Source organism: Phyllobates terribilis, unplaced genomic scaffold, assembly GCF_046119375.1.
Source record: "Phyllobates terribilis strain yellow unplaced genomic scaffold, ASM4611937v1 Scaffold_1__5_contigs__length_1240528914, whole genome shotgun sequence".
Classification (NCBI taxonomy): Eukaryota; Metazoa; Chordata; class Amphibia; order Anura; family Dendrobatidae; genus Phyllobates; species Phyllobates terribilis.
The window spans coordinates 404,163,793-404,452,150 of record NW_027362761.1 but is presented as its reverse complement, the minus strand read 5'-3'; positions in this window follow the sequence as shown (position 1 = coordinate 404,452,150).

Genomic DNA, 288,358 nt, shown 5'->3' with positions numbered 1-288,358 from the left:
GGGACAGTTTTATAGGATGGGTCGTTATGGACGTGGCAATACAAAATATGTGTACTTTTATTGTTTGTTTGTTTTTACACAGCTAGATATATTTATTGGATTAATATTTTTTCCTTTTTTTTCTTTATTTTGTGATTTTTTAAAAAAAATATTTTTATAAGTTTTATTAAATGTTTTATTAGTTTTTTACATGGTCCCAGGGTGGGATATCATTATCAAATGTTCATATCACTGATCTGATGCTCTGCAATGCATCTGCAATGCATCTGCATTGCAGAGCATCAGAGCAGCGTCTGACAGGCAGGAAGGAGGCGTCTCAGCTCCTGCTCTCTGAGCAGGCACTGACAGGCCACCTTCCTGAAGGACCCCGCGGCCATCTTGGGACCGGGAGTCACCATGGAGACCATCAACACAATGCGATCACATTGCGTTGTTTTGATGGGATCACAGAGGGAGCCCACTCCCTCTGCGACGCCCTGCAATGTCGCTGTCACTACTGACAGCGGCATCAGAGGGATTAAACGCCCACGATCGGTGCTAGCACCCATCGTGGGTGCTGCTGCGGGGTGTCAGCTCTCACATAGAGCTGACACCCACATGTGATCGTGGCGGCACTCAGTGGGAGCCTACCCGATCACTGCACAGTACATGCACTGCACTTTGCGGGAATATAACTCCCGCAGAGCAGTATATGTACGGCGCACGTCGGGAAGGGGTTAAAGTCAGGACTTTGACTAGGTCACTCCAAAATCTTAATTTTTTTTTTCTTAAGCCATTCAGAGGTGGACTTGCTGGTGTGGTTTGGATAATTGTCCTGCTGCATAACCAAGTGTGCTTCAGCTTGAGGTCACGAACAGATGGCAGGACATCTTCATTTAAAAACTGCATTTTATGTTTACTTGTGTTATCCTTGTCTAATATTTAAATTTGTTTTGTAATCTGCAACATTTAAGTGTGACAAACATGAAAAAGAATGAGAAATCAGAAAGGGAACAAATACTTTCCCACCACTGTATACAGTGCTGGCCAAAAGTATTGGCACCCCTGCAATTCTGTCAGATAATACTCAGTTTCTTCCTGAAAATGATTGCAATCACAAATTCTTTGGTATTATTATCTTCATTTAATTTGCTTGCAAGGAAAAAACACAAAAGAGAATGAAGCAAAAATCAAATCATTGATCGTTTCACAAAAAACTCTAAAAAAGGGCCGGACAAAAGTATTGGCACCCTCAGCCTAATACTTGGTTGCACAACCTTTAGCCAAAATAACTGCGAACAACCGCTTCCGGTAACCATCAATGAGTTTCTTACAATGATCTGCTGGAATTGTAGACCATTCTTCTTTGGCAAACTGCTCCAGATCTCTGATATTTGAAGGGTGCCTTCTCCAAACTGCCATTTTGAGATCTCTCCACAGGTGTTCTATGGGATTCAGGTCTGGACTCATTGCTGGCCACCTTAGAAGTCTCCAGTGCTTTCTCTAAAACCATTTTATAGTGCTTTTGTAAGTGTGTGCTTGGGTCATTGCCCTGCTGGAAGACCAATGACCTCTGAGGGAGACCCAGCTTTCTCTCACTGGGCCCTACATTATGCTGCAAAATTTGTTGGTAGTCTTCAGACTTCATAATGCCATGCACACGCTCAAGCAGTCCAGTGCCAGAGGCAGCAAAGCAGCCCCAAAACATCAGGGAACCTCCGCCATGTTTGACTGTAGGGACCGTGTTCTTTTCTTTGAATGCCTCTTTTTTTTTCCTGTACACTCTATGCTGATGCTTTTTCCCAAAAAGCTCTACTTTTGTCTCATCAGACCAGAGAACATTCTTCCAAAACATTTTAGGCTTTCTCAGGTAAGTTTTGGCAAACTCCAGCCTGGCTTTTTAATGTCTCGGGGTAAGAAGTGGGGTCTTCCTGGGTATCCTACCATACAGTCCCTTTTCATTCAGATGCCGACGGATAGTATGGGTTGACACTGTTGTACCCTCGGACTGCAGGGCAGCTTGAACTTGTTTGGATGTTAGTCGAGGTTCTTTATCCACCATCCACACAATCTTGCGTTGAAATCTCTCGTCAATTTTTATTTTCCGTCCACATCTAGGGCGGTTAGCCACAGTGCCATGGGCTTTAAACTTCTTGATGACACTGCGCACGGAAGACGCAGGAACATTCAGGTCTTTGGAGATGGACTTGTAGCCTTGAGATTGCTCATGCTTCCTCACAATTTGGTTTCTCAAGTCCTCAGACAGTTCTTTGGTCTTCTTTCTTTTCTCCATGCTCAATGTGGTACACACAAGGACACAGGAAAGAGGTTGAGTCAACTTTAATCCATGTTAACTGGCGGCAAGTGTGATTTAGCTATTGCCAACACCTGTTAGGTGCCACAGGTAAGTTACAGGTGCTGTTAAGTACATGAATTAGAGAAGCATCACATGATTTTTCAAAAGGTGCCAATACATTTGTCCACCCCATTTTTTAGGTTTGGTGTGGAATTATATCCAATTTGTCTTTAGGACAATTCTTTTTGTGTTTTTTTCATTGAAGACAAATTAAATGAAGAGAATAATACCAAAGAATTTGTGATTGCAATCATTTTCAGGAAGAAACTGAGTATTATCTGACAGAGTTGCAGGGGTGCCAATACTTTTGGCCAGCACTGTATGTGTATTTAAGTATATACACTGCTCAAAAAATAAAGGGAGCACTCAAATAATATCCTAGATCTGAATGAATGAAATATTCTCATTGAATCCATTGTTCTGTACAAAGTTGAATGTGCTGACAACAAAATCACACAAAAATCATCACTGGAAATCAAATTTATTAACTAATTGAGGCATGGATTTGGAGTCACCCCCAAAATTAAAGTGGAAAAACACACTACAGGCTAATCCAACTTTGATGTAATGTCCATAAAACAAGTCAAAATGAGCCTCATTATTGTATGTGGCCTCCACGTGCCTGTATGACCTTCCTACACTGCCTGGGCATGCTCCTGATGAGGTTGCGGATGGTCTCCTGTGGGATCTCCTCCCAGACCTCGACTAAAGCATCCGCCAACTCCTGGACAGTCTGTGGTGCAGCGTGACGTTGGTGGATGGAGTGAGACATAATGTCCCAGATGTGCTCAATCGGATTCAGGTCTGGGGAACGGGCGGGCCAGTCCATAGCTTCAATGCCTTAATCTTGCAGGAACTGCTAACACACTCCAGCCACATGAGGTCTGGCATTGTCCTGCATTAGGAGGAACCCAGGGCCATCCGCACCAGCATATGGTCTCACAAGGGGCTGAGGATCTCATCTCGGTACCTAATGGCAGTCAGGCTACCTCTGGCGGGCACATGGAGGGCTGTGCGGCCCTCCAAAGAAATGCCACCCCACACCATTACTGACCCACTGCCAAACCGGTCATGCTGAAGGATGTTGCAGGCAGCAGATCGCTCTCCACGGCATCTCTAGACTCTGTCATGTATGTCACATGTGCTCAGTGTGAACCTGCTTTCATCTGTGAAGAGCACAGGGCGCCAATGGCGACTTTGCCAATCTTGGTGTTCTTTGGCAAATGCCAAGCATCCTGCACGGTGTTGGGTTGTGAGCACAACCCCCATCTGTGGATGTTGGGCCCTCATACGACCCTCATGGAGTCGGTTTCTAACCGTTTGTGCAGACACATGCACATTTGAGGCCTGCTGGAGGTCATTTTGCAGGGCTCTGGCAGTACTCCTCCTGTTCCTCCTTGCACAAAGGAGGAGGTAGCGGTCCTGCTGCTGGGTTGTTGCTCTCCTATCGCTCCCTCCACATCTCCTGGTATCTGCTCCTTGCTCGGGACACTGTGCTGACAGACACAGCTACCTATCCTATGGATGCGCCATTTCTGGGGCGGCTGACGGCTGGTGTTTCTAGCCTGGGAGGGGGCCAATATTCATGGCACCCTTCCTGGGCTATGAATATCCGCCCCCAGCTGTCTGCCTAGCCTTTGCTAGCTATTAAAATAGGGGGGACCTCACGTAATTTTTTTGGGGGTGTCCCCCATTTTAATAGCTAGTAAAGGCTAGGTATTCAGCTGGGGGCTGATATTAGTAGTCTGGGAAGCTCCGTGGGTATTACCCCCTTCCCAGGCTTCAAACATCTGCCCCAGCCGTCTGCTTAACCTCCGCTAGAGACTAAAATTACGGGGAACCCCACACCAATTTTTTTTTTATAAATCCTTTATTTTAACGCTAAATGACAAGTACAGTAACCAACACTATCACTGTACTTATTATATATGTGACTGACATGTTTCTATCTATCTAACCTATGTGTGATGCTGTATTCTTTCTGTTCTAAATTGTGGGGTACCGATGTATGCCGCTGATGAATTGCCCGCTTTTCATGTTTCACTGTGAGCACTGTTCCCATCGATTTGGGCAACTACTGTAATGCCACAACCACCATGGCTGTGACATTACAGTGAGTGTCCGACAATCCCTGCATGATTGGTGCTCTAAATAGCGCCAAACATGCAGGATGGGGACCCGAGCTCCCGCCCGAGCATCGCGCAAGTACTGGGCGAGCTCCGAGCATCTCGAGTACTGAGATGCTCTGGCGAGTACCGAGCAGTGGCGAGCATGCTCGCTCATCACTAGTAGGTACACTTCAACTATGAAAGACAGAATCTAAAAATAAAAAACAAAAAATCACATCGTATGATTTCATTTTATTGCATGAAAATGTATTTGATCACCTACCAACAAGCAAGAATTTTGGCTCTCACAGACCTGTTAGTTTTTCTTTTAGAAGCCCTCCTACTCTGCACTCATTACTTGTATTAAGTGAACACACACTCATTCAATCACACTCCAACCTCTACACCATGGCCAAGACCTAAGAGCTGTCTAAGGAGATCATGGACAAAATTGTAGACCTGCACAATGCTGGCATGGGCTACAGGACAATAGACAAGCAGTTTGATGAGAAGGCAACAACTGTTGGCACAATTATTAGAAAATGGAAGAAACACATGATGACTGTCAATCTTCCTTGGTCTGAGGCTCCATGCAAGATTTTGCCTTGTGGGGTAAGGATGATTCTGAAAAAAGTCAGGAATAAGCCCAGAACTACATGGGAGGACTTTGTCAATGACCCAAAGAGAGCTGGGACCACAGTCTCAAATATTACCATTAGTAATGCATTAAGCCATCAAGAATTAAAATCCTGCAGGGCACGCAAGGTCACCCTGCGCTCGCCAGTAGATGTCCAGGCCCATTTGAAGTTCACCAATGACCATTTGGATGATCCAGAGGAAGTATGGGAGAAGGTCATTGTAATGTCCTCACGGTACAAGGAATTCAAGAGAGTAGATTTTATCTGTATTTTATTCTTCTCCTTCTTCCTCCAGCACACAGCATAACATGTCTCTCAGCAGACTAGAAACCGAAACTAAACTAAAAACCTCCCCAACTCACTTCCTGTCTCTAACTGCTCAGTCACAAGAGTTCCTTTTCTTAAAGAGACAGATCTAAACATTATACATTACAGTCATGTGGTCAGTTGAGACCAAAATAGAACTTTTTGGTATCAACTCCACTCGCTGTCTTTGGAAGAAGAAGAAGGATGAGTACAACCCCAAGAACACTGTCCCAACCGTGAAGCATGATGGGGAAACATCATACTTTGGGGGTGCTTTTCTGCAAAGGGGACAGGACGACTGCACAGTATTGAAGGGAGGAAGGATGAGGTCATGCATTGTGAGATTTTGATCTCCTCCTTTCCTCAGTAAGAGCATTGGAGATGGGTCATGGCTGGGTCCTCCAGCCAGGGCAACTAAGGAGTTGCTCCGTAAGAAGCATGTGAAGGTCTTGGAGTGGCCTAGCCCGTCTACAGACCTGAACCCCATAGAAAATCTTTGGAGGGAGCTGAAATTTAATGTTGCTCAGTGACAGCCCTGAAACCTGAAAGATCTGGAGAAGATCTGTATGGAGGAGTAGACCAAAATCCCTGTTGCAATGTGTGCAAATTTGGTCAAGAAGTACAGGAAACGTCTGACCTCTGTAATTGCAAATAAAGGTTTCTGTACCAAAAATTAAGTTCTGCTTTTCTATTGTATCAAATACTTATTTTTTTAGGCATTGCCGCATTTAGAAATAAAAAATGAAGGCATATTCACCTACCAGTAGCTGTGTGGATCCAGTGTAGGCTGCTCCATTTGGAAAGCTTCAACATTCCTGTAAGTTTGGAATGGAACTGCTAGTAGGTAAGTATGCCACAGTTTATTAATTTTTTGAATTCACTATAGGCATACAGTTATGCATACAGCACATAGAGGTGTTAAAACTACAATACACAAGGAAAATTTTAGATTTTAATTTTGTATGCTTTTCTTACTAATACTTTTTACTTTTCTGGGGGGTGGGGTATGAGGGAGATGAAGTAACATTTCCATTTTCACATCAGGCAGCCAGAAAGCTACAATTAGGCTTGTTCCCAATAGTATATATTGTAGCTGAAAAAAATAAAGTACTTTTAAAGAAAACCTTTCACTGTCTCACAAAATTGAGTAAAATACCTTGCAAAAATCCCAGTGCTCCCCTGATTCTGCAACACTTTTTCATTTTGCATTATGTCACTCCATTTCACAGATATTCACATTTGTTGCTTTTGGAGAGCAGTAGGGAAAATCTCTGCTTACAGACCAACTGAAAGTTTTTTCTGAGACTGTGTGCCCACTATGCATTTTTTAAGCATTTTCGCAGCAGCAATTCCGCTGCAGAAACGATTAAAAAATGCTTGGTAGAAGGTCTGCAATGTTCCCCAATGATAATCCGCATGTGCTGTGCACATGTTGCTGAAATTTCCGCTGCACATTATCATTGCGGAAAAATCCGCAGCACTACCAATTATTTTGTGTAAGCGCGGCCATTGCCGCCATTGACTTTCATTGATTTGCTTAATATTCGCATGACTACATGTGCACATGCGGATATTAAGCGATTCAATGTGCGGATGGAACTTGGGTCTGGTGAAGAGGAGGCTCTCCTCCAGACCCGGGTACCATAGTACCTGTAAAAAAAAAGATTTTAAAATAAAAAATAAACATTATACTTACCTTCTGATGCCCCCCAATCTCCATAGTGATACTTCCTGGCTCCCCGGCAGCTCGCGATGGTCTAAAAGGACCTGCGGTGATGTCATTTAGGGGAGCCAGGATGCATCGCTATGGAGAACGGGAGCCATCAGAAGGTGAGTATAATGTTTATTTTTTATTTTTTCCCATTCATTTTAACTACTAACTTGGTCACAGTATATAAATCCATGCCGGTTGCATGGATTTATATAGTGTGACCAAGTTGTCAAGCACTTTTTCAAGTGATGCTAAAATCGCTTGGAAAAGCGCTTGACATCCCGCATGCGAAATCGCATGTGAAAAAAGCGGGACATACGCTTGTCCCTGGTAGAAAAACGCATGTAAAATCTGCATGTGTTTTTTCTGCCAGGGAGATGCAGCAACGCTGAGGAAAAATCCGGAGCATTTCTGCATTATGGGCACATAACCTTAGTCTTCTCTAGGGGCAAGAGCTTTCACCCTCATCCTCCCGGATGTTGCCAATCACAGCTCGGCATTGTCTGAGGTTGCTAGATGGCTAAATCAGTTCCGAAGCTATGATTGACAGTATCTGTGAGGTGTAAAAGTGCACTCCCCCAGAGGAGAGTGAAGAAATGCCCAATTGGTCTGCAAGCAATAAATAGGAATGGTACGATCCAGCTGTTGATGTAATTATACATTTTCAGCAGGAAAAACAGAGGAACAACAAAAAACTCAGCTCTAAAAAATATCCACAATTGTGAAGAATATATGAATTTACCAAAACAGATGTCAGTAGAGCTGACAGGTCTCCTTTAGAGAAGACATAGAGTTATCAGTATTCAAGTATATAATAAAATATTAAACTTTGATTGCTTAAGTGCATGTGATTAAACTAAATAAATTCTTGATTTTAGCAAGTTTTATTAAAAAATGACCAATTTGAAAAAAAAATGATTTGCTTAAAGATTCCTTATAAGATGTATGAGTTAAAAATGTTTAATTTCATTAATAGAACTTTGGTAAGCAATATTATAAACCCTTAGGTAAACTCCATAGGCATTCTAATATTTGCTTAAGCTGTTGGAATGTCAGATAATTACAAGAGAGCGCAGCTGGAAGGACAAGAATAGCCATTGACAGCATAGTTTCTGCATAATTGTAGAATTATTTTCTAAGTATCAAGCTCTCAGCTGTTTGTCTTGCTTTTCTATCTATCCATCTATCTATCTATCCATCCATCCATCCATCCATCCATCCATCCATCTATCTATCTATCTATCTATCTATCTATCAGTAAAGTTGAGCAAACTAATTCTATGCAAATCGAATTCATGTTGAATTTTTAAGTAGTCGCTGAACCCAGCGAAAATGAACAATTTGTGGTTTGCTTCTCTTAAATCGCCTAAAATAGCTACTACCATTTTACATATTGGAGAAGAATGCATCAACCAGAGAGGACTCATGAACTCATGTGACCACAGGCCCAACCGAGCTGGCTTTCCCATGAAGCCTTCCAGCTATGACATGGTATAGCACAACCAATCAGAAGGAACTATCATAGACTGTATTAAAGCTGAGGCAGGGAATGTAGTAGCGGGGAAAGAAGAGCCAAGGAAAGATGAGTAGTGGGAGAGTGTTCTGGTGAGTGACAGGTGCTAAAAACTTAGGAGGAACCAAAGAGAATGGATATGAAAATTAAGAGGCGAAGGAGCCAAGATAAGAGAGCTAGGGAAAGGTCTGTATGCAAATATACACTGCTCAAAAAAATAAAGGGAACACTCAAATAACATATCCTAGATCTGAATGAATGAAATATTCTGATTGAATACTTTGTACTGTACAAAGTTGAATGTGCTGACAACAAAATCACACAAAAATCATCAATGGAAATTAAATTTATTAACCAATGGAGGCCTGGATTTGGAGTCAACCCCAAAATTAAAGTGGAAAAACACACTACAGGCTGATCCAACTTTGATGTAATGTCCTTAAAACAAGTCAAAATGAGGCTCAGTATTGTGTGTGGCCTCCACGTGCCTGTATGACCTACCTACACTGCCTGGGCATGCTCCTGATGAGGTTGCGGATGGTCTATTGTTGGATATCCTCCCAGACCTGTACTAAAGCATCCGCCAACTCCTGGACAGTCTGTGGTGCAACGTGACGTTGATGGATGGAGCGAGACATAATGTCCCAGATGTGCTCAATCGGATTCAGGTCTGGGGAACGGGCGGACCAGACCATAGCTTCAATGCCTTCATCTTGCAGGAACTGCTGACACACTCCTGCCACATGAGGTCTGGCATTGTCCTGCATTAGGAGGAACCCAGGGCCAACCGCACCAGCATATGGTCTCACAAAGGGTCTGAGGATCTCATCTCGGTACCTAATGGCAGTCAGGCTACTCTGGCGAGCACATGGAGGGCTGTGCGGCCCTCCAAAGAAATGCCACCCCAGACCATTACTAACCCACTGCCAAACCGGTCATACTGAAGGATGTTGCAGGCAGCAGATCGCTCTCCACGGCGTCTCCAGACTCTGTCACGTCTGTCACATGTGCTCAGTGTGAACCTGCTTTCATCTGTGAAGAGCACAGGGCGCCTGTGGCGACTTTGTCAATCCTGGTGTTCTGTGCCAAATGCCAAGCGTCCTGCACGGTGTTGGGCTGTGAGCACTACCCCCATCTGTGGACGTCGGGCCCTCATACCACCCTCATGGAGTCGGTTTCTAACCGTTTGTGCAAACACATGCATATTTGTGGCCTGCTGGAGGTCATTTTGCAGGGCTTTGGAAGTGCTCCTCCTCTTCCTCCTTGCACAAAGGAGGAGGTAATGGTCCTACTGCTGGGTTGTTGCCCTGCTATGGCTCCCTCCACATCTCCTGGTATCTGCTCGATGCTCTGGACACTGTACTGACAGACACAGCAACCCTTCTTGCCACAGCTCGAACTGATATGCCATTCTGATGAAACTGCACTACCTGAGCAACTTCTGTGGGTTGTACTGTAGACACAGCCTCATGCTACTGTAGCTCTAGGGGTGAGAGCAATGGCAAAATTAAAAAGTGACCAAAACAACAGCCAAAAAGGATGAGAACAGAGGAATGGTCTGTGGTCACCACCTGCAGAACCACTCCTTTATAGGGGGTATCTTGCTAATTGCCTATCATTAGTGTTGAGCGAGCACTAAAATGCTCGGGTGCTCAAAGCTCGGACCGAGCTCGCCGTGATACTTGGGTGCTCGACCCGAGCAACGAGCCCTATGTTAGTCTATGGGAGACCCGAGCATTTTTGCAGCGGCACCCCCGGCAGTCTTTTAAAAGCCTAACAAGTGCCCAAAACGATAATGACAGTGCTCAAATGACATGGAGACAGCATGGGGATCGCCCCAGGAAGCATTTCTGACCCCCAGGTCACAGCTGTCAACAACGTGGTCGGAGGTATTAAGCCACTTTTAAGGGCTCACAATAAAACGTTCAAAAACGAAACTGAAACTGCTTTCCTGTGAAATATGTTAAGGAAGTTCCTTTCCAGGGTAAAGAGTTGTGTATAGGTAAAATAAATAACCCCCAAAAAAATACTCCTCCACACCTTGGGCTATGTTCACAAGTAGCATTTTTTATGCGTTTTTGCACTTTTGTATTGCTTTCAACCGTGACAAATGCATTCACCGGGAAATGTCATTTTAACATTTTACAAACTTATCTGGCCATGTGCTGTGTGACACATGCATACAGTGCTGAAAAAACATGGGAATAGCATGGGGAAGACCCATTGAAGAATCTCTGACACCCAGGTCACTGCCTAAAAGTGTGTCCATCAGAAGTCATCCTTGCTGCATCAGAAGATGCAGACTTGCAACTTTCCCCGTGCAAGTTCTTGTCCCAGGGCAGTGTTCAATTGAACCTCCCCCATTCCTTGCAATGCAAGCGCAAGAATGCAGCCTGCCACCCACCCACCCTCAGGCTGCAATACCATACTGCTTGCTTGCTTGCACTTGAAATTGGGCCTTTTAGGCATGTGGAGGTGGAATCTGGCCACCACGTCATGGCTGCGTTGGCAGCCTGGTATCCATACTCAGTCCCCAGCCGCCCGGCGGCCGGGTGTCCACACATGGTCCCCAGCCGCCAGGGGGCGGCCGGGTGTCCATACTCGGTCCCCAGCCGCCCCGCGGCCGGGTGTCCACACACGGTCCCCAGCTGCCTAGGGGCAGCCGGGAGTCCATAAACGGTCCCCAGCCGCCCCTATTTCTCCTTGGAACATCCCCCACACACTTTTCTTAGCCCGGCCTGCTTTAGGGCAGCATTGGACGAGCCCATCAGAGAACCAGACTCCTCCGGTGGGCCCTGGCTTCTCCATCAGGGTAGTTGAGAGTGCCAAGGTGAGGACCATGATGATGATGATGATAGAAGTTAGCATCTGCTTTGTTTTCTTGGAATGCAAGTGCATGTATGTAGTAGCGGCTAGGCCTGAGGTGGTCAGGGTTTTGGCGCATATCCTACCTCCTCCGAGGAATGCTGGATGTTTTCCTGCTACTATCCCAGTTTTATGACTCCCGTTAAAACAAAGCTTCTGGTGATAAATGATGGATGACATAGTGGCAAAGGAGAAAGAGCAGGAGGAACAGGGACCATTCACATCAATATCAGGCCAGTCAACCACATATGTCTTGTAGGATATGTTTCTGTAACAAAATGAGCGATTCGGCTCCACAGTTATAGGGCATACAGTGAGTGCAATGCCTACCAAAAATTTGAGGCACTCCAATGCCCCTTGGAAATGACATGGAGGTCAGAGGGCCTTAGCTAAACTGTTTTTTGCATTTATAGCAACTGGGTCTCCTATACACTGGTGGCCTAAGCAGTGAATGGAAGGCTTTCCAAAAATTATGAGGAACTGCAATGCCCCTTGAAACAGACGTGGATTACAGCATACTAAAAACCTTCTACCCATTATTGGGGAGGGGTCTCCCTTAGTTTTCACCTTATCATTGAAAAGCAAAAACCTCACTAAAATTAGGAGGAAATGCAATGCCCGTTGGAAGAGTCGTGGAGGTTAGAGGTAATTAGAAACGACATTTCAATGCCCCTTGGAAGAGCTGTGGAGTTCAGAGTGACTTAAGAAGACTCTTTTAATGCCCCTTTGAAGAGACGTGGAGGTCACAGGAGCTTAACAAGACAGTTTTAATGCACCTCGGAAAAGACGTGGAGGTCCCAGTAGCTTAACAAGATGGTTTGAATGCCCCTCAGAGGAGACGTGGAGGTCCCCGTAGCTTAACAAGACGCTTTTAATGCCCCTCAGAAGAGAAGTGGAGGTCCCAGTAGCTTAACAAGACGCTTTTAATGCCCCTCAGTAGAGACGTGGAGGTCCCAGTAGCCTAACAAGATGCTTTTAATGCCCCTCAGAAGAGACGTGGAGGTACCAGTAGCTTAATAAGATAATATTAATGCCCCTCAGAAGAGACGTGGAGGACCCAGTAGCTTAACAAGATGCTTTTAATGCCCCTCAGAAGAGACGTGGAGGTCCCAGTAGCTTAACAAGACACTTTTAATGCCCCTCAGAACAGATGTGGAGGTCCCAGTAGCTTAACAAGACGCTTTTAATGCCCCTCAGAAGAGACGAGGAGATCCCAGGAGCTTAACACGACGCTTTTAATGCCCCTCAGAAGAGACGTGGAGGCCCCAGTAGCTTAACAAGACGCTTTTAATGCCCCTCAGAAAAGTGGTGGAGGTCCCAGTAGCTTAACAAGATGCTTTAAATGCCCCTCAGAAGAAACGTGGAGGTCCCAGTAGCTTACCAAGATGCTTTTAATGCCCCTCAGAAGAGACGTTGAGGTTCAAGTAGCTTAACAAGACGATTTTAGTGCCCCTTAGAAAAGTGGTAGAGGTCCCAGTAGCTTAACAAGACGCTTTTAATGCCCCTCAGAAGAAACGTGGAGGTCCCAGTAGTTTAACAAGACGCTTTTAATGCCCCTCGGAAAAGTGGTGGAGGTCAGAGTAGCTTAACAAGATGCTTTTAAAGCCCCTCAGAAGAGAAGTGGAGGTCCTAGTAGCTTAACAAGAAGCTTTTAATGCCCCTCAGTAGAGACGTCGAGGTCCCAGGAGCTTAACAAGATGCTTTTAATGCCCCTCAGAAGAGACGAGGAGGTCCCAGTAGCTTAACAAGACGTTTTTAATGCCACTCAGAAGAGACGTGGCGGTCCCAGTAGCTTAACAAGACGCTTTTAATGCCACTCAGAAGAGACGTGGCGGTCCCAGTAGCTTAACAAGACGCTTTTAATGCCCCTCAGAAGAGACGTGGAGGTCCCAGTGGCTTAACAAGATGCTTTTAATGCCCCTCAGAACAGACGTGGAGGTCCCAGTAGCTTAACAAGATGCTTTTAATGCCCCTCAGAAGAGACGTGGAGGTCAAAGTAGCTGAACAAGACGCTCTTAATGCCCCTCGGAAAAGTGGTGGAGGTCCCAGTAGCTTAAGAAGATGCCTTTAATGCCCCTCTGAAGTGACGGGGAGGTCCCAGTAGCCTAACAAGACGCTTTTAATGCCCCTCCGAAAAGTGGTGGAGGTCCCAGTACCTTAACAAGCCGCTTTTAATGCCCCTCAGAAGAGATGTGGAGGTCCCAGTAGTTTAACAAGATGCTTTTAATGCCCGTCGGAAAAGTGGTGGAGGTCCCAGTAGCTTAACAAGATGCTTTTTATGCCCCACAGAAGGGACGTGGAGGTCCCAGTAGCTTAACAAGACACTTTTAATGCCCCTCAGAAGAGAAGTGGAGGTCCTAGTAGCTTAACAAGAAGATTTTAATGCCCCTCAGTAGAGACGTGGAGGTCCCAGGAGCTTAACAAGATGCTTTTAATGCCCATCAGAAGAGACGTTGAGGTTCAAGTAGCTTAACAAGACGCTTTTAGTGCCCCTTAGAAAAGTGGTGGAGGTCCCAGTAGCTTAACAAGAAGCTTTTAATGCCCCTCAGAAGAAACATGGAGGTCCCAGTAGTTTAACAAGACGCTTTTAATGCCCCTCGGAAAAGTTGTGGATGTCACAGTAGCTTAACAAGATGCTTTTAAAGCCCCTCAGAAGAGAAGTGGAGGTCCTAGTAGCTTACCAAGAAGCTTTTAATGCCCCTCAGTAGAGACGTGAAGGTCCCAGGAGCTTAACAAGATGCTTTTAATGCCCCTCAGAAGAGACGAGGAGGTCCCAGTAGCTTAACAAGACGCTTTTAATGCCCCTCAGAAGAGACGTGGAGGTCCCAGTGGCTTAACAAGATGCTTTTAATGCCCCTCAGAAGAGACGTGGAGGTCCCAGTAGCTTAACAAGACACTTTTAATGCCCCTCAGAAGAGAAGTGGAGGTCCTAGTAGCTTAACAAGAAGCTTTTAATGCCTCTCAGTAGAGACGTGGAGGTCCCAGGAGCTTAACAAGATGCTTTTAATGCCCCTCAGAAGAGACGAGGAGGTCCCAGTAGCTTAACAAGATGCTTTTAATGCCCCTCAGAAGAGACGTGGAGGTCCCAGTAGCTTAACAAGACACTTTTAATGCCCCTCAGAAGAGAAGTGGAGGTCCTAGTAGCTTAACAAGAAGCTTTTAATGCCTCTCAGTAGAGACGTGGAGGTCCCAGGAGCTTAACAAGATGCTTTTAATGCCCCTCAGAAGAGACGAGGAGGTCCCAGTAGCTTAACAAGATGCTTTTAATGCCCCTCAGAAGAGACGTGGAGGTCCCAGTAGCTTAACAAGACATTTTTAATGCCACTCAGAAGAGACGTGGCGGTCCCAGTAGCTGAACAAGACGCTCTTAATGCCCCTCGGTAAAGTGGTGGAGGTCCCAGTAGCTTAAGAAGACGCCTTTAATGCCCCTCTGAAGTGACGTGGAGGTCCCAGTAGGCTAACAAGACGCTTTTAATGCCCCTCGGAAAAGTGGTGGAGGTCCCAGTACCTTAACAAGACGCTTTTAATGCCCCTCAGAAGAGACGTGGAGGTCCCAGTAGTTTAACAAGATGCTTTTAATGCCCGTCGGAAAAGTGGTGGAGGTCCCAGTAGCTTAACAAGATGATTTTTATGCCCAACAGAAGGGACGTGTAGGTCCCTGTAGCTTAACAAGACACTTTTAATGCCCCTCAGAAGAGAAGTGGAGGTCCTAGTAGCTTAACAAGAAGCTTTTAATGCCTCTCAGTAGAGACGTGGAGGTCCCAGGAGCTTAACAAGATGCTTTTAATGCCCCTCAGAAGAGACGAGGAGGTCCCAGTAGCTTAACAAGATGCTTTTAATGCCCCTCAGAAGAGACGTGGAGGTCCCAGTAGCTTAACAAGACGTTTTTAATGCCACTCAGAAGAGACGTGGCGGTCCCAGTAGCTTAACAAGACGCTTTTAATGCCGCTCAGAAGAGAGGTGGAGGTCCCAGTGGCTTAACAAGATGCTTTTAATGCCCCTCAGAACAGACGTGGAGGTCCCAGTAGCTTAACAAGATGATTTTAATGCCCCTCAGAAGAGACGTGGAGGTCAAAGTAGCTGAACAAGAAGCTCTTAACGCCCCTCGGAAAAGTGGTGGAGGTCCCAGTAGCTTAAGAAGACGCCTTTAATGCCCCTCTGAAGTGACGTGGAGGTCCCAGTCGCCTAACAAGACGCTTTTAATGCCCCTCGGAAAAGTGGTGGAGGTCCCAGTACCTTAACAAGACGCTTTTAATGCCCCTCAGAAGAGACATGGAGGTCCCAGTAGTTTAACAAGATGCTTTTAATGCCCGTCGGAAAAGTGGTGGAGGTCCCAGTAGCTTAACAAGATGCTTTTTATGCCCCACAGAAGGGACGTGGAGGTTACCAGTAGCTTAACAAGACGCTTTTAATGCCCCTCAGCAGAGACGTGTAGGTCCCAGTAGCTTAACAAGAAGCTTTTTATGCCCCTCAGAAGAGACGTTGAGGTCCCAGTAGCTAAACAATACGCTTTTATTGCCTCTCAGAAGAGACGTGGAGGTCCCAGTATCTTAACAAGATGCTTTTAATGCCCCTCAGAAGAGACGTGGAGGTCCCAGTAGCTTAACAAGACGCTTTAAATGCCACTCCGAAGAGACGTGGAGGTCCCAGCAGCTTAAGAAGATGCTTTTCATGCCCTTAGGAGAGAAGGGGAGGTCCCAGTGGCTTAACAAGACGCTTTTAATGCCCCTCAGAACAGACGTGGAGGTCCCAGTAGCTTAACGAGATGCTTTTAATGCCCCTCAGAATAGACGTGGAGGTCCCAGTAGCTGAAAAAGACGCTTTTAATGCCCCTCGGAAAAGTGGTGGAGGTCCCAGTAGCTTAAGAAGACGCCTTTAATGCCCCTCTGAAGAGACGTGGAGGTCCCAGTAGCTTAACAAGACGATTTTAATGCCCCTTAGAAAAGTGGTGGAGGTCCCAGTACCTTAACAAGAAGCTTTTAATGCCCCTCAGAAGAGAAGTGGAGGTCCCAGTAGCTTAACAAGATGCTTTTAATGCCCCTCAGAAGAGACGTGGAGGTCCCAGTAGCTTAACAAGATGCTTTTAATGCCCCTCAGAAGAGACGTGGAGGTCCCAGTAGCTTAACAAGATGCTTTTTATGCCCCACAGAAGGGACGTGGAGGTCCCAGTAGCTTAACAAGATGCTTTTAATGCCTCTCAGAAGAGACGTGGAGGTCCCAGTATCTTAACAAGATGCTTTTAATGCCCCTCAGAAGAGACGTGGAGGTCCCAGTAGCTTAACAAGATGCTTTTTATGTCCCTCAGAAGGGACGTGGAGGTCCCAGTAGCTTAGCAAGATGCTTTTATTGCCCCTCAGAAGAGACGTGAAGGTCAAAGTAGCTTAACAATAAGCTTTTAATGTCCGTCAGAAGAGACGTTTAGGTCCCAGTAGCTGAACAAGACGCTTTTGATGCCCCTCGGAAAAGTGGTGGAGGTCCCAGTAGCTTAAGAAGACGCCTTTAATGCCCCTCTGAAGAGACGTGGAGGTCCCAGTAGCTTAACAAGACGCTTTTAATGCCCCTCGGAAATGTGGTGGAGGTCCCAGTACCTTAACAAGAAGCTTTTAATGCCCCTCAGAAGAGACGTGGAGGTCCCAGTAGCTTAACAAGACGCTTTTAATGCTCCTCAGAAGAGACGTGGAGGTCCCAGTATCTTAACAAGATGCTTTTAATGCCCCTCAGAAGAGACGTGGAGGTCCCAGTAGCTTAACAAGATGCTTTTAAAGCCCCTCAGAAGAGACGTGGAGGTCCCAGTAGCTTAACAAGATGCTTTTTATGCCCCACAGAAGGGACGTGGAGGTTCCAGTAGCTTAACAAGACGCTTTTAATGCCTCTCAGAAGAGAAGTGGAGGTCCCAATAGCTTAACAAGAAGCTTTTAATGCCCCTCAGAAGAGACGTTGAGGTCCCAATAGCTAAACAATACGATTTTATTGCCTCTCAGAAGAGACGTGTAGGTCCCAGTATCTTAGCAAGATGCTTTAAATGCCCCTCAGAAGAGACGTGGAGGTCCCAGTAGCTTAACAAGATGCTTTTTATGTCCCTCAGAAGGGACGTGGAGGTCCCAGTAGCTTAACAAGACGCTTTTAATGCCCCTCAGAAGAGATGTGGAGGTCCCAGTAGCTTAACAAGACGCTTTTAATGCCCCTCAGAAGAGACGTGGAGGTCCCAATGGCTTAACAAGATGCTTTTAATGCCCCTCAGAACAGACGTGGAGGTCCCAGTAGCTTAACAAGATGCTTTTAATGCCCCTCAGAAGAGACGTGGAGGTCAAAGTAGCTGAACAAGACGCTCTTAATGCCCCTCGGTAAAGTGGTGGAGGTCCCAGTAGCTTAAGAAGACGCCTTTAATGCCCCTCTGAAGTGACGTGGAGGTCCCAGTAGCCTAACAAGACGCTTTTAATGCCCCTCGGAAAAGTGGTGGAGGTCCCAGTACCTTAGCAAGAAGCTTTTAATGCCCCTCAGAAGAGAAGTGGAGGTCCCAGTAGCTTAACAAGATGCTTATAATGCCCCTCAGAAGAGACGTGGAGGTCCCAGTAGCTTAACAAGATGCTTTTAATGCCCCTCAGAAGAGACGTGGAGGTCCCAGTATCTTAACAAGATGCTTTTTATGCCCCACAGAAGGGACGTGGAGGTCCCAGTAGCTTAACAAGATGCTTTTAATGCCTCTCAGAAGAGACGTGGAGGTCCCAGTAGCTTAACAAGAAGCTTTTAATGCCCCTCAGAAGAGACGTTGAGGTCCCAGTAGCTAAACAATACGATTTTATTGCCTCTCAGAAGAGACGTGGAGGTCCCAGTATCTTAACAAGATGCTTTTAATGCCCCTCAGAAGAGACGTGGAGGTCCCAGTAGCTTAACAAGATGCTTTTTATGTCCCTCAGAAGGGACGTGGAGGTCCCAGTAGCTTAGCAAGACGCTTTTAATGCCCCTCAGAAGAGACGTGGAGGTCCCAGTAGCTTAACAATAAGCTTTTAATGTCCCTCAGAAGAGACGTTTAGGTCCCAGTAGCTGAACAAGACGCTTTTAATGCCCCTCGGAAAAGTGGTGGAGGTCCCAGTAGCTTAAGAAGACGCCTTTAATGCCCCTCTGAAGTGACGTGGAGGTCCCAGTAGCCTAACAAGACGCTTTTAATGCCCCTCGGAAAAGTGGTGGAGGTCCCAGTACCTTAACAAGACGCTTTTAATGCCCCTCGGAAAAGTGGTGGAGGTCCCAGTACCTTAACAAGAAGCTTTTAATGCCCCTCAGAAGAGACGTTGAGGTCCCAGTAGCTAAACAATACGATTTTATTGCCTCTCAGAAGAGACGTGTAGGTCCCAGTATCTTAACAAGATGCTTTAAATGCCCCTCAGAAGAGACGTGGAGGTCCCAGTAGCTTAACAAGATGCTTTTTATGTCCCTCAGAAGGGACGTGGAGGTCCCAGTAGCTTAACAAGACGCTTTTAATGCCCCTCAGAAGAGATGTGGAGGTCCCAGTAGCTTAACAAGACGCTTTTAATGCCCCTCAGAAGAGACGTGGAGGTCCCAGTGGCTTAACAAGATGCTTTTAATGCCCCTCAGAACAGACGTGGAGGTCCCAGTAGCTTAACAAGATGCTTTTAATGCCCCTCAGAAGAGACGTGGAGGTCAAAGTAGCTGAACAAGACGCTCTTAATGCCCCTCGGTTTAGTGGTGGAGGTCCCAGTAGCTTAAGAAGACGCCTTTAATGCCCCTCTGAAGTGACGTGGAGGTCCCAGTAGCCTAACAAGACGCTTTTAATGCCCCTCGGAAAAGTGGTGGAGGTCCCAGTACCTTAACAAGACGCTTTTAATGCCCCTCAGAAGAGACGTGGAGGTCCCAGTATTTTAACAAGATGCTTTTAATGCCCGTCGGAAAAGTGGTGGAGGTCCCAGTAGCTTAACAAGATGCTTTTTATGCCCCACAGAAGGGACGTGGAGTTCCCTGTAGCTTAACAAGACACTTTTAATGCCCCTCAGAAGAGAAGTGGAGGTCCTAGTAGCTTAACAAGATGCTTTTAATGCCTCTCAGTAGAGACGTGGAGGTCCCAGGAGCTTAACAAGATGCTTTTAATGCCCCTCAAAAGAGACGAGGAGGTCCCAGTAGCTTAACAAGATGCTTTTAATGCCCCTCAGAAGAGACGTGGAGGTCCCAGTAGCTTAACAAAACGTTTTTAATGCCACTCAGAAGAGACGTGGCGGTCCCAGTAGCTTAACAAGACGCTTTTAATGCCCCTCAGAAGAGAGGTGGAGGTCCCAGTGGCTTAACAAGATGCTTTTAATGCCCCTCAGAACAGACGTGGAGGTCCCAGTAGCTTAACAAGATGATTTTAATGCCCCTCAGAAGAGACGTGGAGGTCAAAGTAGCTGAACAAGAAGCTCTTAATGCCCCTCGGAAAAGTGGTGGAGGTCCCAGTAGCTTAAGAAGACGCCTTTAATGCCCCTCTGAAGTGACGTGGAGGTCCCAGTCGCCTAACAAGACGCTTTTAATGCCCCTCGGAAAAGTGGTGGAGGTTCCAGTACCTTAACAAGGCGCTTTTAATGCCCCTCAGAAGAGACATGGAGGTCCCACTAGTTTAACAAGATGCTTTTAATGCCCGTCGGAAAAGTGGTGGAGGTCCCAGTAGCTTAACAAGATGCTTTTTATGCCCCACAGAAGGGACGTGGAGGTCCCAGTAGCTTAACAAGACGCTTTTAATGCCCCTCAGCAGAGACGTGGAGGTCCCAGTAGCTTAACAAGAAGCTTTTTATGCCCCTCAGAAGAGACGTTGAGGTCCCAGTAGCTAAACAATACGCTTTTATTGCCTCTCAGAAGAGACGTGGAGGTCCCAGTATCTTAACAAGATGCTTTTAATGCCCCTCAGAAGAGACGTGGAGGTCCCAGTAGCTTAACAAGACGTTTTTAATGCCACTCCGAAGAGACGTGGAGGTCCCAGCAGCTGAACAAGATGCTTTTCATGCCCTTAGGAGAGACAGGGAGGTCCCAGTGGCTTAACAAGACGCTTTTAATGCCCCTCAGAACAGACGTGGAGGTCCCAGTAGCTTAACGAGATGCTTTTAATGCCCCTCAGAATAGACGTGGAGGTCCCAGTAGCTGAACAAGACGCTTTTAATGCCCCTCGGAAAAGTGGTGGAGGTCCCAGTAGCTTAAGAAGACGCCTTTAATGCCCCTCTGAAGAGACGTGGAGGTCCCAGTAGCTTAACAAGACGATTTTAATGGCCCTTGGAAAAGTGGTGGAGGTCCCAGTACCTTAACAAGAAGCTTTTAATGCCCCTCAGAAGAGAAGAGGAGGTCCCAGTAGCTTAACAAGATGCTTTTAATGCCCCTCAGAACAGACGTGGAGGTCCCAGTAGCTTAACAAGACGCTTTTAATGCCCCTCAGAAGAGACGAGTAGGTGACAGTAGCTTAACACGACGCTTTTAATGCCCCTCAGAAGAGACGTGGAGGTCCCAGTAGCTTAACAAGACGCTATTAACGCCCCTCAGAAAAGTGGTGGAGTTCCCAGTAGCTTAGCATGATGCTTTAAATGCCCCTCAGAAGAGACGTGGAGGTCCCAGTAGCTTAACAAGATGCTTTTAATGCCCCTCAGAAGAGACGTTGAGGTTCAAGTAGCTTAAAAAGACGCTTTTAATGCCCCTCAGAAAAGTGGTGGAGGTCCCAGTAGCTTAACAAGACGCTTTTAATGCCCCTCAGAAGAAACGTGGAGGACCGAGTAGTTTAACAAGATGAATTTAATGCCCCTCGGAAAAGTGGTGGAGGTCCCAGTAGCTTAACAAGACGCTTTAAAAGCCCCTCAGAACAGAAGTGGAGGTCCTAGTAGCTTAACAAAAAGCTTTTAATGCCCCTCAGTAGAGACGTGGAGGTCCCAGTATCTTAACAAGATGCTTCTAATGCCCCTCAGAAGAGAAGTGGACGTCCCAGGAGCTTAACAAGACGCTTTTAATGTCCCCCAGAAGAGACGTGGAGGTCCCAGTGGCTTAACAAGACGCTTTTAATGCCCCTCAGAACAGACGTGGAGGTCCCAGTACCTGAACAAAACGCTTTTAATGCCCCTCGGAAAAGTGGTGGAGGTCCCAGTAGCTTAAGAAGACGACTTTAATGCCCCTCTGAAGAGACGTGGAAGTCCCAGTAGCTTAACAAGACGCTTTTAATGCCCCTCGGAAAAGTGGTGGAGGTCCCAGTAGCTTAACAAGACGCTTTTAATGCCCCTCAGAAGAGACGTGGAGGTCCCAGTAGTTTAACAAGACGCTTTTAATGCCCCTCGGAAAACTGGTGGAGGTCCCAGTAGCTTAACAAGACGCATTTAATGCCCCTGAGAAGACACGTGGAGGTCGCAGTAGCTTAACAAGACGCTTTTAATGCCCCTCTGAAGAGACGTTTAGGTCCCAGTAGCTTAACAAGACGCTTTTAATGCCCCTCGGAAAAGTGGTGGAGGTCCCAGTAGCTTAACAAGAAGCTTTAAATGCCCCTCAGAAGAGACGTGGAGGTCCCAGTAGCTTAACACAACGCTTTTAATGCCCCAAAGAGGAGACTTGGAGGTCCCAGTAGCTTAACAAGATGCTTTTAATGCCCCTCAGAAGAGACGAGGAGGTCCCAGTAGCTTAACTAGACGCTTCTAATGCCCCTCTGAAAAGTGGTGGAGGTCCCAGTAGCTTAACAAGACGATTTTAATGCCCCTCAGAAGAGTTGTGGGGGTCCCAGTAGCTTAACAAGACTCTTTTAATGCCCCTCAGAAGAGAGATGGAGGTCCCAGTAGCTTAACAAGACGCTTTTAATGCCCCTCAGAAGAGACGTGGTGGTCTTAGTAGCTTAACAAGACGCTTTTAATGTCCCTCAGAAGAGATGTGGAGGTCCCAGTAGTTTAAGAAGACGCTTTTAAAGCCCCTCAGAAGAGACAAGGAGGTCTCAGCAGCTTAACAAGACGCTTTTAATGCCCCTCAGAAGAGACGAGGAGGTCCCAGTAGCTTAACAAGACGCTTTTAATGCCCCTCAGAAGAGACGTGGAGGTCCAGGTAGCTTAACAAGACGCTTTTAATGCCCCTCAGAACAGACGTGGAGGTCTCAGTAGCTTAACAAGATGCTTTTCATGACCTTTAGAAGAGACGTGTAGGTCCCAGTAGCTTAGCAAGACGCTTTTAATGCCCCTCAGAAGAGAAGAGACGTGGAGTTCCCAGTAGCTTAACAAGACGCTTTTAATGCCCTTCTGAAAAAGTGGTGGAGGTCCCAGTAGCTTAACAAGACGATTTTAATGCCCCTCAGAAGAGATGTGGAGGTCCCAGTAGCTTAACAAGACTCTTTTAATGCCCCTCAGTAGAGAGGTGGAGGTCCCAGTAGCTTAAGAAGACGCTTTAAAAGCCCCTCAGAAGAGACAAGGAGGTCTCAGTATCTTAACAAGACGCTTTTAATGCCCCTCAGAAGAGACGGGGAGGTCCCAGTAGCTTAACAAGACGCTTTTAATGCCCCTCAGAAGAGATGTGGAGGTCCAGGTAGCTTAACAAGAAGCTTTCAATGCCCCTCAGAACACACGTGGAGGTCCCAGTAGCTTAACAAGATACTTTTCATGGCCTTTAGAAGAGACGTGTAGGTCCCAGTAGCTTAACAAGACGCTTTTAATGCCCCTCAGAAGAGAAGAGACGTGGAGTTCCCAGTAGCTTAACAAGAAGCTTTAAATGCCCCTCAGAAGAGACGTGGAGGTCCCAATAGCTTAACACGACGATTTTAATGCCCCAACGAGGAGACGTGGAGGTCCCAGTAGCTCAAAAAGACGTTTTTAATGCCCCTCTGAAAAGTTTTGGAGGACCCAGTAGCTTAACAAGATGCTTTTAATGCCCCTCAGAAGAGAAGTGGAGGTCCCAGTAGCTTAACAAGACGCTTTTAATGCCCCTCAGAAGAGACGTGGAGGTCCCAGTAGCTTAACAAGATGCTTTTAATGCACCTTGGAAAAGTGGTGGAGGTCCCAGTAGCCTAACAAGATGCTTTTAATGCCCCTCAGAAGAGACGTGGAGGTACCAGTAGCTTAACAAGATACTATTAATGCCCCTCAGAAGAGACGTGGAGGACCCAGTAGCTTAACAAGACACTTTTAATGCCCCTCAGAACAGACGAGGAGGTCCCAGTAGCTTAGCAAGACGCTTTTAATGCCCCTCAGAAGAGACGAGGAGGTCCCAGTAGCTTAACACGACGCTTTTAATGCCCCTCAGAAGAGACGTGGAGGTCCCAGTAGCTTAACAAGACGCTATTAATGCCCCTCAGAAAAGTGATGGAGTTCCCAGTAGCTTAACAAGATGCTTTAATTGCCCCTCAGAAGAGACGTGGAGGTCCCAGTAGCTTAACAAGATGCTTTTAATGCCCCTCAGAAGAGACGTTGAGGTTCAAGTAGTTTAACAAGACAATTTTAATGCCCCTCAGAAAAGTGGTGGAGGTCCCAGTAGCTTAACAAGACGCTTTTAATGCCCCTCAGAAGAAACGTGGAGGACCCAGTAGTTTAACAAGATGCTTTTAATGCCCCTCGGAAAAGTGGTGGAGGTCCCAGTAGCTTAACAAGACGCTTTAAAAGCCCCTCAGAAGAGAAGTGGAGGTCCTAATAGCTTAACAAGAAGCTTTTAATGCCCCTCAGTAGAGACGTGGAGGTCCCAGTAGCTTAACAAGACTTTTTTCATGCCACTCAGAAGAGACGTGGAGGTCCTAGTAGCTTAACAAGACGATTTTAATGCCCCCCAGAAGAGATGTGGAGGTCCCAGTGGCTTAACAAGACGCTTTTAATGCCCCTCAGAACAGACGTGGAGGTCCCAGTAGCTAAACAAGATGCTTTTAATGCCCCTCAGAAGAGACGTGGAGGTCCCAGTACCTGAACAATACGCTTTTAATGCCCCTCGGAAAAGTGGTGGAGGTCCCAGTAGCTTAAGAAGACGCCTTTAATGCCCCTCTGAAGAGACGTGGAGGTCCCAGTAGCTTAACAAGACGCTTTTAATGCCTCTCGGAAAAGTGGTGGAAGTCCCAGTAGCTTAACAAGACGCTTTTAATGCCCCTCAGAAGAGACGTGGAGGTCCATGTAGTTTAACAAGTCGCTTTTAATGCTCCTCGGAAAAGTGGTGGATGTCCCAGTAGCTTAACAAGATGTTTATAATGCCCCTCAGAAGACACGTGGAGGTCCCAGTAGCTTAACAAGACTCTTTTAATGCCCATCAGAACAGACGTTTAGGTCCCAGTAGCTTAAAAAGACGGTTTTAATGCCCCTCGGAAAAGTGGTTGAGGTCCCAGTAGCTTAACAAAACGCTTTTAATGCCCCTCAGAAAAGACGTGGAGGTCCCAGTAGCTTAACAAGACGCTTTTAATGCCCCTCCGAAGAGATGTGTAGGTCCACGTAGCTTAACAAGAAGCTTTTAATGCCCCTCAGAACAGACGTGGAGGTCCCAGTAGCTTAACAAGATGCTTTTCATGGCCTTTAGAAGAGACGTGTAGGTCCCAGTAGCTTAACAAGATGCTTTTAATGCCCCTCAGAAGTGAAGAGACGTGGAGTTCCCAGTAGCTTAACAAGACGCTTTTAATGCCCCTCAGAAGAGACGTGGATGTCACAGTAGCTTAACAAGACGCTTTTAATGCCCCTCAGAAGAGATGTGGAGGTCCCAGTAGCTTAACAAGACGCTTTTAATGCCCCTCAGATCAGACGTGGAGGTCCCAGTAGCCTAACAAGATGCTTTTAATGCCCCTCAGAACAGACGTGGAGGTCCCAGTAGCTTAACAAGATGCTTTAAATGCCCATCAGAAGAGACGAGAAGGTCCCAGTAGCTTAACAAGACGCTTTTAATGCCGCTCGGAAAAGTGGTGGAGGACCCAGTAGCTTAGCAAAACGCTTTTAATGCCCCTCAGAAGAGACGTGGAGGTCCCAGTGGCTTAACAAAGACGCTTTTAACGCCCCTCAGAAGAGACGTTTAGGTCCCAGTATCTTAACAAAATACTTTTAATGCCCCTCGGAAAAGTGGTGGAGGTCCCAGTAGCTTAACAAGATGCTTTTAATGCCGCTCAGAAGAGACGTGGAGGTTTCAGTAGCTTAACAAGATGGTTTGAATGCCCCTCAGAGGAGATGTGGAGGTCCCAGTAGCTTAACAAGACGCTTTTAATGCCCCTCAGAAGAGAAGTGGAGGTCCCAGTAGCTTAACAAGACGCTTTTAATGCCCCTCAGAAGAGATGTGGAGGTCCCAGTAGCTTAACAAGATGCTTTTAATGCCCCTAGGAAAAGTGGTTGAGGTCCCAGTAGCCTAACAAGATGCTTTTAATGCCCCTCAGAAGAGACGTGGAGGTACCAGTAGTTTAACAAGACGCTTTTAATGCCCCTCGGAAAACTGGTGGAGGTCCCAGTAGCTTAACAAGACGCTTTTAATGCCCCTCAGAAGACACGTGGAGGTCCCAGTAGCTTAACAAGACGCTTTTAATGCCCCTCTGAAGAGACGTTTAGGTCCCAGTAGCTTAACAAGACGCTTTTAATGCCCCTCGGAAAAGTGGTGGAGGTCCCAGTAGCTTAACAAGAAGCTTTAAATGCCCCTCAGAAGAGACGTGCAGGTCCCAGTAGCTTAACACGATGCTTTTAATGCCCCAAAGAGGAGACTTGGAGGTCCCAGTAGCTTAACAAGATGCTTTTAATGTCCCTCAGAAGAGATGTGGAGGTACCAGTAGCTTAAGAAGACGCTTTAAAAGCCCCTCAGAAGAGACAAGGAGGTCTCAGTAGCTTAACAAGACGCTTTTAATGCCCCTCAGAAGAGACGTGGAGGTCCCAGTAGCTTAACAAGACGCTTTTAATGCCCCTCAGAAGAGATGTGGAGGTCCAGGTAGCTTAACAAGAAGATTTCAATGCCCCTCAGAACAGACGTGGAGGTCCCAGTAGCTTAACAAGATGCTTTTCATGGCCTTTAGAAGAGACGTGTAGGTCCCAGTAGCTTAACAAGACACTTTTAATGCCCCTCAGAAGAGAAGAGACGTGGAGTTCCCAGGAGCTTAACAAGAAGCTTTAAATGCCGCTCAGAAGAGACGTGGAGGTCCCAATAGCTTAACATGACGCTTTTAATGCCCCAAAGAGGAGACGTGGAGGTCCCAGTAGCTTAACAAGATGCTTTTATTGCCCCTCAGAAGAGACGAGGAGGTCCCAGTAGCTCAACAAGACGTTTTTAATGCCCCTCTGAAAAGTTTTGGAGGTCCCAGTAGCTTAACAAGATGCTTTTAATGCCCCTCAGAAGAGAAGTGGAGGTCCCAGTAGCTTAACAAGACGCTTTTAATGCCCCTCAGAAGAGACGTGGAGGTGCCAATAGCTTAACAAGATGCTTATAATGCCCCTTGGAAAAGTAGTGGAGGTCCCAGTAGCCTAACAAGATGCTTTTAATGCCCCTCAGAAGAGACGTGAAGGTACCAGTAGCTTAACAAGATACTATTAATGCCCCTCAGAAGAGACGTGGATTACCCAGTAGCTTAACAAGACACTTTTAATGCCCCTCAGAACAGACGAGGAGGTCCCAGTAGCTTAGCAAGACGCTTTTAATGCCCCTCAGAAGAGACGAGGAGGTCCCAGTAGATTAACACGACGCTTTTAATGCCCCTCAGAAGAGACATGGAGGTCCCAGTAGCTTAACAAGACGCTATTAATGCCCCTCAGAAAAGTGATGGAGTTCCCAGTAGCTTAACAAGATGCTTTAATTGCACCTCAGAAGAGACGTGGAGGTCCCAGTAGCTTAACAAGATGCTTTTAATGCCCCTCAGAAGAGACGTTGAGGTTCAAGTAGTTTAACAAGACGATTTTAATGTCCCTCAGAAGAGATGTGGAGGTCCCAGTAGCTTAACAAGATGCTTTTAATGCCCCTAGGAAAAGTGGTTGAGGTCCCAGTAGGCTAACAAGATGCTTTTAATGCCCCTCAGAAGAGACGTGGAGGTACCAGTAGTTTAACAAGACGCTTTTAATGCCCCTTGGAAAACTGGTGGAGGTCCCAGTAGCTTAACAAGACGCTTTTAATGCCCCTCAGAAGACACGTGGAGGTCCCAGTAGCTTAACAAGACGCTTTTAATGCCCCTCTGAAGAGACGTTTAGGTCCCAGTAGCTGAACAAGACACTTTTAATGCCCCTCGGAAAAGTGGTGGAGGTCCCAGTAGCTTAACAAGAAGCTTTAAATGCCCCTCAGAAGAGACGTGCAGGTCCCAGTAGCTTAACACGATGCTTTTAATGCCCCAAAGAGGAGACTTGGAGGTCCCAGTAGCTTAACAAGATGCTTTTAATGTCCCTCAGAAGAGATGTGGAGGTCCCAGTAGCTTAAGAAGACGCTTTAAAAGCCCCTCAGAAGAGACAAGGAGGTCTCAGTAGCTTAACAAGACGCTTTTAATGCTCCTCAGAAGAGACGTGGAGGTCCCAGTAGCTTAACAAGATGCTTTTAATGCCCCTCAGAAGAGATGTGGAGGTCCAGGTAGCTTAACAAGAAGATTTCAATGCCCCTCAGAACAGACGTGGAGGTCCCAGTAGCTTAACAAGATGCTTTTCATGGCCTTTAGAAGAGACGTGTAGGTCCCAGTAGCTTAACAAGACGCTTTTAATGCCCCTCAGAAGAGAAGAGACGTGGAGTTCCCAGGAGCTTAACAAGAAGCTTTAAATGCCCCTCAGAAGAGACGTGGAGGTCCCAATAGCTTAACATGACGCTTTTAATGCCCCAAAGAGGAGACGTGGAGGTCCCAGTAGCTTAACAAGATGCTTTTATTGCCCCTCAGAAGAGACGAGGAGGTCCCAGTAGCTCAACAAGACGTTTTTAATGCCCCTCTGAAAAGTTTTGGAGGTCCCAGTAGCTTAACAAGATGCTTTTAATGCCCCTCAGAAGAGAAGTGGAGGTCCCAGTAGCTTAACAAGACTCTTTTAATGCCCCTCAGAAGAGACGTGGAGGTTCCAGTAGCTTAACAAGATGCTTATAATGCCCCTTGGAAAAGTGGTGGAGGTCCCAGTAGCCTAACAAGATGCTTTTAATGCCCCTCAGAAGAGACGTGAAGGTACCAGTAGCTTAACAAGATACTATTAATGCCCCTCAGAAGAGACGTGGATTACCCAGTAGCTTAACAAGACACTTTTAATGCCCCTCAGAACAGACGAGGAGGTCCCAGTAGCTTAGCAAGACGCCTTTAATGCCCCTCAGAAGAGACGAGGATATCCCAGTAGATTAACACGACTCTTTTAATGCCCCTCAGAAGAGACGTGGAGGTCCCAGTAGCTTAACAAGACGCTATTAATGCCCCTCAGAAAAGTGATGGAGTTCCCAGTAGCTTAACAAGATGCTTTAATTGCCCCTCAGAAGAGACGTGGAGGTCCCAGTAGCTTAACAAGATGCTTTTAATGCCCCTCAGAAGAGACGTTGAGGTTCAAGTAGTTTAACAAGACGATTTTAATGCCCCTCAGAAAAGTGGTGGAGGTCCCAGTATCTTAACAAGACGCTTTTAATGCCCCTCAGAAGAAACGTGGAGGACCCAGTAGTTTAACAAGATGCTTTTAATGCCCCTCGGAAAAGTGGTGGAGGTCCCAGTAGCTTAACAAGACGCTTTAAAAGCCCCTCAGAAGAGAAGTGGAGATCCTAGTAGCTTAACAAGAAGCTTTTAATGCCCCTCAGTAGAGACGTGGAGGTCCCAGTAGCTTAACAAGACTTTTTTCATGCCAATCAGAAGAGACGTGGAGGTTCCAGTAGCTTAACAAGACGATTTTAATGCCCCCCAGAAGAGACGTGGAGGTCCCAGTGGCTTAACAAGACGCTTTTAATGCCCCTCAGAACAGACGTGGAGGTCCCAGTAGCTAAACAAGATGCTTTTAATGCCCCTCAGAAGAGACGTGGAGGTCCCAGTACCTGAACAATACGCTTTTAATGCCCCTCGGAAAAGTGGTGGAGGTCCCAATAGCTTAAGAAGACGCCTTTAATGCCCCTCTGAAGAGACGTGGAGTTCCCAGTAGCTTAACAAGACGCTTTTAATGCCCATCGGAAAAGTGATGGAGGTCCAAGTAGCTTAACAAGACGCTTTTAATGCCCCTCAGAAGAGACGTGGAGGTCCCAGTAGTTTAACAAGTCGCTTTTAATGCTCCTCGGAAAAGTGGTGGAGGTCCCAGCAGCTTAACAAAACGTTTTTAATGCCCCTCAGAAGACAAGTGGAGGTCCCAGTAGCTTAACAAGACTCTTTTAATGCCCATCAGAACAGACGTTTAGGTCCCAGTAGCTTAAAAAGACGGTTTTAATGCCCCTCGGAAAAGTGGTTGAGGTCCCAGTAGCTTAACAAAACGGTTTTAATGCCCCTCAGAAAAGACGTGGAGGTCCCAGGAGCTTAACAAGATGCTTTTAATGCCCCTCCGAAGAGATGTGTAGGTCCACGTAGCTTAACAAGAAGCTTTTAATGCCCCTCAGAACAGACGTGGAGGTCCCAGTAGCTTAACAAGATGCTTTTCATGGCCTTTAGAAGAGACGTGAAGGTCCCAGTAGCTTAACAAGATGCTTTTAATGCCCCTCAGAAGAGAAGAGACGTGGAGTTCCCAGAAGCTTAACAAGACGCTTTTAATGCCCCTCAGAAGAGACGTGGATGTCACAGTAGCTTAACAAGACGCTTTTAATGCCCCTCAGAAGAGATGTGGAGGTCCCAATAGCTTAACAAGACGCTTTTAATGCCCCTCAGATCAGACGTGGATTTCCCAGTAGCCTAACAAGATGCTTTTACTGCCCCTCAGAACAGACGTGGAGGTCCCAGTAGCTTAACAAGATGCTTTAAATGCCCATCAGAAGAGACGAGAAGGTCCCAGTAGCTTAACAAGACGCTTTTAATGCCGCTCGGAAAAGTGGTGGAGGACCCAGTAGCTTAGCAAAACGCTTTTAATGCCCCTCAGAAGAGACGTGGAGGTCCCAGTGGCTTAACAAGACGCTTTTATAGCCCCTCAGAAGAGACGTTTAGGTCCCAGTATCTTAACAAGATGCTTTTAATGCCCCTCGGAAAAGTGGTGGAGGTCCCAGTAGCTTAACAAGACGCTTTTAATGCCGCTCAGAAGAGACGTGGAGGTCTCAGTAGCTTAACAAGATGGTTTGAATGCCCCTCAGAGGAGATGTGGAGGTCCCAGTAGCTTAACAAGACGCTTTTAATGACCCTCAGAAGAGAAGTGGAGGTCCCAGTAGCTTAACAAGACGCTTTTAATCCCCCTCAGAAGAGATGTGGAGGTCCCAGTAGCCTAACAAGATGCTTTTAATGCCCCTCAGAAGAGATGTGGAGGTCCCAGTAGCTTAACAAGATACTATTAATGCCCCTCAGAAGAGACGTGGAGGACCCAGTAGCACAGCATGATGCTTTAAATGACCCTCAGAAGAGACGTGGAGGTCCCAGTAGCTTAACAAGACGCTTTTAATGCCCCTCAGAAGAGACGAGGAGGTGACAGTAGCTTAACACGACGCTTTTAATGCCCCTCAGAAGAGACGTGGAGGTCCCAGTAGCTTAACAAGACGCTATTAACGCCCCTCAGAAAAGTGGTGGAGTTCCCAGTAGCTTAGCATGATGCTTTAAATGCCCCTCAGAAGAGACGTGGAGGTCCCAGTAGCTTAACAAGATGCTTTTAATGCCCCTCAGAAGAGACGTTGAGGTTCAAGTAGCTTAAAAAGACCCTTTTAATGCCCCTCAGAAAAGTGGTGGAGGTCCCAGTAGCTTAACAAGACGCTATTAATGCCCCTCAGAAGAAACGTGGAGGACCGAGTAGTTTAACAAGATGCATTTAATGCCCCTCGGAAAAGTGGTGGAGGTCCCAGTAGCTTAACAAGACGCTTTAAAAGCCCCTCAGAAGAGAAGTGGAGGTACTAGTAGCTTAACAAAAAGCTTTTAATGCCCCTCAGTAGAGACGTGGAGGTCCCAGTAGCTTATCAAGATGCTTCTAATGCCCCTCAGAAGAGAAGTGGAGGTCCCAGGAGCTTAACAAGACGCTTTTAATGTCCCCCAGAAGAGACGTGGAGGTCCCAGTGGCTTAACAAGACACTTTTAATGCCCCTCAGAACAGACGTGGAGGTCCCAGTACCTGAACAAAACGCTTTTAATGCCCCTCGGAAAAGTGGTGGAGTTCCCAGTAGCTTAAGAAGACGACTTTAATGCCCCTCTGAAGAGACGTGGATGTCCCAGTAGCTTAACAAGACGCTTTTAATGCCCCTCGGAAAATTGGTGGAGGTCCCAGTAGCTTAACAAGACGCTTTTAATGCCCCTCAGAAGAGACGTGGAGGTCCCAGTAGTTTAACAAGACGCTTTTAATGCCCCTCGGAAAACTGGTGGAGGTCCCAGTAGCTTAACAAGACGCATTTAATGCCCCTCAGAAGACACGTGGAGGTCCCAGTAGCTTAACAAGACGCTTTTAATGCCCCTCTGAAGAGACGTTTAGGTCCCAGTAGCTTAACAAGACGCTTTTAATGCCCCTCGGAAAAGTGGTGGAGGTCCCAGTAGCTTAACAAGAAGCTTTAAATGCCCCTCAGAAGAGACGTGGAGGTCCCTTAGCTTAACACAACGCTTTTAATGCCCTAAAGAGGAGACTTGGAGGTCCCAGTAGCTTAACAAGATGCTTTTAATGCCCCTCAGAAGAGACGAGGAGGTCCCAGTAGCTTAACTAGACGCTTCTAATGCCCCTCTGAAAAGTGGTGGAGGTCCCAGTAGCTTAACAAGACTCTTTTAATGCCCCTCAGAAGAGAGATGGAGGTCCCAGTAGCTTAACAAGACGCTTTTAATGCCCCTCAGAAGAGACATGGTGTTCTTAGTAGCTTAAAAAGACGCTTTTAATGTCCCTCAGAAGAGATGTGGAGGTCCCAGTAGCTTAAGAAGACACTTTTAAAGCCCCTCAGAAGAGACAAGGAGGTCTCAGTAGCTTAAAAAGACGCTTTTAATGCCCCTCAGAAGAGACGAGGAGGTCCCAGTAGCTTAACAAGACGCTTTTAATGCCCCTCAGAAGAGATGTGGACATCCAGGTAGCTTAACAAGACGCTTTTAATGCCCCTCAGAACAGACGTGGAGGTCCCTGTAGCTTAACAAGATGCTTTTCATGACCTTTAGAAAAGACGTGTAGGTCCCAGTAGCTTAACAAGACGCTTTTAATGCCCCTCAGAAGAGAAGAGACGTGGAGTTCCCAGTAGCTTAACAAGACGCTTTTAATGCCCCTCTGAAAAAGTGGTGGAGGACCCAGTAGCTTAACAAGACGATTTTAATGCCCCTCAGAAGAGATGTGGAGGTCCCAGTAGCTTAACAAGACTCTTTTAATGCCCCTCAGAAGAGAGGTGGAGGTCCCAGTAGCTTAAGAAGACGCTTTAAAAGCCCCTCAGAAGAGACAAGGAGGTCTCAGTATCTTAACAAGACGCTTTTAATGCCCCTCAGAAGAGACGGGGAGGTCCCAGTAGCTTAACAAGACGCTTTTAATGCCCCTCAGAAGAGATGTGGAGGTCCAGGTAGCTTAACAAGAAGCTTTCAATGCCCCTCAGAACAGACGTGGAGGTCCCAGTAGCTTAACAAGATGCTTTTCATGGCCTTTAGAAGAGACGTGTAGGTCCCAGTAGCTTAACAAGACGATTTTAATGCCCCTCAGAAGAGAAGAGACGTGGAGTTCCCAGTAGCTTAACCACAAGCTTTAAATGCCCCTCAGAAGAGACGTGGAGGTCCCTTAGCTTAACACAACGCTTTTAATGCCCTAAAGAGGAGACTTGGAGGTCCCAGTAGCTTAACAAGATGCTTTTAATGCCCCTCAGAAGAGACGAGGAGGTCCCAGTAGCTTAACTAGACGCTTCTAATGCCCCTCTGAAAAGTGGTGGAGGTCCCAGTAGCTTAACAACACTCTTTTAATGCCCCTCAGAAGAGAGATGGAGGTCCCAGTAGCTTAACAAGACGCTTTTAATGCCCCTCAGAAGAGACGTGGTGGTCTTAGTAGCTTAACAAGACGCTTTTAATGTCCCTCAGAAGAGATGTGGAGGTCCCAGTAGCTTAAGAAGACGCTTTTAAAGCCCCTCAGAAGAGACAAGGAGGTCTCAGTATCTTAACAAGACGCTTTTAATGCCCCTCAGAAGAGACGTGGAGGTCCCAATAGCTTAACACGACGCTTTTAATGCCCCAACGAGGAGACGTGGAGGTCCCAGTAGCTTAACAAGATGCTTTTATTGCCCCTCAGAAGAGACGTGGAGGTCCCAGTAGCTCAACAAGATGTTTTTAATGCCCCACTGAAAAGTTTTGGAGGACCAAGTAGCTTAACAAGATGCTTTTAATGCCCCTCAGAAGAGAAGTGGAGGTCCCAGTAGCTTAACAAGACTTTTTTCATGCCAATCAGAAGAGACGTGGAGGTTCCAGTAGCTTAACAAGACGATTTTAATGCCCCCCAGAAGAGACGTGGAGGTCCCAGTGGCTTAACAAGACGCTTTTAATGCCCCTCAGAACAGACGTGGAGGTCCCAGTAGCTAAACAAGATGCTTTTAATGCCCCTCAGAAGAGACGTGGAGGTCCCAGTACCTGAACAATACGCTTTTAATGCCCCTCGGAAAAGTGGTGGAGGTCCCAATAGCTTAAGAAGACGCCTTTAATGCCCCTCTGAAGAGACGTGGAGTTCCCAGTAGCTTAACAAGACGCTTTTAATGCCCATCGGAAAAGTGATGGAGGTCCAAGTAGCTTAACAAGACGCTTTTAATGCCCCTCAGAAGAGACGTGGAGGTCCCAGTAGTTTAACAAGTCGCTTTTAATGCTCCTCGGAAAAGTGGTGGAGGTCCCAGCAGCTTAACAAAACGTTTTTAATGCCCCTCAGAAGACAAGTGGAGGTCCCAGTAGCTTAACAAGACTCTTTTAATGCCCATCAGAACAGACGTTTAGGTCCCAGTAGCTTAAAAAGACGGTTTTAATGCCCCTCGGAAAAGTGGTTGAGGTCCCAGTAGCTTAACAAAACGGTTTTAATGCCCCTCAGAAAAGACGTGGAGGTCCCAGGAGCTTAACAAGATGCTTTTAATGCCCCTCCGAAGAGATGTGTAGGTCCACGTAGCTTAACAAGAAGCTTTTAATGCCCCTCAGAACAGACGTGGAGGTCCCAGTAGCTTAACAAGATGCTTTTCATGGCCTTTAGAAGAGACGTGAAGGTCCCAGTAGCTTAACAAGATGCTTTTAATGCCCCTCAGAAGAGAAGAGACGTGGAGTTCCCAGAAGCTTAACAAGACGCTTTTAATGCCCCTCAGAAGAGACGTGGATGTCACAGTAGCTTAACAAGACGCTTTTAATGCCCCTCAGAAGAGATGTGGAGGTCCCAATAGCTTAACAAGACGCTTTTAATGCCCCTCAGATCAGACGTGGATTTCCCAGTAGCCTAACAAGATGCTTTTACTGCCCCTCAGAACAGACGTGGAGGTCCCAGTAGCTTAACAAGATGCTTTAAATGCCCATCAGAAGAGACGAGAAGGTCCCAGTAGCTTAACAAGACGCTTTTAATGCCGCTCGGAAAAGTGGTGGAGGACCCAGTAGCTTAGCAAAACGCTTTTAATGCCCCTCAGAAGAGACGTGGAGGTCCCAGTGGCTTAACAAGACGCTTTTATAGCCCCTCAGAAGAGACGTTTAGGTCCCAGTATCTTAACAAGATGCTTTTAATGCCCCTCGGAAAAGTGGTGGAGGTCCCAGTAGCTTAACAAGACGCTTTTAATGCCGCTCAGAAGAGACGTGGAGGTCTCAGTAGCTTAACAAGATGGTTTGAATGCCCCTCAGAGGAGATGTGGAGGTCCCAGTAGCTTAACAAGACGCTTTTAATGACCCTCAGAAGAGAAGTGGAGGTCCCAGTAGCTTAACAAGACGCTTTTAATCCCCCTCAGAAGAGATGTGGAGGTCCCAGTAGCCTAACAAGATGCTTTTAATGCCCCTCAGAAGAGACGTGGAGGTCCCAGTAGCTTAACAAGATACTATTAATGCCCCTCAGAAGAGACGTGGAGGACCCAGTAGCACAGCATGATGCTTTAAATGACCCTCAGAAGAGACGTGGAGGTCCCAGTAGCTTAACAAGACGCTTTTAATGCCCCTCAGAAGAGACGAGGAGGTGACAGTAGCTTAACACGACGCTTTTAATGCCCCTCAGAAGAGACGTGGAGGTCCCAGTAGCTTAACAAGACGCTATTAACGCCCCTCAGAAAAGTGGTGGAGTTCCCAGTAGCTTAGCATGATGCTTTAAATGCCCCTCAGAAGAGACGTGGAGGTCCCAGTAGCTTAACAAGATGCTTTTAATGCCCCTCAGAAGAGACGTTGAGGTTCAAGTAGCTTAAAAAGACCCTTTTAATGCCCCTCAGAAAAGTGGTGGAGGTCCCAGTAGCTTAACAAGACGCTATTAATGCCCCTCAGAAGAAACGTGGAGGACCGAGTAGTTTAACAAGATGCATTTAATGCCCCTCGGAAAAGTGGTGGAGGTCCCAGTAGCTTAACAAGACGCTTTAAAAGCCCCTCAGAAGAGAAGTGGAGGTACTAGTAGCTTAACAAAAAGCTTTTAATGCCCCTCAGTAGAGACGTGGAGGTCCCAGTAGCTTATCAAGATGCTTCTAATGCCCCTCAGAAGAGAAGTGGAGGTCCCAGGAGCTTAACAAGACGCTTTTAATGTCCCCCAGAAGAGACGTGGAGGTCCCAGTGGCTTAACAAGACACTTTTAATGCCCCTCAGAACAGACGTGGAGGTCCCAGTACCTGAACAAAACGCTTTTAATGCCCCTCGGAAAAGTGGTGGAGTTCCCAGTAGCTTAAGAAGACGACTTTAATGCCCCTCTGAAGAGACGTGGATGTCCCAGTAGCTTAACAAGACGCTTTTAATGCCCCTCGGAAAATTGGTGGAGGTCCCAGTAGCTTAACAAGACGCTTTTAATGCCCCTCAGAAGAGACGTGGAGGTCCCAGTAGTTTAACAAGACGCTTTTAATGCCCCTCGGAAAACTGGTGGAGGTCCCAGTAGCTTAACAAGACGCATTTAATGCCCCTCAGAAGACACGTGGAGGTCCCAGTAGCTTAACAAGACGCTTTTAATGCCCCTCTGAAGAGACGTTTAGGTCCCAGTAGCTTAACAAGACGCTTTTAATGCCCCTCGGAAAAGTGGTGGAGGTCCCAGTAGCTTAACAAGAAGCTTTAAATGCCCCTCAGAAGAGACGTGGAGGTCCCTTAGCTTAACACAACGCTTTTAATGCCCTAAAGAGGAGACTTGGAGGTCCCAGTAGCTTAACAAGATGCTTTTAATGCCCCTCAGAAGAGACGAGGAGGTCCCAGTAGCTTAACTAGACGCTTCTAATGCCCCTCTGAAAAGTGGTGGAGGTCCCAGTAGCTTAACAAGACTCTTTTAATGCCCCTCAGAAGAGAGATGGAGGTCCCAGTAGCTTAACAAGACGCTTTTAATGCCCCTCAGAAGAGACATGGTGTTCTTAGTAGCTTAAAAAGACGCTTTTAATGTCCCTCAGAAGAGATGTGGAGGTCCCAGTAGCTTAAGAAGACACTTTTAAAGCCCCTCAGAAGAGACAAGGAGGTCTCAGTAGCTTAAAAAGACGCTTTTAATGCCCCTCAGAAGAGACGAGGAGGTCCCAGTAGCTTAACAAGACGCTTTTAATGCCCCTCAGAAGAGATGTGGACATCCAGGTAGCTTAACAAGACGCTTTTAATGCCCCTCAGAACAGACGTGGAGGTCCCTGTAGCTTAACAAGATGCTTTTCATGACCTTTAGAAAAGACGTGTAGGTCCCAGTAGCTTAACAAGACGCTTTTAATGCCCCTCAGAAGAGAAGAGACGTGGAGTTCCCAGTAGCTTAACAAGACGCTTTTAATGCCCCTCTGAAAAAGTGGTGGAGGACCCAGTAGCTTAACAAGACGATTTTAATGCCCCTCAGAAGAGATGTGGAGGTCCCAGTAGCTTAACAAGACTCTTTTAATGCCCCTCAGAAGAGAGGTGGAGGTCCCAGTAGCTTAAGAAGACGCTTTAAAAGCCCCTCAGAAGAGACAAGGAGGTCTCAGTATCTTAACAAGACGCTTTTAATGCCCCTCAGAAGAGACGGGGAGGTCCCAGTAGCTTAACAAGACGCTTTTAATGCCCCTCAGAAGAGATGTGGAGGTCCAGGTAGCTTAACAAGAAGCTTTCAATGCCCCTCAGAACAGACGTGGAGGTCCCAGTAGCTTAACAAGATGCTTTTCATGGCCTTTAGAAGAGACGTGTAGGTCCCAGTAGCTTAACAAGACGATTTTAATGCCCCTCAGAAGAGAAGAGACGTGGAGTTCCCAGTAGCTTAACCACAAGCTTTAAATGCCCCTCAGAAGAGACGTGGAGGTCCCTTAGCTTAACACAACGCTTTTAATGCCCTAAAGAGGAGACTTGGAGGTCCCAGTAGCTTAACAAGATGCTTTTAATGCCCCTCAGAAGAGACGAGGAGGTCCCAGTAGCTTAACTAGACGCTTCTAATGCCCCTCTGAAAAGTGGTGGAGGTCCCAGTAGCTTAACAACACTCTTTTAATGCCCCTCAGAAGAGAGATGGAGGTCCCAGTAGCTTAACAAGACGCTTTTAATGCCCCTCAGAAGAGACGTGGTGGTCTTAGTAGCTTAACAAGACGCTTTTAATGTCCCTCAGAAGAGATGTGGAGGTCCCAGTAGCTTAAGAAGACGCTTTTAAAGCCCCTCAGAAGAGACAAGGAGGTCTCAGTATCTTAACAAGACGCTTTTAATGCCCCTCAGAAGAGACGTGGAGGTCCCAATAGCTTAACACGACGCTTTTAATGCCCCAACGAGGAGACGTGGAGGTCCCAGTAGCTTAACAAGATGCTTTTATTGCCCCTCAGAAGAGACGTGGAGGTCCCAGTAGCTCAACAAGATGTTTTTAATGCCCCACTGAAAAGTTTTGGAGGACCAAGTAGCTTAACAAGATGCTTTTAATGCCCCTCAGAAGAGAAGTGGAGGTCCCAGTAGCTTAACAAGATGCTTTTAATGCCCCTCAGAAGAGACGTGGAGGTCCCAGTAGCTTAACAAGATGCTTTTAATGCCCCTTGGAAAAGTGGTGGAGGTCCCAGTAGCCTAACAAGATGCTTTTAATGCCCCTCAGAAGAGACGTGGAGGTACCAGTAGCTTAACAAGATACTATTAATGCCCCTCAGAAGAGACTTGGAGGACACAGTAGCTTAACAAGACACTTTTAATGCCCCTCAGAAGAGACGAGGAGGTCCCAGTAGCTTAACACGACGCTTTTAATGCCCCTCAGAAGAGACGTGGAGGTCCCAGTAGCTTAACAAGACGCTATTAATGCCACTCAGAAAAGTGATGGAGTTCCCAGTAGCTTAACAAGATGCTTTAATTGCCCCTCAGAAGAGACGTGGAGGTCCCAGTAGCTTAACAAGATGCTTTTAATGCCCCTCAGAAGAGACGTTGAGGTTCAAGTAGTTTAACAAGACAATTTTAATGCCCCTCAGAAAAGTGGTCAAGGTCCCAGTAGCTTAACAAGACGCTTTTAATGCCCCTCAGAAGAAACGTGGAGGACCCAGTAGTTTAACAAGATGCTTTTAATGCCCTTCGGAAAAGTGGTGGAGGTCCCAGTAGCTTAACAAGACGCTTTAAAAGCCCCTCAGAAGAGAAGTGGAGGTCCTAGTAGCTTAACAAGAAGCTTTTAATGCCCCTCAGTAGAGACGTGGAGGTCCCAGTAGCTTAACAAGACTTTTTTCATGCCACTCAGAAGAGACGTGGAGGTCCCAGTAGCTTAACAAGACGATTTTAATGCCCCCCAGAAGAGACGTGGAGGTCCCAGTGGCTTAACAAGACGCTTTTAATGCCCCTCAGAACAGACGTGGAGGTCCCAGTAGCTAAACAAGATGCTTTTAATGCCCCTCAGAAGAGACGTGGAGGTCCCAGTACCTGAACAATACGCTTTTAATGCCCCTCGGAAAAGTGGTGGAGGTCCCAGTAGCTTAAGAAGACGCCTTTAATGCCCCTCTGAAGAGACGTGGAGGTCCCACTCGCTTAACAAGAGGCTTTTAATGCCCCTCGGAAAAGTGTTGGAGGTCCCAGTAGCTTAACAAGACGCTTTTAATGCCCCTCAGAAGAGACGTGGAGGTCCCAGTAGTTTAACAAGACGCTTTTAATGCCCCTCGGAAAAGTGGTGGATGTCCCAGTAGCTTAACAAGACGTTTTTAATGCCCCTCAGAAGACACGTGGAGGTCCCAGTAGCTTAACAAGACTCTTTTAATGCCCATCAGAACAGACGTTTAGGTCCCAGTAGCTTAAAAAGACGGTTTTAATGCCCCTCGGAAAAGTGGTTGAGGTCCCAGTAGCTTAACAAAACGCTTTTAATGCCCCTCAGAAAAGACGTGGAGGTCCCAGTAGCTTAACAAGACGCTTTTAATGCCCCTCGGAAGAGATGTGTAGGTCCACGTAGCTTAACAAGAAGCTTTTAATGCCCCTCAGAACAGACGTGGAGGTCCCAGTAGCTTAACAAGATGCTTTTCATGGCCTTTAGAAGAGACGTGTAGGTCCCAGTAGCTTAACAAGATGCTTTTAATGCCCCTCAGAAGTGAAGAGACGTGGAGTTCCCAGTAGCTTAACAAAACGCTTTTAATGCCCCTCAGAAAAGACGTGGAGGTCCCAGTAGCTTAACAAGACGCTTTTAATGCCCCTCCGAAGAGATGTGTATGTCCACGTAGCTTAACAAGAAGCTTTTAATGCCCGTCAGAACAGACGTGGAGGTCCCAGTAGCTTAACAAGATGCTTTTCATGGCCTTTAGAAGAGGCGTGTAGGTCCCAGTAGCTTAACAAAATGCTTTTAATGCCCCTCAGAAGAGAAGAGACGTGGAGTTCCCAGTAGCTTAACAAGACGCTTTTAATGCCCCTCAGAAGAGACGTGGATGTCACAGTAGCTTAACAAGACGCTTTTAATGCCCATCAGAAGAGATGTGGAGGTCCCAGTAGCTTAACAAGACGCTTTTAATGCCCCTCAGATCAGACGTGGAGGTCCCAGTAGCCTAACAAGATGCTTTTAATGCCCCTCAGAACAGACGTGGAGGTCCCAGTAGCTTAACAAGATGCTTTAAATGCCCATCAGAAGAGACGAGAAGGTCCCAGTAGCTTAACAAGACGCTTTTAATGCCCCAACGAGGAGACGTGGAGGTCCCAGTAGCTTAACAAGATGCTTTTATTGCCCCTCAGAAGAGACGTGGAGGTCCCAGTAGCTCAACAAGATGTTTTTAATGCCCCACTGAAAAGTTTTGGAGGACCAAGTAGCTTAACAAGATGCTTTTAATGCCCCTCAGAAGAGAAGTGGAGGTCCCAGTAGCTTAACAAGATGCTTTTAATGCCCCTCAGAAGAGACGTGGAGGTCCCAGTAGCTTAACAAGATGCTTTTAATGCCCCTTGGAAAAGTGGTGGAGGTCCCAGTAGCCTAACAAGATGCTTTTAATGCCCCTCAGAAGAGACGTGGAGGTACCAGTAGCTTAACAAGATACTATTAATGCCCCTCAGAAGAGACTTGGAGGACACAGTAGCTTAACAAGACACTTTTAATGCCCCTCAGAAGAGACGAGGAGGTCCCAGTAGCTTAACACGACGCTTTTAATGCCCCTCAGAAGAGACGTGGAGGTCCCAGTAGCTTAACAAGACGCTATTAATGCCACTCAGAAAAGTGATGGAGTTCCCAGTAGCTTAACAAGATGCTTTAATTGCCCCTCAGAAGAGACGTGGAGGTCCCAGTAGCTTAACAAGATGCTTTTAATGCCCCTCAGAAGAGACGTTGAGGTTCAAGTAGTTTAACAAGACAATTTTAATGCCCCTCAGAAAAGTGGTCAAGGTCCCAGTAGCTTAACAAGACGCTTTTAATGCCCCTCAGAAGAAACGTGGAGGACCCAGTAGTTTAACAAGATGCTTTTAATGCCCTTCGGAAAAGTGGTGGAGGTCCCAGTAGCTTAACAAGACGCTTTAAAAGCCCCTCAGAAGAGAAGTGGAGGTCCTAGTAGCTTAACAAGAAGCTTTTAATGCCCCTCAGTAGAGACGTGGAGGTCCCAGTAGCTTAACAAGACTTTTTTCATGCCACTCAGAAGAGACGTGGAGGTCCCAGTAGCTTAACAAGACGATTTTAATGCCCCCCAGAAGAGACGTGGAGGTCCCAGTGGCTTAACAAGACGCTTTTAATGCCCCTCAGAACAGACGTGGAGGTCCCAGTAGCTAAACAAGATGCTTTTAATGCCCCTCAGAAGAGACGTGGAGGTCCCAGTACCTGAACAATACGCTTTTAATGCCCCTCGGAAAAGTGGTGGAGGTCCCAGTAGCTTAAGAAGACGCCTTTAATGCCCCTCTGAAGAGACGTGGAGGTCCCACTCGCTTAACAAGAGGCTTTTAATGCCCCTCGGAAAAGTGTTGGAGGTCCCAGTAGCTTAACAAGACGCTTTTAATGCCCCTCAGAAGAGACGTGGAGGTCCCAGTAGTTTAACAAGACGCTTTTAATGCCCCTCGGAAAAGTGGTGGATGTCCCAGTAGCTTAACAAGACGTTTTTAATGCCCCTCAGAAGACACGTGGAGGTCCCAGTAGCTTAACAAGACTCTTTTAATGCCCATCAGAACAGACGTTTAGGTCCCAGTAGCTTAAAAAGACGGTTTTAATGCCCCTCGGAAAAGTGGTTGAGGTCCCAGTAGCTTAACAAAACGCTTTTAATGCCCCTCAGAAAAGACGTGGAGGTCCCAGTAGCTTAACAAGACGCTTTTAATGCCCCTCGGAAGAGATGTGTAGGTCCACGTAGCTTAACAAGAAGCTTTTAATGCCCCTCAGAACAGACGTGGAGGTCCCAGTAGCTTAACAAGATGCTTTTCATGGCCTTTAGAAGAGACGTGTAGGTCCCAGTAGCTTAACAAGATGCTTTTAATGCCCCTCAGAAGTGAAGAGACGTGGAGTTCCCAGTAGCTTAACAAAACGCTTTTAATGCCCCTCAGAAAAGACGTGGAGGTCCCAGTAGCTTAACAAGACGCTTTTAATGCCCCTCCGAAGAGATGTGTATGTCCACGTAGCTTAACAAGAAGCTTTTAATGCCCGTCAGAACAGACGTGGAGGTCCCAGTAGCTTAACAAGATGCTTTTCATGGCCTTTAGAAGAGGCGTGTAGGTCCCAGTAGCTTAACAAAATGCTTTTAATGCCCCTCAGAAGAGAAGAGACGTGGAGTTCCCAGTAGCTTAACAAGACGCTTTTAATGCCCCTCAGAAGAGACGTGGATGTCACAGTAGCTTAACAAGACGCTTTTAATGCCCATCAGAAGAGATGTGGAGGTCCCAGTAGCTTAACAAGACGCTTTTAATGCCCCTCAGATCAGACGTGGAGGTCCCAGTAGCCTAACAAGATGCTTTTAATGCCCCTCAGAACAGACGTGGAGGTCCCAGTAGCTTAACAAGATGCTTTAAATGCCCATCAGAAGAGACGAGAAGGTCCCAGTAGCTTAACAAGACGCTTTTAATGCCGCTCGGAAAAGTGGTGGAGGACCCAGTAACTTAGCAAAACGCTTTTAATGCCCCTCAGAAGAGACGTGGAGGTCCCAGTGGCTTAACAAGACGCTTTTAACGCCCCTCAGAAGAGACGTTTAGGTCCTAGTATCTTAACAAGATACTTTTAATGCCCCTCGGAAAAGTGGTGGAGGTCCCAGTAGCTTAACAAGATGCTTTTAATGCCGCTCAGAAGAGACGTGGAGGTCTCAGTAGCTTAACAAGATGGTTTGAATGCCCCTCAGAGGAGATGTGGAGGTCCCAGTAGCTTAACAAGATGCTTTTAATGCCCCTCAGAAGAGAAGTGGAGGTCCCAGTAGCTTAACAAGATGCTTTTAATGCCCCTCAGAAGAGATGTGGAGGTCCCAGTAGCTTAACAAGATGCTTTTAATGCCCCTAGGAAAAGTGGTTGAGGTCCCAGTAGCTTAACAAGACGCTTTAAAAGCCCCTCAGAAGAGAAGTGAAGGTCCTAGTAGCTTAACAAGAGTCTTTTAATGCCCCTCAGTAGAGACGTGGAGGTCCCAGTAGCTTAACAAGACTTTTTTCATGCCACTCAGAAGAGACGTGGAGGTCCCAGTAGCTTAACAAGACGATTTTAATGCCCCCCAGAAGAGACGTGGAGGTCCCAGTGGCTTAACAAGACGCTTTTAATGCCCCTCAGAACAGACGTGGAGGCCACAGTAGCTAAACAAGATGCTTTTATTGCCCCTCAGAAGAGACGTGGAGGTCCCAGTACCTGAACAATACGCTTTTAATGCCCCTCGGGAAAGTGGTGGAGGTCCCAGTAGCTTAAGAAGACGCCTTTAATGCCCCTCTGAAGAGACGTGGAGGTCCCAGTAGCTTAACAAGACGCTTTTAATGCCCCTCGGAAAAGTGGTGGAAGTCCCAGTAGCTTAACAAGACGCTTTTAATGCCCCTCAGAAGAGACGTGGAGGTCCCAGTAGTTTAACAAGTCGCTTTTAATGCTCCTCGGAAAAGTGGTGGATGTCCCAGTAGCTTAACAAGATGTTTATAATGCCCCTCAGAAGACACGTGGAGGTCCCAGTAGCTTAACAAGACTCTTTTAATGCCCATCAGAACAGACGTTTAGGTCCCAGTAGCTTAAAAAGACGGTTTTAATGCCCCTCGGAAAAGTGGTTGAGGTCCCAGTAGCTTAACAAAACGCTTTTAATGCCCCTCAGAAAAGACGTGGAGGTCCCAGTAGCTTAACAAGACGCTTTTAATGCCCCTCCGAAGAGATGTGTAGGTCCACGTAGCTTAACAAGAAGCTTTTAATGCCCCTCAGAACAGACGTGGAGGTCCCAGTAGCTTAACAAGATGCTTTTCATGGCCTTTAGAAGAGACGTGTAGGTCCCAGTAGCTTAACAAGATGCTTTTAATGCCCCTCAGAAGTGAAGAGACGTGGAGTTCCCAGTAGCTTAACAAGACGCTTTTAATGCCCCTCAGAAGAGACGTGGATGTCACAGTAGCTTAACAAGACGCTTTTAATGCCCCTCAGAAGAGATGTGGAGGTCCCAGTAGCTTAACAAGACGCTTTTAATGCCCCTCAGATCAGACGTGGAGGTCCCAGTAGCCTAACAAGATGCTTTTAATGCCCCTCAGAACAGACGTGGAGGTCCCAGTAGCTTAACAAGATGCTTTAAATGCCCATCAGAAGAGACGAGAAGGTCCCAGTAGCTTAACAAGACGATTTTAATGCCGCTCGGAAAAGTGGTGGAGGACCCAGTAGCTTAGCAAAACGCTTTTAATGCCCCTCAGAAGAGACGTGGAGGTCCCAGTGGCTTAACAAAGACGCTTTTAACGCCCCTCAGAAGAGACGTTTAGGTCCCAGTATCTTAACAAGATACTTTTAATGCCCCTCGGAAAAGTGGTGGAGGTCCCAGTAGCTTAACAAGATGCTTTTAATGCCGCTCAGAAGAGACGTGGAGGTTTCAGTAGCTTAACAAGATGGTTTGAATGCCCCTCAGAGGAGATGTGGAGGTCCCAGTAGCTTAACAAGACGCTTTTAATGCCCCTCAGAAGAGAAGTGGAGGTCCCAGTAGCTTAACAAGACGCTTTTAATGCCCCTCAGAAGAGATGTGGAGGTCCCAGTAGCTTAACAAGATGCTTTTAATGCCCCTAGGAAAAGTGGTTGAGGTCCCAGTAGCCTAACAAGATGCTTTTAATGCCCCTCAGAAGAGACGTGGAGGTACCAGTAGTTTAACAAGACGCTTTTAATGCCCCTCGGAAAACTGGTGGAGGTCCCAGTAGCTTAACAACACGCTTTTAATGCCCCTCAGAAGACACGTGGAGGTCCCAGTAGCTTAACAAGACGCTTTTAATGCCCCTCTGAAGAGACGTTTAGGTCCCAGTAGCTTAACAAGACGCTTTTAATGCCCCTCGGAAAAGTGGTGGAGGTCCCAGTAGCTTAACAAGAAGCTTTAAATGCCCCTCAGAAGAGACGTGCAGGTCCCAGTAGCTTAACACGATGCTTTTAATGCCCCAAAGAGGAGACGTGGAGGTCCCAGTAGCTTAACAAGATGCTTTTATTGCCCCTCAGAAGAGACGAGGAGGTCCCAGTAGCTCAACAAGACGTTTTTAATGCCCCTCTGAAAAGTTTTGGAGGTCCCAGTAGCTTAACAAGATGCTTTTAATGCCCCTCAGAAGAGAAGTGGAGGTCCCAGTAGCTTAACAAGACGCTTTTAATGCCCCTCAGAAGAGACGTGGAGGTGCCAGTAGCTTAACAAGATGCTTATAATGCCCCTTGGAAAAGTAGTGGAGGTCCCAGTAGCCTAACAAGATGCTTTTAATGCCCCTCAGAAGAGACGTGAAGGTACCAGTAGCTTAACAAGATACTATTAATGCCCCTCAGAAGAGACGTGGATTACCCAGTAGCTTAACAAGACACTTTTAATGCCCCTCAGAACAGACGAGGAGGTCCCAGTAGCTTAGCAAGACGTTTTTAATGCCCCTCAGAAGAGACGAGGAGGTCCCAGTAGATTAACACGACGCTTTTAATGCCCCTCAGAAGAGACATGGAGGTCCCAGTAGCTTAACAAGACGCTATTAATGCCCCTCAGAAAAGTGATGGAGTTCCCAGTAGCTTAACAAGATGCTTTAATTGCCCCTCAGAAGAGACGTGGAGGTCCCAGTAGCTTAACAAGATGCTTTTAATGCCCATCAGAACAGACGTTTAGGTCCCAGTAGCTTAAAAAGACGGTTTTAATGCCCCTCGGAAAAGTGGTTGAGGTCCCAGTAGCTTAACAAAACGCTTTTAATGCCCCTCAGAAAAGACGTGGAGGTCCCAGTAGCTTAACAAGACGCTTTTAATGCCCCTCCGAAGAGATGTGTAGGTCCACGTAGCTTAACAAGAAGCTTTTAATGCCCCTCAGAACAGACGTGGAGGTCCCAGTAGCTTAACAAGATGCTTTTCATGGCCTTTAGAAGAGACGTGTAGGTCCCAGTAGCTTAACAAGATGCTTTTAATGCCCCTCAGAAGTGAAGAGACGTGGAGTTCCCAGTAGCTTAACAAGACGCTTTTAATGCCCCTCAGAAGAGACGTGGATGTCACAGTAGCTTAACAAGACGCTTTTAATGCCCCTCAGAAGAGATGTGGAGGTCCCAGTAGCTTAACAAGACGCTTTTAATGCCCCTCAGATCAGACGTGGAGGTCCCAGTAGCCTAACAAGATGCTTTTAATGCCCCTCAGAACAGACGTGGAGGTCCCAGTAGCTTAACAAGATGCTTTAAATGCCCATCAGAAGAGACGAGAAGGTCCCAGTAGCTTAACAAGACGATTTTAATGCCGCTCGGAAAAGTGGTGGAGGACCCAGTAGCTTAGCAAAACGCTTTTAATGCCCCTCAGAAGAGACGTGGAGGTCCCAGTGGCTTAACAAAGACGCTTTTAACGCCCCTCAGAAGAGACGTTTAGGTCCCAGTATCTTAACAAGATACTTTTAATGCCCCTCGGAAAAGTGGTGGAGGTCCCAGTAGCTTAACAAGATGCTTTTAATGCCGCTCAGAAGAGACGTGGAGGTTTCAGTAGCTTAACAAGATGGTTTGAATGCCCCTCAGAGGAGATGTGGAGGTCCCAGTAGCTTAACAAGACGCTTTTAATGCACCTCAGAAGAGAAGTGGAGGTCCCAGTAGCTTAACAAGACGCTTTTAATGCCCCTCAGAAGAGATGTGGAGGTCCCAGTAGCTTAACAAGATGCTTTTAATGCCCCTAGGAAAAGTGGTTGAGGTCCCAGTAGCCTAACAAGATGCTTTTAATGCCCCTCAGAAGAGACGTGGAGGTACCAGTAGTTTAACAAGACGCTTTTAATGCCCCTCGGAAAACTGGTGGAGGTCCCAGTAGCTTAACAACACGCTTTTAATGCCCCTCAGAAGACACGTGGAGGTCCCAGTAGCTTAACAAGACGCTTTTAATGCCCCTCTGAAGAGACGTTTAGGTCCCAGTAGCTTAACAAGACGCTTTTAATGCCCCTCGGAAAAGTGGTGGAGGTCCCAGTAGCTTAACAAGAAGCTTTAAATGCCCCTCAGAAGAGACGTGCAGGTCCCAGTAGCTTAACACGATGCTTTTAATGCCCCAAAGAGGAGACGTGGAGGTCCCAGTAGCTTAACAAGATGCTTTTATTGCCCCTCAGAAGAGACGAGGAGGTCCCAGTAGCTCAACAAGACGTTTTTAATGCCCCTCTGAAAAGTTTTGGAGGTCCCAGTAGCTTAACAAGATGCTTTTAATGCCCCTCAGAAGAGAAGTGGAGGTCCCAGTAGCTTAACAAGACGCTTTTAATGCCCCTCAGAAGAGACGTGGAGGTGCCAGTAGCTTAACAAGATGCTTATAATGCCCCTTGGAAAAGTAGTGGAGGTCCCAGTAGCCTAACAAGATGCTTTTAATGCCCCTCAGAAGAGACGTGAAGGTACCAGTAGCTTAACAAGATACTATTAATGCCCCTCAGAAGAGACGTGGATTACCCAGTAGCTTAACAAGACACTTTTAATGCCCCTCAGAACAGACGAGGAGGTCCCAGTAGCTTAGCAAGACGCTTTTAATGCCCCTCAGAAGAGACGAGGAGGTCCCAGTAGATTAACACGACGCTTTTAATGCCCCTCAGAAGAGACATGGAGGTCCCAGTAGCTTAACAAGATGCTATTAATGCCCCTCAGAAAAGTGATGGAGTTCCCAGTAGCTTAACAAGATGCTTTAATTGCCCCTCAGAAGAGACGTGGAGGTCCCAGTAGCTTAACAAGATGCTTTTAATGCCCCTCAGAACAGACGTTGAGGTTCAAGTAGTTTAACAAGACGATTTTAATGTCCCTCAGAAGAGATGTGGAGGTCCCAGTAGCTTAACAAGATGCTTTTAATGCCCCTAGGAAAAGTGGTTGAGGTCCCAGTAGGCTAACAAGATGCTTTTAATGCCCCTCAGAAGAGACGTGGAGGTACCAGTAGTTTAACAAGACGCTTTTAATGCCCCTTGGAAAACTGGTGGAGGTCCCAGTAGCTTAACAAGACGCTTTTAATGCCCCTCAGAAGACACGTGGAGGTCCCAGTAGCTTAACAAGACGCTTTTAATGCCCCTCTGAAGAGACGTTTAGGTCCCAGTAGCTGAACAAGACACTTTTAATGCCCCTCGGAAAAGTGGTGGAGGTCCCAGTAGCTTAACAAGAAGCTTTAAATGCCCCTCAGAAGAGACGTGCAGGTCCCAGTAGCTTAACACGATGCTTTTAATGCCCCAAAGAGGAGACTTGGAGGTCCCAGTAGCTTAACAAGATGCTTTTAATGTCCCTCAGAAGAGATGTGGAGGTCCCAGTAGCTTAAGAAGACGCTTTAAAAGCCCCTCAGAAGAGACAAGGAGGTCTCAGTAGCTTAACAAGACGCTTTTAATGCTCCTCAGAAGAGACGTGGAGGTCCCAGTAGCTTAACAAGACGCTTTTAATGCCCCTCAGAAGAGATGTGGAGGTCCAGGTAGCTTAACAAGAAGATTTCAATGCCCCTCAGAACAGACGTGGAGGTCCCAGTAGCTTAACAAGATGCTTTTCATGGCCTTTAGAAGAGACGTGTAGGTCCCAGTAGCTTAACAAGACGCTTTTAATGCCCCTCAGAAGAGAAGAGACGTGGAGTTCCCAGGAGCTTAACAAGAAGCTTTAAATGCCCCTCAGAAGAGACGTGGAGGTCCCAATAGCTTAACATGACGCTTTTAATGCCCCAAAGAGGAGACGTGGAGGTCCCAGTAGCTTAACAAGATGCTTTTATTGCCCCTCAGAAGAGACGAGGAGGTCCCAGTAGCTCAACAAGACGTTTTTAATGCCCCTCTGAAAAGTTTTGGAGGTCCCAGTAGCTTAACAAGATGCTTTTAATGCCCCTCAGAAGAGAAGTGGAGGTCCCAGTAGCTTAACAAGACTCTTTTAATGCCCCTCAGAAGAGACGTGGAGGTCCCAGTAGCTTAACAAGATGCTTATAATGCCCCTTGGAAAAGTGGTGGAGGTCCCAGTAGCCTAACAAGATGCTTTTAATGCCCCTCAGAAGAGACGTGAAGGTACCAGTAGCTTAACAAGATACTATTAATGCCCCTCAGAAGAGACGTGGATTACCCAGTAGCTTAACAAGACACTTTTAATGCCCCTCAGAACAGACGAGGAGGTCCCAGTAGCTTAGCAAGACGCTTTTAATGCCCCTCAGAAGAGACGAGGATATCCCAGTAGATTAACACGACTCTTTTAATGCCCCTCAGAAGAGACGTGGAGGTCCCAGTAGCTTAACAAGACGCTATTAATGCCCCTCAGAAAAGTGATGGAGTTCCCAGTAGCTTAACAAGATGCTTTAATTGCCCCTCAGAAGAGACGTGGAGGTCCCAGTAGCTTAACAAGATGCTTTTAATGCCCCTCAGAAGAGACGTTGAGGTTCAAGTAGTTTAACAAGACGATTTTAATGCCCCTCAGAAAAGTGGTGGAGGTCCCAGTATCTTAACAAGACGCTTTTAATGCCCCTCAGAAGAAACGTGGAGGACCCAGTAGTTTAACAAGATGCTTTTAATGCCCCTCGGAAAAGTGGTGGAGGTCCCAGTAGCTTAACAAGACGCTTTAAAAGCCCCTCAGAAGAGAAGTGGAGATCCTAGTAGCTTAACAAGAAGCTTTTAATGCCCCTCAGTAGAGACGTGGAGGTCCCAGTAGCTTAACAAGACTTTTTTCATGCCAATCAGAAGAGACGTGGAGGTTCCAGTAGCTTAACAAGACGATTTTAATGCCCCCCAGAAGAGACGTGGAGGTCCCAGTGGCTTAACAAGACGCTTTTAATGCCCCTCAGAACAGACGTGGAGGTCCCAGTAGCTAAACAAGATGCTTTTAATGCCCCTCAGAAGAGACGTGGAGGTCCCAGTACCTGAACAATACGCTTTTAATGCCCCTCGGAAAAGTGGTGGAGGTCCCAATAGCTTAAGAAGACGCCTTTAATGCCCCTCTGAAGAGACGTGGAGTTCCCAGTAGCTTAACAAGACGCTTTTAATGCCCCTCGGAAAAGTGATGGAGGTCCCAGTAGCTTAACAAGACGCTTTTAATGCCCCTCAGAAGAGACGTGGAGGTCCCAGTAGTTTAACAAGTCGCTTTTAATGCTCCTCGGAAAAGTGGTGGAGGTCCCAGCAGCTTAACAAAACGTTTTTAATGCCCCTCAGAAGACAAGTGGAGGTCCCAGTAGCTTAACAAGACTTTTTTAATGCCCATCAGAACAGACGTTTAGGTCCCAGTAGCTTAAAAAGACGGTTTTAATGCCCCTCGGAAAAGTGGTTGAGGTCCCAGTAGCTTAACAAAACGGTTTTAATGCCCCTCAGAAAAGACGTGGAGGTCCCAGGAGCTTAACAAGATGCTTTTAATGCCCCTCCGAAGAGATGTGTAGGTCCACGTAGCTTAACAAGAAGCTTTTAATGCCCCTCAGAACAGACGTGGAGGTCCCAGTAGCTTAACAAGATGCTTTTCATGGCCTTTAGAAGAGACGTGAAGGTCCCAGTAGCTTAACAAGATGCTTTTAATGCCCCTCAGAAGAGAAGAGACGTGGAGTTCCCAGAAGCTTAACAAGACGCTTTTAATGCCCCTCAGAAGAGACGTGGATGTCACAGTAGCTTAACAAGACGCTTTTAATGCCCCTCAGAAGAGATGTGGAGGTCCCAATAGCTTAACAAGACGCTTTTAATGCCCCTCAGATCAGACGTGGATTTCCCAGTAGCCTAACAAGATGCTTTTACTGCCCCTCAGAACAGACGTGGAGGTCCCAGTAGCTTAACAAGATGCTTTAAATGCCCATCAGAAGAGACGAGAAGGTCCCAGTAGCTTAACAAGACGCTTTTAATGCCGCTCGGAAAAGTGGTGGAGGACCCAGTAGCTTAGCAAAACGCTTTTAATGCCCCTCAGAAGAGACGTGGAGGTCCCAGTGGCTTAACAAGACGCTTTTATAGCCCCTCAGAAGAGACGTTTAGGTCCCAGTATCTTAACAAGATGCTTTTAATGCCCCTCGGAAAAGTGGTGGAGGTCCCAGTAGCTTAACAAGACGCTTTTAATGCCGCTCAGAAGAGACGTGGAGGTCTCAGTAGCTTAACAAGATGGTTTGAATGCCCCTCAGAGGAGATGTGGAGGTCCCAGTAGCTTAACAAGACGCTTTTAATGACCCTCAGAAGAGAAGTGGAGGTCCCAGTAGCTTAACAAGACGCTTTTAATGCCCCTCAGAAGAGATGTGGAGGTCCCAGTAGCTTAACAAGATGCTTTTAATGCCCCTAGGAAAAGTGGTGGAGGTCCCAGTAGCCTAACAAGATGCTTTTAATGCCCCTCAGAAGAGACGTGGAGGTCCCAGTAGCTTAACAAGATACTATTAATGCCCCTCAGAAGAGACGTGGAGGACCCAGTAGCTCAGCATGATGCTTTAAATGACCCTCAGAAGAGACGTGGAGGTCCCAGTAGCTTAACAAGACGCTTTTAATGCCCCTCAGAAGAGACGAGGAGGTGACAGTAGCTTAACACGACGCTTTTAATGCCCCTCAGAAGAGACGTAGAGGTCCCAGTAGCTTAACAAGACGCTATTAACGCCCCTCAGAAAAGTGGTGGAGTTCCCAGTAGCTTAGCATGATGCTTTAAATGCCCCTCAGAAGAGACGTGGAGGTCCCAGTAGCTTAACAAGATGCTTTTAATGCCCCTCATTAGAGACGTTGAGGTTCAAGTAGCTTAAAAAGACCCTTTTAATGCCCCTCAGAAAAGTGGTGGAGGTCCCAGTAGCTTAACAAGACGCTATTAATGCCCCTCAGAAGAAACGTGGAGGACCGAGTAGTTTAACAAGATGCATTTAATGCCCCTCGGAAAAGTGGTGGAGGTCCCAGTAGCTTAACAAGACGCTTTAAAAGCCCCTCAGAAGAGAAGTGGAGGTACTAGTAGCTTAACAAAAAGCTTTTAATGCCCCTCAGTAGAGACGTGGAGGTCCCAGTAGCTTATCAAGATGCTTCTAATGCCCCTCAGAAGAGAAGTGGAGGTCCCAGGAGCTTAACAAGACGCTTTTAATGTCCCCCAGAAGAGACGTGGAGGTCCCAGTGGCTTAACAAGACACTTTTAATGCCCTCAGAACAGACGTGGAGGTCCCAGTACCTGAACAAAACGCTTTTAATGCCCCTCGGAAAAGTGGTGGAGGTCCCAGTAGCTTAAGAAGACGACTTTAATGCCCCTCTGAAGAGACGTGGATGTCCCAGTAGCTTAACAAGACGCTTTTAATGCCCCTCGGAAAAGTGGTGGAGGTCCCAGTAGCTTAACAAGACGCTTTTAATGCCCCTCAGAAGAGACGTGGAGGTCCCAGTAGTTTAACAAGACGCTTTTAATGCCCCTCGGAAAACTGGTGGAGGTCCCAGTAGCTTAACAAGACGCATTTAATGCCCCTCAGAAGACACGTGGAGGTCCCAGTAGCTTAACAAGACGCTTTTAATGCCCCTCTGAAGAGACGTTTAGGTCCCAGTAGCTTAACAAGACGCTTTTAATGCCCCTCGGAAAAGTGGTGGAGGTCCCAGTAGCTTAACAAGAAGCTTTAAATGCCCCTCAGAAGAGACGTGGAGGTCCCTTAGCTTAACACAACGCTTTTAATGCCCTAAAGAGGAGACTTGGAGGTCCCAGTAGCTTAACAAGATGCTTTTAATGCCCCTCAGAAGAGACGAGGAGGTCCCAGTAGCTTAACTAGACGCTTCTAATGCCCCTCTGAAAAGTGGTGGAGGTCCCAGTAGCTTAACAAGACTCTTTTAATGCCCCTCAGAAGAGAGATGGAGGTCCCAGTAGCTTAACAAGACGCTTTTAATGCCCCTCAGAAGAGACATGGTGTTCTTAGTAGCTTAAAAAGACGCTTTTAATGTCCCTCAGAAGAGATGTGGAGGTCCCAGTAGCTTAAGAAGACACTTTTAAAGCCCCTCAGAAGAGACAAGGAGGTCTCAGTAGCTTAAAACGACGCTTTTAATGCCCCTCAGAAGAGACGAGGAGGTCCCAGTAGCTTAACAAGACGCTTTTAATGCCCCTCAGAAGAGATGTGGACATCCAGGTAGCTTAACAAGACGCTTTTAATGCCCCTCAGAACAGACGTGGAGGTCCCAGTAGCTTAACAAGATGCTTTTCATGACCTTTAGAAAAGACGTGTAGGTCCCAGTAGCTTAACAAGACGCTTTTAATGCCCCTCAGAAGAGAAGAGACGTGGAGTTCCCAGTAGCTTAACAAGACGCTTTTAATGCCCCTCTGAAAAAGTGGTGGAGGTCCCAGTAGCTTAACAAGACGATTTTAATGCCCCTCAGAAGAGATGTGGAGGTCCCAGTAGCTTAACAAGACTCTTTTAATGCCCCTCAGAAGAGAGGTGGAGGTCCCAGTAGCTTAAGAAGACGCTTTAAAAGCCCCTCAGAAGAGACAAGGAGGTCTCAGTATCTTAACAAGACGCTTTTAATGCCCCTCAGAAGAGACGGGGAGGTCCCAGTAGCTTAACAAGACGCTTTTAATGCCCCTCAGAAGAGATGTGGAGGTCCAGGTAGCTTAACAAGAAGCTTTCAATGCCCCTCAGAACAGACGTGGAGGTCCCAGTAGCTTAACAAGATGCTTTTCATGGCCTTTAGAAGAGACGTGTAGGTCCCAGTAGCTTAACAAGACGCTTTTAATGCCCCTCAGAAGAGAAGAGACGTGGAGTTCCCAGTAGCTTAACCACAAGCTTTAAATGTCCCTCAGAAGAGACGTGGAGGTCCCTTAGCTTAACACAACGCTTTTAATGCCCTAAAGAGGAGACTTGGAGGTCCCAGTAGCTTAACAAGATGCTTTTAATGCCCCTCAGAAGAGACGAGGAGGTCCCAGTAGCTTAACTAGACGCTTCTAATGCCCCTCTGAAAAGTGGTGGAGGTCCCAGTAGCTTAACAACACTCTTTTAATGCCCCTCAGAAGAGAGATGGAGGTCCCAGTAGCTTAACAAGACGCTTTTAATGCCCCTCAGAAGAGACGTGGTGGTCTTAGTAGCTTAACAAGACGCTTTTAATGTCCCTCAGAAGAGATGTGAAGGTCCCAGTAGCTTAAGAAGACGCTTTTAAAGCCCCTCAGAAGAGACAAGGAGGTCTCAGTATCTTAACAAGACGCTTTTAATGCCCCAACGAGGAGACGTGGAGGTCCCAGTAGCTTAACAAGATGCTTTTATTGCCCCTCAGAAGAGACGTGGAGGTCCCAGTAGCTCAACAAGATGTTTTTAATGCCCCACTGAAAAGTTTTGGAGGACCAAGTAGCTTAACAAGATGCTTTTAATGCCCCTCAGAAGAGAAGTGGAGGTCCCAGTAGCTTAACAAGATGCTTTTAATGCCCCTCAGAAGAGACGTGGAGGTCCCAGTAGCTTAACAAGATGCTTTTAATGCCCCTTGGAAAAGTGGTGGAGGTCCCAGTAGCCTAACAAGATGCTTTTAATGCCCCTCAGAAGAGACGTGGAGGTACCAGTAGCTTAACAAGATACTATTAATGCCCCTCAGAAGAGACTTGGAGGACACAGTTGCTTAACAAGACACTTTTAATGCCCCTCAGAAGAGACGAGGAGGTCCCAGTAGCTTAACACGACGCTTTTAATGCCCCTCAGAAGAGACGTGGAGGTCCCAGTAGCTTAACAAGACGCTATTAATGCCACTCAGAAAAGTGATGGAGTTCCCAGTAGCTTAACAAGATGCTTTAATTGCCCCTCAGAAGAGACGTGGAGGTCCCAGTAGCTTAACAAGATGCTTTTAATGCCCCTCAGAAGAGACGTTGAGGTTCAAGTAGTTTAACAAGACAATTTTAATGCCCCTCAGAAAAGTGGTCAAGGTACCAGTAGCTTAACAAGACGCTTTTAATGCCCCTCAGAAGAAACGTGGAGGACCCAGTAGTTTAACAAGATGCTTTTAATGCCCTTCGGAAAAGTGGTGGAGGTCCCAGTAGCTTAACAAGACGCTTTAAAAGCCCCTCAGAAGAGAAGTGGAGGTCCTAGTAGCTTAACAAGAAGCTTTTAATGCCCCTCAGTAGAGACGTGGAGGTCCCAGTAGCTTAACAAGACTTTTTTCATGCCACTCAGAAGAGACGTGGAGGTCCCAGTAGCTTAACAAGACGATTTTAATGCCCCCCAGAAGAGACGTGGGGGTCCCAGTGGCTTAACAAGACGCTTTTAATGCCCCTCAGAACAGACGTGGAGGTCCCAGTAGCTAAACAAGATGCTTTTAATGCCCCTCAGAAGAGACGTGGAGGTCCCAGTACCTGAACAATACGCTTTTAATGCCCCTCGGAAAAGTGGTGGAGGTCCCAGTAGCTTAAGAAGACGCCTTTAATGCCCCTCTGAAGAGACGTGGAGGTCCCACTCGCTTAACAAGAGGCTTTTAATGCCCCTCGGAAAAGTGTTGGAGGTCCCAGTAGCTTAACAAGACGCTTTTAATGCCCCTCAGAAGATACGTGGAGGTCCCAGTAGTTTAACAAGACGCTTTTAATGCCCCTCGGAAAAGTGGTGGATGTCCCAGTAGCTTAACAAGACGTTTTTAATGCCCCTCAGAAGACACGTGGAGGTCCCAATAGCTTAACAAGACTCTTTTAATGCCCATCAGAACAGACGTTTAGGTCCCAGTAGCTTAAAAAGACGGTTTTAATGCCCCTCGGAAAAGTGGTTGAGGTCCCAGTAGCTTAACAAAACGCTTTTAATGCCCCTCAGAAAAGACGTGGAGGTCCCAGTAGCTTAACAAGACGCTTTTAATGCCCCTCGGAAGAGATGTGTAGGTCCACGTAGCTTAACAAGAAGCTTTTAATGCCCCTCAGAACAGACGTGGAGGTCCCAGTAGCTTAACAAGATGCTTTTCATGGCCTTTAGAAGAGACGTGTAGGTCCCAGTAGCTTAACAAGATGCTTTTAATGCCCCTCAGAAGTGAAGAGACGTGGAGTTCCCAGTAGCTTAACAAAACGCTTTTAATGCCCCTCAGAAAAGACGTGGAGGTCCCAGTAGCTTAACAAGACGCTTTTAATGCCCCTCCGAAGAGATGTGTATGTCCACGTAGCTTAACAAGAAGCTTTTAATGCCCCTCAGAACAGACGTGGAGGTCCCAGTAGCTTAACAAGATGCTTTTCATGGCCTTTAGAAGAGGCGTGTAGGTCCCAGTAGCTTAACAAGATGCTTTTAATGCCCCTCAGAAGAGAAGAGACGTGGAGTTCCCAGTAGCTTAACAAGACGCTTTTAATGCCCCTCAGAAGAGACGTGGATGTCACAGTAGCTTAACAAGACGCTTTTAATGCCCATCAGAAGAGATGTGGAGGTCCCAGTAGCTTAACAAGACGCTTTTAATGCCCCTCAGATCAGACGTGGAGGTCCCAGTAGCCTAACAAGATGCTTTTAATGCCCCTCAGAACAGACGTGGAGGTCCCAGTAGCTTAACAAGATGCTTTAAATGCCCATCAGAAGAGACGAGAAGGTCCCAGTAGCTTAACAAGACGCTTTTAATGCCGCTCGGAAAAGTGGTGGAGGACCCAGTAACTTAGCAAAACGCTTTTAATGCCCCTCAGAAGAGACGTGGAGGTCTCAGTGGCTTAACAAGACGCTTTTAACGCCCCTCAGAAGAGACGTTTAGGTCCTAGTATCTTAACAAGATACTTTTAATGCCCCTCGGAAAAGTGGTGGAGGTCCCAGTAGCTTAACAAGATGCTTTTAATGCCGCTCAGAAGAGACGTGGAGGTCTCAGTAGCTTAACAAGATGGTTTGAATGCCCCTCAGAGGAGATGTGGAGGTCCCAGTAGCTTAACAAGATGCTTTTAATGCCCCTCAGAAGAGAAGTGGAGGTCCCAGTAGCTTAACAAGACGCTTTTAATGCCCCTCAGAAGAGATGTGGAGGTCCCAGTAGCTTAACAAGATGCTTTTAATGCCCCTAGGAAAAGTGGTTGAGGTCCCAGTAGCTTAACAAGACGCTTTAAAAGCCCCTCAGAAGAGAAGTGAAGGTCCTAGTAGCTTAACAAGAAGCTTTTAATGCCCCTCAGTAGAGACGTGGAGGTCCATGTAGCTTAACAAGACTTTTTTCATGCCACTCAGAAGAGACGTGGAGGTCCCAGTAGCTTAACAAGACGATTTTAATGCCCCCCAGAAGAGACGTGGAGGTCCCAGTGGCTTAACAAGACGCTTTTAATGCCCCTCAGAACAGACGTGGAGGCCACAGTAGCTAAACAAGATGCTTTTATTGCCCCTCAGAAGAGACGTGGAGGTCCCAGTACCTGAACAATACGCTTTTAATGCCCCTCGGGAAAGTGGTGGAGGTCCCAGTAGCTTAAGAAGACGCCTTTAATGCCCCTCTGAAGAGACGTGGAGGTCCCAGTAGCTTAACAAGACGCTTTTAATGCCCCTCGGAAAAGTGGTGGAAGGCCCAGTAGCTTAACAAGACGCTTTTAATGCCCCTCAGAAGAGACGTGGAGGTCCCAGTAGTTTAACAAGTCGCTTTTAATGCTCCTCGGAAAAGTGGTGGATGTCCCAGTAGCTTAACAAGATGTTTATAATGCCCCTCAGAAGACACGTGGAGGTCCCAGTAGCTTAACAAGACTCTTTTAATGCCCATCAGAACAGACGTTTAGGTCCCAGTAGCTTAAAAAGACGGTTTTAATGCCCCTCGGAAAAGTGGTTGAGGTCCCAGTAGCTTAACAAAACGCTTTTAATGCCCCTCAGAAAAGACGTGGAGGTCCCAGTAGCTTAACAAGACGCTTTTAATGCCCCTCCGAAGAGATGTGTAGGTCCACGTAGCTTAACAAGAAGCTTTTAATGCCCCTCAGAACAGACGTGGAGGTCCCAGTAGCTTAACAAGATTCTTTTCATGGCCTTTAGAAGAGACGTGTAGGTCCCAGTAGCTTAACAAGATGCTTTTAATGCCCCTCAGAAGTGAAGAGACGTGGAGTTCCCAGTAGCTTAACAAGACGCTTTTAATGCCCCTCAGAAGAGACGTGGATGTCACAGTAGCTTAACAAGACGCTTTTAATGCCCCTCAGAAGAGATGTGGAGGTCCCAGTAGCTTAACAAGACGCTTTTAATGCCCCTCAGATCAGACGTGGAGGTCCCAGTAGCCTAACAAGATGCTTTTAATGCCCCTCAGAACAGACGTGGAGGTCCCAGTAGCTTAACAAGATGCTTTAAATGCCCATCAGAAGAGACGAGAAGGTCCCAGTAGCTTAACAAGACGATTTTAATGCCGCTCGGAAAAGTGGTGGAGGACCCAGTAGCTTAGCAAAACGCTTTTAATGCCCCTCAGAAGAGACGTGGAGGTCCCAGTGGCTTAACAAAGACGCTTTTAACGCCCCTCAGAAGAGACGTTTAGGTCCCAGTATCTTAACAAGATACTTTTAATGCCCCTCGGAAAAGTGGTGGAGGTCCCAGTAGCTTAACAAGATGCTTTTAATGCCGCTCAGAAGAGACGTGGAGGTTTCAGTAGCTTAACAAGATGGTTTGAATGCCCCTCAGAGGAGATGTGGAGGTCCCAGTAGCTTAACAAGACGTTTTTAATGCCCCTCAGAAGAGAAGTGGAGGTCCCAGTAGCTTAACAAGACGTTTTAATGCCCCTCAGAAGAGATGTGGAGGTCCCAGTAGCTTAACAAGATGCTTTTAATGCCCCTAGGAAAAGTGGTTGAGGTCCCAGTAGCCTAACAAGATGCTTTTAATGCCCCTCAGAAGAGACGTGGAGGTACCAGTAGTTTAACAAGACGCTTTTAATGCCCCTCGGAAAACTGGTGGAGGTCCCAGTAGCTTAACAACACGCTTTTAATGCCCCTCAGAAGACACGTGGAGGTCCCAGTAGCTTAACAAGACGCTTTTAATGCCCCTCTGAAGAGACGTTTAGGTCCCAGTAGCTTAACAAGACGCTTTTAATGCCCCTCGGAAAAGTGGTGGAGGTCCCAGTAGCTTAACAAGAAGCTTTAAATGCCCCTCAGAAGAGACGTGCAGGTCCCAGTAGCTTAACACGATGCTTTTAATGCCCCAAAGAGGAGACTTGGAGGTCCCAGTAGCTTAACAAGATGCTTTTAATGTCCCTCAGAAGAGATGTGGAGGTACCAGTAGCTTAAGAAGACGCTTTAAAAGCCCCTCAGAAGAGACAAGGAGGTCTCAGTAGCTTAACAAGACGCTTTTAATGCCCCTCAGAAGAGACGTGGAGGTCCCAGTAGCTTAACAAGACGCTTTTAATGCCCCTCAGAAGAGATGTGGAGGTCCAGGTAGCTTAACAAGAAGATTTCAATGCCCCTCAGAACAGACGTGGAGGTCCCAGTAGCTTAACAAGATGCTTTTCATGGCCTTTAGAAGAGACGTGTAGGTCCCAGTAGCTTAACAAGACACTTTTAATGCCCCTCAGAAGAGAAGAGACGTGGAGTTCCCAGGAGCTTAACAAGAAGCTTTAAATGCCGCTCAGAAGAGACGTGGAGGTCCCAATAGCTTAACATGACGCTTTTAATGCCCCAAAGAGGAGACGTGGAGGTCCCAGTAGCTTAACAAGATGCTTTTATTGCCCCTCAGAAGAGACGAGGAGGTCCCAGTAGCTCAACAAGACGTTTTTAATGCCCCTCTGAAAAGTTTTGGAGGTCCCAGTAGCTTAACAAGATGCTTTTAATGCCCCTCAGAAGAGAAGTGGAGGTCCCAGTAGCTTAACAAGACGCTTTTAATGCCCCTCAGAAGAGACGTGGAGGTGCCAGTAGCTTAACAAGATGCTTATAATGCCCCTTGGAAAAGTAGTGGAGGTCCCAGTAGCCTAACAAGATGCTTTTAATGCCCCTCAGAAGAGACGTGAAGGTACCAGTAGCTTAACAAGATACTATTAATGCCCCTCAGAAGAGACGTGGATTACCCAGTAGCTTAACAAGACACTTTTAATGCCCCTCAGAACAGACGAGGAGGTCCCAGTAGCTTAGCAAGACGCTTTTAATGCCCCTCAGAAGAGACGAGGAGGTCCCAGTAGATTAACACGACGCTTTTAATGCCCCTCAGAAGAGACATGGAGGTCCCAGTAGCTTAACAAGACGCTATTAATGCCCCTCAGAAAAGTGATGGAGTTCCCAGTAGCTTAACAAGATGCTTTAATTGCCCCTCAGAAGAGACGTGGAGGTCCCAGTAGCTTAACAAGATGCTTTTAATGCCCCTCAGAAGAGACGTTGAGGTTCAAGTAGTTTAACAAGACGATTTTAATGTCCCTCAGAAGAGATGTGGAGGTCCCAGTAGCTTAACAAGATGCTTTTAATGCCCCTAGGAAAAGTGGTTGAGGTCCCAGTAGGCTAACAAGATGCTTTTAATGCCCCTCAGAAGAGACGTGGAGGTACCAGTAGTTTAAAAGACGCTTTTAATGCCCCTTGGAAAACTGGTGGAGGTCCCAGTAGCTTAACAAGACGCATTTAATGCCCCTCAGAAGACACGTGGAGGTCCCAGTAGCTTAACAAGACGCTTTTAATGCCCCTCTGAAGAGACGTTTAGGTCCCAGTAGCTGAACAAGACGCTTTTAATGCCCCTCGGGAAAGTGGTGGAGGTCCCAGTAGCTTAACAAGAAGCTTTAAATGCCCCTCAGAAGAGACGTGCAGGTCCCAGTAGCTTAACACGATGCTTTTAATGCCCCAAAGAGGAGACTTGGAGGTCCCAGTAGCTTAACAAGATGCTTTTAATGTCCCTCAGAAGAGATGTGGAGGTCCCAGTAGCTTAAGAAGACGCTTTAAAAGCCCCTCAGAAGAGACAAGGTGGTCTCAGTAGCTTAACAAGACGCTTTTAATGCCCCTCAGAAGAGACGTGGAGGTCCCAGTAGCTTAACAAGACGCTTTTAATGCCCCTCAGAAGAGATGTGGAGGTCCAGGTAGCTTAACAAGAAGATTTCAATGCCCCTCAGAACAGACGTGGAGGTCCCAGTAGCTTAACAAGATGCTTTTCATGGCCTTTAGAAGAGACGTGTAGGTCCCAGTAGCTTAACAAGACGCTTTTAATGCCCCTCAGAAGAGAAGAGACGTGGAGTTCCCAGGAGCTTAACAAGAAGCTTTAAATGCCCCTCAGAAGAGACGTGGAGGTCCCAATAGCTTAACATGACGCTTTTAATGCCCCAAAGAGGAGACGTGGAGGTCCCAGTAGCTTAACAAGATGCTTTTATTGCCCCTCAGAAGAGACGAGGAGGTCCCAGTAGCTCAACAAGACGTTTTTAATGCCCCTCTGAAAAGTTTTGGAGGTCCCAGTAGCTTAACAAGATGCCTTTAATGCCCCTCAGAAGAGAAGTGGAGGTCCCAGTAGCTTAACAAGACGCTTTTAATGCCCCTCAGAAGAGACGTGGAGGTGCCAGTAGCTTAACAAGATGCTTATAATGCCCCTTGGAAAAGTAGTGGAGGTCCCAGTAGCCTAACAAGATGCTTTTAATGCCCCTCAGAAGAGACGTGAAGGTACCAGTAGCTTAACAAGATACTATTAATGCCCCTCAGAAGAGACGTGGATTACCCAGTAGCTTAACAAGACACTTTTAATGCCCCTCAGAACAGACGAGGAGGTCCCAGTAGCTTAGCAAGACGCTTTTAATGCCCCTCAGAAGAGACGAGGAGGTCCCAGTAGATTAACACGACGCTTTTAATGCCCCTCAGAAGAGACATGGAGGTCCCAGTAGCTTAACAAGACGCTATTAATGCCCCTCAGAAAAGTGATGGAGTTCCCAGTAGCTTAACAAGATGCTTTAATTGCCCCTCAGAAGAGACGTGGAGGTCCCAGTAGCTTAACAAGATGCTTTTAATGCCCCTCAGAACAGACGTTGAGGTTCAAGTAGTTTAACAAGACGATTTTAATGTCCCTCAGAAGAGATGTGGAGGTCCCAGTAGCTTAACAAGATGCTTTTAATGCCCCTAGGAAAAGTGGTTGAGGTCCCAGTAGGCTAACAAGATGCTTTTAATGCCCCTCAGAAGAGACGTGGAGGTACCAGTAGTTTAACAAGACGCTTTTAATGCCCCTTGGAAAACTGGTGGAGGTCCCAGTAGCTTAACAAGACGCTTTTAATGCCCCTCAGAAGACACGTGGAGGTCCCAGTAGCTTAACAAGACGCTTTTAATGCCCCTCTGAAGAGACGTTTAGGTCCCAGTAGCTGAACAAGACACTTTTAATGCCCCTCGGAAAAGTGGTGGAGGTCCCAGTAGCTTAACAAGAAGCTTTAAATGCCCCTCAGAAGAGACGTGCAGGTCCCAGTAGCTTAACACGATGCTTTTAATGCCCCAAAGAGGAGACTTGGAGGTCCCAGTAGCTTAACAAGATGCTTTTAATGTCCCTCAGAAGAGATGTGGAGGTCCCAGTAGCTTAAGAAGACGCTTTAAAAGCCCCTCAGAAGAGACAAGGAGGTCTCAGTAGCTTAACAAGACGCTTTTAATGCTCCTCAGAAGAGACGTGGAGGTCCCAGTAGCTTAACAAGACGCTTTTAATGCCCCTCAGAAGAGATGTGGAGGTCCAGGTAGCTTAACAAGAAGATTTCAATGCCCCTCAGAACAGACGTGGAGGTCCCAGTAGCTTAACAAGATGCTTTTCATGGCCTTTAGAAGAGACGTGTAGGTCCCAGTAGCTTAACAAGACGCTTTTAATGCCCCTCAGAAGAGAAGAGACGTGGAGTTCCCAGGAGCTTAACAAGAAGCTTTAAATGCCCCTCAGAAGAGACGTGGAGGTCCCAATAGCTTAACATGACGCTTTTAATGCCCCAAAGAGGAGACGTGGAGGTCCCAGTAGCTTAACAAGATGCTTTTATTGCCCCTCAGAAGAGACGAGGAGGTCCCAGTAGCTCAACAAGACGTTTTTAATGCCCCTCTGAAAAGTTTTGGAGGTCCCAGTAGCTTAACAAGATGCTTTTAATGCCCCTCAGAAGAGAAGTGGAGGTCCCAGTAGCTTAACAAGACTCTTTTAATGCCCCTCAGAAGAGACGTGGAGGTCCCAGTAGCTTAACAAGATGCTTATAATGCCCCTTGGAAAAGTGGTGGAGGTCCCAGTAGCCTAACAAGATGCTTTTAATGCCCCTCAGAAGAGACGTGAAGGTACCAGTAGCTTAACAAGATACTATTAATGCCCCTCAGAAGAGACGTGGATTACCCAGTAGCTTAACAAGACACTTTTAATGCCCCTCAGAACAGACGAGGAGGTCCCAGTAGCTTAGCAAGACGCTTTTAATGCCCCTCAGAAGAGACGAGGATATCCCAGTAGATTAACACGACTCTTTTAATGCCCCTCAGAAGAGACGTGGAGGTCCCAGTAGCTTAACAAGACGCTATTAATGCCCCTCAGAAAAGTGATGGAGTTCCCAGTAGCTTAACAAGATGCTTTAATTGCCCCTCAGAAGAGACGTGGAGGTCCCAGTAGCTTAACAAGATGCTTTTAATGCCCCTCAGAAGAGACGTTGAGGTTCAAGTAGTTTAACAAGACGATTTTAATGCCCCTCAGAAAAGTGGTGGAGGTCCCAGTATCTTAACAAGACGCTTTTAATGCCCCTCAGAAGAAACGTGGAGGACCCAGTAGTTTAACAAGATGCTTTTAATGCCCCTCGGAAAAGTGGTGGAGGTCCCAGTAGCTTAACAAGACGCTTTAAAAGCCCCTCAGAAGAGAAGTGGAGATCCTAGTAGCTTAACAAGAAGCTTTTAATGCCCCTCAGTAGAGACGTGGAGGTCCCAGTAGCTTAACAAGACTTTTTTCATGCCAATCAGAAGAGACGTGGAGGTTCCAGTAGCTTAACAAGACGATTTTAATGCCCCCCAGAAGAGACGTGGAGGTCCCAGTGGCTTAACAAGACGCTTTTAATGCCCCTCAGAACAGACGTGGAGGTCCCAGTAGCTAAACAAGATGCTTTTAATGCCCCTCAGAAGAGACGTGGAGGTCCCAGTACCTGAACAATACGCTTTTAATGCCCCTCGGAAAAGTGGTGGAGGTCCCAATAGCTTAAGAAGACGCCTTTAATGCCCCTCTGAAGAGACGTGGAGTTCCCAGTAGCTTAACAAGACGCTTTTAATGCCCCTCGGAAAAGTGATGGAGGTCCCAGTAGCTTAACAAGACGCTTTTAATGCCCCTCAGAAGAGACGTGGAGGTCCCAGTAGTTTAACAAGTCGCTTTTAATGCTCCTCGGAAAAGTGGTGGAGGTCCCAGCAGCTTAACAAAACGTTTTTAATGCCCCTCAGAAGACAAGTGGAGGTCCCAGTAGCTTAACAAGACTCTTTTAATGCCCATCAGAACAGACGTTTAGGTCCCAGTAGCTTAAAAAGACGGTTTTAATGCCCCTCGGAAAAGTGGTTGAGGTCCCAGTAGCTTAACAAAACGGTTTTAATGCCCCTCAGAAAAGACGTGGAGGTCCCAGGAGCTTAACAAGATGCTTTTAATGCCCCTCCGAAGAGATGTGTAGGTCCACGTAGCTTAACAAGAAGCTTTTAATGCCCCTCAGAACAGACGTGGAGGTCCCAGTAGCTTAACAAGATGCTTTTCATGGCCTTTAGAAGAGACGTGAAGGTCCCAGTAGCTTAACAAGATGCTTTTAATGCCCCTCAGAAGAGAAGAGACGTGGAGTTCCCAGAAGCTTAACAAGACGCTTTTAATGCCCCTCAGAAGAGACGTGGATGTCACAGTAGCTTAACAAGACGCTTTTAATGCCCCTCAGAAGAGATGTGGAGGTCCCAATAGCTTAACAAGACGCTTTTAATGCCCCTCAGATCAGACGTGGATTTCCCAGTAGCCTAACAAGATGCTTTTACTGCCCCTCAGAACAGACGTGGAGGTCCCAGTAGCTTAACAAGATGCTTTAAATGCCCATCAGAAGAGACGAGAAGGTCCCAGTAGCTTAACAAGACGCTTTTAATGCCGCTCGGAAAAGTGGTGGAGGACCCAGTAGCTTAGCAAAACGCTTTTAATGCCCCTCAGAAGAGACGTGGAGGTCCCAGTGGCTTAACAAGACGCTTTTATAGCCCCTCAGAAGAGACGTTTAGGTCCCAGTATCTTAACAAGATGCTTTTAATGCCCCTCGGAAAAGTGGTGGAGGTCCCAGTAGCTTAACAAGACGCTTTTAATGCCGCTCAGAAGAGACGTGGAGGTCTCAGTAGCTTAACAAGATGGTTTGAATGCCCCTCAGAGGAGATGTGGAGGTCCCAGTAGCTTAACAAGACGCTTTTAATGACCCTCAGAAGAGAAGTGGAGGTCCCAGTAGCTTAACAAGACGCTTTTAATGCCCCTCAGAAGAGATGTGGAGGTCCCAGTAGCTTAACAAGATGCTTTTAATGCCCCTAGGAAAAGTGGTGGAGGTCCCAGTAGCCTAACAAGATGCTTTTAATGCCCCTCAGAAGAGACGTGGAGGTCCCAGTAGCTTAACAAGATACTATTAATGCCCCTCAGAAGAGACGTGGAGGACCCAGTAGCTCAGCATGATGCTTTAAATGACCCTCAGAAGAGACGTGGAGGTCCCAGTAGCTTAACAAGACGCTTTTAATGCCCCTCAGAAGAGACGAGGAGGTGACAGTAGCTTAACACGACGCTTTTAATGCCCCTCAGAAGAGACGTAGAGGTCCCAGTAGCTTAACAAGACGCTATTAACGCCCCTCAGAAAAGTGGTGGAGTTCCCAGTAGCTTAGCATGATGCTTTAAATGCCCCTCAGAAGAGACGTGGAGGTCCCAGTAGCTTAACAAGATGCTTTTAATGCCCCTCAGAAGAGACGTTGAGGTTCAAGTAGCTTAAAAAGACCCTTTTAATGCCCCTCAGAAAAGTGGTGGAGGTCCCAGTAGCTTAACAAGACGCTATTAATGCCCCTCAGAAGAAACGTGGAGGACCGAGTAGTTTAACAAGATGCATTTAATGCCCCTCGGAAAAGTGGTGGAGGTCCCAGTAGCTTAACAAGACGCTTTAAAAGCCCCTCAGAAGAGAAGTGGAGGTACTAGTAGCTTAACAAAAAGCTTTTAATGCCCCTCAGTAGAGACGTGGAGGTCCCAGTAGCTTATCAAGATGCTTCTAATGCCCCTCAGAAGAGAAGTGGAGGTCCCAGGAGCTTAACAAGACGCTTTTAATGTCCCCCAGAAGAGACGTGGAGGTCCCAGTGGCTTAACAAGACACTTTTAATGCCCTCAGAACAGACGTGGAGGTCCCAGTACCTGAACAAAACGCTTTTAATGCCCCTCGGAAAAGTGGTGGAGGTCCCAGTAGCTTAAGAAGACGACTTTAATGCCCCTCTGAAGAGACGTGGATGTCCCAGTAGCTTAACAAGACGCTTTTAATGCCCCTCGGAAAAGTGGTGGAGGTCCCAGTAGCTTAACAAGACGCTTTTAATGCCCCTCAGAAGAGACGTGGAGGTCCCAGTAGTTTAACAAGACGCTTTTAATGCCCCTCGGAAAACTGGTGGAGGTCCCAGTAGCTTAACAAGACGCATTTAATGCCCCTCAGAAGACACGTGGAGGTCCCAGTAGCTTAACAAGACGCTTTTAATGCCCCTCTGAAGAGACGTTTAGGTCCCAGTAGCTTAACAAGACGCTTTTAATGCCCCTCGGAAAAGTGGTGGAGGTCCCAGTAGCTTAACAAGAAGCTTTAAATGCCCCTCAGAAGAGACGTGGAGGTCCCTTAGCTTAACACAACGCTTTTAATGCCCTAAAGAGGAGACTTGGAGGTCCCAGTAGCTTAACAAGATGCTTTTAATGCCCCTCAGAAGAGACGAGGAGGTCCCAGTAGCTTAACTAGACGCTTCTAATGCCCCTCTGAAAAGTGGTGGAGGTCCCAGTAGCTTAACAAGACTCTTTTAATGCCCCTCAGAAGAGAGATGGAGGTCCCAGTAGCTTAACAAGACGCTTTTAATGCCCCTCAGAAGAGACATGGTGTTCTTAGTAGCTTAAAAAGACGCTTTTAATGTCCCTCAGAAGAGATGTGGAGGTCCCAGTAGCTTAAGAAGACACTTTTAAAGCCCCTCAGAAGAGACAAGGAGGTCTCAGTAGCTTAAAACGACGCTTTTAATGCCCCTCAGAAGAGACGAGGAGGTCCCAGTAGCTTAACAAGACGCTTTTAATGCCCCTCAGAAGAGATGTGGACATCCAGGTAGCTTAACAAGACGCTTTTAATGCCCCTCAGAACAGACGTGGAGGTCCCAGTAGCTTAACAAGATGCTTTTCATGACCTTTAGAAAAGACGTGTAGGTCCCAGTAGCTTAACAAGACGCTTTTAATGCCCCTCAGAAGAGAAGAGACGTGGAGTTCCCAGTAGCTTAACAAGACGCTTTTAATGCCCCTCTGAAAAAGTGGTGGAGGTCCCAGTAGCTTAACAAGACGATTTTAATGCCCCTCAGAAGAGATGTGGAGGTCCCAGTAGCTTAACAAGACTCTTTTAATGCCCCTCAGAAGAGAGGTGGAGGTCCCAGTAGCTTAAGAAGACGCTTTAAAAGCCCCTCAGAAGAGACAAGGAGGTCTCAGTATCTTAACAAGACGCTTTTAATGCCCCTCAGAAGAGACGGGGAGGTCCCAGTAGCTTAACAAGACGCTTTTAATGCCCCTCAGAAAAGATGTGGAGGTCCAGGTAGCTTAACAAGAAGCTTTCAATGCCCCTCAGAACAGACGTGGAGGTCCCAGTAGCTTAACAAGATGCTTTTCATGGCCTTTAGAAGAGACGTGTAGGTCCCAGTAGCTTAACAAGACGCTTTTAATGCCCCTCAGAAGAGAAGAGACGTGGAGTTCCCAGTAGCTTAACCACAAGCTTTAAATGTCCCTCAGAAGAGACGTGGAGGTCCCTTAGCTTAACACAACGCTTTTAATGCCCTAAAGAGGAGACTTGGAGGTCCCAGTAGCTTAACAAGATGCTTTTAATGCCCCTCAGAAGAGACGAGGAGGTCCCAGTAGCTTAACTAGACGCTTCTAATGCCCCTCTGAAAAGTGGTGGAGGTCCCAGTAGCTTAACAACACTCTTTTAATGCCCCTCAGAAGAGAGATGGAGGTCCCAGTAGCTTAACAAGACGCTTTTAATGCCCCTCAGAAGAGACGTGGTGGTCTTAGTAGCTTAACAAGACGCTTTTAATGTCCCTCAGAAGAGATGTGAAGGTCCCAGTAGCTTAAGAAGACGCTTTTAAAGCCCCTCAGAAGAGACAAGGAGGTCTCAGTATCTTAACAAGACGCTTTTAATGCCCCAACGAGGAGACGTGGAGGTCCCAGTAGCTTAACAAGATGCTTTTATTGCCCCTCAGAAGAGACGTGGAGGTCCCAGTAGCTCAACAAGATGTTTTTAATGCCCCACTGAAAAGTTTTGGAGGACCAAGTAGCTTAACAAGATGCTTTTAATGCCCCTCAGAAGAGAAGTGGAGGTCCCAGTAGCTTAACAAGATGCTTTTAATGCCCCTCAGAAGAGACGTGGAGGTCCCAGTAGCTTAACAAGATGCTTTTAATGCCCCTTGGAAAAGTGGTGGAGGTCCCAGTAGCCTAACAAGATGCTTTTAATGCCCCTCAGAAGAGACGTGGAGGTACCAGTAGCTTAACAAGATACTATTAATGCCCCTCAGAAGAGACTTGGAGGACACAGTTGCTTAACAAGACACTTTTAATGCCCCTCAGAAGAGACGAGGAGGTCCCAGTAGCTTAACACGACGCTTTTAATGCCCCTCAGAAGAGACGTGGAGGTCCCAGTAGCTTAACAAGACGCTATTAATGCCACTCAGAAAAGTGATGGAGTTCCCAGTAGCTTAACAAGATGCTTTAATTGCCCCTCAGAAGAGACGTGGAGGTCCCAGTAGCTTAACAAGATGCTTTTAATGCCCCTCAGAAGAGACGTTGAGGTTCAAGTAGTTTAACAAGACAATTTTAATGCCCCTCAGAAAAGTGGTCAAGGTACCAGTAGCTTAACAAGACGCTTTTAATGCCCCTCAGAAGAAACGTGGAGGACCCAGTAGTTTAACAAGATGCTTTTAATGCCCTTCGGAAAAGTGGTGGAGGTCCCAGTAGCTTAACAAGACGCTTTAAAAGCCCCTCAGAAGAGAAGTGGAGGTCCTAGTAGCTTAACAAGAAGCTTTTAATGCCCCTCAGTAGAGACGTGGAGGTCCCAGTAGCTTAACAAGACTTTTTTCATGCCACTCAGAAGAGACGTGGAGGTCCCAGTAGCTTAACAAGACGATTTTAATGCCCCCCAGAAGAGACGTGGAGGTCCCAGTGGCTTAACAAGACGCTTTTAATGCCCCTCAGAACAGACGTGGAGGTCCCAGTAGCTAAACAAGATGCTTTTAATGCCCCTCAGAAGAGACGTGGAGGTCCCAGTACCTGAACAATACGCTTTTAATGCCCCTCGGAAAAGTGGTGGAGGTCCCAATAGCTTAAGAAGACGCCTTTAATGCCCCTCTGAAGAGACGTGGAGTTCCCAGTAGCTTAACAAGACGCTTTTAATGCCCCTCGGAAAAGTGATGGAGGTCCCAGTAGCTTAACAAGACGCTTTTAATGCCCCTCAGAAGAGACGTGGAGGTCCCAGTAGTTTAACAAGTCGCTTTTAATGCTCCTCGGAAAAGTGGTGGAGGTCCCAGCAGCTTAACAAAACGTTTTTAATGCCCCTCAGAAGACAAGTGGAGGTCCCAGTAGCTTAACAAGACTCTTTTAATGCCCATCAGAACAGACGTTTAGGTCCCAGTAGCTTAAAAAGACGGTTTTAATGCCCCTCTGAAAAGTGGTTGAGGTCCCAGTAGCTTAACAAAACGGTTTTAATGCCCCTCAGAAAAGACGTGGAGGTCCCAGGAGCTTAACAAGATGCTTTTAATGCCCCTCCGAAGAGATGTGTAGGTCCACGTAGCTTAACAAGAAGCTTTTAATGCCCCTCAGAACAGACGTGGAGGTCCCAGTAGCTTAACAAGATGCTTTTCATGGCCTTTAGAAGAGACGTGAAGGTCCCAGTAGCTTAACAAGATGCTTTTAATGCCCCTCAGAAGAGAAGAGACGTGGAGTTCCCAGAAGCTTAACAAGACGCTTTTAATGCCCCTCAGAAGAGACGTGGATGTCACAGTAGCTTAACAAGACGCTTTTAATGCCCCTCAGAAGAGATGTGGAGGTCCCAATAGCTTAACAAGACGCTTTTAATGCCCCTCAGATCAGACGTGGATTTCCCAGTAGCCTAACAAGATGCTTTTACTGCCCCTCAGAACAGACGTGGAGGTCCCAGTAGCTTAACAAGATGCTTTAAATGCCCATCAGAAGAGACGAGAAGGTCCCAGTAGCTTAACAAGACGCTTTTAATGCCGCTCGGAAAAGTGGTGGAGGACCCAGTAGCTTAGCAAAACGCTTTTAATGCCCCTCAGAAGAGACGTGGAGGTCCCAGTGGCTTAACAAGACGCTTTTATAGCCCCTCAGAAGAGACGTTTAGGTCCCAGTATCTTAACAAGATGCTTTTAATGCCCCTCGGAAAAGTGGTGGAGGTCCCAGTAGCTTAACAAGACGCTTTTAATGCCGCTCAGAAGAGACGTGGAGGTCTCAGTAGCTTAACAAGATGGTTTGAATGCCCCTCAGAGGAGATGTGGAGGTCCCAGTAGCTTAACAAGACGCTTTTAATGACCCTCAGAAGAGAAGTGGAGGTCCCAGTAGCTTAACAAGACGCTTTTAATGCCCCTCAGAAGAGATGTGGAGGTCCCAGTAGCTTAACAAGATGCTTTTAATGCCCCTAGGAAAAGTGGTGGAGGTCCCAGTAGCCTAACAAGATGCTTTTAATGCCCCTCAGAAGAGACGTGGAGGTCCCAGTAGCTTAACAAGATACTATTAATGCCCCTCAGAAGAGACGTGGAGGACCCAGTAGCTCAGCATGATGCTTTAAATGACCCTCAGAAGAGACGTGGAGGTCCCAGTAGCTTAACAAGACGCTTTTAATGCCCCTCAGAAGAGACGAGGAGGTGACAGTAGCTTAACACGACGCTTTTAATGCCCCTCAGAAGAGACGTAGAGGTCCCAGTAGCTTAACAAGACGCTATTAACGCCCCTCAGAAAAGTGGTGGAGTTCCCAGTAGCTTAGCATGATGCTTTAAATGCCCCTCAGAAGAGACGTGGAGGTCCCAGTAGCTTAACAAGATGCTTTTAATGCCCCTCAGAAGAGACGTTGAGGTTCAAGTAGCTTAAAAAGACCCTTTTAATGCCCCTCAGAAAAGTGGTGGAGGTCCCAGTAGCTTAACAAGACGCTATTAATGCCCCTCAGAAGAAACGTGGAGGACCGAGTAGTTTAACAAGATGCATTTAATGCCCCTCGGAAAAGTGGTGGAGGTCCCAGTAGCTTAACAAGACGCTTTAAAAGCCCCTCAGAAGAGAAGTGGAGGTACTAGTAGCTTAACAAAAAGCTTTTAATGCCCCTCAGTAGAGACGTGGAGGTCCCAGTAGCTTATCAAGATGCTTCTAATGCCCCTCAGAAGAGAAGTGGAGGTCCCAGGAGCTTAACAAGACGCTTTTAATGTCCCCCAGAAGAGACGTGGAGGTCCCAGTGGCTTAACAAGACACTTTTAATGCCCTCAGAACAGACGTGGAGGTCCCAGTACCTGAACAAAACGCTTTTAATGCCCCTCGGAAAAGTGGTGGAGGTCCCAGTAGCTTAAGAAGACGACTTTAATGCCCCTCTGAAGAGACGTGGATGTCCCAGTAGCTTAACAAGACGCTTTTAATGCCCCTCGGAAAAGTGGTGGAGGTCCCAGTAGCTTAACAAGACGCTTTTAATGCCCCTCAGAAGAGACGTGGAGGTCCCAGTAGTTTAACAAGACGCTTTTAATGCCCCTCTGAAGAGACGTTTAGGTCCCAGTAGCTTAACAAGACGCTTTTAATGCCCCTCGGAAAAGTGGTGGAGGTCCCAGTAGCTTAACAAGAAGCTTTAAATGCCCCTCAGAAGAGACGTGGAGGTCCCTTAGCTTAACACAACGCTTTTAATGCCCTAAAGAGGAGACTTGGAGGTCCCAGTAGCTTAACAAGATGCTTTTAATGCCCCTCAGAAGAGACGAGGAGGTCCCAGTAGCTTAACTAGACGCTTCTAATGCCCCTCTGAAAAGTGGTGGAGGTCCCAGTAGCTTAACAAGACTCTTTTAATGCCCCTCAGAAGAGAGATGGAGGTCCCAGTAGCTTAACAAGACGCTTTTAATGCCCCTCAGAAGAGACATGGTGTTCTTAGTAGCTTAAAAAGACGCTTTTAATGTCCCTCAGAAGAGATGTGGAGGTCCCAGTAGCTTAAGAAGACACTTTTAAAGCCCCTCAGAAGAGACAAGGAGGTCTCAGTAGCTTAAAACGACGCTTTTAATGCCCCTCAGAAGAGACGAGGAGGTCCCAGTAGCTTAACAAGACGCTTTTAATGCCCCTCAGAAGAGATGTGGACATCCAGGTAGCTTAACAAGACGCTTTTAATGCCCCTCAGAACAGACGTGGAGGTCCCAGTAGCTTAACAAGATGCTTTTCATGACCTTTAGAAAAGACGTGTAGGTCCCAGTAGCTTAACAAGACGCTTTTAATGCCCCTCAGAAGAGAAGAGACGTGGAGTTCCCAGTAGCTTAACAAGACGCTTTTAATGCCCCTCTGAAAAAGTGGTGGAGGTCCCAGTAGCTTAACAAGACGATTTTAATGCCCCTCAGAAGAGATGTGGAGGTCCCAGTAGCTTAACAAGACTCTTTTAATGCCCCTCAGAAGAGAGGTGGAGGTCCCAGTAGCTTAAGAAGACGCTTTAAAAGCCCCTCAGAAGAGACAAGGAGGTCTCAGTATCTTAACAAGACGCTTTTAATGCCCCTCAGAAGAGACGGGGAGGTCCCAGTAGCTTAACAAGACGCTTTTAATGCCCCTCAGAAAAGATGTGGAGGTCCAGGTAGCTTAACAAGAAGCTTTCAATGCCCCTCAGAACAGACGTGGAGGTCCCAGTAGCTTAACAAGATGCTTTTCATGGCCTTTAGAAGAGACGTGTAGGTCCCAGTAGCTTAACAAGACGCTTTTAATGCCCCTCAGAAGAGAAGAGACGTGGAGTTCCCAGTAGCTTAACCACAAGCTTTAAATGTCCCTCAGAAGAGACGTGGAGGTCCCTTAGCTTAACACAACGCTTTTAATGCCCTAAAGAGGAGACTTGGAGGTCCCAGTAGCTTAACAAGATGCTTTTAATGCCCCTCAGAAGAGACGAGGAGGTCCCAGTAGCTTAACTAGACGCTTCTAATGCCCCTCTGAAAAGTGGTGGAGGTCCCAGTAGCTTAACAACACTCTTTTAATGCCCCTCAGAAGAGAGATGGAGGTCCCAGTAGCTTAACAAGACGCTTTTAATGCCCCTCAGAAGAGACGTGGTGGTCTTAGTAGCTTAACAAGACGCTTTTAATGTCCCTCAGAAGAGATGTGAAGGTCCCAGTAGCTTAAGAAGACGCTTTTAAAGCCCCTCAGAAGAGACAAGGAGGTCTCAGTATCTTAACAAGACGCTTTTAATGCCCCAACGAGGAGACGTGGAGGTCCCAGTAGCTTAACAAGATGCTTTTATTGCCCCTCAGAAGAGACGTGGAGGTCCCAGTAGCTCAACAAGATGTTTTTAATGCCCCACTGAAAAGTTTTGGAGGACCAAGTAGCTTAACAAGATGCTTTTAATGCCCCTCAGAAGAGAAGTGGAGGTCCCAGTAGCTTAACAAGATGCTTTTAATGCCCCTCAGAAGAGACGTGGAGGTCCCAGTAGCTTAACAAGATGCTTTTAATGCCCCTTGGAAAAGTGGTGGAGGTCCCAGTAGCCTAACAAGATGCTTTTAATGCCCCTCAGAAGAGACGTGGAGGTACCAGTAGCTTAACAAGATACTATTAATGCCCCTCAGAAGAGACTTGGAGGACACAGTTGCTTAACAAGACACTTTTAATGCCCCTCAGAAGAGACGAGGAGGTCCCAGTAGCTTAACACGACGCTTTTAATGCCCCTCAGAAGAGACGTGGAGGTCCCAGTAGCTTAACAAGACGCTATTAATGCCACTCAGAAAAGTGATGGAGTTCCCAGTAGCTTAACAAGATGCTTTAATTGCCCCTCAGAAGAGACGTGGAGGTCCCAGTAGCTTAACAAGATGCTTTTAATGCCCCTCAGAAGAGACGTTGAGGTTCAAGTAGTTTAACAAGACAATTTTAATGCCCTTCAGAAAAGTGGTCAAGGTACCAGTAGCTTAACAAGACGCTTTTAATGCCCCTCAGAAGAAACGTGGAGGACCCAGTAGTTTAACAAGATGCTTTTAATGCCCTTCGGAAAAGTGGTGGAGGTCCCAGTAGCTTAACAAGACGCTTTAAAAGCCCCTCAGAAGAGAAGTGGAGGTCCTAGTAGCTTAACAAGAAGCTTTTAATGCCCCTCAGTAGAGACGTGGAGGTCCCAGTAGCTTAACAAGACTTTTTTCATGCCACTCAGAAGAGACGTGGAGGTCCCAGTAGCTTAACAAGACGATTTTAATGCCCCCCAGAAGAGACGTGGAGGTCCCAGTGGCTTAACAAGACGCTTTTAATGCCCCTCAGAACAGACGTGGAGGTCCCAGTAGCTAAACAAGATGCTTTTAATGCCCCTCAGAAGAGACGTGGAGGTCCCAGTACCTGAACAATACGCTTTTAATGCCCCTCGGAAAAGTGGTGGAGGTCCCAGTAGCTTAAGAAGACGCCTTTAATGCCCCTCTGAAGAGACGTGGAGGTCCCACTCGCTTAACAAGAGGCTTTTAATGCCCCTCGGAAAAGTGTTGGAGGTCCCAGTAGCTTAACAAGACGCTTTTAATGCCCCTCAGAAGATACGTGGAGGTCCCAGTAGTTTAACAAGACGCTTTTAATGCCCCTCGGAAAAGTGGTGGATGTCCCAGTAGCTTAACAAGACGTTTTTAATGCCCCTCAGAAGACACGTGGAGGTCCCAATAGCTTAACAAGACTCTTTTAATGCCCATCAGAACAGACGTTTAGGTCCCAGTAGCTTAAAAAGACGGTTTTAATGCCCCTCGGAAAAGTGGTTGAGGTCCCAGTAGCTTAACAAAACGCTTTTAATGCCCCTCAGAAAAGACGTGGAGGTCCCAGTAGCTTAACAAGACGCTTTTAATGCCCCTCGGAAGAGATGTGTAGGTCCACGTAGCTTAACAAGAAGCTTTTAATGCCCCTCAGAACAGACGTGGAGGTCCCAGTAGCTTAACAAGATGCTTTTCATGGCCTTTAGAAGAGACGTGTAGGTCCCAGTAGCTTAACAAGATGCTTTTAATGCCCCTCAGAAGTGAAGAGACGTGGAGTTCCCAGTAGCTTAACAAAACGCTTTTAATGCCCCTCAGAAAAGACGTGGAGGTCCCAGTAGCTTAACAAGACGCTTTTAATGCCCCTCCGAAGAGATGTGTATGTCCACGTAGCTTAACAAGAAGCTTTTAATGCCCCTCAGAACAGACGTGGAGGTCCCAGTAGCTTAACAAGATGCTTTTCATGGCCTTTAGAAGAGGCGTGTAGGTCCCAGTAGCTTAACAAGATGCTTTTAATGCCCCTCAGAAGAGAAGAGACGTGGAGTTCCCAGTAGCTTAACAAGACGCTTTTAATGCCCCTCAGAAGAGACGTGGATGTCACAGTAGCTTAACAAGACGCTTTTAATGCCCATCAGAAGAGATGTGGAGGTCCCAGTAGCTTAACAAGACGCTTTTAATGCCCCTCAGATCAGACGTGGAGGTCCCAGTAGCCTAACAAGATGCTTTTAATGCCCCTCAGAACAGACGTGGAGGTCCCAGTAGCTTAACAAGATGCTTTAAATGCCCATCAGAAGAGACGAGAAGGTCCCAGTAGCTTAACAAGACGCTTTTAATGCCGCTCGGAAAAGTGGTGGAGGACCCAGTAACTTAGCAAAACGCTTTTAATGCCCCTCAGAAGAGACGTGGAGGTCCCAGTGGCTTAACAAGACGCTTTTAACGCCCCTCAGAAGAGACGTTTAGGTCCTAGTTTCTTAACAAGATACTTTTAATGCCCCTCGGAAAAGTGGTGGAGGTCCCAGTAGCTTAACAAGATGCTTTTAATGCCGCTCAGAAGAGACGTGGAGGTCTCAGTAGCTTAACAAGATGGTTTGAATGCCCCTCAGAGGAGATGTGGAGGTCCCAGTAGCTTAACAAGATGCTTTTAATGCCCCTCAGAAGAGAAGTGGAGGTCCCAGTAGCTTAACAAGACGCTTTTAATGCCCCTCAGAAGAGATGTGGAGGTCCCAGTAGCTTAAAAAGATGCTTTTAATGCCCCTAGGAAAAGTGGTTGAGGTCCCAGTAGCTTAACAAGACGCTTTAAAAGCCCCTCAGAAGAGAAGTGAAGGTCCTAGTAGCTTAACAAGAAGCTTTTAATGCCCCTCAGTAGAGACGTGGAGGTCCCAGTAGCTTAACAAGACTTTTTTCATGCCACTCAGAAGAGACGTGGAGGTCCCAGTAGCTTAACAAGACGATTTTAATGCCCCCCAGAAGAGACGTGGAGGTCCCAGTGGCTTAACAAGACGCTTTTAATGCCCCTCAGAACAGACGTGGAGGCCACAGTAGCTAAACAAGATGCTTTTATTGCCCCTCAGAAGAGACGTGGAGGTCCCAGTACCTGAACAATACGCTTTTAATGCCCCTCGGGAAAGTGGTGGAGGTCCCAGTAGCTTAAGAAGACGCCTTTAATGCCCCTCTGAAGAGACGTGGAGGTCCCAGTAGCTTAACAAGACGCTTTTAATGCCCCTCGGAAAAGTGGTGGAAGGCCCAGTAGCTTAACAAGACGCTTTTAATGCCCCTCAGAAGAGACGTGGAGGTCCCAGTAGTTTAACAAGTCGCTTTTAATGCTCCTCGGAAAAGTGGTGGATGTCCCAGTAGCTTAACAAGATGTTTATAATGCCCCTCAGAAGACACGTGGAGGTCCCAGTAGCTTAACAAGACTCTTTTAATGCCCATCAGAACAGACGTTTAGGTCCCAGTAGCTTAAAAAGACGGTTTTAATGCCCCTCGGAAAAGTGGTTGAGGTCCCAGTAGCTTAACAAAACGCTTTTAATGCCCCTCAGAAAAGACGTGGAGGTCCCAGTAGCTTAACAAGACGCTTTTAATGCCCCTCCGAAGAGATGTGTAGGTCCACGTAGCTTAACAAGAAGCTTTTAATGCCCCTCAGAACAGACGTGGAGGTCCCAGTAGCTTAACAAGATTCTTTTCATGGCCTTTAGAAGAGACGTGTAGGTCCCAGTAGCTTAACAAGATGCTTTTAATGCCCCTCAGAAGTGAAGAGACGTGGAGTTCCCAGTAGCTTAACAAGACGCTTTTAATGCCCCTCAGAAGAGACGTGGATGTCACAGTAGCTTAACAAGACGCTTTTAATGCCCCTCAGAAGAGATGTGGAGGTCCCAGTAGCTTAACAAGACGCTTTTAATGCCCCTCAGATCAGACGTGGAGGTCCCAGTAGCCTAACAAGATGCTTTTAATGCCCCTCAGAACAGACGTGGAGGTCCCAGTAGCTTAACAAGATGCTTTAAATGCCCATCAGAAGAGACGAGAAGGTCCCAGTAGCTTAACAAGACGATTTTAATGCCGCTCGGAAAAGTGGTGGAGGACCCAGTAGCTTAGCAAAACGCTTTTAATGCCCCTCAGAAGAGACGTGGAGGTCCCAGTGGCTTAACAAAGACGCTTTTAACGCCCCTCAGAAGAGACGTTTAGGTCCCAGTATCTTAACAAGATACTTTTAATGCCCCTCGGAAAAGTGGTGGAGGTCCCAGTAGCTTAACAAGATGCTTTTAATGCCGCTCAGAAGAGACGTGGAGGTTTCAGTAGCTTAACAAGATGGTTTGAATGCCCCTCAGAGGAGATGTGGAGGTCCCAGTAGCTTAACAAGACGTTTTTAATGCCCCTCAGAAGAGAAGTGGAGGTCCCAGTAGCTTAACAAGATGCTTTTAATGCCCCTAGGAAAAGTGGTTGAGGTCCCAGTAGCCTAACAAGATGCTTTTAATGCCCCTCAGAAGAGACGTGGAGGTACCAGTAGTTTAACAAGACGCTTTTAATGCCCCTCGGAAAACTGGTGGAGGTCCCAGTAGCTTAACAACACGCTTTTAATGCCCCTCAGAAGACACGTGGAGGTCCCAGTAGCTTAACAAGACGCTTTTAATGCCCCTCTGAAGAGACGTTTAGGTCCCAGTAGCTTAACAAGACGCTTTTAATGCCCCTCGGAAAAGTGGTGGAGGTCCCAGTAGCTTAACAAGAAGCTTTAAATGCCCCTCAGAAGAGACGTGCAGGTCCCAGTAGCTTAACACGATGCTTTTAATGCCCCAAAGAGGAGACTTGGAGGTCCCAGTAGCTTAACAAGATGCTTTTAATGTCCCTCAGAAGAGATGTGGAGGTACCAGTAGCTTAAGAAGACGCTTTAAAAGCCCCTCAGAAGAGACAAGGAGGTCTCAGTAGCTTAACAAGACGCTTTTAATGCCCCTCAGAAGAGACGTGGAGGTCCCAGTAGCTTAACAAGACGCTTTTAATGCCCCTCAGAAGAGATGTGGAGGTCCAGGTAGCTTAACAAGAAGATTTCAATGCCCCTCAGAACAGACGTGGAGGTCCCAGTAGCTTAACAAGATGCTTTTCATGGCCTTTAGAAGAGACGTGTAGGTCCCAGTAGCTTAACAAGACACTTTTAATGCCCCTCAGAAGAGAAGAGACGTGGAGTTCCCAGGAGCTTAACAAGAAGCTTTAAATGCCGCTCAGAAGAGACGTGGAGGTCCCAATAGCTTAACATGACGCTTTTAATGCCCCAAAGAGGAGACGTGGAGGTCCCAGTAGCTTAACAAGATGCTTTTATTGCCCCTCAGAAGAGACGAGGAGGTCCCAGTAGCTCAACAAGACGTTTTTAATGCCCCTCTGAAAAGTTTTGGAGGTCCCAGTAGCTTAACAAGATGCTTTTAATGCCCCTCAGAAGAGAAGTGGAGGTCCCAGTAGCTTAACAAGACGCTTTTAATGCCCCTCAGAAGAGACGTGGAGGTGCCAGTAGCTTAACAAGATGCTTATAATGCCCCTTGGAAAAGTAGTGGAGGTCCCAGTAGCCTAACAAGATGCTTTTAATGCCCCTCAGAAGAGACGTGAAGGTACCAGTAGCTTAACAAGATACTATTAATGCCCCTCAGAAGAGACGTGGATTACCCAGTAGCTTAACAAGACACTTTTAATGCCCCTCAGAACAGACGAGGAGGTCCCAGTAGCTTAGCAAGACGCTTTTAATGCCCCTCAGAAGAGACGAGGAGGTCCCAGTAGATTAACACGACGCTTTTAATGCCCCTCAGAAGAGACATGGAGGTCCCAGTAGCTTAACAAGACGCTATTAATGCCCCTCAGAAAAGTGATGGAGTTCCCAGTAGCTTAACAAGATGCTTTAATTGCCCCTCAGAAGAGACGTGGAGGTCCCAGTAGCTTAACAAGATGCTTTTAATGCCCCTCAGAAGAGACGTTGAGGTTCAAGTAGTTTAACAAGACGATTTTAATGTCCCTCAGAAGAGATGTGGAGGTCCCAGTAGCTTAACAAGATGCTTTTAATGCCCCTAGGAAAAGTGGTTGAGGTCCCAGTAGGCTAACAAGATGCTTTTAATGCCCCTCAGAAGAGACGTGGAGGTACCAGTAGTTTAACAAGACGCTTTTAATGCCCCTTGGAAAACTGGTGGAGGTCCCAGTAGCTTAACAAGACGCATTTAATGCCCCTCAGAAGACACGTGGAGGTCCCAGTAGCTTAACAAGACGCTTTTAATGCCCCTCTGAAGAGACGTTTAGGTCCCAGTAGCTGAACAAGACGCTTTTAATGCCCCTCGGAAAAGTGGTGGAGGTCCCAGTAGCTTAACAAGAAGCTTTAAATGCCCCTCAGAAGAGACGTGCAGGTCCCAGTAGCTTAACACGATGCTTTTAATGCCCCAAAGAGGAGACTTGGAGGTCCCAGTAGCTTAACAAGATGCTTTTAATGTCCCTCAGAAGAGATGTGGAGGTCCCAGTAGCTTAAGAAGACGCTTTAAAAGCCCCTCAGAAGAGACAAGGTGGTCTCAGTAGCTTAACAAGACGCTTTTAATGCCCCTCAGAAGAGACGTGGAGGTCCCAGTAGCTTAACAAGACGCTTTTAATGCCCCTCAGAAGAGATGTGGAGGTCCAGGTAGCTTAACAAGAAGATTTCAATGCCCCTCAGAACAGACGTGGAGGTCCCAGTAGCTTAACAAGATGCTTTTCATGGCCTTTAGAAGAGACGTGTAGGTCCCAGTAGCTTAACAAGACGCTTTTAATGCCCCTCAGAAGAGAAGAGACGTGGAGTTCCCAGGAGCTTAACAAGAAGCTTTAAATGCCCCTCAGAAGAGACGTGGAGGTCCCAATAGCTTAACATGACGCTTTTAATGCCCCAAAGAGGAGACGTGGAGGTCCCAGTAGCTTAACAAGATGCTTTTATTGCCCCTCAGAAGAGACGAGGAGGTCCCAGTAGCTCAACAAGACGTTTTTAATGCCCCTCTGAAAAGTTTTGGAGGTCCCAGTAGCTTAACAAGATGCCTTTAATGCCCCTCAGAAGAGAAGTGGAGGTCCCAGTAGCTTAACAAGACTCTTTTAATGCCCCTCAGAAGAGACGTGGAGGTCCCAGTAGCTTAACAAGATGCTTATAATGCCCCTTGGAAAAGTGGTGGAGGTCCCAGTAGCCTAACAAGATGCTTTTAATGCCCCTCAGAAGAGACGTGAAGGTACCAGTAGCTTAACAAGATACTATTAATGCCCCTCAGAAGAGACGTGGATTACCCAGTAGCTTAACAAGACACTTTTAATGCCCCTCAGAACAGACGAGGAGGTCCCAGTAGGTTAGCAAGACGCTTTTAATGCCCCTCAGAAGAGACGAGGATGTCCCAGTAGATTAACACGACTCTTTTAATGCCCCTCAGAAGAGACGTGGAGGTCCCAGTAGCTTAACAAGACGCTATTAATGCCCCTCAGAAAAGTGATGGAGTTCCCAGTAGCTTAACAAGATGCTTTAATTGCCCCTCAGAAGAGACGTGGAGGTCCCAGTAGCTTAACAAGATGCTTTTAATGCCCCTCAGAAGAGACGTTGAGGTTCAAGTAGTTTAACAAGACGATTTTAATGCCCCTCAGAAAAGTGGTGGAGGTCCCAGTATCTTAACAAGACGCTTTTAATGCCCCTCAGAAGAAACGTGGAGGACCCAGTAGTTTAACAAGATGCTTTTAATGCCCCTCGTAAAAGTGGTGGAGGTCCCAGTAGCTTAACAAGACGCTTTAAAAGCCCCTCAGAAGAGAAGTGGAGATCCTAGTAGCTTAACAAGAAGCTTTTAATGCCCCTCAGTAGAGACGTGGAGGTCCCAGTAGCTTAACAAGACTTTTTTCATGCCAATCAGAAGAGACGTGGAGGTTCCAGTAGCTTAACAAGACGATTTTAATGCCCCCCAGAAGAGACGTGGAGGTCCCAGTGGCTTAACAAGATGCTTTTAATGCCCCTCAGAACAGACGTGGAGGTCCCAGTAGCTAAACAAGATGCTTTTAATGCCCCTCAGAAGAGACGTGGAGGTCCCAGTACCTGAACAATACGCTTTTAATGCCCCTCGGAAAAGTGGTGGAGGTCCCAATAGCTTAAGAAGACGCCTTTAATGCCCCTCTGAAGAGACGTGGAGTTCCCAGTAGCTTAACAAGACGCTTTTAATGCCCCTCGGAAAAGTGATGGAGGTCCCAGTAGCTTAACAAGACGCTTTTAATGCCCCTCAGAAGAGACGTGGAGGTCCCAGTAGTTTAACAAGTCGCTTTTAATGCTCCTCGGAAAAGTGGTGGAGGTCCCAGCAGCTTAACAAAACGTTTTTAATGCCCCTCAGAAGACAAGTGGAGGTCCCAGTAGCTTAACAAGACTCTTTTAATGCCCATCAGAACAGACGTTTAGGTCCCAGTAGCTTAAAAAGACGGTTTTAATGCCCCTCGGAAAAGTGGTTGAGGTCCCAGTAGCTTAACAAAACGGTTTTAATGCCCCTCAGAAAAGACGTGGAGGTCCCAGGAGCTTAACAAGATGCTTTTAATGCCCCTCCGAAGAGATGTGTTTTTTCCACGTAGCTTAACAAGAAGCTTTTAATGCCCCTCAGAACAGACGTGGAGGTCCCAGTAGCTTAACAAGATGCTTTTCATGGCCTTTAGAAGAGACGTGAAGGTCCCAGTAGCTTAACAAGATGCTTTTAATGCACCTCAGAAGAGAAGAGACGTGGAGTTCCCAGAAGCTTAACAAGACGCTTTTAATGCCCCTCAGAAGAGACGTGGATGTCACAGTAGCTTAACAAGACGCTTTTAATGCCCCTCAGAAGAGATGTGGAGGTCCCAATAGCTTAACAAGACGCTTTTAATGCCCCTCAGATCAGACATGGAGGTCCCAGTAGCCTAACAAGATGCTTTTACTGCCCCTCAGAACAGACGTGGAGGTCCCAGTAGCTTAACAAGATGCTTTAAATGCCCATCAGAAGAGACGAGAAGGTCCCAGTAGCTTAACAAGACGCTTTTAATGCCGCTCGGAAAAGTGGTGGAGGACCCAGTAGCTTAGCAAAACGCTTTTAATGCCCCTCAGAAGAGACGTGGAGGTCCCAGTGGCTTAACAAGACGCTTTTATAGCCCCTCAGAAGAGACGTTTAGGTCCCAGTATCTTAACAAGATGCTTTTAATGCCCCTCGGAAAAGTGGTGGAGGTCCCAGTAGCTTAACAAGACGCTTTTAATGCCGCTCAGAAGAGACGTGGAGGTCTCAGTAGCTTAACAAGATGGTTTGAATGCCCCTCAGAGGAGATGTGGAGGTCCCAGTAGCTTAACAAGACGCTTTTAATGACCCTCAGAAGAGAAGTGGAGGTCCCAGTAGCTTAACAAGACGCTTTTAATGCCCCTCAGAAGAGATGTGGAGGTCCCAGTAGCTTAACAAGATGCTTTTAATGCCCCTAGGAAAAGTGGTGGAGGTCCCAGTAGCCTAACAAGATGCTTTTAATGCCCCTCAGAAGAGACGTGGAGGTCCCAGTAGCTTAACAAGATACTATTAATGCCCCTCAGAAGAGACGTGGAGGACCCAGTAGCTCAGCATGATGCTTTAAATGACCCTCAGAAGAGACGTGGAGGTCCCAGTAGCTTAACAAGACGCTTTTAATGCCCCTCAGAAGAGACGAGGAGGTGACAGTAGCTTAACATGACGCTTTTAATGCCCCTCAGAAGAGACGTGGAGGTCCCAGTAGCTTAACAAGACGCTATTAACGCCCCTCAGAAAAGTGGTGGAGTTCCCAGTAGCTTAGCATGATGCTTTAAATGCCCCTCAGAAGAGACGTGGAGGTCCCAGTAGCTTAACAAGATGCTTTTAATGCCCCTCAGAAGAGACGTTGAGGTTCAAGTAGCTTAAAAAGACCCTTTTAATGCCCCTCAGAAAAGTGGTGGAGGTCCCAGTAGCTTAACAAGACGCTATTAATGCCCCTCAGAAGAAACGTGGAGGACCGAGTAGTTTAACAAGATGCATTTAATGCCCCTCGGAAAAGTGGTGGAGGTCCCAGTAGCTTAACAAGACGCTTTAAAAGCCCCTCAGAAGAGAAGTGGAGGTACTAGTAGCTTAACAAAAAGCTTTTAATGCCCCTCAGTAGAGACGTGGAGGTCCCAGTAGCTTATCAAGATGCTTCTAATGCCCCTCAGAAGAGAAGTGGAGGTCCCAGGAGCTTAACAAGACGCTTTTAATGTCCCCCAGAAGAGACGTGGAGGTCCCAGTGGCTTAACAAGACACTTTTAATGCCCCTCAGAACAGACGTGGAGGTCCCAGTACCTGAACAAAACGCTTTTAATGCCCCTCGGAAAAGTGGTGGAGGTCCCAGTAGCTTAAGAAGACGACTTTAATGCCCCTCTGAAGAGACGTGGATGTCCCAGTAGCTTAACAAGACGCTTTTAATGCCCCTCGGAAAAGTGGTGGAGGTCCCAGTAGCTTAACAAGACGCTTTTAATGCCCCTCAGAAGAGACGTGGAGGTCCCAGTAGTTTAACAAGACGCTTTTAATGCCCCTCGGAAAACTGGTGGAGGTCCCAGTAGCTTAACAAGACGCATTTAATGCCCCTCAGAAGACACGTGGAGGTCCCAGTAGCTTAACAAGACGCTTTTAATGCCCCTCTGAAGAGACGTTTAGGTCCCAGTAGCTTAACAAGACGCTTTTAATGCCCCTCGGAAAAGTGGTGGAGGTCCCAGTAGCTTAACAAGAAGCTTTAAATGCCCCTCAGAAGAGACGTGGAGGTCCCTTAGCTTAACACAACGCTTTTAATGCCCTAAAGAGGAGACTTGGAGGTCCCAGTAGCTTAACAAGATGCTTTTAATGCCCCTCAGAAGAGACGAGGAGGTCCCAGTAGCTTAACTAGACGCTTCTAATGCCCCTCTGAAAAGTGGTGGAGGTCCCAGTAGCTTAACAAGACTCTTTTAATGCCCCTCAGAAGAGAGATGGAGGTCCCAGTAGCATAACAAGACGCTTTTAATGCCCCTCAGAAGAGACATGGTGTTCTTAGTAGCTTAAAAAGACGCTTTTAATGTCCCTCAGAAGAGATGTGGAGGTCCCAGTAGCTTAAGAAGACACTTTTATAGCCCCTCAGAAGAGACAAGGAGGTCTCAGTAGCTTAAAAAGACGCTTTTAATGCCCCTCAGAAGAGACGAGGAGGTCCCAGTAGCTTAACAAGACGCTTTTAATGCCCCTCAGAAGAGATGTGGAGGTCCAGGTAGCTTAACAAGACGCTTTTAATGCCCCTCAGAACAGACGTGGAGGTCCCAGTAGCTTAACAAGATGCTTTTCATGACCTTTAGAAGAGACGTGTAGGTCCCAGTAGCTTAACAAGATGCTTTTAATGCCCCTCAGAAGAGAAGAGACGTGGAGTTCCCAGTAGCTTAACAAGACGCTTTTAATGCCCCTCTGAAAAAGTGGTGGAGGTCCCAGTAGCTTAACAAGACGATTTTAATGCCCCTCAGAAGAGATGTGGAGGTCCCAGTAGCTTAACAAGACTCTTTTAATGCCCCTCAGAAGAGAGGTGGAGGTCCCAGTAGCTTAAGAAGACGCTTTAAAAGCCCCTCAGAAGAGACAAGGAGGTCTCAGTATCTTAACAAGACGCTTTTAATGCCCCTCAGAAGAGACGTGGAGGTCCCAGTAGCTTAACAAGACGCTTTTAATGCCCCTCAGAAGAGATGTGGAGGTCCAGGTAGCTTAACAAGAAGCTTTCAATGCCCCTCAGAACAGACGTGGAGGTCCCAGTAGCTTAACAAGATGCTTTTCATGGCCTTTAGAAGAGACGTGTAGGTCCCAGTAGCTTAACAAGACGCTTTTAATGCCCCTCAGAAGGGAAGAGACGTGGAGTTCCCAGTAGCTTAACAAGAAGCTTTAAATGCCCCTCAGAAGAGACGTGGAGGTCCCTTAGCTTAACACAACGCTTTTAATGCCCTAAAGAGGAGACTTGGAGGTCCCAGTAGCTTAACAAGATGCTTTTAATGCCCCTCAGAAGAGACGAGGAGGTCCCAGTAGCTTAACTAGACGCTTCTAATGCCCCTCTGAAAAGTGGTGGAGGTCTCAGTAGCTTAACAACACTCTTTTAATGCCCCTCAGAAGAGAGATGGAGGTCCCAGTAGCTTAACAAGACGCTTTTAATGCCCCTCAGAAGAGACGTGGTGGTCTTAGTAGCTTAACAAGACGCTTTTAATGTCCCTCAGAAGAGATGTGGAGGTCCCAGTAGCTTAAGAAGACGCTTTTAAAGCCCCTCAGAAGAGACAAGGAGGTCTCAGTATCTTAACAAGACGCTTTTAATGCCCCTCAGAAGAGACGTGGAGGTCCCAATAGCTTAACACGACGCTTTTAATGCCCCAACGAGGAGACGTGGAGGTCCCAGTAGCTTAACAAGATGCTTTTATTGCCCCTCAGAAGAGACGTGGAGGTCCCAGTAGCTCAACAAGATGTTTTTAATGCCCCACTGAAAAGTTTTGGAGGACCAAGTAGCTTAACAAGATGCTTTTAATGCCCCTCAGAAGAGAAGTGGAGGTCCCAGTAGCTTAACAAGATGCTTTTAATGCCCCTCAGAAGAGACGTGGAGGTCCCAGTAGCTTAACAAGATGCTTTTAATGCCCCTTGGAAAAGTGGTGGAGGTCCCAGTAGCCTAACAAGATGCTTTTAATGCCCCTCAGAAGAGACGTGGAGGTACCAGTAGCTTAACAAGATACTATTAATGCCCCTCAGAAGAGACTTGGAGGACCCAGTAGCTTAACAAGACACTTTTATTGCCCCTCAGAACAGACGAGGAGGTCCCAGTAGCTTAGCAAGACGCTTTTAATGCCCCTCAGAAGAGACGAGGAGGTCCCAGTAGCTTAACACGACGCTTTTAATGCCCCTCAGAAGAGACGTGGAGGTCCCAGTAGCTTAACAAGACGCTATTAATGCCACTCAGAAAAGTGATGGAGTTCCCAGTAGCTTAACAAGATGCTTTAATTGCCCCTCAGAAGAGACGTGGAGGTCCCAGTAGCTTAACAAGATGCATTTAATGCCCCTCAGAAGAGACGTTGAGGTTCAAGTAGTTTAACAAGACAATTTTAATGCCCCTCAGAAAAGTGGTGGAGGTCCCAGCAGCTTAACAAGACGCTTTTAATGCCCCTCAGAAGAAACGTGGAGGACCCAGTAGTTTAACAAGATGCTTTTAATGCCCTTCGGAAAAGTGGTGGAGGTCCCAGTAGCTTAACAAGACGCTTTAAAAGCCCCTCAGAAGAGAAGTGGAGGTCCTAGTAGCTTAACAAGAAGCTTTTAATGCCCCTCAGTAGAGACGTGGAGGTCCCAGTAGCTTAACAAGACTTTTTTCATGCCACTCAGAAGAGACGTGGAGGTCCCAGTAGCTTAACAAGACGATTTTAATGCCCCCCAGAAGAGACGTGGAGGTCCCAGTGGCTTAACAAGACGCTTTTAATGCCCCTCAGAACAGACGTGGAGGTCCCAGTAGCTAAACAAGATGCTTTTAATGCCCCTCAGAAGAGACGTGGAGGTCCCAGTACCTGAACAATACGCTTTTAATGCCCCTCGGAAAAGTGGTGGAGGTCCCAGTAGCTTAAGAAGACGCCTTTAATGCCGCTCTGAAGAGACGTGGAGGTCCCACTCGCTTAACAAGAGGCTTTTAATGCCCCTCGGAAAAGTGTTGGAGGTCCCAGTAGCTTAACAAGACGCTTTTAATGCCCCTCAGAAGAGACGTGGAGGTCCCAGTAGTTTAACAAGACGCTTTTAATGCCCCTCGGAAAAGTGGTGGATGTCCCAGTAGCTTAACAAGACGTTTTTAATGCCCCTCAGAAGACACGTGGAGGTCCCAGTAGCTTAACAAGACTCTTTTAATGCCCATCAGAACAGACGTTTAGGTCCCAGTAGCTTAAAAAGACGGTTTTAATGCCCCTCGGAAAAGTGGTTGAGGTCCCAGTAGCTTAACAAAACGCTTTTAATGCCACTCAGAAAAGACGTGGAGGTCCCAGTAGCTTAACAAGACGCTTTTAATGCCCCTCCGAAGAGATGTGTAGGTCCACGTAGCTTAACAAGAAGCTTTTAATGCCCCTCAGAGCAGACGTGGAGGTCCCAGTAGCTTAACAAGATGCTTTTCATGGCCTTTAGAAGAGACGTGTAGGTCCCAGTAGCTTAACAAGATGCTTTTAATGCCCCTCAGAAGTGAAGAGACGTGGAGTTCCCAGTAGCTTAACAAAACGCTTTTAATGCCCCTCAGAAAAGACGTGGAGGTCCCAGTAGCTTAACAAGACGCTTTTAATGCCCCTCCGAAGAGATGTTTCTGTCCATGTAGCTTAACAAGAAGCTTTTAATGCCCCTCAGAACAGACGTGGAGGTCCCAGTAGCTTAACAAGATGCTTTTCATGGCCTTTAGAAGAGACGTGTAGGTCCCAGTAGCTTAACAAGATGCTTTTAATGCCCCTCAGAAGAGAAGAGACGTGGAGTTCCCAGTAGCTTAACAAGACGCTTTTAATGCCCCTCAGAAGAGACGTGGATGTCACAGTAGCTTAACAAGACGCTTTTAATGCCCATCAGAAGAGATGTGGAGGTCCCAGTAGCTTAACAAGACGCTTTTAATGCCCCTCAGATCAGACGTGGAGGTCCCAGTAGCCTAACAAGATGCTTTTAATGCCCCTCAGAACAGACGTGGAGGTCCCAGTAGCTTAACAAGATGCTTTAAATGCCCATCAGAAGAGACGAGAAGGTCCCAGTAGCTTAACAAGACGCTTTTAATGCCGCTCGGAAAAGTGGTGGAGGACCCAGTAACTTAGCAAAACGCTTTTAATGCCCCTCAGAAGAGACGTGGAGGTCCCAGTGGCTTAACAAGACGCTTTTAACGCCCCTCAGAAGAGACGTTTAGGTCCCAGTATCTTAACAAGATAATTTTAATGCCCCTCGGAAAAGTGGTGGAGGTCCCAGTAGCTTAACAAGATGCTTTTAATGCCGCTCAGAAGAGACGTGGAGGTCTCAGTAGCTTAACAAGATGGTTTGAATGCCCCTCAGAGGAGATGTGGAGGTCCCAGTAGCTTAACAAGATGCTTTTAATGCCCCTCAGAAGAGAAGTGGAGGTCCCAGTAGCTTAACAAGACGCTTTTAATGTCCCTCAGAAGAGATGTGGAGGTCCCAGTAGCTTAACAAGATGCTTTTAATGCCCCTAGGAAAAGTGGTTGAGGTCCCAGTAGCTTAACAAGACGCTTTAAAAGCCCATCAGAAGAGAAGTGAAGGTCCTAGTAGCTTAACAAGAAGCTTTTAATGCCCCTCAGTAGAGACGTGGAGGTCCCAGTAGCTTAACAAGACTTTTTTCATGCCACTCAGAAGAGACGTGGAGGTCCCAGGTCTGTTCTGAGGGGCATTAAAAGCGTCTTGTTAAGCCACTGGGATCTCCATGTCTCTTCTGGGGGGCATTAAAATCGTCTTGTTAAGCTAATAGCTTAACAAGACGATTTTAATGCCCCCCAGAAGAGACATGGAGATCCCAGTGGCTTAACAAGACGCTTTTAATGCCCCTCAGAACAGACGTGGAGGCCACAGTAGCTAAACAAGATGCTTTTATTGCCCCTCAGAAGAGACGTGGAGGTCCCAGTACCTGAACAATACGCTTTTAATGCCCCTCGGGAAAGTGGTGGAGGTCCCAGTAGCTTAAGAAGACGCCTTTAATGCCCCTCTGAAGAGACGTGGAGGTCCCAGTAGCTTAACAAGACGCTTTTAATGCCCCTCGGAAAAGTGGTGGAGGTCCCAGTAGCTTAACAAGACGCTTTTAATGCCCCTCAGAAGAGACGTGGAGGTCCCAGTAGTTTAACAAGTCGGTTTTAATGCCCCTCGGAAAAGTGGTGGATGTCCCAGTAGCTTAACAAGACGTTTTTAATGCCCCTCAGAAGACACGTGGAGGTCCCAGTAGCTTAAAAAGACGGTTTTAATGCCCCTCGGAAAAGTGGTTGAGGTCCCAGTAGCTTAACAAAACGCTTTTAATGCCCCTCAGAAAAGACGTGGAGGTCCCAGTAGCTTAACAAGACGCTTTTAATGCCCCTCTGAAGAGATGTGTAGGTCCACGTAGCTTAACAAGAAGCTTTTAATGCCCCTCAGAACAGACGTGGAGGTCCCAGTAGCTTAACAAGATGCTTTTCATGGCCTTTAGAAGAGACGTGTAGGTCCCAGTAGTTTAAAAAGATGCTTTTAATGCCCCTCAGAAGAGAAGAGACGGTGAGTTCCCAGTAGCTTAACAAGACGCTTTTAATGCCCCTCAGAAGAGACGTGGATGTCACAGAAGCTTAACAAGACGCTTTTAATGCCCCTTAGAAGAGATGTGGAGGTCCCAGTAGCTTAACAAGACGCTTTTAATGCCCCTCAGATCAGACGTGGAGGTCCCAGTAGCCTAACAAGATGCTTTTAATGCCCCTCAGAACAGACGTGGAGGTCCCAGTAGCTTAACAAGATGCTTTAAATGCCCATCAGAAGAGACGAGAAGGTCCCAGTAGCTTAACAAGACGCTTTTAATGCCGCTCGGAAAAGTGGTGGAGGACCAAGTAGCTTAGCAAAACGCTTTTAATGCCCCTCAGAAGAGACGTGGAGGTCCCAGTGGCTTAACAAGACGCTTTTAACGCCCCTCAGAAGAGACGTTTAGGTCCCAGTATCTTAACAAGATACTTTTAATGCCCCTCGGAAAAGTGGCGGAGGTCCCAGTAGCTTAACAAGATGCTTTTAATGCTGCTCAGAAGAGACGTGGAGGTCTCAGTAGCTTAACAAGATGGTTTGAATACCCCTCAGAGGAGATGTGGAGGTCCCAGTAGCTTAACAAGACGCTTTTAATGCCCCTCAGAAGAGAAGTGGAGGTCCCAGTAGCTTAAGAAGACGCTTTTAATGCCCCTCAGAAGAGATGTGGAGGTCCCAGTAGCTTAACAAGATGCTTTTAATGCCCCTAGGAAAAGTGGTTGAGGTCCCAGTAGCCTAACAAGATGCTTTTAATGCCCCTCAGAAGAGACGTGGAGGTACCAGTAGTTTAACAAGACGCTTTTAATGCCCCTCGGAAAACTGGTGGAGGTCCCTGAAGCTTAACAAGACGCTTTTAATGCCCCTCAGAAGACACGTGGAGGTCCCAGTAGCTTAACAAGACGCTTTTAATGCCCCTCTGAAGAGACGTTTAGGTCCCAGTAGCTTAACAAGACGCTTTTAATGCCCCTCGGAAAAGTGGTGGAGGTCCCAGTAGCTTAACAAGAAGCTTTAAATGCCCCTCAGAAGAGACGTGCAGGTCCCAGTAGCTTAACACGATGCTTTTAATGCCCCAAAGAGGAGACTTGGAGGTCCCAGTAGCTTAACAAGATGCTTTTAATGTCCCTCAGAAGAGATGTGGAGGTCCCAGTAGCTTAAGAAGACGCTTTAAAAGCCCCTCAGAAGAGACAAGGAGGTCTCAGTAGCTTAACAAGACGCTTTTAATGCCCCTCAGAAGAGACGTGGAGGTCCCAGTAGCTTAACAAGACGCTTTTAATGCCCCTCAGAAGAGATGTGGAGGTCCAGGTAGCTTAACAAGAAGCTTTCAATGACCCTCAGAACAGACGTGGAGGTCCCAGTAGCTTAACAAGATGCTTTTCATGGCCTTTAGAAGAGACATGTAGGTCCCAGTAGCTTAACAAGACGCTTTTAATGCCCGTCAGAAGAGAAGAGACGTGGAGTTCCCAGTAGCTTAACAAGAAGCTTTAAATGCCTCTCAGAAGAGACGTGGAGGTCCCAATAGCTTAACATGATGCTTTTAATGCCCCAAAGAGGAGACGTGGAGGTCCCAGTAGCTTAACAAGATGCTTTTATTGCCCCTCAGAAGAGACGAGGAGGTCCCAGTAGCTCAACAAGACGTTTTTAATGCCCCTCTGAAAAGTTTTGGAGGTCCCAGTAGCTTAACAAGATGCTTTTAATGCCCCTCAGAAGAGAATTGGAGGTCCCAGTAGCTTAACAAGACGCTTTTAATGCCCCTCAGAAGAGACGTGAAGGTCCCAGTAGCTTAACAAGATGCTTATAATGCCCCTTGGAAAAGTGGTGGAGGTCCCAGTAGCCTAACAAGATGCTTTTAATGCCCCTCAGAAGAGACATGGAGGTACCAGTAGCTTAACAAGATACTATTAATGCCCCTCAGAAGAGACGTGGAATACCCAGTAGCTTAACAAGACACTTTTAATGCCCCTCAGAACAGACGAGGAGGTCCCAGTAGCTTAGCAAGACGCTTTTAATGCCCCTCAGAAGAGACGAGGAGGTCCCAGTAGCTTAACACGACGCTTTTAATGCCCCTCAGAAGAGACGTGGAGGTCCCAGTAGTTAACAAGACGCTATTAATGCCCCTCAGAAAAGTGATGAAGTTCCCAGTAGCTTAACAATATGCTTTAATTGCCCTTCAGAAGAGACGTGGAGGTCCCAGTAGCTTAACAAGATGCTTTTAATGCCCCTCAGAAGAGACGTTGAGGTTCAAGTAGTTTAACAAGACGATTTTAATGCCCTTCAGAAAAGTGGTGGAGGTCCCAGTATCTTAACAAGACGCTTTTAATGCCCCTCAGAAGAAACGTGGAGGACCCAGTAGTTTAACAAGATGCTTTTAATGCCCCTCGGAAAAGTGGTGGAGGTCCCAGTAGCTTAACAAGACGCTTTAAAAGCCCCTCAGAAGAGAAGTGGAGGTCCTAGTAGCTTAACAAGAAGCTTTTAATGCCCCTCAGTAGAGACGTGGAGGTCCCAGTAGCTTAACAAGACTTTTTTCATGCCACTCAGAAGAGACGTGGAGGTCCCAGTAGCTTAACAAGACAATTTTAATGCCCCCCAGAAGAGACGTGGAGGTTCCAGTGGCTTAACAAGACGCTTTTAATGCCCCTCAGAAGAGACGTGGAGGTCCCATTAGCTAAACAAGATGCTTTTAATGCCCCTCAGAAGAGACGTGGAGGTCCCAGTACCTGAACAATACGCTTTTAATGCCCCTCAGAAGAGACGTAGAGTTCCAGGTAGCTTAACAAGACGCTTTTAATGCCCCTCGGAAAAGTGATGGAGGTCCCAGTAGCTTAACAAGACGCTTTTAATGCCCCTCAGAAGAGACGTGGAGGTCCCAGTAGTTTAACAAGTCGCTTTTAATGCTCCTCAGAAAAGTGGTGGAGGTCCCAGCAGCTTAACAAAACGTTTTTAATGCCCCTCAGAAGACACGTGGAGGTACCAGTAGCTTAACAAGACTCTTTTAATGCCCATCAGAACAGACGTTTAGGTCCCAGTAGCTTAAAAAGACGGTTTTAATGCCCCTCGGAAAAGTGGTTGAGGTCCCAGTAGCTTAACAAAACGCTTTTAATGCCCCTCAGAAAAGACGTGGAGGTCCCAGGAGCTTAACAAGACGCTTTTAATGCCCCTCCGAAGAGATGTGTAGGTCCACGTAGCTTAACAAGAAGCTTTTAATGCCCCTCAGAACAGACGTGGAGGTCCCAGTAGCTTAACAAGATGCTTTTCATGGCCTTTAGAAGAGACGTGTAGGTCCCAGTAGCTTAACAAGATGCTTTTAATGCCCCTCAGAAGAGAAGAGACGTGGAGTTCCCAGAAGCTTAACAAGACGCTTTTAATGCCCCTCAGAAGAGACGTGGATGTCACAGTAGCTTAACAAGACGCTTTTAATGCCAATCAGAAGAGAAGTGGAGTTCCAGTAGCTTAACAAGACGCTTTTAATGCCCCTCAGATCAGACGTGGAGGTCCCAGTAGCCTAACAAGATGCTTTTAATGCCCCTCAGAACAGACGTGGAGGTCCCAGTAGCTTAACAAGATGCTTTAAATGCCCATCAGAAGAAACGAGAAGGTCCCAGTAGCTTAACAAGACGCTTTTAATGCCGCTCGGAAAAGTGGTGGAGCACCCAGTAGCTTAGCAAAACGCTTTTAATGCCCCTCAGAAGAGACGTGGAGGTCCCAGTGGCTTAACAAGACGCTTTTAAAGCCCCTCAGAAGAGACGTTTAGGTCCCAGTATCTTAACAAGATGCTTTTAATGCCCCTCGGAAAAGTGGGGGAGGTCCCAGTAGCTTAACAAGACGCTTTTAATGCCGCTCAGAAGAGACGTGGAGGTCTCAGTAGCTTAACAAGATGGTTTGAATGCCCCTCAGAGGAGATGTGGAGGTCCCAGTAGCTTAACAATACGCTTTTAATGACCCTCAGAAGAGAAGTGGAGGTCCCAGTAGCTTAACAAGACGCTTTTAATGCCCCTCAGAAGAGATGTGGAGGTCGCAGTAGCTTAACAAGATGCATTTAATGCCCCTAGGAAAAGTGGTGGAGGTCCCAGTAGCCTAACAAGATGCTTTTAATGCCCCTCAGAAAAGACGTGGAGGTACCAGTAGCTTAACAAGATACTATTAATGCCCCTCAGAAGAGACGTGGAGGTCCCAGTAGCTTAACAATACGCTTTTAATGACCCTCAGAAGAGAAGTGGAGGTCCCAGTAGCTTAACAAGACGCTTTTAATGCCCCTCAGAAGAGATGTGGAGGTCGCAGTAGCTTAACAAGATGCTTTTAATGCCCCTAGGAAAAGTGGTGGAGGTCCCAGTAGCCTAACAAGATGCTTTTAATGCCCCTCAGAAAAGACGTGGAGGTACCAGTAGCTTAACAAGATACTATTAATGCCCCTCAGAAGAGACGTGGAGGACCCAGTAGCTTAACAAGACACTTTTAATGCCCCTCAGAACAGACGTGGAGGTACCAGTAGCTTAACAAGACGCTTTTAATGCCACTCAGAAGAGATGAGGAGGTCCCAGTAGCTTAACACGACGCTTTTAATGCCCCTCAGAACAGACGTGGAGGTCCCAGTAGCTAAACAAGATGCTTTTAATGCCCCTCAGAAGAGACGTGGAGGTCCCAGTACCTGAACAATACGCTTTTAATGCCCCTCGGAAAAGTGGTGGAGGTCCCAGTAGCTTAAGAAGACACCTTTAATGCCCCTCTGAAGAGACGTGGAGGTTCCAGTAGCTTAACAAGACGCTTTTAATGCCCCTCGGAAAAGTGGTGGAGGTCCCAGTAGCTTAACAAGACGCTTTTATTGCCCCTCAGAAGAGACGTGGAGGTCTCAGTAGCTTAACAAGATGGTTTGAATGCCCCTCAGAAGAGAAGTTTAGGTCCCAGTAGCTTAAAAAGACGCTTTTAATGCCCCTCGGAAAAGTGGTGGAGGTCCCAGTAGCTTAAAAAGACGCTTTTATTGCCCCTCAGAAAAGACGTGGAGGTGCCAGTAGCTTAACAAGACGCTTTTAATGCCCCTTGAAAAAGTGGTGGAGGTCCCAGTAGCTTAACAAGAAGCTTTAAATGCCCCTCAGAAGAGACGTGGAGGTCTCAGTAGCTTAACAAGATGGTTTGAATGCCCCTCAGAGGAGACATGGAGGTCCCAGTAGCTTAACAAGACGTTTTTGATGCCCCTCAGAAGAGAAGTGGAGGTCCCAGTAGCTTAACATGACGCTTTTAATGACCCTCAGAAGAGATGTGGAGGTCCCAGTAGCTTAACAAGATGATTTTAGTGCCCCTCGGAAAAGTGGTGGAGGTCCCAGTCGCCTAAAAAGATGCTTTTAATGCCCTCAGAAGAGACGTGGAGATACCAGAAGCTTAACAAGATACTATTAATGCCCCTCAGAAGAGACGTGGAGGACCCAGTAGCTTAACAAGACACTTTTAATGCCCCTCAGAACAGACGTGGAGGTCCCAGTAGCTTAACAAGACGCTTTTAATGCCCCTCAGAAGACAAGAAGAGTTCCCAGTAGCTTAACTCGACGCTTTTAAAGCCCCTCAGAAGAGACGTGGAGGTCCCAGTAGCTTAACAAGACGCTTTTAATGCCCCTCAGAAAAGTGGTGGAGTTCCCAGTAGCTTAACAAGATGCTTTAAATGCCCTTCAGAAGAGACGTGGAGGTCCCAGTAGCTTAACAAGATGCTTTTAATGCCCCTCAGAAGAGACGTTGAGGTTCAAGTAGCTTAACAAGATGCTTTTAATGCCCCTCAGAAGAGAAGAGACGTGGAGTTCCCAGTAACTTCACAAGACGCTTTTAATGCCCCCCTGAAGAGACGTGGAGGTCCCAGAAGATTAACAAGATGCTTTAATGCCCCTCAGAAGAGATGTGGAGGTCCCAGTAGCTTAACAAGACGCTTTTAATGCCCCGCAGAACAGAAATGGAGGTCCCAGTAGCCTAACAAGAAGCTTTTAATGCCCCTCAGAAGAGACGTGGACGTCCCAGTAGCTTAACAAGATGCTTTTAATGCCCCTCAGAATAGACGTGAAGGTCCCAGAAGCTTAACAAGACGCTTTTAATGCCCCTCAGATGAGATGTGGAGTTCCGAGTAGTTTAACAAGATGCTTTTAATGTCCCTCAGAAGAGACGTGGAGGTCCCAGTAGGTTAACAAGACATTTTTAATGTCCCCCAGAAGAGACGTGGAGGTCCCAATAGCTTAACAATATGCTTTTAATGCCCCTCGGAAAAGTGGTGTAGGTCCCAGTAGCTTAATAATACGCTTTTAATGCCCCTCAGAATAGACGTGGAGGTCCCAATAGCTTAGCAAGAAGCTTTTTATGCCCCTCAGAAGGGACGTGTAGGTCCCAGTAGCTTAACAAGATGCTTTTAATGCCCCTCAGAAGAGACGTGGAGGTCCCAGTAGCTTAACAAGAAGCTATTAATGCCCCTCAGAAGAGACGTGTAGGTGCCAGTAGCTAAACAATACGCTTTTATTGCCCTTCAGAAGAGACGTGGAGGTCCAGTATCTTAACAAGATGCTTTAAATGCCCCTCAGAAGAGACGTGGAGGTCCCAGTAGCTTAACAAGACACTTTTAATGCCCCTCAGAAAAGAGGTGGAGGTCCCAGTAGCTTAACAAGATGCTTTTAATGCCCCTCAGAATAGACGTGGTGGTCTTATTAGCTTAACAAGACGCTTTTAATGCCCCTCAGAAGAGACGTTGAGGTCCCAGTAGCTTAACAAGATGCTTTTAATGCCATTCAGAAGACACGTGGAGGTCTCAGTAGCTTATCAAGACGTTTTTAATGCCCCTCAGAAGAGACGTGGAGGTCCCAGTAGCTTAACAAGACGCTTTTAATACCCCTCAGAAGAGACGTGGAGGTCCAGGTAGCTTAACAAGACGCTTTTAATGCCCCTCAGAAGAGACGTGGAGGTCCCAGTAGCTTAACAAGACGCTTTTCATGCCCCTCAGAAGAGATGTGTAGGTACCAGTAGATTAACAAGACGCTTTTATTGCCCCTCAGAACAGACGTGGAGGTCCCAGTAGCCTAACAAGATGCTTTTAATGCCCCTCAGAAGAGACGTGGAGGTCCCAGTAGCTTAACAAGATGCTTTTAATGCCCCTCAGAATAGACGTGAAGGTCCCAGAAGCTTAACAAGACGCTTTTAATGCAGCTCGGAAAAGTGGTGGAGGTCCCAGTAGCTTAACAAGATGCTTTTAATGTCCCTCAGAAGAGACGTGGAGGTCCCAGTAGCTTAACAAGATGCTTTTAATGCCCCTCAGAAGAGACGTGGAGGTTCTAGTAGCTTAACAAGGTGCTTTTTATGCCCCTCAGAAGAGACGTGGAGGTCTCAGTAGCTTAACAAGATGCTTTTAATGCCCCTCGGAAAAGTGGTGGAGGTGAAAGTAGCTTAACAAGATGTTTTTAATGCCCCTCAGAAGAGATGTTGAGGTCCCAGTAGCTTAACAAGACGCTTTTAATGCCCCTCAGAAGAGATATGGAGGTCCCAGTAGCTTAACAAGATGCTTTTAATGCCCCTCAGAAGAGACGTGGAGGTCCCAGTAGCTTAACAAGACGTTTTTAATGTCCCTCAGAAGAGACGTGGAGGTCTCAGTAGCTTAACAAGATGGTTTGAATGCCCCTCAGAGGAGACATGGAGGTCCCAGTAGCTTAACAAGACGTTTTTGATGCCCCTCAGAAGAGAAGTGGAGGTCCCAGTAGCTTAACATGACGCTTTTAATGACCCTCAGAAGAGATGTGGAGGTCCCAGTAGCTTAACAAGATGATTTTAATGCCCCTCGGAAAAGTGGTTGAGGTCCCAGTCGCCTAACAAGATGCTTTTAATGCCCTCAGAAGAGACGTGGAGATACCAGAAGCTTAACAAGATACTATTAATGCCCCTCAGAAGAGATGTGGAGGACCCAGTAGCTTAACAAGACACTTTTAATGCCCCTCAGAACAGACGTGGAGGTCCCAGTAGCTTAACAAGATGCTTTTAATGCCCCTCAGAAGACAAGAGGAGTTCCCAGTAGCTTAACTCGACGCTTTTAAAGCCCCTCAGAAGAGACGTGGAGGTCCCAGTAGCTTAACAAGACGCTTTTAATGCCCCTCAGAAAAGTGGTGGAGTTCCCAGTAGCTTAACAAGATGCTTTAAATGCCCTTCAGAAGAGACGTGGAGGTCCCAGTAGCTTAACAAGATGCTTTTAATGCCCCTCAGAAGAGACGTTGAGGTTCAAGTAGCTTAACAAGATGCTTTTAATGCCCCTCAGAAGAGAAGAGACGTGGAGTTCCCAGTAACTTCACAAGACGCTTTTAATGCCCCTCTGAAGAGACGTGGAGGTCCCAGAAGCTTAACAAGATGCTTTAATGCCCCTCAGAAGAGATGTGGAGGTCCCAGTAGCTTAACAAGACGCTTTTAATGCCCCGCAGAACAGACGTGGAGGTCCCAGTAGCCTAACAAGAAGCTTTTAATGCCCCTCAGAAGAGACGTGGAGGTCCCAGTAGCTTAACAAGATGCTTTTAATGCCCCTCAGAATAGACGTGAAGGTCCCAGAAGCTTAACAAAACGCTTTTAATGCCCCTCAGATGAGATGTGGAGGTCCCAGTAGTTTAGCAAGATGCTTTTAATGCCCCTCAGAAGAGACGTGGAGGTCCCAGTAGGTTAACAAGACATTTTTAATGTCCCCCAGAAGAGACGTGGAGGTCCCAGTAGCTTAACAATATGCTTTTAATGCCCCTCGGAAAAGTGGTGTAGGTCCCAGTAGCTTAATAATACGCTTTTAGTGCCCCTCAGAATAGACGTGGAGGTCCCAATAGCTTAGCAAGAAGCTTTTTATGCCCCTCAGAAGGGACGTGTAGGTCCCAGTAGCTTAACAAGATGCTTTTAATGCCCCTCAGAAGAGACGTGGAGGTCCCAATAGCTTAACAAGAAGCTATTAATGCCCCTCAGAAGAGACGTGTAGGTGCCAGTAGCTAAACAATACGTTTTTATTGCCCCTCAGAAGAGACGTGGAGGTCCAGTATCTTAACAAGATGCTTTAAATGCCCCTCAGAAGAGACGTGGAGGTCCCAGTAGCTTAACAAGACACTTTTAATGCCCCTCAGAAAAGAGGTGGAGGTCCCAGTAGCTTAACAAGATGCTTTTAATGCCCCTCAGAATAGACGTGGTGGTCTTATTAGCTTAACAAGACGCTTTTAATGCCCCTCAGAAGAGACGTGGAGGTCCCAGTAGCTTAACAAGATGCTTTTAATGCCATTCAGAAGAGACGTGGAGGTCTCAGTAGCTTATCAAGACGCTTTTAATGCCCCTCAGAAGAGACGTGGAGGTCCCAGTAGCTTAACAAGACGCTTTTAATGCCCCTCAGAAGAGACGTGGAGGTCCAGGTAGCTTAACAAGACGCTTTTAATGCCCCTCAGAAGAGACGTGGAGGTCCCAGTAGCTTAACAAGACGCTTTTCATGCCCCTCAGAAGAGATGTGTAGGTCCCAGTAGATTAACAAGACGCTTTTATTGCCCCTCAGAACAGACGTGGAGGTCCCAGTAGCCTAACAAGATGCTTTTAATGCCCCTCAGAAGAGACGTGGAGGTCCCAGTAGCTTAACAAGATGCTTTTAATGCCCCTCAGAATAGACGTGAAGGTCCCAGAAGCTTAACAAAACGCTTTTAATGCAGCTCGGAAAAGTGGTGAAGGTCCCAGTAGCTTAACAAGATGCTTTTAATGTCCCTCAGAAGAGACGTGGAGGTCCCAGTAGCTTAACAAGATGCTTTTAATGCCCCTCAGAAGAGACGTGGAGGTTCTAGTAGCTTAACAAGGTGCTTTTTATGCCCCTCAGAAGAGACGTGGAGGTCTCAGTAGCTTAACAAGATGCTTTTAATGCCCCTCGGAAAAGTGGTGGAGGTGAAAGTAGCTTAACAAGATGTTTTTAATGCCCCTCAGAAGAGATGTTGAGGTCCCAGTAGCTTAACAAGACGCTTTTAATGCCCCTCAGAAGAGACATGGAGGTTCCAGTAGCTTAACAAGATGCTTTTAATGCCCCTCAGAAGAGACGTGGAGGTCCCAGTAGCTTAACAAGACGTTTTTAATGTCCCTCAGAAGAGACGTGGAGGTCCCAGTAGCTTAACAATATGCTTTTAATGCCCCTCGGAAAAGTGGTGTAGGTCCCAGTAGCTTAATAATACGCTTTTATTGCCCCTCAGAATAGACGTGGAGGTCCCAATAGCTTAACAAGACGGTTTTAATGCCCCTCGGTAAAGTGGTGGAGATCCCAGTAGCTTAATAAGACGCTTTTAATGCCCCTCAGAAGAGACGTGGAGGTCCCAGTAGCTTAACAAGACGCTTTTAATGCCCCTCAGAAGAGACGTGGAGGTCCCAGTAGCTTAACAAGACACTTTTAATGCCCCTCAGAAGAGACGTGGAGGTCCCAGTAGCTTAACAAGACACTTTTAATGCCCCTCGGAAGAGAAGTGGAGGTCCCAGTATCTTAACAAGATGCTTTTAATGCCCCTCAGAAAAGTGTTGGACGTCGCAGTAGCTTAAGAAGACGCTTTTAATGCCCCTTACAAGAGCCATACAGTACAGCATCTTAAAAACATTATTCCCATTATTGGGGAGTGTGTCTCCCATAGTATTTGCTTATGCCTTCCAAGCAAAAGCTGCCAACAATTAGAACGGAGGAATTTGCAATGCCCCTTACAAGAGCCATACAGTACACCATATTACAAACATTATTCCCATGAATGGGGAGTGGGTCTCCCATAGTATTTGCTTATGCCTTCCAAGCAAAAGCTGCCAAAAATTAGGATGGAGGAACTTGCAATGCCCCTTACAAGAGCCATGCAGTACAGTATATTACTAACATTATTCCCATGATTGGGGAGTGGGTCTCCCATAGTATTTGCTTATGCCTTCCAAGCAAAAGCTGCCAAAATCTAGGATGGAGGAACTTGCAATGCTGCTTTCAAGAGCCATGCAGTACAGCATATTACAAACAATATTCCCATGATTGGGGAGTGGGTCTCCCATAGAATTTGCTTATGCCTTCCAAGCAAAAGCTGCCAAGAAATAGGAGGGAGGAACTTGCAATGCCCCTTACACAAGAGCCATGCAGTACAGCATATTACAAACACTATTCCCATGATTGGGGAGTAGGTCTCCCATAGTATTTGCTTATGCCTTCCAAGCAAAAGCTGACAAAAATTAGGGTGGAGGAACTTGCAATGCCCCTTACAAGAGCCATGCAGTACAGGATATTACAAACATTATTCCTATGATTGGGGAGTGGTTCTCCCATAGTATTTGCTTATGCCTTCCAAGCAAAAGCTGCCAAAAATTAGCATGGAGGAATTTGCAATGCCCCTTTCAAGAGCCATGCAGTACAGCATATTACAAACATTATTCCCATGATTGGGGAGTGGGTCTCCCATAGTATTTGCTTATGGCTTCCAAGCAAAAGCTGACAAAAATTAGGATGGATTAACTTGCAATGCCCCTTACACAAGAGCCATGCAGTACAGCATATTACAAACATTATTCCCATGATTGGGGAATGGGTCTCCCATAGTATTTGCTTATGCCTTCCAAGCAAAAGCTGCCAACAATTAGAACGGAGGAATTTGCAATGCCCCTTACAAGAGCCATACAGTACAGCATCTTAAAAATATTATTCCCATTATTGGGGAGTGGGTCTCCCACAGTCTTTGCTTTTGCCTTCCAAGCAAAAGCTGACAAAAATAAGGACGGAGGAACTTTCAATAATGGCAACACGGACCACGGTCACCCTGGTATAGTGGTGGTGGAGGCTGAGGATAAGGAGAAGAACATAAAACAGCTGAAATGAGGAAGCATATACCCATGTGTGGGTGTGAAGCAGTGCATGTGAATACAGCTCCCGAAAATACACAGTGGATTTGACTTTATGTTACTCTGCTGTCATTTGGTGGTGATGAGAAGTCTGGCCCAATCCAGCCCTTGTTCATTTTGATAAGGGTCAGCTTGTTAGCATTGTCAGTTGACAGGCTTGTGCGCTTATCAGTTATAATTCCCCCAGCGGCACTAAAAACACGCTCCGATAACACAATAGCGGCAGGGCAGGCCAGGACCTCCATGGCGTACAGAGCGAGTTCATTCCAAGTGTCCAGCTTGGATACCCAATAATTAAAAGGTACAGAGGAATCACGGAGGATGCTGGTATGGTCGGCAAGGTACTCCCTCACCATCTTTTGAAACTTTCCACTCCTTGAGAGAGTACCCCGCACCTCAGGGCCTGTAAGCTGGGCGGGTCTCAGAAAACTGTCCCAGAACGTTGACAGTGTTCCCCTGCCTCTGCTGGATAGGAGTTGCCTCTCTCTCGCCTGTACGCCTTGGTTGGGTAACGTACTGTGACCTCTGCCGCTTGCGTGTTCAGATGGGAATTTTTTTAACAGTTTTGCAGCAAGGGCCTTCTGGTACTGCCCCATTTTTGTAGACCTCTCCACCTCAGGAATAAGAGAGTGAAAGTTCTCCTTGTAGCGGGGGTCTAAAAGTGTCACCAACCAGTAATGACTGTCACCCAACATTTTGACAACGCGAGGGTCACGGTTAAGGCAGCGTACCAGACTGGTAACGGGCAAGATTTCCGTGTCCTCACCAAGATGATGACTGACCATGCTCTCCTCCTCCTCCTCCTCCCCCCTATCATCAGGCCACACACGCTGTGCCGACGGTATGACAGTTGTACAGGTACTACCGTCTACAGCGCATGATACAAGCTCCTGTTCTTCCTCGTCATCCTCCTCCTCTCCCTTATTGTCCCCCAATGCACGTTGGGATGAGATGAGGCTGGGCTGTGTGTAATCGACCGCTACGGATTCTTGATCCATCTCATCATACTCTCGCTGCAATGCCTCCTCTTTAATTCTCTGCAGAGAGCGTTGCAAAAGACAGAAAAGTGGAATGCTGACGCGAATGATGGCGTCATCGCCACTCAACATCTGGGTGGACTCCTCAAAGTTTGTCAAGATGGTACAGATGTCAGACATCCTGGTCCACTTCTGACGTCTTATGTGTGGAGTCTGACCTGAATATCGAGGGCCTTGTTGCAGCTGGTACTCCACAACTGCTCTCTTCTGCTCACACATCGTTTGCAACATGTGGAGGGTAGCGTTCCAACGTGTGGGGACATCACACACCTGTCGGTGTGACGGAAGCTGCAAACGCTTGCACAACATAGCAAGGGCGGCGGAAGCTGTAGCCGACTTGCCAAAATGAGCTGACAGGCGGCGTACTTTGACGAGCAGATCTGGCAACTCGGGGTACGATTTAAGAAACCGCTGAACCACGAGGTTAAGCACATGAGCCAGGCATGGTATGTGTGTGATCTCGCCTCGCCTCAGAGCCGCCACCAAATTACAGCCATTGTCACACACGACCATGCCTGGATGTAGGTTCAGCGGGCTCAGCCACAGATCTGCCTGCTCTTTCACAGCTGTCCACAACTCACAAGCAGTGTGAGATTTCTTACCTAAGCTTAGGAATTTCAGCACAGCCTGTTGCCACTTGGCTGAGGCAGTACTGCTGCGCTTCCAGCTTGTAACTGATGTGTTGATATCTGAGATGGAGGCTGAACAGGAGGAGGAGGAGGAGAATGATGCGCAGGAGCTGAACACTGTGGTGGCAACTCTGACTGACATAGGGCCCGCAAACCTCGGTGTGGGGAGGATGTGTTCAATCCCCAGGTCCGACTGGGTCCCGGCTTCCACTATGTTTACCCAGTGTGCCGTCAGGGAGATGTACCGTCCCTGGCCACAAGCACTTGTCCACGTGTCCGTTGTCAGGTGGACTCTCCCAGTAACTGCGTTGTTGAGGGCACGGCAGATGTTTTGGGACACGTGCTTGTGTAGTGCGGGGATGGAACACCGGGTAAAATAGTGTCAGCTGGGGACCGAGTACCGAGGGTCGCCCAACGCCATAAGGTTGCGGAAGGATTCCGTCTCCACCAGCCTAAAAGGCAGCATTTCGAAAGCAAGCAGTCGTGAAACGTTCAAATTTAGGACTGTGGCCTGTGGGGCATTAGCTGCGAATTTCCTCTTTCGTTCAAAGGTCTGGGATATGGACAATTGAACGCTGCGGTGGGACGTGGACGTGGACGTTGATGCTGTTTCTTGAAAAACTGCCATAACAAGTGAAGACTGAGAGGAGGTGGCATCTTTGCATGCAGTGTGGACAGGGGATTGCCTTGCACACACAACAGGGGGTTCTATTGCATGCACAACAGCAGAAGAAGCAGTGGTGACACCCGCTGACACTGGTCGTGGACCCTGCGGTTCGCCCCACAAAGTCGGGTGCTTTGCTGCCATGTGCCTGATCATGCTGGTGGTGGTCAGGCAGGTAGTTTTGTCACCCTTGCTGATGCTGGCATGGCAGGTGGTACAAATGGCCTTTTTGGGGTTATCAGCAGAGTCGTTAAAAAAATTTCAGACTCTGGAAGACCTAAGTCTTGTACCGGCAACGTCCCTCGTGTTGGTGTTACAGGGAACGGTTGCCCGCCTTCTGTCTGCGGCCACCACACTGCTTCTTCTTGCCTGTTGGGGTACTCTGCCTCCCTCCCCCTGTGTGCTGCTGGCCTCAATGTGCATGTCCTCCTGCCACTTTGGGTCAGTTACTAAATCATCCACCACCTCCTCCTCTTCCACTTGCTCACCACAATCCTCCTCCTCACTTCCTGGCAATTGTGTCTTGTCATCGTCCACCTCTTGTGACAAATTGCCAGCGTCGACTTCCTGTGGCCTTGGCTGTTCAAAAATTGGCCATCGCTATATGGGATCTCCTCTTCCATCACTTCAAGCGGAGCAGGCGAGGGGCACAAATCTGGAAATGGACCAGTGAACAGCTCTTCAGAGTTTCCAACTGTGGGATCAGTTGCTGTCTGACGACACTCGACATGGTGGGAGGAAGGAGCATCAGGGTGAGGAGGAGTATGCGGTCGAGACTCACGGCTACTAAGAGTAGACCATTTGGAAGACAGGCCGGAGGTGGTGGTGCCCAGGTAACTGGAAGTATTATCTGCTATCCAATTAATAACCTGTTCACACTGATCAGTTCGCAATACTGGTGTTGTTCTGTGCTTCCGTAGTAATTCGGTCAAGAAGTGGGAGCGAGAAGATGTGGCTGTTGGTTGTGGCACATTTTCACATTGGCCACGGCCCCGTCCTCTGCACGTACCATCACCAGATCGTCCACTTCCATGTCCCTTGCCACGCGCCTTGCCCATTGTAAAGGAAGTAAAATAGCTTACACTCGCACTATCAATGGAAAAAGGGTAATAAAAAGTAGATTAGAACCGTGGGAGAGGAAAACCACAGTTCTATTTCTCTGGCCTACACCCAACTCTTTTAAACAATCTGAACAATCAGGGAGAAACTATTACTGTTTTTCTTTATGGAAAAATACCAAAAGCTGAATAATAGAGATTTCTTACCGTGGAACAGCAAAACCACAGTTATAATTTACTGGTGTATACCAGACTTTTTTAAATATATATATTTGCGGCTGAACAGTGAGCGACACACTCAAACTGTTTTTTTTAGATACAAATGGCCCAAAAGTGGATAATACAGAGATTTGACCCATGGAACTGCAAAACCACACTTGTATTTCTCTGGCCTACACCAGACTATTTTCAACAGATATATTTGTGTCTGAACAATCAGGAGACACTATTATTTATTTTTTACAGCAAAAAATGACAAAAGCAGGATAATAGAGATTTTTTACCGTGGAACAGCAAAGCCACAGTTATAATTGACTGGTGTATACCAATTTTTTTTAAATATATATATTTGCGGCTGAACAGTGAGCGACACACTCAAACTGTTTTTTTTAGATACAAATGGCCCAAAAGTGGTTAATACAGAGGTTTGAACTGTGGAACTGCAAAACCACACTTGTATCTCTCTGGCCCACACCAGACTATTTTCAACAGATATATTTGTGTCAAAAAAATCAGGGAGACACTATTATTTTTTTTTTTTATGGCAAAAAATGCCAAAAGCAGGATAATAGACATTTTTTACCGTGGAACAGCAAAAGCACACTTCTGTCTCTCTGGCCTACACCAGACTATTTTCAACAGATATATTTGTGTCTGAAAAATCAGGGAGACACTATTATTTTTTTTTTTACGGCAAAAAATGCCAAAAGCAGGATAATAGACATTTTTTACCGTGGAACAGCAAAAGCACACTTCTGTCTCTCTGGCCTACACCAGACTATTTTCAACAGATATATTTGTGTCTGATAAATCAGGGAGACACTATTTTTTTATTTATTTTTTTTACGGCAAAAAATGCCAAAAGCAGGATAATAGAGATTTTTTACCGTGGAACAGCAAAAGCACACTTCTGTCTCTGTGGCCTACACCAGACTATTTTCAACAGATATATTTGTGTCTGAAAAATCAGGGAGACACTATTATTTTTTTTTTTTATGGCAAAAAATGCCAAAAGCAGGATAATAGAGATTTTTTACCGTGGAATAGCAAAACCACAGTTATAATTTACTGGTGTATATCAGACTTTTTTAAATATACATATTTGCGGCTGAACAGTGAGCGACACACTCAAACTATTTTTTTTAGATACAAATGGCCCATGGAACTGCAAAACCACACTTCTATTTCTCTGACCTACACCACACTATTTTCAACAGATATATTTGTGTCTGAAAAATCAGAGACACACTTTTTTTTGGGGGGGGTGGGACATCGAAAGGTTAATAAGACGGGTATTTATACAGTGTGAAGGAGGAAAAAAAAAAGAGGATTTAGATGAAGAAAAAAAGGATTTTTCCTGCCCCCCGAGACCTGGAGCTAAGTCCAGCAATTTCAGCAACAGGAGCACAAAGGACTGTAATGCAGCGTTTGCTCGTATAACCACTGCATCTCCTATACAGCCTGCCTGCCGGCCTGCTTGATATCTGGGATGGATATTAGTCCTGAGAAGGACTGTTTGTTTGATCTGGCAGCCTTTACAGACCCTACACTAACTATTTCGCAGGATATATCTCTCCCTAAATCAGCAGCGCTGTCCCTACACTGTCTGATCTGGAGCGACTGTGTCCAAGATGGCGGCGCCCGGTTTTAAATACTCGAGGTGACGCTGTGCGGCCAGCCAATCACTGTAATGCCCACAAACAACATGGCTGCGGCATTACAGTGACTGGCTGGCAATCCCTGCATGTTCATTGGCTCTGTAAAGAGCGCCAAACATGCAGGGCAGAGACCCAAGCTCCCGCCCAAGTAACCCAAAATGCTCGGTGTTCGCCGAACATCCCGAGTAGCTTGATGCTACCTATCATTTCTACCAGTTGTCTGTTCCATTTGCACAACAGCAGGAGAAATTGATTCACAATCAGTGTTGCTTCATAACTGGACAGGTAGATTTCACAGAAGTGTTATTGACTTGGAGTTACATTGTGTTGTTTAAGTGTTCCCTTTATTTTTTTGAGCAGTGTATATATAGTATTGTAGTATTTATCAATAGTAATATATTTACACTGGGGAACATAAGTATTTGATACACTGCTGATTTTGCAAGTTTTCTCACCTACAGTGAACGGGGAGGTCTGTCATTTTTCCCTTTATTTTTTTGTGCAATGTAAAATAGCAGATAGAAGGGTATATGGAGACAATTGAGAAAAACATATGTAAAAGGAACATGCAATAAATACAGGAATGAAAGATATACAGTATGTGTGCATAAATATAAAAACTTGTATAAATGCAAAATGAAAGACAAAAAATATGTGGGGGATAAAAGCAAATTATACACATATTAAAAAGCATTGCAAACACACATCAATAAGCTAAGCATAGCATTAAGGCCTAAAAAAACTTGAGTAGCAGCATATTATGTTTAGTGTTGAGCCACCCCCGTAGTGTTCGAGTTCGGTTCGGTTCGTCGAACACCCATATGTTCGTCGAACTGTTCGTCGAACTGTTCGTCGAACACCTTCGAACACTGTTAAAACCAATGGCAGGCAAACAAAAACACATAGAAACACATAGAAAACACCTTCAAAGGTGTCCAAAAGCTGACAAACTGCTCAAAAGACATAACTAACACATGGAAAAGTGACAAGTACATATAGTCATGCGAAAAGAAAAGAGGTGGAGGAGTAAAAGGAGGGGGAGACACAGATATAGGCATGTCATGCCCTTCTAAAATCCAAAAAGTGAGACGCCGACACGGTCAGTCCGCTCCTGCCTGTGCCACCTCCGTGTCGCCGGGTTTGTGCCAGAGCCGCGGTGAACCCTGACGGCCAGCCCCCCTCTCCCAATACTGGTGCCTGTCCGCTGGTGGGTCGAGCGAGCCCCCCTGTGGTGGAGGCAGCTCTAAGCTCTTTAATTTAAATTGTCTCTCTAATTTGAATGAATACACTTTAAATCCATTTACAAGGATCTATTGGAGGGCAAGTCTCAAGCCAGCAGCCGCGTAATTCCACCTCCAGTAGCGTCCACTAAAGCAGCTGCAGTTAAAAAGCCAGTCCCAGCCCCTATGCCTTGGGGTGCCTCCTGATGCTCTTCACTGAGTATCCCGTGGTCCCGAAGCATTTCCTTTGAAAAAATTAAGTGTCCAAACTACAGGTGGTGTAGCTTGCTTAACAGCCGGGATAATCCGCTGACTAGCAGACACTGCTACTAGGCACAAAGTATTTCCTGGGCTAGATGCAGTTAAAAATTTGTAATTAGATACTCTCGTTGGATGCTGAGAAAGCATTCCATAGAGTCTCCTGGCACGCCATATATTATTCTTTTAAAAAGTTTCGGGTAGGGGTCTAGAGGACCCTTTTATAGCCAAAATCACGGCCCTGTATCGCAATACGTCACCTAGGCTGAAGATAAATGGAACTGTAGCACCCTGAGGGCTCGGTTGCTACAGAGGTATTGCACCTCACCCAGAGGTGTGATATCTCACTCTCAGGTAAGGATGGAGTGTGGATCAGGACCCGACACCTGCATGCATTACACCACATTGCCATGGGTAGGGCGACCAATATGCCCCTGAGATGGGCACGACAGTCCCTGTCCCTGGCTGGAGTGGGGGGAGGTAACACTGAGGAAGGGGAACCCTGTAGTGCAGGAGCAGGGAGGAAGCAGTTCCTGGGTGCATTGAGAAGGGAGTATAAAATGTGGGCACCATCTTAGTTCAGTGCAGAGAAGTCTGAGCAGAAGTGACAGGGATCAGGGGCTCTGCATGAGCTCTGCTCCGGAGGCGGGCCTAGTAACAGAGGCCCAGGCCTGGAAGAGGGAGAAGGAAGGAAGAGGAGCGGAGAAGGCTCCAGGAACGAGGAATGAAGGGATCCCAGGGGTGTGGACGGGCGAGTCGCCACCGCACGCCCGAATCCACCTGCGTGGAGGGGTCAGGCCAAAGGGGGAGACCGGTCCCCGAAACTAGTGGAGGCGGGAAAAGACCCTCAGCTAGAAACCGGAGGCTGTGACATTTTATGTGGCGCAGCCCCTCGCTACACCCGCTAGGAAGGCACCACATAGGTGAAACTGGCGCCAAGTTTACCAAGAGGAGGCCCGAGGCAACCGGACAGAAGGGTTGGTAAGAAAGGCCAGACAAAGGACACACAAAGGGGGTCCTGTGAAGCGCTCCAAAGTTATCTGGGAGTTGTCTGAGCCCCTCACCTGGTGATCACAGTACGATGTGGGCAGCCGTTACCTGCAGACGTTGTCTGGATAATAAGAACTGTGAGTAAAGGCCCTGCACTGCATCACTGACTCAGTGTCGTTACTGCTGCTGCCCTGCACCATCACCCCCATCCTCCGCATACACTGCCCTGAGGCTATACTCCTCCCGTGGGGAGTTATGCTACGCTCTGCTGCACCCACAACACCAGCCTCAGCGGTCTGCCCTGCAGCAGCGGTTCACTGTGACCGCAATCCACGGGTGGCGTAGTCGGATATTTAAACATCAAAACCACATAAATAGTTTCGCCACTGGTTTGACCGCCCTGAGCCACGGAACCGGGTCGCTGCCACGGAGACAACAACCACCAGCATCCACCAAAAAGGGTCCGGCTCCGGGTGTCCCAAGGCCCAGGGGGCGCGTCAGAACATTTTCATCACCTTTCATAATCACCAATGGGACAAGGCAGGGATGTCCTCTGTCCCCTCTCTTATACATCCTAGTGACGGAGCACCTGCTCTCATCAATTCCCCATAACCCCAATATTAGGTGGATTGAGGTGGGAGGCACCGAGTACAAGTGCTCTCTATTTGCTGATGATGTCCTAGTATATATCACTCAATCACATATATCCATCCCTGCTGTTATGGCTGAAATAGATCACTTTGTTACATGGTCAAATTTTAAAATCAATGCAGCGAAGTCTGAGGCCCTCGATGTCTCCCTCCCCAAATCCATACAGGATTCCATCCAGTCCAACTTTCCCTTTGCCTGGCCCTCACAGGGTATCAAATACTTAGGAATTCCTATTCATAGAGACCTCTCCCATCTATGTTATCTTAATTTTGGGCCCTTTATTGAACAACTCCATACAGACCACGGTTGGCAAGTTAGAACTGTAAAATTCACTACGTGAACCACTGGTGTTTTGTGGAAAAGCACATGTACACTGTGTTCCAAATTATTATGCAAAAAGTGTTTAGGAGTGATAAGGGAAGAATTTGTTTGTTTGTCAGTTAAACTCATTGATGGTGATGTGTGTCAGGGCTCTTTATATCACTGTAAGCAATTGCAGACACCTGTGCTAATTAGTTTGGCAGGTGTGTCCAATGAAAGGCAAGACTACTTAAGAAGGCTGTCCCACATTATTAAGCAGCCTACATTTTCTGCCAAAATGGGAAAGAAAAAGGATGTGTTGGCTGCTGAGAAGCAACAAATTGTGGAGTGTTTAGGTCAAGGCATGACTACAATCAACATTGTGCGATGATCAGGATGAAGTGTCTTGGCAATCAAGAAGTATGTAGCTGATTCACAGTACACACGTGTGCGTGCTGATAAGGGCAAATTGAGGACTCTTTCCTACAGGCAATTACGTCAGGTTAAAAGAGCAGCGGCAAAAAAGCCTTGTCATAGCAGCAGACAAGTTTTTGAAGCTGCTGTTGCCTCCAACGTCCCCCGAACAACAAGATGCAGGGTCCTTCAGAGGTTTGCAGCTGTGCATATGCCATCCTGTCGACCTCCTCTATCCACTTCACACAAGCAGAAACGGCTCCAGTGGGCCAAACATTACATGAAGACTGATTTCAAAACTGTTTTGTTCACGGATGAGTGCCGTGCAACGCTCGATGGTCCAGATGGATGGAGTGGAGGATGGCTGGTTGATGGACACCCCACGCAAACACGGCTACAGCGCCAACAAGGAGGAGGTGGAGTAATGTTTTGGGCTGGAATCATGGGGAGAGAGATTGTCGGCCCCTTTAAGATCCCTGAAGGGGTAAAGATGAACTCCATAATGTATGTGGAGTTTCTCAAACAGCACTTCCTGCCATGGTTCAAGAAGAAGAACTGTGTATTCCACAGCAAGATCATTTTTATGTATGATAATGCACCATCTCATGCTGCACATAACACATCTGCATCTCTGGCTGATATGGGTATAAAAGGGGACAAACTTATGGTGTGACCCCCATGCTCCCCTGACCTCTACCCCATTCAGAACCTCAGGAGCATCATCAAAAGGAGTGTCTATGATGGCGGGAGGCAGTTCACATCTAAGCAACAGCTCTGGGAGGGTATTCTGTCCTCATGCAAAACAATTGAAGCAGAAACCATCCAAAACCTGACAAATTCAATGGACGAGAGAGTTCAGAAGCTCCTTTCGAACAAAGGGTCCTATGTGCAAATGTAACATCACCTAGAATAAAGTTTTGAGTTGAAAACTGTTTGATTTCAGTTTCTAATAACCTGCTAATGCTTATAATTTCAAAAATGACCATTTTTTTGGTCTTTATTAAAATGAAAAGGTTGATCGAAGAGTGTGGGGGATCTAAGAGTGTGGCAACCCAGTAGTCAGGATTACTTCGAATTCTGACAATCTGAGGGTCATGTTGCAGGTAGTGCAGCAAGAAGGCACTTATGTGTCTTGCGCATCTCGGAGCCCCAAAATTATTTTCCGGGCTAGATGCAGCTAAAAATTATTATTGATTTTAAATATGGTGGAGCTTAGTTTAGATGGCCTAATAGAATAAGTACTGCACACTGCTACAAAGCCCAAATTATTTTCCAGCCAAGATACAGATAAACATGATTAGTAATTTTAAATCTGGTGGAGCTTAGTATAGATGGCCTAATAGAATCAGTACTGCACACTGCTACAAAGCCCAAATAATTTTCCAGCCAAGATACAGATAAACATGATTAGTAATTTGAAAACTTAAAATGGTTGGTGAGGTGATTTTAACCAATCATCAAGCTTTTACTCTCCCCAGGATGACACAGGGGTAGAAAAGTTGTTTCGGATCCATGATTTGTTCATCTTTATAAACGTGAGTCTGTCTACATTATCAGTGGAGAGCCGCATGCGCTTATCTGTCAGCACCCCACCAGCAGCGCTGAACACACGTTCAGACAGAACGCTGGCTGCGGGGCATGACAAGATCTCCAAGGCGTAAGTGGCTAGCTCCGGCCATTTATCCAGATTGGAAGCCCAAAAAGAGCAAGGGTCCAGTGACACAGTCATGGCTTCAATGTTTATTTGGAGATACTCCTGTACCATCGTCTCTAGGCGTTGACTATGTGTCAGACTTCTTGTCTCCTGTGGCCTTGCAAAGGATGGGCTAAAAAAGTGGTGAAATGATTCCGCAAAATTGATGTTACCAGCAGATACTGTGTTTCTGTTACGGTTTGAGTGCTGAACACTCGACGGTCCCACGGTTGGCAAGTTGGAACTGTGAGATTCAGTACGTGCACCACTGGTGTTATGTGGAAAAGCACATGTAAGATTCTGCAACAGTCTCTGCTGATACTCCTGCATGCGTGCATCCCTTTCTATGGCAGGAATAATTTCTGCAAATTTACTTTTGTACCGTGGATCTAACAGTGTGGCAACCCAGTAGTCAGGATTATTTCTAATTCTCACAATTCGAGGGTCATGTTGCAGGTAGTGCAGCAAGAAGGCACTCATGTGTGTTGCGCATCCAGGAGCACCAAGTCCCTGTTGTGTTGGTGACGACGTAACAATCATGCTTCCTTCCTCTATCCTCTCCCCCCAACCTCGCACAACAGAAATGTTATCAAGGTCTCCCTTATCTGATGAGTCTTCCATCAGTTCGTCCTCCACTTCTTCCTGGGCTCCTGCACCTTCCTCACTAGTTTGGCTGCTACCATGCACCCTGGTAAAACCATCTCCCCCACCCTCACATGCCTGCTGCCTTGGTGCTGCCGACCGTCTGGACCTTGTAGATGTTAGCCCTTCCGCATACAACTCCTCCTCCTCTACTTCCTCCACCTTCTCTTGTGTCACCACCTGACTCCGAATTCTGTTTAACATGTGCTCCAGCATGTAAATCACCGAAATAGTCATGCTGATAATGGCATCGTCAGCACTAAACATCTTCGTCGCCATTTCAAAACTGTGCAGAAGGGTGCATAGGTCCCTGATCTGGGACCACTCCTCCAGCGTGATTTGCCCCACCTCTGGATCTCGTTGGCCCAGGCTATACGTCAGAACGTATTGCACCAGGGCTTGTCGGTGCTGCCACAGTCGCTGCAACATGTGCAGAGTTGAATTCCACCGGGTAGGCACATCGCATTTTATCCGGTGAAGTGGCAGGCCCACGACTTCTGTAGAGATGTAAGTCGCCGAGCTGCGGGATGCGAACGGCGGTAGTGAGCACACAGCGACCGTGCCCTCTGCAGAAGACCATCTAGTCCGGGATAGTGGGCTAAAAATTGCTGAACAACCAGGTTGAACACGTGAGCCATACAAGGCACGTGTGTGACATTGCCCCGGCGAAGGGCCGTACCCAGATTTGCAGCATTGTCGCACACGGCCTTCCCTGGTTTCAGGTCCTGAGGAGACAACCATTCATGAAATTGGTTCTCCAGAGCTGAACACAACTCCTCAGCTGTGTGACTCACATTTCCCAGACATTTCAAAGTAAAAACCGCCTGATGATGTTGAGCCCTACTGCCAGCATAGTTAGGAGGTGTGCAGGATCTCTTCTGCACAGTTAGAAAGCTTGTGGCATGACCAGACAGGCTTTGGGTGCAGGTGGAGGACCGAGAGGAGGTTGAGGAGGCAGAAGCAGTGAAGGAACTTTGAGATAAAGAGGATTGATGCACAACTCGTGGGGACGGCAAGACTTGGACAGCAGCCCCTTGTCCTGCTGTCACCATAGTTACCCAGTGCCCAGTCAGCGACATGTAACGCCGCTGTCCATGCCTACTCGTCCAAGTGTCTGTGGTGAAATGCACCCTGTCACACACAGAGTTTCTCAAAGAAGCGGTGATGTTGTGTGCGACATGCTGGTGGAGCGCAGGCACACCTTTCTTTGAGAAGTAGTGCCGACTGGGCATCTGGTACTGGGGCACTGCGATGGACATAAGGTCTCGAAAATCCTCTGTGTCCACCAGGCGGAAAGGCAGCATTTCTGTAGCCAAGAGCTTGCAGATTTATGCGGGGGCATTTATGCATATAGCATTTATGCATACTTTATCGAAGTGCCATAATTTAGCAAAGTGCCCTGGCAGCTAGAAAATGGCATTGCTAATATTCATCTTTCTTCTCTTCTTACAGGTATATATTTTTCACTGCTTGTGTGATCTGTCCTGAAAACTGCATTATATCTCCATGCAATGCTCTGCAGCCTATCAATTTCTGGTATATATTTTTCACTGCTTGTGTGATCTGTCCTGAAAACTGCATTATATCTCCATGCAATGCTCTGCAGCCTATCAATTTCTGGTATATATTTTTCACTGCTTGTGTGATCTGTCCTGAAAACTGCATTATATCTCCATGCAATGCTCTGCAGCCTATCAATTTCTGGTATATATTTTTCACTGCTTGTGTGATCTGTCCTGAAAACTGCATTATATCTCCATGCAATGCTCTGCAGCCTATCAATTTCTGGTATATATTTTTCACTGCTTGTGTGATCTGTCCTGAAAACTGCATTATATCTCCATGCAATGCTCTGCAGACTATCAATTTCTGGTATATATTTTTCACTGCTTGTGTGATCTGTCCTGAAAACTGCATTATATCTCCATGCAATGCTCTGCAGCCTATCAATTTCTGGTATATATTTTTCACTGCTTGTGTGATCTGTCCTGAAAACTGCATTATATCTCCATGCAATGCTCTGCAGACTATCAATTTCTGGTATATATTTTTCACTGCTTGTGTGATCTGTCCTGAAAACTGCATTATATCTCCATGCAATGCTCTGCAGCCTATCAATTTCTGGTATATATTTTTCACTGCTTGTGTGATCTGTCCTGAAAACTGCATTATATCTCCATGCAATGCTCTGCAGCCTATCAATTTCTGGTATATATTTTTCACTGCTTGTGTGATCTGTCCTGAAAACTGCATTATATCTCCATGCAATGCTCTGCAGCCTATCAATTTCTGGTATATATTTTTCACTGCTTGTGTGATCTGTCCTGAAAACTGCATTATATCTCCATGCAATGCTCTGCAGACTATCAATTTCTGGTATATATTTTTCACTGCTTGTGTGATCTGTCCTGAAAACTGCATTATATCTCCATGCAATGCTCTGCAGCCTATCAATTTCTGGTATATATTTTTCACTGCTTGTGTGATCTGTCCTGAAAACTGCATTATATCTCCATGCAATGCTCTGCAGCCTATCAATTTCTGGTATATATTTTTTCACTCCTCTAGCTTTTTTATTCCATGATACTTAAAGGTCATCACACTTACTTTAAGAGTTTATGATCCATGCCGAGTTTACTAGTCTGTTTTTTTTTTTTTTTTTTTTCCCTGCACTTTATGGTCTCCTGTTGTCTTTTAAGCTAGTGATTGATTGTTAATGAGTTAAATCTGTGCAGATCTAAGCAGATACGTCCCTATATATTGAGACTTAGTTAAGGGGGGGCATTTATGCGGGGGCATTTATGCATACTTTATCGAAGTGTCATAATTTAGCAAAGTGCCCTGGCAGTTAGAAAATGGCATTGCTAATATTCATCTTTCTTCTCTTCTTACAGGTATATATTTTTCACTGCTTGTGTGATCTGTCCTGAAAACTGCATTATATCTCCATGCAATGCTCTGCAGCCTATCAATTTCTGGTATATATTTTTCACTGCTTGTGTGATCTGTCCTGAAAACTGCATTATATCTCCATGCAATGCTCTGCAGCCTATCAATTTCTGGTATATATTTTTCACTGCTTGTGTGATCTGTCCTGAAAACTGCATTATATCTCCATGCAATGCTCTGCAGCCTATCAATTTCTGGTATATATTTTTCACTGCTTGTGTGATCTGTCCTGAAAACTGCATTATATCTCCATGCAATGCTCTGCAGCCTATCAATTTCTGGTATATATTTTTCACTGCTTGTGTGATCTGTCCTGAAAACTGCATTATATCTCCATGCAATGCTCTGCAGCCTATCAATTTCTGGTATATATTTTTCACTGCTTGTGTGATCTGTCCTGAAAACTGCATTATATCTCCATGCAATGCTCTGCAGCCTATCAATTTCTGGTATATATTTTTCACTGCTTGTGTGATCTGTCCTGAAAACTGCATTATATCTCCATGCAATGCTCTGCAGCCTATCAATTTCTGGTATATATTTTTCACTGCTTGTGTGATCTGTCCTGAAAACTGCATTATATCTCCATGCAATGCTCTGCAGACTATCAATTTCTGGTATATATTTTTCACTGCTTGTGTGATCTGTCCTGAAAACTGCATTATATCTCCATGCAATGCTCTGCAGCCTATCAATTTCTGGTATATATTTTTCACTGCTTGTGTGATCTGTCCTGAAAACTGCATTATATCTCCATGCAATGCTCTGCAGCCTATCAATTTCTGGTATATATTTTTCACTGCTTGTGTGATCTGTCCTGAAAACTGCATTATATCTCCATGCAATGCTCTGCAGCCTATCAATTTCTGGTATATATTTTTCACTGCTTGTGTGATCTGTCCTGAAAACTGCATTATATCTCCATGCAATGCTCTGCAGCCTATCAATTTCTGGTATATATTTTTCACTGCTTGTGTGATCTGTCCTGAAAACTGCATTATATCTCCATGCAATGCTCTGCAGCCTATCAATTTCTGGTATATATTTTTCACTGCTTGTGTGATCTGTCCTGAAAACTGCATTATATCTCCATGCAATGCTCTGCAGCCTATCAATTTCTGGTATATATTTTTTCACTCCTCTAGCTTTTTTATTCCATGATACTTAAAGGTCATCACACTTACTTTAAGAGTTTATGATCCATGCCGAGTTTACTAGTCTGTTTTTTTTTTTTTTTTTTTCCCTGCACTTTATGGTCTCCTGTTGTCTTTTAAGCTAGTGATTGATTGTTAATGAGTTAAATCTGTGCAGATCTAAGCAGATACGTCCCTATATATTGAGACTTAGTTAAGGGGAGGCATTTATGCGGGGGCATTTATGCATATAGCATTTATGCATACTTTATCGAAGTGTCATAATTTAGCAAAGTGCCCTGGCAGTTAGAAAATGGCAGTTGGACAGGGCAGGAGACAGGTAAGACATGGAAGACAATTAAACAAACTTGCTTCCAGGTCATCTTTTTGGCAAACAGTATTCACCATTTGTATCTGTGCCATTTATACTCTGGTTGCTACAATCATCCACATTCACCGTTCTCCCACAAATGCGGCACACTTCATCTATATTAATCCCTCACTCCTCTCTTCTCCTATGTACAGTGGTCATGCTCTCTTCACAATGTTATACCACGCAGATCCATTCATTCCCACCATACAACGCAGGAAACGCTCTCACAAATCACTCAATCATCTGCTCACTCTCTGTATCTTCCTTCTATTAGTCGCAGGTGATATTTCTCCCAACCCAGGACTCTCCAGTAATAATAACACTAACTCTTTCCCTGTTACATTCAGAAACCCTGCTAATCTCATTAATATTCCCTGCATATCTTCTGTCTCATTCAACTGTGCCCTTTGGAATGCACGCTCAGCTTGTAATAAACTCTCTTACATCCATGACTTTTTCCTCTCTAATTCCCTCAACCTTCTGGCTCTCACTGAAACCTGGATCCAGCAGTCGGACACCACCACCGCTGCAGCTCTCTCCTATGGTGGCCTACATTTCTCTCATACCCCGCGACCTGACAACAGATCAGGTGGAGGTGTTGGTCTGCTTCTTTCAACAAAATGTACTTTTCAGGTTATCCCCCCTGTACCCTCCCTTATCTTCCCGTCCTTTGAGGCCCACACAGTCAGACTCTACCGGCCCTTCTCCCTGCGAGTGGCGGTTGTCTATCGCCCCCCAGGTCCCCCCCGTCAATTCCTGGATCACTTTGCTGCCTGGCTTACAAATTTTCTATCCTGCGACATCCCCACGATAATCATGGGAGACTTTAACATCCCAATTGGCGATCCTCTTTCCCCATCTGCCACGCATCTTTTATCATTAACCTCCTCCTTCGGCCTCTCACAGCTTGCTAATTCTCCTACACATGAGGACGGGAACACATTGGACCTGATCTTCTCCCGGCTTTGCTCAGTACATGACTTTACTAACTCTCCCCTTCCACTCTCTGACCATAATCTTCTTTCATTCTCTGTCAAGAACTGTGACTCTACTCAAGACACTCCCACCGTCCACACTTATAGAAATTTACGCGCCATTAACACCCAGAAATTTATAAAAAGGTTGCAATCATCATTGGCCCCAATCTCCTCCCTCTCATGTCCCGAATCTGCATTGAAGCATTATAACAAAATAATGCTATGCGCCCTGGATGAAGCCGCACCTCCTACACAAAGAACAATTCGGCATAGACGGCGACAACCCTGGCACACGCCTCAAACACGTCTTCTCCAGAGGTACTCCAGGTGCGCTGAACGGCTGTGGAGAAAATCAAATCTGCCCGAAGATTTCCTCCACTATAAATTTATGCTGAAAACATATAACTCTGCCCTTCACCTCTCCAAACAAACCTACTTTAACAACCTCATCATCTCACTTTCCAATAATCCTAAACGACTCTTTGACACGTTTCATTCTCTCCTCAATCAAACAGCACAGGCCCCGACCACCGACCTCAGCGCTGACGATCTGGCTAACTATTTCAAAGAAAAAATTGACCATATCCGACAGGAAATTTTCTCCCAATCCCCAAGTGTTATGCATGCTCCCCCCCGCCACATTGTATCTTGCTCATTTTCTGACTTCGAACCAGTCACGGAAGATGAAGTGATCAGGCTCCTTGCATCTTCTCGCCCTACCACCTGCACCAGCGACCCTATTCCCTCACATCTCCTTCAGTCCCTTGCTCCAGCTGTCACCTCTCACCTAACTAAAATTTTCAACCTTTCCCTCTCATCTGGTATCTTTCCCTCTTCTTTTAAACACGCCAGCATACAACCATTACTTAAAAAACCATCCCTCGACCAGAACTGCACGGCCAACTACAGACCTGTTTCCAATATTCCCTTTATCTCTAAACTCCTGGAACGCCTGGTCCACTCCCGTCTAATCCGCTATCTCTCAGACAACTCTCTTCTTGACCCTTTACAATCTGGTTTCCGCTCTTTACATTCTACTGAAACTGCCCTCACTAAAGTCTCTAATGATCTACTAACAGCTAAATCTAATGGTCACTACTCCCTGCTGATTCTCCTGGATCTCTCTGCAGCATTTGACACTGTGGATCACCAGCTCCTCCTCACTATGCTCCGCACTATTGGCCTCAAGGACACGGTTCTCTCCTGGTTCTCCTCTTATCTCTCTGACCGCTCCTTCTCTGTGTCTTTTGCCGGCTCCTCCTCCTCCCTACTTCCTCTTACTGTCGGGGTTCCTCAAGGATCAGTCCTAGGCCCCCTTCTTTTCTCCTTATACACCGCTCCTATTGGACAAACAATCAGTAGATTCGGTTTTCAGTACCATCTCTATGCTGATGACACCCAATTATACACCTCTGCTCCGGACATCACCCCTGCATTACTACAAAAGACCAGTGATTGTCTTTCTGCTGTGTCTAACATTATGTCCTCCCTCTACCTAAAACTGAATCTGTCAAAAACTGAACTACTCGTCTTTCCTCCCTCCATTAATCTACCTGTGCCCGATATTGCCATCTCCGTTTGTGGCTCAACCATTACTCCCCAGCTACAAGCCCGCTGTCTTGGGGTCATTTTTGATTCAGATCTTTCTTTCACTCCTCACATCAAATCACTCGCTCGTTCATGTCATCTACACCTCAAAAACATCTCAAGAATCAGGACTTTTCTCACCTTTGACTCGGCAAAAACTCTTACTGTCGCTCTTATTCATTCTCGTCTTGACTATTGCAACGCTCTACTAATCGGTCTCCCTCTTACTAAACTCTCCCCTCTCCAATCCGTCCTGAACGCAGCAGCCAGGATCATATTCCTCGCCAACTGCTACTCAGATGCCTCTTCCCTGTGCCAGTCATTGCATTGGTTGCCCATCCAATATAGAGTTCGTTTTAAACTTATCACGCTTACCCACAAAGCGCTCCATGCTTCAGTACCCCCCTACATCTCCTCCCTTGTCTCAGTCTACCACCCTACACGTGCCCTCCGTTCTGCAAATGACTTGAAACTAAAATCCTCCATAATCCGAACTTCCCACTCCCGTCTCCAAGATTTCTCGCGTGCTGCGCCAATTCTCTGGAATGCACTACCCAGGACAGTTCGATTAATTCCCAATACCCACAGTTTCAAGCGAACCCTAAAAACACATTTCTTTAGACTGGCGTATCACCTAAACACACTCCATCCCAGCTTTCCCCCATATTAAAATCTTCTTCAACTTCGGGTTCAAACCAACCATGCACATAAAAGCCTCTGTCAGGACTGCACACATACTGGCTGGCGACCAGTCCATGTATTATTATTTATCCTATTCAGTATATCAAGGCTGCATTATACAATATATGTACTTTTTACCTTTTGTGTCTCCCCCACTTCCTCATAGACTGTAAGCTCGCGAGCAGGGCCCTCACTCCGTTCGATATGAGATATGCTTATTCTGTATTGTCTGTATAAGTCCCCCCTAAAATTTGTAAAGTGCTGCGGAATATGTTGGCGCTATAAAAATAAACTATTATTATTATTATTATTATTATTGCAGATGGTGAAATTCAACCTCTTAGCTTTCTCATGGCTAGGAGGAAATGGTCTTTTACTTGTCCACATCTGAGGGACCGAGGGCTGGCTATTGTGCTTAGACGGGGTTGATAAGGGTGTGCCCGGCAAACTGCCGGTCTGTGAGGAAGATGCAGGCGGACATGTTAGGTTGCCTTGATCCAAAGGTGGTGCTATCGATGTCGGACAGCGCTCAACACCAGCTGGTGTTACCACCTCCAAAGAAAATGATGACCTGTCAATCACGCTGGCTGTTGCGGGTAAAGAGGTGGCAGGTCTGCGCCCCAAAACAGGTGTGACCGCTGTCCCCCCAGTCACAGAGGATGAAGAGGCCGCGGATGCACAAGATATGGCAGACGGTGGTTGGCCCGGCAGGCTAGGCGCATTGTTGCACAGTGAGCTTCCCACTGCAACTTATGCTTCATGTCCATGTGCCGGTTCATGCATGAAGTACTCAAACTATGTATTTTTTGGCCTCTACTTAGCTTTTGCTGACAAATGTTACAGATAACACGAGTGGGGTCATCTTTATCGATCTGAAAAAATGCCCAGGCTATGCAAGGTTTAGCACCCATGTGACCTGAAGAGCCACCACGACTTGTGGTGAGAGGCAGAGTTGTGTTTGAGGATGCAGTTGTTGACGTGCTTCCAGTACTACGTCTCTGTCCAGGAAGGTGCAACCTGACCTCGTCGTCACTAGCATTTTCCTCCACCTCCTCTGCTGACCTCATCTCTTGGCTGACTGTGGGTTGACAGTAAGTGGGATCTTCAACCTCATCATCATCACCCTGTGCGTTATCACACCCGTTGTCCTCAGAGCCAACCTGTTCCTGCCCTGACAAAAAACTAAAGTTGTCGCTCCAATCAGGTATTTGAGTCTCATCATCATCTTCCTCATTGTCTCCACCAACAGGAGTTACAGTTTGGGAATGAGGGTCTACATTATGGTCAGAACCTTCAGCGTCTGGTCCTGGATCCGACTAATAAAGATTCTGGGCATCAGTGCAGATCATTTGCTCGTCTGGATTCACAGAAACGCTGGAGCCAACCTCTGATTCCCAGGCTATAGTATGAGTAAACAGCTCTGCAGACTCAACCATCTGTTCTACCTCATACTCAGACGGGCAGCTGGTGATTTGGGAGCTGTGAGGAAGCAAGTGCGATTGGGGTGACACCTTTGAGGACTGGAGTATTTGTGATGTTGAAGTTGATGTGGAGGAGAGCCCACTTAAAGGAACACTTGATATCCGTTGAAGCACCTGCTGTTTTTGTGCCTCATTTGGAATTTGTAGCGATTGGCGTGGCCGTAAGAAAGGGATCTTATCACATTGTCCGCTAAAAGAAGTAGACATTTTAGTTTGGCTGGAAGATGGTCTTTCTTCTGCAGATGTTACTGTTGCTTTAACACCTACCCCACGGACATAACCTTTTTTCCCCTTCCAAACACGCCTATTCCCCTTCCCACCAGCAGCAGGCCTTTTTCCACTCATTTTGGTGGTTAACTAATTCACAACTCTGGAGTTGTTTGCACAAAAAAACAATGGATGGGAACCAAGCAGAGCTGAGAGGCCAAACTGTGGTATTAGGCCAAAACTATTGGCTGGGTTAGATGCAGAAAAAAATTATATTCAATTTGCAACCTGATGGAGGTCAGTATAGATGGACTAATAAAACAAGTCCCACTCACTGCTAGAAGGCCAAATATTTTTTCAGAGGTAGATGCAGATAAAAATTATTTTTAATTTGCAACCTGATGGAGGTCAGTATATATGGACTAATAAAACAAGTCCCACACACTGTTAGAAGCCCAAATATTTTTTCAGAGGTAGATGCAGAAAAAAATTATATTCAGTTTGCAACCTGATGGAGGTCAGTATAGATGGACTAATAAAACAAGTCCCACACACTGCTAGAAGCCCAAATATTTTTTCAGAGGTAGATGCAGAAAAAAATTATATTCAGTTTGCAACCTGATGGAGGTCAGTATAGATGGACTAATAGAACAAGTCCCACACACTGCTAGAAGGCCAAATATTTTTTCAGAGCTAGATGCAGACAAAAAATTATTTTGAATTTGCAACCTGATGGAGGTCAGTATAGATGGACTAGTAGAACAAGTCCCACACACTGCTAGAAGGACAAATATTTTTTCAGAGCTAGATGCAGAAAAAAATTATATTCAATTTGCAACCTGATGGAGGTCAGTATAGATGGACTAATAGAACAAGTCCCACACACTGCTAGAAGGCCAAATATTTTTTCAGAGCTAGATGCAGACAAAAAAATATTTTTAATTTGCAAACTGATGGAGGTCAGTATAGATGGACTAATAGAACAAGTCCCACACACTGCTAGAAGGCCAAATATTTTTTCAGAGCTAGATGCAGATAAAAATTATTTTTAATTTGCAACCTGATGGAGGTCAGTATAGATGGACTAATAGAACAAGTCCCACACACTGCTAGAAGCCCAAATATTTTTTCAGAGCTAGATGCAGATAAAACTTATTTTTAATTTGCAACCTGATGGAGGTCAGTATAGATGGACTAATAGAACAAGTCCCACACACTGCTAGAAGGCCAAATATTTTTTCAGAGCTAGATGCAGACAAAAAAATATTTTTAATTTGCAACCTGATGGAGGTCAGTATAGATGGACTAATAGACCAAGTCCCACACACTGCTAGAAGGCCAAATATTTTTTCAGAGCTAGATGCAGACAAAAAAATATTTTTAATTTGCAACCTGATGGAGGTCAGTATAGATGGACTAATAAAACAAGTCCCACACACTGCTAGAAGCCCAAATATTTTTTCAGAGGTAGATGCAGAAAAAAATTATACTCAGTTTGCAACCTGATGGAGGTCAGTATAGATGGACTAGTAGAACAAGTCCCACACACTGCTAGAAGGACAGATATTTTTTCAGAGCTAGATGCAGAAAAAAAATTATTTTGAATTTGCAACCTGATGGAGGTCAGTATAGATGGACTAGTAGAACAAGTCCCACACACTGCTAGAAGGACAAATATTTTTTCAGAAGTAGATGCAGAAAAAAATTATATTCAATTTGCAACCTGATGGAGGTCAGTATAGATGGACTAATAGAACAAGTCCCACACACTGCTAGAAGGCCAAATATTTTTTCAGAGCTAGATGCAGATAAAAATTATTTTTAATTTGCAACCTGATGGAGGTCAGTATAGATGGACTAATTAAACAAGTCCCACACACTGCTGGAAGCCCAAATATTTTTTCAGAGGTAGATGCAGAAAAAAAATATATTCAGTTTGCAACCTGATGGAGGTCAGTATAGATGGACTAATAAAACCAGTCCCACACACTGCTAGAAGCCCAAATATTTTTTCAGAGGTAGATGCAGAAAAAAAATATATTCAGTTTGCAACCTGATGGAGGTCAGTATAGATGGACTAATAGAACAAGTCCCACACACTGCTAGAAGGCCAAATATTTTTTCAGAGCTAGATGCAGAAAAAAAAATATTTTGAATTTGCATCCTGATGGAGGTCAGTATAGATGGACTAATAGAACAAGTCCCACACACTGCTAGAAGGACAAATATTTTTTCAGAGCTAGATGCAGAAAAAAATTATATTCAGTTTGCAACCTGATGGAGGTCAGTATAGATGGACTAATAAAACAAGTCCCACACACTGCTAGAAGCCCAAATATTTTTTCAGAGGTAGATGCAGAAAAAAATTATATTCAGTTTGCAACCTGATGGAGGTCAGTATAGATGGACTAATAGAACAAGTCCCACACACTGCTAGAAGGACAAATATTTTTTCAGAGCTAGATGCAGACAAAAATTTATTTTGAATTTGCAACCTGATGGAGGTCAGTATAGATGGACTAGTAGAACAAGTCCCACACACTGCTAGAAGGACAAATATTTTTTCAGAGCTAGATGCAGAAAAAAAATTATATTCAATTTGCAACCTGATGGAGGTCAGTATAGATGGACTAATAGAACAAGTCCCACACACTGCTAGAAGGCCAAATATTTTTTCAGAGCTAGATGCAGACAAAAAAATATTTTTAATTTGCAACCTGATGGAGGTCAGTATAGATGGACTAATAGAACAAGTCCCACACACTGCTAGAAGCCCAAATATTTTTTCAGAGGTAGATGCAGAAAAAAATTATATTCAGTTTGCAACCTGATGGAGGTCAGTATAGATGGACTAATAGAACAAGTACCACACACTGCTAGAAGGCCACATATTTTTTCAGAGCTAGATGCAGACAGAAAAATATTTTTAATTTGCAACCTGATGGAGGTCAGTATAGATGGACTAATAGAACAAGTACCACACACTGCTAGAAGGTCACATATTTTTTCAGAGCTAGATGCAGACAGAAAAATATTTTTAATTTGCAACCTGATGGAGGTCAGTATAGATGGACTAATAGACCAAGTCTCACACACTGCTAGAAGGCCAAATATTTTTTCAGAGCTAGATGCAGACAAAAAAATATTTTTAATTTGCAACCTGATGGAGGTCAGTATAGATGGACTAATAAAACAAGTCCCACACACTGCTAGAAGCCCAAATATTTTTTCAGAGGTAGATGCAGAAAAAAATTATATTCAGTTTGCAACCTGATGGAGGTCAGTATAGATGGACTAATAGAACAAGTCCCACACACTGCTAGAAGGCCAAATATTTTTTCAGAGCTAGATGCAGACAAAAAATTATTTTGAATTTGCATCCTGATGGAGGTCAGTATAGATGGACTAATAGAACAAGTCCCACACACTGCTAGAAGGACAAATATTTTTTCAGAGATAGATGCAGAAAAAAATTATATTCAGTTTGCAACCTGATGGAGGTCAGTATAGATGGACTAATAAAACAAGTCCCACACACTGCTAGAAGCCCAAATATTTTTTCAGAGGTAGATGCAGAAAAAAATTATATTCAGTTTGCAACCTGATGGAGGTCAGTATAGATGGACTAATAGAACAAGTCCCACACACTGCTAGAAGGCCAAATATTTTTTCAGAGCTAGACGCAGACAAAAAATTATTTTTAATTTGCAACCTGATGGAGGTCAGTATAGATGGACTAATAAAACAAGTCCCACACACTGCTAGAAGGCCAAATATTTTTTCAGAGCTAGATGCAGATAAAAATTATTTTTAATTTGCAACCTGATGGAGGTCAGTATAGATGGTCTAATTAAACATGTCCCACACACTGCTGGAAGCCCAAATATTTTTTCAGAGGTAGATGCAGAAAAAAAATATATTCAGTTTGCAACCTGATGGAGGTCAGTATAGATGGACTAATAAAACAAGTCCCACACACTGCTAGAAGCCCAAATATTTTTTCAGAGGTAGATGCAGAAAAAAATTATATTCAGTTTGCAACCTGATGGAGGTCAGTATAGATGGACTAATAGAACAAGTCCCACACACTGCTAGAAGGCCAAATATTTTCTCAGAGCTAGATGCAGACAAAAAATTATTTTTAATTTGCAACCTGATGGAGGTCAGTATAGATGGACTAATAGAACAAGTCCCACACACTGCTAGAAGCCCAAATATTTTTTCAGAGCTAGATGCAGATAAAAATTATTTTTAATTTGCAACCTGATGGAGGTCAGTATAGATGGACTAATAGAACAAGTCCCACACACTGCTAGAAGGCCAAATATTTTTTCAGAGCAAGATGCAGACAAAAAAATATTTTTAATTTGCAACCTGATGGAGGTAAGTATAGATGGACTAATAGACCAAGTCCCACACACTGCTAGAAGGCCAAATATTTTTTCAGAGCTAGATGCAGACAAAAAAATATTTTCAATTTGCAACCTGATGGAGGTCAGTATAGATGGACTAATAGAGCAAGTCCCACACACTGCTAGAAGCCCAAATATTTTTTCAGAGCTAGATGCAGACAAAAAATTATTTTGAATTTGCAACCTGATGGAGGTCAGTATAGATGGACTAGTAGAACAAGTCCCACACACTGCTAGTAGGACAAATATGTTTTCAGAGCTAGATGCAGAAAAAAATTATATTCAATTTGCAACCTGATGAAGGTCAGTATAGATGGACTAATAGAACAAGTCCCACACACTGCTAGAAGGCCAAATATTTTTTCAGAGCTAGATGCAGATAAAAATGATTTTTAATTTGCAACCTGATGGAGGTCAGTGTAGATGGACTAATAAAACAAGTCCCACACACGCTAGAAGCCCAAATATTTTTTCAGAGGTAGATGGAGAAAAAAATTATATTCAGTTTGCAATCTGATGGAGGTCAGTATAGATGGACTAATAAAACAAGTCCCACACACTGCTAGAAGCCCAAATATTTTTTCAGAGGTAGATGCAGAAAAAAATTATATTCAGTTTGCAACCTGATGGAGGTCAGTATAGATGGACTAGTAGAACAAGTCCCACACACTGCTAGAAGGACAAATATTTTTTCAGAGCTAGATGCAGAAAAAAATTATATTCAGTTTGCAACCTTATGGAGGTCAGTATAGATGGAGTAATAGAATGATGCTATGCCCAAAAGGTTTTACTTCACTAGGTGCAGTAAAAAAATTGGTATTCTATACACAGGTGGTGTATCTTGCAACACAGATAGGCTACTCCACTGACTAACACACTCTGCAATAGGCCAAAAAGGATTAGCTTTGCTAGATTCAGCCAAATGCTGTGAAAAAAACGTGCACAGCACTGGCACAGACCTGCCTGGCAAAAACTGATAGGAACTGATGTAACTTAGTCCAGAAAAGGACTGCAATTACAATTAGTCTTTACTCCCACAACCTATCTATTTAAGAGCACAGACCAGCCTGATAAAAGTCGTAGGAAATGCTGTAGCCTAGTCCTTAAAAGGACTGCAATCACAACTATTCCCTACTCCCAAGCTATTTGTAGATTTGTGCGAAAATTGGCTTGAAATTAACAAGGTATAGCGCACACAGCAACAGCGGTGCCGTCTAACACGCAGCTGCAGCAGTGAGAAAATGGTGGCGACGGGGAAAATGGCTGGGTCTTATAGGGCAAGGACATGTGACATACACTGCCAATGACACATGCCCTTGCTTGTGTGAAAAAAAGCACTTCACTCCGTGTGTGTGCTGCTGATAGGCTGACAGATTGCACCTCCCCACTGTAAATGCGGGAAAGAGAAAAAAAATGGAGATCTTCATTATTCCTGCAGAGATCCATCCCCTGCCCCTCCTTCCACCCCGCTGTACACTCAAACTGTGTATTAACATTAATTTTCATCATTACTGAGAAAAAATCCAGTTATGATTTTGGTGCACGAACAGTTATCGAACATAACCTCGAACAGCCGAATTTTTCTCAAATCGTTCGTGTTCGCCGAACGGCTCGAACACCGCCCAAAACAGCTCGAATTTGAGATTGGCGAACAGTTCGAGTCGAACAACGCTCATCTTTAATTATGTTATACCACACTATATTACTAATACTATTTTTAAATACTTTGTTACTTTCAAAAGTGACAAAGAATGCACAAATCATAAGGTGTTTCACATCTGAATATTTTTTCCCCAAAAAAGTACAATACCCTTATTATAGCAGAAAAAAATGTTTTGTTAATATGGTAATCATATCTCAGTGTGTGCTGATAGCAGAGAAAGAATGTCTATCAAAATGAAACACAATCTCTAGCTGGACAAGAAATGGGAGTATCTGTTTAACATTGTCTAGTGTATTATATTATAACAATTCTGAATAATTGCTGAATATGTAGTGTGCAAAGCAATAGATTTAGTTTATGAAAATTTCTAGATTATCTATCTATCTATCTATCTATCTATCTATCTATCTATCTATCTATATATCTATCTATCTATCTATCTATCTATCTATCTATCTATATCCTGTAATTTACTTACTTCTTTTCTCCTTTCTTCTTTCTCTTCTTTCTGTAACATGCTATTCTGGAAAGAATTTACTCCTGCTCAATAATAAAATTAATGCTTATCTTACATTAAAAAAAAGTTCAATCTCTACATGGAAATAAACCAGTTTTGAAAAGAAGAATGGCTTTAAAAAATTCCCAGCAGTCTCATATTTTTACTCTGCTTCTTAGTTTTAGTAACAACACGAAACCACTTAGTATAACAAATATGCAATAATAAGGGCAACTGAAAAACTTTTCTCACAACACGGTATGTATACCATACATATAACCTTGTTACGTCTCCGAATATTCCAATAACATGCAGTATTACATCACAGTCATGGATTTTAATTCAGCAGCTGTTCTTACCGGTGTACCTTGGCCTCAATGTGCCGCATTAGATTAAATTGTTCTATGTGAGCACAGAAAGTGCTTTATTTCAGAAAAGCAACTACTGCAATCATTTTGAAATTATTTCAGTTGCTGGTTTCATGTATAAAAATGGAAAATGACCTTAAAGTTTGCATTTTCTCCAAGAATAAACTATTAGTACAGAATGCACCGAGGAAGTAAAACAGTGACAAAAAAGCATCTGTTAGATAATAAATAGAGTGTACAGATTATGATTTATTTTGCTGAATTGCTGATTTGGTTTTAAAAAGAAATGTGAAGTTATACAAGAGCTGCTTCTTATCAGGAATTAACAATGCTCCAGTTCCTACCTAATACCAATTGTTAATTTCTAGAATGTTCAGCTGCATATCTGTCTCTTTGCTTGTAGTCATTGAATAGGAACCCGTCTTACTGATGGGATGATCACACAGGTGATAGGCAGAGTACATTTATAATGAGTCATATGAGCCAGGTGGAAGAAAATAAAGGGGTTGTCTGAGATATAAAACAAAAGTTCTATAGGCTCATAAAATGTAACAGGGGTTGTTGTAACAAGAGTGACATTTATTTAGGATATGCCATAAATGCCTGATAGATGTTGGTCCCATGTCTGAGACCTGCACTTATATCAAGAACAGGGGTCTCCCAACCCATTGTCCCGGCGGATGTCTTCTAACAAATGAGTGGAGAAGTGGCAGTGCATGCTTTGGCTCTCTCCATTCATTGCCACAGGAATACTGAGTACTCCCATGCAATGATTGAAGAGAGGAGGTGACAGAGGCAGGACCTGCATCTATTATACATATTACATATTTATTTCATATCCGATGGAAATGCCATAAATGTCTGTCTTGTGAAAACTAGAGATGAGTGGGTCTTTTGAAACTTGAATTCCCGAACTTGGCTGAATTTTATAAAAAAAAATCAAGTTCATCGTAAATTAATTTGTGTGAATTTCAATACTGCAAAGCTTGTAATTGCTCAGAAAATACACATAGGAGTAAAAAGAAAGAGTAAACCTCACTGACCATAAAGAGCTTATAATTTTCAGGTGAGAGAAAGGGAAAGAGGAACCCACTGACCAAAAAAGCTTACACTCTACAGGAAAGAGAGGACACCGTTAGCCATAAGAGCTTATGCTCCGCAGAAGAGAGAGACTAACCCAGTCATGTTTGCCTGCTCTTTACCCCTTTACAACCCAAGGTGGTTTGCACGTTAATGACCAGGCCAATTTTTACAATTCTGACCACTGTCACTTTATGAGGTAATTACTCTGGAACGCTTCCCCCTGATTCTGAGATTGTTTTTTCGTGACATGTTGTACTTAATGATTGTGGTAAAATTTCTTCGGTATCACTTGCGTTTATTTGTGAAAAAAACGGAAATTTGGTGAAAATGTTGAAAATTTTGCAATTTTCAAAATTTTAATTTTTATGCCCTTAAATCAGAGAGATATGTCACACAAAAGAGTTAATCAATATCATTTCCCACATGTTTACTTTACATCAGCACAATTTTGGAACCAAATTTTTTTTTGTTATGGAGCTATAAGGGTTAAAAGTAGACCAGCGATTTCTCATTTTTCCAACAAAATTTGCAAAACCATTTTTCTAGGGACGACATCATATTTGAAGTCACTTTGAGAAGTCTTTATGACTGAAAAGACCCAAAAGTGACACCACTCTAAAAACTGCACCCCTCAAGGTGCTCAAAACCACATTCAAGAACTTTATTAACCCTTCAGGTGCTTCACAGGAATTTTTGGAATGTGGAACAAAAAAATGAACATTTAACTTTTTCACAAAAATGTTGCTTTAGACCCAATTTTTTTTATTTTCGCAGGGGTAACAGGAAAAAATGGACCCCAAAATTTGTTGGACAATTTCCCCTGGGCACGCAGATATCCCATATGTGGGGAAAAACCACTGTTTGGGCGCACAGCAGGGCTCGGAAGGGAAGGAGCGCCATTTGAATTTTCGATTGTAAAATTTGCTTGAATAATTAGCGGACGCCATGTTGCGTTTGGAGAGCCCCTGATGTGCCTAAACAGTGGAAACCCCCCACAAGTGACCCCATTTTGGAAACTAGACCCCCCTGGGAACTTATCTAGATGGGTGGTGAGCATTTTGAACCCCCAGGTGCTTCACAAATTAATCCGTAAAAATGAAAAAGTATTATTTTTTCCACTTTTTCATTTTTACAGATTAATTTGTGAAGCACCTGGGGTTTCCAAGTGCTCACTATGCATCTAGATAGGTGCCTTGGGGGGTCTAGTTTCCAAAATAGGGTCACTTGTGGGGGAGCTCCAATGTTTAGGCACACAGGGGCTCTCCAAATGCGACATGGTGTCCGCTAACAAGTTGAATGGAAAATCGGCTCAAATTGTTAGCGGACACCATGTTGCGTTTGGAGACCCCTGTGTGCCTAAACATTGGAGCTCCCCCACAAGTGACCCCATTTTGGAAACTAGACCCCCCAAGGCACTGATCTAGATGCATAGTGAGCACTTGGAACCCCCAGGTGCTTCACAAATTGATTCGTAAAAATGAAAAAGTGGAAAAAAAAACACTATTTTATTTTATTTATTATTTTATTTTATTTTTTTTTAAATATTTTTACAATATTTTTTTTTTTTTCACTTTCTGACAGTTTTTACACTTTTTTACTTTGTCCCACTGAGGGACTTTCACTTTTTTTATTTTGATCGCCTGCATAGCATAGGGATGGAGCACCATCCCTGTGCCATGCAGGCAGTCAGTGCTGCACAGTGAAAAGATTGTTTGGTCATGCACTGCGCATGACCAAACAATGTTCCTGCTGCCTGGCGACCCGGATGTTGTCATGACGACATTGGGTCGTCATGGCAACACCCAGGAATCCCCGGCAGACAGCTCTGGAGGCCGGAAGAGGAGGTGAGTATTGCGATCACCTCCCCTTGCCACAGCAATGCTGCGATCAACTTCGATCGCAGCATTGCGGGGGTTAATGTGCTGGGAGCGGTGCGGGACCGCTCCCTGCACATTGTCACAGCTGACACCCGGTACTATCAGCTGACACCCGGCGGCGATCGCGCCCGCACAGCCTGTGTGCGCGCGCGATCGCCATGACGTACTAATACGGGTCAGGCTCTTAAAACCCAGGGCACAGACGCGTATTAGTACGTCATGGGCTGTAAAGGGGTTAATGTTTCAGCAGTATGGGAAATGATGCCAGGCAATTAAATCTCAAAATGTTTGAATTCACGTGAAACTGCTAATTTCAGGACGTTCAACTTGAATTTGATCCTCCGCAGATTAATCTGCTCATCTCTAGTAATAACCCCTTTAAAATAAATAAAAAATATATATATTTTATATTCAACTGTGAATTCCCCTCCGCACACATACACACACACACAATTCTAGTGCCTCCAGCTGTCACCAGCTAAGTTCACAATTAGTATGGCTTACAATGATGATGTGCTCATCAGGTGCCCAGGATCTCTGCAACTAATTAGTGGCCTTAGCAGTTATATGCCAACCATGCTCCCATCATCACCGAGGTCAATAATTGTCTACCACAGTAACATGTGCATGGTGGTATGTCATCAATGCAGGACAAGTGAATTACCAGCAGGGAAGTGTGGAGTAATTGGATAATTAGCAGGTAAGCATAAGCTATTTTTGATATATTTTTCCTGCCTTTTGTATTTTTTTTATACCATTGAGAAGTTTTTACAACAGTAAGAACACAGTAAGAAGATTCGACGAAGACCAGACGGGACATGGTGAGGAGTGGATGGGCCGGAGAGGTGAGCGATAAGATGAATATAGGTATTTATTTTTTTACATTTTGATGGCCTTTTAAGGTTCAGTAAATTGGCAGTCATTGTTCTTGATCCATGTGGAAGTGAACTATGAAAATTCCACATTTTGGCAAATGGAAATTTTATAATGCTCAAATAGAATTCAATGCCACTCAAATTCTCTCATTTCTAATTTAAAGGAAAAAGTAGATTGCTATGTTTTCTTTTATAGCGGAACACAGTAAAAAATATGTATACCATGCAGTACATATTTTTTTAGACATGGCAGTTAAAGGGGTTCTCCGGTCCAAACTGATAAGTGTGCAGTCAGTCTGTGTGACTGCAGACTTATGAATCCCCCCTAGTGCACGCACTGTCACTGCGAGGATTGGCCGGTTTCAAACCCGGGAACAGAGGGTATGTATGAGTTATACATACCCCCAGCCAGTGAGCGTAGCCTACTTCCATACACTTGTATTGACAAGTGTATGGAGTGCAAGGCTGCGCCCACTGGCCGGGAGTATGAATAACTCATACATTCCCGAGACAGTTCCCGAGTCTGAAATCGGCAAATCCACGCAGCGCATAGTGCATGTACTGGTAGGATGCATAAGTCTGAAGTCACACAGAGTGACTGCAGGCTTATCAGTTTGGACCAGACAACTCCTTTAATGATCAATGTATTCCACTGTATACCAATACAGTTGCGAACATCAAGGGCTTTCATCAGGGGTATATGATGGGCAAGGTCACTTCTGCCTTGAGGTGAGATGAGCATCAGATGGTGGTCTGAGTTTTCTCTCAGGGCGTTTTGCAGCTCAGCAGGAGTGGTTACCTCTCTTTCAGACCAAAACACAATTGAAGACATGAGCTCTGGCACTCAAGGGCAGAGGACCACTAATCGGCTCTATACTCCGACATTCAGAGGTATGATGAGATCACTTCATGACACTGCTGACATCACCATAAGGATGGTTAAGACAGTGAGAAAGATAAGTGATCCATAGTGGAGCAGAAAATTCAAAGCACATTTACAGTAGACAAGGGGAAAAGGGGGTGGTGGTGGTGAGGTCACAGTATAGAGAGGAGGCATAGTATATTAAGTGGAAGTGTGGTGGGGGGGCAGTATTAAGGCACATTATAGAGAGGTTGTATTGTGCTGTGACACTGTAAAGATTGAGACAGGTTTCAGAAAGCAGCATGGGATGCAGTGTAGAGATAGGGACCGCTTAGGGATAAACAGTGAAAAGGTTACAGCATGAAGTGCAGAGAGTGTAGAGGTTATATTTCATAAGGGGAGGACAAAGTGGCGGTTATAGCTCATAAAGGCAGAAGTCATGGAGGGTATAGATCTTACGGGAGGACAGTGTGGCAGTTACAGTGTAATCATGCACTAATGGCAATTCTAGTGCTGTATTCCTTCACAGAAGACAGTCATTTGTCCTATAGCATTAGAATATGGACATCAAGTTCATTTTTGCCCCTGCATCAGCAAAGCTAGAATCGATGCTGGCTAATTTTGGGGCATATTCCCAATGAACATTTCCTTTGAAAATAGAGAACATATTATGAACAGACCTTTAATTGCATTTATAGTCCTCCTAACATGTAGAACTCATGAAGTATTGTCTTCCTTTAAAGATGCTGCTAGAAACTTCTAGAAAAGTGGGACTACTGATAAAATGGGAAATTCTACACAAAAAAAGGTGCAGGTGTAAAATGAATCATTTACTCAGGACTGCATTTGGCGTTCATGCTACTGCAGGCACTTTAAGGGGTCACACCTAGTGATGAGCGAGTACCGTAATATTCGTAATCGCTATGCTCGTAACCAGTACTTTGTAATAATCGAGTATTCATTCCGAATAGCAAGTACAATGTAAGTCAATGGGAAATGGCAGTAATTTTCTGTTGGACCGTACAAAGGGGTCTGGGGGTCTGAGGAAAAGGTTGAAATGGATAAGAAAGTGATGAAACAGAATGGGAAGAGCCTGGAGAATATGCCTGCATGCATTTCTGTGGTTTCTGGGAACAAGTTTGTCGCAGTATTACGCTACTTTTACAGACACACAAGGACAACTACCAAACCTAACCTAAATTGCATTTAACAGGCCAAAAAATGTAACAAACAGTTTTCCCTGCATAATTACTTGTATATAAGACTAAATAAACCAGAGAAACCAAAAAAATATCCCTTTTAGCGTTTGTTCACACATACTGTTGTGGCTTTTTTTCGCCTTTTACAATTGGGAGGGCCCTGACTTATACATTTTGAAGGTCCCTCTGTCATACATCATTTTTAGTTCGCTATTCCCCAGCACTTTACAAGCATAGCTAAAATGCACCAGTAGGTATGTTGATCTTTGACCTGAGAGGCTTCAGGTGGCTCTGTAACATGAGTTTTGGAGGGACAGATGTTACTTAGACATTTGGCCGGTCCCTCCATCATTGACACTCAGATAGTGGAATACATATTCCATAGCAGTTTACAATGTGCCCATTGTAGCATTTGGCTTAACCCCTTCGTCCTCCTCCTCCTCCTCCACCACCATGTGATACTGCGGCCCTAAATTTAAATTTTCAGAAGGTATGCAGTAGGCAGGAAAGCTGAGTTTTGTGAGAGCCCTCGTGTGGCCCTGTAACATAAGTTTTGAAGTGCCCTCCTTTACAAATTTTGGAGGTCCCTCTTGTGTACATTTGAGAGTGCCCTCACTTATTCATATTGTAGGGCCCTCACTCTATTATTTAACTAATTTAAGGGCAGAGACTACAGAGAAAAAGGCCAAGAGACATGGAGTACTAGAAGGTAGCAGTGAGTGCGGCCTGCGATGCTCAGGTATGGCTGAACTCTGTGAACCGGAAAAATAAAACTGCACTAGTCAACTGGATGATGAGCTCAAATATATCACTTGTGCAAGTTAATAGACAAAGGATATATGGTGACCCCCCCTCCAGGATGGTTTGGTGAAGCTTCTCCAAATGGCTCAGAGATTTTGATTGTCACTATTCCCAAGATTATATAGGAAGAAAAGACTTCTTGATACTGTACTACTTGATCCAGTGCAGAATGTGCATCGTATTTCCAAAATTTACTCCTGGGAGCTGTGTCATAGGTGCAGGAAGATTCCATGACAAGGGCCTCCCTTAACAAACTATCTACGATGGAGTACTGTAGTAGTTGTGTAAATTTCTATTGAATATGTATCCCCTATCTCAGTCACAATGTGGCACAACCTGTGACAAGGGCCTCCAATGGCAAATATTAGTTTGGGAGTGACGCGCCCCTGGGCCTTCTGTGTCGTGCGGCTTCGCGTGCACGGGGGCTTACCCGGAGCTGGATCAGATGGGGGTAGTAGTCTCGTGGCGGTGACCCGGTCCGTGCCCAGGGAGTCAAACTAAGTGGCGAGTCTACTAGCAGTAGATGTTGGATGACTACGCCACCCGTTGAATGCAGCTTTGGAGCTGCCGCTACAGGGCAGACCGCTGAGGCCGGTGGAAGGATGGTGCAGCGGGGATGGTATAACCCCCAACGGGAGGGGTATGGCCTCAGGGCAGCTGACGTGGATGATGGGGGTAGCAGGAACCACTCAGAGACGATGCGTGTAGTTCAGGGTCTTTACTGGTGACAAAGATAGACCCTCCCGGAGTACTTGCTAGCGATCGGGGCCTGGTCAGTCCTTGAGCAGATGGGATCTCCCCTGGCCAGGCGGAGTTGTAGGCCTTCCCAGCTAACTGTACTCTTCTGGCTACCTTGCTAGAGGCGGGTAAAAGTAGCCCACGTCCCTGAGTGTACCGTGTGGTGCTCACCCGTATGGCCGGTGACTCGGGGCCTTCTAATGGCTTCCGCTCCACGATGGCGGTGCTGGTCCCACGCGTGTGACCGTGCCTTCGGGTTTCTGGGCCAGAGGACCTGCAATCCCCTGCCGGTCGGTTTCTGCTGCTGGGTAAGGATTAGTCCCCACAGCCTCGGACTCCGGGTCCGGTGATAACTTCTCAGTCAGGGCGAGCTCTGCAGCTGCCAGCCCCTGACTCCTTGTAGCACTGCTCCCACAGAGCTCCTGTTGTTTCTTCCTATGCTGCTTCTCTTCTCTACTCTTGTTCTCTCTCTCCTAACCCTGCCTCAGCCCCAGGTTTATATAGGGGAAGTTCTTCCCCTCCCAGGACTGGGCAGGAGGTGTGGCATGCATAAGATCCCTGACCAAGAGACCTCCCACCTGCTCTCAGACATAATATTGCTATTATTGTGGAGACCAGACCCCTGGGGTGCCACATTCCCCCCTAGTGAAATTTAGTACTCCGGGACTAAACATATTTTACAAAAACATAACCGGGTATAACAACAACAATAAAATACAATAAGGAAACACATAAAGATGGTCACGGTGTGTCCGCAACCGGGTGCAGTCTTTGAAGAAAACAAAGGTGTCCATTTCACCAAAACAGGGAGACGTAACCAGGTAGGGGTCTGTCCTGCCCCGAGTCCTTAACAGTCTTTAGTCCGTCCTGGGTTACGCTCCAACTATACACAAAGGATTCCCGGTAAATCCACCAAAGACTCCTGTAAATAACTAGAAACACAAAATTATACACAAGCAACAATAACAGATAAACATTAATAAAATAACTTAAACACTTAGATCCTCCACCGTACGGGCAGCTGGCCTCTAGTGACCCTAGTGGACCTACGAAGCTGGTTGACTGGTCCTGAGCTACAGGGTATAGGAGCTGTCAAGGGTAAACTGGGCAGCCGTCTACGGACCCTTTGGCTCACTAGGGGTATGGCAGGCTCACTATAAGCAGAGGGTTGATCCTCCTGGTCTGCTTGTGTGGAGTCTTCTGCCTCCTGGACCGGCTGTTCTTCCAGCTCTACCGGTTGCTCTGTAAGTACTTGGGATTCTAGTTGGAGGAACGTGAGGACGGGTACCACAACTGCACCATTGACTTGAGTCCAGGACCGAGGGAAGTCTCCGAGCACAGTACTAACCATATCTTTCCCTTCCTCTACGGGTCGAGGGTCTTCTTGTTCCTCTTCAGGGTTCCGTAGCTGTTCGGGACACTTCTTCAGGTGATCCCGGGATACAATGGTTGTGGTTTCCCCTCCGTCTTTGCTGATGGTACAGACCTTCGGGTTGTCGTGGCTTGAGGGCAGTACGGTGTACGGGTCCTTCTCCCACTGGTCGTCCAACTTATGGAGCCGTCTTTTCCTCTTCAAGACCTGCTCTCCGGGCACCAGGGGAACAGCGGGAGCATACTGGTTGTAAGTTTTCTCTTGTCTTTCCCTAGCTTGACAGAGACTATGCTCCACGCTCTCCTGTACTTTCCGGTACTGCTGCTGCCTCTCTGTGTCCCAGTCTGCTTCTGGTGAAGTGTCCTCGGGTGTCAGGACTCCCATCTCCAGGTCAACAGGTAGCTTACCAGGTCTTGCCCTCATCAGGTAAGCCGGGGTACAGTTAGTGGAACCTACCGGGATGTGGTTGTATAGGTCCACTAGGTCAGGCAACCTCTCGGGCCACAGACTGCGTTCTTCCAGGGGCAATGTTTTTAGAAGATCTATCAGCACCTGGTTCATTTTCTCACAAAGTCCATTAGTTTGCGGATGATAGGGTGTCGTCCTTATCTTCCGGCAGCCATACAGAGTGCAGAATTCTTGGAAGACCTCCGCTTCAAAGGCAGGTCCCTGATCCGTCAACACTTGGTCCGGGTACCCGTGTGGACGGCAGAAATGCTGCTGGAAGGCTCTAGCTGCTGTTCGAGCTGTTAAGTCCTTGACGGGGACGACAACCAAGAACCGGGAGTAGTGATCCACGATGGTTAGTGCGTAGACGTAGCCACTTCTGCTTGGGGTCAGTTTTACATGATCCAAGGCTACCAGTTCCAACAGCTGCCGGGTGACGATGGACTGCAGGGGAGTCTTCTGGCTGGCACGGTCCTTCCTTCTTAGGTTGCACGGGCCACAGTCTCTGCACCACCTCTCGATGGTTCCTCTCATGCCCACCCAATGGAACCGCCCGCGCAGCAGGAACTCCAGCTTCTTCCATCCGAAGTGCCCAGCTCCGTCGTGGTATGCCTCCATCACCATAGCTGCGTCTCTTCTTGGCACCACTACTTGCCAGATTAATTCATGCGTCCGGGAGTTAACCATTCTGCGGCACAACTTCCCCTTGTAAAGGAACAGTCGACTCTTCTCAGCCCACAGTTGCTTGGCTTCCTCCGGAGCGTCTGGGTCAAGGCGTGCATCTGGCCGAGTCAGCATCTCCTTTACCAGTCGGACGGCAGGGTCACTGTCTTGCGTCTCCGCCCAGTTGTAATGAGGTAAAGGGTTGAACGTAGCGGATTTACTCCTTACACGGTGGGAATACTGGATAGTCCCATGACGGTGGAATGCGGGGAGTTCAACTTCTTCCAGTCCCTCTGAGTCTTCCCCTACGTCCGGTAGATTTGGCATCCTGGACAGGGCGTCCGCGTTGGTATTGGAGCGTCCTGCCCGGTATTTGATTGTAAACTCATAGTTGGACAAACGGGCCATCCATCTCTGCTCTAGGGCACCGAGTCTTGCTGTGTCCAGGTGTGTCAACGGGTTGTTATCCGTGTACACGGTGAACCGGGAGGAAGCGAGGTAGTGCTTAAAGCGTTCGGTGACTGCCCACACCACTGCCAGGAACTCTAGCTTAAATGAGCTGTAATTTTCAGGGTTTCTTTCGGTGGGTCGCAGTTTTCGGCTGGCGTAAGCAATTACCCGTTCTTTCCCCTGCTGAATCTGGGACAGTACGGCTCCTAGCCCGATGTTACTGGCGTCGGTGTAGAGGATAAAGGGCTGGCTATAATCAGGGTATGCCAGGATTTCATCCCCCGTGAGGGCCATCTTCAGCTGGCGGAAGGACTCTTCTTCCAGCTTCTCCCATCTGAAGGGTGGCTTCTGGTTCTTGGCCTTCCTGGACTGGCCTATCAGGAGGTCCTGCATAGGAGCTGCCTTTCTGGTGAAACCGGGAATAAACCTTCGGTAGTAGCCTACCAACCCGAGGAACTGCCTCACTTCCTTTACGCTGGAGGGGCTTGGCCATTCCTTAATTGCGGTGATCTTATCAGGGTCGGGAGCCACTCCGTCAGCACTCACCACGTGTCCCAGGTACTACACCTTTGGCTTCAGGAGGTGACACTTAGAGGGTTTCACCTTCAGGCCATAACTTGCCAGGGCTTCGAACACTTCCGCCAGGTGTTTCAGGTGGTCCTCATAAGTCTTGGAATATACGATGACATCGTCCAGGTACAGCAGGACCGTCTCGAAGTTTCTGTGTCCCAGACAGCACTCCATTAATCGTTGGAAGGTTCCTGGTGCATTGCAGAGTCCGAACGGCAAACAAGTAAACTCGCTAAGTCCCATCGGGGTGGTGAATGCGGTCTTCTCCCGGTCCGCCTCTGCTACAGGAACCTGCCAGTACCCGCTAGTGAGATCCAAGGTAGAGAAGAAGTTAGCAGATTTTAAAGCAGCCAAAGACTCCTCTATCCTTGGTAAGGGGTACGCATCCTTGTGCGTGATTCGGTTGATTTTCCGGTAATCTACACACATTCTCATGGTGTTGTCTAGTGTTGAGCCACCCCCGTAGTGTTCGGGTTCGGTTCGGTTCGTCGAACACCGGGATGTTCGAGGAACTGTTCGTCGAACTGTTCGTCGAACACCTTAGAACACCGTCGAACACCGTTAAAACCAATGGCAGGCAAACAAAAACACATAGAAACACATAGAAAACACCTGCAAAGGTGTCCAAAAGCTGACAAACTGCTCAGAAGACACTCTGTTTAAAAAAGCCGGCCGGCAAATTCAGCAGCGGCATACACCGGTACCCGACAATTTAGACAAGAAGGAATAGAGCATCACACATAGATTAGATAGATAGAAACATGTCAGTCACACATATAAGAAGCACAGTGACAGTGTTGGTTACTGCACTTGTCATTTAGTGTAAAGGATTTATTAAAAAAAATATTAGTGTTTTCATGCACCGTCTCTTTAAAAAAGCCGGCCGGCAATTCAGCATCTGTACCCGACAATTTAGAACAGAAAGAATAGAGCTTCACACATAGATTAGATAGATAGAAACATGTCAGTCACATATATAATAAGTACAGTGATAGTGTTGCTTACTGTACTTGTCATTTAGTGTAAAGGATTTATTTAAAAAAATAATAGTGTTTTCATGCACTGTCTCTTTAAAAAAGCCGGCCGGCAATTCAGCAGCGGTACCCGACAATTTAGAACAGAAAGATAGAGCATCACACATAGATTAGATAGATAGAAACATGTCAGTCACATATATATGAAGTACAGTGATAGTGTTGGTTACTGTACTTGTCATTTAGTATTAAAATAAAGGATTTATTATTAAAAAAATTGGCGTGGGGTTCCCCTTAATTTTAGGCTCTAGCGGAGGTTAAGCAGACGGCTGGGGCAGATGTTTGAAGCCTGGGAAGGGGGTAATACCCACGGAGCTTCCCAGGCTACTAATATCAGCCCCCAGCTGAATACATAGCCTTTACTAGCTATTAAAATGGGGGACCCCCCAAAAAAAATGACGTGGGGTCCCCCCTAATTTAATAGCTAGCAAAGGCTAGGCAGACAGCTGGGGGCTGATATTAATAGCCCAGGTAGGGAGCCATGAATATTGGCCCCCTCCCAGGCTAGAAACACCAGCCGTCAGCCGCCCCAGAAATGGCGCATTCATAGGATGCGCCAATTCTGGCACTTAGCCTCGCTCTTCCATGCTGCCCTGGTGCGGTGTCAGGGGGTAATAGGGTTGGGGTTGATGTCAGCTTATAATGCCAGCTGACATCAAGCCCAGGTTAGTAATGGAGAGGCGTCTATAAGACACCCCCATTACTAACCCCATAGTCAAAGTTAAAAAAAACACAAACACCCAGAATAAAGTCCTTTAATTGAAATAAAGACACAATCCTTTATTGTTCTAAATTAAACCATACTTACCATCACGCCCATTCCAGCTGAAGCCAACGATCTCCTGCAATAAAAGAAAAATAATAAAGCAACCTCATCCTTACCTTTCCATGGTTCCCACGACAGCTTCAGCTCTGCTACATCGAGATGACAGGCTGGACCGCAGCAGAACGCCGCCATCCAGCCTGTCATCCCGCAGACACTGAGAAGCGCAGGCATGCTTGCGCTCCTCAGTGTCTCGCTGTGACGACATCCAGATGAGCCGAGTTCATGTCCAATGAACTCGGCTCACCTCATGCACGTCACTGACAGCGTGGGAAAATTCTCACGCTGAAGCGCTGATTGCAGGAGAATTTTCCCACGCTGTCAGTGACGTGCAGGAGGTGAGCTGAGTTCATTGGACATGAGCTCACCTCATGCACATCACTGACAGCGTGGGAGAATTCTCCTGCACTCAGCACTTCAGTTAGGGCCAGCTTGGCATTATCAGCTGGCCCTAAGCCCGAAATTCATGGGGTCACGCCAATATTAGACATGACCACCATGAATTTCTAGTAAAGTATTTAAAAAAACACAACACCCAGAAAAAAGTCCTTTAATTGAAATAAACACACAATTCTTTATTGTTCTAAATTAAACCATACTTACCATCACGCCCATTCCAGCTGAAGCCAACGATCTCCTGAAATAAAAGAAAAATAATAAAGCAACATCATCCTTACCTTTCCATGGTTCCCATGACAGCTTCAGCTCTGCTACATCGAGATGACAGGCTGGACCGCAGCAGAACGCTGCCATCCAGCCTGTCATCCCGCAGACACTGAGAAGCGCAGGCTGGCTTGCGCTCCACAGTGTCTCTCTGTGAGGGCATCCAGAGGAGCCGAGTTAATGTCCAATGAACTCGGCTCACCTCATGCACGTCACTGACAGCGTGGGAAAATTCTCCTGCACTCAGCGCTTCAGCGTGGGAGAATTCTCACACTGAAGCGCTGAGTGCAGGAGAATTCTCCCACGCTGTCAGTGACGTGCAGGAGGTGAGCTGAGTTCATTGGACATGAGCTCACCTTATGCACGTCACTGACAGCGTGGGAAAATTCTCCTGCACTCAGCGCTTCAGCGTGGGAGAATTCTCACGCTGAAGCGCTGAGTGCAGGAGAATTCTCCCACGCTGTCAGTGACGTGCAGGAGGTGAGCTGAGTTCATTGGACATGAGCTCACCTTATGCACGTCACTGACAGCGTGGGAGAATTCTCCTGCACTCACCGCTTCAGCGTGAGAATTTTCCCACGCTGTCAGTGACGTGCATGAGGTGAGCCGAGTTCATTGGACATGAACTCGGCTCATCTGGATGTCGTCACAGAGAGACGCTGAGCAGCGCAAGCAAGCCTGCGCTTCTCAGTGTCTGCGGGATGAGAGGCTGGATGGCAACGTTCTGCTGCGGTCCAGCCTGTCATCTCGATGTAGCAGAGCTGAAGCTGTCGTGGGAACCATGGAAAGGTAAGGATGAGGTTGCTTTATTATTTTTCTTTTATTGCAGGAGATCGTTGGCTTCAGCTGGAATGGGCGTGACGGTAAGTATGGTTTAATTTAGAACAATAAAGGATTGTGTCTTTATTTCAATTAAAGGACTTTATTCTGGGTGTTTGTGTTTTTTTTAACTTTGACTATGGGGTTAGTAATGGGGGTGTCTTATAGACGCCTCTCCATTACTAACCTGGGCTTGATGTCAGCTGGCATTATAAGCTGACATTAACCCCAACCCTATTACCCCCTGCCACCGCACCAGGGCAGCGTGGAAGAGCGAGGCTAAGTGCCAGAATTGGCGCATCCTATGAATGCGCCATTTCTGGGGCGGCTGACGGCTGGTGTTTCTAGCCTGGGAGGGGGCCAATATTCATGGCTCCCTTCCTGGGCTATTAATATCAGCCCCCAGCTGTCTGCCTAGCCTTTGCTAGCTATTAAATTAGGGGGGACCCCACGTCATTTTTTTTGGGGGGTCCCCCATTTTAATAGCTAGTAAAGGCTATGTATTCAGCTGGGGGCTGATATTAGTAGCCTGGGAAGCTCCGTGGGTATTACCCCCCTTCCCAGGCTTCAAACATCTGCCCCAGCCGTCTGCTTAACCTCCGCTAGAGCCTAAAATTAAGGGGAACCCCACGCCAATTTTTTTAATAATAAATCCTTTGTTTTAATACTAAATGACAAGTACAGTAACCAACACTATCACTGTACTTCATATATATGTGACTGACATGTTTCTATCTATCTAATCTATGTGTGAAGCTCTATTCTGTCTGTTATAAATTGTCGGGTACCGCTGCTGAATTGCTGGCCGGCTTTTTTAAAGAGACGGTGCATGAAAACACTATTATTTTTTTTGATAAATCCTTTACGCTAAATGACAAGTACAGTAAGCAACACTGTCACTGTACTTCATATATATGTGGCTGACATGTTTATATCTATCTAATCTATGTGTGAAGCTCTATTCTTTCGGTTCTAAATTGTCGGGTACAGGTGTATGCCGCTGCTGAATTGCCGGCTTTTCATGTTTCACTGTTGGCACTGTTCCCATCGATTTGGGCAATCACTGTAATGCCACAACCACCATGGCTGTGGCATTACAGTGAGTGGCAGACAATCCCTGCATGATTGGTGCTCTAAATAGCGCCAGACATGCAGGACACGCTTTTGGTGCACGAACAGTTATCGAACATAACCTCGAACAGCCGAATTTTTTGCAAATCGTTCGGGTTCGTCGAACAACTCGAACACCGCCCAAAACAGCTCGAATTTGAGATTGGCGAACAGTTCTAGTCGAACACCGCTCATCTCTAGTGTTGTCTTTCTTTTTGACTAAGACTAGTGGGGCTGCCCAGGGGCTACAGCTATCCTTGATTACCCCAGCCTCCTTCATGTCTCTAAGCATCCCCTTGGCGTGTTGGTAGTGTGCAGGGGGTACGGGTCGATACCTCTCTTTTATAGGAGGATGGTCTCCCGTGGGGATGTGGTGTTCCACCCCCTTGACTCGCCCGAAGTCTAACGGGTGTTTACTAAACACTCTCTCGTACTCTTGAACCACCCGATAGACTCCCTGTTTCTGATGGGAGGGAGTGGAGTCAGTACCCAAATGTAGTTGCTGACACCAATCCTCCATTATTTTCTTAGAGCCGTTACCTTCCTCCGGGTGAGATGGAGGCAAGGGTTCCACAGACTGTATAGAATTTTGGTTGATGGTGTATAATTTGGCTAGCGTGGCATACCGGGGTAGGTACACTTCCCTCTTCCCGATATTTATTATGCGAACGGGCACCCTCCCATGGCGTACATCAACCACCCCCCGGGCTGTCAAAATGGTGGGCCTACTGTCTGAATAGGCTGGTTCTACCATTGCTTGGTAATCTCTACCTCTCAGACCAATAGCTGCCCGACACCAAATCATCATTTCACTTTTCGGGGGCATGGCAATAGGGAAAGGGTCACACATTCTTACGCTACCAATCTCACCGCCGGAGAGTTCCACCTGTTGCCGTCGCATCAGTGCCCGGATCTCTTTCTGGAGCACTCGCTGCTGGCCGGAGCTGGCGTTCTTGGCAACCTGCTGTAAAATGAAAATCACCTCTGCAAGACAATTTTCAATCACATTAGTTCCTAGAGTTATCTTTGGGTGACTCTCACGCTTGTCAATGTCTACAATGATCAGTCCCTGTGCTGCCAGTTCGACTCTACCGATTTTAATGGTCATCTCTTTAAATCCGATCTGCGGCTCGGGTTGACCATTGCTGGCGATGATACTCAAGTCGTCGTCAGGGTAGCGGGTTATATCCGAGTCATTCCAGTACTGCTTGAAGAGCACGTACGGGATGGTGGTGACCTGTGACCCGGTGTCAAGTAGGGCACTCATAGGAATGCCATCCAGTACCACAGGCAAGACTGGACGTCCTCCCACATATCTGTCGCGCCAGTTCGATGGGCCTGGTGATCTTTTTCCTGGGGGTTGGCCCTCTACCCCAGGTTGTGCCAGTTTAAAGGACAGTACCTTGCCATATGTCCGGGTTGATTGCAGCGGCGGCAGATGGGTTGTCCGTCCTCGTTGTATCGGTCGCTGGGGCTTCCTCTGGCCGGTGGGGTCCTCCTTGGTCGGCGCCACGGGATGTCCTCCGGTCCGGATGCCAGCTGGATCTTCCCTGGAGTGGAAACCTGTAAAGACTGCACAGTTCGGGTTAGCGCAGCAACGCTTTTAGCTAGCTCTTGGACCTGATGGTGCAGGTCTGGAGCCGGGTCATTGTTCAAAGCCTGCGCATCAGCCCCCACAGGCCCTGCCGACAAGGGCGCCGCCTCCTGGTGGTAAGTGATAGCTGGGCGCCTGTGGGTCACAAAGCCACCCGGTGCCGGTTCTCGGAGCACCCGGATGGCTCTGTCCTTGAACTGTGCAAAGTCCAGATGAGGATCCTGTAAGGCTATGGCCCGCAACTGGGTTCGGTGGACATTGCAATATAGTCCCTCTATAAATTGTTCGGTCAACAGCCTGTCCTCGTTTCCCACGCTGTCGGGGTCGGTCTGCTTAATGGCTCTCAGGGCCTCTTGTAGGTTTAGTGCATAGTCCCTTATACTCTCATGTGCTCGCTGCTTGCACCCATAGAATTTAAGCTTAATCTCGGCTGAGGTGCGGGTATCAAAGGTGTCCCTCAGCCGGGTTAGTATCCCTGCGACAGTCCTCCTCCCAGGTGGCCAGGACTTTACCTCCCTTTGGGCTGCCCCGGTTAGTTGGGCCACCAGGATGCTCACTTTTTGCTCTTCTGTGAGGGGGTACACCTGGAAGAGGCTATCCAGCTTTTCTCTAAAGTCATTCAGGGTATGTGACTCCCCTGAGTATTGGGGTAGCCAGGCTGCTCCCGGGATATAGGGCATGGTGAAAGGCATGACTGCAGCAGCGCTGGCGCTGGCGGGGGTTGAGGCAGTGAATCTCTCCTCCGTATCCGACATCTTCCTCCCCCCTAGTGGACCGTGGCCTACCTTGCGATGATCCTTTTCCGTAGGCCGCGGCTCCGCAGTGGATCGTCAGGGTCGAGGACCTTCCGTCGCGCTCCTGTGATGTCGGCGTCTGCTGGGCTCCTTCCAGGACCTTACGCAACGTCCGGACGTGAGGCGGGGCTTCAGTTCTCGCGCGCCTTCGGAGTCCACGCCCCTCTTCTTCCCGCGCGGCGTCTTCAAGATGGCGTCCAACGGCGGGAAAACTCCACGGATGGCGGGAAGAAGGCAGAAGATGGCGCCGGATGGCGGGAAAACTTCGCGGATGGCGGGAAGAAGGCAAAAGATGGCGCCGGATGGCGGGAAACTTCACCACTGGTAAGTTTGAACAGTCTTTTTCAGGCACGCAGTACCCGGTGGTTGCGGGCACGAAATCCTGCCGACTACGCCAAAAGTTGACGCGCCCCTGGGCCTTCTGTGTCGTGCGGCATCGCGTGCACGGGGGCTTACCCGGAGCTGGATCAGATGGGGGTAGTAGTCTCGTGGCGGTGACCCGGTCCGTGCCCAGGGAGTCAAACTAAGTGGCGAGTCTACTAGCAGTAGATGTTGGATGACTACGCCACCCGTTGAATGCAGCTTTGGAGCTGCCGCTGCAGGGCAGACCGCTGAGGCCGGTGGAAGGATGGTGCAGCGGCGATGGTATAACCCCCAACGGGAGGGGTATGGCCTCAGGGCAGCCGACGTGGATGATGGGGGTAGCAGGAACCACTCAGAGACGATGCGTGTAGTTCAGGGTCTTTACTGGTGACAAAGATAGACCCTCCCGGAGTACTTGCTAGCGATCGGGGCCTGGTCAGTCCTTGAGCAGATGGGATCTCCCCTGGCCAGGCGGAGTTGTAGGCCTTCCCAGCTAACTGTACTCTTCTGGCTACCTTGCTAGAGGCGGGTAAAAGTAGCCCACGTCCCTGAGTGTACCGTGTGGTGCTCACCCGTATGGCCGGTGACTCGGGGCCTTCTAATGGCTTCCGCTCCACGATGGCGGTGCTGGTCCCACGCGTGTGACCATGCCTTCGGGTTTCTGGGCCAGAGGACCTGCAATCCCCTGCCGGTCGGTTTCTGCTGCTGGGTAAGGATTAGTCCCCACAGCCTCGGACTCCGGGTCCGGTGATAACTTCTCAGTCAGGGCGAGCTCTGCAGCTGCCAGCCCCTGACTCCTTGTAGCACTGCTCCCACAGAGCTCCTGTTGTTTCTTCCTATGCTGCTTCTCTTCTCTACTCTTGTTCTCTCTCTCCTAACCCTGCCTCAGCCCCAGGTTTATATAGGGGAAGTTCTTCCCCTCCCAGGACTGGGCAGGAGGTGTGGCATGCATAAGATCCCTGACCAAGAGACCTCCCACCTGCTCTCAGACATAATATTGCTATTATTGTGGAGACCAGACACCTGGGGTGCCACAGGAGGACCACTGCACATTTCAGATTTGTCCACTGCACAATGTGCATAGGGTATGTAAAAATTAGCCGTATGGGCTGAGTCATGGTTGACGCAGGAAGCCACCATCCCAAGGGCCTTCAATCACAAATAGTAATTAGGCTGGAGTAGGAATACTGTCCTGGTTTGTCCACTGCACAATGTGCATAGGGTTTGTAAAAATTAGCCCTATGGGCTGAGTCATGGTTGACGAAGGAAGGAAATGGGTTTTTATGAGAAGGGGGTGATGTTAACAGCAAGCGCTTGAATCTGCATTTTTGGTGAATTTAGGTTGGCTTGCTGTCATCTGGAGGGATTACAAACTGTGGAGATATCCAGTCCTTGTTGAATTTAATCAGAGTAAGTCTGTCTGCATTTTCCATGGAGAGGCGTGTGCACCTATCAGTGATGATTGCCTCAGCGGAACTGAAAACACGCTCTGACACCACCCTAGCAGCTGGGCAGGCCAGCTCCTCCAAGGCATATTAGGAGAGGTCGGGCCAAGTGTTCAGCTTAGACACCCAATAATTAAAGGGAACTGAAGCATCAGAAAGGACGCACGTACACCGCGTGCAGAATTATTAGGCAAATGAGTATTTTGATCACTTTGATATTTTTTATACATGTTGTCCTACTCCAAGCTGCATAGGCTTGAGAACCAACTACCAATTAAGTAAATCTGGTGAAGTGCATCTCTGTAATGAGGAGGGGTGTTGACTAATGACATCAACACCCAATATAAGGTGTGCTTAATTATTAGGCAACTTCCGTTCCTTTGGTAAAATGGGTCAGAAGAGAGATTTGATGGGCTCTGAAAAGTCCAAAATTGTGAGATGTCTTGCAGGGGGATGCAGCAGTCTTGAAATTTCCAAACTTTTGAAGCGTGATCACCGAACAATCAAGCGTTTCATGGCAAATAGCCAACAGGGTCGCAAGAAGCGTGTTGGCCAAAAAAGTCGTTAAATAACTGTCAATGAATTGAGGAAAATCAAGCGTGAAGCTGCCAAGATGCCATTCGCCACCAGTTTTGCCATATTTCAGAGCTGCAACGCTACTGGAGTATCAAAAAGCACAAGGTGTGCGATACTCAGGGACATGGCCAAGGTAAGGAAGGCTGAAAAACTACCACCTTTGAACAAGAAACATAAGATAAAATATCAAGAATGGGCCAAGAAATATCTTAAGACTGATTTTTCAAAGGTTTTATGGACTGATGAAATGAGCGTGACTCTTGATGGGCCAGATGGCTGGGCCAGAGGCTGGATCAATAAAGGGCAGAGAGCTCCACTCCGACTCAGACGCCAGCAAGGTGGAGGTGGGGTACTGGTATGGGCTGGTATCATCAAAGAAGAACTTGTGGGACATTTTCGGGTTGAGGATGGAGTGAAGCTAAACTCCCAGACCTACTGCCAGTTTCTGGAAGACAACTTCTTCAAGCAGTGGTACAAGTAGAAGTCGGTATCGTTCAAGAAAAACATGATTTTCATGCAGGTCAATGCTCCATCACATGCATACAACTACTCCACAGAGTGGCTGGCCAGTAAAGGTCTAAAAGAAGAAAAATAATGACATGGCCCCCTTGTTCACCTGATCTGAACCCCATAGAGAACCTGTGGTCCATCATAAAATGTGAAATCTACAGGGAGGGAAAACAGTACACCTCTCAGAACAGTGTCTGGGAGGCTGTGGTGACTGCTGCACGCAATGTTGATCGAAAACAGATCAAGCAACTGACAGAATCTATGGATGGAAGGCTGTTGAGTGTCATCATAAAGAAAGGTGGCTATACTGAGCACTAATTTTTTGGGTTTTTCTTTTTGCATGTCAGAAAGGTTTATTTCTAAATTTTGTGTACTAATATTGGTTTACCTGGTGAAAATAAACAAGTTAGATAGGATTATATTTGGTTTTTATTAAGATGCCTAATAATTCTGCACAGTAATAGTTACCTGCACAAACAGATATCCTCCTAAGATAGCCAAATCTAAAAAAAACCCACTCCAACTTCCAAAATTATTAAGCTTGGATATTTATGAGTCTTTTGGGTTGATTGAGAACATAGTTGTTGATCAATAATAAAAATAATCCTCTAAAATACAACTCGCCTAATAATTCAGCACACAGTGTATGGTCACTTAAGTACCCCTTGACCATGTTCTGCAACTTATCCCTCCTTGGCATTGTTACAGGCACAGATAGCCCTTGCTGTTGTGCTGGTTTATTGAAAATTGCCCAATTTGTGCACACTTTCCCCCACCTCTGTTGGAGGTGGTGTTCGTGTCTCTCCCCATTATCCCTTGGTGTTGAAAAGTACCTCTGCCACCAGCATTGTCTGAGGGTGATGTTTTCAGCAACTGATCTATAACAGCCCTCTTGAACGATTCCATTGTAAAACTCTTTGGTGACTCCAAAAGGAGAGAAGGAAATTTCTCCTTGTACCGTGGATCGAGAAAGGTGGCCAACCAGTATAGGCTGTTGGATAAAATGTGTATCAAGTGAGGGTCTTGCCACAGACACTTACACATGAACTTTGCCATGTGGGCGAAGCTGCAAAAAGGCAAATATTCTGTGTCCCCAACAGTAGAAACAGTACCTATCCTCTCCTCACGCTGACTCGCCTCCTCCTCCTCCTCTTCCACCTCCTCCTCTCCAGCCTATCCAGGCTGGACAGACATGAATCTTGGGTTGGGTGTCCCCTCTGTAGCATTACGAGTCCCCTCGGTAGCACAGAAAAGCAAGTCCTCTCCCTCCTCATCCTCCTCATCTTCCTCCTCATCACCCAATGTTGCCTCAGAATATTGGCTGGGCTGGGCTGGGTAGTATCACCCATTGGGAAATCTGGCTCCATACCAACATGCTGGGCACTCAAAGCTTCCTCTTTGAGATTATGCAGTGATTGTTTCAAGAGACACAGCAGCGCGATCGTTTCTCTGATAATAGCCTGATCACCGCTCACGAGGTTGGTGCAGTATTCAAAGCTCTCAAGAACAAATGTCAGCGATCCACACCCACTCCACAGTTGTTATGTGTGGTCGCTGACTCTCAGTCTGACGGGCATGTTGAAGCTGGTATTCAGCTACTTACCTCTGCTGCTCACTAATCCTCACCAACATATATGTTGAGTTCCACCGCATGGGCAGGTCACAAATGAGTCGGTGACTTTACAAATTCAAGCATTTTTGCAGCGCTGTAAGAGCAGCAAAAGTGGAAGAGGAATGGCGGAAATGGGCGCTTATACGGCGCACCATCTCAAGTAGGTACGGCAAGTCACGGTAAGTTTTCAGGAATTTATGAACAACTAGGTTCATCACATTAGCCATGCATGGCACGAGTACCAGCTTGCGGACCTTAAAAGCTGCCACCAGGTTACGCCCAATATCGCAGATGACCAGACCGGGTTGGAGGTGCAGCGGGAGAGCCGCTGTGCTTTCTGACCTAAACAGATCAGCTTCAGCAGAGCGTGTTGAAGTTTTGCCAATGCACTGCTGCACAGGTCCCAGCTTGGCAGGGAGGGTAATTCAGCAGAGGATGAGGAGCAGGAGGAGGGGAGAGAGGAAGTGAATTTGAAGAGGCGGAAACCCTGAAAGAAATTGGCCCCCTATTCTTGGCGTGGGTAGGATGTGTGATGTTCCAGTTTGCGCCTTTGTCCCACCCTCCACCAGGTTCACCCAGTGTGCCGTGACAGAAGTGTATCATCCCTGTCCACAACAACTTGTCCAGGTGTCTGTTGTTAGGTAGACCTTCCCGGTTATGGCGTTGGTGAGAGCACGGTTCAGATTGCTTAACACATGCTTGTGTAACGCAAGGATGGCACACAGGGCAAAATAGTGGTGACTGGGAACACTGTATCGTTGGGCAGCCACAGCTAAGATATCACGGAAAGATTGTTTTCCCACAAGCCTAAATGGCAACATCTCCACAGCTAGCAATTTGGCAATGTGCGAGTATAGTATTTGTGCCTTTGGGTGCGTGGCTGGGTATTTATGCTTTCTTCCCAAGCTCTCAGGCAGAGAAAATTGGAAGCTTCACTGGGACAAGGAAGTGGATGTGGTTGATGTTTGTTGTGTGTGAGCAACCGCAGCTTGTGGGCAGGAGGTATGAGCACCTGGTTCCTGAACAGCAGATTCTGAAGGACATAGCCCAGGCAACATGGCATTGGTTTGACCCGCAGACGCAGATTCGGTATCCTAGTGTTCCGACTTGGCGCACAGCGGGGGTGCTCTTGGGAACAGTTGACCCAGTTGTCACTTTGGGAAAACCATAACTCCTTGGTGCCTGTGTTGGTGCTACATATCCATCTTCCTCTGTGTTGCTGTCATGGCTATGCATGCCAACAGTCCAGGTGGGATCAGTGGACTCATCATCGACCACCTCATCTTCCATCTCATCCTCCTTCCCAGTTGACATTGTAGGCTGACCTGATGGCAACTGTGTCCCATCATCATCAGCCTCCACCTCTGGAGACAGTAAATGACGTTCCTCTAAGTGGCTTTCTTCTGGCCGTAGGTCCTCAAATACTTTAGCATCAACACACGCCACCTCCTCTTGTCCCTCTTCAATGCTGCACGGTGATAGGCCAGAGCCAACAAAAGGATACGTACCAAACAGATCCTCGGAGTGGCCAAGCTTGGGGTCATATCTCTCCTGTGACTGATAATGGCGGGAGGAAGGAGAACTGGCTTCAGGATTGCATGGGCCAGCTTTTTGTGTATCGACAGTAGACTGTGTGGTCGTGGAAGACTTGCTGCTGCTTGGCCAATGCATAGAGGCCTTGTCTGCTATCCAAGACAGAATCTGCTCTCGCTCTTCTGGCTTCCACACACATTTACGTTGCAGACAGGGAAATTTTTCCAGGAACATAGTGGATGCATCAAGTTTCTTCTGACCTGATACAGAGCCTTCTCACGCACCACTGACAACACCACATTCACGTCCCTTAACAGGCTTTTTTGGCATTTTGGGTTTTGTTGACAGATTTTCAGATGTTGCTGGCAGAAGTCAAGCTAGCTGTCATAGCCAAAATAGTGGATAAAATGGCCTGGTGCGTGCTTACTAGCAGGCAGTAGGTAATGTTTGGACTACTACTTTGTGTAGTGCACTAAATGCTTTTTTAAGTGGATGTATGTGGACAGAAGGCAGGCTGTCACCCCAAAAACAGCGAGGAAAATTGCCTGGTGCGTGCTTGGTAGCAGGCAATAGGAAATGCTTGGACTACAGCTTTATGTAGGGCACTAAACGCTTTTTTAAGTGGACTAATGTGTACAGAAGACAGGCTGTCACCTCAAAAACACCGGGGAAAATGGGCTGGTGCGTGCTTGGTAGCAGGCAGTAGAAAATGTTTGGACTACTGCTTTGTGTCGGGCACTAAAACGCTTTTTTAAGTGGACGAATGTGGACAGAAGGCAGGCCGTTACCCCAAAAAGAGCGGGGAAAATGGGCTGGTGAATGCTTGGTAGCAGGCAATAGGAAATGTTTGGACTACTGCTTTGTATAGTGCACTAAATGCTTTTTTAAGTAGACTAATGTGGACAGAAAGCAGGCCGTCACCCCAAAAAGAGCGGGGAAAATGGGCTGGTGCATGCTTGGTAGCAGGCAGTAGGAAATGTTTGGACTACGGCTTTGTGTAGTGCACTAAATGCTTTTTTAAGTGGACTAATGTGGATAGAAAGCAGGCCGTCACCCCAAAAAGAGCGGGGAAAATGGGCTGGTGCATGCTTGGTAGCAGGCAGTTGGAATTGTTTGGACTACTGCTTTGTGTAGTGCACTAAATGCTTTTTTAAGTGGACTAATGTGGACAGTAGGCAGGCCGTCACCCCAAAAAGAGTGGGGAAAATGGGCTGGTGCATGCTTGGTAGCAGGCAATGGGAAATGTTTGGACTACTGCTTTGAGTAGGGAACTAACCTCTTTTTTAAGTGTACAAATATGGACAGAAGGCAGGCGGTCACCCCAAAAAGAGCGAGGAAAATGGGCTTGTGCGTGGTTTGTAGCAGGCAGTAGGAAATGTTTGGAGTACTGCTTTGTGTAGTGCACTAAACGCTTTTTCACGTGGACTAATGTGGACAGAAGGCAGGCTGTCACCCCAAAAACAGCAGGGAAAATGGGCTTGTGCGTGCTTGGTAGTAGGCGGTAGGAAATGTTTGGACTACTGCTTTGTGTAGGCCACTAAACGCTTTTTTAAGTGGACTAATGTGGACAGAAGGCAGTCTGTCACCCGAAAAACAGCAGGGAAAATGGGCTGGTGCGTGCTTGGTAGCAGGCAGTGGGAAATGTTTGGACTACTGCTTTGCGGTGGGCACTAACTGCCTTTTTAAGTGGACCAATGTGGACAGCAGAAGCCAGGCTCTGACCCTTAAAACAGTGGGGAAAATAGACCAAAGCTTTTTAAAAAAAAGGCAGCACAAAATGCTGCTCTCTGTGCTGGAAAAATATTGCTTTGCCTCTGACAAGAGCTGTTTTAAAATGGACACTGAAAGAACACTTTAACCTCTCCCTACCTAATACATAATCTCTCCCTCCCTGTACTCTGACTTTGTTGTGTGCATTCAGCTCTGAAAAGAGCTATTTTTTGGTGGCATTATGGAGCTAGTGAGCGGCTCCTTTAAACACTGAAATAGTATACACTGCAGGTAGCCCTTATCCCTTTCGCAACCCTGGGATTTTCCGTTTTTGCATTTTCGTTTTTTGCTCCCCTTGTTCCCAGAACCAAAGCGTTTGTTTTTTTTGGTCAATATGGCTGTGTGAGGGCTTATTTTTTGAGGGACGAGTTGTACTTTTGAACGACATTACTGGTTTTACCATATCGTGTACGGGAAAAGGTTCTTTTTATTTAAGTGGTGAAAAAAAATTCCAAAGTTTGGTAAAAAAAAAAAAAAATGGCACCATTTTTCAAGACCCGTAGCGTCTCCATTTTTCGGGATCTGGGGCCGAGTGAGGGCTTATTTTTTGCATGCCGAGCTGATGTTTTTATTGATACCATTTTGGGGTAGATTCGATGTTTTGATCGCCTGTTATTGCATTTTGTTGCAATTTTGTGGTGACCAAACAACGTAATTCTGGCGTTTAGAATTTTTTTATCATTACGCCGTTTACCGATCGGATTAATTCTTTCTTTATGTTAATACATCGGGCGGTTCTGAACACGGCAATACCAAATATGTGTATGTGGAGTTTATTTTTTATTATTTTATTTTGAATGGGGCGAAAGGAGGGTGATTTAAACTTTTATATTATTTTGATTTTTTTAATATTTTTAAAACCATTTTTTTTTCACTTTTTGCTTGCTTCTATAGTCTCCATAGGAGACTAGAATCAGCACTTGTCTGGTCGCCTCTGCTACATAGTGGTGATCAGCAGATCACCGTTATGTAGCAGAAATGCTCCTGTGCTATGAGCACCGACCACTAGGTGGCGCTCATAGCGATCAGCTCATGACAAACACTAGAGTCTGCTGCAGACCCAGGGTTGTCATGACCACCCATCGGTGACCCACGATCACGTGACGGGGTCACCGATGGGCGGGGTAATTGACGCGCTTCCGGCGCTGCGCTGTTAAATGCCGCTGTCAGAGATTGACAGCGGCATTTAACTTATTAACAGCCGCGGGTGGATTGTGATTCCACCCACGGATGTTGCGGGCACATGTCAGCTGTAATAATCAGCTGACATGTGTAGGTTTCAGTGCGGGCTCAGTGCCGGAGCCCTCAACGAACCGGGGGTTACAGCATGGTGCGTACTAATACATCCCAGGCTGTAAAGTGGTTAAAAGGGCTTTTGTTTAATCAAGAGGCCTAAACACTCTCCCTAGCAGCTCAGTGATCTCTCCCTATGCTTATAGAACCCAGGCTCCAGACGCAATGTGCACAAAGTGGCGGTGGCAGGGCTTAAATAGACCCTATGACGCTGGGCGGCCAGCCAGTCACAGTAATGACACAACCAAGATGTCCGTGGCATTACTATGATTGGTTAAGAAGCCCAGCATGTTTAGTGGCTGCAAAGGAGGCGCCAAAACTGCAGGGCGGGACATCCAAATATAGCGAGGCGAGTACACAAATACTCGCAATATAGCGAGTAACCTGAATAGCGTACTATAGCGAATAACGAATAGTAAATACACTCGCTCATCACTAGTCACACCCTCTGGTAAGAAAGACTAAGGGTGTTTTTATATTGCTTTTAGGCACCTTAGTGGCTCACACTGGGGCTTACATTCGAACCCCCCGCAAAACGGGATTCGGACGTATGCGCTGATGGGGCCATAGACTATAATGGTGCCAGCAGAGCGAACGTGCACTTTGATGTGCAACATTTTTGGGCATATATGTCTACTGAAGGCGGACATACACAATCTACTATGTCTGAGTGTCTGCCTCCAGTAGGCGTTTTACTACTTTTTTACTACTTCCTTTTTGATTATGCTTCATTTGAGAATCCTAGTGCATGCTGGGATACTCAAATTAAGCGTCATAAGGGGGCTGAGGATGCAATCACTGCCACAGCCTCTATCTACTCCATGAAATGAAGTGTTATCAGTGACCTTCATTTCAGGGGCTGGGATATTCCCAGCTCTGTCACTGTGAGATGTGCACAATGACAATGGACTCTCTCTGGCTCAAATCTGTACTAATGAGCCATCAACAGATCGCATTGTCATTGTGCACATGGCACAGTGACAGAGCAGGGACTAGTCAAGCCCCTGAAGCAAAGGTCACTGATAACACTTTGTGACAGTTACCGCAGCCTCTGCCCCCTAATTATGCTTCGTTTGAGTATCCAAGCATGCACTGGGATTCTAAAACTAAGCATCATCAAAAAGGAAGTAGTAGAAATTAAAGTAAAGCAGTTAGTGTAGTTAAGGAAGGATAGAGACTTTTTTTTTTTAATTTCAAAAACGTTTAAAAACCCTAATCCATAATTGAACACACAAATATAAGTGAATACCTGATCCAATAATTAAATAATTGCTTATAACTATGTATAACTATGGCAATGATAAGCACATAAAAAGGATACTGTCCCTCCTTTTTCCCTTAACTATTTCCCTACCTGGCCACGGAAGTTGGCACCCTATGCTAATACGATGTGGCGCCCCAGCTCCCAGACGACTAACCCGCTGTTTCCCTGGGTAGCCCTAGTAAATAATCCTGGGATTGACAATGGACACAGCTGAGGGGTACAAGAATTATATACAGCAAACCGATAATCCAGGAGGGAGCAAGGGAAGATTTATGTCTCAGGTATAAATCATAATACACTTAAAGATAATGCTGATAAAAATACAAGATGTGTCATGCAAAATTATGCTACTCATCTGAATCCCATACATCTACACGTTTCGACCACTTTCAGAGGTTTTTTAAGAGGCTCTAAAATGCTGTAGCATGACGCTCTGATACCAATGGATGTTGACTCATTTCACACACTATAAATGTCACTTCCTTATTGTGACATCATACATCCATCCATACTAGAGATTAATCGGATAGCATTTCAGTTTAGGTTCCACTGTCCTTAAATATCTCCCTTACTTAAGAATCATCATCCTCTGCAAATTGCCTCTTTAGAAAGGAATAGGACTAGAACTCTTGTGCCACCTATTGGATGTAGCAATCCTAAAAGTCAATATTGACCCTTTAACGAGTCTTGCCACATGATTTAGGATAAATGTCAAACCAGAATCTCAATTTGCAGACACAGCTTGCAGACTTGACCATCCCTTTCATGACAAGGCCAGATGCGTCATCTGATGTGGTGTCCGCATTACTTATTGTCACATGACCTCATCCACATTTCTCCTGTACAATCTGACAGCATCATCAGTCACATGATCATCTGCTGGGCAATCACTTTATTAATGAATGGCTGATCTCCCTGCCCTGGAAGTAATGAGTGGAGCCTCTCTACTGGCATCTGACGTAACTGCCTTCCGCCATCACAACATGTACTTATAATTAGAGATGAGCGAGCACTAAAATGCTCGGATGCTCATTACTCAAAGTGAGCAATTCCTAATGCTCGGGTGCTCGTTTTGAGTATAATGGGAGTCAGTGGGAAATCCGAGCATTTTCCGGCAGACCCTACAAGGAAGTCTAGGGGGCAGTATAAATGTTCAAAGGATGGGAAAAGTGCTGAATGAGTGGAGAGCAACATGGGGAAGACACAAAGCATTTCTGACTCCCAGATTGCTGCTGAGAACAATGTAGTGACACTTTTCCCCACTTTAAAGACTGACAATAAAACATTCCAAATCGACGAGAAATTGCATTTTACAGGAAAAAAGTGTTAAACGTTTCTCCTGTTTAGTAACTTATATATAAGGCAAATTTTAAAAAGGATTTAAAAAAATATATAATTTAATTAAACAAAAATTGAATTTTTTTATTAAAAAATAGGAAATTTCAGTGTAATTTATATAGGAAGCAAGAACTGACAAAAATTAGTGACTCAGAGGAATTCAGATGCACCCTACATTAGACATAAAGGAGGGCCTCATACACATTCTGTTCAAATTATCATCTACTGGTACTCATAATCTCATTAAGGCTATGCACTAAGTGCAAATCCTGCTAAAAATAACAAAAAGGGTCATCCATGCACCCTTGAAGGCACTAACTATATAGCCTCATTCAAATATTGTGAACAAATTGTAGTTATGGTACTCCTACACTCATAAAGGCTTTGCACAAAGCGCCAAGCCAGGAAAAAAACATAAGTAGGGTCTAACTGGTCTGGGAGGTGGAACCTCTGAGCAACTATACAAAGGGGCAGTCCTTGTAAGGAAGCGGGTGGCTCCCAGGGAAGGCGGGCAGGTAGTCACGGCAAGTGACAGGGACAGTCTCTGGGTAGAAGGGGCAGGAAGTCACGGCAAGTGACGGGGACAGTCTCTAGACAGGCGGATGGTCATGGCAAGTGACAGCAGGGTAAGAGTCTCTAGACGGGCAGGTGGTCACGGCAAGTGACAGCAGGGAAAGAGTCTCTAGACGGGCAGGAGGTCACGGCAAGTGACAGCAGGGAAGAGTCTCTAGATAGGCTAGCAGGCAGGTAGCAGGAGAGCGCTCCCAGGTGAGCGGGCAAGAGTCTCTGGACAGGTAGGTGGTCACGGCAAGTGACGGCAGGGCCTCCAGGTAGGCTAGCAGGCAGGTAGCAGGTGAGCGCTCCCAGGTGAGCGGGCAAGAGTCTCTGGACAGGCAGGTGGTCACGGCAAGTGACGGCAGAGCCTCCAGGTAGGCTAGCAGGCAGGTAGCAGGTGAGCGCTCCCAGGTGAGCGGGCAAGAGTCTCTGGACAGGCAGGTGGTCACAGCGAGTGACGGCTAAGCCTCCAGGTAGGCTAGCAGGTAGGTAGCAGGTAAGCGCTCCCAGGTGAGCGAGTAAGAGTCTCTGGACAGGCAGGTGGTCATAGCAAGTGACGGCTAAGCCTCCAGGTAGGCTAGCAGGCAGGTAGCAGGTGAGCGCTCCCTGGTGAGCGAGTAAGAGTCTCTGGACAGGCAGGCAGGTATCAGGCAGGTATCTGGCAGGTACTTCCTGGTCCGCAGGCGGACTGATCCATAGACAGACTGGCAGGTTCTGGTAGGCAGACTGTCAGACCACAGGATAGCAAGCAGGTAAGCAGATATCAGGCAGGTATCAGGCAGGTATCAAGCACGAATCTGGCTGGTGACTGGCAGGTAACTGGTAACGGGACCTGAGGGCTGAAGCAGAGTTGAAAGGCTTTGCAACAACATTGCTCGGGCACCTCCATTTTGGAGGAGGTGCCTTATATATGGTGAGGTCCTCCGGCCATTGGCCGGGGACTCCTTAGGACGGCACGCGCGGCCCCTTTAAGAGAGGGGGAGCGCGTGCGCGCGCGCCCTAAGCACAGAGGCCGGGAAGCAGCGCGCGCTGCCAGCAGAGCGGGAGGAAACCGCCGGGCACGGAGCGGAGAGGTGAGGGGAACGGCGTCCCTGTCTGGCAGGAGGCAGGGACGCCGACGCTACATTACACCCCCCTTTAGGCCCCCCCTTTTTTAGGCCAGAGAGAAATTTATCAAGGATGAGCGGGGCATGGATGTTCTCCCGGGGCTCCCATGTTCTCTCCTCAGGACCAAACCCCTTCCAATCCACTAGAAAAAAGGACTTTCCTTCTACCCTTTTGGTGGCCAGAATGTACTCTACCTCAAACTCGTTTTCAGCGGAAACCGGAGCAGGAGGCGTACCTCTAGACTTGGAAAAAGAGTTAAGTACCACGGGTTTGAGTAGAGATACATGGAAGGAGTTAGGAATCTGCAAGTTGGCTGGGAGTTTCAATTTATAGGCCACCGGGTTGATTTGTTTGATAACTTCCAGTGGGCCGATGAACCGAGGCCCTAACTTGTAGGAAGGAATCTTGAGCCGGATATACTTGGACGAGAGCCAGACCTTATCTCCAGGACGGAATTGTGGTGGTTCCAGACGTCTTTTGTCAGCCTGTTTTTTCATCCGCTCGGATGACTGAAGAAGTGCGGATCTGGTACTTTCCCAAATGGAGGAAAATTCGTTAACGAGAGATTCCGCAGCCGGATTGTCCACCGAGGTGGAGACGGGAAACGGGGTCCGAGGATGCTGACCGAAGACTACAAAAAACGAGGATTTGGAGGAAGATTCGCTCTCGTGATTATTGTAAGAAAATTCGGCCCACTGTGAAAGAGCCACCCAGTGGGAATGGTGAGCATTAACAAAGTGCCGGAGGTAACTGGTTAAAATTTGGTTGATCCGTTCTACTTGGCCATTGGACTGTGGGTGATATGCAGAAGAAAAATCCAAGGTGACCCCCAGCAGTTTACACATGGCTCGCCAAAAACGAGAGGTGAACTGAACCCCTCGGTCGGATACGATGTGGAGAGGAAGACCGTGTAGACGGAAGACATGATGGATAAAGTCTTTAGCTAACTCTGATGCAGACGGGAGACCCGGCAGGGGAATAAAGTGAGCCATTTTGGAAAAGCGGTCAGCGACCACCCATATGACCGTACAACCGGCAGAGACAGGGAGGTCCGTTATAAAGTCCATAGCTATATGCTGCCACGGGGCAGCAGGTACAGGAAGAGGAAGGAGACGGCCGGCTGGCAGATGTCTCGGAACCTTGTTGCGGGCGCAGGACACACAGGCTGAAACAAAGTCTATTACGTCCTTGTGCAGGGTAGGCCACCAGTAATGCCGGGAAATAAGCTGGAGGGTCTTTTTCTGACGAGCGTGGCCAGCTAGCTTGGACGAGTGTCCCCAGTGTAGAACCTTCTCACGATCAGGAACAGTTACGAATGTCTTACCAGGTGGAAGACGATTTAGATTCACGGGGGCCACCTGCATTACTTTGGCGGGGTCGATGATGTGTTTAGGCTCCTCCTCAAGATCAGAGGCCAAAAAGGATCGGGATAAGGCATCAGCTTTGATGTTTTTGTCAGCCAGGCGAAAATGTAGAATGAAATTAAAGCGGGCGAAGAACAAGGACCACCGGGCTTGGCGCGGGTTAAGTCTCTGGGCACTCAGGAGGTAAGCCAAGTTCTTGTGGTCCGCGTAAATTATTACCGGGTGAAGAGTCCCCTCGAGCAGGTAATGCCACTCCTCCAGTGCCAGCTTAATGGCCAACAATTCTCGGTCTCCTATAGAATAGTTGCGCTCAGATGAGGAGAAGAGTTTGGAGAAGAAGCCGCAGGTTACCATTCTTCCGGAAGACGACTTTTGGGTAAGTACTGCTCTGGCTCTGGAGGAGGAAGCGTCGACTTCTAGAAAGAATTGTTTGTTGCTGTCCGGACGATGCAGCACAGGGGCGGAGGAAAAAGCTCGTTTTAAAGAAAGGAAGGCCTCCTCTGCTTCGGGCGGCCGTTCTCTGGGATTAGCGCCCTTACGGGTGAGCGCCGAGATAGGGGCAGTCCGGGAAGAGAAGTGCGGAATGAAGAGGCGGTAGTAGTTGGCGAAGCCCAGGAACCGCTGAATAGCCTTCAACACCTCTGGTCGGGGCCACTTCTCGATGGCAGACAGTTTCTCAGGGTCCATTTGTAGGCCGGCCTGAGAGATTATGTAGCCCAGAAACGGAAGCGAGGTCTGCTCAAAGAGGCACATCTCATATTTAGCGAAGAGGTGGTTCTGCCTGAGCCTGAGCAGGACCTGACGAACGTCCCTCCGGTGAGTGAGAAGATCCAGAGAGAAGACCAAGATGTCGTCCAGGTACACCACCACGCAGAAGTAGAGAAGGTCATGGAAGATGTCATTGACCAACTCTTGAAAGACGGCGGGAGCGTTACAGAGTCCGAAGGGCATTACAAGATATTCATAGTGGCCATCCCGGGTGTTGAATGCCGTCTTCCATTCATCCCCCTGACGGGTACGGACCAGATTATACTCCCCACGGAGGTCCAGCTTGGTGAAGATTCTAGCCCCCCTCAGACGGTCAAATAATTCAGGAATGAGCGGAAGGGGGTATTTATTCTTCACTGTGATCTGGTTAAGGGCTCTATAGTCTATACAGGGACGGAGTGAGCCTTCCTTCTTTTTGACGAAGAAGAAGCCTGCTCCCGCCGGGGAGGTAGATTTCCGGATAAATCCCCGGGCCAGATTCTCCTCAATATATTCAGACATGGACCGGGTCTCAGCAGCGGACAAAGGGTAAATACGCCCACGGGGAGGAGTAGCGCCAGGCATCAGGTCAATTGGGCAGTAGTATGGTCTATGAGGGGGTAATGTCTCTGCTTCTTTTTTATTAAAGACGTCCGCAAAAGACCAATAGGGAGCTGGTAGGCCGGGTAGATTGTCTGGGGTAGGAGAAGGATGAGCAGGATGAACGGGAACTAAACAAGTCTTATGGCAGTCCTGTCCCCAGCGAAGAACTTCTCCGGTCTGCCAATCAAGCACGGGTGCGTGTTTCTGGAGCCAAGGTAGGCCTAGCAAGAGGGCGTAAAAGAGTCCAGGCAGAACATGGAAGCAGATGATCTCAGAGTGCAGCATTCCCACCTGCAGAGTTATGGATTCGGTGATGAGTTGGATGGGATGTGGTAAGAGGCCCCCATCCACGGCGGCGACAGATAAGGGTACAGCCAGAGGTTTGGTGGGAATGCGGTATTTCTCTACCAGGGACTGAGAAATGAGATTTCCGGCAGCTCCAGAGTCAAGTTGAGCCAGTTCAAAATAACGGTTCTCACCGCAGATGATAGAGACCGATAGCATTAGAGATGGAGAGGGTTTATTTCTGTCTAGGGTGACCTCTCTGAGCGATCCTAGACACAGGCGTTTCCCGACCTCTCTGGGCAGGAACGGATCCGGTGCTCCTTACTACCACAGTAGAAGCAGCTCCCCTCGGCACGGCGTAATTCCTGATGGGTCTTGACCATCTTGGTCTGGTCGACCTGCATAGGCTCGGGTGAGTGCGCCGGTGGAGTAACGGAGGAAGTGACGGATCTCTGGAAGGTAGGGGCAAGGCGTGGAAACCTCCTCTCATGGGTGACCTCTTTGGTGCGCTCCTGGAACCGGATGTCAATCCGGGTGGCAAGTGTAATTAAGTCGTCGAGAGTGATAGGAATGTCCCGACCGGCGAGTTCATCTTTAATACGGCCAGACAGACCCTCCCAGAAGACGGACACCAGGGCGTCGTTATCCCAGGCAAGCTCCAAAGCAAGGGTACGGAACCGTATGGCATATTGGCCCATGGTGAGACTTCCTTGGCAGAGGCATAGCAGAGATGAGGCGGATGAGGTCCTCCGTCCTGGTTCGTCGAAGACCTTCCGGAAAGCCAAGAGAAAGGCTGGCAGATTGAACACCAGGGGGTCTCCTCTCTCCCATAGAGGATTTAGCCAAGCCAGCGCCTCCCCCGTGAGATGGGACATGATGAAGGCTACTTTGGCTCAGTCGGTGGAAAACTGGTGTGCCAACAGTTCGAAGTGCAGAGTGCACAGGTTAATGAAGCCCCGTGCCTGACCGGGATCTCCGCCAAAACGAGGCGGGGCGGTGAGGCGGGGACCGGGAAGAGATGCCATGGAATTGATGGGCAGCGGCGCTGCCGGGGTAGGAGTCGTGCGACTGGAAGCCGGTCCCGAAGATGTAGACAGTGTGTCCAGGCGGGAGTTAACACTACGCAGGTGGCTCAGGATTGACTCCTGTGGGGACCTCTGACGGGACAGTTCATGGCATAGGTCCGAGAGCGAGGGAGCTTGGGTGCCACCGGGTTCCATGGCCCGAGCAAACTGTAACGGGTCTGGGAGGTGGAACCCATGAGCAACTATACAAAGGGGCAGTTCTTGTAAGGAAGCGGGTGGCTCCCAGGGAAGGCAGGCAGGTAGTCACGGCAAGTGACAGGGACAGTCTCTGGGTAGAAGGGGCAGGAAGTCACGGCAAGTGACGGGGACAGTGTCTAGACAGGCGGATGGTCACGGCAAGTGACAGCAGGGTAAGAGTCTCTAGACGGGCAGGTGGTCACGGCAAGTGACAGCAGGGAAGAGTCTCTAGACGGGCAGGTGGTCACGGAAAGTGACAGCAGGGAAGAGTCTCTAGATAGGCTAGCAGGCAGGTATCAGGTGAGTGCTCCCAGGTGAGCGGGCAAGAGTCTCTGGACAGGCAGGTGGTCACGGCAAGTGACGGCAGGGCCTCCAGGTAGGCTAGCAGGCAGGTAGCAGGTTAGCGCTCCCAGGTGAGCGGGCAAGAGTCTCTGGACAGGTAGGTGGTCACGGCAAGTGACAGCAGAGCCTCCAGGTAGGCTAGCAGGCAGGTAGCAGGTGAGCGCTCCCAGGTGAGCGGGCAAGAGTCTCTGGACAGGCAGGTGGTCACAGCGAGTGACGGCTATGCCTCCAGGTAGGCTAGCAGGTAGGTATCAGGTAAGCGCTCCCAGGTGAGCGAGAAAGAGTCTCTGGACAGGCAGGTGGTCACAGCAAGTGACGGCTAAGCTTCCAGGTAGGCTAGCAGGCAGGTAGCAGGTGAGCGCTCCCAGGTGAGCGAGTAAGAGTCTCTGGACAGGCAGGCAGGTATCAGGCAGGTATCTGGCAGGTACTTCCTGGTCCGCAGGCGGACTGATCCATAGACAGACTGGCAGGTGCTGGTAGGCAGACTGTCGGACCACAGGATAGCAAGCAGGTAAGCAGATATCAGGCAGGTATCAGGCAGGTATCAAGCACGAATCTGGCTGGTGACTGGCAGGTAACTGGTAACGGGACCTGAGGGCTGAAGCAGAGTTGAAAGGCTTTGCAACAACATTGCTCGGGCACCTCCATTTTGGAGGAGGTGCCTTATATATGGTGAGGTCCTCCGGCCATTGGCCGGGGACTCCTTAGGACGGCGCGCGCGGCCCCTTTAAGAGAGGGGGAGCGCGCGCGCCCTAAGCACAGAAGCCGGGAAGCAGCGTGCGCTGCCAGCAGAGCGGGAGGAAGCCGCCGGGCACGGAGCGGAGAGGTGAGGGGAACGGCGTCCCTGTCTGGCAGGAGGCAGGGATGCCGACGCTACATAGGGTCATTTATAGACACTAGAAAGCAACAACTGGAGGGCCTCATTCAAATATGGAACATTAAAAACACTTTATGTGCTGCTATCATTTGATGGTGTGTAAAAGTTGAGTCTATGGCAGGCTTTGTTCATTGCAATCAGAGTGAGCCTATCAGCACTTTCTGTTGACAGGCAAAAGTGTCTGTCTGTTGTGACCCCACTCTGGCACTAACAATCCGCTCAGACAAGATGCTAGTGGCAGGGTAGCACAACACTTCCAAGGCATGGAGGGACAGCTCATGCCAGGTGTCCAGCTTTGAGACCCAATAGCTGAAGGTTGTAGAGGAATTAGGGAGTACGCTGGTTTGGTCAGCCAGGTATTGTTTGACCATATTTTAAAACTTTTCTCTCCTTGTCAAAAATATCCGGTCATGGGGGCCTGGATGCTGGGAGGGTGTCATGAAATTGGCCCAGGCCTTTGACAGTATGACCCTGCCTTGGCTGTACCAGGTGTGTGTTTCCCTCACCTCTCCTCCTTGGTTGGGCAAGGAAGCTTGCCCCTTGCCACTAGCATTGCCTGATGGGATTTTTTTCAACATAATTTCCACAATGGCCTTCTTGTATAGCACAATTTTAGAAGACCTCTATGCCTCAGGAAGAAGAGATCCAAAGTTCACCTTGTAGCGTGGGTCTAGCAGGGTGAACAACCAGTACTCTTTTTTGTCCAAGATGAATGTAACGCGAGGGTCACAAGAAAGGCAGCGGTACATAAAGTCAGCCATATGTGCCACACTCCCTACAGTCAATACTTCCCTGTCTTCATCATGATGATGACTCTCCATCTGCTACTGTCACGGGTGTGTCGCCACGAAGATCGTCACGAGTACACAGCCTGACTTCTCGCAGCTGACTTGTTGGTGCTTTGTGTTTTTCGGCAGTGAGGGAGTTAATTCTCTCTCTCTCTGTGCTAGACGAGGTCCAGCCTCGCCCAGCTGCAATCAATGCTGCTGTAGTGAGACTCCTTCAAATGCCTGCTGGTCTGTTTGGGAAGTGTCGGTGAAAGCATTTCATTCAGACTAACAGAGCGGATCGTGGTGTTTGGAGTTTCTGAGATAAGTGTATTTGGAGTGTTTTTTCCCTTCCTCGCTTTATCATTTATCTCCTTTCCCGTTGGTGTTCCCTCTGTTGTAGTTGTGTAGTTGTTGTATGCAAGGTGGTTTTGGTTTTTCCCTTGTACTGTCTCGTTCGTCTAAGTACTGTGTGTGGGCATATTATTACTTGTCCCCTTTTGTTGTGATCGGGGTCCTTCTCAGGACTAGATTACTTAGGTGCAGGGATCCTCAGGAGGTAGGGGTTACGCTGGCGGCCTGGACCTCTGTACCTTTAACAGTACCTCCAGGTTGAGGGACTAGTCAGGGCCCCAGCTTAGGGTCAGCTTAGGCCCCCTACCTCCAGTATACAGAGACAGCGTGACATTTTCACCGACCACTTAGTTTTTCTCCAGCTACCATGGATCCAGTAGCCGGTCTAGCTCGGCAGTTGCAGAGTTTGTCCATGGAGCTGGCGGACGTTAGGTCCAAGGTTTTGCATTCTCAGGAGCAAGCCGGACCAGAACCTAAAGTAGCTCTCCCTGACAGGTTCACTGGGGGGGCGGGACAAGTTTTTTGTTTTCCGGGAGGCATGCAAGTTGTACTTTCGGCTGCGGCCTCGGTCATCGGGGAGTGAAGAACAAAGGGTGGGAATTGTCATCTCGCTCCTACAAGGGGACCCACAATCTTGGGCGTTCTCTCTTCCCCCGGGCTCCCCGGCTCTCCAGTCAGTGGATAGGTTTTTCGCTGCTCTGGGACTCGTATATGATGACCCAGATCGGATCTCCCTTGCTGAGTCTAAGTTACGTAGGATCCAGCAGGGAGATCGTCCGGCGGAGGAATTCTGTTCGGAGTTCCGTAGGTGGGCCACGGACACCCAGTGGAATGACCCGGCTCTTAGTAGTCAGTTTTGTCAAGGTTTATCCGACAAATTGCAGGATGTGTTGGCACAGTATGACTCTCCCGCGTCACTGGAAGCCGCTATGGCCCTTGCTAATCGCGTTGACAGACGGCTTCGGGAGAGGTGCGGGATAACTCTACCCCCTGTGATGACTCCACCTCCTACAAGGTCCCCTCATATGGTGGTTCCCCTGGTCAGTCCAGAGGAGCCTATGCAATTAGGAGGGACATCATTTCGGGGGAGGGGACCGGTGGTGCGCCATAAGACAGGAAGGTGTTTCTTCTGCGGGAGAAAGGGACATTTTATTGGGGGGTGTCCATCCCGTCCCTTGCAGAGTGAAGAGTCGTCGGAAAACTGTTGATCCCAGGTTGTGTGGTGGACGGCAATCTGGGAGTAGGTATTTCGTCCCTAGGTTCGTCTCAGTTTCTCGTACCGGCGGAGGTGGTGGTGGGTACGAGAACTGAGAGGATATCTGTTCTTCTGGATAGTGGGGCCGGGGCTAATCTGGTTGATGCTCGGTTTGCCCGGGTTCAAGGTATGCGATTGAGTGAGTTGGCTAAACCCATCCCCATATTCTCGATCGATGCCAGGCCTCTCGGTCAGGGAAGTTTTTTGCAAGCTGTGCATGACGTAAAACTTCAAGTGGGGGCGATACATAAAGAACTGTTGTCTTGCTATGTGTTGGAGGGTCTTCCCACTCCTATAGTGTTGGGCCTTCCTTGGTTAGCTAAGCATAACCCGGTTATTAATTGGCAAACCAGAGAGATAAGCCAATGGAGTAAATTCTGTAATAAAAACTGCATGAACACGGTCATCGGTGCGGTTACTCCTTGGGTCTTACCTCCATTTCTGGCGGACTTTGAGGATGTATTCTCGGAGAAAGGGTGTCAGGAACTACCTCCTCATCGCGAGTATGACTGTTCTGTAAAACTGCTCCCTGAGGCCAAGTTACCTAAAGCTAGGTTGTATAACCTTTCTGGTCCTGAGAGGCAGGCCATGAAGGATTATATTTCAGAAAGTCTGGCTAAGGGGCATATTAGACCTTCATCTTCACCGGTGGCTGCGGGGTTCTTCTTTGTTAAGAAGAAAGATGGAGGCCTACACCCTTGCCTGGATTTCCGTGAACTTAATCGGATTACGGTCCGAGATCCGTATCCGCTCCCACTTATTCCCGATCTCTTTAATCAGATCGTGGGCGCCAAATGGTTCTCTAAGTTGGATCTCAGGGGGGCGTACAATCTGATTAGGATGAAGGAGGGGGATGAGTGGAAGACGGCGTTTAACACTCCGGAGGGGCATTATGAGAACCTTGTCATGCCATTCGGTCTGACTAATGCCCCGGCGGTGTTCCAACACTTTGTTAATGACATTTTTCGCCGCCTGGTGGGACAGTTTGTTGTCATATATCTGGATGATATCTTAATTTACTCGCCGGATCTGGTGTCTCATCAGGAGCACGTTAGGCAGGTGTTACAGATCTTGCGGGATAATAAACTGTATGCCAAATGGGAAAAGTGTGTGTTCGCCGTACAGGAACTCCAGTTTTTAGGCTTCCTGGTTTCAGCGTCCGGTTTTCGTATGGACCCTGGGAAAGTGCGGGCAGTTCTTGAGTGGGATCGGCCAGAGAATCTTAAGGCACTACAACGTTTCCTGGGGTTTGCTAATTATTACCGGAAGTTCATTCGTAATTTCTCGTCCATGGTTAAGCCTCTCACAGACATGACTAAAAAGGGGACGGATTTTTCTAGGTGGTCTGACAAGGCTTGTCAAGCATTCTCCTCCTTGAAAAAATGTTTTGCCTCGGCACCCATACTCATTCAACCTGATGCGTCACAGCCATTCATTGTAGAGGTAGACGCTTCCGAGGTAGGGGTGGGAGCAGTATTGTCACAGGGTTCGTCCCCTGGTAAGTGGCTTCCGTGCGCCTTTTTCTCTAAAAAATTGTCGTCCGCTGAGAGGAATTACGATGTCGGCAATAGGGAACTCTTGGCCATTAAGTTAGCTTTTGAGGAGTGGCGCCATTTTTTGGAGGGGGCAGTCCATCCGGTCACCGTCATCACCGATCACAAGAACCTGCTATATCTGGAGTCCGCGAAACGTCTGAATCCCAGACAAGCTAGGTGGTCATTGTTTTTTACCAGGTTTAATTTTGTCGTTACATATCGTCCTGGGTCAAAAAATGTAAAGGCGGATGCCTTATCTCGTAGTTTCCCTGGGGCCGGGAATACGGACGACCCGATTCCTATCCTTCAGGAGGGGGTGGTGGTTTCGGCAGTATGCTCTGAGCTGGAGGAGGAGGTATTGGAGGCTCAGGGGGACGCCCCTGTTGGACCTCCGGGGAGACTGTTTGTTCCAGATCAGTTGCGACAAAAGGTGATCGAGGCACACCATAACTCAGTTTTTGCAGGACACCCGGGGAGTAAAGCAACTGTGGATCTCCTCTCGCGTCGGTTTTGGTGGCCTAACTTACATAAGGAGGTGGTAACTTTTGTCGCGTCCTGTGGGGTTTGTGCGCGCTCTAAGACCTCACATACCCGTCCGTCTGGGGCCCTCTTACCTTTGAAGATCCCGGAACGTCCTTGGACTCATCTGTCTATGGACTTTATTACGGACCTCCCTCCGTCTTCGGGTAAAACGGTCATACTCGTTGTAGTGGACAGGTTCAGCAAGATGGCACATTTTATCGCTCTTCCGGCTCTCCCTAATGCTAAAACTCTTGCGCAGGTGTTCATTGGGGAGATTGTGAGGCTTCACGGGGTACCCTCCGAGGTGGTGTCTGATCGGGGGTCTCAGTTTGTGTCCAAGTTCTGGAAGGCGTTTTGTGCACGGCGGGGGATGCATTTGTCATTCTCATCGGCTTTTCATCCTCAGACCAATGGTCAGACGGAACGTATGAACCAGAGCTTGGAGACATATCTCCGGTGTTTTGTGTCAGAGAACCAGGAGGACTGGGCTTCTTTCTTACCTCTGGCAGAGTTTGCTCTTAATAATAGGCGGAGCGAGTCCACTGGTAAGTCCCCGTTTTTTGGGGCATATGGTTTTCACCCTCAGTTTTGTACTTTCAGTAGGGGGGGCTCTTCGGGGGTTCCTGAGGAGGAACGATTTTCCTCATCACTCGCTTCAGTATGGAGAGGGGTGCTGAAGAATCTGAATACTATGGGGAACCGATACAAACGTATGGCTGATAGGAGGAGAGTGTCTGGTCCGGACCTAAGTGTGAACGATCGGGTATGGTTGTCTACCAGGAATATTAAACTTAAGGTTCCCTCCTGGAAACTGGGTCCCAGGTTCATCGGGCCGTACAGAATCAGTTCTATTATTAATCCGGTGGCATTCCGTCTTGACCTCCCCCCTACGTTTAAAATTCACAACGTGTTCCACAGATCGTTGCTTAAGAGGTATGTGGCGCCGGTGGTACCGTCACCTTTACCTCCCCCTCCAGTGGTGGTCAATGGTAACTTGGAGTTCCAGGTATCGAGGGTCATCGATTCACGCTTTAATCGTCGGTCCCTTCAGTACCTGGTTCATTGGAAAGGGTATGGTCCTGAGGAGAGGATGTGGGTTCCTGCGTCGGATATTAACGCAGACCGATTAGTTCGGGCCTTCCACACGACTCACCCGGATAAACCTGGCCCTGAGGGTCCGGAGGCCCCTCGTAGAAGGGGGGGTACTGTCACGGGTGTGTCGCCACGAAGATCGTCACGAGTACACAGCCTGACTTCTCGCAGCTGACTTGTTGGTGCTTTGTGTTTTTCGGCAGTGAGGGAGTTAATTCTCTCTCTCTCTGTGCTAGACGAAGTCCAGCCTCGCCCAGCTGCAATCAATGCTGCTGTAGTGAGACTCCTTCAAATGCCTGCTGGTCTGTTTGGGAAGTGTCGGTGAAAGCATTTCATTCAGACTAACAGAGCGGATCGTGGTGTTTGGAGTTTCTGAGATAAGTGTATTTGGAGTGTTTTTTCCCTTCCTCGCTTTATCATTTATCTCCTTTCCCGTTGGTGTTCCCTCTGTTGTAGTTGTGTAGTTGTTGTATGCAAGGTGGTTTTGGTTTTTCCCTTGTACTGTCTCGTTCGTCTAAGTACTGTGTGTGGGCATATTATTACTTGTCCCCTTTTGTTGTGATCGGGGTCCTTCTCAGGACTAGATTACTTAGGTGCAGGGATCCTCAGGAGGTAGGGGTTACGCTGGCGGCCTGGACCTCTGTACCTTTAACAGTACCTCCAGGTTGAGGGACTAGTCAGGGCCCCAGCTTAGGGTCAGCTTAGGCCCCCTACCTCCAGTATACAGAGACAGCGTGACAGCTACTCCTCCATTTCTTCCTCCTCATTCCCTTCCTTACCCCATCCACATAGGTGAGACAGGACGAAGGTTGTGTGGGTACTAGCCTTTGTTCCTGTTCCTCCTCCTCTTCCTCAGCCGACACTTCCTCATTGTTACCCAATCTGCGCTGATCAGATGAGATTGGGCTGGGCTGTGTAGAATCTCCCTGTCTCATATCTTCCTCCTTCTCCACCTGGTTCGCATGCAACATCCGCATTGTCAGCAGAAACTGTTTAAGCAGGCACAGAAGCGGGATTGTTGGGCTGATTATGGCGTCCTCACCGCTCATCATCTTTGTAGAGTCCTCAAATTCTTAGAGAACCACACAAATGTCAGACATCCATGTCTACTCTTCAGTTGTTAAATGCGGAAGTTGACCAGAATAACCATGGGCGTTTTCAAGCTGGTATTCCACAACTGGCCGCTTCTGCTCACAAAGCCTTGCCAGCATGTGCAGTATGTAGTTCCAGAGCATGGGCACGTCAAATACCTGGCACTTGCATGAGCTGTTGTGAGCTGGCACTTACAGTTATATGAAAAAGTTTGGGCACCCCTATTAATCTTAAGCTTAATGTTTTATAAAAATTGGTGTTTTTGCAACAGATATTTCAGTTTGATATATGTAATAACTGTTGGATACAGAAATGTTTCTGCCTTGAAATGAGTTTTATTGTACTAACAGAAAATGTGCAATCTGCATTTAAACAAAATTTGACAGGTGCATAAGTATGGGCACCCTTATCATTTTCTTGTTTTAAATACTCTTACCTACTTTTTACTGACTTACTAAAGCACTTTTTTTGGTTTTGTAACCTCATTGAGCTTTGAACTTCATAGCCAGGTGTATGCAATCATGAGAAAAGCTACTTAAAGTGGCCACTTGCAAGTTGTTCTCCTGTTTGAATCTCCTCTGAAGAGTGGCATCATGGGCTCCTCAAAACAACTGTCAAATGATCTGAAAACAAAGATTATTCAACATAGTTGTTCAGGGGATGGATACAAAAAGCTGTCGCAGAGATTTAACCTGTCAGTTTCCACTGTGAGGAACATAGTAAGGAAATGGAAGAACACAGGGACAGTTCTTGTTAAGGCCAGAAGTGGCAGGCCAAGAAAAACATCAGAAAGGCAGAGAAGAAGAATGGTGAGATCAGTCAAAGACAATCCTCAGACCACCTCCAGAAAGCTGCAGCATCAACTTGCTGCAGATGGTGTCACTGTGCATCGGTCAACTGTACAATGCACTTTGCACAAGGAGAAGCTGTATGGGAGAGTGATGCAAAAGAAGCCGTTTCTGCAAGCACGCCACAAACAGAGTCGGCTGAGGTATGCAAAAGCACATTTGGAGAAGCCAATTTCTTTTTGGAAGAAGGTCCTGTGGACTGATGAAACCAAGATTGAGTTGTTTGGTCATACAAAAAACACTTGCTACCCACAGTAAAATTTGGTGGAGGTTCCATCATGCTTTGGGGCTGTGTGGCCAATGCCGGCACCGGGAATCTTGTTAAAGTTGAGGGACGCATGGATTCCACTCAGTATCATCAGATTCTTGACAATAATGTTCAAGAATCAGTGACAAAGTTGAAGTTACGCAGGGGATGGATCTTTCAGCAAGACAATGATCCAAAACACCGCTCCAAATCTATTCAGGCATTCATGCAGAGGAACAATTACAATGTTCTGGAATGGCCATCCCAGTCCCCAGACCTGAATATCATTGAACATCTGTGGGATCATTTGAATAGGGCTGTCCATGCTCGGCGACCATCAAACTTAACTGAACTGGAATTGTTTTGTAAAGAGGAATGGTCAAAAATACCTTCATCCAGGATCCAGGAAATCATTAAAAGCTACAGGAAGCGACTAGAGGCTGTTATTTTTGCAAAAGGAGGATCTACTAAATATTAATGTCATTTTTCTGGTGAGGTGCCCATACTTATGCACCTGTCAAATTTTGTTTGAATGCAGATTGCACATTTTCTGTTAGTACAATAAACCTCATTTCACGGCAGAAGCATTACTGTGTCCAACAGTTATTACATATATCAAACTGAAATAGCTGTTGCAAAAACACCAATTTTTATAAAACATTAAGCTTAAGATTAATAGGGGTACCCAAACTTTTTCATATAACTGTACATGCGCTGTTGCAGCAGTGCTGGTGTGGCGGCAGCTGTAGCCAACTTGCATAAATGGGCGCTGGGTAGGGTTTCAGAAACCACTGAACTACCAAGTTGAGTAAATGTGCCAAGTATGGAATGTGTGTGAGCTCGCCAAGCTTCACAGCCGCCAACAGGTTACGCACATTATCACACACGACCATGCCTGGTTGGAGGATCAGCGGCAAAAATCACAGATCTGTCTGGTCTGTTATTCCTTTAATTAACTCTGCCGCGGTGTGCAGTTTGTCTCATAGGCAAATTCGTTTCACCAGAGCCTGTTGCCGCTTTGCTGAGGCAGTGCTGCAAAGCTCCCAGCTTCCAGCTGATGTGGACAACATGCTCTGAAATAGCACATTTGAGATGGAGTATGAGGAGGATCAGGAGGGTAAGAACTGGTGGAGGAGGTGGAGGAAACCCTGATAGAAGTAGGGACAGCAATCCTTGGCGTCTGTAGAACATGTGCCGTGCCAGGGTGGGACTCGGCCCCAGCCTCCTCAATGTACACAGAATGTGCCATCAGGGAAATGTAGCATCTCTGGCCACAAGCGCTTATCCACGTGTCGGTCGCTAAGTGGACAATCCCAGTAACTGCATTGGTAAGGGTACGAGTGATGCTCCTGGACACAAGCTGTTACAAGGCAGGGACCCCACAATGAGAGAAATAGTGACGGCTGGGGACCGAGTGCAGAAGGACCAAATTTCTACACCTGTATCAGTGTCATGGGTGTGTCGGGTGAGACATACAGTCATTCTGGATCCGGCTGTAGAAGTCTGCTGCGCTTGGCTTAGCAGACACCTTCTTGATCCTTTCACCATCCTTGCCTCTCTAGGACCCAGTGGTGAGCTCCACTTTCTGCTGCTAATTAACACACCCTTGCTGGACCTTTAAATAACACTCGGTCAGTATCTCCAGGGAATCGCTGGTGATAGAAGCATTTTACTCTGTTCAGGCCTGAAATTCAAGCAGTCAGCTAGTTTCTTCTTGGAGTTCATTTGTGATTGCTGTCGTGATCGCTCTGGTGTCTTCCAAAGCTAAGTGTATCCCCTTGTCTGTTTACCTTGTTTGTCTTTAGCTGCAGTGGGGCTGACTAGTGCTCACCCCTTCCCCTCCCTACCAAGTGCCTAGCTCTAGGGTCAGTCAGGGATTAGCTATCCTGCTCAGCCATAGGTGAGGAACCTCTTTAGGGACGATAGGGGAGCCAGGGTGTTGTAAGGTCTACCTAGGGGTCTCCACTCCCTCTTTCCCTAGTTGCTGGGCTTCCCTCCCTATTCCCCTCGTCGTATGCTGGGTCCTTCCCATACCTAGCATGACAACCAGGCCAAATTTTATTTTTATTTGAAAGAAATGAAATTTCACACAAACCAAGTTCTAGAGCAGATATGAGAATAGTCAATTTTGGAACAATCACATTTCTAAACCTTTAGAGGGACAATTTTTGGTTTTATTAGAAAGAGATGAAATTTCACATTAACCAAGCGTAACACCATTGCCAGCTCGCCTGCATGGCTTCCCCTCCCGCTCCATGCAAGTATGCTGGCATACTTACTGCACTGGCCCCATGGCGTGGTCCCCTTCTGCTGGCATGTCTCCTGCTTGTGCACGCCGCATTTCCTGGCAGCTCACCTAGTGTGCACGTGGAACCGCTTCCCCATTCTTAAGGGGGCAGCGCTCGCACATTGTAAAATATTTCCAGTGAATAGCTGGGAAGCATTTAGTATAATAAGTTCACCTGCTGGATAGCTCTCAGACTATTACTGAGAGTCATCCTGTAGGAAAGACTTCCTCTCCCTTAGAGAGTCGCAGAAGCAACAGCTTTCATTAGTATGTAGTCTCCCCTTCTAGTGAGCTGTTAGGTCATCTGGTCCTGATGTGGCAAGTGTCCTGAACCAGAATCCCTGGTCCTAGTGTGGCCAGGGCCCTGAACATTGTTCCCTGGTTCTGGCGCAGCCAGTCCTGTTCCCAAATACCCATGGTCCTTGTACGGCCAGTGTCTGAAAGTTTCCCTATCCGTGTATCTGGACTGCTACAACCTATCCCAGAAGAATCAGCCTGAGTCTCCATGTCAGTAACCGTTCTGCAGTAAACCTGAACTTATCCCATTAGTCTGAACGTAGCCCTAGTCTGTGTCAGCTACCTGACTCCTGGGGTTAGCTGCTGCAGTACTAGCATTTGCCTATGAGTGGTACCTGGCGGCTACCTGCAGCCCAACCTATCTCCACCATCTATAGCTGCAGTGAACACCAGGTAGCCACTTAGCTATGCCCCTACCTAGGCAGACCGGCCCGGTGGCTCAGTTGGTCCACTAATCCACTTGCACCACCGAGTAGTGGTTTCTACAGTATATGTGATAATAGTAAAATTTTTTGAACAACAAATTTCTACACCTGTACCAGGCCAATTTTGTTTTTTTATTTCAAACCAACAAAATTTCACATGAACCAAGTTCAACAGTATATATCACAAGTACAGATGAGCGAACCAGTGGATGTTCAGGTTCGCCTAACATACAGTAAAAAGTTGGGTTTGCGTCCGAACTTGACGTCGAACTTGACCCCAGACCCTAACCTAATACAAATTAATGAGGACACAAACTTTGGTGCTTTAAAACGGCTGTAAAATGGTCATAGTCTGGGCTATGGGGGCTGCAAAAGGAAGCTAAATAGGGGTAAGAGCAGGACAATTGCCGTGCAAACAAATGTGGATAGGAAAATTACTTAAAGGGGTTCTTTCACCATAGCAATCATGGAAAAATAGGAAGTAAATGAATAACATAAACATTTTAACAGTGCCCTCATAGAGACTGAGGTTTGCTACTTCCAGTCCAGTTAAAAATTTCACCCACAGAGTATCTGTCACAGTACCCCTACATTAGCAGCTTACAAATTTCACACACATAGCATGGGTCACAGTACCCCTACATTAGTAGTTTACAAATTTCACCTACAGAGCATGGGGCACAGTACCGCTACATTAGCAACTTACAAGTTTCACTCACATAACATTTTGTTGACATATTTCTCCCACAGAGGCTGATAACAAAATTTCACCCACACAGCATGTTTTCAAATTTCCCTGAGAAAGCTTATTAAAAATGTCACAACCAGACAATGGGGCACATTACCCCACAGCCCAAAAATGTCTGCTCCAGAAGCATATGTTACAAATGCCACAGATGAAAAGCTGGTAGTATGATCTTGGATCAGGCTTGTGGTCCATATCGATGCTTGCTACCACCAGTCAAGTTAAAAATTTCACCCACATAGCATGCTGTTGACCCACGTATCTAGTGGGGGCAGGTGGGATATCTGTCCCAGGCACAGCCAGAAGGGGCCGCCTAATGCGGCGGTCTGAAGTGTTTTCCCTGCAGCTGCATTTTGCCGCCCATCAGACGGGGAGTCAGACATTCTGTGAGCAGGCTGTCAAGCTGACAGCCAGCTTAGAGAAGGTGTAGCGTGCCAGCTTCCAGTAATTAATTGTACTCATGTCTTTCAAACGCGAGTACAACTGAAGCTCTGACCGCCGAGTCAGAGCGACATCAGCAGCGTGATCAGCTCATGTGATCACTTGCCAGCAGGCAGAACATCGTTGGTAAGTGCGTTAGACCAGTGGAGCTGCAGACACCGAAGTTTAAGTGTGTGGGGGGAGATTTAGTGTGGGGTTGGGGATATTTACTCTATTTGGGGAAATTTAGTGTGGGGATGAGGGTATTTACTGTGTGTGGGAAGATTTAGTGTGGGGATGGGGGTATTTACTGTGTGTGGGGAGATTTAGTGTGTGGATGGGGGTATTTACTGTGTGTGGGGAGATTTAGTGTGGGGATGGGGGTATTTACTGTGTGTGGGGAGATTTAGTGTAGCGATGGGGGTATTTACTGTGTGGAGGGAGATTTAGTGTGGGGATGGGGGTATTTACTGTGTGTCGGGAGATTTAGTGTGGGGATGGGGGTATTTACTGTGTGTGGGGAGTAGTGATGAGCAAGCATACTCGCAAGTACTCGGAATTCGCCCTAGCATCTCAGTACTCGAGATGCTAGGAGCTCACTGAGTACTTGCGAGATGCTCGGGCGGATGCTCGGGTCCTCTCCCTGTATGTTTGGCACTCTTTACAGAGCCAATGAACATGCAGGGATTGCCTGCCACTCACTGTAACGCCGCAGCCATGTTGGTTGTGGCATTACAGTGATTGGCTGGCCGCACAGAGTCATCAGGTCTATGTCAGACCTGGCACCGCTGTGCTCGTCAGTCTACTCTGCAATCAGACAGTGTAGGGAGAGGTGCTGCTGAGCTAGGGAGAGATTTGCTTGTTTATTAGGTAGTGTAGGACTGCAGTATATTACATATATTCATCTCAACAAACAGTCCTTCTGAGGACTAATCCATCTGCAGAGATATCAGGAAGGCAGTGTATATAGGCAGGCAGTCAGTGTATATAGCAGACTACAGTGCAAATAGCACAAGAGGCTCCATTCCAGTTCTGTCTGCTGCTGCTGCTGTTAGACATTTCTAGTCATAGGCCCAGGTCTCAGGGGTCAGGGATAATTTTTTTTTGGATCTTAATCCTCATTATTTGCTAAAGCAATCCAGAAAACATCATTTTTCTGCACCATTTGCTTGTCGGCAGCCAAGTCCTTTCCATATTACAGTGCAAAAAATCCAGCTATTTAAAACTGTGTTTTTTCCGTCACATGGATCACATATACGTTTTCAGAAAATACTGCCATTTCTGGCCTCCATTAAAAAAAAATTTCAGTGTGTCAGCAAAGTTTTTGACACCAGTTTCCTGTTCAAAATAGTTACCTACAGGCCAGGTATTTAAAACTGTGTTTTCTCCATCACACGGATCACATATACGTTTTCAGAAAATACTGCCATTTCTGGCCTCCATTAAAAAAAATTTTCAGTGTGTCAGCAAAGATTTTGACACCAGTTTGCTGTTCAAAATAGTTACCTACAGGAGAGGTATTTAAAACTGTGTTTTCTCCGTCACACGGATCACATATACGTTTTCAGAAAATACTGCCATTTCTGGCCTCCATTAAAAAATGTTTTCAGTGTTTCAGCGAAGTTTTTGACACCGGTTTGCTGTTCAAAAGAGTTATGTACAGGCCAGGAATTCAAAACTGTGGTTTCTCCGTCACACGGATCACATATACGTTTTCAGAAAATACTGCCATTTCTGGCCTCCACTAAAAGATGTTTTCAGTGTGTCAGCGAAGTTTTTGACACAGGTTTGCTGTTCAAAATAGTTACTTACAGTCCAGGTATTTAAAACTGTGGTTTCTGCGTCACACGGATCACATATTCGTTTTCAGAAAGTACTGCCATTTCTGGCCTCCATTAAAAATTTATTTCAGTGTGTCAGCGAAGTTTTTGACACCGGTTTGCCGTTCAAAATAGTTACCTACAGGCCAGGTATTTAAAACCGTGGTTTCTCATTCACACGGATCACATATAAATTCGCTCCAAATTCAGCCATTTGTACTGAACGTGAGAGATATTGTCCTCCATTTAAAATGGGCAAGGCGCGTGGCAAGGGGCGGGGAACTGGAATTGATGGTCATGGTGCATGAAGAGGCTTAGAACGAGGCCGAGGGCAAGCTGAAATTGTGCCACAACAAACACGCACATCTTCTCGCCTGACCTTCCTGTCCAAATTAATGGGGGACAGCAGCACACCACTATTGAATCAAGAGCAGTGTCAAAAGGTTGTTGGTTGAATAGCGGATAAGGCTTCCAGTCACATAGCCACCACCACCACCGTCTTCCACACGGTCAAGTCTCAGTAGCCGTGGGTCTGGACTGCATATTCCTCACCCTGATCCTCCTTCCTCCCACCATGCCGAGTGCCCGGAGACAAATGATCCCACACTTGGACACTCTGAAGAGCTGTTCAATTTTCCATTTATACATTCGGGCCTCTCGCCCGGTCCACTTGCAGAGGGGCAAGAGGAGATCGAATGTAGCGATGCCCAAATATTTAAGCAGCCACGGTCACACGAAGGTGATGGTGGGAAAGTGTCACAAGAGGTGGACGATGATGAGAAACAATTGCCAGAAAGTCAGGAGGAGGACCAGGGTGTGGAAGTGGAAGACTAGGTGGTGGATGATATAGTAACTGACCTAACCTGGCAGGAGGACATACAGAGTGAGGACAGCAGCACACAGGGGGAGGGAGGCAGAGCACCCCAACAGGCAGAAATAAGCAGTGTGGTGGCCGCAGACAGAAGGCAGGCAACCATTCCCGTAACACCAACACGAAGGAAGTTGCCAGTACAACTGTTAGGTCTTCCCAAGTCTGGTTCATTTTTAAAAACTCTGCTGATAACCCCACATGTCCACATCCTTGTTAAAGTGCAGCGTTCAGTTGTCCATACCCCAGTCCTTGAAATGCAAGTGAAAATACGCAGCCAATAGCCCACTAGCCACACTACTAAATTCACACATTTCGCGACTGCTTGCGCTCGAAATGTTGCCTTTTAGGTTCGTGGAGACCGAAGCCTTTTGTAACATGATGGCGGCAGCCGTCCCTCGGTACTCGGTCCCCAGCCGCCACTAGGTACTCGGTCCCCAGCCGCCACTATTTCTCTCGGTGTGCCGTCCCTGTATTACACAATCACGTGTCCCACAACATTAGCCGTGCTACTGTTTTGGGATACGAGGACAAGTTACCTGGAAAGTACACCTAGCCACGAACACGTGGAGAAGTGTATGTGGGCAGGGACGGTACATCTCGCTGATGGCACACTGGGTTAACATAGTGGAAGTCGGGACCCAGTCAGACCTTGGGGCGGAACACGTCCTCCCGACGCCGAGGATTGCGGGCCCAAGGTCAATCAGGGTTGCCCTGAAAATCTACAGCTCCTGCACCTCATCCTCTTCAGCCTCCTCCTCCTCTTCAGCCTCCATCTCTAAAATGACTACATCAGTCTCAAGCTGGAAGCATTGCAGCACTGCCTTGGCCAAGCGGCAACAGGCTGTGCTGAAGTTAATATGCTTAGGTGACAAACTGCACAATGCTGAAGAGTTGTTGACAGCTCTGAAAGAGCAGGCAGATCTGTGGCTCACACCGCTGAACCTACTGCCAGGCATGGTCGTGTGTGACAATGGCCGGAACCTGGTGGCGGCTCTGAGGCGAAGCGAGCTCACACATGTACCATGCCTGGCCCATTTGCTTATCCTTGTGGTTCAGCGGTTTCTCAAATCCTACCTGGAGCTGTCGGATCTACTTGTTAAAGTATGCCGCCTGTGTGCCTATATTAGAAAGTCACCTCCAGCTTCCGCTGCCCTTACCTTGTTTCAGCAGCGTTTGCAGATTCCGGCTCACAGACTGGTGTGTGATGTCCCCACGAGTTGGAACTCTACACTGCAGATGTTGGGAAGGATTTGTGAGCAGAAGAGGGCAATTGTTGAGTACCAGCATCAACAAGGCCATCGGTATTCAGTTCAGACTCCACACATAAGACCTCAGGAGTGGACATGGATCTCAGACATATATACCATCCTCCAAAACTTTGAGAACTCCACCAAGAGGGTGAGTGGCGATGACGCCATAATTAGCATCACCATCCCACTTCTCTGTCTTCTGAAATTCTATCTGCTCACAATCAAAGAGGATTCATTGCAGGCGGATCACGATGAGATGGAGCAAGGAACCATACAGGGTGATTACACACAGCCTAGGCTCATCTCATCCCAACGTGGATTGGGTGACAGTGAGGAAGAGGAGGAGGAGGAAGAACAGGAGCTCGTTTCCTGCGCTAAAGATGGTACTACCTGCACAACTGTCATACCGTCTGTTCAGCGTGGATGGCCTGAGGGCAGAGAGGAAGAGGATGAGAGCATGGTCAGTCATCCTCTTGGTGAGGACACCGAAGTCTTGCCTGGTAGCAGTTTGGCACGCATGGCTGAGATTATTTTACGCTGCCTTTCCCATGACCCTAACGTTCTCAAAATGTTAGGTGACAGTCATTACTGGTTGGTGACACTTCTAGACCCACGCTACAAGGAGAACTTTATATCTTTTATTCCTGAGGCGGACAGGTCTACAAAAATGGGGCAGTATGAGAAGGCCCTTGTTGCGGAACTATTAAAAAAATTCCCATCTGAAAATGCTGGCAGCAGAAGACACAGTTCACTGGACAACTAAGGACTACAGGCGAGAGAGAGACAACTCCAATCCAGCAGAGGCAGGGGAACACTCAAAGTTCTGGGAGAATTTTCTCAGCCCCTCCCATCGCACAGGCCCTGAGGCGCGGGGTACTCTCACAAGGAGTGCAAAGTTTTGGAAGATGCTGAGGGAGTACTTTGCCGACCGTACCAACGTCCTTCATGATTCCTCTGTGCCTTATAATTATTGGGTATCCAAGCTGGATAATTGGAATGAACTGGCTCTCTATGCCTTGGAGGTCCTGGGCTGCCCTGCCGCTAGCGTTTTATCAGAGCGAGTTTTTAGTGCCGCTGGTGGAATTATAACTGATAAGGGTATCCGCCTGTCAACTGAAAATGCTGACAGACTGACTCTTATAAAAATGATCAAGGGCTGGATTGGGCCAAACTTCTCAACACCACCGAATGATAGCAGCGTAACATAAACTCAAATTCATTTGTTTTTTTGGAAGGTGTATTCCCATGCACCTTTGCACACCCAGACATGGGTATATGCTTCCTTATTTTGGCTATTTGCTCTTGTTCTCCTCCTTCTCCTCATCCTCATCCCCCACCACCATATCACCAGGGTGACTTTGGTCCGTGATGCAACACCCACATAATTTTTTTAAAGGGTGTTTAGTTTTTATACACTATGGTCATGTATAACCCACAGGGGTAAATGTTTGTCAGCCCATACACTTAGTGCATGGGCATTACAAGTTTAGGAGACCCGCTCTTTTCTAATAGGAACATTTTTTTATGAGGCCCTCCTCCACGTCTATACCAATGGGCATTGGAGTGCCTCCCAATTTTTGGCAGCCCTAGCATTCACTGCATAGGCCAACACAATGGGAGACCCACTTCCTAATAATGGGAACATTTTTTCATGAGGCTCTCTATGTCTCTTCCAAGGGGCATTGGAGTGCCTCCCAATTTTTGGCAACCCTTGCATTCACTGCATAGGCAAATACAATGGAAGACCCACTTCCTAATAATGGGAACATTGTTTTCAGGAGGCCCTCTGACCTTCCAATCTCTTCCAAGAGGCATTGGAGTGCATCCCACTTTTTGGCAGCCCTTGCATTCTCTGCATAGGCCAACACTATGGGAGACCCACTTCCTAATAATGGGAATATTTTTTCATGAGGCCCTCTACGTCTCTTCCAAGGGGCATTGGTGTTAGAACCCTCCTGTTTGTTTTTTCCATCTTGTGTTTTGCGGTCACGTGACCACCTGCCTTTATATTCCAGTGCCGCCCTTCTGGCTGTGCTGGACTTCAGTGTTGTTGACTGTTTTTCTAGCCAGGTGCTTCGGTGCCTATCTATGTGAGTTCGCTTGGTCCTTCTGGGACCTCTGGTACCTTTTTGTCTGTTTGTCTTTTTGTGTTCTGCAACAACTTCTCTGATTAGGAGGTGTCCCATTTTTTTCCAGTCCTTAGTTCTTTTAGGGACCCCTCCCCTTATGCTATAGGTCTTCGTTCAGACCAGCCAAGGACTAATGCGGGTCTGTTCGCTAGGAACAGGTAGCCCGCTACATCGTATTGATTCAGCTTAGTCTTACTGTAGGGACAGCTTTCCCCTATCTTTTCTTAGTACTTGTTGCGGATCATAACAGTAAGTCCAGCCCAAAAAACTAAAAGGAAAGAAATTCTGGGATCAGTATGGTTTCCATCCAGGATTTGGCTCAGTGCTTGCAGGGATTGTCTCTGGAGGTGGCCGAGCTCCAGCAACACGTGGGTAGATGTTCTGGAGCGCATTTTGTGGAACCCAAGGTAGGACTGCCTGATGTTTTTATGGTAAACTGCAAGATTTTTTTTCCTTTAAAAATGCTTGTTTGTTATATTTTCGTTTGAGACCAAGGTCCTCTGGGAATGAATCACAGCGCATTGGTTTTATTATGTCACTTTTGCGCAAAGAACCACAGGGGTGGGCCTTTTCTCTCCAACCTAATGATCCATGCTTAAGTTCTGTAGAAGAATTTTTTTCAGCTATGGGTCTATTATATGACGATCCTGATTGAATCTCATCTGCTGAGGAAGAACTCAGGCGTTTGAATCAGGGGTCAGGTGATGTTGAAAATTATTTCACACACTTTAGAAGATGGGCTTCAGAAGTCAAATGGAAAGATCCTGCTCTGAAATGTCCATTTCTTGCTGGTCTGAGTGAAAGGGTTAAGGATTTGCTAATTGCATTCCCCACACCTGAGACTCTGCAGGATGCCATGCAATTAGCTGTTCGTGTGGACAGGAGGCTGAGATTTAGACAGAATGAGGTAAAGATTCCTGTAATGCCAGGTCCTAGTCCCCAGAAAATCTGCTCTGATGGCGGAGAACTGATGGAGGTTGGGGCAAACTCGCTTTCCTCTCAGGAAAGAGACCGGAGGTTTGCCGAGGGATTGTGTCTTTATTGTGTTAAAGCTGACCATTTGATTAAGAATTGTGAGCTTCGTTGAAGTAAAGAAAAAAAAGAGGTCAGGTACGTCCATATTGCTTGTTTACGCTCTGCAGGAGTATTTCTTTCAGGGAGTACTACTTTGCAGGAAAATTTTATTGAATTTCAGGTATTTGTGGATTGTGGTTCAACACTTAATGTGATTGATAGAGGGTTTTTGGAAAAACTTCAATTGAGATCCAAACCTTTGTCATCACCTATTTCTGTGATTGCAATTGATAACACTCCCTTGAAATGTATTACTCACAAGGTTGCTGCATTTCCCCTCACTATCAATGGAGTTCACCAAGAAATTTTGGGACTTGGTTGTATTAGATAATTTAGCCTCTCATGTTGTTCTAGGTTTGCCTTGGTTAAAACTGCACAATCCTTTACTGGACTGGTCTACTAATGTGATTAAGTCTTGGAGTCCGAAGTGCTATGATAAATGTTGTAATGGTCGCATTGCAGGAATGGAAAAAGGGGAATTACCGGTACCTATTCAAGATTTTTGGAGGGTTTTTTCGGAGGAGGAGTCGCAAGTTTTACCTCCTCATAGGGATTATGATTGCGCCATTGAGTTTGTTCCGGGAGCTACTCTTCTCAAGAGTCGCTTGTTTAATCTGACTATCCCTGAAAGAAAGGCCTCGGAGGAGTACATACAGACTAGCCTGGCTGCTGGTCACATTAGACCTTCTAAGTCGCCTGTGGTAGTTGGATTTTTCTTTGTTAAAAAAAAGGACTGGGGTTTACGTCCATGTCTGGATTTTCGTGAAATTAATAAGATTACCGTACGCAATTCCAACCCATTGCCGTTAATTCCTGACTTGTTTAACCAGTTGGTGGGGGCCAAGTGGTTCTCTAAAATTGATCTCCGGGGGGCATACAATTTGTTACGAGTGAAGGAGGGTGATGAATGGAAAACTGCTTTTAATGCTCCGGTTGGTCATTTTGAGAATCTGGTGATGCCTATTGGTTTTACCAATGCACCTGCATTTTTTCAGAACCTTATTAATGACATCCTGAGACCTTTGATTGGTAAGAATGTGGTTGTGTATTTGGATGACATTTTGATTTATTCACCAGATCTAGAGTCCCATTGGCGAAGTCTACGTGAAATTTTACAGTTATTGAGTGATAATTCACTCTTTGCCAATCTGGAGAAATGTGAGTTCGCTGTGCAGAAAATTAGTTTTTTGGGCTACATTGTCTCCAGCGAGGGCCTTGAGATGGACCCGGTGAAGGTTCAGGCTGTGCAGGAATGGCCTAGGCCTATTGGTTTGAAATCTATAGAGATTTTTGGGTTTTGCCAATTATTACAGGAAATTCATTAAGAATTTTTCTTTAATTGTTAAGCCTCTAACCGATCTCACCAGGAAAGGTGCGAATACGGTCCAGTGGACTACTGAGGCCATTGAAGCATTTAAGTATCTCAAAGAGAGGTTCAGTTCTGCCCCTATCCTTATGCAGCCTGATGAGACCAAGCCTTTTTTGGTCGAGGTCGATGCTTCATCGGTGGGGGTCGGAGCAGTTTTGTCTCAGAAGAACAGGAATGGAGTACATCCTTGTGCCTTCTTTTCGAAAAAAAATTCAGAAACCGAACTGAAATATGATGATGGAAATCGGGAGTTGCTGGCTATTAAACTCGGGTTTGAACATTGGCGTCATTTTTTGGAAGGCACTAGATTTCCTGTTCAGGTATTCACAGATCATAAGAATTTGATCTATCTGGATGCTGCCAAGCGCTTGAATGCCCGTCAAGCTAGGTGGGCACTTTTTTTTTCTTGGTTTCATTTTTCTGTTACCTATATCCCTGGTACTAAGAATGCCGATGCTTTATCTCGCAGCTTCTCTTCTGCGGTCGGTGCCGAGGAGGAGAGCATTTTAAAGAAAGGAGTTGTTGTGGCGGCATGGGACTCCGTTTCGGAGAATGGGATTCTGAATGCTCAAGATAATGCTCCATCTAACGCTCACCATTGGAGATTGTTCGTGCCTAGAACCTTTAGGACAGATTTGTTTATAGAATGTCATGAGTCTCGGTTGGCAGGTCATCCAGGAATTTCTGAGACTAAGAGACTTATCAGTCGCAGTTTTTGGTGGCCTGGATGGCTGAAGGAAGTCATCAAGTGCTAGGTCAAAGGCTTCACATACTCCTGCTGCGGGGTTGCTTTGCCCTCTAGAGGTTCCTAGTGCGCCTTGGACGCATATCACAATGGATTTTATTACTGATCTTCCTGTGTCCGAATGATTTACAGTCATCTGGGTGGTCGTGGACCGTTTTAGTAAGATGTGTCATTTGTTTCCTTTCATTAAGTTGCCCTGCGCCAAGACAATCGCTAAAGCGTTTGTTAAGGAGATTGTCAAGCTTCATGGCGTTCCCATGGATATTGTTTCTGATAGAGGACCTCAGTTTGTGGCCCGCTTTTGGCGTGCTTTTTGTGACAGGTTGGGAGTCCATTTGTCATTTTTGTCTGGGTATCATCCTTAGTCGAATGGACAGACTGAAAGAAAGAACCAGGATGTAGAACAGTTTTTGCGTTGTTTTGTGGCGGACAATCAAGAGGTGTGGTCTGAGTTTCTGCCTCTTGCAGAATTTGCTCTTAACAATCATAATTCCTCCTCTGCTGGATGTTCTCCTTTTTTTTGTTGTACTGGGAGACATCAGTCTTTTGGTTCGTTCTCCAAATTGGGGTCAGCGGTGCCGGAGGAGGAGATTTTTTCCGGTGATTTGGAGAGAGTTTGGACTAATGTACGTTGCAACCTGCAAGAGACTAACAAGAAGTCCAAGAAGTATTTTGACAGGAAACATAAGGAGGTTTTGTTTACTGTGGGTAACATGGTTTGATTGTCCTCAAAGAACCTGCGGTTGAGGATTTCCTCTAAATTACTGGGTCCTAAGTGTGTGGGTCCATTTAAAGTGCTTCAGGTTGTTAACCCGTCTGCGGTTAGGTTGGATCTCCCTACTTCCTGGAAGATTAATCCTGTGTTTCATGTTTCCTTGTTGAAAAAGGCTGATGTATCAGATAGGGATTCCACTGTCACAGTTCCTCCTGTGGTGGAAGACGGCGAATATGAAATTTCTCGTAACCTGAATTCTAGATGGCATAGAGGGAGATTACAGTATCTTGTCTCCTGCAAGGGTTTCAGTCCCAAAGATAACTCCTGGGTAAGGGTGGATGATGTCTCTGCTCCTAGGCTTGTTAGAGCTTTCCTCAGGAGGTTTCCGGATAGGCCTGGGCCTGAAGGATCCGGAGGATCCTCATAAAAGGGGGGGTACTGTTAGAACCCTCTTGTTTGTTTTTTCCATCTTGTGTTTTGTGGTCACGTGACCACCTGCCTTTATATTCCAGCTCTGCCCTTCTGGCTGTGCTGGACTTCAGTGTTTTTGAATGTTTTTCTAGCCAGGTGCTTCGGTGCCTATCTCTGTCAGTTCGCTTGGTCCTTCTTGGACCTCTAGTACCTTTTTGTCTGTTTGTCATTTTGTGTTCTGCAACAACTTCTCTGTTTAGGAGGTGTCCCATTTTTGTTCCAGTCCTTAGTTCTTTTAGGGACCCCTCCCCTTATGCTATAGGTCTTTCTTCAGACGAGCCGAGGACTAAGGCTGGTCTGTTCGCTAGGAACAGGCAGCCCGCTACATCGTAGGGATTCAGCTTAGTCTTACTGTAGGGACAGCTTTCCCCTATCTTTCATTAGTACTTGTTGCAGATCATAACAATTGGAGTGCCTCCCAATATTTGGCAGCCCTTGCATTCACTGCATAGGCCAACACTATGGGAGACCCACTTCCAAATAATTGGAACATTGTTTTCAAGAGGCCCTCTTACCTCCACGTCTCTTCCAAGGGGCATTGGAGTGCCTCCAAATTTTTGGCAACCCTTGCATTCACTGCATAGGCAAACACAATGGGTGACCCACTTCTCAATAATGGGAACATTTTATTTTAGGAGCCCTCCTCTAAGTCTCTTCAAAGGGGTATTGGGGTGCGTCCAAATTTTCAAAGGGGTATTGGGGTGCATCCAAATTTTGAACAGCCCTGTCACTCACTGCAAGCTCAATAACAGTATTGGAGACCCACTCTTTAGTTATGGGAACAACAAAGCATAGCCGGCTGATTGCTCTTTAAGAATAGTGAGGGCAGACTGCTGGCCCTTTAAGAATAGTAAAGGCCACCTGATGGCCCTATAAAAATAGGCTTTGTGACTTTTAGAGTCCCTCCTTCATAAATGAAACAGGATGTGTTTGATCGTGTCTCACACACCACATGGCAAGATAAAGTTGTAAAATGTTAAAATTATATTTCCTGGTGAATACATTTGTCACGGTTGAAAGCAATACAAAAGTGTAAAAACGCATCAAAAACGCTACGTATGAACATAGCCTATGGTGTGGAGGAGTATTTTAGTTTTTGGTTATTTATTTTGCCTTTTATACAAGTCATTACCCTGGAAAGGATGTTCCTTAACATATTTCCTAGGAAAATCCATTTTGGTTTTGTTTTTGTATGTTTTATTGTGAGTCCGTAAAAGTGGCATGATACCACAGGCAATATTGTTGACAGAAGTGACCTAGGAGTCAGAAATGCCTCCAGGCGTCTCCCTCTTCTGTTCCCATGCCATTTGAGCACTGTTCCCATCGATATGGGAAATTTTTAGGCCCTCTGCAGACAGCCGGGGGGAGCCGCCTGAAAAATGCTCGAGTTTCCCATAGATTTATATTGGGCTCGTTGCTCAGGTCGAGCACCCAAGTATTCCAATGTGCTCGACCCGAGCAACGAGCACCTGAGCATTTTAGTGCTCGCCCATCACTAGGGGGAGATTTAGTGTGGGGATAAGGGCATTTACTGTGTTTGGGGAGATTTAGTGAGGGGATGGGGATATTTACTGTGTGTGGGGGTAGATTTAGTGTAGCGATGGGGGTATTTACTGTGTGGGGAGATTTAGTGTGGGGATGGGGGTATTTACTGTGAGTAGGGAGATTTAGTGTGAGGATGGGGGTATTTACTGTGTGTAGGGGGAGATTTAGTGTAGCGATAGGGGTATTTACTGTGTGGGGGAAATTTAGTGTGGGGATAAGGGAATTGTTATGATCTGCAACATAAACTAAGGAAAGATAGGGGAAAGCTGTCCCAACAGTAAGACTAAGCTGAATCCCTATGATGTAGCAGGCTGCCTGTTCCTTGTGAACAGACCCGCCGTAGTCCTCGGCTAGTCTGAACGAAGACCTATTGAGTCAAGGGAGGGGTCCCTAAAAGAACTAAGGACTGGGCAAAAATGGGACACCTCCTAAACAGAAGTAGATGCAGAGCACAAAAGACAAACAGACAAAACATACTAGAGGTCCCAGAGGACCAAGCGAACTACACAGAGATAGGCACCGAAGCACCTGGCTAGAGAGACAGTCAAACAACACTGAAGTCCAGCAAAGCCAGAAGGGCGGAGCTGGAATAAATAGGCAGATGGTCACGTGACCGCAAAACACAAGATAGCAAAAACTAACAGGAGTGTTCTAACAGTACCACCTCTTCTATGAGGATCCTCCGGATCCTCCAGGCCCAGGCCTATCAGGAAACCTCCTGTGGAAAGCTTTAACAAGCCTAGGAGCAGAGACATCATCCGTCCTTACCCAGGAGTTGTCATCGGGACCAAAACCCTTCCAGGAAACAAGATACTGTAATTTCCCTCTATGCCATCTAGAATTCAAAATACGAGAAATTTCATATTTACCGTCTTCCACCACAGGAGGACCTGTGACAGTGGCGTCCCTATTAGATACGTCAGCCTTTTTCAACAAGGAAACATGAAACACAGGATTAATTTTCCAGGAAGTAGGGACATCCAACCTAACAGCAGACTGGTTAATAGAGATGAGCGTTGTTCTACTCAAACTGTTCGCCAATCTCAAATTCGAGCTGTTTTGGGCGGTGTTCGAGCCGTTCGGCGAACACGAACGATTTGAGAAAAATTCGGCTGTTCGAGGTTATGTTCGATAACTGTTCGTGCACCAAAATCATAACTGGATTTTTTCTCAGTAATGATGAAAATTAATGTTAATACGCAGTTTGAGTGTACAGCGGGGTGGGGGGAGGGGCAGGGGATGGATCTCTGCAGGAATAATGAAGATCTCCATTTTTTTTTCTCTTTCCCGCATTTACAGTGGGGAGGTGCAATCTGTCAGCCTATCAGCAGCGCACACACGGAGCGAAGTGCTTTTTTCACACAAGCAAGGGCATGTGTCATTGGCAGTGTATGTCACATGTCCTTGCCCTATAAGACCAAGCCATTTTCCCCGTCGCCACCATTTTCTCACTGCTGCAGCTGCGTGTTAGACGGCACCGCTGTTGCTGTGTGCGCTATACCTTGTTAATTTCAAGCCAATTTTCGCACAAATCTACAGATAGCTTGGGAGTAGGGAATAGTTGTGATTGCAGTCCTTTTAAGGACTAGGTTACAGCATTTCCTACGACTTTTATCAGGCAGGTCTGTGCTCTTAAATAGATAGATTGTGGGAGTAAAGACTAATTGTAATTGTAGTCCTTTTCAGGACTAGGTTACATCAGTTCCTATCAGTTTTTGCCAGGCAGGTCTGTGCCAGTGCTGTGCAAGTTTTTTTCACAGCATTTGGCTGAATCTAGCAAAGCTAATCCTTTTTGGCCTATTGCAGAGTGTGTTAGTCAGTGGAGTAGCCTATCTGTGTTGCAAGATATACCACCTGTGTATAGAATACAAATTTTTTTACTGCACCTAGTGAAGTAAAATCTTTTGGGCATAGCATCATTCTATTAGTCCATCTATACTGACCTCCATCAGATTGCAAATTGAATATAATTTTTTTCTGCATCTAGCTCTGAAAAAATATTTGGGCTTCTAGCAGTGTGTGGGACTTGTTCTATTAGTCCATCTATACTGACCTCCATCAGGTTGCAAACTGAATATAATTTTTTTCTGCATGTAGCTCTGAAAAAATATTTGGCCTTCTAGCAGTGTGTGGGACTTTCTCTATTAGTCCATCTATACTGACCTCCATCAGGTTGCAAACTGAATATATTTTTTTTCTGCATCTACCTCTGAAAAAATATTGGGCTTCTAGCAGTGTGTGGGACTTGTTCTATTAATCCATCTATACAGACCTCCATCAGGTTGCAAACTGAATATAATTTTTTTCTGCATCTACCTCTGAAAAAATATTTGGGCTTCTAGCTGTGTGTGGGACTTGTTCTATTAGTCCATCTATACTGACCTCCATCAGGTTGCAAATTAAAAATAATTTTTATCTGCATCTACCTCTGAAAAAATATTTGGGCTTCTAGCTGTGTGTGGGACTTGTTCTATTAGTCCATCTATACTGACCTCCATCAGGTTGCAAACTGAATATAATATTTTTCTGCATCTAGCTCTGAAAAAATATTTGGCCTTCTAGCAGTGTGTGGGACTTGTTCTATTAATCCATCTATAAGGACCTCCATCAGGTTGCAAACTGAATATAATTTTTTTCTGCATCTACCTCTGAAAAAATATTTGGGCTTCTAGCTGTGTGTGGGACTTGTTCTATTAGTCCATCTATACTGACCTCCATCAGGTTGCAAACTGAATATAATTTTTTTCTGCATCTAGCTCTGAAAAAATATTTGGCCTTCTAGCAGTGTGTGGGACTTGTTCTATTAATCCATCTATACAGACCTCCATCAGGTTGCAAACTGAATATAATTTTTTTCTGCATCTACCTCTGAAAAAATATTTGGTCTTCTAGCTGTGTGTGGGACTTTCTCTATTAGTCCATCTATACTGACCTCCATCAGGTTGCAAATTAAAAATAATTTTTTGTCTGCATCTACCTCTGAAAAAATATTTGGCCTTCTAGCAGTGTGTGGGACTTTCTCTTTTAGTCCATCTATACTGACCTCCATCAGGTTGCAAACTGAATATATTTTATTTCTGCATCTACCTCTGAAAAAATATTGGGCTTCTAGCTGTGTGTGGGACTTGTTCTATTAATCCATCTATACAGACCTCCATCAGGTTGCAAACTGAATATAATTTTTTTCTGCATCTACCTCTGAAAAAATATTTGGGCTTCTAGCTGTGTGTGGGACTTGTTCTATTAGTCCATCTATACTGACCTCCATCAGGTTGCAAACTGAAAATAATTTTTTGTCTGCATCTAGCTCTGAAAAAATATTTGGCCTCTAGCCGTGTGTGGGACTTTCTCTATTAGTCCATCTATACTGACCTCCATCAGGTTGCAAATTAAAAATAATTTTTATCTGCATCTACCTCTGAAAAAATTTTTGGGCTTCTAGCTGTGTGTGGGACTTGTTCTATTAGTCCATCTATACTGACCTCCATCAGGTTGCAAACTGAATATAATTTTTTACTGCATCTAGCTCTGAAAAAATATTTGGCCTTCTAGCAGTGTGTGGGACTTTCTCTATTAGTCCATCTATACTGACCTCCATCAGGTTGCAAATTAAAAATAATTTTTATCTGCATCCAGCTCTGAAAAAATATTTGGCCTTCTAGCAGTGTGTGGGACTTTCTCTATTAGTCCATCTATACTGACCTCCATCAGGTTGCAAATAAAAAATTATTTTTATCTGCATCCAGCTCTGAAAAAATATTTGGCCTTCTAGCAGTGTGTGGGACTTTCTCTATTAGTCCATCTATACTGACCTCCATCAGGTTGCAAATTCAAAATAATTTTTTGTCTGCATCTAGCTCTGAAAAAATATTTGGCCTTCTAGCAGTGTGTGGGACTTTCTCTATTACTCCATCTATACTGACCTCCATCAGGTTGCAAATTAAAAATAATTTTTATCTGCATCTAGCTCTGAAAAAATATTTGGACTTCTAGCTGTGTGTGGGACTTGGTCTATTAGCCCATCTATACTGACCTCCATCAGGTTGCAAATGAAAAATAATTTTTATCTGCATCTAGCTCTGAAAAAATATTTGGCCTTCTAGCAGTGTGTGGGACTCATTGTATTAGTCCATCTATACCAAGCTCCACCAGCTTTTAAATAAATAATAATTTTTAGCTGCATCTAGCCCTGAAAATAATTTTTCTTCCAAATAGTGGTAGCAATAGAAATATGGGGCGCGTGCCTGGCTTACAAAAATATACGCTTCATAACAAAAAACACCAGCCTAGCGCACTGCATTAATAAGATGGCATCATCGTCTCCCCCAGTGCTAGGCCGACTACCCAGGCTAGCATTCCTGTGCCTAAAACACAATGTATGGGTCCGCGCTAGCCACTATGCTGAGGGGTCTAAAGCTGCTGCTAACGCTTTATAACAATTCAATTGGCAGATTTTCACAGAGCTCTTCCACAACGCCCACCCATCGGGCAACAGTTGCCCACCTTCCCTATGGGATCTAGTGGCGAATAGTTGATGCCATTAATCAGAGCGTCAGTTGCCCCGTCGACGTGGCAAGCATACGGTAAGGCATGGGAAGAGTGGACACGACTAGTAGCAGGCAGACGGGTTGACCAATGTGAACAAGCCAGATCACAAGTCACCATAGAATTTCTCCACCAGCTAATTATGAGGGGCATATCAGGGGCGTCAGCGCAGCAGTGTCTGACCGGAGTAGCATTTCACTTCCAACTACTGAATTGGGGAGATGTGACAAATCATCAGACAATCCATAAAAGGGTGGAAAAGGTGTCAGCCAAGTCAGGAGTGTAGACGTCCCGTGTCACTAAAACTGATTTCTCACATCATATCCCTAACACCATTAACATGACACTCACAATTTGAAGCAACACTACTGTCTACTGCATTTGTGATCGCCTTCTTCGGGGCGCTATGCATAAGCGAATTAGTCCCTCAATCCAAAATTACCACCAGTGGAGGCTTATTACACCAAGACGTAGTCATAGCCAATAATGCAATATGTCTACGCATACACAAATCGAAAACGGTTCCAGCGGGCAGGGGCACTTGGGTACTTCTACAACCCACAAACGGTACACTGAGTTGGGTAACAATAGTAAAAACATATCTAACCATCAGATCACAAAGTAATTTCTTCCTATCACACATTGATGGAATGCCATTATCAAGATACCAGTTCCAAGCTATATTTAATAGATGCATAACATCGGCAGGGAACCACCCCAAAGATTACGGGACACACTCATTCCGCATAGGCGCGGCCACGGAAGCAGCAAGAGCAGGACTGTCAGAAACGGAAGTTCAGAGGATAGGGAGATGGCGATCCACGTGTTTGGCAAGATACATAAGACCGGACTTGATATCCTAACGTGGTTTGTTTCTTTTACAGGTGACGCTAAGCCAACAGTGTGGGTGATAGGCCACTCGTATATGTATTGGGCAGAAAAAAGGGCGAAAGTCTGCCCAGGCGCGAGGAAATTAGAGTTTCATAACACATATTTCAACTAGAGAGGTATTAGAGGCCTGCTATGGCCACAGGTACTAATGGAGGTAATCAAGGTAGGGAGAGAGGCAAGATGTCCGGTCATCTTAGTTATACAGGCCAGGGGAAACAACCTAGGTCATCATAACAGCGCATAACTAATGGCAATAATGAAACTAGACACTGAGCGCTTCAGAGAATTTTTCACAAAACTAGCGATAGTATGGTCAGAGATTGTGCCGATAGCGGTATGGCAAGGTGCGCGAGACATCACGGCCATCGAACGGACAAGGCGGGTAATAAATATTCGGATGGCAAAATCTAGAAGAGACAGAGGCGGTGTAGTGGTACGACACCGAAAATTGGAAGGAGATAAAGCAGGCCTCATACGGCCCGACGTTGTTCACTTAATGAATATTGAACTGGACATATTCCTGTCAGGACTCCAGGACGGAGTGGAACAAGCGTTAAGAGTGATGGGTGGGGGTCAGAGTCCTGCATACGAGTACGCAGGATCCTCCGTGGCCTGGAAATAGAAAGGACATGTTGGAGAGTTACACTTGTTGGCCAACTTGCCAGAGTGGAGACCCAGGGCATGCTGCAGCAAGCTGAATTATTTTAGAAATAAAGTGCCTTTCTATTGGAATGAGTATAAAGAGTTAATAAAGCTGTGACCGATCCTCACCCATCCAGTTGTAAGAGTTACATTATTGTATTGTCAAGGAAAGGGGGGCGGTAGGGGGGCTGAGCGCCTGGGTTTGGTTGGGGGTCCCCACAGTCTGCCTAGGCTAGATGCATTTAAAAATTCTTATTAGATACACAGGCAGTGCAGCTTGCTTCGCAGCTGGGCTACTACGCCCAAAGTATTGCCTAGGCTAGATGCAGTTAAAAATTCTACGCTGACTAGCAGACACTGAAGATTTGGAGCAGACCTCTGAGCTATTCAGACTCAACCATCTGTGTTACCCCAAGCCATAGTGTATCTAGTTTCTTACAGTTAAAACGGGGGGGGAGCAATCCAACCCACCTGGAATTGACGATGCCAACGTCACGTAAGACACAGCAAGGGGACTCCAAAAAGAGTTTCCATTTTTTCCCAAAATTGTGGCACAGACACCACTTAACCCTAGAACGCATACCTGGGGCCTCGCAGGCCCGCCCTGTTAATTGTTTTCTATTTTCTGCAAGATTACTTTAGTTAGAATTTTGAAACTCTAGGTATTCTTCATGTATATAGTTGTTTGTCATTTGAGTTTGAGTTATTCCATGTTATTTGCACACGAGCCTAAAAGGCCCCAGGTATATGAAAGTGTAGATTTTATGGTCATGCGTTCTAGGGTTAAGTGGCATCAATTGCCCCACAGTTGCTTAAAACGGTTGGTGAGGTGATTTTACCAAATCCTCAAGGTTTTAGTCTCCCAAGGATAACACAGGGGTAGAAAAGTCCTTGCGAATCCATGATTTGTTCATCTTTATGAACGTGAGTCTGTCTACATTCTCAGTGGACAGACGCGTGCGCTTATCTGTCAGCACACCACCAGCAGCGCTGAACACACGTTCAGAGAGAACACTGGCTGCAGGGCATGACAAGATCTCCAAGGCGTGAGTGGCGAGCTCCGGCCATTTTTCCAGATTGGAATACCAAAATGAGCAAGGGTCCAGTGACACAGTCATGGCTTCGATGTTCACTTGGAGAAACTCCTGCACCATCCTCTCTAGGCGTTGACTATGTGTCAGACTTCTTGTCTCCTGTGGCCTTGCAAAGGATGGTCTAAAAAAGTGGTGAAACGATTCCTCAAAATTGCTGTTACCAGCAGATACTGTGTTACTGTTACGGTTTGAGTGATGAAGACTCGACAGTCCCACGGTTGGCAAGTTAGAACTGTGAGATTCACTACGTGCACCACTGGTGTTTTGTGGAAAAGCACATGTAAGATTCTGCAACAGCGTCTGCAGATACTCCTGCATGCGTCAATCCCTTATTATGGCAGGAATTATTTCGGCAAATTTACTTTTGTACCGGGGATCTAAGAGTGTGACAACCCAGTAGTCGGGATTACTTCGAATTCTGACAATCTGAGGGTCATGTTGCAGGTAGTGCAGCAAGAAGGCACTCATGAGTCTTGCGCATCCAGGAGGACCAAGTCCTTGTTGTGTTGGTAGCGAGGTAAGAATCATGCTTCCTTCCTCTGCCCTCTCCCCTCAGCCTCGCACAACAGAAATGTGATCAAGGTCTCCCTCATCTGATGAGTCTTCCATGCCCATCGCCAGTTCGTCCTCCACTTCTTCCTCGGCTCCTGCACCTTCCTCAACAGTTTGGCTGCTACCATGCGCCCTGGTTAATCCCTCTCCCCCACCCTCCCATGCCTGCCGCCTTGGTGCTGCCAACCGTCTGGACCTTGGAGATGTTATCCCTTCCGCATATGACTCCTCTTCTACTTCCTCCACCTCCTCTTGTCCCACCACCTGACTCTGAATTCTGTTTAGTGTGTGCTCCAGCATGTAAATCACCGGAATAGTCATGCTGATAATGGCATCGTCGTCAGCACTAAACATCTTCGTCGCCATTTCAAAACTGTGCAGAAGGGTGTGTGGCGCCCCTGAGGGTTCAGTCGCCACAGAGTTACTGCATCTCACCCAGAGGTGTGGTATCTCACCCTCAGGTAAGGAAGGCATATGGCTCGGGACCCTAACACCTGCATCCAACACATACCCGCAGTGGGGGTAGGGCAAGATTGCTCCTAAGGGAGAGCACAGTCCCAGGTCCCTAGCTGGTGGAAGGGTCCTATGTAGTGGGTGCTTAGGGGAGCAGCTTAGCGGAGCACATGACAGGGAGAGTATAAATAGGAAGCTATCTTAGAAAGAGCAAGCCAGTCAGAAGAGGAAAAGTGACAGGAGTAGAGGCTCGGCATGAGCTCTGCTCCAGAGGCGGGCCTAGCCTGGGAGGCCCAGGACTGAAGGAGAGAAGAGAGGAGTGGGAGCAGGAAGGCTCCAGGAACCGAAGGGACCCTAGGGCTATGGGCCGTGCAGAAGGCCACCCGTACTCCTGCTGCTACCAGGAGGTAGAGGGGTCAGACCAGATAAGGGGAACCAGTCCCTCAACTAGCGGAGAAACAGCAAGGCTCAACTAGAAACCGGAGGCTGCAGCATTTCATGTACTGCAGGTAAAAGTCCACACCAGTCTCACTAAGAAGGTAGCCACATAGGACCCAGGGGACGGAACACAAGTCGCCCGCCAAGGCCCGAGGATACCGGATAGAAGTGTCACTGGGTGTGAGGTGCAGGTAGAAGGCCAGAGAAAGGACACACAGAATGGGGTCCTGCTAAGTACTCCGGAGCTATCTGGGGGTGGACTGAGCCCCTCACTGAGTACGCACAGCACGACGGGTGAGATTGCTCTGGTACCTGTAATCTGGACTGCAACAACTGTGAGTAAAGATCTTGGGACTGCATCACACGGACTCTGTGTTCATTACTGACTCCCTGCACTACAACCACCATCATCCACCCACACTGCCCTCAAGCTACACTCTTCCTGTGGTGAGTAATAATACCATTGCTGAAAAACCACCAGCTTCAGAGGACTGTTCCGCAGCGGCGGCCCCTTTTGCCCCACTCCAGAGGTGGCGTAGTCGGACATTATAAAACCCATATATACAAATTACCCTTGGATTGACCGCCCTGGATCACGGACCGGGTCACTGCCACAGTGACTACAACCCCCAGCGTCTACCGGCCCGGCTCAGGGTACCCCATGGCCCAGGGGGCGCGTCAACTTCATAGGTCCCTGATCTGAGACCACTCCTGCAGCGTGATTTGCCCCACCTCTGGATCTCGTTGGCCCAGGCTATACGTCAGAACATATTGCACCAGGGCTTGTCGGTGCTTCCACAGTCGCTGCAACATGGTCAGAGTTGAATTCCACCGTGTCGGCACATCGCATTTCAGCCGGTGAACTGGCAGGCCCAACGACTTCTGTAGAGATGTAAGTCATTGAGCTGCGGGATGCGAACGGCGGAAGTAAGCACACAGCGACCGTGCCCCCTGCAAAAGGCCATCTAGTCCGGGATAGTGGGCTAACAATTTATGGACAACCAGGTTCAACACGTGAGCCATACAAGGCACGTGTGTGACATTGCCCCGGCGATGCAGCATTGTCGCACACGGCCTTCCCTGGTTGCAGGTCCAGTGGAGACAACCTTTCATGAAACTGGGTCTCCAGAGCTGACCACAACTCCTCAGCTGTGTGACTCACATTTCCCAGACATTTCAAAGTAAACACTGATGCCTTGAGCCCTGCTGCCAGCATAGTAAGGAGGTGTGCAGGATTCCTTCTGCGCAGTTAGAATGCAGGTGGCATTACCAGACAGGCTTTGGGTGCAGGTGGAGGACCGAGAGGAGGTTGAGGAGGCAGAAGTAGTGGAGGAACTTCGAGATAAAGAGGATTGACGCACAACTCGTGGGGACGGTAAGACTTGGACAGCAGCCCCTTGTCCTGCTGTCACCATAGTTACCCAGTGCCCAGTCAGCGACATGTAACGCCCCTGTCCATGCCTACTCGTCCAAGTGTCTGTGGTGAAATGCACCCTGTCACACACAGAGTTTCTCAAAGAAGCGGTGATGTTGTGTGCGACATGCTGGTGGAGCGCAGGCACACCTTTCTTTGAGAAGTAGTGCCGACTGAGCATCTGGTACTGGGGCACTGAGACGGACATAAGGTCTCGAAAATTCACTGTGTCCTCCAGGCGGAAAGGCAGCATTTCTGTAGCCAAGAGCTTGCAGATGGTGAAATTCAACCTCTTAGCTTTCTCATGGCTAGGAGGAAATGGTCTTTTACTTTTCCACATCTGAGGGACCGAGGGCTGGCTGTTGTGCTTAGACGGGGTTGAGTAGGATGTCCCCGGCAAACTGCCGGTCTGTGAGGAAGATGCAGGCGGACATGTTAGATTGCCTTGATCCAAAGCTGGTGCTCTCGATGTCAGAGAGCGCTCAACACCAGAAGGTGTTTCCACTTCCCAATGAACTGATTACCTGCCAATCACACTGGCTGTTGCAGGTAAAGAGGTGGCAGGTCTGCATCCAAAAACATGTGTGACTGCTGTCCCCCCAGTCACAGAGGATGAAGAGGCCACGGATGCACAAGATGGGGCAGACGGTGGTTGGCCCAGCCTGCTAGGCCGCATTGTAGCACAGTGAGCTTCCCACTGCAACTTATGCTTCATATCCATGTGCCGGTTCATGCATGAAGTACTCAAACTATGGATTTTTTGGCCTCTACTTATGTTTTGGTTACAAATATTACAGATAACACGAGTTGGGTCATCCGTATCATTCTGAATAAATGCCCAGGCTATGCAAGGCTTAGAGCCCATGTGACCTGAAGAGCCACTATGACTTGTGGTCAGAGGCAGAATTGTGGTTGAGGATGCAGTTGTTGACGTGCTTCCAGTACTCCATCTGTGTCCAGGAAGACGCAACCTAACTTCGTCGTCAATAGCATCTGTGACGCCCCGCTGTGCTTGGTATCACATATCCTAGAAGAGTGTATTGATGGAATCCTCCACAAGAGGCCCCCATAAACATTCACACATCTCCACCTTCCACCTCAGACCAGCAGAGGGAGCCCGTTAGGGATATAAATAGGGAAGGTGGAGCTAGGCAGTTCAGTTCCTCTGAAGAGTTCCTGCAGTAGAGAAGCCTAAGAGAGGTCAGTCTGCAGTGGAGCTCAGTCTAGTCTAGAGAACTCAGTTAATAGTTCAGCAGTGGAGCACGAGGCTCCTGCTAACTAGATTCAGTAAGGCATAACCGGAATCCCTGGAGAACTACAAGTCCCAGGATGGCTAAGGTGCTGATACGTAACAGAGCCAGGAGACGCTTAGACCCTGCATAGTGGGAGCGTGAACTCCAAGAGAAGGCCCTACCACAAGGTCAGCCAGCGCAGGACAGAGACAAAGTTAGGCCTAGCTCCAGGCAGGTCAGAAACTTACTACGCAGAGGCAAGAAACAGGAGGCCCTACACCCGCTCATTGGGGAGGATCCTGATATTCACCCTTCACCCTACAGTGCTCCGGGATGTGCCTGAATTTCCTCCAGTAAAAGGTACTGAAGTGACGACCGTGTCCGTTCCCGTTCTTGCTCTGACCCAGCTGGGTCTCGCCTGTCCTGCTTTCCCCCTGCATGCGCTGCCCTGAGACTTAGCTCCACCTGTGGGGAGCTATACCATCGAGCAGCCTTATCATGGGTCTCAGTGGACTGCTGCAGCGCTGGTGCTTCTCACCAGATACCACAGGTGGCGTCATGAACTCTTATAAAATTAACAATTATCCACTCTTTTAAAGAGTGACCCCAGGGTACGGGCCAGGGAGCCGACCACCGCGACATCCCCATGGCCAGGCAAAGGTCCGGGTACCGAGTCATCCCCATCCCCTGGGCTAGTCACATCCTCCTCCACCTCCTCCGTTGACCTCATCGACTGGCTGACTGTGGGTTGACAGTAAGTGGGATCTCCAACCTCGTCATCATCACCCTGTGTGTTATCACACCCGTCGTCCTCAAAGCCAACCTCTTCCTGCCCTCACCGAAAAGTCAAGTTGTCGCTCCAATCAGGTATTTGAGTCTCATCATCGTCTTCATCATTGTCTCCACCAACAGGAGTGACAGTTTGGGAACGAGGGTCTACATTATGCTCAGAACATTCTTCATTTGGTCCTGGATCCGACTTATAAAGATTCTGGGCATCAGTGCAGATCATTTCCTCGCCTGGATTAACAGAAGCTCTGGAGCAGACTTACGTTTCCCAGGCTATAGTATGAGTAAACAGCTCTGCAGACTCAACCATCTGTGTTGCCCCATACTCAGACGGGCAGCTGGAGACTTGGGAGCTGTGAGGAAGCAAGTGCGATTGGGGTGACACCTCTGAGGACTGGAATATTTGTGATGTTGAAATTGAGTTGGAGGAGAGCCCACTTGAAGGAGCACTTGATATCCGCTGAAGCACCTGCTGTTTTTGTGCCTCATCTGGAATTTGTAGCGATGGGCGTGTCCGTAAGAAAGGGATCGTATCACATTGTCCACGAAAAGGAGTCGACATCTTAGCTTGGCTGGAAGATGGTCTTTCTTCTGCAGATGTTACCCCCCCCCCCACTGCGGGGGGGCTCGACCCACCAGCGGACAGGCACCAGTATTGGGAGAGGGGGGCTGGCCGTCAGGGTCCACCGCGGCTCTGGCACAAACCCGGCGACACGGAGGTGGCACGGGCAGGAACGAACTGGCCGTGTCGGCTTCTCACTTTTTGGATTTTAGAAGGGCATGACATGCCTATATCTGTGTCTCCCCCTCCTTTTACTCCTCCACCTCTTTTTTTTTCGCATGACTATATGTACTTGTCACTTTTCCATGTGTTAGTTATGTCTTCTGAGCAGTTTGTCAGCTTTTGGACACCTTTGAAGGTGTTTTCTATGTGTTTCTATGTGTTTTTGTTTGCCTGCCATTGGTTTTAACGGTGTTCGAAGGTGTTCGACGAACAGTTCGACGAGCAGTTCGGCGAACACACGGGTGTTCGACGAACCGAACCGAACTCGAACACTACGGGGGTGGCTCAACACTACTGGTTAACAACCTGAAGCACTTTAAATGGACCCACAAACTTAGGACACAGCTTTTTAGAGGGAATCCTCAACCGCAGGTTCTTCAAGGACAACCAAACCATGTCACCCACAGTAAACAAAACCTCTTTACATTTCCTGTCAAAATACTTCTTGGACTTCTTGTTAACCTCTTGCAGGTTACAGCGTACATTAGTCCAAACTCTCTCCAAATCACCGGAAAAATTCTCCTCCTCCGGCACCGCAGACCCCAATTTGGAGAACGAACCAAAAGACGGATGTCTCCCAGTACAGCAAAAAAAAGGAGAACACCCAGAAAAGGAGGATGTATGATTGTTAAGAGCAAATTCTGCGAGAGGCAGAAACTCAGACCACACCTCTTGATTGTTCGCCACAAAACAACGCAAAAACTGTTCTACATCCTGGTTCTTTCTTTCAGTCTGTCCATTCGACTCAGGATGATAACCAGACGAAAATGACAAATGGACTCCCAACCTGTCACAAAAAGCACGCCAAAAGCGAGCCACAAACTGAGGTCCTCTATCAGAAACAATATCCGTGGGAACGCCATGAAGCTTGACAATCTCCTTAAAAAACGCCTTAGCGAGTGTCTTGGCGCAGGGCAACTTAATGAATGGAACCAAATGACACATCTTACTAAAACGGTCCACGACCACCCAGATGACAGCAAAACCCTCGGACACAGGAAGATCAATAATAAAATCCATAGTGAGATGCGTCCAAGGCGCACTAGGAACCTCCAGAGGGCAAAGCAACCCCGCAGCAGGAGAATGTGAAGCCTTTGACCTAGCACACTCAGTACACTGACGCACCCACTTGATGACTTCCTTCTGCCATCCAGGCCACCAAAAACTGCGACTGATAAGTCTCTTTGTCTCCGAAACTCCTGGATGACCTGCCAACCGCGACTCATGACACTCCACAAAACAAATCTCTCCTAAACGCTCTAGGCACGAACCACCTCCCATGGGGAGTGTTATATGGAGCATCATCTTGAGCATTCAGAATCCCATTCTTCAAAATGGAGTCCAAAGCCGCCACCACATCTCCTTTCTGTAAAATGTTCTCCTCCTCCTCGGCACTGACCGTAGGAGAGAAGCTGCGAGAGAAAGTATCGGCTTTAACATTCTTAGTACCAGGGATATAGGTACCAGAAAAATGAAACCGAGAAAAAAAAAGTGCCCACCTAGCTTGACGGGCATTCAAACGCTTGGCAGGATCCAGAAAGATCAAATTCTTATGATCTGTGAAAACCTGAATAGGAAATCTAGCGCCTTCCAAAAAATGACTCCAGTGTTCAAACGCAAGTTTAATAGCCAGCAACTCCCGATTTCCAACATCACAATTCAGCTCGGTCTCCGAAAGTTTTTTCGAAAAAAGGCACAAGGATGTACTCCACCCTTGTTCTCTTGAGACAAAACTGCTCCGACCCCCACTGATGAAGCATCGACCTCGACCAAAAAAGGCTTGGTCTCATCAGGCTGCATAAGGATAGGGGCAGAACTGAACCTCTCTTTGAGCTACTCAAATGCTTCAATGGCCTCAGAAGTCCACTGGGCCATATTCGCACCTTTCCTGGTGAGATCGGTTAGAGGTTTAGCAATTACAGAAAAATTCTTAATGAATTTCCTGTAATAATTGGCAAAACCCAAAAATCTCTATATAGATTTCAAACCAATAGGCCTAAGCCATTCCTGCACAGCCTGAACCTTCACAGGGTCCATCTCAAAGCCCTCGCTGGAGACAATGTAGCCCAAAAAACGAATTTTCTGCACAGCGAACTCACATTTCTCCAACTTAGCAAAGAGTGAATTATCACTCAATAACTGCCAAACTTCACGTACACTCTGCCAATGGGACTCAAGATCTGGTGAATAAATCAAAATGTCATCCAAATACACAACCACATTCTTACCCATCAAAGGTCTCAGGATGTCATTAATAAGGTTCTGTAAAAATGCAGGTGCATTGGTAAGATCAAAAGGCATCAACAGACTCTCAATGTGACCTACCGGAGTGTTAAAAGCAGTATTCCATTCATCACCCTCCTTCACACGTAACAAATTGTATGCCCCCCGGAGATCAATTTTGGAGAACCACTTGGCCCCCACTAACTGGTTAAACAAGTCGGGAATTAATGGCAATGGGTAGGAATTGCGTACGGTAATCTTATTAATTTCACGAAAATCCAGACATGGACGTAAACCGCCTTCCTTTTCTTTAACAAAGAAGAATCCAACTGCCACAGGTGACTTAGAAGGTCTAATGTGACCAGCAGCCAGGCTAGTCTGTATGTACTCCTCCAAGGCCTTTCTTTCAGGGATAGTCAGATTAAACAAGCGACTTTTGGGAAGAGTAGCACCCGGAACAAACTCAATGGCGCAATCATAATCCCTATGAGGAGGTAAAACTTGCGACTCCTCCTCCGAAAAAACCCTCCAAAAATCTTGAATAGGTACAGGTAATTCTCCCTTTTCCACAGCCGCAATGTGACCATTACAACATTTATCATAGCACTTCGGAATCCAAGACTTAATCACACTAGTAGATCAGTCCAATAAAGGATTGTGCAGTCTTAACCAAGGCAATCCTAGAACAACTGGAGAGGGCAAATTATCCAAAATAACCAAGTCTAAAATTTCTTGGTGATCTCCATTAATAGTGAAAGGAAATGCAGCAGTCTTGTGAGTAATACATTTCAAATGAGTGTTATCAATTGCACCCACAGAAATAGATGATGACAAAGATTTGGATTTCAATTTAAGGTTTTCCAAAAACCCTTTATCAATCACATTAAGCGTTGAACCACAATCCACAAATACCTGAAATTCAATCAAATCTCCCTGCAGAGTAGTACTCCCAGAAAGAAACACTCCTGCAAAGCGTAAACAAGCTATACGGGCGTAACTGACCTTTTTTTTTTCTTTACTTAAACGACGCTCAGAATACTTAATCAAATGATTATCTTTACCACAATAAAGACACAAACCTTCGGCGAATCTCCGATCTCTTTCCTGAGAGCGGAGTGACATTGCCCCAACCTCCATTGGTTCTCCGCTGTCAGAGCAGATTTTCTGGGAACTAGGACCTCAAGTTACAGGAGTTTTTACATAATTAACCCTGGACCTCAATCTCCTGTCAACACGAACAGCTAACTGCATAGCTTCCTGCAGAGTCTAAGGTGCAGGGAATGCAATTAGCAAATCCTTAACCCTTTCACTCAGACCAGCATGAAATAAACATCTTACTGCAGAATCATTCCATTTAACTTCTGAAGCCCACCTCCTGAAGTGTGTGCAATAATTTTCAACCTCATCTGACCCCTGATTCAAACGTCTAAGTTCTGATTCAGCAGATGAGATTCGATCAGGATCGTCATATAATAGCCCCATAGCAGAAAAAAATTCTTCAACAGAACTTAAACACGGATCATTAGGCTGGAGACAAAAGGCCCAATCCTGTGGTTCTTTGCGCAAAAGTGACATAATAAAACCAATGCGCTGTGATTCATTCCCAGAGGATCTTGGTCTCAAACAAAAATATAACAAACAAGCATTTTTAAAGGAAAAAAAATTCTGCTGTTTACCATAAAAAAAATCAGGCAGTCCTAACCTTGGGTTCAACAAAATGCTCTCTAGGACAGCTACTCACGTGTTGCTGAAGCTCGGCCACCTCCAGAGACAATCCCTGCTGGCATTGAGCCAAATCCTGGACGGAAACCATACTGATCCCCGAACTTCTTTTCTTTTAGTTTTTTTTCTTTTTTTTTTTGGGCTGGACTTACTGTTATGATCTGCAACATAAACTAAGGAAAGATAGGGGAAAGCTGTCCCTACAGTAAGACTAAGCTGAATCCCTACGATGTAGCGGGCTGCCTGTTCCTTGTGAACAGACCCGCCTTAGTCATCGGCTAGTCTGAACGAAGACCTATTGAGTCAAGGGAGGGGTCCCTAAAATAACTAAGGACTGGGACAAAAATGGGACACCTCCTAAACAGAAGTAGATGCAGAGCACAAAAGACAAACAGACAAAACGTACTAGAGGTCCCAGAGGACCAAGCGAACTAGATAGAGATAGGCACTGAAGCACCTGGCTAGAGAGACAGTCAAACAACACTGAAGTCCAGCAAAGCCAGAAGGGCGGAGCTGGAATAAATAGGCAGATGGTCACGTGACCGCAAAACACAAGATAGCAAAACCTAACAGGAGGGTTCTAACAGGAATTTAGTGTATGGGGATGTGATGTGTGGGTGGGAATGGGGGTATGTTGTGTGTGGGGGAGGTTTAGTGTGGGGATGGTAGGATTTAGAGTGTGTGGGGATGGGGGTATGTAGTGTGTGAGTGATGGGGAGATTTAGTGTATTAGGGGTGGAGAAGATTTGAGGACATAAGTTTGGGGAGCAAGGAAGAGACAGGTGCAAACACAATATTGGGTGTGTAAGAAATTTGAAGACAATATGAGTAGCAAGTGGGTAGATGGGGCATGAATGAGGAAACGGTATTGGGGATGGTGCAGACAGTTTGATGAGTGGGTGAGTGGGTGCAGACACAGTATGGTGAGTGGGGAAATGGGTGCAGACACAGTATGATGAGTAGGGAGGATGTATAGAGGGATGGGTCCAGACACAGTATGGTTAGTGGAGGGATGGGTGCGAATGCAGTATGAGGAGTGAAGAAAGGGAAGGTATGCGGACACAGTATGGGGAGTGAGTGGGGATATGGATGCGGACACAGTATGGTGAGTGGGGTTAGGGTGCAGACAGTATGAGTAGCAAGGGGGAAAATGTATGAGGACAAAGTATGGAGAGCAAGGATGCTGGGATGGGTGCAGACAAAGTATGAGGAGTCGGGTTATGTGTGAGGAGGCAGTATGGAGAGTGAGGGGGTAAATATGTGAGGAGACAGTATGGTTAGAAGGGGGATAAGAGACTAAACAGTATGAGGAGGGAGGGTGAAATGTCTGTGGAGATTATTAAGGGGAATAGTGTGAGAAGACAGGATGAGGAGAGAAAAGTGTGAGTGGACACAGAATAGAGACTGAATCGTGTGGGGGGGTAGCATGGGGGACAGTGTAAGGGCACAGCCAGGAGGGGACAGTATGCCAAGGAGGGGGAGTGTGATGAGGGGGCATAATATGTAGACTGGGCCCTATAGGGTGGACACAGTGTGAAGAGAGGGCCCAGTATGGTAAGAAAGAGGGCAGTGTGGAGAACATGGTCCATAAAAGGGACAATGTGGGGGTGATATTTTGTGCAGGGAATATAGTAAGGGAAAATTATTTACTCAGGGGCTCAGCGTAGAGCAGATATTCTTATTCAGGAGCATTATAATGACACTGCTATCTTTAAGGGCATCGTGTGGGGATGTGCTGCAGAAGACCAGTGAGAATGGAAACCTGCAGATACGAGCTGTAGATCTGAAAACTCATCAAGGAGTCTGAACAAGATGAAGAAAAGAAAGAGAACATCATCTATAAGGTACCTGGATGTAAATGTTTTTTGGTGATACTGACTAATTCTTATGTTTGAATTTATGTTAGGAGCATTAAATAGATTGTCCAACTTTGTGATGAGTCTGCAGTCATTCTATGTGACTGCAAACTTCTGAATTCTCACAGTGCGCATTGCACGCTGACAGGATCCTTGGATGCCAGTGATTTGTATACAAGCGGTCATGTGCTGACTAGACATGCGTGGCCTCACTCAATGAAAATTAATTGAGCGAGGCCGGACACATCCAGTCATAATGTGGCCAGAAGTATAAAAATCGCATACTTTTGCTCACATGACTGTCCAATCTTGCCACCGGCAAGGGGGAATCCTAAGAGTGTGCAGTGCATACGCTGTGAGAATTCTGAAGTCTGCAGACATATAGAATCACTGCCGACTTTCATCTCAAACCTGGATGAGTCCTTTAATTATAAAATGAAGTCCTGTAGCATGCCAATCCTAACAGCGTGTGATATACTCACTGTCAGGAGTCAGCTCTGCTTGCTGGTTCCAGCAGTCATCACATGGCCACTTCACTCATATGTGCTTTTCAATCTTGCGGTCACGTGACAACAAGCTTCTCTTCCTGCTTTTTTCAGTATTTGGCCACGGCCCTACTATCTGTATTTGGTCAGTATTCAGTCAGTATTTTTTCTCAGGAGTGGGAGCCAAAACAAGGAGTGGGTGATAAATGCAGAATTGGTGACTTGTTTCTATTATACTTTTTCTCTGATTGTTCCTCACCTGGCTTTGGCTCTCACTCCTAAGAAAATATACTCATCGAATACTGACCAAATACTGATAAATGGGCTGCGGCCTTTCACTAAACATTGAGAGAATTAGGAAGAGCAGTTAGTCGGCATGTCACTGAGTGTGCAAATCGCATATGTCTTTGGGGGGAGGGGGGGAAGAGGTTGCAAAACTGAGTTCTTGCCCCAGGTGCCAGAAAACCTTGATATACCTCTGATTCCACAGCAGATGTATACATAGATTGCATTTCCAATCTTATTCATGCACAGTTTATGGTGATTATCATAAGGAACTACACCCTACAGTAAGGCCACGTTCACACGCTCAGTATTTGGTATGTATTTTACCTCAGTATTTGTAAGCCAATATCAGGAGAGGAACAATCAGAGGAAAAGTATAATAGAAACATGCCACTACGTCTGCATTTTTCACCCACTCCTGGATTTGGCTTACAAATACTGATGTAAAAAACTGACCAAATACTGAACGTGTGAATGTGGCCTAAAGCTAACCAAACAGAAGGGAAACATTCAATATTCCATGCAAATTTAACTTTGCTGAGATTAAATAAAAAAAAAAAATTCATGGAACTGCCCATAATAGTTGTTCAATTATTAATCAAAAGATAAAGACAAACTCAGCAACATTATTGAACGAATTTCCATTGAAGAATTTCTACACTTTTACAGTATATATCAGTGCATGGTCCAAATATTATTTAGGCTGACTTTTAATATAAGAAAAGAAAATCCCGGCACTCACGTGTTGATAATTAGTTGGTTTATTCCACAACTCACAAAAAAGACGTTTCAGCCTGTCCAAGGCTTTTTTCAATTGACAATTGAAAAAAGCCTTGGACAGGCTGAAACGTCTTTTTTGTGAGTTGTGGAATAAACCAACTAATTATCAACACGTGAGTGCCGGGATTTTCTTTTCCTATAGACATTGTTTTCCACGTGCACCACCCTAGCTACACGGAGTGCCGACTATTTTCTTTTGATACTGACTTTTAATATAAAGCCAAATTCTGTTGGAACCTTTGTAGTCACTAGCACAGTGCTCTATCTTTCATCCAGGCCTTGGACTTCCTCTCAAGGGTTGTCAAATCTCTCTCTATTTCTGCAGTATTCATTAAGAATAGTAAATGTGTGTAGTTTGCATTGCATAGCTCTTCAGCTCTCCAGACACGTTAAGCAGAGTCCTATTTTGACTGATTCTGCATGCCCAGAATGTGCTCTTTTCTATTTAAGCTCATCACAGCTTGGCAAATGCATCTGAATCTGCGTCACATTCATCCTGAATTGTTATGCCTAGATGGACAATGTATAATGGTAAGTTCATATATTTTCAATTTCTAAATAAGTGGGGTCAAAGCTACAAATCATTGAGCTGAACTGGTTTGTGGGAGGGTTATTTATAAGGAGCACTTGTGAGCATGATCATCTATCTTATAGTATTTACTTATACTGCTCACAACTATTTTTTTTCCTTATTATATTCCTTCCACATGAACGATCTTTGGAGATCATTCATAAAAAAATAGTGCAGACAATTGTGGAGTGGTTGGATAGATGACACAATTTACTCTTAGAAACACGTCCACCACTTCTGCATTTATCACCCACTCCTTGTTTTGGCTTACACCACATACTGAGGTAAATAACTCACCAAATACTCAAAATGTGCACGTGGCCTAAGTAGTATTTTCCTAATCTAATTAGGAACCAAGAATTGCTCTACAATTATTGCTTTACAGGACTGTGGAAACATTTAACTCTCTTGTATTGTCCCATCAAGCCACCAGCTAAACACAGTTCAGTTAAAGTGGCTTTCCCTCAAGCAAAATTACATTTTAATTAATAGATCTTGGAATAAATATAAGTTCTACTATTGGATATGTTTAAGAAAAATGTTCCTGTGCTGAGATAATCTTATAAATGTGCCCCTGCTGTGTACTGTGTAATGGCTGTGTCTGACCGTGCAGGTACATGGTCTGATCATACCACATCTCCTACCCAGAGGATGAAAGGGCTTATTAAATTGTTTTTAGCCCTAAATCTGTCCCTCTTAGTATTCCCTTTTTTAGCGCTCCACAGACCGCATTGCCTTTTATTTACATTTTCCAGTCCCTCTCTTAGGGTCAGCAGCAGGAGCAGCTTTGCACCTAATACCAATATCCTTCCTGTGCACTTCTCTCCCCTCCTTCCTTTTAACTTTTTTGAGGACCTGCGGCTGCTTCCATCCTAAACCACAGGACCTGCGGAGACGGGCCTCTCTTCCCAAGACACGTGGGCTGCGGCCGATCACATGGTCCGTGACCAGGAACCCGTGAGCGGACCTGCAGAGACGCTCCTCTCTTCCCTAGATACGTGGTCTGCGGCTGACCACGTGGTCTGCGACCAGGAACCCGGAAGCGGTGAGCACAACCAGCGGTCCGCAGCACACGGCACGTGGAGTGCCCATCGACCGGCACCACGCAGTGAGTCCTGCTCCTTCCCTCCACCGTTAACAATCACCGGGGTTGTGCAGGGGTGCACAACTCCAATAGGTGAGTGGCCTCTTGGCCGATTTTATCCCTCCAATTGCCCATTAGGTTCTTCACGTAGCGCGCTTCTCCTTCTCTTCCATTCCATGTGCAACTAGTAACATTTCTGGTGAGGGGCACAGAGATTCAAGTCACTGATAAGACACAGCAAGTTCATTAAGTGGTGTGCGCCTCTTAATCAATTTGGCGCTTTTTATTCCGGTCAGTATTTTTTCTCAGGAGTGGGTGATAAATGCAGAATTGGTAGCTTTTTTCTATTATACCTTTTCTCTGATTGTTCCTCTCCTATTCCGGAGAAAAAATACTGACCGAATAATGACCAAATACTGATAGTGGGGCTGTGGCCTAAGGGTTTATGCTTTACCTTAACAGTATTGTTTTTAAAGTACATATTGCTACATCAATTCATGAGATAATGGCATATGGACTGAGTATGAGTTTTTGAAATTCTCCCCACTCAGTGAAAGTCTTCTAGACTGCAGACCAATGTTATTCTATGAGGCAGTGCAGATCTGCATATTTTTTCTCATCTGTATTCGGCATGAGATAAAAATCACAGCACGCAGCAATTTCACTCCGAAATCTGATGGGTGTGAGAAAAAATGGATGCCAGATGACCATCAGTATGGCATCTGATTGTTACGGATACATTACAATTCTGTAGAATAGGAAACTGTAAATGGTCCTGTAAAAGATTAATAGCTGCTGAGTAAAAACATGTAATTTGTGTGCTGTCTGTATATAATCCAAGTGAGGTAAAAGTCGAACCACTTTCTAGATAAGAATGGGACCAATTTTTTTATCATTTCAATAGAAAATCCACTTAGGATTTCATATGAGGAGTTTTTTGAGCCTTTTGTTTTCCTAAGATTCAAGAGAGAAAACTCTTCAAAGCAGCCAGAAAAAGCAAAGAAAAAAGCAGCACTCACCGTTCCATAAAATAGTCCTTTATTCCATATCACAGCACATAAAGTGGTAAGCAGGGGGGAAGCAGCGAGTGTGAAGGACGACAGCCGTTTCACGTTACACCAACGCTTCTACGGGTCCAGGTCACATCAATAGCTTTTTTTCACTGCTGTACAACACCATGGATGCAAAAATTAACTCTTTACTACCCTAGATCAAGGATGGGAAAATGTACAATTTATCTGCTCTACGCTGCAACTGATCTTTCCTAGATCACAAAGTGTCTTGGCATTAATGCCTTCCTATGCTCTAGACTACCAAAGATACCGCTTGTGAAAATACAGCTTTTCTTCTTAATTATGCCACACAAATTCAGTAAGCCAGGAGCTATATGCTTTTATCTTCATGTTGACTTCAGCATTGGCGTTCTACTTTGGTTGATTAACACAGGCTATTGTTTGAATAATCCTGAATGTTGACACTTGAGTTGAGATGTACTGCAAAATATTGTCTGTAAAATCTTGCAAGATAGAAACATGGAGCAATACTGTGATAATATGCTGGCTGATTACATATTATACCAAACCATGCAAGTTGATTAAATGCTCAAACAATGAGTCATGAGCCTCATCCACCTTGATTCCTGACCCTTGACTTGTGAATGATGGCGGCAAGGACAATTGATCTATAAAAAAGGGGTCTCTGCCTCTATTCTGGGTCACTCTACAGCATGTCAGCTTAGGGGACTACAGCCTCAGTTAGAGAAAAACAGATCAGCTCCATTGACCATTGCTGAACCAGACAGACATCCGGACAAGCCAGATTGAAACCAGCCGGTCATCTGGCCCCATGGAATCACTCGGAGAGGACAGGGTGGGACCCTCGGGTCTCCTGGCTTTGTATCTCAATGGACTGTCAGCTTCCTAAGCTTGCCGCTACTTCCTCTCTGTGGGGGCCCACCTAAAGTGGGGGGCCACTAATAGAGGTAGATGGCCCTGGAAGTCCCAAAGTCACAGCTGTTCTATCCCATGCGGGCCAGGGTAAGGGTTAGGCTATGTGCCCACGATGCAGAAATGCTCCGGATTTTTTCCTGAGCATTTCTGCATCTCCCTGGCAGAAAAAACGCATGCGGATTGTCCATGCATTTTTCCTGCCAGGGACATGCGGATGTGAAGCGTTGTTCACATACATTTCCGCATGCGGGTTGTCAAGCGCTTTCCAAGCTATTTTAGCATCACTTGGAAAGTGCTTGACAACTTGGTCACACTATATAAATCCATGCAAACGGCATGGAAATATATAGTGTGACCTTAAAGAATGGTAAAAAATAAAAAAATAAATCTATACTTACCTTCTGATGGCCCCTCAGTCTTTATTCGCTCCATCCTGGCTTGCCGGAAGCTCACGGTACACTGAAGGACCTGCCGACATCAGCGTCGCGTGACTCGTCACATGACTAAATGACGTCATGGCAGGTCCTTCAGTCCACCGCGATCTGCCGGCAAGCAAAGACAAGGAGACCGGGGGCCATCAGAAGGTAAATATAATATTCTTTTTTTTACAGGTTTTATGGTACCCGGGTCCAGAGGAGAGTCTCCTCTCCTCCAGACCTGGGTACCTTCCGCACATTGAAACGCTTGGATTCCGCATGTACAGGTGCAGTGATGCGGAATCCAAGTGATTCAATGCAAGTCAATGGCAGCGAAAATGCAGCTCTTCTGCAAAATAATTGGTAGCATTGCATTTTTTTCTTCAATGATAACACGCAGCGGAAATTTCCGCAGCATGTGCATAGCACATGCGGATTATCATTGGGGAACATGGCAGGCCTTCTACCATGCATTTTTTAAGCGTTTCTGCAGTGTTTTTGCTGCTGCGGAAACGCTTAAAAAACACATCGTGGGCACACAGCCTTAGACTGTGTAATGTTGTACCATCTTGGGTATTTGCTGGGACTGTTCTATCTGTTTATTGTCCGCTTTGTGGGTCAATAAAGTATTGCCACACTGTTTTACCCTCACCCTGTGTTGTCTGAGTAGTATTACGTCCTCAGAAGACCCGGGTCTTCACACAGCTATTAGCCTCTTTTATGCTTTTGTTCCTAGGGATGTTATCATTAACCGATTAGTTAAGCTAGCAAATTAAGACTATTTTTGGGGTCTATTTATTTGCTGCTATTTTGGATTGTCCAGTTTACAGATAACATAGTGACTCCATGTTCTGCTATACAGGGTTCATGCACAGATAGGCACCAACTTAAACTTCATATTAAGATTTAGGATATTGTGCTAAATTTTTGTGCACTCATAATTGTGAACATTTCACAATACAATTTGTGCTATGTGGTCAGTAAAGTACAGCAAATTATATAAAGATAGGAAGGCTATTTTTTGGAATATTATGTATTTATTGCTCTTGGGTAGTAGTATACACTTCATTCTATGGCCTACTGGCATATGCTGTATATATGCAACCGTTTTGAAGACAAAGAGATTGTTTGAAAACATACAAGCAGTCTTAAATTGATGTAATTAAGTTTTCCCTGTTTTCTTACTCATTACCAGACACACATTACAATGTACAGTATACTAGCTACAAAAAATAAAACAAATAGCATTTTAAACAGAAATTAGCATTTTGGTTGTTCATTATTTTTAATGAATTATTCAGCAAGCAATCATGAGAAATGAATGTGCATAGAGAAACTGTGATGTTTATATTAGAGAAAAGCAACGAGAATCTGTATAGTGCAGCTTATAAACTGTTTGCCAAAATGTTCATCATAAAACTTAGAGAACTTTTCTGTTACTGTAAAGTAAAAGTTTTATATTAGTTTTGCTGTAATAATGACTATAACTGCGCCGACTGAGTTACTGAGCAGAATAACCAAGCTAACAAATGTTCATTGCATAACTCATTATGTGCCAGTCAAAAATGTTGATTAGGACTAGAAACTGATACATAGTATACCCCAACAATCAGCTATTACACGGCCATCAGAAGTACATAGCGTATGGAGCTGTAACACCACTGTGCACTGTGCAGTTGCTGTTCTTGCACAACCCCTGGCAAAAATTATGGAATCACCAGACTCGGAGGATGTTCATTCAGTTGCTTAATGTTGTTGAAAAAAAGCAGATCACTGACATGGCACAAAACTAAAGTAATTTCAAATGGCAACTTTAGGGCTTTAAGAAACACTAAAAGAAATCAAGATTAAAAATGTGGTATTCAGTAAGGGTAATTTTTTTCAGACCAAGCAGAGTGAAAAAATTATGGAATCACTCAATTCTGAGGAAAAAAATATGGAATCACCCTGTAAATTTTCATTTACAAAACTAACACCTGCATCAAATTATATCTGCTCATTAGTCTGCATCTAAAAAGGAGTGATCACACCTTAGAGAGCTGTTACACCAAGTGGACTGACATGAATCATGGCTCCAACACGAGAGATGTCAATTGAAACAAAGGAGAGGATTATCAAACTCTTAAAAGAAGGTAAATCATCACGCAATGTTGCAAAAGATGTTGGTTGTTCACAGTCAGCTGTGTCTAAAATCTGGACCAAATACAAACAACATGGGAAGGTTGTTAAAGGCAAACATACTGGTAGACCAAGGAAGACATCAAAGCGTCAAGACCGGAAACTAAAAGCAATATGTCTCCAAAACAGGAAATGCACAACAAAACAAATGAGGAACGAATGGGAGGAAACTGGTGTCAATGTCTGTGACCAAACTGTAAGAAACCGCCTAAAGGAAATGGGATTTACATACAGAAAAGCTAAACATAAGCCATCATTAACACCTAAACAGAAAACAACAAGGTTACAATGGGCTAAGGAAAAGCAATCGTGGACTGTAGATAACTGGATGAAAGACATATTCAGTGATGAATCGCGAATCTGCATTGGGCAAGGTGATGATTCTGTAACTTTTGTTTGCTGCCATTCCAATGAGATTTATAAAGATGACTGCATGAAGAGAACATGCAAATTTCCACAGTCATTGATGATATGGGGCTGCATGTCAAGTAAAGGCACTGGGGAGATGGCTGTCATTACATGTTCAATAAATGCCCAAGTTTGCATTGATATATTGGACAGTTTTCTTATCCCATCAATTTAAAGGATGTTTGGGGATGATGACATCATTTTTCAAGATGATAACGCATCCTACCATAGAGCAAAAACTGTGAAAACATTTCTTGAAAGAAGACACATAAGGTCAATGTCATGGCCTGCAAATAGTCCGGATCTCAATCCAATTAAAAATCTTTGGTGGAAGTTGAAGAAAATGGTCCATGACAAGCTCCAACCTGCAAAACTGATCTGGCAACAGCAATCAGAGAAAGTTGGAGCCAGATTGATGAAGAGTACTGTTTGTCACTTATTAAGTCCATGCCTCAGAGACTGCAAGCTGTTATTAAAGCCAGAGGTGGTGCAACAAAATACTAGTGATGTACTTTAGTCTTCTTTTGTGTGTTTGTTTTTCATGATTCCATAATTTTTTCCTCAGAATTGAGTGATTCCATAATTTTTTCCCTCTGCTTGGTCTGAAAAAATTTACCCTTACTGAGAACCACATTTTTAATCTTGATTTCTTTTAGTGTTTCTTAAAGCCCTATAGTTGCCATTTGAAATGACTTTAGTTTTGTGCCATGTCTGTGATCTGCTTTTTTTCAACAACATTAAACAACTGAATGAACATCCTCCGAGCCCGGTGATTCCATAATTTTTGCCATGGGTAGTATATTGCAGCTCAGCTTAAAGGGAATCTGTCAATAGGATCAACCCTCCTAAGCCGTCTATATAAGCATGCAGGTCATAGGAAGCTCAATAAAATGATACCTTGACATATGCACTCCAATGTCTTATTTCAGAGAAATCCACGTTTTTTTTAATATCTAAATGATCTGTTAAGATCTCTGGGCAGGACACAGATCTCTAGGAGAATCTGCCTCCAGAACTTATTTTAAATTAAAGGTGGGGTGACCAGTGTGAGACATGTAATGACTGACTATAAATAGAAAAATGCTCTCAGCACTCCAATATGGACACTTAGATAGGGCAATCTGTCCAAATACAGACACACCGTCAAAGAAGTCTCAAGGAGTCCACTTGGTAAGATACACAAATTAATCAAATAAACAGCGTCCAGAATCGGGTGAAAAAAATCCCAAAGATTCTTTATTTTGCCATAGATGTGATGTTTCGACCTGCCATAGGTCTTTTTCAGGCATACAGGATAATTTAACATTAGTGATGAGCAAATGTGCTCGCCACTGCTCGGTACTCGCCCGAGCATCTCACTGCTCGAGATGCTCGGTGCTCTGCCAGTATTTCCTTGAAGCTTGGGCGGGAGCTCGGCTCCCCTCCCTACATGTTTGGCGCTCTTTACAGAGCCAATGAACATGCAGGGATTGCCTGCCACACACTGTAATACCGTAGCCATGTTGGTTGTGGCATTACAGTGATTGACTGGCCGCACAGCATCATCAGGTCTATATAAGACCTGGCGCTGCCATGCTCATCACAGTCTACCGCGGAAACAGGCAGTGTAAGGAGAGATGCTGCTGAGCTAGGTAGAGATTTGCTTGTTTATTAGTTAGTATAGATATACCACAACATCTATATATATCCATCTGAACTAACAGTCCTTCTGAGGACTAATCCAGCTGCATGTTTTCAGTGGTGAAGGTGATAGCAGGTGATAGTAGGAGTTAGGCAGGCAGGCAGTGTATGTGGCAGACTGCAGTGCATATAGCAAGAGGGTCCACAGAACGTCTGGTTAGTCTAGGTATTCCACAACATATATATACAGTACAGACAAAGTTTGGACACACCTTCTCATTTAAAGATTTTTCTGTATTTTCATAACTATGAAAATTGCACATTCACACAGAAGGCATCAAAACTATGAATTAACACATGTGGAATTATATACTTAACAAAAAAAGTGTGAAACAACTGAAAATATGTCTTATATTCTAGGTTCTTCAAAGTAGCCACCTTTTGCTTTGATGACTGCTTTGCACACTCTTGACATTCTCTTGATGAGCTTCAAGAGGTAGTCACCGGAAATGGTTTTCACTTCACAGGTGTGCCCTGTCAGGTTTAATAAGTGGGATTTCTTGCCTTATAAATGGGTTTGGGACCATCAGTTGTGTTGTGCAGAAGTCTGGTGGATACACAGCTGATAGTCCTACTGAATAGGCTGTTAGCTGCTTTTTTCTTGCCATAATACAAATTCTAAGTAAAGAAAAATGAGTGGCCATCATTACTTTTAGAAATGAAGGTCAGTCAGTGTGAAAAATTGGGAAAACTTTGAAAGTGTCCCCAAGTGCAGTTGCAAAAACCATCAAGCACTACAAAGAAACTGGCTCACATGAGGACCGCCCCAGGAAAGGAAGACCAAGAGTCACCTCTGCTTCTGAGGATAAGTTTATCCGAGTCACCAACCTCAGAAGTCGCAGGTTAACAGCAGCTCAGATTAGAGACCAGGTCAATGCCATACAGAGTTCTAGCAGTAGACACATCTCTTCAGCAACTATTAAGAGGAGACTTTGTGCAGCAGGCCTTCATGGTAAAATAGCTGCTAGGAAACCACTGCTAAGGACAGGAAACAAGCAGAAGAGACTTGTTTGGGCTAAAGAGCGCAAGGAATGGACATTAGACCAGTGGAAATCTGTGCTTTGGTCTGATGAGTCCAAATTTGAGATCTTTGGTTCCAACCACCGTGTCTTTTTGCGACGCAGAAAAGGTGAACGGATGGACTCTATATGCCTAGTTCCCACCGTGAAGGATGGAGGAGGAGGTGTGATGGCGTGGGGGTGCTTTGCTGGTGACACTGTTGGGGATTTATTCAAAATTGAAGGCATACTGAACCAGCATGGCTACCACAGCATCTTGCAGCGGCATGCTATTCCATCCGGTTTGCGTTTAGTTGGACCATCATTTATTTTTCAACAGGACAATGACCCCAAACACACCTCCAGGCTGTGTAAGGGCTATTTGACCAAGAAGGAGAGTTTTGGGTTGCTACGCCAGATGACTTAGCCTCCACAGTCACAAGACCTGAACCCAATCAAGGTGGTTTTGTGTGAGCTGGACCACAGAGTGAAGGCAAAAGGGCCAACAAGTGCTAAGCATCTCAGGAAACTCCTTCAAGATTGTTGGAAGACCATTTCCGGTGACTACCTCTTGAAGCTCATCAAGAGAATGCCAAGAGTGTGCAAAGCAGTCATCAAAGCAAAAGGTGGCTACTTTGAAGAACCTAGAATATAAGACATATTTTCAGTTGTTTCACACTTTTTTGTTAAGTATATAATTCCACATGTGTTAATTCATAATTTTGATGCCTTCAGTGTGAATGTACAATGTTCAAAGTCATGAAAATATAGAAAAATCTTTAAATGAGAAGGTGTGTCCAAACTTTGGGTCTGTACTGTATATATATACACTACAGTGTCACCAGCAAAGCACCCCCACACCATCACCCCTCCTCCTCCATGCTTCACGGTGGGAACCAGGCATGTAGAGTCCATCCGTTCACCTTTTCTGCGTCGCACAAAGACCCGGTGGTTGGAACCAAAGATCTCAAATTTAGACTCATCAGACCAAAGCACAGATTTCCACTGGTCTAATGTCCATTTCTTGTGTTCTTTAGCCCAAACAACTCTCTTCTGCTTATTGCCTGTCCTTAGCAGTGGTTTCCTAGCAGCTATTTTACCATGAAGACCTGCTGCACAAAGTCTCCACTTAACAGTTGTTGTAGAGATGTGTCTGCCGCTAGAACTCTGTGTGGCATTGACCTGGTCTCTAATCTGAGCTGCTGGTAACCTGCGATTTATGAGGCTGGTGACTTGGATAAACTTATCCTCTGAAGCAGAGGTGACTCTTGGTCTTCCTTTCCTGGGGCGGTCCTCATGTGAGCCATTTTATTGTAGGGCTTGATGGTTTTTGCAACTGCACTTGGGGACACTTTCAAAGTTTTCCCAATTTTTCGCAGTGACTGACCTTCATTTCTTAAAGTAATGATGGCCACTCGTTTTTCTTTACTTATAATTTGTATTATGGCAAGAAAAAAGCAGCTAACAGTCTATTCAGTAGGACTATCAGTTGTGTATCCACCAGACTTCTGCACAACACAACTGATGGTCCCAACCCCATTTATAAGGCAAGAAATCCCACTTATTAAACCTGACATGGCACACCTGTGAAGTGAAAACCATTTCCGGTGACTACCTCTTGAAGCTCATCAAGAGAATGCCAAGAGTGTGCAAAGCAGTCATCAAAGCAAAAGGTGGCTACTTTGAAGAACCTAGAATATAAGACATATTTTCAGTTGTTTCACACTTTTTTTGTTAAGTATATAATTCCACATGTGTTAATTCATAGTTTTGATGCCTTCCGTGTGAATGTACAATTTTCATAGTGTAAGTCAGCGCTAGTCATCATACTGGGGGATACTCGCTGCACCAGGTCAAGTAAAGCACACATGTAATGTCTTTCAGGTTTTTCCACAATGCAGCAGTTTATTATTTATCATAAACCGCTTATCACACAGTCCAACTCAGTGGCTCGCCTGCATGCACATATAATATCCACGAGCCTCAAGTGGCAGACAGGCCCACTTGGCTCCAGTTACAGCCTTCAGCAAGGTAATAGCATAAATGTCTAAATTAAGCAGTGTTTTTACCTTTGCCGGGTAACAGCTGCTTCAGTCTGTTTGGTTTGCCACCACTGTGGCTTTGCGGCTTCCCAGATGGGGGTCTCTAGCCCTCGTTCCCTCAAAGGCTACTGGAATGTTTCACACACACATCCAGCATCTGCATTTCAGGCTCTTGTCTTTCAAGCCAGCTTTCCCTCCATGGCCACTGGCATCTACACACAGGATACAGCCTCGACCTTTCAGGCTTCCAGACTTCACCAGGCTTCACTCTAACGGTGTTCCACACGGGTACAGGCCTCATGCCTTTTCCACACACACCCCATTCAAGACTACCAGGGTTTATATATCCTGTAGTACACACCTACAGGACCTGAGCTGATGTCACAGTCATGTGTTCAGACCTTCTGTGTGCAAAGGACCTGAGTGATGTCACAGTCTTGTGACCAGTCACCTGAGGGGAAAGGTACATGGTCAGCCCAAAACACATCCTGGACCATACAGTAATGCCAAGCAAGCCGCTGCATTACATATCCCCCCCCTCTGTTCAAACTTGTGGGGTTGAACACATAGTATATACAATTACTTCATAACCCACAGTTCACACCGAGACCATGTACTTGACAATTGTGCTACACAGCCCCTGGAACATTAGTCAACGACATTAGCCCATTCCTTAGGGACCTACCATTTGTCACTGTCACTGACTTTGTCAAGTCACATTTCCGGGTCATAACCTTGTCAGACCTCCCCCGCTCCCAGCGGTCAGTCATAACCCTGTCTGGTCTTCCCCGCTCCCAGCGGTCCGTACAGCAGTGTGACTCACATGCCCTGTTATTTAAGGTCCGGTTCTCCTCCGTACTGTCCCGTACTCTATTGGGTCGTTTGTATGGGCCTCTCAAACCTGAATTACTGGAGGTCTCACTACCTCTAAACCCACGCCCACTACTCTCAGGACATCTTGAAAGTTCCCTAACTTCAGCTGTAGCTGTTCTGTTATTTAGGGGGCCCTTTCTCTGTCTGGTCTCACAATTTCTAGATGGCTGCCATCTTTTGCTGCTCAGGTGATGCTGCCTTTCCATTTGCAGTCTGGCGAGATTCAACTGTTCTACCTCTCGCAGGTAGGTCACTCGGTACTCTATCAGCATGCGTATATATGCAAGATTTTCTTCCTTTCCTACAGCGGAGAACAAGACCATGCCGTCTTCATCTGGTATCCATTCCTGACGATCACGTGGACTGCTTACTTTCCTCACACCAGACTTCTTGACCATCATCTGCATGGCCCGGCCATTTCTCCCAATGAGCTTTCTCACCAGAACATGAGGCACCCGGATGACCTCTTCCCACAGACTGTGAGCTTTTCTCATAAGCTCCACTTGTCTAAAGGCTTGTTCCGTCTTCAACCGGAGAAACCGCTTCGTGCGAATACATTGCCAGTGCATGTCACTTAGGATCGCCACCCTCTTCACTGTGACTTCGGTCGTGGACAGGACCAGCAGCTGTTTAGCTTCTGAGGTCGAGTACACCTTACACGGCCTTCTTAAACTCTTCATGCACGGACTCACTGGTGCATTCTTCCCTCAAATCCTCGGGTACATCTACGAGGCATTTGTAACGAGACGTTTCTGTCTCACCAGTGGTTTCCAGACAATCAACCAGCTCAGGTTTTAGGGACAGCTGACTTTCAGCTTCTTCACCCTGTATGCTTCCCCTGAGCTGACTCACAGCTGCAAATTCACGAATTTTCGTCCTGAACACTTCCTTTTCATATTTATCTTCTGTTAACACTCTCTTAGCTCTCCTCAGGTCCACCTTCTCATGGTACAAGGGAGTGAGTCAGGGCCGGATCCAGGTTTTTCTGAGCCCCGGGCGAAAGAGTCTCAGTGGGCCCCTTTAACACATACCACGATTCATGATGCAGAGATACGGGGGAGAAATATATATATATATATATATATATATATATATATATATATATATATATATATATATATATATATATATATATATAGTACAATGCAAAGATTTCACTTCTTACATTACATGAGTGATATCTATTGTAAATTCCACAATAGCTCAGAAACCGGTGAAACGCTCCACACAGAATACTGGCCCCCATATAAGGCTCCATACGGAATACTGGCCCCCATATAACCTTCATACGGAATACTGGCCCCCATATAAGGCCCCATACGGAATACTGGCCCCCATATAAGGCTCCATACGGAATACTGGCCCCATATAAGGCTCAATATGAAATACTGGCCCCCATATAAGGCCCCATACGGAATACTGGCCCCCATATAAGGCCCCATAAGGAATACTGGCCCCCATATAAGGCCCCATACGGAATACTGGCCCCCATATAAGGCTCCATGCGGAATACTGACCCCCATATAAGGCTCCATGCGGAATACTGGCCCCCATATAAGGCTCCATACGGAATACTGACCCCCATATAAGGCTCCATACGGAATACTGGCCCCCATATAAGGCCCCATACGGTATACTGGCCCCCATATAAGGCTCCATATGGAATACTGGCCCCCATATAAGGCTCTATACGGAATACTGGCCCCCATATAAGGCTCCATACGGAATACTGGCCCCCATATAAGGCTCCATACGGAATACTGGCCCCCATATAAGGCTCTATATGGAATACTGGCCCCCATATAAGGCCCCATACGGAATACTGGCCCCCATATAAGGCTCCATATGGAATACTGGCCTCCATATAAGGCTCCATACGGAATACTGGCCCCCATATAAGGCTCCATACAGAATACTGGCCCCCATATAACGCTCCATACAGGATACTGGTCCCCTTATAAAGCTCCATACAGGATACTGGCCCCTATATAACGCTCCATACAGGATACTGGTCCCCTTATAAAACTCCATACAGGATACTGGCCCCCATATAACGCTCCATACAGGATACCGATCCCCTTATAACGCTCCATACAGGATACCGGTTCCCTTATAACGCTCCATACAGGATTCTGGCCCCCATATAATGCTGCATGCAGGCTGTTACCCCCCACATAATGCCCCATACAGACTGTCCCCCCCTTATAATGCTCCATGCAGGCTGTTACCCCCCACATAATGCCCCATACAGGCCCCCCCCTTTTAATGCTCCATGCAGGCTGTTACCCCCCACATAATGCCCCATACAAGCTGCCCCCCCCCTTATAATGCCCCATGCAGGCTGTTCCCCACCTTATAATGCCCCATGCACGATGTCACCCCCCCCTCTTTATAATGCCCCATGCAGGATGCCCCCCCTCTTTACAATGCCCCATGCAGGATGTCCCCCCCTCTCTTTATAATGCCCCATGCAGGATGCCCCCCCCCTCTTTATAATGCCCCATGCAGGATGTCCCCCCCTCTCTTTATACTGCCCCATGCCTCCATACATTTAAAAAAAAAATCAAAAACTCACCTCCCTTCTGCTACCTGCTGCCCGCTGCTCGGGTCCGAACTCCAGCGTTGTCGGCGTCTTCCCGCTCAGCGCTCCCTGTGACGGCTCAGGGGAGGGCGAAGTGTAAAGACGTCACCGCGCCCTCTGACCTGAGACGTCACAGGGAGCGCAGAGCAGGAAGATAGCCGATCTGCGGAGGCATGGGGAGAGGTAAGTATCCAGCTGCCGGGGCCCTGAGCAAGCGGCGGAGAAGGGCGGGTGCTGACACCGCTTTCCTCCGCCCATAGCCCAGTGGGGTGCGCGACCGCCAGTGGGCCCCTCTGCCTGCTCAGGGCCCCGGCATTTGCCCGGGTGCGCAGGGTGCTGACGCCGGCCCTGGAGTGAGTGCAACTTGTTTTTCCTTTTTCTTCTCCGAGGAGGCCTCGTTCACTGAATGATACCTTGCCAGGAGACTTTTGAGCTTGAAATCTTCTTCCTCTAGCTCGGCTATTCGCGTCTCAGCAGCCCATCTCTGAAGCTCTTCCTGCTTCAGCTGCTCCTTTAACAATAGAGTTCTCTCAGACCTCTCTGTCTCCAATGCACCCACTCGGCTCTCGACAGCCAGTCTCTGAAGCTTCTCTTGCTTCCATTGGGCTTGTAGCGACTCCTTGAGCTCCTTGATCTCGGCTCCTACATCCACCGAATCATCCGAGCTCGTATTATTCAAGGAGGTATTTGCTTCATACCTCCCATCTCCAGTGGCCAACTCCTGGCCCTGGTCTGTAGCTTCTCCGGTAGACTCCTCCATCTTTTTCCGCTCAGCTTCCATCTTGCTGATTCTTTCCTTAAGGCACGACTCTGCCCTCTGGAGATTATCACAGAACGTCTGCAGCTCCTTCAGCTGAGCTTCCAGACCTAGGGTCTTTCTGCGGAGATCACCATTTTCATCACGGGTGTCCTGCAGAGTGGTCTCAGCCACTTGGCGCATGTGCTCTGCATCCGCCTTATCATCCTCTAGTTTTTCCTTAACCTTGAGGAGATCCTCATTGTCTCTCTTGATTTGTTGCAGTTCCCTATTGAACTTTTCATGCCTCTTTTCTGCCTCACGATCGTGACCAGACACTTCATCTTTTATTGCCTCTTTCAGGGCGGATAGCTCCCGGTCTCGCTGGTACAGAGAGTCCACCAGCCACTCCTTCTCCTGCATTAGAGGCTTTCCTTGGTCCTGGAATTGCTGCAGCTCCCTGATGAGTTCACCATATTCCTTTTTGGAGTCACACAGCTCCCGGTTGAACTGTTCGCGCAGTCGTTCTAGGTTTTGTTCACGCCCAGAAACTTCATCCTGCAGCGCCTCTTTGAGGGCAGACAGCTCTAACTGTACCAGAGAGAAGCGACCTTTCACCTCGCATAACTCATCTTCACACTTCGCTTAGTCAATCTCTAATTGAAAAACCTCCTCCTTGATTTTGTAGAACGCTTCCTTCCATTGGTTAACCTCCTCGTCGCGTCCCTCCAGGTCTCGCTGCCAGTTCCTCACAACCTGGTATATTTTCGGCTGTTCAGACTCCAGGTTCAGCTGGTCTGTGGACACGTTCTCCAGGTTTTTCCTAAGTTGCTGCATGTCACTCTGACACTGCTGCCTGATAGGCTCCAGCTCTTGGTCAGGACTGGCCGCCTCCTCTTTCAGGGCTGTCAGATCCTTCAGACTCAGTACTGTACCGGAGATTGCTATTGGCAACGTCACCTCCTCTTCTGCCTCTAAAGGAGGATCCACACTTGAAACAAAGGCACACAGAACTACATTTTCTTTATTTTCACTTGCAGCAAAGACTACAGGAGCAACCTTTTGTAGCCCTTGCGCCGTCGACGACGAGAGGAGGACTCTCTCCCCTCGTCTAGCCCCTCCTGACTGACCTCTCTTTCTACTTTTGTAGTGTCACCGTCAGTTGTGGGGTCTGCGTCACTCCCTATGGTGACGTGGACCAAAACGTCACCTCCCACCTTGACATCACCCCCTTCTACTGGAGCTACTCCATTATCAACGGTCACATTGTCATTTTTAGGCGGTACCAACCCACCACCAGTAAATTTTTTTGATTTTCTATACTCCACGCTGTTTTGAACAACTGCCCCTTTTTTAGACTCCGCCCCCTTTTCAACAACTACACTGGCAGGGGAATTTTTACAAGAAAAATCAACAATAGTCTTAGGACTCAGTTCACAACAGCTCTTACCACCTCCCCGGGCACTCTGGAACAACAATGGCGCCCCCGGAGAGTTCATGGAATGGTCTCCTGCCGCCATTCCATACGGTGCCCACCGCTCCTGCGGTTCCTGCACCATGTCCAGTAGAAGTTTCCCAAATACCTGCTCCAGTCCCAACCGGCACATTAATTGCTCAATAGCTTCATTCACTTTTGCTGCTCCATTCACAGGCATCGCGGTACACTATTCACACTTGACACTTCACCGCTTTCCCCAGAAAAATTTTCGTGGCCCCGCCGAGCCACAGCAAACCAGGTTTGAGTGCGAGGACAATTTTCGTAACCCCTGCCGAGTTACTGCATGATGCTTTAATCTTCGTGACCCCGCCGAGCCACAGCAAAACTAGGTTTGAGTGCAACGACAATCTTCGCAACCCCACCGAGTTGCAGCCAGATGCTTTAATCTTCGTGACCCCGCCGAGCCACAGCAAGATGCTTGCATCGACACTCGTCGTTTAATGCCGTTACCTCTAGCAACCGGGCTGCGGTTGCCCCTAGCAACCTGGCTGCAGCTGCCCCTAGCAACCGGGCTGCAATTGCCCGCATTCTCCAACCACATGTAAGGCAGCGCTAGTCATTATACTGGGGGATACTCGCTGCACCGGGTCAAGTAAAGCACACATGCAATGTATTTCCGGTTTTTCTACAATGCAGCAGTTTATTATTTATCATAAACCGCTTATCCCACAGTCCAACTCAGTGGCTCGCCGGCATGCACATATAATATCCACGAGCCTCAAGTGGCAGACAAGCCCACTTGGCTCCAGTTACAACCTTCAGCAAAGTAATAGCATAAATGTCCAAACTAAGCAGTGTTTTTACCTTTGCCGGGTTACAGCTGCTTCAGTCCGTTTGGTTTGCCACCACTGTGGCTTTGCGGCTTTCCAGATGGTGGTCTCTAGCCCTCGTTCCCTCAAAGGCTACTGGAATGTTTCACACACACATCCAGCATCTGCCTTTCAGGCTCTTGTCTTTCAAGCCGGCTTTCCCTCCAAGGCCACTGGCATCTACACACAGGATCCAGCCTCGACATTTCAGGCAGACAGACTTCACCAGGCTTCACTCTAACGGTGTTCCACATGGGTACAGGCCTCATGCCTTTTCCACACACACCCCATTCAAGACTACCAGGGTTTATATATCCTGTAGTACACACCAACAGGACCTGAGCTGATGTCACAGTCATGTGTTCAGACCTTCTGTGTGCAAAAGACCTGTGTGATGTCACAGTCATGTGACCAGTCACCGGAGGGGGAAGGTACATGGTCAGCCCAAAACACATCCTGGACCATACAGTAATGCCAAGCAAGCTGCTGCATTACAATAGTAATGAAAATATAGAAAAATCTTTAAATGAGAAAGTGCGTCCAAACTTTTGGTCTGTACTGTATATATATATATATATATATATATATATATATATATATATACATATACATATATATATATATGTAGGTGCATCTCACAAAATTAGAATATCATCAAAAAGTTAATTTATTTCAGTACTTCAATACAAAAAGTGAAACATTTTTAAAGTGAGTCATTACAAGCAGAGTGATCTATTTCAAGTGTTTATTTCTGTTAATGTTGTTGATTATGGCTTACAGCCAACAAAAACACAAAAGTCATTAACTCAGTGAATTAGAAAAATTAACAAAAAACACCTGCAAAGGCTTCCTAAGCACTTAAAAAGGCCCCTTAGCCTGTTTAGGTAGGTTCCACAATCATGGGGAAACTGCTGAATTGGCAGATGTCCAGAAGGCAGTCATTGACACACTCAACAAGGTCCCAGAGTTCCAATTTTCATTTGGAAATCAAGGTTGCTAAGTGGTCCAAGGTGTTGTTTTCAGATGAAAGTAAATTTAGCATTTCATTTGGAATTCAAGGTCCCAGAGACTGGAGGAAGAGTGGAGAGGCACACAATCCAAGCTTCTTGAAGTCTAGTGTGAAGTTTCCACAAACAGTGATGGTTTGGGGAGCCATGTCATCTGCTGGCGTAGGTCCTTTGTGTTTTATCAAGACCAAAGTCAGCGCAGCCATCTACCAGGAAATTTTAGAGCACTTCTTGCTTCCCTCTGCCGACTAGCTTTTTGGAGATGGAAATTACATTCTCCAGCAGGACTTGGCACCTGTCCACACTGCCAAAAGTACCAATACCTGGTTTAGAATCAACAGTATCACTGTGCTTTATTGACCCGCAAACTCGCCTGACCTTATCCCCATCTATGGGGTATTGTCAAGAGGAAGATGAGAGACACCAGACCCAACAATGCAGACGAGCTGAAGGCTTCTATCAAAGCAACCTAGGCCTCCATAACACCTCAACAGTGCCACAGGCTGATCGCCTCCATGCCACGCCGCATTGATGCAGTAATTGATGCAAAAGGAGCCCCGACCTAGTATTGAGTACATTTACTGAATATACATTTCAGTATGCCAACATTTCGGATTTGAAAAACATTTTTCAAGCTGTTGTAATAAAGTATTCTAATTTACTGTGATAATGACTTTTGTGTTTTCATTAACAGAAATAAACACTTGAAATAGATGACTCTGTTTGCAATGACTCTATATAATATATGAGTTTCACTTTTTGAATTGAAGAACTGAAATAAATTAACTTTTTGATGATATTCTAATTTTGTGAGATGCACCTGTATATATTTATACTGGGTGGTCCAAAAGTAGGTGGACAGAAGGTGTAATAAGGTTATGAAGGGGGAGATTTATCAAACATGGTGTAAAGTGAAACTGGCTCAGTTGCCCTTAGCAACCAATTAGATTCCACTTTTCATTCCTCACAAAGTATATAGTCGAAAATCAAAAAGTGTCAGTGATTTGAAAAATTACATACGAGATGCATTTCAAGAAATTAATACCCAAAGAGACTTGTGCAAAAAAGTTTGTCGAAGCGTAAGAGGCAGACTTCAAAGCTGTGCAAATTGTAATGGAAAACAGTTTGAGCACCTGCGTTGATAAAATTTAAGAGCTTTTGTATTATTGTTCAGAATAAAATTTCATTGTCAGTGTTATGCTTGTGTTAGTGAATATAATTGTATATATAAATCAAAATAAATGTTATTATTTTCTGGCCACCTACTTTTGGACCACCCTGTGTATGTATATATATATATATATATATATATATATATATATATATATATATATATATATGTATATATATATATATAATATATATATGTATATCAGAGCTAGGCAGGCAGGCAGTGTATGTGGCAGACTGCAATGTTTAATACAGCACAGGAGGATCCATTCCAGTTCTGTCTGCTGCTGCTGTTAGATATTTCTACAAATAGCCCCAGGTATCAGGGGCCAGGGATAATTACTATTTTGATATTAATCCTGATTATTTGCTTAAAAAGCAATACAGAAAACAGAGTATTCTGCTACATTTGCTTGTTGACAGAGCAGAATACAGCCAGATTCTTTCCATATTACAGCGATTAAAAACAGAAATTTGTAGTGAACGTGGAAAATATTGGCCCCCATTTAAATTTTGTTGCAGTGTGTTAGTGAAGTTATTGAAAACAGGTCGCTGTGAAAAATAGTAACCTTAAGGCTAGCTATGTAAAACTGTGGTTTTCCATCACACGTATAACATATAAGTTCGCTCCAAATTCAGCCATTTCTGCCCTCCATGTAAATTTTGTTGCAGTGTGTTAGTGAAGTTATTGACAGCAGGTCGCTATGAAAAATAGTAACCTACAGGTTAGCTATTTAAAACTGTGGTTTCCCGTCACACGTATCACATATAAGTTCACTCCAAATTCAGCTATTTCTGCCCTCCATTTAAATTTTGTTGCAGTGTGTTAGTGAAGGTATTGACAACAGGTCATTGTGAAAAATAGTAACCTAGAGGTCAGCTATTTAAAACTGTGGTTTTCCGTCACACTTATCACATATAAGTTCGTTCCAAATTCAGCCATTTCTGGCTTTCATGTAAATTTTGTTGCAGTGTGTTAGCAAAGATATTGACACCTGGTCGCTGTTAAAAATCGTAACCTTCAGGCCAGCTATTTAAAACTGTGGTTTTCTGTCACACGTATCACATATCACTGCGGTTCAAATCCAGCCATTTGTTTTGAACGTGAAAAATATTGTCCTCCATTTAAAATGGGCAAGGCGCATGGCAAGGGATGGGGAAGTGGACGTGATGGTAATGGTGCATGCAGAGGATGAGGCCGAGGTCATTGGCAAGCTAAAATTGTGCCACAACAAACACCCACACCTTCCTGTCCAAATTAATGGGGGACAGCAGAACACCACTATTGAACACAGAGCAGTGTGAAAAGGTTATTGGTTGGATAGCAGATAATGCTTCAAGTCACTTAGTCACCACCACAACCACCCTGTCTTCCACACGGTCAAGTCTCAGTAGCCGTGAGTCTGGACTGCATATTCCTCACTCTGATCCTGCTTTCTCCCACCATGCCGAGTGCCCGGAGACAACTGATCCCACATTTGGACACTCTGAAGAGCTGTTCACTTTTCCATTTATAGATTCGGGTCTCTCGCCCAGTCTACTTGAAGCGGGGCAAGAGGAGATTGCAGGTAACGATGCCCAAATATTTGAGCAGCCGCTGTCACACGAAGGTGACAGTGGGAAACTGTCACGAGAGGTGGATAATGATGAGACACAATTGCCAGAAAGTCAGGAGGAGGACCAGGGTGCAGAAGTGGAAGATGAGGTGGTGGATGTTGAAGTCACTGACCCAACCTGGCATGGTGACGTGCAGAGCAAGGATAGCAGCACACAGGGGGAGGGAGGCAGAGCACCACAACAAGCAAGAACAAGCAGTGTGGTGGCCACAGACAGAAGGCGGGCAACTGTTTCCCATAACAAAAACACGACGGAAGATGCCAGTACGACTGTTAAGTCTTCCTGTGTCTGGTTGATTTTTAAAGACTCAATAAGGCCAATAACCCCAAAAAGACCATTTACACCATCTGCCAGGCCAGCATCAGCAGGGGTAGTAAAACTAGCAACATGACCATCACCAGCATGATCAGGCAAATGGCAGCAAAGCTTCCGACTAAGTGGGCTGAACCTCAGGGTCCAGCAACAGCGTCTGCGGGTGACACCAATGCTTGTTCCACTGTTGTGCATGCATGCCAATCCCCTGTCCATGGTGCATGCCAAGATGCCTCCTGCCCTGCACCTGTCATTGAATATTCTCAACTAGCACCATCAGCAAGCACGTCCACGTCCTTGTCCCAGCACAGCGTTCAGTTACCCCTACCCCAGTCCTTGGAACGCAAGCGCAAATAAGCAGCTAACGCCCCACAGGTCACACTACTAAATACTCACATTTCACGACTGCTTGCACTCGAAATGTTGCCTTTTAGGCTCGTGGAGACGAAAGCTTTCCGCAAGCCGATAACGGCAGCCGTGCCTCAGTATTCGGTCCCCAGCCGCCACCATTTCTCCTGGTGTGCCGTCCCCGCATTACACAAGCACGTGTCCCACATTAGCCGTGCCCTCAACAATGTAGTTAGTAGGAAAGTCCACCTAACCACGGACACGTGGACAAGTGCTTGTGGGCAGCTGGACAAGTGGCATGAATTGGCTCTCTACTCTTTAGAGGTCCTGGCATGCCCTGCCGCTAGCATTTTGTCACAGCGGGTTTTTATTGCCACCGGTGGAATTATAACCTATAGGTGCATCCGACAGTCAACTGAAAATACTGACAGGCTGACTCTTATAAAAATGAACAAGGGCTGGATTGGGCCAGACTTCTCAAAACCACCGAATGATAGCAGTGTAACATAAACTCAAATACAGTGTCTTTTTTTGGGGACGTCTAACTTTATTCCTATGCACCTCTATCTTCACACCCAAAAATGGGTATACGCTTCCTGATTTTGTCTATTTGCTCTTGTCCTCCTTTTCCGCATCCTCATCCTCCACCACCCTATCACCACCAAATGTAACATATCAACATATCTACGTCTCTTGCAAGGGGCATTGGCGTTCCTCCAAATTTTTGGCAGCCGCTGCTTCACTGCCTAGGCAAACACTATGGGAGACCCACTTCCTAATAATGGGAACATTTTTTTAGGAGGCTCTCTGACCTCTACATCTGTTGCAAGGGGCATTGGAGTGACTCCAAATTTTTGGCAGCCATTGCAGTCACTGCATATGCAATAACAGTATAGGAGACCCACTCATTAATAATGGGAACAACAAACTATAGCCGGCTGATGGCTCTCTAACAATAGTGAGGGCCGACTGCTGGCCCTTTAAGAATAGTAAGGGGCGCCTGATGACCCTATAAAAATAGGCTTTGTGACTTTCAGAATCCCTCCATTAAAAATGAAACAGGATGTGTCTGATGATGTGTCAAACACCACATGGCCAGATAAGGTTGTAAAATGTTAAAATTAAATTTCCGGTGAATGCATTTGTCCTAAAAAATAACGTAAAAAAGAAAGAAAAAAAAACACAGTAGGATCTTTCCTTGGTATAAAAAACAGAATTGCCAATGTAACAACAATGTAATCACATTGTTCAGCTCATGCACCTCCTTCTGCAGTTCGGCCTCCATCTCCAAAATGACCACATCAGTCACAAAGCACTGCAGCACTGCCTTGGCCAAACGGCAACAGGTTGTGCTGAAGATAACATGATTAATGCTTAGGTGACAAAATGCCTACCGCTGCAGAGTTGTTGAATGCTGTAACACAGCAGCCTGATCTGGGGCTCTCACTGCTGAACATACAGGTAGGCATGGTCATGTGTGACTATGGGCCGAACCTGGTGACTGAAAAATGACAGCCGGAGTAGATATGGCTTCCCAAAAGTCAGTCCTTTCACCGAGCGAAAAAATATGGCTGTGGTGAATTACAGCTCACCGACAAGCTGTGGACTGGCTCTTTACTGTCCTTGGCCACATTCACGTGTCCACGTGTCTGTGGTTAGGAGGTCCTTCCCAGTAAGTGCCCTGGGAAGGGCACGGGTAATGTTGTGGGACCCATGCTTGTGGAAGGCGGAGACGACACCAGGAGAAATAGTGGCTTCTGGGGACTGAGTATGGACACCCGGCGGCCACTGCCATGAGATTGTGGACAGCTTCCACCTCCACGAGCCTAAAATGCCACATTTCAAGTGCAAGCAGCTTTAGAGGACTTCCTGGAAGAAATGACAGATGGAGTAGATATGGTTCCCACGTCTTTTCACCAAGCTAAAGAATATGGCTATGGTGAAATACAACTCTCAGCAAAAAAAGCTGTGGACTGGCTCAGTACCATCCCTGGCCACATTCACTTGACCACGTGTTTGTTATTAGGTGGTCATTCTCAGTAAGTCCACTGGGGAGGGCACGGGTAATGTTGTGGGACCCATGCTCGTGGAAAACGGAGATGACACCCGGAGAAATAGTGGCGGCTGGGACTGAGTATGGACACCCGGCCACCGGCGCCATGAGGTTGTGGACAGCTTCCGCCTCCACGAGCCTAAAAGGCCACATTTCAAGTGCAAGCAGCTTTAGAGGACTTCCTGAGACAAATGACAGCTGGAGTAGATACGGTTTCCCAAGTCTTTTCACCAAGCTAAAGAATATGGCAGTGGTGAAATACAACTCTCAACTAGTACCCTAGCATTTTAGTGCTCACTAGTGATGAGCGAGCACTAAAATGCCCGGGTGCTCAATGCTCGGGTCGAGCACATTGGAATACTCGGGTGCTCGACCCGAGCAACGAGCCCAATGCAAGTCTTTGGGAAACTCGAGCATTTTTCAGGCGGCTCCCCACGGCGGTCTGCAGAGGGCCTAAAAATTGCTCAAACCGATTGGAACAGTGCTCAAATGACAAGGGAACAGCAAGATGAAGAACCCTGGAAGCATTTCTAACTCCCAGGTCACTTCTGTCAACAACATTGTCAGAGGTATTTTGCCACTTTTACGGACTCACAATAAAACATAACAAAACCAAAATGGAATTTCCAGGGAAATATGTTAAGGAACATCCTTTCCAGGGAAATGACTTGTATATAAAGAAAAATATAACCCCAAAAAAATGCTCCTCCACACCTTGGGCTATGTTCACATGTAGTGGTTTTGATGCGTTTTCTCACTTTTGCATTGCTTTTCAATCGTGACAAATGCATTCACCAAGAAATGTAATTTTAACATTTTACAACCGTATCTGCCCTTGTGGTGTGTAAGATATCATCAGACACATCGTGTTTCATTTATGAAGGAGGGACTCTGAGAGTCACAAAGCCTATTTTTATCGGGCCTTTACTATTCTTAAAGGGCCAGCAGTCGGCCCTCGCTATTCTTAGAGAGCCATCAGCCGGCTATGTTTTATTGTTCCCATTACTAAAGAGTGGGTCTCCTATACTGTTATTGCATATGCAGTGAGTGCCAGGGCTGCCCAAAATTTGGACGCACCCCAATACCACTTTGATGAGACTTAGAGGAGGGCCTCCTGAAAACAATATTCCCATTACAGGGAAGAGTGCCAGGGAGGCTAGTCCTGATCTGGCATACCCCAATAAGTTTTCAAAGTTGGCAGATGAGGGGAGTGACGGTACAGGGGTAGCACTGCTGCAACAAGGCATGTCCCCTGAAAGCCAGAGGAGTGTCAGCTCCAGTATAGAGGGAAATAGGAGAGCAGGGCAGGCCAGGCAGGTGCTGGTAGTGGGGGACTCAATTATTAGAGGAACAGATAGGGCTATCTGTTAAAAAGACAGGGATCGTCGAACAGTGTGCTGCCTACCTGGCGCTCGAGTCCGGCACATCGCTGATTGGGTTGACAGATTACTGGGAGGGGCTGGTGAGGACCCAGCGGTCATGGTGCACATTGGCACAAATGACAAAGTTAGAGGTAGGTGGAAGGTCCTTAAAGATGATTTCAGGGAATTAGGCTGCAAGCTGAAAGCAAGGACCTCCAAGGTGGTATTCTCTGAAATATTACCGGTACCACGTGCCACGCCAGAGAGGCAATGGGAGATTAGGGAGATAAATAAGTGGCTCAAGAACTGGTGTAGGAAGGAGGGATTTGGGTTCCTGGAGAACTGGGCCGACTTCTCAGTTGGCTACAGACTCTATGCTACTGACCGGCTGCACCTCAATGGGGAGGGTGCAGCTGTGCTGGGGGAGAAAATGGCTAGAAGGTTGGAGGAGTGTTTAAACTAGGGATTAGGGGGGAGGGTATTCATTTTATAGGTGGGGAAGATAGTGCAGATAGTGACCTGGGCACAAATAATGAAATTGGGGGTGGGGTTAGAACAATCAATAAAGTAAGGAATAGAGGTACAGAGAGATACATAAAGTGCATGTACACTAATTCCAGAAGCCTCACCAACAAAATGGAGGAATTAGAATTAATTTTGTGGGAAAATAATTATGACATGGTAGAGATATCTGAGACGTGGCTGGATGAGAGCCATGACTGGGCAGTTAATTTACAGGGCTATAGTCTGTTCAGAAATGACCGTACAAACAAGCGAGGGGGGGGATGTGTTTATATGTAAAATCATCCTTAAAACCCGTCTTGCGGGAGGATATATGTGAATCTAATGAAAATGTAGAGTCCCTGTGGGTGGAGATAAGGGGAGGGGGAAAAAATAATAAATTACTGATAGGGGTTTGTTATAAGTCTCCAAAAATAATGGAAGTAGCGGAGAATATCCTCGTAAAGCAAATAGATGAAGCAGCGACTCAAGGAGAAGTCATTATTATGGGAGACTTCAACTACCCTGAAATACATTGGGGGACAGAAACATGTAGTTCAAGCAAAGGTGATAGGTTTTTGACTACTATGAGAGACAATTACCTTTCACAACTGGTTCAGGACCCAACAAGAAGGGGGGCACTGCTAGACCCAATATTAACCAATAGGCCAAACCGCATATCAAATATACGAGTTGGGGGTCACTTAGGTAATAGTGATCACAAAATAATATGTTTTCATGTAATCTTTAATAAGATGTGTAGTAGAGGGGTTACAAGGACACTAAACTTCAGGAAGGCAAATTTACAACGGTTGAGAGATGATCTTAGTGCAATAAACTGGGACGATATCCTAAGACATAAAGCTACACAAAGCAAATGGGAGACATTTATTAACATCCTGAATAGGACCTGTGCACAATATATACCATTTGGCAATAAACATGCTAGAAATAGGAGGAAACCACTATGGCTAAATAGAGCTGTAAGGGACGCAATAAGTGACAAAAAGAAAGCATTTAGAGAACTAAAGCTAGTAGGAAATGATGAGGCATTAAATAAATATAGAAAATTAAATAAATATGTAAAAAACAAATCAAGTCAGCAAAGATTGAGGCAGAGAGAATCATTGCCAGAGAAAGTAAAAATAACCCCAAAATATTCTTTAACTACATAAATAGTAAAAAACTAAAAAATGATAGTGTTGGCCCCCTTAAAAATAGTCTGGGTGAAATGGTGGATGAGGATGAGGAAAAAGCCAATATGCTAAATGATTTTTTTTCTACCGTATTTACACAAGAAAATCGCATGACAGAAAACATGATTAGTGATAACAAAAATTTTCCATTAAATGTCACTTGCTTAACCCAGCAGGAAGTACGGCGGCGGCTAAAAATCACTAAAGTTGACAAATCCCCGGGCCCGGATGGGATACACCCACGAGTACTGCAGGAATTAAGTAACGTCATAGATAGACCATTATTTTTAATCTTTAAAGATTCCATAATAACAGGGCCTGTACCACACGACTGGCGTATAGCAAATGTGGTGCCAATATTCAAAAGGGGGACAAAAACTGAACTTGGAAATTATAGGCCAGTAAGCTTAACCTCTACTGTGGGTAAAATCCTGGAGGGTTTCCAAAGAGATGCTAAGAGAGTATCTGAAGAAGAATAACCTCATGACCCAATATCAACATGGGTTTACGAGGGACTGTTCCTGTCAGACTAATCTGATCAGTTTTTATGAGGAGGCAAGTTCTGGACTGGACCAAGGAAATGCAGTGGATGTTGTGTATATGGACTTTTCAAAAGCTTTTGATACGGTTCCACACAAAAGGTTGATACATAAAATGGGAACAATGGGGATAGGGGAAAATATATGTATGTGGGTTAAGAATTGGCTCAGTGATAGGAAACAAAGGGTGGTAATTAATGGAAAACACTCAGACTGGGTCTCAGTTAACAGTGGGGTACCACAGGGGTCAGTATTGCGTCCCCTTCTTTTTAACATATTTATTAATGACCTTGTAGGGGGCATACAGAGTAATATTTCAATATTTGCAGATGACACTAAACTCTGCAGGGTAATCAATACAGAGGAGGACAATTTTATATTACAGAAGGATGTATGTAAACTAGAAGCTTGGGCTGATAAATGGCAAATGAGCTTTAATGGGGATAAATGTAAGGTAATGCACTTGGGCAGAGGAAATACAATGTATAATTATATGCGTAATTGTAAAACACTGGGCAAAACTGTAACTGAAAAAGACCTGGGTGTATTGGTGGACGACAAGCTCACGTTTAGTGGCCAGTGTCAGGCAGCTGCTGCAAAGGCAAATAAAATAATGGGATGCATTAAAGAGGCATAGATGCTCATGAGGAGAACATAATTTTACCTCTATACAAGTCATTAGTGCGACCACACTTAGAATACTGTGTACAGTTTTGGTCTCCGGTGTATAAGAAAGACATAGCTGAACTAGAAAGGGTACAGAGAAGAGCGACCAAGGTTATTAGAGGACTGGGGGGTCTGCAATACCAAGACAGGTTATTACACTTGGGGTTATTTACTGTGGAAAAAAGAAGGCTTAGGGGAGATCTTATTACTATGTACAAGTATATGAGGGGACAGTACAAAGACCTTTCTACTGATCTTTTTACTCTGAGGCCAGAGACGGGGACAAGGGGGCATCTTCTACGTCTGGAGGAAAGAAGGTTTAATCATAATCATAGACAGGGATTCTTTACTGTAAGAGCAGTGAGACTATGGAACTCTCTGCTGCATGATGTTGTAATGAGTGATTTACTATTAAAATTTAAGAAGGGCATGGATGCCTTTCTTGAAAAGTATAATATTACAGGTTATATATACTAGATTCCCTGATAGCTCGTTGGATCCAGGGAACTAGTCTGATTGTCGTATGGAGTCGGGAAGGAATTTTTTCCCCAATGTGGAGCTTAGTGTTTGCCACATGGTGTTTTTTGCCTTCCTCTGGATCAACATGTTAGGCTATGGGTTGAACTAGATGGACTTAGTCTTCCATCAACCTTAAAAACTATGTTACTATGTTACTATTATTAGGAAGTAGGTCTCCCATTGTGTTTGCCTATGCAGTGAATGCAAGGGTTGCCAAAAATTTGGAGGCACTCCAATGCCACTTGGAAGAGACTGGGAGGTCAGAGGGCCTCCTGAAAACAATGTTCCAATTATTAGGAAGTACGTCTCCCATTTTGTTTGCCTATGCAGTGAATGTAAGTGATGACAAAAATTGGGAGGCACCTATACTTGTAATGCCCATGCACTAAGTATATGGGTTGACAAACATTTACCCCTGGGGGATATACATGAACATACTGTATAAAAATTTTTTTTTTTTACGTGCATCATAAACACCCTTTAAAAAAATTATGTGGGTGTTGCATCATGGACCACTGTCACCCTGGTGATATGGTGGTGGAGGATGAGGAGAAGGAGGAGGACAAGAGCAAATAGCCAAAATCAGAAAGCATATACCCATGTCTGTGTATGAAAAGGTGCATGGGAATACACCTACAAAGAAAAGACACTGGATTTGAGTTTATGTTATGCTGCTATCATTCGGTGGTGTTGAGAAGTCTGGCCCAATCCAGCCCTTGTTCATTTTTATAAAAGTCAGCCTGTCAGCATTTTCAGTTGACAGGCGGATGCGCTTATCAGTTATAATTCCACCAGCGGCACTAAAAACCCGCTCTGATAAAACGCTGGCGGCAGGGCAGGCCAGGACCTCCAAGGCTTAGAGAGCCAGCTCAGTCCACGTATCCAGCTTGGATACCCAATAATTATAAGGCACAGATGAATCACAAAGGACGTTGGTACGGTCGGCAAGTTACTGCCTCAGCATGTTCCCAAACTTTGCACTCCCTGTGATAGCACCCCACGCCTCAGGGTGTGTGTGATGGGAGGGGCTGAGAAAACTCTCCCAGAACTTTGACAGTGTTCTCCTGCCTCTGCTGGATTAAAGTTGTGTCTCTCTCGCCTGTACTCCTTAATTGTCCAACGAAGTATGCCCTCTGCCGCCAGTGTTTTCAGATTGGAATTTTTTAATAGTTCCGCAACAAGGGCCTTCTGGTACAGCCCCATTTTTGTAGACCTGTCCACCTCAGGAATAAGAGATATAAAGTTCTCCTTGTAGTGTGGGTCTAGAAGTGTCACCAACTAGTAATGTCTGTCACCCAAAATTTTGAGAATACGAGGGTCATGGGAAAGGTAGCGTAACATAAACTCAGCCATGCGTGCCAGACTACTAACGGGCAAGACTTCCATGTCCTCACCAAGAGGATGACTGACCATGCTCTCCTCCTCCTCTATGTCCTCTGGCCATCCACGCTGAACAGACGGTATGACAGCTGTGCAGGTAGTACCGTCTATAGCGCATGAAACTAGCTCCTGTCCTTCCTCCTCCTCTTCTTCCTTATTGTCACCCAATCCATGTTGGGATGAGATGAGGCTGGGCTGTGTCTAATCACCCTGTATGGTTCCTTGCTCCATCTCATTGTGCTCCGCCTGCAATGCATCCGCTTTGATTGTGAGCAGAGAGCGTTTTAGAAGACAGAGAAGCAGGATAGTTACGCTAATTATGGCAACATCACCGCTCATCATCTTGGTGGCTGTTATGCACACGCCCGGACAGACTGGCGTGTGCGTGTTTAGTGATCCCACTGGACCATGAACCGGAGAGTGCCTGGAGAGGCGTATCTAAGTATCTACCCTATCCGGCCAAGGTCGCACGACGGCTAACGACGCCTGTGCACCAGAGAGGAGCCGAGCAGGGGGACCAGGTGCTACTCCAGGTCAGACCCCGGACACGGCTGTTGACCCACACCGGAGAATACAGGAACAGGCAGGTTAGGCTGGCACACTGACTGGTGGGTATAGGCAGGCACGGCTGGTATGCAGACAGGCGGGCACTGGTAAGCACGACTGGTATGCAGGCAGGGGGTACTGGCAAGCACGGCTGGAGTGCCGACAGGGAGGCACTAGCAGGTTGGAGCACAGGCTGGATAAGGTCCAGTACAGACTGGGACTCAGGAACAGAACCGCAGATGCGGTAGACAAGCAGAGCAGAGCGAGGCCGCCGGAGCGGTGAACAAGAGCAGAGCAGGGCGAGACCGCCTGGAGCGGTGAGCAAAGGCAGGGCAGAGTGAGACCGCTTGGAGCGGTGAGCAAAGGCAGAGCAGAGCGAGACCGCCTGGAGCGGTGAGCAAAGGCAGAGCAGAGCAAGGCCGCCTGGAGTGGTGAGAAAAGGCAGGGCAGAGCGAGACCGCTTGGAGCGGTGAGCAAAGGCAGGGCAGAGCGAGACTGCCTGGAGCGGTGAGCAAAGGCAGGGCAGAGCGAGACCGCCTGGAGCAGTGATCAAAGGCAGAGCAGGGCGAGACCGCCTGGAGCGGCGAGCAAAGGCAGAGCAGAGTGAGACCGCCTGGAGCGGTGATCAAAGGCAGGGCAGAGCGAGACCGCCTGGAGCGGTGAGCAAAGGCAGGGCAGAGTGAGACCGCCTGGTGCGGTGAGCAAAGGCAGGGCAGAGCGAGACCGCCTGGAGCGGTGAACAAATGCAGGGCAGAGCGAGACCACCTGGAGCGGTGAGCAAAGGCAGGGCAGAGCGAGACCGCCTGGAGCGGTGAGCAGAGCAGAGAAGACAGGGCTCTGTTCACACGGAACAGACTAGAAGGGAAAGGCAGAACCAGAAACACACAAGGTACTTGCAATGAAGTAGCGAGTGGACTCTAAACTCACAAATTTGAGTACAGGGACAATGAGAAGGGGTTAGGTACGGGTTCAGACTCTGCAGGAAAAGGGAAGGTACGGACATAGAGAAAAACAGGTAACAGGCTAGGAGAGAATTCAGACATGAACAGACACAGTAGCAAGATACAGGAGCGGGTCAAGGTATGCGGCCCCTAGAAGACGGAACGAACAGGCTAGGAGCGTGCTGACACTTGCCTGGAAATACAGCCTCCAGGATAGGCGGACAGACAGGCAAGAAAGCGCAGATAACAGATCTAGGTATGCAGTCCCTAGAAGGCGGAAAGGACAGGCTAGTAGCGTGTTCACACTGGCCTGGAAATACAGCCTCCTGGATAGGCGGACAGACAACAGGCGAGAAGATAGTTCAGATAGGACCTGGCACATCAGCGGCGAAAAGCCATCTGACGGAACGCATTGCTCAGGCACCAGCTTGTATGTGGAGCTGGTTTAAATATCCAATGACTGACAGCAATAGGCTGAGGACGCATTAGGGGTGTGCCCACAGCAGCTACAAGAAACAGGAAGTGACTGGGCCTCCGCCCTAAGCAGCCAGAACAGAGGCAAGTAGACAGCATGGAAAGAAGGCAGGCTAGCAGACTGGACTGATGATCAAGTTTGCGATCTTGCATAGTGGGAGATGGTGGCCAATGCAAGAACGCTGCCAGGTAGGTTACAGTGGCGTCCTCAAAGTTTTGGAGGATGGTACATATGTCTGACATCCATGTCCACTTCTGAGGTCTTATGTGTGGAGTCTGAACTGAATACCGACAGCCTTGTTGATGCTGGTACTCAACAACTGCCCTTGTCTTCCACTTCTGCACCCTGGTCCTCCTCCTGACTTTCTGGCAATTGTGTCTCATCATTGTCCACCTCTTGTGACACTGTCCCACCGTCGCCTTCGTGTGACCATGGCTGCTCAAATATTTGGGCATCTCTACATGCGATCTCCTCTTGCCCCACTTCAAGTGGACCGGGCCAGAGGCCCAAATCTATAAATCAAAAAGTGAACAGCTCTTCAGAGTGTCCAAGTGTGGGATCAGTTGTTTCCGGGGACTCGGCATGGTGGGAGGAAGGACGATCAGGGTAAGGAATATGCGGTGCAGACTCACAGCTACTGAGACTTGACCATGTGGAAGACAGGGTGGTTATGGTGGCTAAGTGACTGGAAGTATTATCCGCTATCCAACCAACAACCTTTTGACACTGCTTTGTGTTCAATAGTGGTGTGCTGCGGTCCCCTAGGAATTGGGATAGGAAGGTCGCGCGAGAAGATGTAGGTGTTTGTTGTGGCACAATTTCAGCTTGCCCACGGCCTTGTCCTCGGCCTCTGCATGCACCATCACCATCACGTCCAGTTCCCTGTCCCTTGCCACGTGCCTTGCACATTTTAAATGGAGGACAGTATCTTCCAAGCTCACTACTAATGATTGAGTTTGGAGCAAACTTATATGTGATCCGTGTGATAGAGAAAACAGAATTTTAAATACCTGGCCTGTAGGTAACTAGTTTGAACAGCAAACTGGTGTGAATTGCTTCACTGACACACTGAAAGAAATTTTTAATGGAGGCCAGAAATGGCAGTATTTCCTGACAACGTATATGTGATCCGTGTGATGGAGAAAACACGGTTTTAAATACCTGGCCTGTAGGTAACTAGTTTGAACAGCAAACTGGTGTGAATTGCTTCACTGACACAATGAAAGAAATTTTTAATAGAGGCCAGAAAAGGCAGTATTTTCTGACAACATATATGTGATCCGTGTGATGGAGAAAACACAGTTTTAAATACCTGGCCTGTAGGTAACTAGTTTGAACAGCAAACTGGTGTGAATTGCTTCACTGACACACTGAAAGAAATTTTTAATGGAGGCCAGAAATGGCAGTATTTTCTGACAACGTATATGTGATCCGTGTGACGGAGAAAACACAGTTTTAAATACCTGGCCTGTAGGTAACTAGTTTGAACAGCAAACTGGTGTGAATTGATTCACTGACACAATGAAAGAAATTTTTAATAGAGGCCAGAAATGGCAGTATTTTCTGACAACGTATATGTGATCCGTGTGATGGAAAAAACACAGTTTTAAATACCTGGCCTGTAGGTAACTAGTTTGAACTGCAAACTGGTGTGAATTGCTTCACTGACACAATGAAAGAAACTTTTAATAGAGGCCAGAAATGGCAGTATTTTCTGACAACGTACTGTATATGTGATCCGTGTGATGGAGAAAACACAGTTTTGAATAGCTGAATTTCTAACGCTGTAATATGGAAAGGACCTGGCTGTATTCTGCAGTGCCAACAAGCAAATGGCGCAGAAAATCTGTGTTCTCTGGATTGCTTTTTAAGCAAATAATGAGGTTTAAGATCTAGAAAAAAGTATTCCTGGTCCCTGAGACCTGGGCCTTTGTATAGAAATATCTAACAGCAGCAGAAGGCAGAATTGAAATGGAGCATCTTGTGCTATATGCACTGCAGTCTGCTATATACACTGCCTGCCTATATACCCTGCCTGCCTGATATCTCTGCAGATGGGTTGGTCCTCAGAAGGACTGTTTGTTAATATGGATATGTGTAATGCACAGTTTTTCTCCCTACACTACCTAATACACAAGCAAATCTCTCCCTGACGCTGCAGCACCTCTCCCTACTCTGCCTGATTCCGGAGTGACTGTGACGAGCACAGCGGCGCCAGGTCTGATATAGACCTGATGACGCTGTGCGGCCATCCAATTACTGTAATGCCACAACCAGCATGGCTGCGGCATTACAATGAGTGGCAGGCAACCCATGCATGTTGATTGGCGCTCTAAAGAGCGCCAAACATGCAGGTAGGGGACCCGAGCATTCGACCGAGCATCTCGCAATTCCTCGGCGAGCTCCGAGCATCTCGAGTACTGAGATGCTCGGGCGAGTACCAAGCACTTGCAAGTATGCTCGCTCATCACTACTGCTCGCTCATCAATATTTAACATGCCAAGTTTAAATAGCATAGATCATTACAGAAAAGCCAATCAGAACCATCTCCTCCTCCTGATCTTCCTCTTAAACCATAATACAATGAAAATTCCAAAAACATTACTGTGAATGCTGGGTGTTGGACCTCTACCAATCTGATATTAATTAACTAACCTAATAATAGGTCATCAATATCTTAGTCTTTGACAAGCTCCTTTAAATTGACCAATTGGGCAATTTTCTTGGAAACATGGAAGAGTAAGGTATTTTGAATACATTTATGTACATTATAGGTGAATGTAGGCAAATTTCATCCTGATAATTACCAAGTTCCTGTTGACACCATCAACACAGAAAAGCAGAGGCATAGTCTGAAGCTCCTGGGCAAAATCTGTGACATGACCCCTGCACCATCAATTATGTATAAGGCTTTCTTCTTTTTAAAGAACACTGCCCTAAAAGAAAGTTGGGTTGTCATTTCAAAAAAATTGCAACTTTAGTGCCATTTCTAACACCGGTGGCTCTTTTATGTGGAAAAGGGCTTTGGGTTCCTCTTAAGCCTGGCTGTGAGTGTTACTTCTCTACTTCCTATAACAGTATCAGTGGAAAAGAAGAGTGATTATTCTCCAAAATGCTGGTTAGTAAGCTTGGGACAAAACTGGGCTTATAGTGCTACAAAAAAACACTGACTTATTTTGCAAATTGATAGTCAAGTTTCGTTTACAGGGGATGTGTGAAATTAGAGGGAAAAACTGTATTCCTCTAATGCATAGTGTTTAACAGTGCACTATCACTGTTAATGAGCCATGAACAAGGTTAAATTAATGGTTTACTCTTTGAAAGTGATAAAGGGGTTTTTTTACTTTAAAAAAATTATTTTGTTGGTCAGGGTCTTTCACGATAAGCTAAATATAGAGTGTCCTGCTGGTATTACACCCATTTATGATCTCTGGTCTGTTTGTAACCCAGGAGAAAGTATTTAATCTCCCTTCAAATCAGAAAAAGAAGAAAAATGAAGCTTTTCACAGTTTTCAATGCAATCAATGTCCTAGCCATGTAACATCCAGATGTGCGAGATTTTTCACAGCTGGCTTCTTATTTTGTAGCCACTCCACTTTGGTTGATAGATGAGAGTATCCCCTAATGAAGAATTCCCCAGCCAATTATGACCCTGTTTCTAACCTTTCCTTTGCTGTTATACTTCAGAGCTGCTCTAAATGAAGAATGCTTTTGGAGTTTGACTCTTTGTCAACATTTACGTTGGAATGTAGAAAACAAAATCTTTTGCATCTGTAAAAGAAGTCATTACATTTACCAACATGATTTATATACATTCACCATATCAGCCTTGGTTTCTGCATCTGTCTGCAATGTTAAGGAGATAAAACCATTCTTATTATTCTCTTCTCGGTAACATGACACACAGTGTTGTTTTCTTTATATTACATATGACGCGCCCCTGGGCCTGTGTCGCGCTGCGTTGCGCACGCGGGAGCCTACCCGGAGCCGGATCAGTGGAGGGTTGTAGTCTCGTGGCGGTGACCCGGTCCGTGCCCAGGGAGTCAAACTAGACGGCAGTCTATTAGTAGTAAATAGTTGATGACTACGCCACCCGTTGAGTGCAGCCAGGAAGCTGCTGCTGCAGGGCAGACCGCTGAGGCCGGTGGTAGGATTGTGCAGCGTGATAGTATAACCCCCAACGGGAGGGGTATGGCCTCAGGGCAGCCGACGTGGATGATGGGGGTAGCAGGAACCACTCAGAGACGGTACGGTGTAGTTCAGGGTCTTTACTGGTAACAACGACAGACCCTCCCGGAGTACTTGCTAGCAAACGGGGCCTGGTCAGTCTTTGAGCAGATGGGATCTCCCCTGGCCAGGCGTAGTTGTAGGCCTCCCAAACTGACTGTACTCTTCTGGCTACCTTGCTAGAAGCTGATGTAAGTAGCCCTCGTCCCTGAGTGTACCGTGTGGTGCTCACCCGTATGGCCGGTGACTCGGGGCCTTCTAATGGCTTCCGCTCCACGATGGCGGTGCTGGTCCCACGCGTGTGACCGTGCCTTCGGGCTTCTGGGCCAGAGGACCTGAAATCCCCTGCCTGACGGATTCTGCTGCTGGGTAGGAGTTAGTCCCCACAGCCTCGGACTCCGGGTCCGGTAAAGAATCTTCTTAGTCAGGGCGAGCTCTGCAGCTGCCAGCCCCTGACTCCTTGTAACTCTGCTGTTTCCTATGCTGCTTCTTGTCTCCACTCTCCTTGTCTGACTCTCCCTGCCTCAGCCCCGGGTTTTTACAGGGGAAGCTCTTCCCCTCCCAAGACTGGGCAGGAGGTGTGGCATGCACAGGATCCCTGACCAAAGGACCTCCCACCTGCTCTCAGACATAACATTACATTACTGTGGAAAACCAGACCCCTGGGGTGCCACATTCCCCCCTAGTGAAATTTAGTACTCCGGGACTAAACACATTTAGAAAAACATAACAAAGTATAACAATAACAACACAATAAGAAAAACACATAAGATGGTTGCGGCGTGTCCGCAACCGGGTGCAGTCTTTGAAGAAAAGGAAAGGTGTCCATTTCACCAACACAGGGAGACGTAACCAGGTAGGGGTCTGTCCTACCCCGAGTCCTTAACAGTCTCTAGTCCATCCTGGGTTACGCTCCAACTATATACAAGGATTCCCGGTAAATCCACCAAGGTTTCCTAAAAACAACTGGAAACACAAAATTATACACAAGCAACAATACACAGATAAACATAAATAAAACTATTTTTACACTTCAAATTCTCCAGCGTGCTGGTAACTGGCCTCTAGTGGCCCTAGTGGACCTACGGAGCTGACTGTCTGGCCCTGAACTACAGGGTGTAGGAGCTGTCAAGGGTAAACTGGGCAGCTGTCTACCGGCTCTTTGTCTCACTAGGGGTACGGCAGGCTCACTATAAGCAGAGGGTTGATTCTCCTGTTCTACTCGTGTGGAGTCTTCTGCCTCCTGGACCGGCTGTTCTTCCAGCTCTACCCGTTGCTCCGTAGGTTCTTGGGATGATGGTTGGAGGAAGGTGAGTACGGGTACCACAACTGCACCATTGACTTGAGTCCAAGACCGAGGGAAGTCCCCGAGCACGGTACTAACCATATCTTCCCTTTCCTCTACGGGTCGATGGTCTTCTTGTTCTTCTTCAGGGTTCCTCAGTTGTTCGGGACACTTCATCAGGTGGTCCCGGGATACAATGGCTGTGGTTTCCCCTCCGTCTTTACTGATGGTACAGACCTTCGGGTTCTCGTGGCTTGAGGGCAGTACGGTGTACGGGTCCTTCTCCCACTGGTCATCCAACTTGTGGAGCCGTCTTTTCCTCTTCAAGACCTGCTCTCCGGGTACCAGGGGAACAGCGGGAGCATACTGGTTGTAAGTCTTCTCTTGTCTTTCCCTAGCCTGACAGAGACTTCGCTCCACGCTCTCTTGTACTCTCCGGTACTGCTGCTGCCTCTCTGTGTCCCAGTCAGTTTCTGGTGAAGTGTCCTCAGGTGTCAGGACTCCCATTTCCAGGTCAACAGGTAACTTACCAGGTCTCGCCCTCATTAGGTAAGCCGGGGTACAGTTGGTGGAACCTACCGGGATGTGGTTGTATAGGTCCACCAGATCGGGCAACTTCTCAGGCCACAGACTGCGTTCTTCCAGGGGCAATGTTTTTAGAAGATCCATTACCACCTGGTTCATTTTTTCACAAAGTCCATTAGTTTGCGGATGGTAGGGTGTCGTCCTTATCTTCCGGCAGCCATACAGATTGCAGAATTTCTGGAAGACCTCCGCTTCAAAGGCAGGTCCCTGGTCCGTCAGCACTTGGTCCGGGTACCCGTGTGGATGGCAGAAGTGCTGCTGGAAGGCTCTAGCTGCTGTTTGAGCCGTTAAGTCCTTGACGGGGACGACAACCAAGAACCGGGAGTAATGATCCACGATGGTTAACGCGTAGACGTAGCCACTTCTGCTTGGGGTCAGTTTTACATGATCCAAGGCTACCAGTTCCAACGGTTGCCGGGTGACGATGGACTGCAGGGGAGTCTTCTGGCTGGCCCGGTCCTTCCTTCTCAGATTGCACGGGCCACAGTCTCTGCACCACTTCTCGATGGTTCCCCTCATGCCTACCCAGTGGAACCGCTCGCGCAGCAGGAACTCCAGCTTTTTCCACCCGAAGTGTCCAGCTCCGTCGTGGTATGCCTCCATCACCATGGCTGCGTCTCTTCGTGGCACCACTACTTGCCAGAGTAGTTCATGCGTCCGGGAGTTGACCATTCTGCGGCACAACTTCCCCTTGTAAAGGAATAGTCGACTCTTCTCCGCCCATAGTTGTTTGGCTTCCTCCGGAGCGTCTGGTTCAAGGCGAGCCTCCGGCCGAGTCAGCATCTCCTTCACCAGTCGGACGGCAGGGTCGCTGTCTTGCGTTTCCGCCCAGTTGTAGTGGGGTAAGGGGTTCAACGTAGCAGCCTGCTTACCCCTTACCCGGTGGGAATACTGGATAGTCCCATGACGGTGGAACGCAGGGAGTTCAACTTCTTCCAGTCCCTCCGGATCTTCTCCTTCGTCCGGCAGGTTGGGCATCCTGGACAGGGCATCCGCGTTAGTATTGGAGCGTCCTGCCCGGTATTTGATTGTGAACTCGTAGTTGGACAGAGGGGCCATCCACCTCTGCTCCAGGGCACCGAGTCTTGCCGTGTCCAGGTGTGTCAACGGGTTGTTATCCGTGTATACGGTGAACCGGGAAGAAGCGAGGTAATGCCTAAAGCGCTCGGTGACTGCCCATACCACGGCCAGGAACTCTAGCTTAAATGAGCTGTAATTCTCGGGGTTCCTTTCGGTGGGTCGCAGTTTTCGGCTGGCATAGGAGATTACTCGTTCTCTCCCCTGCTGAATCTGGGACAGTACGGCTCCTAGCCCGATGTTACTGGCGTCGGTGTAGAGGATGAAGGGCTGGCTATAGTCCGGGTACGCCAAGATTTCATCCCCCGTGAGGGCCATCTTCAGCTGGCGGAAGGACTCTTCTTCTAGCTCTTCCCATTTGAAGGGCGGCTTCTGGTTCTTGGCCTTTCGGGACTGGCCTATCAGGAGGTCCTGCATAGGCGCTGCCTTTTTGGTGAAACCGGGAATAAACCTTCGGTAGTAGCCTACCAACCCTAGGAACTGCCGCACTTCTTTTACGCTGGAGGGGCTTGGCCATCCCTTAATTGCGGTGATCTTATCGGGGTCGGGAGCCACTCCGTCAGCGCTCACCACGTGTCCCAGGTATTGCACCTTTGGTTTCAGGAGGTGACACTTGGAGGGTTTCACCTTTAGGCCGTAACTCGCCAGAGCTTCGAACACCTCCGCCAGGTGTTTCAGGTGGTCCTCATAAGTTTTGGAGTATACGATGACATCGTCCAGGTACAACAGGACCGTCTCGAAGTTTCTGTGGCCCAGACAGCACTCCATTAATCGTTGGAAGGTTCCTGGGGCGTTGCAGAGTCCGAACGGCATGCAGGTGAACTCGCTAAGTCCCATCGGGGTGGTGAATGCGGTCTTCTCCCGGTCCGCCTCTGCTACAGGAACCTGCCAGTACCCGCTAGTGAGATCCAAGGTAGAGAAGAAGTTAGCAGATCTTAAAGCAGCCAATGACTCCTCTATCCTTGGTAAGGGGTACGCATCCTTGTGTGTGATATGGTTGATTTTCCGGTAATCTACACACATCCTCATGGTGTTGTCTTTCTTTTTGACTAAAACTAGTGGGGCTGCCCAGGGGCTACAGCTATCCCGGATTACCCCAGCCTCCTTCATGTCTCTAAGCATCCCCTTGGCGTGTTGGTAATGTGCAGGGGGTACGGGTCGATACCTCTCTTTTATGGGAGGATGATCTCCCGTGGGGATGCGGTGTTCTACCCCCTTGACTCGCCCGAAGTCTAACGGGTGTTTACTAAACACTCTCTCATACTCTTGAACCACCCGATAGACTCCTTGTTTCTGATGTGAGGGAGTGGAATCAGTACCCAAATGTAGTTGCTGACACCAGTCCTCCATGTCTTTCTTAGAGCCGTTACCTTCCTCCGGGTGAGATGGAGGCAAGGGTTCCACAGATTGTATAGAATTTTGATTAGTGGTATATAATTTGGCTAGCGTGGCATACCGGGGCAGGTACACTTCCCTCTCCCCGATATTTATTATGCGAATGGGCACCCTCCCTTGGCGTACATTAACCACCCCCCGTGCTGTCAAAATGGTGGGCCTACTGTCTGAGTAAACTGGTTCTACCATTGCCTGGTAATCTCTACCTCTCAGACCAATAGCTGCCCGGCACCAAATCATCATTTCACTTTTTGGGGGCATGGCAATAGGAAAAGGGTCACACATTCTTACGCTACCAATCTCACCGCCGGAGAGTTCCACTTGTTGCCGTTGCATCAGTGCCCGGATCTCTTTCTGGAGCACCCGCTGCTCGCCGGAGCTGGCGTTCTTGGCAACCTGCTGTAAAAGGAAAATCACCTCTGCAAGACAATTTTCAATTACGTTAGTTCCTAGAGTTATTTTTGGATGACTCTCATGTTTATCAATATCTACAATGATCAGTCCCTGTGCGGCCAGTTCGACTCTACCGATTTTGAGGGTCACCTCTTTAAATCCGATCTGTGGCACGGGCTGGCCATTGCTGGCGATGATACTCAAGTCGTCGTCAGGGTAGCGGGTAATATCCGAGTCATTCCAGTACTGCTTGAAGAGCACGTACGGGATGGTGGTGACCTGTGACCCGGTATCCAGTAGGGCACTCATGGGAATGCCATCCAGTACCACAGGCAAGACTGGACGTCCTCCCACATATCTGTCGCGCCAGTTCGATGGGCCTGGTGATCTTTTTCCTGGGGGTTGGCCCTCTACCCCAGGTTGTGCCCGTTTAAAGAACAGTACCTTTCCATATGTCCGGGTTGATTGCAGCGGCGGCAGATGGGTCGTCCGTCCTCGCTGTATCGGTCACTGGGTCTTCCTCTGGCCGGTGGGGTCCTCCTTGGTCGACGCCACGGGATGTCCTCCGGTCCGGATGCCAGCTGGATCTTCCCTGGGGTGGAAACCTGTAAAGACTGCACAGTTCGGGTTAGCGCAGCAACGCTCTTAGCTAGCTCTTGGACCTGATGGTGTAGGTCTGGAGCCGGGTCATTGTCCAAAGCCTGCGCATCAGCTCCCACAGGCCCTGCCGACAAGGGCGCCGCCTCCTGGTGGTAAGTGATAGCTGGGCGCCTGTGGGTAACAACGCCACCCGGTGCTGGTTCTCGGAGCACCCGGATAGCTCTATCCTTGAACTGTGCAAAGTCCAGATGGGGATCCTGTAAGGCCATTGCCCGCAACTGGGTTCGGTGGGCATTGCAATATAAACCCTCTATAAATTGTTCAGTCAATAGCCTGTCCTCGTTTCCCACCCCATCAGGGTCGGTCTGCTTTATGGCCCTCAGGGCCTCTTGTAGGTTTAGTGCATAGTCCCTTATACTCTCATGCGCTCGCTGCTTGCACCCGTAGAATCTAAGCTTAATCTCGGCTGAGGTGCGGGTATCAAAGGTGTCCTTCAGCCGGGTTAGTATCCCTGCGACAGTCTTCCTCCCAGGTGGCCAGGATTTTACTTCCCTTTTGGCTGCCCCGGTTAGTTGGGCCACCAGGATGCTCACTTTTTGCTCTTCTGTGAGGGGGTACACCTGGAAGAGGCTATCCAGCTTTTCTCTAAAGTCATGCAGGGTATGTGACTCCCCTGAGTACTGGGGTAGCCAAGCTGCTCCCGGGATATAGGGCATGGTGAAGGGCATAACTGCAGCAGCGGTAGCGCTGGCGGGGGTTGAGGCAGTGAAGCTCTCCTCCATATCCGACATCTTCCTCCCCCCTAGTGGACCGTGGCCTACCTTGCGATGATCCTCTTCCGTAGGCCGCGGCTCCGCAGTGGATCGTCAGGGTTGAGGACCTTCCGTCGCGCTCCTGTGACGTCGGCGTCTGCTGGGCTCCTTCCAGGACCTTACGCAACGTCCGGACGTGAGGCGGGGCTTCAGTTCTCGCGCGCTTTCGGAGTCCACGCCCCTCTTCTTCCCGCGCGGCGTCCTCAAGATGACGTCCAATGGCGGGAAAACTCCACGGATGGCGGGAAGAAGGTCGAAGATGGCGCCGGATGGCGGGAAAACTTCGCGGATGGCGGGAAGAAGGTAGAAGATGGCGCCGGATGGCGGGAAACCTTCACCACTGGTAAGTTTGAACAGTCTTTGCTTTTCAGGCACGCAGTACCCGGTGGTTGCGGGCACGAAATCCTGCCGACTACGCCAAAGTTGACGCGCCCCTGGGCCTGTGTCGCGCTGCGTTGCGCACGCGGGAGCCTACCCGGAGCCGGATCAGTGGAGGGTTGTAGTCTCGTGGCGGTGACCCGGTCCGTGCCCAGGGAGTCAAACTAGACGGCAGTCTATTAGTAGTAAATAGTTGATGACTACGCCACCCGTTGAGTGCAGCCAGGAAGCTGCTGCTGCAGGGCAGACCGCTGAGGCCGGTGGTAGGATTGTGCAGCGTGATAGTATAACCCCCAACGGGAGGGGTATGGCCTCAGGGCAGCCGACGTGGATGATGGGGGTAGCAGGAACCACTCAGAGACGGTACGGTGTAGTTCAGGGTCTTTACTGGTAACAACGACAGACCCTCCCGGAGTACTTGCTAGCAAACGGGGCCTGGTCAGTCTTTGAGCAGATGGGATCTCCCCTGGCCAGGCGTAGTTGTAGGCCTCCCAAACTGACTGTACTCTTCTGGCTACCTTGCTAGAAGCTGATGTAAGTAGCCCTCGTCCCTGAGTGTACCGTGTGGTGCTCACCCGTATGGCCGGTGACTCGGGGCCTTCTAATGGCTTCCGCTCCACGATGGCGGTGCTGGTCCCACGCGTGTGACCGTGCCTTCGGGCTTCTGGGCCAGAGGACCTGAAATCCCCTGCCTGACGGATTCTGCTGCTGGGTAGGAGTTAGTCCCCACAGCCTCGGACTCCGGGTCCGGTAAAGAATCTTCTTAGTCAGGGCGAGCTCTGCAGCTGCCAGCCCCTGACTCCTTGTAACTCTGCTGTTTCCTATGCTGCTTCTTGTCTCCACTCTCCTTGTCTGACTCTCCCTGCCTCAGCCCCGGGTTTTTACAGGGGAAGCTCTTCCCCTCCCAAGACTGGGCAGGAGGTGTGGCATGCACAGGATCCCTGACCAAAGGACCTCCCACCTGCTCTCAGACATAACATTACATTACTGTGGAAAACCAGACCCCTGGGGTGCCACACATATACCAGTTATTTTTCAAAATGTGTTGTAAAGAAGGGTCTTATCATCTTGCTATAGCTGTTCTTGAAGTTGATGGAAATCTAAGCTGAAAAGTTTGTTTTTCTATTATAAAAATGTGGGCTTTCATGAACGTTAATATCATTGTGTAGAAGTGCCTTTACATTTTGTCCTCAGGAGCAAAAGAGAAGAGTGTGGGCACTTTGGTAAAAATTTCCTCAACTCCTCTCCTGATTTACCTTATTGGATGACAAGAACCATTTCAGAAATGGAGGTCCCATTACATGTTTGTGTCCTTATAACCTCTTGGATATATAAGACATATTTTAATCTTCAGCATATATGAAGAGAGGAAGCTTTGTGTTGATTTACAGTGCCAATGGAGAGGTTTGAAAGGTTATTCACATCTTATGCATTTATGCCATAGCCATAGTCACTAGTAATGAGCGAGCACTAAAATGCTCGGGTACTCGTTGTCGGGTTGAGCAAATTGGAATGCTCGAGTGCTCAGTCCGAGTAACGAGCCCAATGTAAGTCTATGGGAAAGTCGAGCATTTTTCCGGTGCCCCTCCCCCCGGCGGTCTGCAGAGGAACTAAAAATTGCCCTAATCGATGGTAACAGTGATCAAATGCCACTTTTACGGACTCACAATAACATACAAAAACAAAACGGATTTTCCTGGGAAAAATGTTAAGGAACATCCTTTCCAAGGTAATGACTTGTGTATAAGGCAAAATAAATAACCAAAAACAAAAATGCTCCTCCACACTTTGGGCTATGTTCACACGTAGCATTTTTGATGTGTTTTGCACTTTTGAATTGCTTTCAGCAATGAAAAATGCATTCACCAGGAAATATCATTTTAACATTTTCCTACGTTATCTGGGCATGTGGTGTGTGAGACACATCCTGTTTGATTTATGCAGGGGGGACTCTGAAAGTCACAAACACTATTTTTACAGCCTTACTCTTCTTAAAGGGCCAGCGATCGGCTATGCTTTGTTGTTCCCATTATTAAAGAATGTGTCTCCTATACTGGTATTGGGTATGCAGTGACTGTAAGGGCTGCCAAAAATGTGGATGCAACCCAATACCCCTTTGAAGAGACATAGTGGAGGGTCTCAGTAAAAAAAATGTTCACATAATAAAGGAGTGGGTCTCCTATAGTGGTAATGCCCATGCTGTGATTGCCAAAATTTTGGAAAAAACCCACTAACAATTTAAAGACACAAAGAGCTGGGCCACAGTAATGACATGTTCCCATTAGAAAGGAGAGGGTCTGCTATCCAGTTAAAGGGTATGCAGTGAATCCAACGGCTGTCAAAATGTAGGAAAAACTCCACTAACAATTTAAAGACACATAGAGCTGAACCACAGTAATGACATGTTCCCATTACAAAGGAGAGGGTCTGCTATACAGTTATAGGGTAGGGTATGCAGTGAGTCCAATGGCTGCCAAAATTTAGGAAAAACCCCACTAACAATTTAAAGACACATAGACCTGGGTCACAGTAATGACTTGTTCCCATTAGAAAGGAGAGGGTCTGCTATACAGTTATAGGGTAGAGTATGCAGTGAGTCCAACGACTGCCTAAATTTAGGAAAAACCCCACTAAAAATTTGAAGACACATAGAGCTGGGCCACAGTAACGACATGATCACATTAGAAAGTAGAGGGTCTGCTATACAGTTATAGGGTATGCAGTGAGTCCAACGGCTGGCAAAATTTAGGAAAAACCCTACTAACATTTTATAGACACATGGAGCTGAGCTACAGTAATGAGTACGACATGCTTCCATTAAAAAATAGTGGGTCTCCCACACTGTTTGCCTATAAAGTGAATGCAACTGCTGCCAAAAATGTGAAGGAACTCCAATGTCCATTGCAAGAGACATAGAGGTCAGAGGGCCTCTTGAAAACAATGTTCCCATTATTAGGAAGTGGAACTCCCATACTGTTTGCCTATGCAGTGAATGTAAGGGCTGCCAAAAATTTGGAGGAACTCCAATGCCCTTTCCAAGAGACGTAGATATGATGATATGGTAGATATGTTGGTGATATGGAGGAAGATGTGGAGGATTAGGATGAGGAGAAGGAGGAGTACAAGAGCAAATAGACAAAATCAGGAAACATACACCCATGTCTGGCTATGAAGAGAGAGGTGCATGGGAATAGAGTTAGACCTCCCAAAGAAAAACCACTGTATTTGAGTTTGTTACACTGCTATCATTCAGTGGTGTTGAGAAGTGTGGCCCAATCCAGCCCTTGTTCATTTTATAAGAGTCAGTCTGTCAGCATTTGACAGTCGGATGTGCCTATCAGCTATAATTCCACTGGCGGCACTAAAAACCCGCTAATGGCAAGGCAGGTCAGGACCTCCAAGGCGTAGAGAGCCAGTTCATGCCACGTGTCCAGCTTGGATACCCAATAATTATAAGGCACAGAGGAATCACAGAGGACGTTGGTACGGCCGGCAAGGTACTCTCTCACCATCTTCTGAAACTTTTCCCTCCTTGGGAGAGTACCCCGTGCCTCAGGGCTTGTGTGATGGGACAGTCTGAGAAAACTATCCCAGAACTTTGAGAGTGTTCCCCTGCCTCTGCTGGATTGTATTTGTGGCTCTCTCGCGTGTACTCCTTGGTTGTCCAACGAACTGTAACATCTGCCGCCAGCGTTTTCAGATTGGAATTTTTTAAATAATTCTGCAACAAGGGCCTTCTCGTACTGTACCATATTATAAGACCTGTCCTGCGCATGAATAAGAGACAGAAAGTTCTCCAATAAAGTTCGACCAATAATGACTGTCACCCAAAATTTGGACAACACGAGGGTCACAGGAAAGGCAGCGTAACATAAACTCAGCCATGTTTGCCAGACTGCTAACAGGCAGGACTTCCATGTCTTCACCAAGAGGACGACGGACCATGCTCTCCTCCTCATCCTTCTCATCCTCCTCCCTGTCCTCAGGCCATCCACTCTGAAAAGACGGTATGACTGTTCTGCAGGTAGTACCGTCAATAGCGCAGGAAACTAGCTCCTGTTCTTCCTCCTCCTCCTCTTCCTCATTGTCACCCAATCCACGTTGGGATGAGATGAGGCTGGGCTGTGTGGAATCACCCTGTCTGGATCCTTGCTCCATCTCTTCATGCTCTGCCTGCAATGCATCCTCTTTAATTGTGAGCAGAGAGCATTTCAGAAGACAGAGAAGCAGGAAGATGACTCTAATTATGGCATCATCGCCGCTCACCATCTTGGTGGAGTTCTCAAAGATTTGGAAGATGGTACATATGTCTGACATCCATGTCCACTCTTGAGGTCTTATGTGTGGATTCTGACCTAAATACCGATGGCCTTGTTGATGATGGTAGTCAACAACTGCCCTCTTCTGCTCACAAATCCTTCCCAACATCTGCAATGTAGAGTTCCAACACGTCGGGACATCGCAGATCATTCGGTGAGCTGGAAGCTGCAAATGCTGCTGAAGCATGGTGTTACGGGTCCGGGGGGTGGAACCTCTGTGCTACGGTGCAAGGAGGGACCCAGAGGGGCGTAACTAAGTATCAACCCAGACTGACCCTGGTTGTGCGGCAGCTAACAACTCCGTGACCAGGGAGGGACCGAGCCGAGGGACCAGGTGCTACTCTGGGGACGACCTTGTAAGGGAGCAGGTGACTCCCATGGTACAGATGGCAGGGACTGACTGGAATAGCAGGTAGGCACAGCAGGCAGGCTGGAGAGCGGAAGCCTTCAGGTAGGCTATCAGGTAGACACGGCAAATGACCGCAGGAGTCTCTAGGTGGGCTGGCAGGTGGTCACGGAAAGTGATGGCAGGAGTCTCTAGGTGGTCACGGCAAGTGCTCCCAGGTGAGCGGACTGGCAGGCACGGCAGGTAACAGGCAGGTAACAGGCAAGTGCTCCCAGGCGAGCTGGCTGGCAGGCACGGCAGGTAATAGGCAGGTAACAGGCAAGTGCTCCCAGGTAAGCGGGCTATCAGGCACGGCAGGTAACAGGCATGTAACAGGCTGGCGGGCAAGACTGGTAGTCAGGCTAGCAGCGGGATCTGAGGGCTGAAGCAGAAGTCAGAAACACTGTGCAACAACTTTTGCTCGGGCACCTCCATTTTGGAGGAGGTGCCTTATATATGGGAGGATCCTCGGCTATTGGCCGGGGACTCCTTAGGACGGTAGCAGGAAGAGGAGCGCTGGAGAACGCAGAGTGGGGAGCGAGGAGGAGAGTGGGACGGCGTCTCTGCCTAGCAGGGGGCAGAGACGCCGATGCTACAGTACAATCCCCTTTACGCCCCCTCTATTTTAGGCCAGAAAAGAATTTTTCAAGGAGGAGCGGGGCATAGATGTTCTCCCTGGGTTCCCAAGTTCTCTCCTCTGGGCCAAACCCCTTCGAATCCACCAGAAAAAAAGGTTTTTCCTCTTTCCCCCTTAGTGGCCAGAATGTTCTCTACCTCAAAAACGTCCTCAGCGGAAACCGGAGCAGGGGGAGTACCTGGATTGTTGGAAAAAGAGTTAAACACAACTGGTTTGAGGAGAGATACTTGGAAGGAGTTGGGAATCCGTAAGGTGGCCGGGAGTTTTAACTTGTAGGCCACTGGGTTGATTTGTTTGAGAACTTCAAATGGACCGATGAACCAAGGACCCAACTTATAGGAGGGTATTTTGAGTAGGACATGCTTGGAAGAGAGCCAGACTTTATCTCCCAGGTGGAATTGAGGCGGATCCAGACATCTCTTGTCAGCATGTTTCTTCATCCGCTTGGAGGACTGAAGAAGTACGGACCTAGTATTTTCCCAAATGGTGTAGAATTCACTGACAAGAGCCTCCGCGGCAGGGTTGTCCACTGAGGCGGAGATGGGAAACGGAATCCGAGGAAGTTGACCGTAGAGCACGAAGAACGGAGATTTAGAAGTAGATTCGCTCTCATGGTTGTTGTAGGAGAATTCGGCCCATGGTAGGAGCTCCACCCAATCGGTATGGTGAGCGTTAACAAAGTGCCGGAGATAGCTGGAAAGGATTTGGTTGATACGCTCCACTTGGCCATTGGACTGTGGACGGTAGGCGGAGGAGAAATCCAGGGTGACATCCAGTAGCTTACAGGTAGCTCTCCAGAAACGTGAGGTGAACTGAACACCTAGATCCGACACAATGTGGAGGGGTAGGCCATGGAGACGGAAGATATGACGGAAGAAATCCTTGGCCAGCTCCGATGCAGATGGGAGACCAGGCAGAGGGATGAAGTGGGCCATCTTAGAGAAGCGGTCGGCGACCACCCAAATGACTGTCCAACCGGCAGAAACAGGGAAATCAGTAATAAAGTCCATGGCAAAGTGCTGCCACGGGGCAGCAGGTACGGGAAGAGGCAGGAGGCGACCGGCTGGAAGATGTATGGGAACTTTGTTGCGGGCACAGGACGAACAGGCCGAGACGAAGTCTACCACATCCTTGCGCAGGGTAGGCCACCAGTAATGCCGGGTAATGAGTAGGAAGGTCTTCTTTTGGCCAGCATGGCCAGCTAGTTTAGATGAATGACCCCAGTGAAGAACCCTCTCACGATCTGATACCGCTACAAACCTCTTGCCGGGTGGAAGACGAGTCAGATCCACGTGGGCCACATTCATCACCTTGGAGGGGTCGATGATGTGCATAGACTCCTCCTCTTGATCGGAGGACAGGAAGGATCGGGACAAGGCGTCGGCTTTGACATTCTGGTCCGCCAGGCAGAAATGTAGGACGAAGTCAAGAACAAAGACCACCGGGCCTGACGCGGATTGAGTCTTTGGGCATTCTGGAGATATGCCAGGTTTTTGTGATCCGTATAGATGATCATCGGGTATAGAGCCCCTTCAAGCAGGTAACGCCATTCCTCCAGCGCCAATTTAACGGCTAACAGTTCTCGGTCTCCTATTGAGTAGTTGCGCTCAGACGAGGAGAAGAGTTTGGAGAAGAAGCTGCATGTTACCATTCTCTCGGATGAAGACTTTTGGGTGAGCACCGCTCCGGCTCCGGAGGAGGTAGCATCAACCTCCAGGTAGAACTGTTTCTTGCTGTCCGGACGGTGCAGCACTGGGGCAGAGGAGAAGGCTTGCTTTAAGGAAAGGAAGGCCTCCTCAGCTTCGGGCGACCATTCCATGGGATTTGCTCCCTTACGGGTGAGCGCAGATATGGGAGCAGTCCGGGAAGAGAAGAGCGGGATGAAGAGACGATAGTACTGGGCGAAGCCCAGGAAACGCTGAATCGCCTTCAACCCCTCTGGACGGGGCCACTTTTGGACAGCAGAGACCTTCTCAGGATCCATCCGTAGGCCTGTCTGGGAGATAACATAGCCCAGGAATGGAAGAGAGGTCTGCTCAAAGAGGCACTTCTCGAATTTTGCATAGAGGTGATTCTGCCTGAGCCTAAGCAGGACCTGACGAACATCCCTCCGGTGTGTGGGAAGATCCGGAGAGAAGACCAAGATATCGTCCAGGTACACCACCACGCAAGAGTAAAGAAGATCACGAAAGATGTCGTTGACCAATTCTTGGAAGACGGCAGGAGCATTGCAGAGACCGAAGGGCATCACACGGTATTCATAGTGACCGTCCCGGGTATTGAATGCCGTCTTCCACTCGTCTCCTTGACGGATTCGGACCAGATTATACGTTCCACGTATATCTAGCTTAGTAAAGATCCTAGCTCCATTAAGACAGTCAAACAACTCGGAGATGAGCGGCAGGGGGTATTTGTTTTTTACAGTGATTTGGTTGAGACCTCTATAGTCAACACAGGGGCGTAATGAACCATCTTTCTTCTTGACGAAGAAGTATCCGGGGAGGTAGATTTCCGAATGAATCCCCTTGCCAGATTCTCCTCGATGTACTCTGACAAGGCCGGGTTTCGGCCGACGACAACGGGTAGATACGCCCACGGGGTGGAGTGGCGCCGGGTACCAGGTTGATCGGACAGTCATATGGCCTATGAGGTGGCAGTGTCTCTGCTTCCTTTTTACCGAAGACATCTGCATAGGACCAGTAAGGTGCCGGTAGACCGAGTAAATTAGACGGGGTAGGTGGAGGACGAGCTGGGCGAACCGGAACCAGGCAGGTCCTACGGCAATCCTGCCCCCACCGGAGTACTTCACCGGATTGCTAGTCCAGCACGGGTTCATGTGTCTGGAGCCAGGGTAGACCTAGCAATAGGGAGTGAGAGAGTCCGGACAGCACATGGAAGGAGATCGTCTCAGAGTGCAGCATTCCCACCTGCAGGGTTATGGGTTCAGTGACGAGCAGGATGGTCACCGGAAGGAGTCTTCCATCCACGGAGGCAACTGACAATGGTTCAGCCAGAGGTTTGGTGGGAATCCAGTATCTCTCTACCAGGGACTGGGAAAAGAGGTTTCCAGCAGCTCCAGAATGCAGATGAGCAATTTCAAAGTGACGGTTCTCTCCCAGGAGATAGCGACAGACAAAGTCAGGGACGGAGAGGGCTTACTCTTGCCTAGGACGACCTCTCCGAGCGGTCCTAGACACTGGAGTAGAGATGAGCATTGTTCGACTCGAACTGTTCGCCAATCTCAAATTCGAGCTGTTTTGAGCGGTGTTCGAGCCGTTCGGTGAACACAAACGATTTGAAAAAAATACGGCTGTTCGAGGTTATGTTCGATAACTGTTCGTGCACCTAAATCATAACTGGATTTTTTCACAGTAATGCTGATAATCAATCTTAATACGCAGTTTGAGTGTACAGGGGGGTGGGGGGAGGGGCAGGGGATGGATCTCTGCAGAAATAATGAAGATCTCCATTTTTTTTCTCTTTCCCACATTTACAGTGGGGAGGTGCAATCTGTCAGCCTATCAACAGCGCACACAAGGAGCGAACTGCTTTTGTTCACACAAGCAAGGGCATGTGTCATTGGCAGTGTATGTCACATGTCCTTGCCCTATAAGACCCAGCCATTTTCCCCGTCGCCACCATTTTCTCACTGCTGCAGCTGCGTGTTAGACGGCACCGCTGTTGCTGTGTATGCTATAATTTCAGTGTTAATTTCAAGCCAATTTTCTCTGAAATATACAGATAGCTTGGGAGTTGGGAATAGTTGTGATTGCAGTCCTTTTGAGGACTAGGTTACAGCATTTCCTACGACTTTTAGCAGGCAGGTCTGTGCTCTGAAATAGATAGGTTGGGAGTAGGGACTAATTGTAATTGCAGTCCTTTTGAGGACTAGGTTACAGCATTTCCTACGACTTTTAGCACAGGTCTGTGCTCTGAAATAGATAGGTTGGGAGTAGGGACTAATTGTAATTGCAGTCCTTTTGAGAACTATTTTACAGCATTTCCTAGGACTTTTTGCCAGGCAGGTCAGTGCCAGTGCTGTGCAAGTGTTTTTCACAGCATTTGGCTAAATCTAGCTAAGCAAATCCTTTTTGGCCACTTGCAGTGTGTGTTAGTCAGTGGAGTAGCGTATCTGTGTTGCAAGCTACACCACCTGTGTATAGAATACAATTTTTTTACTGCACCTAGCCAAGTAAGACCTTTTGGGCACAGCATCATTCTATTAGGCCATCTATACTAAGCTCCACCAGCTTGCAAATTAGTAATAATTTTTATCTGCATCTAGCTCGGAAAATAATTTTGGGCTTGTAGCAGTGTGTGGGACTTATTCTTAGTTCATCTCTACTAAGCTCCTCCAGCTTGCAAATTACAAATAATTTTTATCTGCATCTAGCTCTGAAAATAATTTTGGGCATAGTAGTAGTGTGTGGTGCTCATTGTAGAAGGACATCTATACCAAGCTCCACCTGCTTTGAAATTAATAATAATTTTTAGCTGCATCTTGCCTGGAAAATAATTTTGGGCATAGTAGCAGTGTGTGGTACTCATTGTATTAGGCCATCTATACCAAGCTCCACCAGTTTTGAAATTAATAATAATTTTTAGCTGCATCTTGCCTGGAAAATAATTTTAGGCATATTAGCAGTGTGTTGTACTAATTCAATTAGGCCATCTATACTAAGCTCCAAAAGCTTTCAAATTACTAATAATTTTTAGCTGCATCTTGCCTTGAAAATAATTTTGGGCTTATTAGAAGTGTGTGGTACTCATTCTATTAGGCCATCTATACTAAGCTTCACAAGCTTACAAATTACTAATCATTTTTAGCTGCATGTTGCCTGGAAAATAATTTTGGGCATAGTAGCAGTGTGTGGTACTCATTCTATTAGGCCATCTGTACAAAGCTCTACCAGTTTTGAAATTAATAATAATTTTTAGCTGCATCTTGCCTGGAAAATAATGCTGGGCACAGTAACAGTGTGTGGTACTCATTCTATTAGGCCATTTATACTAAGCTCCACCAGCTTTCAATTTACTAATAATTTTTAGCTGTATCTTGCCTGGAAAATAATTTTGGGCATAGTAGCAGTATGTGGTACTCATTATATTAGGCCATCTATACCAAGCTCCACCAGTTTTGAAATTACTAGTAATTTTTAGCTGCATCTTGCCTGGAAAATAATTTTGGGCATATTAGTAGTGTGTGGTACTCATTGCATTAGGCCATCTATACCAAGCTCCTCCAGTTTTGAAATTACTAATAATTTTTAGCTGCATCTTGCCTGGAAAATAATTTTGGGCACAGTAGCAGTGTGTGGTACTCATTGTATTAGGCCATCTATACCAAGCTCCACCAGTTTTGAAATTAATAATAATTTTTAGCTGCATCTTGCCTGAAAAATAAATTTGGACATAGTAGCAGTGTGTGGTACTCATTGTATTAGGCCATCTATACTAAGCTCCACCAGCTTTCAAATTACTAATAATTTTTAGCTGCATCTTGCCTGGAAAATAATTTTGGGCATAGTAGCAGTGTGTGGTACTCATTGTATTAGGCTTTCTATACCAAGCTCCACCAGCTTTGAAAGTAATAATAATTTTTAGCTGCATCTTGCCTGGAAAATTATTTTGGGCATATTAGCAGTGTGTGGTACTCATTCTAATAGGCCATCTATACTAAGCACCACCAGCTTTCAAATTACTAATAAATTTTAGCTGCATCTTGCCTGTAAAATAATTTTGGGCATAGTAGCAGTGTGTGGTACTCATTGTATTAGGCCATCTATACCAAGCTCCACCAGTTTTGAAATTAATAATAATTTTTAGCTGCATCTTGACTGGAAAATAATATTGGGCATAGTAGCAGTGTGTTTGTTACTAATTGTATTAGGCCATCTATACCAAGCTCCACCAGCTTTCAAATTACTAATAACTTTTAGCTTCATCTTGCCTGGAAAATAATTTTGGGCATAGTAGCAGTGTTTGGTACTCATTGTATTAGGCCATCTATACCAAGCTCCACCAGTTTTCAAATTAATAATAATTTTTAGCTGCATCTTGCCTGTAAAATAATTTTGGGCATATTAGCAGTGTGTGGTACTCATTCTATTAGGCCATCTATACTTAGCTTCACCAGCTTTCAAATTACTAATAATTTTTAGCTGCATCTAGCCTGGAAAATAATTTTGGGTATATTAGCAGTGTGTGGTACTCATTGTATTAGGCCATCTATACCAAGCTCCACCAGTTTTGAAATTAATAATAATTTTTAGCTGCATCTTGCCTGGAATATATTTTTGGGCATATTAGCAGTGTGTTGTACTCATTCTATTAGGCCATCTATACTAAGCTCCAAAAGCTTTCAAATTACTAATAATTTTTAGCTGCATCTTGCCTGGAAAATAATTTTGGGCATATTAGCAGTGTGTGGTACTCTTTGTATTAGGCCATCTATACTTAGCTCCACCAGCTTTCAAATTACTAATAATTTTTAGCTGCATCTAGCCTGGAAAATAATTTTGGGCATATTAGCAGTGTGTGGTACTCATTGTCTTAGGCCATCTATACCAAGCTCCACCAGTTTTGAAATTAATAATAATTTTTAGCTGCATCTTGCCTGGAATATAATTTTGGGCATATTAGCAGTGTGTTGTAGTCATTCTATTAGGCCATCTATACTAAGCTCCAAAAGCTTTCAAATTACTAATAATTTTTAGCTGCATCTTGCCTGGAAAATAATTTTGGGCATATTAGCAGTGTGTGGTACTCATTGAATTAGGCCATCTATACTAAGCTCCACCAGCTTTCAAATTACTAACAATTTTTAGCTGCATCTTGAATGGAAAATAATTTTGGGCATATTAGCAGTGTGTTGTACTCATTCTATTAGGCCATCTATACTAAGCTCCAAAAGCTTTCAAATTACTAATAATTTTTAGCTGCATCTTGCCTGGAAAATAATTTTGGGCATATTAGCAGTGTGTGGTACTCATTCTATTAGGCCATCTATACTTAGCTCCACCAGCTTTCAAATTACTAATAATTTTTAGCTGCATCTAGCCTGGAAAATAATTTTGGGCATATTAGCAGTGTGTGGTACTCATTGTATTAGGCCATCTATACCAAGCTCCACCAGTTTTGAAATTAATAATAATTTTTAGCTGCATCTTGCCTGGAATATTATTTTGGGCATATTAGCAGTGTGTTGTACTCATTCTATTAGGCCATCTATACCAAGCTCCAAAAGCTTTCAAATTACTAACAATTTTTAGCTACATCTTGCCTGGAAAATAATTTTGGGCATATTAGCAGTGTGTGGTAATCATTCTATTTGGCCATCTATACTTAGCTCCACCAGCTTTCAAATTACTAATATTTTTTAGCTGCATCTAGCCTGGAAAATAATTTTGGGCATAGTAGCAGTGTGTTTGTTACTAATTATATTAGGCCATCTATACCAAGCTCCACCAGCTTTCAAATTACTAATAACTTTTAGCTTCATCTTGCCTGGAAAATAATTTTGGGCATAGTAGCAGTGTTTGGTACTCATTGTATTAGGCCATCTATACCAAGCTCCACCAGTTTTGAAATTAATAATAATTTTTAGCTGCATCTTGCCTGTAAAATAATTTTGGGCATATCAGCAGTGTGTGGTACTCATTCTATTAGGCCATCTATACTTAGCTCCACCAGCTTTCAAATTACTAATAATTTTTAGCTGCATCTTGCCTGGAATATAGTTTTGGGCATATTAGCACTGTGTTGTACTCATTCTATTAGGCCATCTATACTAAGCTCCAAAAGCTTTCAAATTACTAATAATTTTTAGCTGCATCTTGTCTGGAAAATAATTTTGGGCATATTAGCAGTGTGTGGTACTCATTCTATTAGGCCATCTATACTTAGCTCCACCAGCTTTCAAATTACTAATAATTTTTAGCTGCATCTAGCCTGGAAAATCATTTTGGGCATATTAGCAGTGTGTGGTACTCATTGTATTAGGCCATCTACACCAAGCTCCACCAGTTTTGAAATTAATAATAATTTTTAGCTGCATCTTGCCTGGAATATAATTTTGGGCATATTAGCAGTGTGTTGCACTCATTCTATTAGGCCATCTATACTAAGCTCCAAAAGCTTTCAAATTACTAATAATTTTTAGCTGCATCTTGCCTGGAAAATAATTTTGGGCATATTAGCAGTGTGTGGTACTCATTGAATTAGGCCATCTATACTAAGCTCCACCAGCTTTCAAATTACTAATAATTTTTAGCTGCATCTTGCCTGGAAAATAATTTTGGGCATGGTAGCAGTGTGTGGTACTCATTGTATTAGGCCACCTTTACCAAGCTCCACCAGTTTTGAAATTAATAATAATTTTTAGCTGCATCTTGCCTGGAATATAATTTTGGCCATATTAGCAGTGTGTTGTACTCATTCTATTAAGCCATCTACACTAAGCTCCAAAAGCTTTCAAATTACTAATGATTTTTAGCTGCATCTTGCCTGGAAAATAATTTTGGGCATGATAGCAGTGTGTGGTACTCATTGTATTAGGCCATCTTTACCAAGCTCCACCAGCTTTGAAATTAATAATAATTTTTAGCTGCATCTTGCCTGTAAAATAATTTTGGGCATATTAGCAGTGTGTGGTACTCATTGTATTAGGCCATCTATACTTAGCTCCACCAGCTTTCAAATTACTAATAATTTTTAGCTGCATCTTGCCTGGAAAATAATTTTGGGCATATTAGCAGTGTGTGGTACTCATTGTATTAGGCCATCTATACCAAGCTCCACCAGTTTTGAAATTAATAATAACTTTTAGCTGCATCTTGCCTGGAATATAATTTTGGGCATATTAGCAGTGTGTTGTACTCATTCTATTAGGCCATCTATACTAAGCTCCACAATTCTTTCAAATTACTAATAATTTTTAGCTGCATCTTGCCTGGAAAATAATTTTGGGCATATTAGCAGTGTGTGGTACTCATTGAATTAGGCCATCTATACTAAGCTCCACCAGCTTTCAAATTACTAATAATTTTAAGCTGCATCTTGCCTGGAAAATAATTTTGGGCATAGTAGCAGTGTGTGGTACTCATTGTATTAGGCCATCTATACCAAGCTCCACCAGCTTTCAAATTACTAATAATTTTTAGCTGCATCTTGCCTGTAAAATAATTTTGGGCATATTAGCAGTGTGTGGTACTCATTCTATTAAGCCATCTATACTAAGCTGCACCAGCTTTCAAATTACTAATAAATTTTAGCTGCATCTTGCCTGGAAAATAATTTTGGGCATAGTAGCAGTATGAGGTACTCATTGTATTAGGCCATCTATACCAAGCTCCACCAGTTTTGAAATTAATAATAATTTTTAGCTGCATCTTGCCTGGAAAATAATGCTGGGCACAGTAACAGTGTGTGGTACTCATTCTATTAGGCCATCTATACTAAGCTCCACCAGCTTTCAAATTATTAATAATTTTTAGCTGCATCTTGACTGGAAAATAATTTTGGGCAAAGTAGCAGTGTGTGGTACTCATTGTATTAGGCCATCTACACCAAGCTCCACCAGTTTTGAAATTAATAATAATTTTTAGCTGCATCTTGCCTGGAAAATAATTGTAGGCATATTAGCAGTGTGTTGTACTAATTCTATTAGGCCATCTATACTAAGCTACGCCAGCTTTCAAGTTACTAATAATTTTTAGCTGCATCTTGCCTGGAAAATAATTTTGGGCATATTAGCAGTGTGTGGTACTCATTCTATTAGGCCATCTATACTAAGCTCCAAAAGCTTTCAAATTACTAATAATTTTTAGCTGCATTTTGCCTGGAAAATAATTTTGGGGATATTAGCAGTGTGTGGTACTCATTGAATTAGGCCATCTATGCTAATCTCCACAAGCTTTCAAATTACTAATAATTTTTAGCTGCATCTTGCCTGGAAAATAATTTTGGGCATGGTAGCAGTGTATGGTACTCATTGTATTAGGCCATCTTTACCAAGCTCCACCAGTTTTGAAATTAATAATAATTTTTAGCTGCATCTTGCCTGGAATATAATTTTGGGCATATTAGCAGTGTGTTGTACTCATTGTATTAGGCCATCTATACTAAGCTGCAAAAGCTTTCAAATTACTAATAATTTTTAGCTGCATCTTGCCTGGAAAATAATTTTGGGCATATTAGCAGTGTGTGGTACTCATTGTATTACGCCATCTATACCAAGCTCCACCAGTTTTGAAATTAATAATAATTTTTAGCTGCATCTTGCCTGGAATATAATTTTGGGCATATTAGCAGTGTGTTGTACTCATTCTATTAAACCATCTATACTAAGCTCCAAAAGCTTTCAAATTACTAATAATTTTTAGTTGCATCTTGCCTGGAAAATAATTTTGGCCATATTAGCAGTGTGTGGTACTCATTGAATTAGGCCATCTATTCTAAGCTCCACCAGCTTTCAAATTACTAATAATTTTTAGCTGCATCTAGCCTGGAAAATAATTTTGGGCATATTAGCAGTGTGTGGTACTCATTGTATTACGCCATCTATACCAAGCTCCACCAGTTTTGAAATTAATAATAATTTTTAGCTGCATCTTGCCTGGAATATAATTTTGGGCATATTAGCAGTGTGTTGTACTCATTCTATTAAACCATCTATACTAAGCTCCAAAAGCTTTCAAATTACTAATAATTTTTAGTTGCATCTTGCCTGGAAAATAATTTTGGCCATATTAGCAGTGTGTGGTACTCATTGAATTAGGCCATCTATACTAAGCTCCACCAGCTTTCAAATTACTAATAATTTTTAGCTGCATCTTGCCTGGAAAATAATTTTGGGCATGGTAGCAGTGTGTGGTACTCATTGTATTAGGCCATCTTTACCAAGCTCCACCAGCTTTGAAATTAATAATAATTTTTAGCTGCATCTTGCCTGTAAAATAATTTTGGGCATATTAGCAGTGTGTGGTACTCATTCTATTAGGCCAGCTATACTTAGCTCCACAGCTTTCAAATTACTAATAATTTTTAGCTGCATCTTGCCTGGAAAATAATTTTGGGCATATTAGCAGTGTGTGGTACTCATTGTATTAGGCCATCTATACCAAGCTCCACCAGTTTTGAAATTAATAATAATTTTTAGCTGCATCTTGCCTGGAATATAATTTTGGGCATATTAGCAGTGTGTTGTACTCATTGTATTAGGCCATCTATACTAAGCTGCAAAAGCTTTCAAATTACTAATAATTTTTAGCTGCATCTTGCCTGGAAAATAATTTTGGGCATATTAGCAGTGTGTGGTACTCATTGTATTACGCCATCTATACCAAGCTCCACCAGTTTTGAAATTAATAATAATTTTTAGCTGCATCTTGCCTGGAATATAATTTTGGGCATATTAGCAGTGTGTTGTACTCATTCTATTAAACCATCTATACTAAGCTCCAAAAGCTTTCAAATTACTAATAATTTTTAGTTGCATCTTGCCTGGAAAATAATTTTGGCCATATTAGCAGTGTGTGGTACTCATTGAATTAGGCCATCTATTCTAAGCTCCACCAGCTTTCAAATTACTAATAATTTTTAGCTGCATCTAGCCTGGAAAATAATTTTGGGCATATTAGCAGTGTGTGGTACTCATTGTATTACGCCATCTATACCAAGCTCCACCAGTTTTGAAATTAATAATAATTTTTAGCTGCATCTTGCCTGGAATATAATTTTGGGCATATTAGCAGTGTGTTGTACTCATTCTATTAAACCATCTATACTAAGCTCCAAAAGCTTTCAAATTACTAATAATTTTTAGTTGCATCTTGCCTGGAAAATAATTTTGGCCATATTAGCAGTGTGTGGTACTCATTGAATTAGGCCATCTATACTAAGCTCCACCAGCTTTCAAATTACTAATAATTTTTAGCTGCATCTTGCCTGGAAAATAATTTTGGGCATGGTAGCAGTGTGTGGTACTCATTGTATTAGGCCATCTTTACCAAGCTCCACCAGCTTTGAAATTAATAATAATTTTTAGCTGCATCTTGCCTGTAAAATAATTTTGGGCATATTAGCAGTGTGTGGTACTCATTCTATTAGGCCAGCTATACTTAGCTCCACAGCTTTCAAATTACTAATAATTTTTAGCTGCATCTTGCCTGGAAAATAATTTTGGGCATATTAGCAGTGTGTGGTACTCATTGTATTAGGCCATCTATACCAAGCTCCACCAGTTTTGAAATTAATAATAATTTTTAGCTGCATCTTGCCTGGAATATAATTTTGGGCATATTAGCAGTGTGTTGTACTCATTCTATTAGGCCATCTATACTAAGCTACACAAGATTTCAAATTACTAATAATTTTTAGCTGCATCTTGCCTGGAAAATAATTTTGGGCATAGTAGCAGTATGAGGTACTCATTGTATTAGGCCATCTATACCAAGCTCCACCAGTTTTGAAATTAATAATAATTTTTAGCTGCATCTTGCCTGGAAAATAATATTGGGCACAGTAACAGTGTGTGGTACTCATTCTATTAAGCCATCTATACTAAGCTCCACCAGCTTTCAAATTACTAATAATTTTTAGCTGCATCTTGCCTGGAAATTAATTTTGGGCAAAGTAGCAGTGTGTGGTACTCATTGTATTAGGCCATCTACACCAAGCTCCACCAGTTTTGAAATTAATAATAATTTTTAGCTGCATCTTGCCTGGAAAATAATTGTAGGCATATTAGCAGTGTGTTGTACTAATTCTATTAGGCCATCTATACTAAGCTCCACAAGCTTTCAAATTACTAATAATTTTTAGCTGCATCTTGCCTGGAAAATAATTTTGGGCATATTAGCAGTGTGTGGTACTCATTGAATTAGGCCATCTATACTAAGCTCCACCAGCTTTCAAATTACTAATAATTTTAAGCTGCATCTTGCCTGGAAAATAATTTTGGGCATAGTAGCAGTGTGTGGTACTCATTGTAATAGGCTATCTATACCAAGCTCCACCAGTTTTGAAATTAATAATAATTTTTAGCTGCATCTTGCCTGGAAAATAATATTGGGCAAAGTAGAAGTGTGTGGTACTCATTGTATTAGGCCATCTATACCAAGCTCCACCAGCTTTCAAATTACTAATAATTTTTAGCTGCATCTTGCCTGGAAAATAATTTTGGGCATAGTAGCAGTGTGTGGTACTCATTGTATTAGGCCATCTATATCAAGCTCCACCAGCTTTGAAAATTAATAATAATTTTTAGCTGCATCTTGCCTGTAAAATAATTTTGGGCATATTAGCAGTGTGTGGTACTCATTCAATTAAGCCATCTATACTAAGCTCCACCAGCTTTCAAATTACTAATAAATTTTAGCTGCATCTTGCCTGGAAAATAATTTTGGGCATAGTAGCAGTGTGTGGTACTCATTGTATTAGGCCATCTATACCAAGCTCCACCAGTTTTGAAATTAATAATAATTTTTAGCTGCATCTTGACTGGAAAATAATATTGGGCATAGTAGCAGTGTGTTTGTTACTAATTGTATTAGGTCATCTATACCAAGCTCCACCAGCTTTCAAATTACTAATAACTTTTAGCTGCATCTTGTCTAGAAAATAATTTTGGGCCTATTAGCAGTGTGTGGTACTCATTGTATTAGGCCATCTATACCAAGCTCCACCAGTTTTGAAATTAATAATAATTTTTAGCTGCATCTTGCCTGGAATATAATTTTGGACATATTAGCAGTGTGTTGTACTCATTGTATTAGGCCATCTATACTAAGCTCCACAAGCTTTCAAATTACTAATAATTTTTAGCTGCATCTTGCCTGGAAAATAATTTTGGGCATATTAGCAGTGTGTGGTACTCATTCTATTAGTCCATCTATACTTATCTCCACCTCCTGTGTATGTAATAAAATTGTTTTACTGCATCTAACCCAGCCAATCCTTTTGGGCTAATACCACAATTTGGCCACTTACGCTCTGCTCGGTTCCCATCCATCGTTTTTTGTGCAAAAAACTCCAGAGTTGTCAATTAGTTAACCACCAAAATGAGTGGAAAAAGGCCTGCTGCTGGTGGAAAGGGGAATAGGTGTGTTGGGAAGGAAAAAAATGGTTGTGTCCGTGGGGTAGGTGTTAAAGCAACAGTACCATCTGCAGAAGAAAGACCATCTTCCAGCCAAACTAAGATGTCTACTTCTTTTAGCGGACAATGTGATATGATCCCTTTCTTACGGCCACGCCAATCGCAACAAATTCCAAATGAGGCGCAAAAACAGCAGGTGCTTCAACGGATATCAAGTGCTCCTTTAAGTGGGCTCTCCTCCACCTCAACTTCAACATCACAAATACTCCAGTCCTCAGAGGTATCACCCCAATCGCACTTGCTTCCTCACAGCTCCCAAGTCTCCAGCTGCCCATCTGAGTGTGGGGTAAAACAGATGGTTGAGTCTGCAGAGCTGTTTACTCATACTATAGCCTGGGAATCAGAGGTTGGCTCCAGAGCTTCTGTGAATCCAGACGAGGAAATGATCTGCACTGATGCCCAGAATCTTTATGAGTTGGATCCAGGACCAGATGCAGAAGGTTCTGACCATAATATAGACCCTCGTTCCCAAACTGTAACTCCTGTTGGTGGAGACAATGAGGAAGATGATGATGAGACTCAAATACCTGATTGGAGCGACAACTTTAGTTTTTTGTCAGGGCAGGAACAGGTTGGCTCTGAGGACGACGGGTGTGAGAACACACAGGGTGATGATGACGAGGTTGCAGATCCCACTTACTGTCAACCCACAGTCAGCAAGTCGATGAGGTCAGCAGAGGAAGTGGAGGAGGATGCTATTGACGAAGAGGTCAGGTTGCGCCTTCCTGGACAGAGACCTAGTACTGGAAGCACGTCATCAACTGCATCCTCAAACACAACTCTGCCTCTGACCAAAAGTCGTGGTGGCTCTTCGGGTCGCATGGTTGCTAAGCCTTGCATAGCCTGGGCATTTTTTCAGATCGATAAGGATGACCCAACTCGTGTTATCTGTAACACTTGTCACCAAAAGCTAAGTAGAGGCCAAAAAATCCATAGTTTGAGCACTTCATGCATGAACCGTCACATGGATATGAAGCATAAGTTGCAGTGGGAAGCTCACTGTGCTACAATGCGGCCTAGCGGGCGGGTCTGACGCGCCCCTGGGCCTGAGTCGCGCAGCGTTGCGCACGTGGGAGCCTACCCGGAGCCGGATCGGATAGGGGTAGTAGTCTCGTGGCGATGACCCGGTCCGTGCCCAGGGAGTCAGACTAAGTGGCGGTATATTAGCAGTAGATGTAGGACGACTACGCCACCCGTTGAATGCAGCTATGGAGCTGCCACTGCAGGGCAGACCGCTGAGGCCGGTGGAAGGATGGTGCAGCGTGAATGGTGTAACCCCCAACGGGAGGGGTATGGCCTCAGGGCAGCCGACGTGGATGATGGGGGTAGCAGGAACCACTCAGAGACGATGCGGTGTAGTTCAGGGTCTTTACTGGTGACAAAGATAGACCCTCCCGGAGTACTGGCTAGCGGTCGGGGCCTGGTCAGTCCTTGAGCAGATGGGATCCCCCTTGGCCAGGCGGAGTTGTAGGCCTCCCCAACTAATTGTACTCTTCTGGCTTCCTTGCTAGAGGCGGGTAAAGGTAGCCCACGTCCCTGAGTGTACCGTGTGGTGCTCACCCGTATGGCCGGTGACTCGGGGCCTTCTAGTGGCTTCCGCTCCACGACAGCGGTGCTGGTCCCACGCGTGTGACCGTGCCTTCGGGTTTCTTGGCCAGAGGACCTGAAATCCCCTGCCGGTCGGTTTCTGCTGCTGGGTCAGGGTTAATCCCCACAGCCTCGGACTCCGGGTCCGGTGGTAACTCTTCAATCAGGGCGAGCTCTTCAGCTGCCAGCCCCTGATTCCTTTTAGCACTGCTCCCACTGAGCTCCTGATCTTTCTTTCCTAAGCTGCTCCTCTTCTTCTCTTCTTCTCTCTAACCCTGCCTCAGCCCCAGTTTTATATAGGGGAAGTCCTTCCCCTCCCAGGACCGGGCAGGAGGTGTGGCATGAATAGGATTCCTGACCAAGAGACCTCCCACCTGCTCTCAGACATAACATTGCTATTACTGTGGAGACCAGACCCCTGGGGTGCCACATTCCCCCCTAGTGAAAGTCAGTACTCCGGGACTAAACATACTTTTGTAAACATAACAAGGTGTAAACAATAACATTCTGATAGAGACAACACATAAGGTGGTCACGGCGTGTCCGCAACCGGGTGTAACTTTTGAGGAAAACAAGGGTGTCCATTTCACCAACATAGGGAGACGTAACCAGGTAGGGGTCTGTCCTGCCCCGAGTCCTTAACAGTCTTTCAGTCCGTCCTGGGTTACGCTCCAACTATATGCACAAAGGATTCCCGGTAAATCCACCAAAGACTCCTATAAATAACTAGAAACACATAATTATACACAAGCAACAATAAACAGGTAAACATTAATAAAATAGCTTGAACATTTAGATCCTCCACCGTATGGGCAGCTGGCCTCTAGTGACCCTAGTGGACCTACGGAGCTGGTTGACTGGTCCTGAGCTACAGGGTATAGGAGATGTCAAGGGTAAACTGGGCAGCCGTCTACGGACTCTTTGGCTCACTAGGGGTATGGCAGGCTCACTATAAGCAGAGGGTTGATTTTCCTGGTCTGCTTGTGTGGGGCCTTCTGCCTCCTGGACCGGCTGTTCTTCCAGTTCTACCTGTGTCTCCGTAGGCACTTGGGATGCTGGTTGGAGGAACGTGAGGACGGGTACCACAACAGCACCATTGACTTGAGTCCAAGACCGAGGGAAGTCTCCGAGCACAGTACTAACCATATCTTCCCTTTCCTCTATGGGTCGAGGGTCCTCTTGTTCCTCTTCAGGGTTCCGTAGCTGTTCGGGACACTTCTTTAGGTGATCCCGGGATACAATGGCTGTGGTTTCCCCTCCGTCTTTACTGATTGTACAGATCTTTGGGTTGTCGTGGCTTGAGGGCAGTACGGTGTACGAGTCCTTCTCCCATTGGTCGTCCAACTTGTGGAGCCGTCTTTTCCTCTTCAAGACCTGCTCTCCGGGCACCAGGGGAACAGCGGGAGCATACTGGTTGTAAGTTTTCTCTTGTCTTTCCCTAGCTTGACAGAGACTACGCTCCACGCTCTCCTGTACTTTTCGGTATTGCTGCTGCCTCTCTGTGTCCCAGTTGGCTTCTGGTGAAGTGTCCTCGGGTGTCAGGACTCCCATCTCCCAATATTTATTATGCGAACGGGTACCCTCCCATGGCGTACATCAACCACCCCCCGGGCTGTCAAAATGGTGGGCCTACTGTCTGAGTAGACTGGCTCTACCATGGCCTGGTAATCTCTACCTCTCAGACCAATAGCTGCCCGGCACCAAATCATCATTTCACTCTTCGGGGGTATGGCAATAGGGAAAGGGTCACACATTCTTACGCTACCAATCTCACCGCCGGAGAGTTCCACTTGTTGCCGTCGCATCAGTGCCCGGATCTCTTTCTGGAGCACTCGCTGCTGGCCGGAGCTGGTGTTCTTGGCAACCTGCTGTAAAATGAAAATCACCTCTGCAAGACAATTTTCAATCACATTAGTTCCTAGAGTTATCTTTGGGTGACTCTCGCGCTTGTCAATGTCCACAATGATCAGTCCCTGTGCTGCCAGTTCGACTCTACCGATTTTAATGGTCATTTCTTTAAATCCGATCTGCGGCACGGGTTGACCATTGCTGGCAATGATACTCAAGTCGTCGTCAGGGTAGCGGGTTATATCCGAGTCATTCCAGTACTGCTTGAAGAGCACGTACGGGATGGTGGTGACCTGTGACCCGGTGTCCAGTAGGGCACTCCTAGGAATGCCATCCAGTACCACAGGCAAGACTGGACGTCCTCCCACATATTTGTCGCGCCAGTTCGATGGGCCTGGTGATCTTTTTCCTGGGGGTTGGCCCTCTACCCCAGGTTGTGCCAGTTTAAAGGACAGTACCTTGCTATATGTCCGGGTTGATTGCAGCGGCGGCAGATGGGTTGTCCGTCCTCGTTGTATCGGTCGCTAGGTCTTCCTCTGGCCGGTGGGGTCCTCCTTGGTCGACGCCACGGGATGTCCTCCGGTCCGGATGCCAGCTGGATCTTCCCTGGAGTGGAAACCTGTAAAGACTGCACAGTTCGGGTTAGCGCAGCAACGCTTTTAGCTAGCTCTTGGACCTGATGGTGCAGGTCTGGAGCCGGGTCATTGTTCAAAGCCTGCGCATCAGTCCCCACAGGCCCTGCCGACAAGGGCGCCGCCTCCTGGTGGTAAGTGATAGCTGGGCGCCTGTGGGTCACAACGCCACCCGGTGCTGGTTCTCGGAGCACCCGGATGGCTCTGTCCTTGAACTGTGCAAAGTCCAGATGAGGATCCTGTAAGGCTATGGCCCGCAACTGGGTTCGGTGGACATTGCAATATAGTCCCTCTATAAATTGTTCGGTCAACAGCCTGTCCTCGTTTCCCACGCTGTCGGGGTCGGTCTGCTTAATGGCTCTCAGGGCCTCTTGTAGGTTTAGTGCATAGTCCCTTATACTCTCATGTGCTCGCTGCTTGCACCCATAGAATTTAAGCTTAATCTCGGCTGAGGTGCGGGTATCAAAGGTGTCCCTCAGCCGGGTTAGTATCCCCGCGACAGTCCTCCTCCCAGGTGGCCAGGAATTTACCTCCCTTTGGGCTGCCCCGGTTAGTTGGGCCACCAGGATGCTCACTTTTTGCTCTTCTGTGAGGGGGTACACCTGGAAGAGGCTATCCAGCTTTTCTCTAAAGTCATTCAGGGTATGTGACTCCCCTGAGTATTGGGGTAGCCAGGCTGCTCCCGGGATATAGGGCATGGTAAAAGGCATGACTGCAGCAGCGCTGGCGCTGGCGGGGGTTGAGGCAGTGAAGCTCTCCTCCGTATCCGACATCTTCCTCCCCCCTAGTGGACCGTGGCCTACCTTGCGATGATCCTCTTCCGTAGGCCGCAGCTCCGCAGTGGATCGTCAGGGTTGAGGACCTTCCGTCGCACTCCTGTGACGTCAGCGTCTGCTGGGCTCCTTCCAGGACCTTACGCGACGTCTGGACGTGAGGCGGCGCTTCAGTTCTCGCGCGCTTTTGGAGTCCACGCCCCTCTTCTTCCCGCGCGGCATCTTCAAGATGGCGTTCAACGGCGGGAAAACTCCACGGAAGGCGGGAAGAAGGCTGAAAATGGCGCCGGATGGCGGGAATCTTCACCGATGGTGGGAAGAAGGCTGAAGATGGCGCCGGATGGCGGGAATCTTCGCCACTGGTAAGTTTAAAAGTCTCTTTTTTCAGGCACGCAGTACCCGGTGGTTGCGGGCACGGGATCCTGCCGACTATGCCAAAAAGCTGACGCGCCCCTGGGCCTGAGTCGCGCAGCGTTGCGCACGCGGGAGCCTACCCGGAGCCAGATCGGATAGGGGTAGTAGTCTCGTGGCGATGACCCGGTCCGTGCCCAGGGAGTCAGACTAAGTGGCGGTATATTAGCAGTATATGTAGGACGACTACGCCACCCGTTGAATGCAGCTATGGAGCTTCCACTGCAGGGCAGACCGCTGAGGCCGGTGGAAGGATGGTGCAGCGTGGATGGTGTAACCCGCAACGGGAGGGGTATGGCCTCAGGGCAGCCGACGTGGATGATGGGGGTAGCAGGAACCACTCAGAGACGATGCGGTGTAGTTCAGGGTCTTTACTGGTGACAAAGATAGACCATCCCGGAGTACTGGCTAGCGGTCGGGGCCTGGTCAGTCCTTGAGCAGATGGGATCCCCCTTGGCCAGGCGGAGTTGTAGGCCTCCCCAACTAATTGTACTCTTCTGGCTTCCTTGCTAGAGGCGGGTAAAGGTAGCCCACGTCCCTGAGTGTACCGTGTGGTGCTCACCCGTATGGCCGGTGACTCGGGGCCTTCTAGTGGCTTCCGCTCCACGACAGCGGTGCTGGTCCCACGCGTGTGACCGTGCCTTCGGGTTTCTTGGCCAGAGGACATGAAATCCCCTGCCGGTCGGTTTCTACTGCTGGGTCAGGGTTAATCCCCACAGCCTCGGACTCCGGGTCCGGTGGTAACTCTTCAATCAGGGCGAGCTCTTCAGCTGCCAGCCCCTGATTCCTTTTAGCACTGCTCCCACTGAGCTCCTGATCTTTCTTTCCTAAGCTGCTCCTCTTCTTCTCTTCTTCTCTCTAACCCTGCCTCAGCCCCAGTTTTATATAGGGGAAGTCCTTCCCCTCCCAGGACCGGGCAGGAGGTGTGGCATGAATAGGATTCCTGACCAAGAGACCTCCCACCTGCTCTCAGACATAACATTGCTATTACTGTGGAGACCAGACCCCTGGGGTGCTACAGGTCCAACCACTGTCTGCCATATCTTGTGCATCCGCGGCCTCTTCATCCTCTGTGACTGGGGGGACAGCAGTCACACCTGTTTGGGATGCAGACCTGCCACCTGTTTACCCGCAACAGCCAGCTTTATTGGCTGGTCATCATTTTCTTTGGAGGTTGAAACACCAGCTGGTGTTGAGCGCTCTCCGATATCGAGAGCACCACCTATGGATCAAGGCAACCTAACATGTCCGCCTGCATCTTCCTCTCAGACCGGCAGCTTACCGGAGACACCCTTCTCAATCCCGTCTAAGCACAACAGCCAGTCCTCGGTCCCTCAGATGTGGACAAGTAAAAGACCATTTCCTCCTAGCCATGAGAAAGCTAAGAGGTTGAACTTCACCATCTGCAAGCTCTTGGCTACAGAAATGCTGCTTTTCCACCTGATTGACACAGAGGATTTTCGAGACCTTATGTCCGTCGCAGTGCCCCAGTACCAGATGCCCAGTCGGCACTACTTCTCAAAGAAAGGTGTGCCTGCGCTCCACCAGCATGTCACACACAACATCACCGCTTCTTTGAGAAACTCTGTGTGTGACAGGGTGCATTTCACCACAGACACTTGGACGAGTAGGCATGGACAGGGGCGTTACATGTCGCTGACTGGGCACTGGGTAACTATGGTGACAGCAGGACAAGGGGCTGCTGTCCAAGTCTTGCCGTCCCCATGAGTTGTGCGTCAATCCTCTTTATCTCGAAGTTCCTCCACTGCTTCTGCCTCCTCAACCTCCTCTCGGTCCTCCACCTGCACCCAAAGCCTGTCTGGTCATGCCACACGCTTTCTAACTGCGCAGAAGGGATCCTGCACACCTCCTTACAAGGCTGGAAGCAGGGCTCAATGTCATCAGGCGGTTTTTACTTTGAAATGTCTGGGAAATGTGAGTCACACAGCTGAGGAGTTGTGGTCAGCTCTGGAGAACCAGTTTCATGAATGGTTGTCTCCACTGGACCTGAAACCAGGGAAGGCCGTGTGCGACAATGCTGTAAACCTCGGTGCGTCCCTTCGCCGGGGCAATGTCACACACGTGCCTTGTATGGCTCACGTGTTGAACCTGGTTGTCCAGCAATTTTTAGCCCACTATCCCGGACTAGATGGCCTTCTGCAGAGGGCACGGTCGCTGTGTGCTCACTTCCGCCGTTCGCATCCCGCAGCTCAGCGACTTACATCTCTACAGAAGTCGTTGGGCCTGCCACTGCACCGGCTAAGATGCGATGTGCCTACCCCGTGGAATTCAACTCTGCACATGTTGCAGCGACTGTGGCAGCACCGACAAGCCCTGGTGCAATACGTTCTGACGTATAGCCTGGGCCAACGGGATCCAGAGCTGGGGCAAATCACGCTGGAGGAGTGGTCTCAGATCAGGGACCTATGCACCCATCTGCAAAGTTTTGAAATGGCGACGAAGATTTTCAGTGCTGACGATGCCATTATCAGCATGACTATTACGGTGATTTACATGCTGGAGCACATGTTAAACAGAATTCGGAGTCAGGTGGTACGACAAGAGGAGGTGGAGGAAGTAGAGGTGGAGGAGTTGTATGCGGAAGGGCTAACATCTGCAAGGTCCAGACGGTCGGCAGCACCAAGGTGGCAGGCATGTGAGGGTGGGGGAGATGGATTTACCAGGGCGCATGGTAGCAGCCAAACTAGTGAGGAAGGTGCAGGAGCCCAGGAAGAAGTGGAGGACGAACTGATGGAAGACTCATCAGATGAGGGAGACCTTGATCACATTTCTGTTGTGCGAGGTTGTGGGGAGAGGGCAGAGGAAGGAAGCATGATTGCTACCTCGCCACCAACATAACGGGGACTTGGTGCTCCTGGATGCGCAAGACACATGAGTGCCTTCTTGCTGCACTACCTGCAACATGACCCTCGAATTGTCAGAATTCGAAATAATCCAGACTACTGGGTTACCACACTCTTAGATACCCGGTACAAAAGTAAATTTGCCGAAATAATTCCTGCCATAGAAAGGGATTCACGCATGCAGGAGTATCAGCAGAGACTGTTGCAGAATCTTAAATGTGCTTTACAACAAAACACCAGTGGTGCATGTAGTGAATCTCACAGTTCTAACTTGCCAACCGTGGGACTGTCGAGTGTTCAGCACTCAAACCGTAACAGAAACACAGTATCTGCTGGTAACTGCAATTTTGCGGAATCATTTCACAACTTTTTTAGCCCATCCTTTGCAAGGCCACAGGAGACAAGAAGTCTGACACATAGTCAACGCCTAGAGACAATGGTACAGGAGTATCTCCAAGTAAACATCGAAGCCATGACTGTGTCACTGGACCCTTGCTCTTTTTGGGCTTCCAATCTGGATAAATGGCCGGAGCACGCCACTTACGCCTTGGAGATCTTGTCATGCCCCGCAGCCAGCATTCTCTCTGAACGTGTGTTCAGCGCTGCTGGTGGTGTGCTGACAGATAAGCGCACGCGACTGTCCACTGAGAATGTAGACAGACCCACGTTCATAAAGATGAACAAATCATGGATCCGCAAGGACTTTTCTACCCCTGTGTCATCCTGGGGAGAGTAAAAGCTTGAGGATTTCATAAAATCACCTCACCAACTGTTTTAAGCTTTCAAATTACTAATAATTTTTAGCTGCATCTTGTCTGGGAAATAATATTGGGCCTGTAGCAGTGTGCGGTACTCATTCTATTACGCCATCTATACTAAGCTCCACCAGCTTGCAAATTACTAATAATTTTTAGCTCCATCTTGTCTGGAAAATAATTTTGGGCCTGTAGCACTGTGCGGTACTCATTCTATTATGCCATCTATACTAAGCTCCACCAGCTTGCAAATTACTAATAATTTTTAGCTGCATCTTGTCTGGAAAATAATTTTGGGCATAGTAGCAGTGTGTGGTACTCATTCTAACCAACCGTTTTAAGCAACTCTGGGGCAATTGATGCCACTTAAGTGGTGTCTGTGCCACAAATTTTTGGAAAAAATGGAGACTCTTTTTGGAGTCCCCTTGCTTTGTTTTACGTGACATTGCCATCATCAATTAGAGGTGGGTTGGGTCTCCCCCCCCCTCTTTTAACCGTAAGAAAATACATGTGCTATTGCTTGGGGTAACACAGATGGTTGAGTCTGAAGAGCTGGTTACTCAGAGGTCTGCTCCAAAGCTTCAGTGTCTGCTAGTCAGCGTAGTAACCCAGCTGCGAAGCAAGCTGTACCGCCTGTGTATCTAATAATGATTTTTAAATGCATCTAGCCTAGGCAGACTGTGGGGACCCCTAACCAAACCCAGACGCTCAGCCCCCTAAAGCCCCCCTTCCATTGACAATACAATCATGTAACTCTTACAACTGGATGGGTGAGGATCGGTCACAGCTTTATTAACTGTTAATACTCATTCCATTAGAAATGCATTTTATTTCTAAAATAATTCAGCTTGTTGCAGCATGCCCTGTGTCTCCCGTCTCCACAATGGCAAGTTGGCCAACAAGTGTAACTCTCCAACATGTCTTTTCTATTTCCAGGCCACGGAGGATCCTGCTTACTCGTATGCAGGACTCTGACCCCCATCCATCACTCTTAACGCTTGTTCCACTTCGTCCTGGAGTCCTGACAGGAATATGTCCAGTCCAATATCCATTAAGTGAACACCGTCGGGCCGTATGAGGCCTGCTTTATCTCCTTCCAGTTGTCGGTGTTGTATCACTACACAGCCTCTGTCTCTTATAAATTTTGCCATCCGAATATTTATTACCTGCATTGTCCGTTCGATGGCCGTGATGTCTCATGCAACTTACCATACCGTTCTCGGCACAATCTCTGACCATACTATAGTTAGTTTTGTGAAAAATTCTCTGAAGCGCTCAGTGTCTAGTTTCATTATTGCCATTAGTTATGCGCTCTTGTGATAAGCTATGTCGTTTCCCCCGGCCTGTATAACTAAGATGACCGGACCTCTTGCCTCTCTCCCTACCTTGATTACCTCCATTAGTACCTCTGGCCATTGCAGGCCTCTAATACCTCTCCAGTTCAAATATGTGTTATGAAACTCCAATTTCCTCCCGCCTGGGTGGACTTTCACCCTTCTTTCTGCACAATATATATACGAGTTCTTAATCATTGCATAGCAAAAAAACAGCAAGGAAGTGGTATTTATATGTCATGTCCTGCTATGCACCTGTTCAAGGCTGAGTTAATCAGAAATTTAAACACACATACCATCGTATAGCATAGAAACAATGCATATAAATGTAAGTAATCAAAAAGAAAAAGAAAAGAAGAAAAAAGGAACATATATAATAATAATCTATAAATGATCACTCATAATGATACATCAAATCATGTCTGATGTTTAAACCCGCTGGTACACGTGTATTTAAAGTATAAATCCACCAACTTTCTCTATTAAGGAGCTTTCTCCTATAATCATCCACCAAATCTCCACCAATCGCCACGGCCCACGGAGGGGCCACCACAGTCAGTGAATCCTTCCTTATTTAGTATAGAGTCTACCAATACTTTGGGGGTATTAGCCCAGCTACGAAGCAAGCTCCACCGCCTGTGTATCTAATGAGAATTTTTAACTGCATCTAACCTAGGCAGACTGTGGTGACCCCCAACCAAACCCAGACGCTCTGCATCTAACCCAGCCAATCATTTGATAGTATTGCTAGTAGCAGAGTCGCATGGGCTCTAAACCTTGCATAGCCTGTGCATTTTTTCCGATCCCTAAGGATGACCCGACTCATGTTATCTGTAACATTTGTCACCAAAAGCTAAGTAGAGGTCAAAAATCCATAGTTTGAGCACTTCATGCATGAACCGTCACATGGATATGAAGCATAAGTTGCAGTGCGAAGCTCACTGTGCTACAATGCGGCCTAGCGGGCCGGGACAACCACCATCTGCCCCACCTGTGTCATCCTGGGGAGACTAAAAGCTACTGCATAGTCTTTTCCCAAAATTTGAGGGAATTACCACGGGAACGGTTTGGAAGAGGTATAAGAGTTTAGGTAGGACGTTCATTTTTAGTATACTTATTCTGCCGAACCAGGAAAAATCCTTCACCGTCCAAGAAGTAAGATCTTTATGGAGTTGTTCAATAAAGGGCCCAAAATTAAGATAAAATAGACGGGAGAGGTCTCTATGAATACGAATTCCTAAGTATTTGATACCCTGTGAGGGCCAGGCAAAGGGAGAGTTGGGCTGGATGGAATCCTGTATGGATTTGGGGAGGGAGACATCGAGGGCCTCAGACTTCGCTGCATTGATTTTAAAATTTGACCATGTAACAAAGTGATCTATTTCAGCCATAACAGCAGGGATGGATATATGTGATTGAGTGATATATACTAGGACATCATCAGCAAATGCAGAGCACTTGTACTCGGTGCCTCCCACCTCAATCCACCTAATATTGGGGTTATTGCGAATTGATGAGAGCAGGTGCTCCATCACTAGGATGTATAAGAGAGGGGACAGAGGACATCCCTGCCTTGTCCCATTGGTGATTATGAAAGGTGATGAAAATGTTCCATATATCTTCAGCCTAGCTGACTGATTGTGATACAGGGCCATGATTTTGGCTATAAAAGGGTCCCCTAGACCCCTACCCCAAGCTTTTTAAGAGAATAATATATGGCGTGCCAGGAGACTCTATGGAATGCTTTCTCAGCATCCAACGAGAGTATCTAATTACAAATTTTTAACTGCATCTAGCCCAGGCAATACTTTGGGCCTAGTAACAGTGTCTGCTAGTCAGCGGAGTAGCCACCGCCTGTAGATCTAATTACAAATTTTTAACTGCATCTAGCCCAGGAAATAATTTGGACCTTGTAGCAGTGTCTGCTAGTCAGCGGATTATCCCACCTGTTAAGCAAGCTACACCACCTGTAGTTTGGACACTTAATTTTTTCACAGGAAATGCTTCGGGACCCCGGGACACCCAGTGAAGAGCATCGGGGAGGCACCCAAAGGCACAGTGGCTGGGACTGGCGGTAGGACACCTTGCGGTGGACTGCCAAGCTCGATCCTTATAAAAGCTTTTTAACTGCAGCAGCTTTAGTTGAGGCTACTGGAGCTGGAACTCTTTTTTTATTTTATAGAAAAAGTACAAAAACATAAAAACCCTGCAACACTCCATCAAACCCTCCCCATGTCATATATCACCAACAATTTTCCAGAACAAAAGAGAGGCTAAGCCGCCAATAAATAAATAACACACAACATGTAAACCCAGAAACTATAACCCCCAGTATGTCATACAATAACCAAACTGAAAAGAAGGCTAAGCTGCCTTAAAAATAAGCAAGGAACGATACTAAGCATACTATGAAAGTCCCCGCTAGGTCCAGATGAAAGTCTAGGTGCAGGTTCTCCATTCAGAGCCACAGGAGTCCATTGAGTCCGTAAGAGTCCTTGAGAGAGTCCAAGAGAGTCCCAGAGTCCTAGAGTCCGTGAGTCCTCACATTAAAGTTTATGTTCGGCTCGGCTCTGCTCTGCTCCACCCCTGCTCTTTTCGCTCTTTTTTGCTCCTCTCCCTTGCCCTTGCTACTTTCTTATTCCCTTTCCATCCGCCTCCTTCCCGGCTTGATGTTCCATATAGGAAGAGAAACAGAAAAAGGGGACCGCATTACCATACCTTCAGACGAACCACAGACAACCTTAACACACAGCCTGAAAATAAAATCTGGTCTATCGCCCAACATAACATACACAACATAAGCATAATAACCACTGTGGAAAAAAAACAACCCTAACTGAAACTTAGAACCCTACATACACACCCATGTGTTTTTTTTTTTTTTTTTTCTTACTGGCATAAAATATGACATTCACTAATACTACCACATGACAATACTACTACATGACAATACTACTACTTAAATTTTTTTTTTTTTTTTGCGATATCTCTGTGGGGTTTACCTTCACCCCACCTTATTACCCTACTACCCTACTGCCTTATATGGAATACCTCACAACTTAGCATAATAACACAACAACTTAACAACATTATAACCTGACGACAATCTAACACCTACCACTTACACTTTAAGCCATGGCTCGGTTGTTGTAAGCTCCATACTCCTCAGTACTTCTTGAAAACAAAAAGCTACCAGTGAAAGTTGACAGCCCACCACCGGGAGCCGGAAAAGCAGGCACTCTCCCTGATACAAGGAAAAATATAAATATAAACCTACCTTTCCCTTACTATCTAAAAAGCTATCCCTAATTTAAAAGACCTGTTCCTATCTGTCCCTCCCTGCCCCTATCGCCCTATCTACATCACCTTGTGCCTAACTATCTTTCCCTCCTCTGTCCCTAACTGTCCCTATGAATATCTCTCCCTACTACCTAAATACCTGCCCCTACTACTATGAAAAAAAAAAAAAAAATAAATAAATAAAAATAAATAAATAAATTTAATCTGGCCCTCAAGGCACTTCAAATGAGAGACCCCTCCAAAGGCGGGAGGCCTTCCCAGTGCCCAGCCTGTCAAATTCCAGCAAGCGCATTTTACCGAGGTCACCCAGAATGTTCCTAACCACCTCTTCCATGGGGAGGTTTTTCTGTTGGGTAGAAACTAAACAGCGTGCGTTCCACGTGTAGAACCTAACCACTAAGCTGACTAGAAATAACGTGCCCCGATCTCGGCCACCCAGGGACCCGAATGCTCCGTACGACCACTCCGGATAGGAGAGGCGAGCCAGCCTAGGCCAGCCTATGGAAGCACCCACCCTGTTGCAGACCCCTGTATTAAAGGGGCACTGAAGGAGAAAGTGCTCCATGCTGTCCAGCACGTTGCAGCATTCCTCACGGGGGCAATCCCGGTCATCGGAATTCCTGTACTTCAAATTGCCCCTTACATACAGCCTCCCGTGAAAGCTGCGCCAGGCCAAGTCCCAAAACTTCAAGGGGATCCGAGTAGAATTTAACAACCTCAGCCCCACCTCCAGATCCCGACCTGGGCAATCCTTGAGGGCCAGAGGCTTCTGGAAATGGGTCAACAGAACCCTCCTGTCAAGGAATTTCCTCGGCATGGCTCTGATCTCCCACATTCCCAGACCCCACCGGCGTATCACTTTCAAAACCAGGGTAGCATAAGCAGGGAAATGCCCGTGCAGTGTGCGTAGGTCCTTCACTCGCCCTCCTGACTCCCATTCCTGGAAGAAGGGTCGAAGCCATCCCCTGCAGGAGAATACCCACAGAGGAGCCCTCTCTGGCCAGAGGTTCGCTATGTTGATTTTAAGGAAGGCATTCACTAAGAATACCACCAGGTTGACCATTCCCAACCCGCCTAGTCTCCTCGTACGGTACGTGACCTTTCTTTTGACTAGGTTGAGCCTGTTTCCCCATAACATCTGAAAAAACAGGTCGTAGACCCGTGTCCAAAGAGGCTCTGGCAAAATGCAGACGCTGCCCAAATAGTTCAGCAAAAGCAGAAGGTAACCCTTGATCAGATTCACCCGCTCCCTTAGGGTCAAAGTCCAACCCTTCCACTGGTCCACCTTTTGAGCTGCAATCTTCAGCCTGCCCTCCCAATTTAGCTGGGGGTAATCACCCGGGCCGAAATTGATGCCTAAGATCTTAGCTGTTGGTTGAGGTTCTGGGAGGGTGTCCGGGAGACCAAAACTAGGGTCTCCCCCTCCCAGCAAGAGACTCTCACACTTCTCCTGGTTGATCTTAGACCCAGATGCCTCCGAGTAGCGGTCAACCTCAGACATCACCCAGTCCGCCTCCTCTTTCGAGGATACAAACAAGGAGACATCATCGGCATATGCCACTGCCCTCAAGGTGGCCTCCGGAGCCGCCTGGTCCATCCGGACTCCTGTCAACGGTCCACCCTCGATCCTCCTTAAAAAGGGGTCAATGGCGAACAAGTATAACAGCGGGCTCAACAGACAGCCCTGGCGAACCCCAGATTCCACCTCAAAAGGGCGGCCAGACCAACCATTCACCAGCGGGAAAGTCTCAGCCCCTGCATACAATGCCTTTAACCAATTTACGAACCCCCCGGGCAGACC